This window comes from Sus scrofa, chromosome 9 (assembly GCF_054392235.1).
Source record: "Sus scrofa isolate SSC_HxYL_T2T_F1_AM1 chromosome 9, Sscrofa_HxYL_maternal_Yorkshire_Landrace_v2.0, whole genome shotgun sequence".
NCBI classification, from domain to species: Eukaryota; Metazoa; Chordata; class Mammalia; order Artiodactyla; family Suidae; genus Sus; species Sus scrofa.
This window is the reverse complement of record NC_139391.1, coordinates 114143541-114431898: the sequence shown is the minus strand read 5'-3', so window position 1 is coordinate 114431898 and position 288358 is coordinate 114143541. Positions and strand designations below refer to the sequence as shown.

Sequence of the window (288358 nt, the reverse complement as noted above, 5' to 3'; positions counted from 1 at the left end):
TAAGTCTCACTAATAGTCCTGGGCAGAAGGCCCCTGGGGTAAACCTGGCTTTGCTTTGGCAGATGCTGATGTTGATCTACTTTGGGTTCAGAGCTTTAGGGTATAAGGCTCACTCTTACCTTGAAGAATCAGAGGGTTTTGGTGTGTGTGTGGAAAAGAAAATACCTTTAAAATTTTGGAGAAACTATAAAAAAAAATCCAGGTCCAATGTAATAGGCAGGAGGCAGCACATAAATGAGATCCAAGAATGAACACAGAACAAACTCTCTGCCTCCAGAGCACTGGTTACTCTGAAATGATAAATGTTGTTCAGGTTTGACAGGGTCACTCTGGTATAAACCATTCTTACATTCCTGGGTGCAGAGCAAGTCTAAACATTCAGTGGGCTACTCAATTATATTTTGGCTCCTGTAGCAGAAGAATTGAAGAAGAAAGCAGTGGCAGAATATATGTGCCTGCTTTCAGACACAGACGAACAGAAAACCTAGCTCAAAAGTCTTTCCAAACAAGGAAACATATTTAATCACAGAAGAAGTCCCAAGATAGAGCAGGTTTCAGGTTGCCCTCGATGATGTCAGCAAGGGCCCAGTTCTTTTCAAATCCCTGCTCTGGAATCCACACTGACATCATCTTCAAGCTGGTTCTTCCCCTTCTGGTTGTAAAGTGGCTCCCAGTAATGACTGGAGCTTTTCTCTAAAGAGGGAGGAAGGACTTTCCTGGACATCACCAGCAACTTCTCTCCAAGGCTCTGTAGCTAGAACTCGGCCACATGTCCATACCTAAACTTGCTCATGGGAAGAGGGAATGCGTTATCCTCAAATTGTCTAGTCCAGGGTGAGGGGTTCCCTCTGATACTGAGCTGTGTGGGGAAGGGGAAAAATTGAAGAAAATCAAGACTTAGTGAGAGGAAGAAGGGAGAAATACTGAGTCCGCCACCAACTGTGTCCCCACGTAGAGGTAGAGTCTTTGCTAAGTAGGAGCATGAAGTGGCTATGTTAAAAACAGAAAGACATTGCAAATCTTTCAAACTAGCAGATTCTAGGAACCTAGATATTCCTAAAATTCCTCATCCTCAATCCATTTGTTCTTCAAATGTTAGCTGAGGTGCTATGTGTGTGCAGAGGCACAAAAATGAGTAAAAACGGTTCAGCTCCGAGAGTTTATTAAGCAGTGTGATCCATGGGATGTGTCTATAACTATATAACTCTGTGGACAGTTTAGCCTCCAGCAGGCCTTCCAAGGAGGGAGATCGCTTCTGATCAAGTTGAGAAAGAGCAGCAAGAAGGGGGTGGCACCTGAGCTGAAGCTGTGAGAGGTCAAACTTTACATGCAAAGGTGTGGGGGAAAGGTATTCCTGGGCAAAGGAGGGGAGCAGAGGAAGAAAGTTAAAAGGCATGATGGTGGTATGTTCCGCCTGTTTTTCTTCTTTTTATTGTAAATTGTTCTTTAACCCTTACCAAAAGGGGAAAATGCCCAACTTGCCATCCCAGTGACTGCTTGGGGCATTCTCCTTCAGGCCACTCTGAACCCTCCATTTTTCTCTGTCTTGTTCTCTGGCTCCAGAGACTGGCTTTTATGGACTGTGTCAACCAGGTATCCTTGCTCCTGGCTTTTACTAGGATTTACCTAAAAAAGGCACAGGCAGGCGATTACACAGTGGGAGGAAAGAAAGCTGGAGATGCTTTTCCTCCCTGCCTCGCTGTAGGTCAGCAGTGGCTACATTCCTTTACTAAAACTCATAGCTTCCCTTGAGCAGCCCTTCCCTATAGCTGGTTTCCAGTAACTGCTCCCTCCCTGTTCACTGAGTTATGACAGCAGCTTCCCAGCATCACTAGCCCTAGGTGCTTTGTCATCATTTGCTGGTTTTCCTTAACACTGTCAACAAAGTTCCTTCATTAAACTCTCCCCAGTATCCCATCTGCTACCTGCCAGGACCATGACCAACAGAGAGAGACCTTCATAGTCAACTGAAGTTAGCCAGTGACCTTTTTTTAATCTCCAATGTCTGCTGTTTTCTTACTTCTTAGTTCCAGTTGTCTTATTTCCTCATCTTCATAGTGTCTCATTAATAATAAATTTCCCATCAGATCTGTAAGTTTTAAGTGCTTCTTTTACCTCCACCTGGAGAAACTAGATATATCTTTCACATTGTTGGTGACATAAGTGACAAAAGAAAAAACAGATAAAATTGAACATCATCAAGATTTAAATCTTCTGGAGTTCCCAGGTGGCGCAGCAGGTTAAGAATCTGGCATTGTTGGAGTTCTCGTCGTGGCGCAGTGGTTAACAAATCCGACTAGGAACCAGAGGTTGTGGGTTCGATCCCTGGCCTTGCTCAGTGGATTAAGGATCTGGTGTTGCTGAGACCTGTGGTGTAGGTCGCAGACGTGGCTCAGATCTGATGTTGCTGTGGCTCTGGTGTAGGCTGGTGGCTATGGCTCCGATTAGACCCGTAGCCTGGGAACCTCCATGTGCCACGGGGACAGCCCTAGAAAAGGCAAAAAGACAAAAAAAAAAAAAGAATCTGGCATTGTCACTGCTGTGGTTCAGGTCTCTGCTGCAGCACAGGGTTTGTTCCCTGGCCCCAGAACTTTTGCCTGCTGTGGACACAGCCAAAAAAAAAAAAAGTTAAAATCTTCTGTGCTGCAAAGAGAATCAGGAAATTGAAAAGACAACCCACAGAATGTCAGAAAATATTTGCAAATCATATATCTGATAAGAGACTTGGATCTAGAATATGTAAAGAATTCATACAACTTACAAGATAAATAACACAATTTTAAAATGGGAAAAGCATGTAAGTAGACATTTCTCCAAAAGGGATACAAACAGCTAAAAAGTGCATGAAGAGATAATCAACACCATTAGACTTTGGGATATGCACATCAAAACCACAATGAAAAACCACTTTAGGTATCACCACCACTAGAATGGTGATAAAAGACAAGCATTGGTGAAGATATGGAGAGATTGGAACCCTGGAACCCTCATGCATAGCTAGTGGGGATGTAGAGTGGGGCCAGCTACCTTGACTCTTTCTCAAAACATTACATTGAGTTATCATATGACCTGGCAACTCCACTTCTTGGTATATACTCAAGAGAAATGAAAATAGGTATCCCAGAGTTCCCATCATGGCGCAACGGAAATGAATCCAACTAGGAACCATGAGGTTTCAGTTCAATCCCTGGCCTCGCTCAGTGGATTAAGGATCTGGCATTGCCATGAGCTGTGGTGTAGGTCACAGATGCAGCTCAGATCCGATGTTGCTGTGGCTCTGGCATAGGCCGGCAGCTGTAGCTCCGATTAGACTCCTAGCCTGGGAACCTCCATACGCCAAGGGTACAGCCCTGAAAAGCAATAATTAATTAATTAATTAAAAGATAATAAGTAGATAAAGTCAAGGTGAGGGTGGGGAGACGTAGAGTGTGTGATCAGCTCATGCACAAGTCTCTGATTGGCTGATGTTGAAGTAAGAGGCAGTGTCATAAGGATTAACATTATCTACCCTCAGCCTCTCGTAGGTCTAGGGACTGTAACTCATGATTATCAAGTGGTTAACTTTCATTTGGTGTAGGGGTTTAGCTTCTGTGAAACAACTCAGGAAATGTGGATCTGATACTGTTATCTAGATACTTCAAGGAGGAACTAAAAATTGTGACTGCCATGTGACTAATTTACCTTCTAAATTCTTACCAGTTCTCCTGGCCCAACTGATACTTTTGTCACTACATGTTCACATCCTTTCAATCATTATTTCTTGAGCCAGGCTTTTGTGACTTGGAGGAGGTCTGAGAGATTATAACTTTGCTACAAATAAGAAGCAAGCAAAGGAGAAGAGGAGAGAGATTTGTCCAGGGAAGACCCCATAGGGTCCTACTCAGTTATAATGGGACCTCAGGGTTTACCTCTAACCCACACTGGAATTAATTTACACATTATTCATAATACCTGGTATGTCTAAGCTAACTGTTAAGTAAAACATGCTATGTATTCATCCTGTGTGATGAAAGCCATGGAATTGTTAAAGGCTGGGGATTTAAATTTATTAGAGTTTTAGGATGGACTAAGCTAGATGAAGACAAAACCAGAGGCAAGAAGAGATTTTCTAGAAATTTGTTCACAGTCAGAGAAAAAAAAATGGTATTATCATGAACCAGGACTGGGGCACTTGTCAGCAGAAAATAGACAGGTTCAAGGACCTTGAAGATATTCAGCAGGAGTTGCTTGGTGACCAGCTGGACATGGGGGTGAGAGCAGAAGAATCTAGGATATCTCCAAGATTCCTAGTTTCTCACATGGTGAGGACGTTGATACCCTGAAGCAAAGAGGAAAATAAAGGTACAGGACCAGTTTTCAGGAAAGAGAAAGTTAATTCCGTTTTGGACCTATTGATGAACAAGATGCTTTGGTCTGTAGTTTCCCATGACATTGTAATATGTGACATTTGCCATGGTTGTGAATGAGATATTCTGACATTTAACCTGTACCATCAGAATTCTACCCCTCAGCTGTTCTGTGATGCCTCATCAGTATGAGACTCTGAGGACCTTTATACCTTAAATTTAAATGTATCATTTGAGGTTTTTTGGCATTTGAAGGAAAACTCATTTCAGCCCTGCAACAGACAAGTGCTGATTACCTGTTCTTTTTCAAGGTATTATCCAAGAGATGTGGAAATCACACACTGGTGTAAAACAGAGTCCTGCCCTCAAAGAGCTAACAAGCTGATCCATGTTTTAGAAACTCCTTGAGACTCTGGGGGAAAAGCAACTTTTCTAACCAAACGCAACCTCCTTCCTTTATTCAGTGGCTCTTCAGCTACAAAGTGTGTCACATGAACACAGTGTGTTTAGTGATCTTAATGAATATTGTGCTTCTTGAGTTTTGCTTACCTCTTCCCCAGCCTGCTGCTACCCGCCTAGAGGGCAGAACCTGGGGCCTGCAGCTGCTTTTCAGGGCAGGGCTGTGCTGACAGGCAGAGCAAGCGGCATCAAGTTCAGACTAAACAAATGAAGAGAGGAATGGGAGAAAAGACTGACTCAGTGCCCCAATACAGCAGCGCCACCATTTGGGGGTCCACTCGTTCCAGCTGCAGACCCCCCACGAATGAAGCTGTACCCAGAAGGAGGGCAGACTGCATTGCAGCAAATGCAGAGAACATCATTGTTCCCATTTGTGTAAAACAGTGAAGGGTAAATATATTTGTTCTTGCATAGGAAATGCATGGACAGCTACACAGGGCACCTGGGAAGCAGAGATAATTCCTGAGGAGAGATGCTGCCGTCAGAATAGTTTTCCCTATATACCCTTTTGTTCTATTTGAATTCTTAACCTGATTAAGTATTACTTCTTCAATGAAAATGAACCAACATTCAAAAATTTGAAAAATTAGGAGTTTCTGCCGTGGCACAATGGAATTGGCAGTGTCTCTGCAAAGCCAGGATGCAGGTTTGATGCCTGGCACAGTGGGTTAAAGAATCTTGCACTACCACAGCTGTGTCATAGGTCACAACTGCGGCTTGGATCTGATCCCTGGCCCAGAAACTCCATAGGCCATGGGGCGGCCAAAAAAAGAAAAAAAAAACGTTTTTGAAAAATTGGTAAATATATAGAATTGCCATAGGATCATTTACACTCTGGGGGAGGTACCCAAAAGAATTGAAAGCAATGATTCAAGCATATACTTGTGCACACATGTTCATAGCAGCATTAGTCACAGTAGCCAAAATGTGAAAACAGCCCAAATGTCCACCAACAGATAAATGATAAATAAAACCTGGTCAGGAGTTCCCATTGTGGCTCAGCAGTAAAAAACCCAACTAGTATCCATGAGGACACAGATTCCATCCTGGGCCTCACTCAGTGGGTTAAGGATCTGGTGTTGCTGTGAGCTGTGGTATAGGTCACAGATGTGACTCAGATCCCATGCTGCTGTGGCTGTGGCATAGGCTGGCAGCTGTAGCTCTGATTTGACCCCCAGCCTGGGAACTTCCATATGCCACAGGTGCAGCCCCAAAAAGCAAAGAAAAAAAGAAATTAATTTTTAAAAACGTGGTCTATCCATACGGTGGAATATTGCTCAGCCATAAAAAGGAAGGAAGCACTGACTCAGGCTATAATGCAGCTGCACCTCGAAAATACTATGCTAAGTGAAAAAAGCTGGTCGCAAAAGGCCCTATACTATATGAATCCACGTACATGAAATATATAGAAGAGGTAAATCCACCAAGAGAGAAGCAGGAGTTCCTGTTGTGGTGCAGTGGAAATGAATCCAACTAGGAACCATGAGGTTGCAGGTTCAATCCTTGGCCTTGCTCAGTGGGTTAAGGATTCAGCGTTGCCATGAGCTGTGGTGTAGGTCACAGACTCAGCTGAGATCTGGTGTTGCGTGACATAGGTGGCAGCTATGGCATGGATCTGATCCTTAGCCCAGGAACTCCACGTGTGGGGGGTGGGGGCAGCTGGATTTAAAAAAAAAAAAAAAAAAGACTCTAATTTAAATAATAAATTAAATAAATCCTTAGAAAAACTCAGGAAAAAGGTTCTCAAAACTTGGTGGTTTTGTAACTCTGGCCCTGCATCTGGGTCTACAGATTTTTTAAATGCATCCCTAAAATCCTGGGGGTGACCTGCATTGAGCAGCTCCATCTCCAAAACCTGCATCCCAGGAGAAACAAGCTCATTCCTGTGAAAACGCAGAGTGCTCTGGTTTTTCCTACTCCTGTGGCGCTGGTGGTTTATTGACAGATGGTGTAGCTGTGAAAATACTGCCACATGGGAAAGAAGTAAAATCAATGAAAGAGGACCAAAACACTCTCTCCAAAGAGACTGCTTTTTTACACTAGTAAATGCGATTCAGGATTTTTAAATAAAAACTACATGAAATAAAATATTTACAGCAGGTGTGCTGCATATGAGGGTTTTAGGAAAATATCAAACCTAGCTATGGCTAGAATGAAAAACATTTTAAAGGCTTTTTGTAGAAGCTGGTCATCTCCATCTTTATAGCAATGGAGAAAAAAGACAATACATGTTTAACAGTTTTCATCTTCCTAAATGCCTTTTTTTTAAAGTATTCAATTAATTAGAAAGCTGTACTTAAATGTAAATTGAGTGGATTGGTGTGGAGGGGTAAACCAATACTCATCAGATTAAAGATAAGGAAGAGAAAATGAGTGACATATATATTCAGAGCATTTTAAAAGAATGATCATTTGCCTTACAGTCAGTGCAAAATAACCACTGGAAAACCATAAAACTGACTGTCTGAAATGTGTTCTACTTTGTGGTTATTTGGGGCAGGCTGACAGCTCTGCTGTAGTCACATCAGCATGCTGTGAGGCACAAACTTGCACAGCCCATCCCAGGCTGAGGGCATCACACACACACCCTAGCAGGAAGCTTTCTTCCCCTGGTCTGGGTCCTGTGGGAGTACAGTGACTGATTGCGTGTGACAGTTCCTATCATTTTTCACCTAGGGACTGAAAAAAAAAATCTTATCTTTGAAAAGGGCCACTTTATTTTAAAAGTTGTGACCAATCATGAGGAGGCTTTCCTATGTGGCTAGCTGATTTCATTTTGCAAAATGCATTCTCTGGAGACTTGCTTTTTAAGAAACAACTGTGTGGAATACCACTGTTACCCAACCAACCTTAGATCTGATGGCCCTTGCACAGTAAAGCCAATCTACTGACACAGCATTGTGGTGAAGTAAAGTGCAGCATTTATTGTAAGGTGCCAGTACAAGAAGAATGGGTGGCTTGTGCTCTAAAACCCCAAACTCCCCAGAAGGGTTTCAGCAAAGCATTTTTAAAGTCAGGGTAAGGGAGGATATGTGATCATCTTGTAAACAATTCTCTGGTTGATGATAAGGTAGCAGGATGATGTCACAGGGGTTAACATTATCATCCCTTAGGCACCAGGAGGCCTGGGGTTCATGATCATTAAGTAAATTTCTCCTATTTGGTGGTGGTTTTAGCATCTATAAAAGCAACTCAGGAAATGTGCATCAGATACTATTATCTAGGTACTTCAGAGAGGAGCTAAAGCAGTAGATATGGGGGAGAGGTCTGTCCCAGGAAGGCCCCATAGTGTTCTGCTAGGTTACACCATGTTAGTAAAAAACCTGAAATGAACTATAATAGTTTTAAAATAGTTATTTTCCAATCATCTAAAGACAGAGTTTCTGTTAATTCCTGAAAATATTTTTATAAAGTATTTGTTAAAAAATTGTGATTAATGTTATATGGAAAGAACATACATAGTCAACAGAATAAAACTCAGCGGTACTGGTTCAGCAAGCTAAATTTTTTCCAAACTGTAAAGCCTTCCCCTCTTTGTGCAGGAAGTTGGAAAAGAAACTAAAAATAAAGCAGAGTTTTATTTTAATTACTGACAGGCAACCATGGTTTTATTTTTTTCTTCTGGAATATTCCATTCCATGTTGGCAAAATACATATTTCATAACAAAAGCAGAAACAGAAAAAACTACCATGAAAACAACGCCTACGTTAAGTTCAAGCTCCCTTCTAAAAAGCTCTGTACCTGTTTGTTCCCTCCCATAATGCAATCTTTATTTCAAATAAACCACGCAGCTCCATGGCACTCCTTGCAGAAGGGCCGGGTTCCTTCCAGTTGTCAGTGTCAGGCAGGAGAAACAGGGCCAGAGGCAGGTTGAGCTGAGGTCAGGTCCTTGTAGATGCCAAACCTGGTACCAAGGAGCAGAACTGGCATGGGTGGAGGTCAGAACATGAGTCAATTGCCAGAGACACCAAGTTCAAACCAGGTCAAGCCAAACCCAGCATCTTGGGGCAAATCTAAGGACAAGTCAAACAGGGATAGATGAATGGACAAATTAAAGGAGATTGAGGAACATATGAAATAGCTGTGGCTAGATCGGCATAGATGTTTTGTTTGGTGTCAGGACCTCTTCATCTCCAAGCAGGCATCTACTGATCTTAAAGGAGCCACACGCTGAAAATATGAAGGAAGGAAATAAAGGCAATGAAGAGAAGATGAAGTTTTGGTTGTGCCCAAGCAGGTAATAGCACCACCACAATCTCCAAAAGGAAATCTATGAGAAATACACAAGCTAAAAACTACAACTAAACTGTGAAAGCCTTGAAATACAAAGTAAGGCAGATGTAGTATTCATCCCATAATCCACTCATTAAAATATTTACTAAGAACTTAGAGCAGAGCACTGCACTGAAAGCTGGGGATAAAAAGTTAAACAAAATATAGTCTGGACTTGCAAGGAATTCAGAGAAAGAGATGGACAAATAAATAAGCAATTCCAATACAGTGCAATGAATACACTGCAAGAGAAAATTGCAGAGTGTTAAGATGGAAGGAGGATGGACGTTTCCCAAAGGAGATGAAACCTAAGTTGAGGACTGAATGAGTGATGCACATGGGAGGATTTCTCTCCTCACTTGAGCATTGTGTCTAATTACTCCCCAGACCTGGTGGTAGCAAGGTGTGATCTTGCGTACTGTCCAAAGTAGAATTCTCAAAATACCAACAAACACACATGTGGAGAGCTCACGTCAAAGTTTCATTTCACTCATTCATGAAGGAACCAACAGAATGACAAAATGATTCCAAGGCAGAGTCAAGAAATGAATGTATATGCAATCTATTAAAGAAAACAAGACTAGGAGTTCCCCGGTGGTACAGGGGGTTAAGGATCCAGCGTTGTCACTACATCAGTTCAATCCCCATCCAGGGAACATATGCATGCCTCAAGCATGCAAAATAGAAAGATAACAAGACTAGAATAAATTATTAAAATAGATTTAAAAAATAACTTAGTACCTACAGAGTTCACTTGTGGTGCAGTGGGTTAAGGATCTGGCATTTTTAATACAGTGGCTAGGGTTGCTGCTGTGGTATAGGTTTGATTCCTGGCCTGGGAACTTCCATATGCCACAGGTACAGCCAAAAAATAAATTAATTTTTAAAAAATCCTCAATAACTACAGGGCAATAAACTACCATCTATAGGGTTATTTTCTCTGGTAAGTAGAAATCATTTTCGTTGCTCCTGGACAAAAATGATTTTTAATTTACTTGGTTTTTAATGTATTAACTTCTTTTAATATTTTTATTTTTTCTATTATAGTTGATTTACAATATTCTGTCAATTTCTGCTGTAGAGCAAAGTGACCCAGTCATATATACATATGTATACATTCTTTTTCTCACATTATCCTTCAGTATTTTCCATCACAAGTGACTAGATGTAGTTCCCCATGCTATACAGCAGGACCTCATTGCTTACCCATTCCAGATGCAATAGTTTGCATCCACTAACCCCAAATTCCAAGTCCATCCCACTCCCTCCCCCTTGGCAACCACAAGTTTGTTCTTCAAGTCCAAGAGCTTCTTTTCTGTGGAAAGGTTCATTTGTGCCATATATTAGATTCCGGATATAAGTGATATCATATGGTATTTGTCTTTCTCTTTCTGACTGACTTCATTTAGTATGAGAGTCTCTGGTTCCATTCAAGTTGCTTTGAATGGCATCATTTTGTTCTTTTTTATGGCTGAGTAGCATTCGATTGTGTATATATACCACATCTTAATCTATTCATCTGTTGATGGACATTTAAGTTGTTTCCATGTCTTGGCTATTGTGAATAGTATTGCAGTGAACACAGGGATGCATGTATCTTTTTCTTTTCTTTTTTTTTTTTTCTTTTTGTCTTTTAGGGCCACATCTATGGCATATGGATGTTCCCCAGCTAGGGGTCCAATCGGAACTGTAGCCACCTGCCTACGCCACAGCCACAGCGACGCAGGATCCAATTGGCGCCTGCAGCCTACACCACAGCTCACAGCAACAATGGATCCTTAACCCACTGAGTGAGGCCAGGGGTCAAACCCGTGTCCTCATGGATGCTAGTCGGGCGGGTTCGCTAACCGCTGAACCACAACAGGAACTCCTGTATCTTTTTCTTTTTTTTTTTCTTTTTTTTTTTTTTTTTTTTGTCTTTTTGTCTTTTGTTGTTGTTATTGTTGTTGCTATTTCTTGGGCCGCTCCCGCGGCATATGGAGGTTCCCAGGCTAGGGGTCCAATCGGAGCTGTAGCCACCAGCCTACGCCAGAGCCACAGCAACGCGGGATCCGAGCCGCGTCTGCAACCTACACCACAGCTCACGGCAACGCCGGATCATTAACCCACTGAGCAAGGGCAGGGACCAAACCCGCAACCTCATGGTTCCTAGTCGGATTCGTTAACCACTGCGCCACGACGGGAACTCCATCCTGTATCTTTTTCAATGAAAGTATTTTCTGGTTATATGCCCAGGAATGGGATTTCTGAGTTATATGGTAGTTCTATATTTAGTTTTCTGAGGTAGCGCCATACTGTTTTCCATAGTGGTTGTACCAATTTACGTTCCCAACAGTGTAGGAGGGTTCCCTTGTCTTCACATCCTATCTAGCATCTGCTGTTTGTTAACTTGTTAATAATGGCCATTCTGACTGGTGTGAAGTGGTAAACTCATGGTGGTTTTGATTTGCATTTCTCTAATAATTAGTGATCTTTAGCATTTTTTCACGTGCCTATTGGCCATCTGTATATGTTCTTTGAGAAATGTGTATTCAGGTCTTCTGCCTATTTTTCAATTGGTTGTTGGTTTTTTTGCTGTTGAGTTGTATAAGTTGTTTGTATAATTTAGAGATTAAGCCCTGGTCAGTTACATCATTTGCAATTATTTTCTCCCATTCTGTAGATTGTCTTTTTGGGTTTTTTGTTTGTTTGTTTTTTATGGTTTCCTTTGCCATGCAAAAACTTGTAAGTTTGATTAGGTCCTATTGGTTTATTTTTAATATGTTAACTTCTAGTTTTTGCTGTAAAATCCCTGGGCCGGAGTTCCCGTCGTGGCGCAGTGGTTAACAAATCCGACTAGGAACCATGAGGTTGCGGGTTCGGTCCCTGCCCTTGCTCAGTGGGTTAACAATCCGGCGTTGCCGTGAGCTGTGGTGTAGGTTGCAGACGCGGCTCGGATCCCGCGTTGCTGTGGCTCTGGCGTAGGCTGGTGGCTACGGCTCCGATTGGACCCCTAGCCTGGGAACCTCCATATGCCGCGGGAGCGGCCCAAGAAATAGCAACAACAACAACAACAAAAAAGACAAAAGAAAAAAAAAAAATCCCTGGGCCTATTCGCCAGTAAATAGTAAATTGAATAAAATTATATTTGCTTTGAGTCAGATGATCCTGAGATTGGCTTGGTAAGTAACACTCTAGCATCACAATAAAAAAAAAAAAAAAATCACACCAAAATGTTTTGGAGAACTTTTTTTGTAGTAACCCTTCCCCCAAATTTTAGCCTCTGAAATTTACCAAACTCAAGGAGAGTAGTGACCATCTCCACAAATAGTGAGAATGAAGTTTACAGTAAAATAGATATTTTTTCCCACCTGGTTCTAAGGCATAAAAACAATGACCAACCCCAAGTTCCCAGCACTGTTTTTATGTTTGTTTTTTCATTGAATCATCTCACTAGTCCCATGTAGTAGGTTTTATTATATTTAATTTCTGTAGTTGAGGAAACAAAGGAGCACAGAAATTAAATAACTTGCCCAAAGTATAAATTAGTAAAGCTGTTTGGCAGGGCATTTGGCAGGATCAATCCAAATTTTAAAGAAATACTTGCTGTTGGGTATAGCATGTTTATATTAGCAAAGGAGGAGGAAGGAAGAAAGGGAGGGAGAGAAGGAGAAAGAGGGACAAAACTACGAGTCATCAAAGGGAAGTGGTTAAAAAAATTAGGATGTAACCAAATTACGGGATATTAAGCAATCTTAAAAATGAATGAGGTAAACCTATTCACTTTTTATTGAAGTATAGTTGATTTACAATATTATGTTTCAGGTGTATAGCAAAGTGGTTCAGTTTTTTTTTTTCAGATCCTTTTCCATTATAGATTATTACAAGATATTGAATATAGTTACTTGTGCTATCTATCTTTGTTGCTTATCTATTTTATATACAAGTGTGTATCTATTAATCCCATACTAATTTATCCCTCCCCCACCTTCCTGTTTGGTAACCATAAAGTTTGTTTTCTTTTCTTTTCTTTTTTTTTTTTTTTTTCCTTTTTAGGGCCACACCCATGGCTTTTGGAAGTTCCCAGGCTAGGGGTCCAGTCAGAGCTGCAGCTGCCATCCTGCATCACAGCCACAGCAAACTGGATCTGAGCAGTATCTGCAAGCTATACCACAGCTCACAGGATGCAGGATCCTTAACCCACTGAGCAAGGCCAGGGATCAAACCTGCATCCTCATAGATAGTAGTTGGGTTTGTTACTGCTGAGCTACAGTGGTAACTCCCCATAAATTTGTTTTCTGTGTCTGCATGTCTGTTTCTGTTTTGTAAATAAATTCATTTGTATTATTTTTTAGATTACACATGTAATGCTATCATATCATATTTGTCTTCTCTGACTCTGACTGACCTATGATAATCTCTAGCTCAATCCATGTTTCTGTAAATAACATGATTTCATTATTTTTTATGGCTGAGTAATATTCTATTGTATATATGTACTACGTCTTCTTTATTCATTCCTCTGTCCATGGACATTTAGGTTATTTCTATGTCTTAACTATTGTAAATACCACAGCAGTGAACATTGGGGTACATGTATTTTTTCAAATTAGACTTTCTGTCTTTTCTGGATATATTCCCAGGTATGGGCTTGCTGGATCATATGGTAGCTCTATTTTTAGTTTTTCAAGGAACCTCTGCATTGTTTTCCATAGTGAACTGCAACAATTTATATTTTCACCAACAGTATAGGAAGGTTCCCTTTTCTCCACACCCTCTCCAGCATTTATTATTTGTAAACTTTGATAATGGCCATTCTGACCAGTGCAAGGTATAGTTTTGATTTGCATTTCTCTAATAAATAGTGATGCTGAGCTTCCTTTCATGTGCCTATTGGCCATCTGTATGTCTTCTTGGGAGATATGTTTATTTACGTCTTCTGCTCATTTTTTGATTGGGTTATTTGGCTTTTTTGATATTTCATTATATAAGCTGTTTGTATATTTTGGACGTTAAGCCTTGGTCACATCATTTGCACATATTGAAAAACAAATTCCACAAACTGGAAATTAGTTAAATTTGGATCCAGATCCAGTCCATAGGTTGTCTTTTGGTTTTGTTTATGATGAAGTAAACCCATTCTTACCTCCAAGATACACTGTTTAATGAAAAAAGCAATTTGCAGAATAATACATTCATATAAAGTAAGATGTGCTTATAAAAGGCTGGATAAGACATACATCAACTACTGATGGTGGTTATCTCAGGCAGGGGGAGTAGGAGGGGGAAGAGAGGGAAGATGAGGGGAGGAGATTTTTCCATTTCAGTTTATACTTATACACTCCTAGAACCATTTATAATGGAAATTGAGGAGTTCCTGTTGTGGCGCAGTGGTTAACGAATCTGACCAGGAACCATGAGGTTGAGGGTTCGGTCCCTGCCCTTGCTCAGTGGGTTAACGATCCGGTGTTGCCGTGAGCTGTGGTGTAGGTCGCAGACTCGGCTTGGATCCCGCATTGCTGTGGCTCTGGTGTAGGCTGGCAGCTACAGCTCCGATTAGACCCCTAGCCTGGGAACTTCCGTATGCCACGGGAGCAGCCCAAGAAATGGCAAAAAGACAAAAAAAAAAAAGAAGGAAATTGATTACTTACACTTTTTTTTAACTAATAAGTGATCAGAGTTCAAAAAGGATAACTTGGAGTTCCTGTTGTGGCTCAGCAGAAACAAATCTGAACAGTATCCATGAGGACACAGGTTCGATCCCTGACCAGGCTCAGTGGGTTAAGGATCTGGCATTGCCATGAGCTGGGGTGTAGGTCCCAGACACGGCTCAGATCCCACATTGCTGTGGCTGTGATGTAGGCTGGCAGCTACAGCTCCAATTCAACTCCTAGCCTGGGAACCCCCATATACCGTGGGTGTGGCCCCAAAAATAAAAAAAAAAAAAAGATAACTTACTGGAGATTACCAAATAAAAGGAATTTAAATTACAGTTGAGGGGTTCCCATCATGGCACAGTGGAAACAGATCCGACTAGGAACCGTGAGGTTGCAGGTTCAATCCCTGGCCTTGGTCAGTGGATTATGAATCCAGCATTGCCGTGAGCTGTGGTATAGGTTGCAGACACAGCTTGGATCTCACGTGGCTGTGGTGCAGGCTGGCAGCTGTAGCTCTGATTGGACCCCTAGCCTGGGAATCTCCACATGCCAAGGGTGTGGCCCTAAAAAGCAAAATTTTTTTTTAATTTTTAATTAAAATAAAAATAAATGACATTTGAAACTCAGGTCTGGCTGGCATAAAGGCTGTAGGCTTTGCAAATTATGATTCACCCTGTCAATCATCCATGACTGCATGGTATTATTGAGGATGTATCTATCACATAGGTCTGAGACAAAATTCCTTCAGAGTAAGAGTTGGGTTCTGCTTTACCTTTCCCCAAATACTAGTATCATTTGTTTTCTTCCAGAACATAACTGCTTTTTATTTTGATCACCAAGAAACTCAGCATCAGATCAAGCACCTAAATCCCATATTCTACACTCAATTTGAGGCACAAACCAGAAGCTTGTTAAATTGGGATCCAGATCCACATCACAATATTGTTGCTGACCAAAGGGAAGGAGGTGGGAGTGGGATGGACTGGGAGTTTGGGGTTAGTGGGTTCAAACTATTGCATTTGGAGTGGAGAAGCAATGAGATCCTGCTCTATAGCACAGGGAACTATATCTAGTCACTTATGATGGAACACGATGGAGGAGAATGTGAGAAAAAGAATATATATGTATATATGACTAAGTCACTTTGCTGTACAGAAGAAATTGACAGAACATTGTAAATCAACTATAATAGAAAAAAATAAAAATCTTATTTAAAAAAATATGGTTGCTGAGTCAGACTCCCCAGGTCAGGGTAAATCTCCTTCAATTGCCTCAACAAAAAGTCAGGATTCATCCTGTTGCCAAAATATCGGCTGCCTCTGTACAGAGTTGGAGGAAACAGAAAAAGTAGTTTTAATTGCCAGGCAAAGAGGGGAACACAGCAGTCTAGTGCCTCAGGGACTGCACCCCCCCCCACCTTGGAGGAGGAAGTGAGGATTCTTACAGTGTTTGAGGAGCAGGGCATGACCAGCTCATGGACATTTTCCTGATGGGTGGGTAGTGAGGTAATTGGGAGTCAGCATCATCAGCCTTCTGGTTTCACCCTGTCTGGGGTCTATGAGCTTGTGGGCAGCATAAGAGTTGACATCTTCCATCAGTGAGGGCTTTGTCACCTGCAAAACAGCTCAAGGGCATGGCTCAGAATATTTATAGTCTTTGAAAAACTGAATGTCCTTGACTTTTTTGAAAGGCTGAATTATTATTACTGTTTTCTTTTTTCTCTGTATTTTTCCACTTCTCTGATTAAATTGGTCCTTTGACTAAAGTTTTTCTATAGATTAAAAAGTGGGGGATCCACTCTGTGAAGGCTTCCCAGGGTCCTGCTCGGTTATAATTCTAACAGGCAGATTATCAAACTTAAGTATGCCCAAGAGTCACCTGGGGTTAGTCATTAAAAATACAGTTTCCCTTGGAGTTCCTCTTGTGGCTTAGCAGGTTAAGAACCCTACTTAGTATTCGTGAGGATACAGGTTCAATTCCTGGCCTCGCTCAGTAGGTTAAGGATCCAACATTGCTGCAAGCTGCAGCGTAGGTCTCAGACATGGCTCAGATCTGGTGTTGCTCTGGCTGTAGCATAGGCCTGAAACTGGCTCTGATTCAACCCCTAACCTGGAAACTTCCATATGCCACATGTGTGGCTGTAAAAAGAAAAAGAAAAAAGAAATACAGTTTCTGAAGCCTCTTTCCCACAAAAAGGACTAGTACATAGATGTTCATAATAACACCCCAAATGGAAACAACCTAAATGTCCATCAACAGATGAAAAGATAAACTGGCACATTTGTAGAATGGAGTACTAAATTAAACAGGAATAATAAACAATAGAAAGGAACAGACTACTGACGCACCCAACAGCTTTGTCACTAAGCCAACTCTTATCTGAAGGTCAAGGAACCAGTGTGAGTCCTGCATAAGCGTGGGCCCCACTCACCAAGTCTGAGTTAGCTGCTGCCATGGCCAGATGTCCAACCTGCTGGCCCTGGAGTGGCACTGTTCTTTGAAGAGAACAATTACTTGGTGGCAGGTTGACCACATTGGACACCTTCCTCCCTGGGAAAGACAGAAATTCATCTTGCCTAGCTTTCCACTTAGGAATGTTCCTTTCTAGCCCTTAGTGTCTCAGGGGAGCACTACTATTTAAGGATTTAGAGGGTTTTATCCACTGAAATAAAATCTCTCATAACAAAATGGAACCAAGGGATCTACTTCATAGCAGAGGAGATGTAAATGACCGTGAGATCCGGTGATACTATCACACCACCAAGAAGCCACAAGCCTAATAAAGCAATGGAATGGCCTCTTAAAGAGGCAACTGGGGGAGTTCCCGTCATGGCTCAGTGGTTAACGAATCCGACTAGGAACCATGAGGTTGCGTGTTCGATCCCTGCCCTTGCTCAGTGGGTTGAGGATCCGGCATTGCCGTGAGCTGTGGCGTAGGTTGCAGACGCGGCTTGGATCCCGTGTTGCTGTGGCTCTAGTGTTGGCTGACAGCAACAGCTCTGATTAGACCCCTAGCCTGGGAACCTCCATAGGAGCGGCCCAAGAAATGGCAAAAAGACAAAAAAAAAAAAAAAAAAGCAACTGGGACCCCAGCTCAGAGATGATACCCTGCAAGAATGGGGCATCATCCTCCATGACGTATTATATCCCCTTAATCAGCAACCATTAAAGTGGTGCTCTGAGGAGTTCCCTTTGTGGCTCAGGGTTAACGAAACTGACTGGGATCCATGAGGACACAGGTTCGATCCCTGGCCTCACTCAGTGGGTTAAGGATCCCAGGTTGCCGTGAGCTGTGCTGTGGGTCGCAGACACAGCTCAGATCCTGCATTGCTGTGGCTGTGCTATGGGCCAGCAGCTATAGCTCCAATTTGACCCCTAGCCTGGAAACTTCCTTAGGCCACAGGCATGGCCCTAAAAAAGCAAAAAATAAAAATAAAAAAATAGAATAAAATGTTGCTACATTCTCAATAGGTAGAACACATGGTTCCAGGAACCAAGGGGGAGGAGGAGTGGCCCCATTTACCATCACCCCTTATCACGGCACTAGGGGAATTTGTGCCTTCTGCCCTACTTTAAGCTTTGTGAATCTAGAACTCCTTATTCTCAGAGGAGTAACTCTTCTACCTAGGGACACAATAAAAACCCCATTGAACTTTTAAGCCACAGCTTTACCCAGTCGCTTTAGAATCCTTGTGCCAAGAGACTAGCAGACGTGTGAAGGAGTAACCCCTTTGGCGGAGAAAATTGCCTCTGATTATATTATAGGAGGGAGGGAGGGAGGTCTGCTACTGCACATCTGTACCATCTGTTTGACACTCAGGTGATGACAAGAACATTTCTTACTTCTCTGTGCTGTGTTTTAAAGGTTAATGGACAAGTACAGTAGACACAGCCTGAGAAGAGCAAGGTAACCAGAGGCCTGAACCCTTCTGGGATGAGAGTCAGAATCACTTAACTGATCCACTAGATCAGCAGGAATGCTAACCCAGCGGGGAGAGAAATCTAGAATGGGTAGCAGAGGAAGGGGTGATGAGTATCTGTTACAGCCTTGAGGTCAACTGTAACATCAGGGGTTAGAGCTCATCTTCTAACTCTTCCCTTATAAGTTCCTCAGGAAACAAAACCAACCAGAATTCTAGAGGAAGTCTTCCCAGATAGGAAAAATTGCTATAAGAAGTAAACGGAACAGAACGAAGGGTGGGGGAAAAAATGTAATTGTAATGTATACATGTAAGGATAACCTGACCCCCTTGCTGTACAGTGGGAAAATAAAAAAAAAACTTTTTTTAAATAAAAAAAAAAGAAGTAAACGGAACAATAAAAAAAGTGGCTTTATGTGAACATAAGGCATTTGGACTTGAGAAGCATATATATTCTTCAGTTATTCTATGTGGTATTTTATATATAAATCAAACTTGTTATCTGTAATTAGAATTCATATGCTGGTTAAAAAAAAAAAAAAAACCTTGACATATCATTCCTGAGAAAGGTGTATTGAAATCTCCACTATGATTACTGCTCTTTTTAATCCTATTGAATTTTGTTTACAAGTTTTGTGCTATGTTCTTACTTGCATCTATGTTTTGTATTGTATGGTGATCTACTTTGTTCCTAGTAAGAATTTTAGTATTAAAATCTAATTTGTTGGGAGTTCCCATAGTGGCTCTGTGGTTAGCGAACCCAACTAGCTTCCATGAGGATGTAGGTTCGATCCCTGGCCTCACTCAGTGGATTAAGGATCTGGCGTTGCCGTGAGCTGTGGTGTAGCTCACAGACCTAGCTTGGATCCCACACTGATGTGGCTTTGGCTAGGACAGCATCTGCAGCTTTAATTCGACCCCTAGCCTGGGAACCTCCATAGGCTGTGGGGACGGCCCTGAAAAGATGGGAAAAAAAAAAAAAAGGTAAAATCTAATTTGTTGACATTCAAAAGAAGAAGGAGGAAGAGGCAGGGGGAGGAGAAGGAGAAGTAGTAGTAGCTGTAGTAGTAGTAGTAGTTGTTGTAGTAGTAATAGTAATAGTAGTAGTAAATGGAACTGAATGGCTCAAGGGGTGGATTGGAATGCTACTACGTCCTTCACTCAGATTCCCCCTTCAGAGCCAAGGCTGCTAGAAAGACCACCTGCAGAAGACTTCCAGCTGCATCCCTCACTGGGACTTGCTCTTAGCCACAGGTGGCCATCTCTTCCAGGGGGCGCCCAGCCAGCATTATGACTGGCTCATAGCTGTCAGTCTTTTAAAAATTGAAAACTTCTCTTCAAAAAAAAAAAAAAAAGAAAGAAAGAAAGAAAGAAAAGAGCCCTTTCTCAAATAGATTTCTGGATAGACATTCTCAGGGTTTAGCAAGGAAGTGGGTTACTTGTGATGGAGTAGAGTGGGGGAAGGGGTTATCTCTGAACCCAAGCTTGAGTTGGGCTCACGGGCAAATGTTTCCAGCTTTTCAAGATTCCCTCAGTCCCACCTGTGCAGCTGCACACCCTCTGCCCCAGTCAGGGAGCCTTGCTAGTCTGGGTTCTCAAAACAAAATGTTCTTTTCTCCTCCCCTTCCTCCCCTCACACCCAAATCCTGGATCTGAGTGTTTTTTATCCTGGCTCCATTTGTTTGATCTTCCTCCTTATCTAAATTTTACAATTTCTTACAAGGTTAGACGCTCCGTTTGCTGGTTCCATCTTCTGAAATCTTTCTTCTTAGAAATTAAATGTCAAGTGGCTTCTGTATATACCTGGAGTGGAACGTTGGCCCTCTCTTAGGTTTCAGATGACAATGATAAGGTTGCAGCATAGCTTTCAGCTGTGGCTGGGCCTCTTTCCCAAGCACGTGTGTGGTCCGGTTCCCCCAGGTGCCTGCCCCTGGGTCTTAAAGTCACAGAATTCATAGCTGTCTGATAAGGAGGACCTGCTGCATTACGACTGTCTACATGCCTTTTTCTTTTTGTGGAAATGACTTTTAAGAGTCAATCTGCTGGCATAACATAGCAAACTGAAGAGCCCCAACCTCATAGAGATAATGATTTAAAACCTAGAGCTCATGCCATCTCTAGTGTATGATTCCCTTATCTTTGAGTGAAGTAACTTAATTAGCTGGAGCTCGATGAGCTTAATTGGTGTATTAGAAACAGAAAAAATAATCGCTAATATGATTGCTTAGGGCTTGAATTGAAAGCCTAGCTTGGCTCCTTTTGAGCTATAATTAATTGGTGTTTGTTGTGAAATATGAGTACATTTTGAGTGCATCAAAATACATGAGGGATCTGAAGATGCATAACTGTGGTTGCAGTTAGGTATGCCAGGGGGCGCTATGGCCCAATGTTTACATTTTACTCTTAAAGCTTCTTCTTTGGGGTAAAGCAACAGAATGAGCCCAGAATTCCCCCCCCAACATAAAATGTTGTCTCTTAAGGATTTTTTCTTTTTTTTTTTTTTTGTCTTTTTGCTATTTCTTGGGCCGCTCCCGCAGCATATGGAGGTTCCCAGGCTAGGGGTCTAATCGGAGATGTAGACTCCGGCCTACGCCAGAGCCACAGCAACGCAGGATGCAAGCTGCGTCTGCAACCTACACCACAGCTCACAGCAACACCGGATCCTTAAGCCACTGAACAAGGCCAGGGATCGAACCCGCAACCTCATGGTTCCTAGCCGGATTTGTTAACCACTGCGCCACAACGGGAACTCCGGATTTTCTCTTTTCTTTGCACATATCCCATTTTTTTTTCTATCTTGTGTTCACAATTATCCCATCTTTTCCCCCTCTCTTACATTCTATACTATTTCCCTCTCTCTCTTTTTTTTTAGGTTTACATCTTATTTTAGTAGTTTCTCCCTTTATTTAACCTTTCTGTAAATCCAGTACCAAGGGCTGAAACTTCCTTTTTGAAATGGCACATATGCTAATTATATGCTACTGCATGCTAATTATTCAAGGGCAGAGACTGCCCAAGAGAGCATACATGATGAAAATGTTTATCAGTCAAAATGCCCAGGGAACACAGATTCTGAGCTAAAAGTTAGGATACATGTTCTGATAAATATAGGGGTATATTTGAGAATAGTCAGTTAAAGCTTTTGGAATTGAGACTATACAAAATTCAGGTCATATAATCTGTATGAGATGAAGAATGCCCAGCCTCAAGAGGAAATCCCCATAGAGCCTGACAAGGTGTCTCCTCACTTCTTGAACCTCAATCTCCTAAGGATGGATTATGTAATATAGTGCATCACATCCATAAAGCCTACATTGAATTGCAGAATTTACCTGGGCAAGAAAGACCAATCGGTTTTTGTTTGTTTTTTGTCTTTTTTTAGGGTTGCGCCCACGGCATATGGAGGTTCCCAGGCTAGGGGTCGAATCAGAGCTGTAGCTGCCAGCCTACACCACAGCAATGCCAGATCCGAGCCACATCTGCGACCTACACCACAGCTCATGGCAACGACGGATCCTTAACCCACTGAGCGAGGCCAGGGATTAAAGCTGCAACCTCATGGTTCCCAGTCAGATCCGTTTCCGCTGCTCCATGATGGGCACTCCAAGAAAGACTTGTGAGCTGTGGTGTAGGTCACAGATGTGGCTTGGATCCCAGCATTGCTGTGGCTATGGCATAGTCAGGTGGCTGCAGCTCCCATTCGACCCCTAGCCTGGGAACTTCCATATGCTACTGCTGTGGCCCTAAAAAGCAAAAATAAAAATAAAAAATAAAAAAATAAACCACAATATTTTTGTTTCTTCATTGGTTCACTGGCAAAAATTAGCATACAGTGCCATCTCAAAAGGTACAGTGAGCTTCTCTGGAGCACAGAACTTATATATATTAATGAAGGAGAACAGAAAAAATGGGGACATCCATGCAGGAGAGAAAAAAAGCTAAGCCAGGTGAGGTATCTAACCCCAAAACCAGGAGTAAGGAAAGAAACCTAACTGCAGAATGAGAGTTTCTTGGTCACTGTTTTTCTGGCCAAGAAGCAGGAAGGAAGCTTATTTTTCCACTTTTCCTTCTCCATCTCTACCCTAACATCCTCATCTTCTGTCCTCCTTTTCTCTCTTGGCCCTCTGCCAGATTCGTACCTTAGAAAAAGAGGTCAGGGTGGTATAGGGAACTATATTCACTCTCCTAAGATAAATTATAATGGAAAAGAATATATGTATAGATATATAGATATATACACACATATTTATGACAGAATCGCTTTGCTATATAGCAGAAATTAACATTGTAAACCAAGCAAAAATTAACACAACATTGTAAACCAGCTGTAATTTTTTTTTCATTGTAGGGCTGCACCTGCGACATCAACTATAATTTTTTTTAAAAGATGGGACTGGAATTAAAACTGGAACTATATGAGCTAGAGCTGAATATTAACTTTAGGCTTTTTTGGAAACCAGTTATTCTTTTTTTTTTTTTTTTTTTTTTTTTTTGTCTTTTGTCTTTTGTCTTTCTAGGGCCACACCTGAGGCATATGGGGGTTCCCAGGCTAGGGGTCGAATCGGAGCTACAGCTGCTGGCCTACAGCAACACAGGATCCGAGCTGTGTCTGTGACCTACACCACAGCTCATGGCAACACCGGATCCTAACCCACTGAGCAAGGCCAGGGATCGAATCTGTGTCCTCGTGGATCCTAGTCGAGTTCATTAACCACAGAGCCATGGCGGGAATTCCCAGTTATTTATTCAACCAATAAACTAATGAAGAAAGAAAAAGAAGGAAGGAAGGAAGGGAAAGAAAGGTTTTGGATGCACAGAGCAATAGATCTGGAAATGCAACTTAGAGGCACCTCTTCCAATCCCTTGAATTCATGAGCCCCCTAGAGAGGGACGGTGTCTTGCCATGCTAAGAAGTGGCAGAGGCACTTCTTGAATGTAGCCCAAGAATCATGGCCTTTTCATCAACATTATGCTGCCTCCCTCTGGAAGAAATGTTAGGACAATGAGAAAATGGTAATAAAATACTGTAAATAAAATACTTGGAGACAAGAGTAGAGAGAACAAGTACCTTATGGAAAAAAGAACAGGGTAGAAGAAGAAAATTAGAATAGGAAGAAGAAAGAAGAGAAAAGGAGTTTAAATAAGGTGGATGGAGCAGTAGAGATATGGGATATTCTGAGCCACCTAGTGCTAAAATAAACCATTTCAAGTAATGCTGGGGGGAAAAAGGTGGGGGAGTTCTCATTGTGGTTCAGCATGTTAAGAGCCTGGCAGAGTCTCCATGAGGATGAACTAGACAAAACTAATCAGAGGTGGAAAAAAATCAGAGCAGTAATTGCATGCATGGAGAGGGGGGTGACACTGATGGGGGGTACTAGGAAGAGGCAGGAGGGAATTCCCGTTGTGGCACAGCAGAAATGAATCTGACTAGTATCCATGAGGATGCAGGTTTGATCCCTGGCCTTGCTCAGTGGCTTGGGGATCCAGAGTTGTGGTGAGCTATGGTGTAGGTCACAGACCCAGCTTGGATCTGCCATTGCTGTGACTGTGGTGTAGGCCGGCAGCTGTAGCTCTGATTTGACTCCTAGCCTGGAAACTTCCATATGCCATGGATGCGGCCATAAAAGGAAAAAAAAAAAAAAAAAGAAAAAAGGCAGGAGAACTTTCTTGTGTGATGTATTGCTCTATGTCTTGCTAAGGGTTTGGTTTATACAGGTGTGTGGATTTGTCAAAACTCATGGAAAAATATACTTCAGATCTGTGCATTTCATTGGGGGTAAATTTTACCTGAAGAGAAAGCATTAAAAAAATGATAAACTAGTTACTATATGCACACCCAAGTGATTAGAGGGAAGGGATATGGCAATTTACTTTGAAAGGCATTAAAAAATAAGATGGATTGATGGAGAGATGAAAGATATGTGATAAAGCAATCGTATAGTAAAATGTTCGTTTTACAGTCTTAAGTGGTAGGTGTATGGGTGTTCATGGTAAAATTCTTGCAACTTTTCAGCATGCTTGAAATTTTTCATTAAAAATGGTAAGGAAGGAGTTCCCATCAGGGCACAGCAAAAACAAATCGGACTAGAAACCATGAGGTTGAGGGTTCGATCCCTGGCCTCGCTCACTGGGTTAAGGATCCAGCATTGACGAGAGCTGTGGTGTACGTTGCAGATGCAGCTCGGATCTGATGTTGCTGTGGCTATGGTGAAGGCTGGCAGCTGTAGTTCTGATTGGACCCCTAGCCTGGGAACCTCCATATGCTATATGTGCGGCCCTAAAAAGCAAGGAAAATTCACTTAAGGACATAGTACATTTTTTTTTTTTTTTTTTTTTTGTCTTTTTGCCATTTCTTTGGGCCGCTCCCGCGGCATATGGCGGTCCCCAGGCTAGGGGTTGAATTGGAGCTGTAGCCACTGGCCTACGCCAGAGCCACAGCAACGAGGGATCCGAGCCGCGTCTGCAACCTACACCACAGCTCACGGCAACGCCAGATCATGAACCCACTGAGCAAGGGCAGGGACCGAACCCGCAACCTCATGGTTCCTAGTCGGATTCGTTAACCACTGCGCCATGACGGGAACTCCCATTTTTTTTTTTTAAAGAGAGATTGAGTTTCCATGTCACTCAGTGTATTAAGGATCTGGCATTTGTCGCTGCAGCAGCTTGGGTGGCTACTGTGGCAAGGTTTGATCCCTGGCCAGGGAACTTGCACATGCTATAGGCATAGCCAAAAAAATAAATAAAATAAAATAAAATAAATATTAAAAGAGAGATTTAAATTCTGTACATGGGGATTTTTTTATTATTTTATTTTTAATTAATCCATTTGTTTTGGTCATGCTCTCGGCATGTGGAAGTTCCTAGGCCAGGGATCGAACCCACACCATGGCAATGACAACACCTGATCCCTAACCCCCTGCACTACCAGGGAACTCCTGTGCATGAAGATTTTAAACTGGATTTTCCCTAAACATGAGTGTGTGGAGGGACAGTGAGGAGAGAAACAACCTCCTTGTTTTTGTTTTGTTTTGTTTTGTTTGTTTGTTTTGGCCTCGCCCATGGTCTGGGGACTGATCCCAAGTTATAGCAGTGACCTGAGCCACTACAGTGACAACACCAAATTCTAAACCCTCCTCCAGGCTTTTAGTACTTCTTCTTTCCTGCCTACCCGTGTTGTCTTTCTCATGTTATCATTTGTCACAACCTTGGGTCATTCACTTTTAAAGCAATTCATTTGCCACATTCAGCCTTGCTCCGGCCAGACACAAATTCCTCAGAGCTGGCATAAGAACACGACCCAGGGAGTTCCCCTTTTGGCTCAGTGGCTTAAGAATCTGACTAGCATCCATGAGGATGTGGGTTCAATCCCTGGCCTTGCTCAGTGGGTTCAGGATCCACTGGTACTGCAGGCTGTGGCTTAGGTTGCAGATGCAGCTCAGATCCAGTGCTGCTGTGGCTGTGGTGTAGGCCAGCAGCTGCAACTCAGATTCAACCCCTTGCTGGGAACTTCTGTATGCCACAGGTACTGCCATAAAAAGGAAAAAGAGAAAAGAAAAAAAAAGAACATGGAGTTCCCATCGTGGCTCAGCAGAAACGAGCCTGACTAGGAATCATGAGGTTGCAGGTTCAATCTCTGGCCTTGCTCAGTGGATTAAGGATCCAGCATTGCCATGAGCGATGGTGTAGGTCTCAGACACGGCTCAGATCCCTCATTGTTGTGGTGTAGGCTGGCAGCTGTAGTTCTGATTTGACCCCTAGCCTGGGAACCTCCATATGCTGTGGGTGTGGCCCTAAAAAGCATTGGGGGGGGGGGGCGGGAACAACACGACCCAGTGCACAGATCTGAACTGGAGCTGGGCAGTACTGGGGTTTTTCTTGAGGGGGAGGAGGTTTGTGTGGTTGATCGGTTGGGTTTTTGTTATTTTTTTGGTCTTTTTAGGGCCTTTAGGACCTTCAGTGCTAAAACTTAGACAAGACAGTCACCCTGATATTAGCAGTTGCCAACTCACATTCACAAGGGTTAAGTTTAATGATAGTGAATAAAATTGATGGATTTTTACATTTTACTTTGTATATAATTGTCTTTATTTGTAAATATCTGATAATGTTTAAATCAAATTCCACAGATAAAGTGCTCTGAAACAGTGTCTTAACAAAAATTAGCTTAAACCTACATACATTTATTATATAGTTCCTGAAAACTATTCATGTGTAAATGAAGGGAGAAAATAAAAACAAAAACCATGGCCTGGCCTCCAGGCTGTAACCTTCGCTGGTGGGAGGGCAAGGGCGAGGGCCTCTCCAGGATGCTGCAGGGGAGAGACCAGGCTCTTCCCTTGGAAGTTACACTGTCTTTCTGAATGTTCTGCTGAGAAAGAAACTGTACCTTTTCTTTGACTGGTATATTTCTTTTTCACTGGGTGTTAAAGTACTGATAATGATTTTTTTTTTTCATGGTAGTAATACTGACTCATACTCCTTACAAACTCGTATAGCTACCTATGTGTAATGTAAATATTTCAGTAGTCACCTGGATGACAAAATGCAATGTAAGTAGATAATGGGATAATGGATCTCGTCACCGGGAGACAGTTTGGGGTGAAGGACAAAAGAGTAGTTTTATTGCTTTGTCAGGCAAAGGAGGCCACAAGAAGCTAATGCCTCCAAAAACTGTGTGTCCCTGCCTGGGAGGATTTGGTGAGGAATTTTATAGCAAAGGTTCAAGGGTGGGATTGCTGATAAGGATCAGGGTGTGTATGGGGGGCCAGCACTCCTGTAATCTAGCCTCAGGGGGTCCCTTGATGAGCTTATGTGGTAATCAAACTATGACCTCTCTGGAATGAAAATGCTTCATCAAGGAGTTCCTGTTGTGGCTCAGCAGATTTAAGAACCCGACTGGTATCCATGAGGATGTGGGTTCCATCCCTGGCCTCTCTCAGTGGGTTAAGGATCCAGCATTCCCATGAGCTGTAGTGTAGTTTGCAGACACGGCATCTAGCATTGCTGTGGCTGTGGCTTAGGTCGGCAGCTGCAGCTCCAATTTGACCCCTAGCCTGGGAACATCCATATGCCACAGATGAGGCCCTTAAAAAAAAAAGAAAAAGAATAAAAAGTTTCATCAAGTAGTTGACATCTTCCGTTTGTTGGGGGTTTTAGTTCTGCAGTCTTCTTAGCTCAAAGATACTGTTATGTGTATTCCTTGAGGGGGAACCAGGACACTGCCCCTAGGCTGCACTGTGGTCTCTTGACTGCTCCTCCCTTGTCTCTGCATCCCCTCCCTTCCCTCATTAGCACCTGTTTGAACCTGCCCTCAGGGAAGGTCTTGAAGGCAGAAGAGGCTGAACCTATCCCTGCAAAGAAGTGGGGGACCTAGAAAGGCCTTTTTTTTTTTTTTTTTTTTTTTTTTGGTCTTTTAGCTTTTATACCCAGGAGCCCCACAAGTTCCTGCTTGGTTTCAATCTTACCATTAAATTGCCATTTAAAGGTGTTCCTGCTATGGTGCAGTAGGTTAACAATCCCACTGCTCGATCCCTGGTCTGGCGAAGTGGATTAAAGTGCTGCAGCTCAATCCCTTGCCTAGGAAAATTCCCATTTAAACCATAATCCTGCCATCTAAGGAAAAAGAATAGGGATTCCACAGTAATATAAGGAAACTTTTCTATGGAGTATGGTCACAAATCATGCTCATTTTGAAACATCTGGTCTCTTGATTCTAAATAAAAGAGTCAAGTGAAATAGAGTCAGAAGTGAAATCAATATTTTGAAGTAGTTTGTTGAGGCTACTGTACCCCCCACGCCTGGATGGCAGAAATGGTCTCTTTCCAGTAGAAATTCTAATAAAGTCCTTCTGTGTAGAGGATGTAAGGCAGCTCCCCAGGTCCCTGAATGTCTGGCGTGCCCAAGACATTCCCCTGCCCTGACTCATTTTATACAGAACAATAGAATCATAATATAAATGAGAATTGAGTAGCCCTTTGCCTGTGGTTCTCCTAAGGAACCTGCCACTTCCGATTTCTCATCCATCACACCCTAAACATGTGATATTGCCTGTGCCTGAGTTTTGCTGTGCCTCTGCCTGGAAAGCCTGTCCACCCTTAATTTTTGCAAATCCTGAGTCATCCTTATGGAGACATCAGAAATGTTAGCTCCTCCTTGAAGCCTACCCTGGCTCATGCAAGCAGAATAAGGTCATTCTCTGCTGTTTCTCTGTAGTTTGTTGATCATACTGCTGTCCAGACAGGTACACAACAGGGTAACTATTTGTTTACATCGTTCTCTATGCCAAACTCGGGGTCCAAGAAGGTGTACTGTTTATTATTTTGTGCAAGGAACACCGTGATGGTTGGGAGACTGCAGAGACCAATGATACTCTGACTCCTCAATTGCAAACTTCAAGAACACAGGCACAGTTTGATGTTACTCATTTCACACACCCTATGAAGTAGAACTCATTGTCTTCCAGGTATTAGGCAAAAAAAAGTAAAGAGGAGTTCCCGTTGTGGCTCAGCTGTTAAGGAACCCGACTAGGCTCTATGAGGATGCAGGTTTGATCCCTGGCCGTTGCCATGAGCTGTGGTGTAGGTTGCAGACAAAGCTCGGATCTGGCATGGTTGTGGCTGTGGTGTGGGCTGGCAGCTGTAGCTCCAATTGGATCCCTAGCCTGGGACGCCTTTTTAGGGCTGTGGATGCAGCCCCAAAAAGAAAAAAAAAAAAAAAAAAAAAAGTATATCAGACACAACTTAGAATAGATTTACAAGGAGATCCTGCTGAACAGCATTGAGAACTATGTCTAGAAAAAAAAAAAAAAATAGAGGGTTGACCAAAAAAAAAAAAAAAAGGAAAAAGCTGACAACTGTGATGTCACTATAACTGCAAAATTGGCACAACCTTTTTTTTTTTCCAACTTCTCCTATACTATTTTAGTTCAGATTATACAGTATTTTTTCACTCCAAAAGGAGAGGATGGTAATTGCTAAAGAACTTCCCAGATTTCTATAAAAGATCAGAGGAGACTCAGATCCAAACTACCAATAGTTTTGCAAGTCCCCTCTCTGTCTCATCTTACTGGAAGTGTCCAGATTTTGAGGCCCACAGAAACCATTTTCCCACCAATGTCTCTGGCAAAAGTGAGCTGGAGGTGAAACCTGTTTATATGATCTTTTCTCCACGTCTTCTTGGCCTCTTCTTTTTTCTATCCCCAAAGTGCAGAGCAAAGGTCATAAACTGGCAACCCAACCACAAACCTGTTTTGCTCACATGGTATTTTAATGTTTTTAACTTAGTTGCCAGTATGAAAATTCAGATTACCAGCTTCTCTCAGAAAATTCTATCTGGTGATACTTGACCCTTCATTCACATCTAAGTCATAGAGATCGCCATTAATGAGGCCTGCTTCATTCATTAGCTTTACTTTCTAGAAGCATCTGAGCATGTGCCTCCTGGTGTAGAAGAGGCTGACAGCAGTGTGGTAAACCTAGGGTTGAAAACCAACCTAGATCAAGGCTTCGGTTGATCATCCTCATTCCTCTACCATACACCGTGGAAAACGTGCACAAGTCATGGCCCCCTTGGGGCCTCAGTTTCCTCATAAACCACCTAAAGGTACACACATGAGTTCACAGAATTTCTTACTAAAGTGCCAATAACATCGAAATTTTGAGTCCATGTCCAAATACCTTACCTAGTGCGTGCACTCTTCTGCTGACCATTGTTCCTAAAAATGTATACGCTTTCTGGAGTTCCCATTGTGGTGCAGCAGAAACGAATCTGACTAGTATCCATGAGGATGTGGGTTCAATCCCTGGCCCCAATCAGTGGGTCAGGGATTTGGTGTTGCCGTGAGCTGTGGTGTAGGTTGGAGATGCGGCCTAGATCCTGCGTTGCTGTGGCCTGAGTTGCCAGCAGCTGTAGCTCTGATTCAACCCCTAGCCTGAGAACTTCCATATGCCTCAGGTGCAGCCCTAAAAAGAAAAAAAAAAAAGTAATTTTTCTAAAATGTAACCATTCTTCAGTGACTCTGCTCATTGTCCCCAAAGACCTTAGAAGACCACCAGTCATCCCTAACTACCTAATAGTTCCCTGTCTTCCTCAGTCATCACCTTCTTTTACCTCTGAAGGCTACAAATACTCCCTCCTTTTTTTTTTGGCCACACCTGAGGCATATGGAGGTTCCCAGGCCAAGGATTGAATATGACCCATAGCTGCAACCTGCATCACAGCTGTGCCAACACCGGATTTTTTCTTGCTTTTTAGGGCCAAACCATCAGCATATGGAAGTTCCCAGGCTAGGGGTCAAATCGGATCTACAGCTGCCGGCCACAGCCACAGCAACATCAGATCTGAGCCACATCTGCGACCTACCCCACAGCTCACGGCAATACCGGCTCCCTGACCCACTGAGGGAGGGCAGGGATTGAACCTGCATCCTCATGGCTACTAGTCAGATTCATTTCCGCTGCACCACAACAGGAACTCCCCATTACCAGATCCTTAATCCACTGAGCCAGGCAGGGGATACAACCCATACCTCTGCAGTGACCCAAGCTGCTACAGTCAGATCCTAAACCCACTATACCACAGTAGGAACTCCCTTCTTTAAAAAAAATTATTTTATTCAAGTATAATTGATTTACAATGTTGCATTAATTTCTGCTGTACTGCAAAGTGACTCAGATATATATATGTGTGTGTGTGTGTGTATAATATTCTTTTTCACATTTTTTCCATTATGGTTTATCACAAGATATTGAATCTAGTTCCCTATGCTATGCAGTAGGATTTTGTTGTTTATCCATCTTTTATGTAATAGTATGCATCTGCTAATCCCAAGATCCCAATCCATCCCTCCCCCATACCCCTTCCCCTTGGCAACCAAAAGTCTGTTCTCCATGTCTGTAACTCTGTTTCTGTTTGTAAATAGGTTCATTTGTGCCATATTTTAGATTCCACTTATATGATATCATATGGCATTTGTCTTTCTCTTTCTGACTGACTTCACTTAGTATGGTAATTTCTAGGTCCATCCAAGTTGCTGCAAATGGCACTGTTTCATTTTTATGGCTGAGTAATATTTCATTGTGTGTGTGTATATATATATATATATATATATATATATATATATACACCATTCTTCTGTCTGTCAATGGACATTTAGGTTGTTTCCATGTCTTGGCTGTTGTGAACAGTCCTGCAAATGAACATTGGGGTGCATGTATGGTTTTGAATTATAGTTTTGTCTGGATATATGCCCAGGAGCCAGGAGTGGAATTGCTAGATCAAATGGCAACTCTATTTTTAGGGGTTTTTTTTTATTTATTTATTTTTTTAGTTTTTTGAAAAACCTCCATACTGTTCTCCATAGTGGCTGCACCAATTCACATTCCCACCAATAGTGTAGGGAGATTCCCTTTTCTCCCTACCTTCTCCAGCATTTGTTATTCGTAGATTTTTTAATGATGGCCATTCTGATCAGTGTGAATGTTGCTGAAACTCGGCATCTGTTCACCAGTGCCAAATAGAAACATGGAGACAGAGTTTTGGGAGAAGGAGAAAAGAATATTTTTATTGCTTCGCTAGGCAAAGGAGGCCACACAGCAGGCTAATGCCCTAGAGACTGTTCCCTCCTTTAGGAGAGAACAGGAGATGGTCTTACAGTTTAGGGGGTGGAAAATCCCTCCCCAAAACAGAGGAGTTCCCATTGTGACTCAGCGGAAACGAATCTATCATCCATGAGGATGTGGGTTCAATCCCTGGCCTCACTCAGTGGGTTAAGGATCCGGCATTGCCATGAGCTGTGGTGTAGGTCACAGTTGCATCTCAGATCTGGCATTGCTGTGGCTGTGGTGCAGGCCAGCAGCTACAGCTCTGATTCAACCCTTAGCCTGGGAACCTCCATATGCTGCTGGTGCAGCCCTAAAAAGACAAAAAGGAAAGAGAGAGAAGAAAGAAAAGAAAGAAAGAGAGGGAGGGAAGGAGGAAGGAAAGGAAAGGAAAGGAAAGGAAAGGAAAGGAAAGGAAAGGAAAGGAAAGGAAAGGAAAGGAAAGGAAAAAAGAAAATAGGGCCAGAGATAAGGATTAGGGTAGATGCAAAGCTTGCATTCTTCTTCAAAGTTGGCATTTAGTGGCTCCAGGACTGGTTCTGGTGGTCCTCCTTCTTTCTGGAATGAAGAATGCTTCATCAAGTAATTAACGTCTTTCATTTTTCCAGGGCTTTAGTTGTGCAGAGGAGCTCAAAGATATCGCCATGTGTAGTCCTTGAAGAGGAACCAGGACCTTGCCCCCAGGCTGTACTATCATTTCAGGATGTCTCCTCCCTTGCTTGTCTCTACATCCCCTCCCTTCCCTGAGTAGCAACTGTTTGAATCTGCCCTTTGGAACTTAGGGAAGATCATGAAGGCTGAATGAGGCCTATTTCCTACAAACCCAAATGGGGGACACAAAGGTTTTGTGCCCAGGACCCCACAGTGTCCTGCTCAATTTTATGAGGTGATACATGATTGTAGTTTTGATTTGCATTTCTCTAATAATTAGCGACTGAGCATCTTTTCATGTGCCTGATAGCCATCTGGATGTCCTCTTTGGAACACTCCCTCCTTCTTGAAGCACGCTCTTCACTGGCTGCCATAAATGTCTGTGCTCTGCACAATTTGTCTCTCCAACTGCTATATTTTCTTCCTTTTCTCAGTTACCAAATGTAGACATTCCCTAGTGTTGTAAACATTCCCTCAGGCCTCTTTTCCTGTAGCTACTCTCTTTAAGAAAAATGTATCCAGGAGTTCCCACTATGGTGCAGTGGGTTAAGAACCTGGCTGCAGCACCTCAGGTTGCTGCAGAGGTTCAGGTTCAATCCCTGGCCTGGCTCAGAGGGCTAAAGGATCTGGCATTGCTGCAGCTGCAGCATAGGTCACAGCCGCAGCCTGGACTCAATCCCTCATCCAGGAACTTCCATATGCTTCATGTGTGGCAAAGAAAGAAAGGGAGAGAGAGGAAGAGAGGAAGAAAGAAAATGGCCATACATATGCCCCTCCACCACTGTGGCTTTCACCACAGCCTCCATGTGGGCAACTCCTCTCTCCTGAGCACCCTGTTGATGAGCTCTCACCATGCTTTCCCTGCACACTACCACCTGCATGACTCAACATCCAAAGATGAAATACCCAAATGCAAACACATTGGCTATTTCAGAGGTTATCAACTGTTTCTACTGTGCCTGCATCTGTTTTTACTGGAGAAAACACTTAATCAATCAAAGTTTCCTACCGAGAAATAAGACCCAATCTTCACAAATTATTGCCGTCCCACTTTTCTGTCCACAGTAATGGGGCCAAGGAGGAAGCCCCTGACTGAAGGAGGATTGGGCATGTGGATATGGGGAGGGATCTGCACAGTCTCTCTTCTTGGATTGTGGACGCAGGACCATCTTCCCCAGCCACGTGAAAAATGCAGAGGGAAGGCAAGACACAGGAAGGGAAGGGAAGCCAAGATAAGAGAGAGGAGGGTGCTGATAACAGCATCTGAGCACTTGAAACCAGCTGAGCCCTAACCGTACCTTTACAGTTATACCAGCTGCTAAATTCTATTTTTACTTAAGCTTATTATTATTATTATTTGGTTTTTTAGGGCCACACCCACGGCATATAGAGGTTCCCAGGCTAGGGGTCTAATTGGAGCTGTTGCTGCCTGCCTACACCACAGCCACAGCAACGCCAGATCCAAGACACCTCTGTGACCTACACCACAGCTCACGGCAATGCCGGATCCTTAACCCACGGAGCAAGACCAGGGATCAAACCCGTAACCTCATGGTTCCTAGTTGGATTCGTTTCTGCTGCGTCATGGCAGGAACTCCTCAAGTCTTTTTTAAATTAAAGTATAGTTGATTTACAATGCTGTGCCAATTTCTGCTGTACAGCAAAGTGACTCAGTCATACATATACATACATTCTTTTTTTAAAAAGTATGTATCAGGCGTCCTCTTTTATTACACCATTCCTCCAGGGATGGGTTAGAAAAATCTGAGATATCTTTAACTCTCTCTTTTCCTCTCTAACATTCATTTTGTGACCAAACCTTGTGACTCCCCTTTTCATGATAGTCACCATATCCCTGATGCCTTCTTCACTCTCACGGCTGCTAGACAAGCTAATATCCTCATCTACCTTTCGGCTATTGCAACAGCTTTCTGTCTCCCAGCCTCCAGGCTCTAGCCACCCCCTGATTTATATACCACTCTTAGACCTACTTTCCTAAAGAATAAGTTTCATTAGGTAATTTCCTTCTTTACAAAGTTTCCATGGGTACCTATTGCTTCCAAAATAAGAAACAAAAGTCCTATGTTAGTTTTGGTAGAGCTGCTGCAACAAAGTACTACAGACTAAACGGCTTAAAAAACAGCAATTTATTTGCTCACATTTCTAGAGCCTGGAAATACAAGGTCAGAGTGCAGGTTGATTTCTTCGGCAGCCTCTTTTCTTGGCTTATAAATGGCCATCTCTTCCCTGTATCTTCATGTGCTCCTCCCTCTGTGCATGCCTGTGTCCTAATGTCTTACAGGGACACCGTAATGACCTCATTTTAGCTTAATTACCTCTTTAAAAACCCTATCCCCCAGAGTTCCGATGTGGTGAAGTAGGTTAAGGATCTGGTGTTGTCACTGCTGTGGCTTGGGTTCAATCCATGGCCTAGGAACTTCTACATGGCATGCACAGCCTAAAAAAAAAAAACCAAAAAACAAAAATAAAAACAAAAAAAAACCTATCCCCAAACACAATCACATTCTGAGCTATTAGGAATTATGTTGTCAATATATGGATTTTGGGGAAGACACAAATCAGCCCATAATCTACATTCAAATTTCTTTTTTTCTTTTTTTCTTTTTTTTTTTTTTTTTGTCTTTTTAGGGCCACATTTGCAGCATATGGAAGTCCCCAGGCTACAGGTAGAATCAGAATTGTAGCTGCAGGCCTATACCAGAGCCACAGCAACGCGGGATCCGAGCCACTCCTGCAACCTACACTACAGCTCATGGCAACGCCGGATCCTTAACCCACTGAGTGAGACCAGGGATTGAGCCCATGGCCTCATGGTTCCTGGTCAGATTCATCTCCGCTGCGCCACAATGGGAACTCGTCAAACTTCTTTACGTGGCTCCAAATCAATATTTTCAACACTATCAAGCCTTGTTTCCCACCCCTATTCCTGTAGTGAGCTCTACAAAACTATTCTCAGAGTCCCTGAAAGAGTCCTGCCTCTGGACCATTGCTTATTCCTACCCCACCCCTTATCTCTTTCCATCAGAGCCCTTCCTAGCCTCCCAAGTCCTGCACAAATGCCATCTCTCTAGTGGGCTCTCCCTCCTCTTGAGCAAGCACCAGTTGTTTTGTCTGCATCCCTACATTCTTTTTTTTTTTTTTTTTTTTTTTTTTTTTTGTCTCTTTGCTATTTCTTTGGGCCGCTCCCACGCGGCATATGGAGGTTCCCAGGCTAGGGGTCGAATCGGAGCTGTAGCCACCGGCCTACGCCAGAGCCACAGCAACTCGGGATCCAAGCTGCGTCTGCAACCTACACCACAGCTCACGGCAACGCCGGATTGTTAACCCACTGAGCAAGGGCAGGGATCGAACCCGCACCCTCATGGTTCCTAGTCGGATTCGTTAACCACTGCGCCACGATGGGAACTCCCATCCCTACATTCTTTACCACCCTCACACACACACACACACACACACACACACACACACACACACTGCCTTGTCTGAGGAGCACACCTTCTTTCACATCCAAATGGTTTGGGTTTTTTTTGGTTTGTTTGTTTGTTTTTGTCTTTTTAGGGCCACACAATCGGTATATGGAGATTCCCAGGCTAGGGGTCTAATCGGAACTATAGCCACCGGCCTACGCCAGAGCCACAGCAACGCCAAATCCAAGCCGTGTCTGCAGGCTACACCACAGCTCACGGCAATGCCAGATCCTTAACCCACTGATCAAGGCCAGGGATCGAACCTGTATCCTCACACATGCTAGTTGGATTTGTTTCCACTGAGCCCTCATGGGAACTCCACATCCATTTGGTTTGATGGAGTTTCTAAGTAGAGAATGCCTGGCCACAGGTATAGTCATGGGACCCAAGCTCAACCAATCAGATTCCATTTCCTGTAGGATTTTCTCCCCAGTGCAAACACACTGATAGAAGGTGGTTGGAGCTGAGTCCATTGATCATCACTTGCTTGATGGTTCTTGAGGTCCTCCTGTTGCATCTACCACTGCTGCTCCAGTTTCTATCATTCTCAAAGCATAGGTTAAGCTCTTTTTTTCTATTGACCAAAGAACCCAGAATCCTTCTAGTAAACCCATTATCCTTCTTCTTAAGTTAGCCAGGGTTCATTTCTTTCATGTGCAACCAAATATATCCCTATTGATATACTTCGACTCCTCGGAGCACAAATCTCATACACCTCCTAACACACCCCATTTCTACCTTGTATGAAATAACTGCCACGTTTTCCCCCACATTTCTTTTTTTTTTTTTTTTTTTTTTTTTTTTGCTTTTTAGGGCCACACTCACAGCATATGGAGGTCCCCAGGCTAGGGGTCGAATTGGAGCCACAACTGCTGGTCTACACCACAGCCACAGCAATCAGGATCTGAGCTACTTCTGTGACCTACACCACAGCCCACAGCAATGCCAGATCCTTGACCCACTGAGTGAGGCCGGGGATCAAACCCACAACCTCATGGATACTAGTTGGATTTGTTTCCACTGCATCACAATGGGAGCTCCCTTCCCCACATTTCTTTTTTTCCCCTTTTCTCTTCTCCACATTCAAGTGGATAATCCATTCTGTGTTCCCTGCCTTGAAGGTCCGTGATGGACCAGAAAAGAAGTTTGCTAGTGTAACAGAAATGGCTCACAGCAAAGACAAAAGATTCAGAAGCAAGCATTATTTGTAATAGTAGTTGTCCCTACCTCATCTGCCCGATCTTCCCAGGTCAGAGGAGTCCCAGGGCTAGAAGTAAAAAAGAGATATGAGGGGGCAAATGATGAGAGCCAAAATGTCAATGGCATTTAACTTGTGTCCTACATAGTAAGACCCCTTAAAGAAATTGAATGGATGCTGTGTGTCTTTGTTCAGGAGGCTATAACAAAAGGGCATAGACTGGGTGGCTTACAAACAACAGATTTGTATTGCTCACAGTTTTGGAAGCTGGGATGTCCAAGTTTCAAGCACTACTAGATTTAGTATCTGCTGAGAACCTACCCTGCTGCAGCTCTGATTCGACCCCTCGCCTGGGAACTTCCATATGCCATATGATGTGCCAAGTCCTAACTACTAAACCACCAGGGAACTCCAGGGATCTCTTTTGTAAGGGCACTGATCTCATTCTTGAGGGCTTTTCCCTCATGAACCAATCACCTCCCAAAGGCCTGCTTCCTAATACCATCGCCTTAGGGGTTAGGACTTCAATTTAGGAATTGGGGGTAGGGACATATATAAGCCATTGTCTTGTGTTTAAGCATCTGGGAAGAGGCACACTGATGACCATGCAACCCAGAAAGGCCTGGAAGTAGCAGCGAGAATCAAGAAGTCCTAAAGGGACCATGCAGAGCAAATGAGTATGTCCCTGTGGCTGCCTGCATGAACTGATAATGCAGAACCATGAGCCAATGGCTGTCTCAGCAGATAGTGACATTGATGACCGTAAAGGCACCCCCTCCTGGTGCCTTAGGATTATGTAAGCCCTGAGAATTAGTCATGACCCCCAAAATGGTGGACCCCCTAGTGAGTTTATTCCAACTTGTTACAAAGTAGGCTCAAAACAGAAATTAAGGAAAAATATAGAAATAAATTGTCCTTCTTTTCTGAGTTGAATATGAAGCTTTCTACCTCCAACACACTTATTTCTGTACTAGTCTCATCCTTCCGCTGGACTATAACAGAACAAGGACCAGAGCCCTCTTACTTTTGTGTCCTCTGCAACCACCGTCTCAGTAATTTACCCAAAGTAGATGCTCAATAAATGTGTTTTTAAGCTGAATTAAACTGAATCAAGTGGAGATTCAGACGTGTACAGCAGAGTTGGATTACCAATGGCAAGGGGACAATTATTCTTGATTTATGGGAAGGGCCCTATATTTTCATGAGATAATGAAAGAGTTGCATCAATGGTCTGGAAACATCGGTGGAATTTGCTTCTCTGAGCTAAAGAAGGTTGTTTGACCCCAGTGACTAGAAGGAGTTGGCAGGGTCTCTCAGTCATAGTCAGAGTACTTGCATTTTTGCACAATTGAACCACGAATTTTAGAACTGGAAGGAATGTTCACCCAGTGAGCCAACACCCTCTCTTATAAGTGGGAAAAAACTGAAGCCCAGAGATATGTGGCAGTTGACCCAAAGTAACAGAGTCAATGTGACAGCCTGAGCAGGAGTCTGCCCGTTCTCCGTATTTCCCCATCCAGCTGAGATTCCACCACCTGCCCCTTCACCCAGTCTCTCTCAGACCCTCGACTTTCTTGCACCCATGTCTCCCTAGTTCACCCTCCCCAGCCACCTGGAAACACCTCAGCTTGGATCAAGCCAAGGCTCCTGAGCTTTCTGTGTCCCTGGGCTGCCAGGCTCTACTTGAGCACATCAGGCAACCTCACAGATCCAGAAACTCATGACTGCCAGACTCACTGGGCCCTCTGTTGCTAAACTTCCATACGCCACAGGTGCGGCCCTAAAACAAAATATATATATATATCAAACTTTCACAGCCCCTGCCCCTGTGTTTTTTTCCCCACAACTGTGTCAATTCTCCTTCTTGAGTTAGCCTCACTCGTCCTCTCATTTTCCAGCATTGTCTGGCTGCCACTCTCACCAACTACAATTGTTCTCACCAGGACTCATCACTATCAAGTCCCACGGAGCACCCGAGTCCTACCCCACCCAGGGAGGGTGATACTGCTCAGCCATCCCCCTCTTCTGGAAGATGCTCTTGATTCCTGAAACAGCCCTTTCTGCTGCTCTTCTCACACTTCTCCAGCCACATCCTGTTAGTCTCTTTTTCTTTTACTTTTGTTTTTTTTTTTTTTTTGCCGCCCTGCAGCCAATGGAGTTCCCAGACCACAGATCAGATCTGAGCCACACTGTAGACCTTCATTTCAGCTGTAGCAACACCATATCCTTTAACCCACTGTGCCAGGCCTGGGATTAAACCTGTGTCCTGGTGCTGCAGAGATACCTGATCTCTTTGCAACACAGGAGGAACTCCAGTTTCTTTTTCAAGTTATGTTTTCTGTGTCTGTCCCTTAAATGTTGGATTCCCTTTGGGGTGCTCAGCTATCTTCTCCAGGCACCCTGAATATTGTACCTAGGCAGTTTTATCAACCTCCTTGACTCCGATTTTTATCTAGGTTGAGAACTCCCAAATCTGTGTTTGTCAGACCAGACCTTGCTTCCAAGCACCAGACCCGTGATCTCCCCTATAGGATATCTCCAAGTCAGTGTTTAAAATTAGACACCTTGAAGTTCCTGCCGTGGCGCAGTGGTTAACGAATCTGACTAGGAACCATGAGGTTGCAGGTTCAATCCCTGGCCTTGCTCAGTGGGTTAAGGATCCAGCGTTGCCATGAGCAGTGGTGTAGGTTGCAGACGCAGCTCAGATCCCCTGTTGCTGTGGCTCTGATTCAACCTCTAGCCTGGGAACCTCCACATGCCACGGGAGCAGCCCTAGAAAAGGCAAAAAGAAAAATAAATAAATAAATAAATAAAAATAAAATGAAATGAGATACCTCATCTTCATTCTCCTCTCCCTCCTCAACCCCAGCCTCCCTTCTCCCCCAGTGAAAGGCAATACCATCCACCCAGACATCACCCGCAACTCCTCCTACTCCCTCAGACTCTCCATTTCAATCACTGGGTGCTCTCAAGTTCATGCTCTCCATAGACCTCAAATCCGCCTACTTCTTGCGAGAAAACTGTAAGGAAGTGGTTAAACTGGCAGCCAGATGAAGCAGGTGCAAACCCAGATCTACCACCTGGCTATGCAAGTAACTTAGCCTCCCTGTAGTTTCGTTTATAAAATGTGGGTATTGCTAGACCTTCCTCCGGGGATGCTGTGAGGGTTGCACTGGCCCACATCATAGCTCTCTCTGGAGCTGGCTATGCCCCTGTGGTCTCTTCCCTGGCTTACCCCATGCTCTTCTTGTCTAGGATGTTACCTCCTCTCCCCCTGTTACAAAAGGATCTTATGATACTAAATTTGATCTGGTCATTTTCCTACAAACAACTTTATGGTGGCTTCTCATGGCATTTTTGTTTTTTGGGTTTTTTTTATAGTTGATTTACAATGTTCTGTCAATTTCAGCTGTACAGCAAAGTGACCCAGTGATACATATACATACGTTCTTTTTTCTCATATTATCTTCTATCATGTTCTGTTCCAGAAGATCAGATATAGGTCCCTGTGCTATATACAGCAGGGCCTCATTGCTTATCCATTCTAAATGTAACAGGTTGCATCTACTGGTTCCTAGTCGGATTTGTTAACCATTGAGCCACGACGGGAACTTCAGGTTGCGTCTACTGACTGTAAACTCCCAGACCATCCCACTCCTCCCTTCCTCTTCTTGGCAATCCTAAGTCTGTTCTCCATGTCTGTGAATCTGTTTCTGTTCTGTAGATAGGTTCATCTATGCCATATTTTAGATTCCACATATAAGTGGTATCATATGGTATTTGTCTTTCTCTTTCTGACTTACTTCACATATATGAGTCTCTTGTTCCATCCACGTTGCTGCAAATGACATGATTTTGTTCTTTTTATGACTGGCTAGTATTCCATTATGTATATGTACCACATCTTAATCCATGAATCTGTTTTTTTTTTTTTTTTTGGTCTTTTCTAGGGCACACCTGTGGCATGTGGAGGTTCTCAGGCTAGGGGTCAAATCAGGGTTGTAGCTGCCGGCCTATGCCAGAGCCACAGCAACGTCTTTGACTTATACCACAGGTCACAGCAACAAGGCCAGGGATCGAACCCACATCCTCATGCTTCCTAGTCAGATTCGATAACCACTGAGCCACGATGGGAACTCCAAAGAGTTCTTTTTTTTTTTTTTTTTTTTTTGGAATCCATGTATCTGTTGACGGACATTTAGGTTGTTTCCATGTCTTGGCTATTGTAAATAGTGCTGCAGTGAACACAGGACTGCATGTATCTTTTTTTTTTTTTTTTTTTTTTTTTATCTTTTTGCCATTTCTTGGGCCGCTCCCGCAGCATATGGAGGTTCCCAGGCTCGGGGTCAAATCGGAGCTGTAGCTGCCAGCCTATACCAGAGCCACAGCAACTCGGGATCCGAGCCGCGTCTGCAACCTACACCACAGCTCACGGCAATGCCGGATCCTTAACCCACTGGCAGGGCCAGGGATCGAACCCGCAACCTCATGGTTCCTAGTTGGATTCGTTAACCACTGCGCTGCAACGAACTCCTGCACGTATCTTTTTGAATGAGAGTTTCATCCAGATATATGCCCCGGAGTAGGATTGCTGGATTACATAGTAGTTCTATATTTAGTTTTCTGAGGAACCTCCATGCTGTTTTCCATAGTGGTTGTATCAATTTACATTCCACCAATAGTGTAGGAGGGTTCCCTTTTCTCCATACCCTCTCTAGCATTTGTTTTTGTAGACTTAATAATTTTAGCCATTCTGACTGGGTGTGAGGTGGTACCTCATGATAGTTTTGATTTGCATTTCCCTAATAATTCGTGATGTTGATCATTTTTTTCATATGCCTGTTGGCCATCTGTAACTCATACAACTCAACAGAAGCAAACAAACAACGCAATCAAAACATGGGCCAAAGACGTAAACAGACATTTCCTCATGGGTCTTATTTATTTATTTATTTTTTGTCTTCTTGTCTTTTCTGGGCCAATACTCGTGGCATATGGAGATTCCCAGGCTAGGGGTCTAATCGGAGCTATAGATGGCAGCCTACGCCAGAGCCACAGCAACACGAGATCCGAGCCACGTCTTTGACCTACAGCACAGCTCATGGCAGCACCGGATCCTTAACCCACCAAGCAAGGCCAGGGATCAAACCCACAACCTCATGGTTCCTAGTTGGATTCATTAACCACTGCGCCACGACGGGAACTCCAATAATGACCTTAATCACTTTTGACAACCCTTTCTACTTAAAATACTTGTGAGATTCAAGTGAATAGTTAGTAAATTAATGACAGATTTAACTTCATTTGTTTTTTGTTTGTTTGTTTGTTTTTGTTTGTCTTTTTAGGGCCACACCTGTGGCATATAGAGGTTCCCAGGCTAGGGTTGAATCCGAGCTGTAGCCACCAGCCTATACCACAGCCAAAGCAATGCCAGATCCAAGCCATGTCTGCAACCTACACCACAGCTCATGGCAATGCAGAATCCTTATCCCACTGAGCAAAGCCAGAGGTAGAACCTGCATCCTCATGGATACTTGTCAGATTTGTTTCTGCTAAGCCATGATGCGAAACGCCTCAGTGACACATTTAACTTTAAGTGAATGGTGCTTCCTTCCTAATGCTTTTGCTGTAATGGCTTGCAACACAACGTAGCATTTGTTGGTTTTAGAAAGTAGAAAAAGAGAATTTCTTCCATTTTCAAATGTACTTTTAAAATTTCTCTCCTTAGGCAGAATGGATGAGAGTCAAAAAGGGCATGTGTCACTAATTATTATGATCTTTTGGTCTTTTTGCCTTTTCTATAGGGCCGCTCCCTCGGCACATGGAGGTTCCCAGGCTAGGGCTCTAATCGAAGCTATAGCCACAGCCTATGCCACAACCACAGCAACTTGCGATCCAGGCCAAATCTGCGGCCTACACCACAGCTCATGCTTAAAGCTGGGTCCCTGACCCACTGTGTGAGGCCAGGGATTGAACCTGCATCCTCATGAATGCTAGTTGGATTCATTTCTGCTATGCCACAATGGGAACTCCAATTCTGTTCTCTTTTATTCTCCCCCCCTTTTCACTTCCCTCCCTCTTCTTGAGGGAAAATAAAATGGAAAAGGAGTTCGCTTCGCATCTCAGTGGTTAACGAATCCGACTAGGAACCATGAGGTTGCAGGTTTGATCCCTGGCCTCACTCAGTGGGTTAAGGATCCATAATTGCTGTGAGCTGTGGTATAGGTCGCAGACAGGGCTCAGATCCCCAGTGGCTGTGGCTCTGGCGTAGGCCGGCGTCTACAGCTCAGATTAGACCCCTAGCCTTCGAACCTCCACATGCCGCAGGAGTGGCCCTAGAAAAGGCAAAAAGATTAAAAAAAAAAAAAAAAAGAAAGAAAAGAAAATGGAAGAGTAAGAAAGAGAAAAGTGTGTGATATATACATACATACAGATGTTGAGGGAGAAAGATCTTATAATATATTCATAGATGAAGAAACAAGGGATTGTGTATATACATATGAAATCTATTACTCTATGTGTGTGTATTTGTGTGATTTTATGTATACATGTATGCGTGTATGTATATACATAAATACTTAATGTGTCCCAATATGTTCATTAATTAATTCCAGGGTCATCTTCATAAAATGGGTAAAATTTCCATGGATGAATATGAATATATAGATGTATGTGTAGATACATGTATGCATGTTATATGTATTACATAGTATATAGTACAATACAGGCATAGATACATAATATATACATATTAGTGCATATGATGCATATATATGTATGAATACATGCACATAAAATGTATGTATAAATGCATTATATACACATATTATTGTGCAAGAATGTATATATATATACACACATATATAAATATATGTATATTGTGTGTAAATACATACTGTATGTGTATATTATGTGGGAAGCAGAAGCTTGAGTCTGGTGCCTTAGACCACTGGCCTATCCTGACACACTACGTATGTATATTATGGATACATAATATGAATGTAAATCCATATGTTCATATGAATTATGAAGATGTTGCCCATTTATGAAGAGGACCCTGAAAATCAATGAACATTGTTAGAAACACTAAGTATTTATGTCCCTTACAAAACTACACCACTATAAATATTATTTTGAATTTTTTTTCCCACTGTACAGCATGGGGACCAAGTTATACATACATGTATACATAATTTTTCCTCCCAGGGTTGTGTGGTGATATTATTTTTAATTTTTAATTCTCAGTAATCTCTAACCTTTTGGGAAATATTGCTAACCTTTTTTATCTCATCTAAATGTGACATATTTACTTTCTTCCAAAAACTGTCATTTTAAGCCAAAGTAAGTTAAATTCACTCTAGATTTTAGGCCAATTCTTTACAACCACCTGGAAAACCTAGAGGCGCCTATGAGTGTTACAAAGCCAGGCAGACACCCTAGGGAGAGACTGTGAGATCCCTCTCCCTTGTTACTCTCCCCTTGTCCCAGACTGAGCTCCATGCAGCCACTACTCTGTGTCCTTGTCTTAGGGAACAGACAAAGGTTCCAGGAGAAGCTAAGGCCCTCCTTATTCACCACTGTTGCAAGACGTCCAGCAGCCAGACATCTCCTCCCTCCGACCTGACCGCCTGACCTATGGGGAAGCATCGCCCCTCTGCTCCCACCTGCTGGAAGGGCCACGCTCCCACTGAAAGGTCAGCCCCCAGCAGGTAGGGTGTTTCTGAAAACCAGAATATCTGAGTTTCTACTGAATTTTATTATTAGCCGTGCAGTCCAGGGCACGTCACTTTCTTTCTCCGGGCTTCAGTTCTCCTCAGTCAACAACTAAAGGGTTTGGACTAAATTATCCCTGAGGTTCTTTTTAACTCTTTCATTCTGTTCTACATTGCCATTCATAAACGTGGCAAAATAAGGCTCCTGTCCTGGATTCTAATCCATGTAGTAAAAATGTTTGATGAGTTTGATTAAAGTTAAGTATCTTTTGTACTGAATACAAAATTCGGGGTTGGGGAGATGCTTAGAAGTAGATTCAACAGTAGTCAGTGCTACAAAAAGGGAAGATCTTAAAGCTTAACATCCCTCTGTTAATGAGATCCTAAGTGGGGAAAAGGAACTAGGAGGATGGTTTGTAGAACAGTTTTCCTCACTTTAGGAGTTCTGGAAGCAACAGAAATGACGATAACATGACATTTCTGGTACCTTGTCTGATTGTTGGGACAGGCATATAAAAATGTCCAGGAGAGATAGTGGGGTGTGGGGTGGATTAGGGAAGACTCAATTCTGTATTTATATATTTACATTTATTTTTTCAGTTGAAGTAGAGTTGTATGTGTGTGTGTCTTTTTAGGGCCTCAACCACAGCATGTGGAAGTTCCCAGGCTAGGGATCGAATTGGAGCTGTAGCTGCTGGCCTAACCAAAGCCACATCAATGTGGGATCCAAGCTGGGTCTGCGACCTACACCATAGCTCACAGCAATGCTGGATCCTTAACCTGTTGAGTGAGGCTAGGGATGGAATCTGCATCCTCATGGATACTAGTCGGGTTCATTAACCCCTGAGCCATGATGGGAACTCCCAACTGAAGTATAGTTGATTTACAATGTTGTGTTAGTTTCTGATGTAAAGCAAACTGATTCAGTTATACATATACATACATTTTCCTTTTTCTTTTTCTTTCTTTCTTTTTTTTTGCTTTTTAGGGCCGCACCAGCAGCACATGGAGGTTCCCAGATTAGGGGTCCAATCAGAGCTACAGCTGCTGGCCTACACCTCAGCCACAGCAACGCCAGATCTGAGCCCCATCTGTGACCTACACCACAGCTCACAGCAATGCCAGATCCTTAACCCACTGAGCGAGGCCAGGGATCGAACCCGAAACCTTACGGTTCCTAGTCAGATTCGTTTCCGCTGTGCCACGATGGGAACTCTACATTTTCTTTTTCATATTCTTTTCCATTACAGTTTGTTACAGGATATGTAATCAGTTCCCTGTGCTATACAGTAGGACTTTGTTGTTTATCTATTTTATATCTAAATAGTTTGTGTATCTAATTAGTTTGTGTCTGCTAATCTCAAACTCCTAATTTATCCCTCCTTCCCCATTTCCCCCTTGGTAACCATAGGTTTGTTTTCTATGTGAGTCTGTTTTTTTTTAATTTAATTTTTAATTGACATATAGTTGGTTTACAGTATCATGTTAGTTTCTGGTATATAGCAAAGTGGTTCATATATGTATATTCTTTTCCTTTTTTTTTTTGCTCTTTATGGCTGCACTTGCAGCATGTGGAAGTTCCCAGGCAATGGGGTCAAACTAGAGCTGCAACTGCCAGCCTACACCACAGCTACAACAAGGCCAGATCTGAGCTGAGTCTGTGACATACACCACAGCTTACAGCAACACCAGACCCTTAACACACTGAGCAAGGCCAGGGATCAGATGGATCCTAGTCAGTTTCATAACTGCTGAGCCACAACAGGAACTCCCTCTTTTTCATCTTAAAAAGATTTTTTTAGGAGTTCCCTTGTGGCACAGCATGTTAAGGATTTGGCATTGGCACTCAGCAGCACTGGCACTGCTGTGGCATGGGTTCCGTCACTGCTCTGGAAACTTCCACATGCCACAGGTGTGGCCAAAGAAGATTTTTTAAATTGATCTTCCTCAAACAAAAACACATGGATCCGCATTCAAGTCCAGAGAGATGATACTAGAGCTTCTTCAAATCATTCCAAATACGTGACCTCCAGGCCATTCAGTAAGAGAGTCATTACAGAGGGATGGAGGTACCCATTGTTGGCATCTGAAATTTTATTTTTATAATTTCTCAGTTTATCATCCTTATCTTTAATTGGGTGAGAACAGAAGGTTATTTCTTGTAATTATAGTAACTATTAAACAAAGTTGTCACGCCCTAAATAATTGAGAATGTCAAATTCAAAATATGTGCTTTTCTAATGTGTCACTGTGAATTAATAAGCATTTGTGGGGGGAAATCAGGGACAGATTGGCTCCAATTCGACTTTTCCCTGTTGCTGTCTTTTCCTTTGCATCTTCATTGTTAAGTGGTAAAAGTGTTCCATCACAACAGGCTAGAAACCTGTGCCTGGCGATACAGCAGGTGTGCGGCACATGTTTTACAGAATGCTTTTTTATTAATTTAATTAGCACCTATGATCACATGCTGGTGATGCAAGAGCTAGAAGCTGAAGCATGAACCCTACAGAGCCACCCCTCCCATGATAAATGCTCCTCTGGGTCTCATTTGCCTCCATCTTTAAAAAAAATTTTTTTTTGTTTTATTTTTTATCTTTTTGGACATTCCTTGGCACATGGAGTTCCCAGGCCAGGGATCATATCCAAGCTGCTCTTGTGACCTATGCCACATCTGCAGCAATACCAGATCCTTAACTCATTGTGCTAGGCAGGAGAATAAACCTAAGTGTTGGTGGTTTGGAACAGGACAGCACCAGGGGCCGTACCTAAGACCCTGAAGAGTTACAGACATGGGGTTGGGGGGCAGCTGGAAAAAAGAGCTTCTCAGTATCATTCTTCCACCATATCCTCTGTAAAGCTGATTTAATAACTGAGATTAAGTGCAAGAAATTTCTTTGTAAATGTTTTATTATTATTATTATTATGGCCATTTTTTAATTATTATTATTTTTAGGGCCATACTTGCAGCATATGGAAGTTCCCAGACTAGGGGTGGAATCAGAGCTGTAGGCCTGCACTACAGCCATGGCAACGCTAGATCTGAGCCGAGTCTGCGACCTACACCAGCGTGCAACAAGGCCAGATCCTTGACCTACTAAATGAGGCCAGGGATCAAACCCACATTTTCACAGACACAGTGTCAGGTTCTTAATCCTCTGAGCCACAATAGGAACTCCAGTTCTTTGTAAATTGATGAGAGTCTGGGTTGTAATTTTTTGGAAAGAACTGAAGTTACATTTCTATCCATATGACAAACATCCTCTATAAAGCCTGTCCTCACTTACCCAGAATGCATTGATCTCTACCTCTCTGAACTTCTGTAATACTTAACTGTGACACAGTTTACACTGTGATTATATCTTCTCTTGTTTTGTTTTAAAAATATTTGTGGGAGAAATATTTATCTTGCCAAGCATATTATTGCCTCCTTAATATTTATTTTTATCACCAACAATGCTAAGCATGGTATTAAACACAGAGAATATGTTTAATAAAGTATATGGATATGAAAACGGGACATAAAGTGACAAATTACTATCTACTAAAAGAACTTGTTTTATGAAAAGGCAATGGTGGTTTTGGTAACCAGAATAGTAAGTTATGTGTAAATGGTGCTTCTAAAGCCTTGAGGGTGCCTGACAAGTGGTTCACTTTGAAATTTTATCAAAAAGGGTAACTTGGTGGCATTCCACTGTGGCGAGGTGGGTTACGAATCCGACTGCAGTGACTCCGGTCACTATGGATGTGCAGGTTCAATCCCCGGCCTGACACAGCGGGTTAAAGGATCCAGCATTGCTGCAGCTCCAAAGGAGGTCGCATCTGTGGCTCAGATTCAGTCTCTGGCCCTGAAACTTCCATATGCCTTAGGTGGAGCCACAAAATAAAAATTAAGTAATTCATTAAAAATGGAAGGCGTTCCTGCTGTGGCTCAGTGGGTTAAGAACCTGACTAGTTAGTATCCATGAGGATTTGGGTTCAATCCCTGGCTTCACTAAGTGGATTGAGGATCCAGTGTTGCCTCAGCTGTGCCATAGGCTGGCAGCTGCAACTCCATTTTGACCCCTGGCCCAGGAACTTCCACATGCCACAGGTGCAGCCCTAAAAAGAAAAAGGAAAAGAAAAAGTTAACTTGGTTTGTTTTCTTTTCTTTTCCTTTTTTTTTTTTTTTTTTTTTTATGGCCACACCCAAGGCATATGGAGGTTCCTGGGCCAGGGATGGAATGCAAGCCACAGCTGTGGCAATACTGGATCCTGCAACCCAATGCACTGAGCCAGAGATCAAACCCCGCACTTCTGCAGAGACTAGAGCCACTGCAGTCTGATTCTTAACACACTTTGCCATAGTGGGAACTCCCCTAACTTGGTTTTCAAATGCTTTTCTTACAAAGATGGTGTAATGGTTAAATACAAATTAGGCCCTGTCCAATTAGCTCCAATTTTGTATTGGAGCTGATTAAGTCCAAAATACAAGGTGACACTGTAGATAAGAATTCATAGTAACAATTCTCTCTTAGCCAGGCTCTTAGGCTTTTTCCACAGTGTGAAAGCCTACCAAACTCAATAAACTCACAGAATTACACAAAGGTCCCTTCAAATGAGATGGCATCAATGAGCCTAAGTCTTATGTTGGTTGCTGGAATAGAGATCACCAATTTTTTAGGGCAGAGCTTAAGGTGGGACATTAATTCCAAATGGAATTTCCAAATTGAATGTGGGCATCAGCCCTGAAACACACCATTTTACATACATTTAGAGGCAAAGTCATTTTTCATACTATATATTAGAAAAAGCGTAGAGTCTCAGATGCTATAATTATAGTGTCTTATTCAGCCTTCGGACCACAGCTGTTCCCCAGACACTTCCCCCCCTCCCTTCGCTAAAATTGCTTCTTAACATTATGCTGCTCAGCTCCTGGTTGGAGTTTCCTAGTTTAAATTAGATTGATACCATATACCCGAAGCCCTCTCCTTTTGATTTTTATTTCTCAGTCTTGTTGGGCCAGCTGCCTTCAACAGATGGAAATTTGGTCCCTTAAAAAGGCTGCATCTGTTATGTACCTGCTGGCATCATTTCTTCCCATAGCAGGTTCAATTACATACATCTTGCCTATGGACTGTTCAACCCACACTTTATACCTAATTTAATTTTTTTTTTTTTGGTCTTTTTAGGGCTGAACCCATGGCAATATGGAGGTTCCCAGGCTAGGGGTCCAATTAGAGTTGTAGCCGCTGGCCTACACCACAGCCACAGCATCATGGGATCCAAGCCCCGTCTGCAACCTACACAGCAATGACAGATCCTTAACTCACTGAGCAAGGCCAGGGATTGAACTTACATCATCAAGGATACTAGTCAGATTCGTTTCCACTGAGCCATGATGGAAACTCCTATAATTTAATTATAATTCCAGTCTCTCAGAGCAGCAAATAAGAACAAATAATTAGAAGTTTGCAAGTGTCTGATACGACAGTAATTTAGAGGAACAGGAAAAAATGGTGTAAATATAGTGTTTATGAAAGTGTATGTTGGAGTTCCTGTTGTGGCCCAGCAGGTTATGAACCCAACTAGTATTCATGAGGATGTAGGTTTGATTCACAGCCTCATTCAGGGGGTTAAGGATCCGGTGTTGCTGTGCCTATGGTGTAGACTGGCAGCTGTAGCTCCGATTAGACCCCTATCCTGGGAACTTCCATATGCCACAGGTGTGGCCCTAAAAAAAAAAAAAAAGAAAAGAAAAAAGAAACTGTAGGTCAAATTCACAAATGTTACTAAATGTCCCCCCCCAGGAAACACAAAATTATTAAATCATAGTCAAATTCCCCCTACATCCTAAGGACTAACAGAATGTGATTTTGCAGAGCTGACACTCCACAGCCGTTGAACAGTGATGCCTTTATTTTATTTTTATTTTTATTTTTATTTTTGTTTTTATTTTTGTCTTTTTGCCATTTCTTGAGCCGCTCCCTCAGCATGTGGAGGTTCCCAGGCTAGGGGTCTAATCAGAGCTCCAGCTGCCGCCCTACTCCAGAGCCACAGCAACGTGGGATCTGAGCTGTGTTTGCAACCTACACCGTAGCTCATGGCAACTCGGGATCCTTAACCCACTGAGCAAGGCCAGAGATCGAACCTGCAACCTCATGGTTCCTAGTCAGATTCGTTAACCACTGAGACATGACGGGAACTCCAGAACAGTGATGCGTTTAAACCAAAACTTTAAAATCATAATCATTCTCATTTGATTGCTTTGCAAGATGTAGTATGTTAAGTTTATAAATATAATTTAGTCCATTTCTTAATGACTTACCATCATCCTTATAAACATTCTTCACTGGATTGTGCTTCTGTGACAGATAGCACACCAGGACAAAAATAAGTCTTGTTCATTTCCATGCAATACCACAAACATTTGTGTATTTCCCTTTGCAAGCCAGACATGATGCTGAGTTCTAAAAACGGAGGCAGATGAAACCCGGGCCCTGTGCGCAGGGTTGCTCATGCTCCCTAAAGGAACAAAAGAGCACTGAAGACGTACAATGAATGGTTACAGACAACTGGTCTTGGGAGTGAACAGGAACCAGATCAGAAAGGGATTTGAACTTGACCCTGAAGTATTTTACACAGGGGACTAACTGGGTCAGATTCAAAGGAGCACCCTAAGGGCAACAAGAAGAATGGAAAAGTAAATTCAAAACTAGAAATGAGACACATGACGAGAAGTTCGCTCTAGTTCAGACAAGAAATGCATTAAGGGAATAATAGGTTCAGAAGGTAGAACCAGTAGGATCTGGTGTCTGTCCTCATGGCGCTATAAAGAAGGACTCTAGGATGATTTCTCTCTCTTGCTATGGCAACTGGGTAGCTGTGCCATTAGCCACAATGGGAAATTCAGAAAGCAGGGGTTTGAGAGGAAAGGAACTGAGTTCAGTTTTTCTTTTTTTTTTTTTTAAGGTATTTTTGGTTGTTTGTTTGTTTGTTTGTTTTGTCTTTTTGTCTTTTTTAGAGCCGCGCCCATGGTATATGGAGGTTCCCAGGCTAGGGGACCAATCAGAGCTGTAGCCGACGGCCTACGCCAGAGCCACAGCAACTCAGGATCCGAGCCGCGTCTGCGACCTGCACCACAGCTCACAGCAACACCAGATCCTTAACCCACTGCACGAGGCCAGGGATCAAACTGGTATCCTCATGGATGCTTGTCAGGTTCGTTAACCACTGAGCCACAGCAGGAACTCCCAGTTTTTCTTCATTATTATTATTATTATTATTATTAAAGTATAGTTCATTTACACAATTCAGATATACAGCAAAGTGATTCAGTTATATATGTGTATATACATAAGAATATTCTTTTTCATATCCTTTTCCATTATAGGTTATTACATGTTACTGAATTTAATTCCCTGTGCTATACAGTAGGTCCCTGTTGTTTGTCTATTTTATATATGGTAAGTGTGTATCCATTAATCCCAAATTCTCAGTTTATCTCTCCTCCCCTTTCCTCTTTGATAACTTCAGTTTGTTTTCTATGTCTGTGAGTCTATTTCTATTTTGTAAATAAGTTCACTTGGATCCCTTTTTTTTAGGTTCCACATATAAATGACATCATATGACTTTTGCCTTTCTCTGAATTTGGTTTTTCATTCATTTATTCGACAAATATTTCTCTGCCACCCAGTATGTGTCAGTCACTGGGTTGGCACTGTGGACAGATGGTAAGCAGAGGAAGACGTAACCTCTGCCCCCTTGAAGCTTACAGGAGAAGATTAACTGAGTAATCATGTAAAGGTATTTATAACTTCAAGTGTGAGGAATGCAAGGAAGGAGAAGGACATGGTGCTAGGAGGGATGATTCCTGGGAGTCTGACCTGGGAGGTCAGAGCATCTTCCCGTGTTAGGGTAGAGAAGGGCAGGATGAGTAAGAGTTCGCTAGGTGAAGGAGGGAAGAAGGATATTCAGAGGACACAGAATGTCCAGGGGGTCTGGAGTGGGGGTGTGGCAATTTCAAGAACTCAGAGAAGAGCAGTGTGGCTTGAGCAGAGAGGGCAGGAGATAAAGCCAGAAAAGTGGATGGATGCCAGACCACAGAAGGCCTTGGAAGCAGGCCCGATGGTTGCCCAGTCTGCTCCAATGTGGCTGCTCTGTCATTAAGGCAGTAATGCACTTCTGTACCAGATGATAAAAAATAGCTCATGCTGGGAGCTACTACCCTAGCCCCCCCACCCCCGAGTCCAGCTGCCCAGCCCCTCTCCTGGACTTCCTCATGAACCAAAAGGGGCAGACTGGGGTAGGGAGGGCAGATTTTTTAAAATGCTGCTCCCAGATGCCAGCATTTGTTCTCATGGTCTGTACCTGTCCAGTATTGCTTGGCAATATTTAGACAGTTTGGGGGTTTTGTTTTTGGTTTTTTTTTTTTTTTTTTTTTTTGACTTTTTAGGACCGTACCCATGGCATACGGAAGTTCCCAGGCTAAGGGTCAATTCAGAACTGCAGCTGCCAGCCTACACTACAGGCGCAGCAACATGGGATCCTTAACCCACTGAGAGAGGCCAAGCATTGAATCGGAGTCCTCATGGATACTAGTCAGGTTCATTGCTGCTGAGCCACAATGCAAACTCCTTACAATTTTGTTGTTTGTTTTATTATTTTTTAATTTATTTATTTAATTTATTTTTTTTCTTTCTGGCTGCTCCTGTAGCATGTAGAAATTCCCGGGCTAGGGATCAAATCTGAGCTTCAGCGGCCTGCCTATGCCACAGCCACAGCAACACCAGATCCCAGCTGAATCTGAAAACTTTACCACAGCTTACAGCAACACTGGATCCTAAAACCACTGAGCGAGGCCAGGTATCAAACCCACATCCTCATGTATACTAGTCAGGTTCATAACCCACTGAGCCAAAACGGAACTCCCCAGGGTTTTCTTATTACATTTTTCATTAGCATTTTAAACTCCCTATTAAGTGTATACGTGAAAGACGTTTTGAGAACTTAAAACCCAGGCTAAAGAAATTCTTGAGGGTGTTCTCATTGTGGCTAAGCAGTAACAAACCCAACTAGGATCCATGAAGATGCAGGCTTGATCCCTGGCCTCTCTCAGTGGGTTAGGATCCAACATTGCTGTGAACTGTGGTGTAGCTTGCAGACTCAGCTCGGAGGTTGCAGACTCAGCTCAGAGGTTGCAGACTCAGCTCAGATCCTGCACTGCTATGGCTGTGGCGTAGGCCGGCAGCTGCAGCTCCAATTCAACCCCTAGCCTGAGACCTTCCATATGCTGTGGGTGCGGCTCTAAAAAGCTAAAAAAAAAACAAATTTCTTTTTTTTTTTACTTATTTATTTTTTGCTTTTTAGGGCCACACCCACAGCATATGGAAGGTCCCAGGCTAGGGGTCCAGTTGGAGCTACAACTGCTGGCCTACGCCACAGCCAAAGCAACATCAGATCTGAGCAGTGTCTGTGACCTATGCCACAGCTCACAGCAATGCCGGATCCTTAACCCACTGAGCGAGGCCAAGGATTGAACCCACAACCTCATGGTTCCTAGTAGAATTTGTTTCTGCTGTACCACAACAGGAACTCCAAAAGAAAAATTCTTGACAAATCCTTTCTGTAACAATTTTTTTTCCTTTTTTCTTTTTGGCCACACCTACAGCATATGGAAGTTCCTGGGCTAGGGTTCAAATTCAAGCCACGGCTGTGACCTACGCCACAGCTGTAGTAATGCCAGATCCTTAACCCACTGAATCAGACCAGGGATCAAACCCACGTCCTCATGGATATTAGTCGGATTGGTTATGGTTGAGCATTCTTTTTTGACATCTATTTCAGTCACCAATTTCTAAAAATTACTTGTTGAGATCTGATTTGACCTCATGCTTTTCTTACAGTAACTATTCCATACTCAAATGATTTAGCTAAAAAACACAATTTGTCCCTGTTCCTTCACATGCATGTATCCTTAATTATTTCATCTTTTTAAACACCAACTAACTAAATAATGTGAACATAACAATTTTTCTTCTTCAATATCTTCAGTATATTTAACTTCATTTTCCCTGTCTTTAAAGTAAAATTGAGTTCCCTTGTGGCACAGTGGGTTAAGGACCCAGCATTGTCACTGTAGCAGCTCAGGTCGCTGCTGTGGTGGGGGTTCAGTCCCTGGCCAGGGAACTTCCACATGCCAAGGATGTACCAAAATTTTTGAAAATAATAATAAAATGTCTTTATTTTACCACAGGAGAAAATCTTCAGGATCTGGGTATAGGTAAAGAGTTCTTAGACTTCACACCAAAAACACAACGCATAAGAGGAAATTTAATAAATTGGACATCATCAAAATGAAAACTTTTTGCTTTGTGAAAGACCAGAATAAGAAGGTGAAAAGACAAGAAGCCTAGAATCTAGTGCAGCAGAAATACAAACAACAATACCTGTGTCTAGGAAGTTCCCATTGTGGCGTAGCAGAAATGAATCCGACTAGTATCCATGAGGATTTGGGTTCAATCCTTAGCCTCACTCAGTGGGTTGGGGATCCAGCATTGCCATGAGCTGTGGTGTAGGTTGCAGACATGGCTTGGATCCCGAGTTGCTGTGGCTGTGACATAGGCCAGCGGCTACAGATCCAATTCGATCCTTGGGAACTTCCATATGGCGTGGGTTCAGCCTCAAAAATGGCAAAAAAAAAAAAAAAAAAGGAGTTCCCTTCGTGGCGAATCTGACTAGGAACCATGAGGCTGCAGGTTCGATCCCTGGCCTTGCTTAATGGGTTAAGGATCTGGCATTGCCATGAGCTGTGGTGTAGGTTGCAGACGCGGCTCGGATCCCGCATTGCTGTGGCTCTGGTGTAGGCTGGTGGCTACAGCTCTGATTAGACCCCTAGCCTGGGAACCTCCATGTGTAGCGGGAGTGGCCCTAGAAAAGAGCAAAAAAAAAAAAAAAATGAGAGAGAGGGAGAGAGAAAAGAATTTGTGTCTATGATAGAGGTCCAAACAAATTACTACGACAGTACAAAGGAGAATGAGATTGATTCTGGCCAAGGAAATCTGGGAAGTCTGACAAAGTGAGAACCAAACTAGGAATCAGACAAGTAGGATTGCTGCAGGTGGACCCAAGAATGAGAAGAGCATCTGAGGTAGAATTAGCAAGAGCTGGAAGGAAGTAAAATACAAGGATACTTATATCACAAGAAGCCCAGGGCAGGTTACAGTGCAGGGGAGGAGCAGAGCGGGAAGTGAGCCTGGAAAGGTGGACTGCGGACAAGTGTCCAGGGGAAATAGCCCTCCTCCCAACTAGCCAACAGCTAGAAAATGCTAATTCAGGTAAGAGTACAGAGGATGCTGGTAGGTGTGAACTCTGGACTTCCACAAGAATGGGATTATTTGGCCAGGGGCCATCAGGCAAAATGAACAGCTCCTCCAGGCAGCCTTGCCCCAGGGGAGCTGACGGGAGTTGCAGCGAGCCCCCTCCTGTGCATGTTCCCTCTTCCGTCTGCTTGTCTTCAGCCCAGGCTGGGATACCTGAGTCTTTTTCTCATAGGAGTCTCTTCCTTGCTTCTGGAAATACTCCCCTGCAGCAGCTCCAGTGGGCTTGATCCCGCTCTGTGCAAGGTGAGAGCCACTCTCTTCCCATGGCTAAGTTTCAGTGAGCATTTTAGCAGCAGGGGGGAGAAAGTAGGTCAGCTAGCAAATGGTTTATGAAGTGCTTATTCAAGGAACACATCACAGTCAGTGCTTTATTTTTCAAAACTGTAGATTTCCTGGGATTTAAAAAATCACTTTCTTTTGACCATTAGAGTTTTACACCTACTCTTTACATCCACTCACCTAATTCCAGCAGGAAAACTTAAGTGTCTGTGGTTCACAGGAAATTTTATTCCCTCGCCCATTTCTCCCAGGTGGTCTTGCTGGTATGTTCAGAATATAAATCCTTTTGCACCGCCCAAGTAGTGTTTTCTTATTTAAAGGCAAGTAAATCAGCAATCTTGCAACACCTAGGGACCCAGATTGCTGGGTGTTTGCCTAGTTCTAATCTTTTGGTAAAAAGTTAGAGTTTTGGAAGGAAGGAGAAGTGAGCCTAGAAAGGTGGCTTGTGGACAGTGTCCTGGGGAAATAGCCCTCCTCCCAAATAGCCAATAGCTAGAAAATGCTAATTCAGGGAAGAGGTACAGAGGATGCTGGTAGGTGAGGACTCTGGACTTCCGTGAGAATGGGATTATTTGGCCAGGGGCCATCACACAAGATGTCCAGCAGGGAGAAATAAAATATCATTGACAAAAGAATGGGAAAATGGACTGGCTTCCTACATGGGAGGAAAGTTTGACTGTTTATTTTAAACAATTAGTTGCTGATTTCTCACCCATCTTGTATCTTTTTCTCCTTTATCAAGTTATTGGGGTGGGGGGGGTGTAATTCTTATTCTTTACATGGTATTTCCCTCTTGATTAACTCCTTAAGAGCACGGAAGCAGCCTCAAATGTGGATGGTGTCCGTAGAAAAGCCAAACACATGCCAATGGCCTTGTCACTGCTCGAATGGAACAGTGGCTGATGACATTGACCTAAGTTTCAGAGACAGTATCTGCAAAAATAAAATGTTAACTCTCACTGTACAGAGAGTTTTGTGTCTGAACTTACCCCACCAGCAGAACTAGCCAGGAACTCCTTATCCAGATTCCAAGTCTGAATTAAACTTAAGCACGTTCTTAAAAAATGGTTAGAGAAATTCTCCAAGTTCAAGAGAAGTCTCTTCACTTGCCATCCCCCAGGAAAAAAAAAAATTAATGGAGGGGAAAGTAAAGTGATTTCTCCCCAAAAATGGTAGCATAATATCTTGTTCAGTTATTATCTATTCATTAAGAACTCCAGTCTGCAGTATCCTTCAGCATTCTTTTGTTTTTTTTAATCCCCAAAGTGAATATTAAGTCAGAAAACAACTGACCTTTCAAACCACGAAAACCAAGCCTTAAGGTCATTGGGATTTCTTAAATTCCTCCATACAGTCTTCAAATACTATAGCTATTCTTTAATATATCATAAACAAATGGTGTTGATGGACTATAAAGTTTTTCCTGGCACAGATGTGGTATGACCTGGAAAACACACTTCATCATTCATAACTAGACTGTTCTTTCCAATTGATGCCAATAAAAACCTGAAATAATCCAAGATATACTTTATATGCGTTACATGACATACAAGAATAGTGGCTCAAACACATAAACCCCGTTTTTGTCAATCGAAAAAGAAAGTTCAGGGTGAGAGGAAATTTCTCAAAGGACTTTTAGCCAATGTTTATGCAAAAATTTCAGGACACAGGAAGGGTCAGAAGAGGCTGAGGAAACATCATAGAGAAGATGACATGGGATTAGGGACCTGGAGGATGATTCAGGGAAAGAAAAAGGAAGGAGAGCATTCTCGAGAAAGGTCTCCACCAGGAGTCCCTGTGATTCTGGGGAGATCCCCCTGGTTCGCAAGTGTGGCTCCAGGAGGAGACATGGCCGGGATGGGAACCAGGAAGGGAGACAGAGGTCATACTGTGAAGATGATTGTTGAATGTCTTCTTAACAAACGTAAAACCACTGAAAGTCTTTTGTAGGAGAGCTCTATGTCAACAACAGCAATGTGCCAAATGCCTACTATGTGTTGGACATCCAAAACCATGAAATGCTAGAACTTCTTTCTTAAAATCATCCTATACAGTTTGTACTATTTCTTTTTTCTTTCTTTTTTTTTTTTGTCTTTTTTGCTATTTCTTTGGGCCGCTCCCGCAGCATATGGAGATTCCCAGGCTAGGGGTCCAGTCGGAGCTGTAGCCACCGGCCTACACCAGAGCCACAGCAACGTGGGATCCGAGCCGCGTCTGCAATCTACACCGCAGCTCACGGCAACGCCGGATCATTAACCCACTGAGCAAGTGCAGGGACCGAACCCGCAACCTCATGGTTCCTAGTCGGATTCGTTAACCACTGCGCCACGATGGGAACTCCTTTGTACTATTTCTGATTTTAGTGGTAAAAAAAATTGAGGCAAAGACTGATGGAATAACTTTTTCAAGGTCAAACACCTAGTATGTGGTGGAGCCAGGATTTAAACTCAAGTCATGTAGCTCCAGAGCCCAGGCTTTCCTGCTGACTTTTTTTTTTTGCCTTTTAGGGCTGCATCTTCAGCATAAGTTCCCAGGCTAGGGGTCCAACTGGAGCTACAGCTGCCAGCCTATGCCACAGCCACAGCAACTCGGGATCCGAGCCGAGACTTCGATCTACACCGCAGCTCACAGCAACACCAGATCTTTAACCCACTGAGCGAGGAGGCCAGGGATTGCACCTGAAACCTCATGGTTCCTAGTCGGATTCATTTCCACTGCGCCACAACGGGAACTCCTCTCCTGCTCCTTGAGGAAGCCACTACCATATTTTAGAAAAAAAACCCTCCATGACTGTGCAGAGGTGAATTAGAAGAGAGACAAGAGGTAGAGAGGCCAGCTAAGAGGCCTCTGCAGCAGTCTAAATGAAAGCTAACGCAGGTCCACGGACCTAGAGATTCTCATACTAAGTGAGGTAAGTCAGACAGAGAAAGACAAATACCATATGATGTCATTAATATGCGGAATCTAAAATATGGCACAAATGGAGCTATTTACAGAATAGAAACAGACTCACAGACATGGAGGACAGACTTGTCCAGGGGGGAGAGGGAATGGGAGGGACTGGAAGTTTAGCAGTAGTAGATGCAAACTATTACATTTAGAACAGATAAACAACATCCTACAGTATAGCACAGGGAACTATATCCATTCTCCTGGGATAATAATGGAAAATAATATTTTTAAAAGTGGCTGAGTCACTTTGCTGTATAGCAGAAATTAGCATAACATTGTAAATCAACCATACTTCAATAAAAAAAATTATTTTAAGCCAATAGAGGTCTAAATTGGATAGGATTTCATGAGTCAATGGACATGGATGTGAGAAAAAGGGCAGAATAAATACCTGAGGCGTCTAACTTGAATGAATGGGTGGATGGTATTGTCAGTACCAGAGAGAGAAGATGTAAAATGGGTGGGGGGGGAGAAAGAAGAGGTGGCTTTGTTTCAGGTGGAATAATTTGAATTATGGGGTACATGGAAGGAGAAGGGACTTGGAGCAGCAGGAAATCAGACCTGGAGTGTGGGAGAGGTAGAGGCTGATCTCAGAGGTGGAGGGGACACTTTTGAAGGTCATGAGACCTTAGTTCCAGGGCTCCTGCCATGCATGAGCCCTTCCAAGCCTCTGGGGAGGAGGGGACAGCTATACGTTCGTGTAGTCACAGATTCAAATTTTGAATTAGTGCAGATTTCAAAAGTGGCTTCTTGTAGTTGCAATGGCTTAAGTATAACTTTTCCTTCTTTTCATCCCCACTTCCTCTTGCTCACTTTTCCCTAAGAGCCAGTGGCACTGGAGTGCTCCAGACATTTGGGGGAACCTGGTTAAGAGGGAGCTGAGTTAGGAATACAATACAGCATGGACTAATGGGATACACTTGTGTGGTTTCCATGTATAGTTGTTACTGCTAGCCATTCAGTGTAGAACTTTCTTAGACATTCTCCCCCCATATCCTATAAATATCAGATGCCATGAAACCTAGATATCCCTGGATTGAGTTGGAGGTGATAATACAGCAAGCCACTGAAGCCGTGGAAATGACAAGATTACACTAAAAGAGGATGTAGTAAGAAAAGATCAATAAGAACAGCACTTTCAGGGAGTTCCCTTTGTGGCTCAGTGGTTAACGGTTAACGAACCTGACTAGGAACCATGTGGATTCGGGTTCAATCCCTGGCCTCGCTCAGTGGGTTAAAGATCTGGCATTGCCGTCAGCTGTGGTGTAGGTCACAGATGTGGCTCGGATCTGGCGTTGCTGTGGCTGTGGTGTAGGCCGGCAGCTGTAGCTCCAACTGGACCCCTAGCCTGGGAACCTCCATGTGCCGAGGGTACAACCTTTCTTGCTTCTCACATCAGGCAGAGAAGCAAGAAAGGTTTCACTCAAGAGATTTTGTTGAGGGCAGGCCCAGAGGGATGGATGGTATTTGGGTGGGCAGTGATTAGGGAAGAACAATTGATATAGAAGATGTAGTTAAATGAGGAAGTACACAGAGCCTGTTCAGGCACTCACAGGTGTCCAGTTTGGATCCAGCTTTGTATGTATAAGGAAGCAAGGGAGACAAGTATGAGTAGATCAGTTGAAGCCAAGATGCAGAGGGTGTATTCATATTAGGAATGAGATGTCTGCCATTCTTTTGGTAGGTAACAGGGCATTTAAAAAGTCTATGAGCAGGAAGATGGCATCACTGAGTTTCATATTATAAACAATCCCAACTAATCTGTGAGTTGGGTTCTAAGCATTCTTTCAGTATATTATGTGCCAAGCACTGTGATAAATATTGTAGATATAGTAATAAAAGATAGTCTTTGAATTCAAGAAGCTGTGAGATAGTGGGATATAGAGAAAGGAAAATTATAACATGATATTGATAAACCCTTTAGTAAGAGTAAGTATAAAATAATCACAAAAGAAGACACCTAATCCACATGTGGGTGTGGGGCTGAGTCGAGGTGTGGAAGGTCATTAGAAAACTGCCTGGAGAAAGAGATTTTAGGACAGTTTTCTGAAACTCAGTAATTTCCTCATGCAGGCAAGTTTGAATCATTTGAAAATGAGTTCCAATTTCACATGGTCCAACCAAATAGTATGTTATGATGGGGTTCAGTTCCCCAGGTCAGACCTCAAAAGCTTATTTAACTCATGACTACCTTACAACAATGTTGTCTTATGGGTCCCCAGAAAAAGAGGCCTAGGACTCTTAACATGCAAAATTTGGAACTGGACAGGTTATATATATATACATACATATATATATATATATATGTATGTGTGTATATATATATATATATATATATATATATATATATATTTTTTTTTTATGGCTGTGCCTGTGGCAAATGGAAGTTCCCGGGCCAAGAGTCAAATCGGAGCTGCAGCTATGGCCTACACCACAGCCACAGCAACACTGGATTGGAGCCACTTTTGCAAACTACACTGCAGCTTGTGGCAAGGCTGGATCCTAAACCCACTGAGCCAGGCCAGGGATCGGAACCTGCATCCTCGCAGACACAATGTTAGGTCCTTAACCCGCTAAGCCACTATGGGAACTCCTGGACAACTTAGATTTTTAAAGGTACTTCCATTACCTTTCTTCATTTCCTTCTTTTGCTTATGGCCCTTCTCACCAGAACCTCAGACCCCCAAGGCTTCAGCCTGGGATGAAGCACTCAGTGTTTTTCCTCAACTTGATTTGCCCCAAACTTTCCTTTCTTTAGGGTTAGAAAGGAGGCAACCTGATAAAACCAGTTAATGCTGATGTGTGAATGACCCTCAAGTTTTGTTACTTTCCCCAAGCTATTTGAGTCCTTAAGAGAGGATACTAGGGGAGTTTCAGTCGTGGCTCAGCAGTTAATGATTCTGACTAGCATCCATGAGAATGCAGGTTCAATCCCTGGCCTTGCTTAGTGGGTTAAGGATCCGGGCTTGCTGTGAGCTGTGGCTTGGATCCTTCATTGCTGTGGCTGTGGCATAGGCCAGCTGCTACAGCTCCAATTTGACCCCTAGCCTGGGAACCTCCATATGCCAAGAGTGTGGCCCTAAAAAGCAAAAAAAAAAAAAAAAAAAAGGGGGGGATACTAGGAATCTTTGGTGCAATTCCAGGCAATAAAAATAAGGCCTCTGTGTATTTGTTTGTATGGGCCATTTATAAGTCAAGGGTTGAGAAGGTTAGGCTACCCATTCCGTGTTCCTCATTCAGACTTATTTACTTTATGACTTTAGTTAAGTAAATTTCTGCTTCCTATTTTTATGGCTAGTTACATTTAATATCATTAAAATATTGTTTGTATGGCATTTGATGGACTAACCTGAGCTATGAATTTTTTCCTAATGAATTAAAGTAGAAGATTAAAAACATGCTTCTTCAAAAAAAACTTATGACTCATTGCCCTACGTGGAAGAAATCATGTGTTATTTCATCTCTTTCCTGCTTACTTCCTTTGAATATTAAGCTGGTTGGATTATTGTATTTAATTTGAATTCATGTATCACTATTTTCCTAAGCGAAACTAGTTTTTTTTAAAAGTCAGACATAAAGAATATTTCATGATTCGAATTAAACAGATTTATGAAAAAAAATCTGTTTACTTAGCTCCTCTTCCTTAAAATACACTACTTTAAAACAAATAAGATTTATGTAAGATGTCATAATGCTAATACCAGAAATTTTAAGACCATGGAGTTCCCGTCATGGGGCAGCAGAAATGAATATGACTAGGAACCATGAAGTTGAGGGTTCAATGCCTGGCCTCGCTCAGTGGGTTAAGGATCCAGCGTTGCCATGAGCTATGGTGTAGGTTGCAGACGTGGCTGTGGCAAGGCCAACAGCTGTAGCTCTGATTTGATTCCTAGCCTAGGAGCCTCCATATGCATTAGATGTGGCCCTAAAAAAGCAAAAAAAGAAATTTTAAGATCATAACACTTGAAACTTTAACATAGGAAGGCGTAGTTCTTTAAATCAGTGGTTCCTAAACTCAGGTTTCCAGACTGGCCCTGGCCGGTTATGTCATCACTATCACTGCCATCATCATCTTGGGAATGTTTGGGGGTTTTTTGTTTGTTTTTTAATTTAATTTTTATTTTATACTGGAGTATAGTTGATTTACAGTGTTGGTTAGTTTCAGGTGTACAGCAAAGTGATGCAGTTATACATATACATATATACATTCTTTTTAAGATTCTTTTTTTTTTTTTTTGTCTTTTTTTGTCTTTTTGCCATTTCTTGGGCCGCCTGCGGCATATGGAGATTCCAAGGCTAGGGGTCCAGTCGGAGCTGTAGCCACCAGCCTACGCCAGAGCCACAGCAACATGGGATCCGAGCCGCGCCTGCAACCTACACCACAGCTCACGGCAACGCCAGATCATTAACCCACTGAGCAAGCGCAGGGACCGAACCCGCAACCTCATGGTTCCTAGTCGGATTCGTTAACCACTGCACCACGACGGGAACTCCCTTTTTCAGATTCTTTTCCCATGTAGGTTATTACAGAATATTGAGTAGAGTTCCCTGTGCTATATATAGTAGGTTCTTGTTGATTATCTATTTTAGGTAATGTTTGTTAAGTGTTTATAACAAACTCCTATGAGACACTATTATCATCCCCCTTTCATAGCTGAAGAACTGAGCACATCTGGTGTTGTCCTGGCTGTGGTGTAGGCCTCAGCTGCAGCTCTGATTCCATTCCTAGCCCAGGAACTTCCATAGGCCTCAGGTGTGGCTGTTTTTAAAAAAAAAAAATGTTGAGCACAGAGAAATTAATAACTTGTTCAAAGTTATTCAGATATGGGTTTCTGTTGTGGTGCAGTAGAAAAGAATCTGACTAGGAACCATGAGGTTGCAGGTTTGATCCCTGGCCTTGCTCAGTGGGTAAAGGATCTGGCATTGCCATGAGCTGTGGTGTAGGTCACAGATGTGGCTTGGATCTGGCGTTTCTGTGGTTGTGGTATAGGCCGGCAGCTGTAGCTCCAATTAGACCCCTATCCTGGGAGTCTCCATGTGCCGCAGGTGCGGCCCTAAAAAGCAAATAAATAATAAATAAAATAATAAAACAAAGTTATTCAGATAATAAGTAGTAAAGCCAGGGTAGAAACTCTGGCAGTTTCAAATTTCCTCCCTTCCCCTTCCCACTCAATTTTGACTCAGTAGGTCTGGAATCAGTATTCAAATCCCCAGGTGATTCTGAAGCAAAGACAGTTTTGGGAACTATCCTATTAAATGAATTTACTTTGCAGTGGATGGCTAGTCTTCCTCATGTCTTAGAAGCAATACCACATATGGCTCATGAAGTGACACATGACCCTTTCAAATCTGATTAATAAACAATTATTTTTGAATCCTCTGCAGTGTCCTTCAGGCACAATGCTGGAGGGGCCTGGGGAACATCAGGAAGTAGTGTCTGACCAAGGCACAGACCACTTAGCTTAAAGGCACTTGTAAGAAGTTAGCAATCAGAGATCATGAAAGCCTGCGTAGAAGGTGCAAAGGAGGCTTTCCTGGAAGTGGATGTGAGCTGGATATGAAAAAGGAGGATGATTTGCAGATGTAGGAAAAGGGGAGAGACTTTCTATTTGTTGAAGGAAAAAATGGAAGCAAGCATTCATAAATGGTGATTCAAGGCTGATATTTGTGGACCAACAGTAGAATCAACAGGATGGAATGAAGTTGAGAGTTCCTTTTGCCAACTGGCTGGAAACACATTGGAAAAGTTAGGACAGGATTATGTGTCTTAAGTGCCAGGTCAGAGTTTGGACTGAACCCTCTAAACAGTGGGGAGCCAGAGTTCCCTCCCATTGTGGCTCAGCAGTGTGTAATCCAACTAGTATCCATGAGGATACAGGTTCGATCCCTGGCCTCGATCATTGGGTTAAGGATCCAGTGTTGCCATGAGCTGTGGTATAGGTTGCACCTGTGGCTCGGATCCTGCGTTGCTGTGGCTGTGGCATAGGCCAGCAGTTGTAACTCTAATTCGACCTCTAGCCTAGGAACTTCCATATGCCGCGGGTACAGTTATAAAAAAGACAAAAATAAATAAGTAAATAAGTAAACAGTGGGGAGCCACTGAAAAGTTTGAAAGGATAGCATCATTTGGAAAGAATCATCAGTGGTTAGTCACTGTGCAGGCTGGAAGGATAGAGCAGAGATCAGAACCAGGCAAACTATTTAAAGGTAAAAACAGGAGTTCCCATTGTGGCGCAGTGGTTAACGAGTCTGACTAGGAACCATGAGGTTGTGGGTTCGATCCCTGGCCTTGCTTAATGGGTTAAGGATCTGGTGTTGACGTAAGCTGTGGTGTAGATCACAGATTGGGCTCCGATCCCGAGTTGCTGTGGCTCTGGTATAGGCCAGTAGCAACAGCTCCGATTGGAATCTCCATATGCCGCAGGTGTGGCCCTAGAAAAGACAAAAAAGACAAAAATTTAAAATTAAAAAAAATAAAGGTAAAAACAATACAGGTGTGGGAAACATAATAAAGGAGTGGATCTGCACATACTTGGGAGTTACTGGCTTAGGTTACGCCCCTCATCAAGCTTAATGATTTGGAGCAAATTGCCTGATATGTCTGAGAAGTGGTATAGATGCTACCTGGTTGTGAGGTGGACGTAAAAGTCAATGGATGACATAGTCTAAGAGCTGTCAGTAACAGTGCAGATGAGTGGCGAGTAAAAGCTAGAAGGAAGAAGCAGGAATTAAGGCAGTGAGAATTGGAGAGGATGGTTATAGGTGGACTAAATCCTTCCATTCAGGGAAAAGTGAGGTAGTAATTCAGTAGGGTTCTCTTGTGGCACAGCAGGTTAAGGATCTGGTGTGGTCACTACTGTGGCTCTAGTTCTATCCCTGGCCCAGGAACTTCTATATGCCATGGGTGCGGCTGGAAAAAAAAAGGGGGGGGGGAGAGGTTGAAAGAAACAAACAGTAAAGGGAAAGCTGACCCACTCCGTTCTTGTATTAGCTATGGGAAGGCACAGACAAGAAGACCATGTTGAATGGTGAGAAGGGAGAGGACAGTTTAGGGAAGATGGAGATGAGATACCTTGTTGTTTGAGGAAAATACAGGTTCCATTATGGGGAACAAGTAAGAGAAGCCATATATATACAGTGGAAAGCACTGTCCACAGGGACAAGCCTTCCATTTCTACCTTCAATTTTACCATGTGCCCACAAAAAAATTGCAAAATACACCTGTTTCTTCTTCTTTTTTGGTCTTTTCCAGGGCCACTTCCCACGGCATACTGAGGTTCCCAGCCTAGGGGTCTAATCCGAGCTGTAGACACTGGCCTACGCCAGAGCCACAGCAATGCGGGATCTGAGCCACATTTGTGACCTACACCACAGCTCATGGCAACGCCAGATCCTTAACCCACTGAGCAAGGCCAGGGATCAAACCCGCAACCTCATGGTTCCTAGTCGGATTCATTAATCACTGCGCTAAAATGGGAACTCCTCCTACACCTGTTTCTTTTAAATATCTAGAAGTGTAGGATGTAAACCAACAATTTAAAAATCATTGCATAGATTGAGATCATATACTTTAGTGACAAGTACAGACCAATGCCTTACTTCTAAAGGTACTTAACAAATGTTGACAAGTGACCACATTTCAATAGAAGGAAACAAATACTATGGGATATTCTAAGAGAAACCTGTATTCCTCAGGAGACAGCGTAGATTATGGGGGCAGCCCTCTACTCTGGGCCTAGGATTTCCACCCCACGGTGATACTAAAATCTTCTCCTGTTTTCATTTGGAGCAAAACAGGAAGTTATGTTCATCAAGTTTTTTGCCCAGGTAATTTGAAATTCTTCCTTGCTTGTTCATGGAAGTCGTGGGCCCTCTGGTATGTAAACCACATCATTCCAGCAGAAGCCCCTCCAAGCCCGCCTTTTGTCACCTAGGTCATCATAGGAAGCCAGGTGGCTATTTGTGCTGCAAAAATGTGCAGTTCAAGGACCCAATTGTGAGTTAATTTCACTCGACTGCGGTGAACTACTCCAGGACTCACGTGAAAACAATGTTATTCTGCAGTCACGCCTCATCGCATCCACATATATGGAAAAGCTTAAATTCCATTCTTGATTTGTCTTTACAGAGATTAATGGTAAAGCGAATCTTTATCAGCCCTTTGCCTAAAAAGGAGTTGGTTAAAGAGTTTGTGGAGGAAAGCTGGATTGGTTTGATTTCAGAAACGATTTTAGAGAGGCGCCGGGGAGCCGGGGCTCTGGTGCCGAGGCCCGCAGGTGTCTTGGGGCTGAGAATGGACCACACGTTTTTCTTTTCAAGGGCCCCTCGCCCATCCTCGACTTCATCAGCCGGTCGGGATCTGGCTTTTGGTTATTCCCCCGGCTGGGGAGGCAGATCCACCGGGTGTCGTTGTGTTCCGTGTCGGTTCAGGGTTCAGGGTGAGTGTGCGCGCAGGAGGGGGTGTGTGAGACCCTCTCCTCCAGGGAGTTTTGGGGCGGCTTCTTCCTAGGCTGGCGCCCCCAACCTCAGAAGGTGACCCCTCCTCGTTCGGCCCGAAGTGGCGGGAAGCCGGGTCCTTAGAGGCGGCCCGAAGGCGAGGGAGGCTGTAAAACCTGGAGGCGGATCCGGTGCGCTCGGCCGGGGATGGCGTGGGGTTTCAGAGCCAAGGACCGCGGGCTTCAGGTAGGGACCAGCCAGGCGAGCGGGGCCTCAGCGGCGTCGGGGGCCCTGGGGCCAGGGCCACGGCGGGCGGGAGGTTTCCGGGCCCCTCCCGTGCCGCGGGCTGGTGGGGAGATGGCGGCGACGGTTTCCCGGCTCCCCCGCCCCGGACGCGATGGCGGTGCGTTCCGGCCCTCCCCCACCAGCTTCACGCCCGCGGGAGCCGGAGCCGGTGAGGCCGGGAGGGCGGGGAGCGGCGGAGGAAAGGCGAGAGGGCGGAGGTTGCGTGGTGCAGGCGGCGGCGGCGGCGGCGGCGGGAGGAGGAGGAGGAGGAGGGCCGGCGGGCGGGCAGGGGAGGAGGAGGAGGCGGGAGCCGTGTCGCACGCAGCTCCAGGCGGGGCAGCCCCGGCGGCTGAGGGACGCGGCCAGACCTTGGCGGGACGGGGATTTAACCGGGGCCCGGCCCAGCGACCAGGTGGAAACGTAGCCGGAGCCACTTAGGCACCCGGGAAATACGGGTGAGTGTCGGGGGTGCCGGCGCCGAGGGGGGAGGTGGCGGCGGCGGGCGCAGGCCGGGCCCCGAGCCGCGGTGTCGCAGTGACTGGGGCCGCGGCAGCCGAGCGCAGGAGGCGGGCGAGGCCTGAGAGGCCGAGCCGCGGCCGGGAGGTATGGCGGCGGAGCTGGGGGACTCGTGGGCAGAGGGCGCCGGGGGCGGGAGGTGAGCGAGCGCGGCCCGGCCCTGAGTCACCCGGGTCGGCTCGGGCCTGGCCGGGCCGCGGCACCGGACGTGGGCTCAGGGCGACCAGGCCCGGACTACGCACTGGGAAAAAAGCCCGATTCATCGCGCCCGAGGCGGCGGCCTGGTGGCGCCCGACCCTTTCCCATCGCTATTGGGCTCGGGCTGCGGAGCCCGGCGGCGAGCGGCCCCGGGCGGTCGGGCGCGCGCGTCTCGGCTCTCGGGCGGCGACCCCCGCGGGGCACCGGGGACCCGTGCGGTCTCTTCCTCGCCCCTCGGGATCACTTCTCTCCCGAGCGTCGCTTCCCCCCCAGCGCGTGCTCTCAAGTAAGTACTGGGCTCGCGCGCAGGAGCGGCGGCGGAGCCGGGCTCTCTGCTTTCCGGTTCCCTGCCCGCGACTCTTGGGTTCCCTGCCCGCATTGTTGCGACTGTGCAGGGCGCTATTATTGGGTAACAGTCGCCCTTTTGCCCCGTTCTCTTGGGAGAGCGGGCCAGGAAGGTGGCAGGGATGCGAGTGCAGCGGCCGAACGGGACCGAGCCCCCCGGCGCCAGCCAAGCGCCCGCGAGTGGGGCCGGGCCTGCGCCGCCGCGTCGGCGCGCCCCCGGCCCTGCGCCCGGCGGGAGCGCGCGCTGACCCCGCAGGTAACCCTTGCGGAGGGTGGCCCTGTGCGCCCCGCTTGCTCCCCCTGCCCCGCGCAGGAGGTGGCCTGCAGCGGGCCAAGTGATGGTTTCAGGAGAAACGCTTTGTGAACATTCCTGGAGACTAATCCGCAAAGTTCAGGGTTTTCTCCCTTCAGCGAGCTCTGCCCCAAATTGGATCCTCTTTTCCGAGTGGATCCTTGTTGCTTTTAATTGGTAGTTGGGGTTAGTGGTGAGGGTGCAAATGGGGAATTGCAGTTAACTTATACTCAAGCATTTATTTGCTCTGTGTAATTGTGGTGACATTAAAACAGAGTTAGGAATGGAGTCAGGGGTCACGCAGTTTTGAAATGAACTTTTGAGTGACAGAAGGGAACTCAATTTGCTTTTACTTTTAAGCTCCCAGCTGCTAAGACCTAAAACATCTTGACATTCCCCAGAACGTGTGCACTTGTAAGTTTAACACCTCATTTTTGTGGTCGCCCTGTCTACCTGATATTCTGATATCCTGGAGCGTTTGTGGATTGTGTAGCAGAACAGGGAATGTTGTTTAAAAAGCAAAATCAGTCGCTTTTCACATTTTTCAAATTATTCAAGACACTTTTTTGATCCAAAAGGGTTCTTGGATGTTAGGAAACATTTTACTTGAAAGTTCTATTTGTTGCTTTCCATGATAAGTTGTAATAGTTGTATTTCAAATTCCGAAGCATGCAAACACAAGACTGGCTCACTTTAACTCTATTATGCCCATTTTTGGAGGTTTTTGGAGAGTGCTCATTAAGCTAGAGAGGGGTGGCTGAAGTACTGTCTAAAAATATTACCTTTTTTTGTGTGTGTTTTGGTTTTTTTTTTTTTTTTTTTTTGGTCATTGGACTCAATCTTTTAAAAAACTTATTTTACCAAAAAGAAGGAAGAAAAAAACTTTTAGATGGACTACTAGGATATTTGACCAGTTTGTAATCTCTCTCAGAGCCACAGGCTCAGGTCCTTGGAGGCATGTCCATCTCCCTTTCCTAAGGTCGCCCATCACAGAGGAGAATTACCAGTCAGTGAATGCCCCAGCTGATTCTGCAGTTTCTTTAGGTATTACAGCACCTCCTGTGCCTTTGCCTCTCACTGAATATTACCTTCTAGAGATAATTAGTCGGGTTGTCAATACAACCTTATTTCTCATTCTTCTTAGACTGAATTTCTTTTTCTTTTTTCTTATTTTTCTCTTTTCCTTTTTAGGGCCTCATGAGAGGCATATGGAAGTTCCCAGGCTAGAGATTGAATCAGAGCTGCAGCTACCAGCCTACACAACAGCCACAGCAACATGGGATCTGATCCGCATCTGCAACCTACACCAAAGCTCATCGCAATGTTGGATGGATCCCTTAACCCACTGAGCAAGGGCAGGGATTGAACCCGCATCCTTATGGACACTAGTTGGATTCGTTTGCACTGCGCCACAACAGGAACTCCCTCTGACTGAATTTCTTGAAAGGAGATACTGCTTATTTATTTTTGCATCCCCAAAGTATCATAGAACTTCACCCTGGGTACCTTAGTTTTTTTTGAATGACTAAATCTGGAATAATTCCACCTTATTCCCAGTGTTTGACCACTTGGGATTTGGCTACAGAAACAGTCACTGCACTTAAACCGGGTGAGAATGAACACTTTATTGTAATTGTTCCTGCAGCACCCCAGGCATTAATACAGTGCCCTGGCAGAAAAAAACTCAGGTCTTCTTCAGCTATAGCAATCCAGGAAACTACCAAGAAAACAAGTTGTGAAACTTTAATTAGCTTTTTTTTCCCCCTTTTAAAACTAATTTTAAGGTACAGATTTAAAAAAAATTTTTTGTGTGTGTTTTTTTAAAAAACAAGATTGTGGTCAGATTAAATTTTGCAGCCATACCTTTGAAGTGAAATCCTTTAATTTGTTAAGGCTTTTTCCCTGTTGGAGAGATGAGCTGGGCGCACTGCTGGAACCTGAGTGACCTTATCTTCCTTGGGTCCTTGAGGGCCTTTTATCGCAAGTTTATGCCACCTGTACCCAGCAGGCATTGCTGTACCCAGCAAGGAAAGTTCAAATACATGTGCTTTAAATTGAGAAGTAATTAACTTGCCTTTCTTCAGATCCAGAATTAGGGCCCAAAAAACATAGGAATGTGTGTTTTATGCTTTGGTGTTTCAGCCCTCCATGGGTTCCAGGGCTTTCTACCCTCAGCAGTTGAATCAGTCTGGTGTAAAATGTCTTTGGGGCACTAAAGAATATCCAGCTAGTCTTTTTGCTTTTTAGGGCCACACCCATGGCATATGGATGTTCCTGGGCTAGGGGTGGAATTGGAGCTGCAGTGCCAGCCTACACCACAGCCACAGCAATGCCAGATCTGAGCTGCACCTACACCATGGCTCATGGTAACGCCAGATCCTTAACTCACTGAGCGAGGCCAGGGATCAAACCCACATCCTTATGGATACTAGTTGGTTTCATTACCGCTGAGCCTCGATGGGAACTGCTCAGCTTGTCTTTTAGATGTGTCTGGAGAAAAGAGTGTACCAGACCTTACTTTGCTTTTCTTTTTTTTTTAGTATCTTGTAGTTTCTCAGTAAAGTAGCATCTTTTATTTGCCTTCCAAAACTGAGAAATGAACATAATTAAATGAAGAATAAGTCAAATTTATTTAAGTTAAATTTAGATAAAACCTTAGGTTTATTCTCTTACGAATATTTTAAACTCTTTGTAGTATGTGCATTTAATAATGCACACTATAGGGAGCTTCCTGGTGGTATAGTGGTTAGGATTTGGTATTGTCACTGCTGCAGCCCAGGTTGGATCCCTGGTCAGGAAACTGAGATCCCACATTAAGTCACTGCAGACTAAGGACAAAAAAAATTAATGCTTACTGTAAGCAGAACTATTATGACATTTAATGGCTTTCAATTTTTTTCACAAGGATATTATCTAGCTTCTAAAAATGTGTGTATGATATATTCATTTATTTTTGCTTAGATAACATGTTGCTTGGGAGAGAAGACATGGGATCTAGTTTGAACTTCCATGTTGCTGAGCCCCTATTTCCTCACTTATAAAGTGAAATGCTTTCTGACTGACTCTTCAGACCCTTCAAGTGTGTGGATCCCCTGGGAATGCCATAGCTTTTAACATTAAGGGCATTTGAGGAACCATCCTTAGAGCATCATTTTATTTGCGTTTGAGAAGCAGAGTTGAAGCCCAGGTCTGGTAGTCATGTACCTTTTTTCTCTTGGGAATCTTGGCTCAAGGAAGCAGAGTTTTCTGGCAGCTTCCACATCCTTGCGTGCGGCTTCCCAGATTTGCCATGTTGCCCTTCCCCTTGCTGTCACCTGACAGACTCTTTGGAAAGGCTGGGCCAGGTCCTGATGCTCTATCTGGAGTAGAAGCATCCCCTGAAGTCCTGCCTGGGTCAGTGTCCTAGCACTTAACCTTTGAATGGACTTGGGGTTGCTTCCTTGAGTCAGAGCTCCTGTAGGGTGGGGACCTTGTGATGGGCATGTGTCCCCCATGCCAGCCCACACCCTGCCACTCATTTGCTCAAACTGTCTTCATGAACATTCTCACCCTCCGAATCTTTACCAGGGACCCCTGGAGTGTAGGTATAGTTGTTTAGTGCCCCTTACAGTGTCCAGGGGAAGAATCTGAGGCTTGGAACGGGGAAGGTCAGACCTGGTAGGTGGCAAGGCCTGAGTTAAAATGAGACAGGAACCCCCGGGCTCCGGCTTTTAGCCAGGTGCTCCCTAAGTGTCTGTTTTATGTGAAGGTGGGAGAAGAGAAAAGAGCGAAATTGAAATGCTTTCAGGATTGATATCTGATTGTTGATAATTAGGACAGAATTCATTATGCAGAACTTGGTTGACTACCAAGAATGAGCTTATTCTCAGTTTCTTAGTAACTGGGCAACACTGGAGGAGAGTAATTGGGCACTGTGATAATGGAAATGAACAGCTCTGGAACTTTGGGACTGCCATTAAGTTGGATGTGATATGATTCCCTGGCCTTAGAAAAACTTACAAAACCGATTAAGATTGTTCATTATCTAACAACCTTCGGTTTTGTTCTTTTGTTTTTTTAAAGCTGGTCAGAAAATACTTTGGAAAACAGATTGTATGAAACGTGTGCTTAGAATGTGTATGTACTGGTGACAATAAAGTAGTGAAAATGGTTGTTCTTTTAGCATGGTGAACTTGGGTCCTTTTAAAATATTCCTACCCCAGAAGTTCCCTGGCGGCCTAGCAGGTTAAGGAATCCAGAGTTGTCACTGCTGTGGTGCGGGTTCGATCCGTGGCCTGGGAATTTCCACATGCTGTGAGCATGGCCAAAAAATTTAAAAATGTAAAAATAAATAAAATATCCCCCACTCAAGTTTTTTAAGAACCAAAAGGTAATAAACATGATTTCAGGATAAGAGAAAGCCTCTCAGCTTATCACCAAAAGTAGGGACTGTACAGAAAAGGTTCTTTTGATAATCTTAGAATAATCAAAGTTCTGTATGTTAAAATGCCATGAGCAGAATTAAAAAGCAAATGATAAACTGAAAGAAATATTTTAACTCACAAGCAGATTTGCTTTCTTTCCTATAAAAAGAGGGCTTATAAAATAGTTAAAGATGATGCCCTCCCTTCCCCCATGGAAAATAAAATGAACAAACTGGTTACTTATAAAAGAAAGGATCAAGAAACTTGAGAAAATATTCAGCTTTACTAAGCAGCTCTCTTAGAAATGCAAATCCCAGGGAGCCATGGTGGTGCAACAGAAACCGAATGTGACTAGGAACCACGAGGTTTTAGGTTCTATCCCTGCCCTCGATCACTGGGTTAAGGAGGATCTGGCATTGCCGTGAGCTATGGTGTAGGTCACAGACGCGGTTTGGATCTGGCATTGCTGTGGCTTTGGCGTAGGCTGGCAGCTATAGCTGTGGTTGACCCCTAGCCTGGGAACCTCCATATGTTGCTGATGTGGCCCTAAAAAAACAAAGACAAAAAAAGAGAAATGCAAATCCGTGAGACACTGATTATGAATTTTTTTTTAATGATACTGATTATGCTGTTTATTGAGTGCTTATATCCTAGGTGTTGTGGTATACATTTTGTTTGGTTGGGGGGGGGGGGTTGGCTGTACCTGAGCATATGGGAGTTCCTGGGCCAGGTATCAAACCTGCACCACAGCGGTGTCAACACCAGATCCTTAATCTGCTGCACCACAAGAGAACTCCTGTTTTTAAGAATTCTGGCATAGATTGAAAACTATGAGCGTATGGAGAAATAAGTCCAATCATTCATTGCCTGAGAAAGAATAGTTTTTCTGAGAGAATTATGTAAAAGAAATCAAACTTACACAATATGTATGCACTTTGAAATACTTAATTTTTACTTCTAAGGATTTAGTCAAGGAAAATATTTTAAAACATTTGATTAATATTCTCTCATGGGTACACTATTAATGCCTTTTTTCCCCCAACTTTTATTTTCTTTATAGAGACACACCCTAGGCACAAGGAAGTTCCCAGGCAAGAGGTCGAATCAGCTGCAGCTGCCTGCCAACCTACACCACAGCTCACAGCAACGCCAGATCCTTAACCTCCTGAGCAAGGCCAGGGATCAAACCCCCATCCTCATGGATTCAAGTCAGTTTTTTTTCTGCTGAGCCACAGTGAGAACTCCTTACTGCCTTCTTAATGAGCAATTGTTTTCAGTTTTTTTGCTATTAAAGTATGATCCCAGCATTTTTTTTTTTTTTTTTAATAATGGCCGCACCTACAGCATACAGAATTTCCCAGACCAGATATCGAATCTGAGCCACTGCTGAGATACTTTAACCCACTGCACTGGCCAGGGATTGATCTTGCACCTCCATGGTGACCAGAGCTGCTGCAGTCAATTCTTAACCCACTGTGGGAACTTCCCAGCATTTTTAGATAAGTGTTTGCATTTCTGTAATTGGTGAGACAGAAACATGCTATAATGTCTAAAATTTTATTTTGATGTGTATGTACATATTTTAAAAATGGTAAACCAAAATGTATATAGTGGTTGTCTTTGAAGAGTGAAATTTGGGGTTATTTTTAGTTTATTTTGTTTTTGTTTTTTTCTTAAATTTTCTATAGTGCGCATGTATTTATAATGCAGTGGATGAGTTTATGAAGACAAAAGACAGTGGAAGCAGTGAGCTTACTTGTGCTTAGTTCAGTCCTGGAATCCTTGCTGTTTGCTTTACTTGTAGGTCCCTGCTCAGATGTGTTGACATCTGAGGGTTAAATGTCTGACTTTAAACCCTGGGGCTTCTTAACAGCACTCATCTTCCCATCCCCCCCCATCTTAATCCTTCAGCTGCTTCAGGTCCCACGGTGAAACTGTCTTAATCTCATGAAACTCATTCTTATTTTGGTATTTTGTTGAATTAAAACACTGGATTATGTACTGAAATTGTCTTCAGTGTAGTTTTCTTTTCTTAGTCATACCATGAACTTCCTGTTCTCTTTTGCCAATTTCACAACTCCTGCTGATAGTAGCTGGATGCTTAAACTTGTTGTCATTATGCTTAAGAATATAAATTTGCTTAAAAAATTAGAAAAATAAATTCTCTTGACACTTTGTGTTATAGCTTGAAAAATTGAAACTTTCAATTTAAGAAATGTGTTCTAAATGACACAAATTAGGAATAGTGTTTGACAGCTGAGAACACAGGTGCACAGAAACGTGTCACCTGTTAACTAAAATAGTTGAGTGTGGAGTTTCTGTTGTGGCTCCATGGTTAACAAATCCAACTAGGAACCATGAGGTTGCAGGTTCGATCCCTGGCCTTGCTCAGTGGGTTAAGGATCCGGTGTTGCTGTGAGCTGTGGTGTAGGTTGCAGACACAGCTCAGATCCCCCGTTGCTGTGGCTCTGGCTAGGTGGCAGCTATAGCTCCTGTTAGACCCCTAGCCTGGGAACCTCCATATGGGCGGGAGCAGCCCTAGAAAAGGCAAAAAGACAAAAACAAACAAAAAAACAGTTGAGTGTGCCTGGGGGGTATCTGAAGGTCAGGACACGGAAGAAAGGCCGGAGAGCTCAGGCCCCCCCCCCGCCTGCTCTTGCAGGAGGGAAGGAAGCCTGTTCTGGTCAGACTGGAAGCAAGGATTTGCAGTCCTGAATGATGCTGAGAAACCGTGGACTGCAGACTTTGGTCCTAAGTGGAGTCCCAGGCATAAAAGCTGGAAGCTCTGTCCCCTCCCCCAGCCCCAGGCCTGTTTTGGGAACTAGGAGACTGGTTTAGAGAAAGACGTAGAAGAGAGGAGTCCAGAGTGATTTCTTTTGACTTCTCCAGCCTTAGAGGATCATATTTCAGATGGCAATAAATACCACTGTTCCCCCCCACACACACTTGGAATGTGCTAGAGACTGGTCTGGACCCACTTTGAAGCTGTTCGCCCTCAGCCTTCTACTTCCTCCACATCCCTGGTTGAAGTAGCCTTGGACACTCAGTGCAGGAATGGTTTCTTAGTTAGTCATGGAGACAGACTCCCGGAATCAAAAGGTCTTCTGTGGATGTCTGCCGACAGGGCACCCACAACACAGATGGGAAGGCTCAGTAACTCTTTTACCCAGTTATTCCTCAGTGGCACCTTTGCTGTTCTGTGTGGAGGTGCCTTGGTCCTGAGCAGGGTGTTCTGTTTTGTTTTTGCATGTCTGTAGTTTAGCTGGGGCATTTATGGTAAAGCATACCACACGTGTAATCACTTGACATTATGAAGCTTTGTTTAGTCACTAATACTTGCAAAGTAAAAGAGCTCAGCTTTACTACTCCCTGGTTTTCAGTAATTTTAAAAACTTGTTCAGAGTGGTATTTGCCTGTCTGTGTTCTGTGACATGTAAGATATTGGAGTGGGAGGGGCGATCTTGGAAAATAAAGTTAGAAAATGCTAGGTTGCACATTGAGGGTCTTTTTTCTTCTTTCGCAGTCCCAGAGCATATGGAGATCCCGTGCCAGGGATCAGATCTAAGCTGCAGTTGAGCCCTACACAGCAGTTGCGGGAACTCTGGATCCTTAAACCACTGACCCACTGTGTTAGGTGGGAGATAGAACTTGTGTCCCAGTGCTCCCAAGACTGCTGCTGATCCTGTGGGACCACAGTGGGCACTCCTCCAAGGGCTTTTAATATGTTAATATATGTTGAGGATTTTACAGGGAGATCCCTGTTTTACAGGGGATGTGTATCTTAAAGTGTGTGTGTGTGAGAATGAATAAGGTATACCCTTTGTTTAACAATAGCCTCTGAGGGAAGAAACCTCTTACCATATTAAAGAATGTATTTTGTAGAGCACATACAGAATTGTGAGAATGACAGTTGTGAAAAGTGATGTCTTGCAGTAGATGTGTGACCTGAGTGAGCTTAGCAGCTGTGCTCGTTTCTTCTCTTTCTGGTGGAACTTTGAGGAGCAGATATCTTGAAATTCAGAGTGTTCCTGGGAGCAGTGCAGGAAGTGCCCCAGAGGTTGGGATCCTGATGAGTATAGAGTTAGACGTGTGGTTGTCTGGAAATAGTTTCTGCTTCACTTCATTCCTTGTCTAAATATAAATCTTAATTGCTGTTACAGGAAGTATCTTAAAAAAATTTTTTTAAGCACGTGGATCAGCATTAATCTGTGCTCACTCCTGAGAAACAAGATTAAAGCATGCATCATTCACATTTTCTTGGAGGTGTCCCATGTTGAAAGTACTTTTTAAACCTGGGAAATGCTAGTACCAGTTTGTAACATTACCTCCTAAGATGTTTCAAAAATTTTTAATTCTAAACTGCCAGAGTTAAATGTTTCAGTCCATTGAAACTCAGACTTTGCTTCTCCTTTCAGGTTCTCTTAGAGTCTTTGCTGATATTTTAGATTAGTTCTCCTGAATTTCTGGCTTAGTGTTTTCCAGAATGTGAACACTGTTCATTCACCTGGTTAGGTTAGGGAAGTGTAACCAGGTTTGTTTTTTATTTTTTTATTTTGTCTTTTTAGGGCCACACCCCTTGGCATATGGAGGTTCCCAGGCTAGGGGTCTAATCAGAGCTGTTGCTGCCGGCCTACAGCACAGCTCATGGCAACGCTAGACCCTTAACCCGCCGAAGGAGGCCAGGAATGGAACCTGCAACCTCATGGTTGCTAGTTGGATTTGTTTCCGCTGTGCCATGGTGGGAACTCCAGGTTTGTTTTTTAGAGTGTTTTGGCCTCTTTAAGAAGGGGGTGTAGCATGCAGTGTTTTTCAGAATTCTGGACCAGGTTGGCATCCTGTTTTCCTGAATGATCTCTTGGCATTGGCATCTGTAGAGGATGCTCTGCTCTTCTGGTTCTGTGTTCTCTCAGTGAACATTCAGGGGCTACCTCTCTGACTTGTACTGGTTCGTTTTGCTGTTGGGTTTTTCGGTTTTGTTTGACCATCATTGCCATAGCTGGTTGCCTTCCAGCTGAGCTCCAGCAATTTTCCTAACCACCCTCAGGGCTTCTCCATGCAGCCCGCCTGCCCTTCCTTCATCACCACCTGCCCCAAACTGAGCTCATTGCTCCCTAAGCCGTATCCAAATTCTCTATTTCTAGCATTTTCTCTGAGATTAATTTCCCCTCCATGTTTAGTGAGCTACCAAGTCTTCCTGGTTCTTCAAAATGCCCTGTATTCACCCCTACTTTGTTTGGTTTGTCACCAGATCGTGTTGCCTGGGTTTAGGATTTGTCATAGTTCGCTTGACTACAGAGTCTGTCCCCGGGGTGTTGGAGTCACCATGATTGGCTGGAGGGGCCCTGCTCTCCATCCTATCCTGGCCAGTCCTCCACTGCACATTCCCAGCCCATCCCCTTAAGCTCAAGAATACGGAGAGTCTGGCCAGGTGCCCAGTGCTGAGATGCTGCTGCTTAGATGCGGCTGGGTGTGGGTGCTGGCTCTTTGTCTCATCCTGGTTCTTCAAACTGGGAGTGTGCTTTCTACCAGTAAAACTTAGTAAAATTTCAGTAAAGCAAACCAGTTTGGGGAAGTTGTGTTAATTTTGAGATTTAACCAATAGTAAATGATGAATGTAGGAGTTTTCTTTTGATGGACTGATTTCTGGAAATTGTTGATGATTAAAGAATTCACAGGTTATAATCAACAAACCATATGTTACACTCAAGTTTCATCCTGAAGGTATGGATGTGGTATATGATGAACATCCACGTTGCTTTTTATGGTAGGTGTATAGGTGAGTGAGTGTGTCTTAACTAGGACAGTGGACTCCTTAGTAGTTGTAAAAAGTGTTTTAAAAACACATTCAGATGACTCCCTTGGCAGCAGTGAATCTAACTGCAGTTTCACATTAAATAAAGCGTCCCCCTCCCAACCACCGCCAAAGTGCAGAGGAGGATTTGTGCTTTATTGACAGTCGAGTATAGGCTGAATATAAGTGCATACTCAGTGTGTGTGATCAGAAAAAAATCAGCCCTAAAATGTGCTTCTTTCCATAGTTCTTTGCGTTTATACTTGGCAAAAGTTGGTTTATTTGCAACATTTTAATGTCTAAATTTTATTTAAAAATTTCTTTAAAACAAATGCATTTTTATTTATTTACTTTTCAGTAAGTTCAAATCCTTGAAGGGTACAGCATCACACAGATTCTGTATCCAGTGGCCTTAGCAGGAAGGTTGTTTTGGAATTTAGCACGAACCATGCCGCTGTTGACATGAGCACGAGTTACCTTTCCCCAGGTTACTCTGGTTTTGTTAGGTTTTCCGCCAGGTGTCACTGTGTTATTCTTTGTGTTGTACACGTAAGCACATCTTTTGCTTAGATAAAATTCAATTTCATCTCGGGCATAAACACCTTCAATTTTAAGAAGAGCTGTGTGCTCCCTCTGGTTCGGGAGGCCCGCTTATAACCAGCAAAAATGGTCTTGGACCATAAACTTCCCAGCATATCTGTTGTTTTAGAAGTCCTCTTCCCAGCAGGCCTCAGCAGGCTCCAAGATGGCTGAAAGAGCTTTTTTTTTTTTTTTTTTTTTTTTTTGTCTTTTTGCTATTTCTTGGACCGCTTCCGTGGCATATGGAGGTTCCCAGTCTAGGGGTCGAATCGGAGCTGCAGCCACCAGACTACGCCAGAGCCACAGCAACGTGGGATCGGAGTCGCGTCTGCAACCTACACCACAGCTCACGGCAACGCCGAATCGTCAACCCCGAATCGTCAACCCACTGAGCAAGGGCAGGGACTGAACCCACAACCTCATGGTTCCTAGTCGGATTCGTTAACTACTGCGCCACGATGGGAACTCCTGAAAGAGCTATTTTTAAAATTGAATTGTGTTTGGGAACCTCAAGTCCTCTAAAGTGCCCATTTTTTATATGTGAATTCTTAATTTAAAACAAAACTGGGGGGAAGTCTGAATTTTGTGATTTTTGATACTCTTTCCTCACCAGGAAAGGGAGATTCTTGTCACCTGCTTGTGACACATCCTTCTGCCTCCCAGATTTCCATCTGCATCTAGATTTCCACCCTTGGTGGCCCGAAGGCGTCTCCTTTACCCAAGCACCCAGGAGTGAAAACATCCTGTCAGTTAGCCTGGTCCTGAGAGGCTGCGGCACCGAGAGAGAGGGACTACTTGCTTGGATGCTGGTGTGCAGGGGAAGGGTGTGCAATAGCTGGTTTCCAGACTCAGTGGATTCTGTACAACCAGTGGCAGCTCACCCTTGACTAGGAGATAGGTGAGAAACAGTTTCCAAGCTGGCATTTTAAAGCACTCTGTTAAATGTATTTGGTGGTGGGATGAAAGATTCAGATGAATTTTAAGAATGAAGGTGATATCAAAGAATCTGAATCTCTAGCACCTGCCTCTAGCTGGATCCCCAGGTCCCTCAGAGTACAACCTCCCTGCCTTCTGATGATGGGTACGCTTTGGTAGGAATTTAGGGAAGTACCCCTGGGGTAGTCAGTTATCCAAGGGTATTTTGAAATTTTCAGGCAACTTTGCTTCATCGTGAACTAAAAAATAAGCATGACATTTGACATTTCCCCGCCAAGAAGTTTTATGTTGCTTTATATAAGAACCTTGTTAGGAATTTCAAGGACCTCTGATACAACCTTTGTTGAAGTGTTACTGTGAATGGTAGGAAATGCTTACCGTGATGTCTCAAGTACCTTCCCAAACGTTTTATTTACATCACTCATCTGTGCCTCACATCAACCTTATAAGATAGGAACTGTTATTACCCCCATTTATATATATATGTATGTAAATCTGTATTATAGCTATAGGTAATTACAAGCACAGAAGTTAAGGAATCTGCACGTGAGTTGTGGAGCCGGAACTTTGAAGTCCCCTTAAACATCCACACACATTTATACATTAACTATTTGAAACAGTCCTGTCACTGTGTGATGTCACTGTGTGTTTCTACAGTACAAAATGCATTTTGTAGGTTAACGATGTATACACAGACGTAACTGAAGTAAAAGAAGTATGGAATCTACTTGTGTTCTGCGAGCTTTTTTCCCCTTTTTTGAAAAGGTCCAGTTACTGTTTACTAAGTTGATTTCATGGCCCTCATATGAATTGCAGTCCTCAATTTGAAAAACATTCATGGTGTAGATAATCATGATCAAATGCAATACTACTGTTTTTCCTTGTTTTAAAGTGAATGAAAATGCTTGAAAATGAAGTACATGCAAATACCAAGCTCAGTCTTTGACAAAACGTGCCTATGAAAGCATTGTGCTGAAACTGAGAGCTGAAATTCGGTCGTGAGTCAAAAACTAGTTGATGTGGATGAGCTGGTCATTCTGTATAGCACTTGTTAAATATTAAGTGGTTGTGGTCATCTTTAAGTTTTCTAAAGTAATTTGTACCAGTGATGCTTGAGTCTTACTACTTATTTGTGGCTTAGTACTGGAAAGGAGGAAGAATCTGTATACTTTTTTCTTTTTTCTTTTTTTATCTTTTTTTATTAATGAATTTTATTACATTTATAGATGTACAACAATCATCACAACCAAATTTTATAGCATTTCCATCTGAGGAATTTGTATACTAATTGATTTAAGATTCAGTTATGAATTGAAAAATGTTTAAGGCTTTGAATATTTGTGTGTGGATTTTTAAGATTTAAAAAACCCTCGTTATTGACTGTTAAGTACCAAGAATAAAAATCGTTTCCTAATTCCTAAGATGTTCATAGGAGATAATTCAGTACTTAATGACATCTGAAGTTTCTCACAATTGTAAAAATGTATGTGTTCAGGAGAGATGAATTAGCATCTTTATTTTATAGTTAGAAGGACAAAGATTGAATATAGCTGCCTTCTTGAGATCATTCATTTAATAAGGCCTACTCATTTCAAAGCTCTGCTGGTTTTTAAGTATCAGCAGTGATTCAGATATGTCCCCCGAATATTTGGAGTGGTAATTTCATCAGCCTGTCTGGAGCACCTGCAGGGTGTCAAGGTACTCGCTGTATTTGGTGTTGAGGATTCAGCTTTGAATTAGGCCCCTGCCTTGTAGCCACAGAGCAGAGCTTACAAATCAAAAATGTTACTTCTATCAAAACTGAAGGTCCTGGGGCCAGATACTGGGGCCAAACTGACAAAGAACCTCAGTTATTGGTATCCTTTCTTTCTTTTGTCTTTTTAAGGCTGCACCCACGGCATATGGAAGTTCCCAGGCTAGGGACTGAATCTGAGCTCTAGCTGTAGCCTCTGCTACAGCCATAGCAGTGGGGGATCCAGGCCGAGTCTATGACCTACACCACAACTGAAAGCAACACCAGATCCTTAACCCACTGAACAAGGCCAGGGATCGAACCTGGGTCCTCATGGATGCTGGTCAGATTCATTTCCGCTGAGCCACAAAAGGAACTCCTTTTTTTTTTTTTTTTTTTTTTAGGGCTGCACCTGAGGCATATGGAAATTCCTGGGCTAGGGTTCAGTTGGAGCTTCAGCTGCCAGCCTACACAACAACCACAGCAATGCCAGATCAGAGCCATGTCTTTGACCTATACCACAGCTCAAGGCTACATTGGATCCTTAACGCACTGAGTGAGGCCAATGATAGAACCTGCATCCTCATGGATACTGGTCAGGCCTGTTATTGCTGAGCCACAACAGGAACTCTGTACTTCGCATTTTTAGAGTAACAGGTATGAATGTAAAATCCACTTATAAAAAAATCCATTATTCAAACAGTAATAATTAGCAAAGTAGCCTAATTTTCAATTAAAAGCAAATAGAGTATTTAGTATTCAATACTAGCCTTTTGTTACTCATATTTTCTAGATTATAAAATGCAAGTTATTCCATGAGCAGAATATAAAATTGAACCTATACTTTTTTTTGTTTAAGACTTTTTAAGCAGTTGTAGGTTCACAGCAAAATTAAGTACAGAGATTTCCTGTATACCTGTAGGCCCTATATATACACAGACACCCCCATTATCAACCAGAGTGGTTCATTTGTCACAACCAAACCTACACTGACACATCATAATCACCCAGAGTGCATAATTTACATTAGGGTTCAATCTTTTTGTCTTTTGGGGGCTGCTCCCACGGAATATGGAAGTTCCCAGGCTAGGAGTGGAATCTGAGTTCTAACTGCAGACCTACGCCACAGCAATTCCGGCTCTTTAACCCACCGAATGAGGCTAGGGACCAAACCGGAGTCCATGGATGCTAGTCAGGTTCATTATGGGTGAGCCAAAACTGGAACTCTGAGGGTTCACTTTTTTTTTTTTTTTTTTTTTTTTTTTGTATTTTTAGGGCCGCACCCATGGCATATGGAGGTTCCCAGGCTATGGGTCGAATTGGGGCTACAGCTGCTAGCCTACACCAAGCATAGCAACTTGGGATCTGGATCCCAGCTGCCTCTCTCTCTATTTTTTTTTTTTTTTTAGAATGGCTGCTTTCACTTAGTAATATGCCTTTATGATTCATGACTTAATGGATCATTTCTTTTTAGTGCTAAATAATTATTCCAAGGCCTGTATGGAGCAGTTTATTTATCCACTCACCCACTGAGGGACATCTTGGTTTCTTCCAAGTTTTGACAATTATGAAAAAAGGTGCTATAAACGTCTGTGTGGGTTTTTATGTAGACATAAGTTTTCAACTCCTTTAGGTAAATACCAAGCAACACAATTAGTTGCCGAATTGTATGGTAAGAGTGTGTTTAGTTTTGTAGGAAACCATCAAACAGTCTTCCAGTGTTGCTTTCCCACCAACAGTGAATGAGAGTTCCTGTTGCTCCCCCTTCTTACCTGCATTTGGTGTCAGTGTTCCGGATTTTGGCCATTATAGTAGGTGTGTAGTGTTGTCTTCTTATTTTAATTTGTATTTTTCTGATGATGATGTGATGTGGCGTATCTTTTCATATGTATATCTGCCATTTGTATATCTTTTTTGGTGAAGCTTTTGGCTCATTTCTTAATCAGTTGGTTTTCTTATTGAGTTCTAAGACTTTGTGGTATTTCTTGGTTAATAGTTATTTATCAGATGTATCTTTTGTAGATATTTTCTCTGAGTCTGTGGCTTGTGTTCTCATTCTCTTGACAGTGTCTTTTGTAAAGCAGAAGGGGTTTTTTTTTTTTGTTTTTTTTTTTTTGGTCTTTTTTTAGGGCTGCACATGCAGCATATGGAAGTCTCCAGGCTAGGGACTGAATCAGAGCTGCCGCTGCTGGCCTACATCACAGCCATAGCAACAGCAGATCCTTAACCCACTGAGGGAGGCCAGGGATAGAACCCACATCCTCATGGATACTAGCCAGGTTTGTTACCACTGAGCCACAATGGAACTCCTCCCAAAGCAGAAATTTTTAGTTTTCATGAAATGCAGCTTATCAATGATTTCTTTCTTGATTCCTGCTTTTGGTGTTGTATCTAAAAAATCACCTTACCCAAGGTCTAGTTTTTTACCTGTGTTGTCTTCTAGTGGCTTTATAGATTTGCTATACTTTTATTTTAAGGAAGATTTTGTAAATATTACATGAATAATCTTCAGTATACTAAAAGAGTCCTGCATATAATGGGTTTCAATCATTTTCTTTTTCTTTTTTTGTCTTTCCTAGGGCCGCACCTGAGGCATATGGAGGTTCCTAGGCTAGGGGTCCAATTGGAGCTGTAGCCGCTGGCCCATACCACAGCCACAGCAACTTGGAATCCGAGCCGCGTCTGCAACCTACACCACAGCTCATGGCAATGCTGGGTCCATAACCCACTGAGTGAGGCCAGGGATCAAACCAGCAACCTCATGGTTCCTTGTCAGATTCGTGAACCACTGCACCACAGCGGGAACTCCTTCATCGCTTTCTGACTAAAATCAAGGGAGTTGGATTTTTAAGACTCAAGTCTACTATGGTATTTTTTTTTAGAGGGGAGGAAGAGATTGAGCTGCCTTAGGGGGACTTCCTACTAGGTAACAGCCCTAGAACTAGGCCTTTTAACATCTGAGGTCTCATTTAAGTCTCTACAACAACTCTGAGAAGTAGGTGTTTGGATCCTCAATTTAAAATGGGTTAGCAGATTTAGAACTGGCCTTGGAGTAGCTTCGTGTCGCCTTCTGAGTGAATTTGACCACTGCTCCCTGGCTTTGGACTCTCTGTATTTGTCTCTCTTCTGTAGTGATCAGTGTAGCGTTTTCTGAGTCCTGAGAGGGGAGTAATCTGAGTTGGGAGTCATCTTGATGAGATCGTTAGGGGGACCCCTGTTAGAAGCATGAGTTTTGTTTTTTTGTTTTTTTTTTTTTTTGCTTTTTAGGGCCAAATCTGCCGTATGTGGAGATTCCCAGGCTAGGAGTCTAATTGGAGCTACAGATGCCGGCCACAGCCACAGCAACTTGGGATCCAAGCCTTGTCTGTGACCTATACCACAGCTCACAGCAACACCAGATCCTTAACCCACTGAGCGAGGCCAGAGATGGAACCACAACCTCATGGTTCCTAGTCGGATTCGTTTCTGCCATGCCAGGATGGGAGTTCCCCTCCCAGGTGTCTTTTAAATTACATTTTGTTGGAGTTCCCGTTGTGGTGCAGTAGTTCACGAATCCGACTAGGAACCTTGAGGTTTCTGCTTTGATTCCTGGCCTTGCTCAGTGGGTTGAGGATCTGGTGTTGCCGTGAGATGTGGTGTAGGTTGCAGACGCGGCTTGGATCCTGCATTGCTCTGGCTCTGGCGTAGGCTGGCGGCTACAGCTCTGGTTAGACCCCTAGCCTGGGAACCTCCACAGGCCACTGGAGCAGCCCTAGAAAAAAGACCAAAAAAAAAAAAAAAAAAAAAAAATTACATTTTGTTTATGTAGCAGGAGAATATGAGCCCCTCTATTGGTAACATATTAAATAGCAATTCTTAAAACTTTCTTGCCAGTAGATCACCCAGTAATACTGCTTTTCATGCTAAGGTTCCAGCATATGCAGAACCCTGGTCATTTTGTGAAGATATATTCCTTTCTGCGAGTGACCTCAATTTGACCCCTAACAATTTATAGCTATAGCATTCTTTAAAGCCGTCTTTTTTTCTACTTAACAGTTTTATTGAGGTATAATTCACATACCATAAAATTCATTTGTTTTAAGTGCATAATTTCATGATTTTTAGTAAAGTTTAGAGTTTAGAGTTTTGCAGCCATCACTGCAAGCCAGTTTGGAGCATTTCTATCACCCAGAAGCTTCCTCCTGCCTCTTCACTGTCACTCTCCATCTCCCTCCACTCCCCCCAGGTGAGCTCCAGTCGGCTTTCTGTCTCTAGATTTGCTTGTTCTGTACATTTCATGTAATAAATAGAATTGTGATCTTTTTCTTCTGACTTTGACTAGCATAATGTGTTTGAGGTTGGTCCATGCTGTGATATGTGTCAAGTGCTTCATTTTTTTATTGGCCAGGAGTATTCTTTTCTATGACTGTAGGATGTTTTGCTTATCCGTTCACCTGTTGGTGGACATTTGGGTTGTTCCACTTTCTGGCTTTTAGTAGTAAGATGCTGTGAACATTGGTTTATGGGTCTTTGGGCAGACACACATCTTCGTATTTTAGGGGGCAGATACCTAGTAGCAAAATAGATGGGTCATGTAGTAAATTTATTTATTTATTTTTTGTCTTTTCTAGGGCCGCATCCACGGCATATGGAGATTCCCAGGCTAGGGGTTGAACGGAACTGCAGCCACTGGCCTACGCCAGAGCCACAGCAACACTGGATCCGAGCCGCATCTGCAACCTACACCACAGCTCACAGCAATGCCGGATCCTTAACCCACTGAGCAAGGCCAGGGATCGAATGCGCAACTTCATGTTCCTAGTTGGATTCATTAACCCCTGAGCCACGACGGGAACTCCAATGTAGTAAATTTACGTACGGAGTTCCCATTGTGGCGCAGCAGGAACAATGAGGTTAGAGGTTCCATACCTGGCCTCCCTCAGTGGGTTAAGGATCCGGCATTGCCATGAACTGTTGTGTAGGTCACAGACATGGCTCAGATCTGGCGTGGCCATGGCTATGTTGTAGGCTGGCAGCAACAGCTCTGATTAGACCCCTAGCCTGGGAACCTCCATAATGCTGCAGGTGAGGCCCTAAAAAGACAAAAAAAAAAAAAAAAAAAAAAGTAAATTTATGTAAACTGAACCTGGTTTTTAAAATGGCCCAAATATTTAAAGTAAAGACATAAACAAGGCAATTTGAGTACTTATGAAACATTCAGGTCTTGGCAACTTGGCTCTGACTTGGTTGTTTGAGAAACAGCAGAACTGTTTCCCATCTGGTTTTGAATGACTAAGTGGAGACCAAAACTCGGCTACTGTCTCAAGAACGCCATCCATTAGAATATTAGTTGAAATTTTTTTGTTTCTTGTCAACTCTAATTGTTTGAACCTAATTGTAATTTTTCCCTTAGTCTTACATAGAAATGGAATAATATATTTAAATTTTATAAGTAAGTGTAAAAATTGCAGTAATGAGGTCAGGTGGACTTATCTAAGGGAGTAAATGCCCTTCTGGTGATGTGCAGAGTGGTTTTGTGCAAATTATTGAACTTCTCCAAGTCTGAGAGTGTCCTCATTTGTAAGAAATATTATATATAGTAAAGTACCATGCAGAGAATATGGTTATTGTAAGGAGTTGGTGAGAGAAAATATTAAAACCCCTGTTGGCATCGACTCGAGCACCAAGGCCTGCAGAAAATCTTGGGTTCATTCTTTACACAGTGAATAAAACTGACATGGAGCAAGCAGTCCCACTTGATGGACAGTGGGGTGGTCATGGATGTGGCAGAGTGGAGAAGGTGGTTGTGGAGTTTGTTCATTTAACAGAATGAAAGTGTTTAGAAATTAACCCGGGCACCACTGTGGAGGATGGATTGGAGCGGAGGAGGCCTGTGACCCTGGTGAGGGATGACAACAGCGCCCAGACTCCAGGAGGTGTGTGGGCATCGAGATGAGGAGGGAGACTTGAGGGAACTGACTCTACCTCTTGGGTCAGAATGGAGGAATAACAGCTGACCTCTTACCCAGCTGGCAGATACAGGAGGAGGGTTAGTTAAAGGTTGGCCAGTCAAGAAGCTCAGCATGACCCTTAGGCTTAGAGTGTCGGTGGAGGGGCTGGGGAGGGAGTGGGTGTATATGAGGTGGAGCTGTGTCTGCAGTTAGGAGGTGGTGCTTTCCTCACCTCTTGGATTGTGAACTGGGCAGTGGAGGCTTCTGTTAACTAAGGTGAAAGAAAGACGAGGGTGTGGGGGGCATTCCATTTTGTTCACATGAGCTTGTGGCCTCTAGGAAGGTCTGGGAGAGGAAAGGAGGGAGAGCTGGATTCAGGAGCTGCTTGAAGGCAGGTGCACAGGGGTCTTGGCTGGATCTACTTCTTCCAGTTGCTGCATCCATTTACAGCATTAATGGAAGAGTTCCCGTCGTGGCTCAGTGGAAATGAATCTCACTAGCATCCATGAGGATGTGGGTTCGAACCCCGACCTCACGCAGTGGTTTGGGGATCCAGCACAGTGAGCTGTGGTGTAGGTCGCAGATGCAACTTGGATCCCACATTGCTGTGGATGTGGTGTAGGCTAGCAGCTGCACCTCTGATTCAACCCCTAGCCTGGGAGGCTCCATTTGCTGCAGATGCGGCCCTAAAAAAGCAATAAAAATAAAAAAAGTTACGAAGTTTAAGAATTTCCCACAGAATTTAAGAATTTCTCAGGTTGGTGGCTTTCCAGTCTCAGTTCTAAATGGGACTGAGATTTCCTTTATATCAACTAGATTATAATAAAAACAAATTTCTGGGGAGCCCAGCCACCTCTGGCCTCAGGACCCCCATCCCTGCCTCCACCTCTTGCTTTTCTTAACATTTTTACCTCATATGTTGTGTAAGTTTGCAGAGCTTTTAATTATGGGAAAGAGAAACTACTGTGTACCAGTCCTTCAACTTTTCTTTTCCTGCAGTATTTTAAAGTAAATCCTAGTCATCATAAGATCATATCATTGCAACCACAAGAGATGTATCTATCTGACAAGGAAGGTGAGGGATTCTGATGCTTGTGTTTTTTTGGTTTTTTTTGTTTGTTTGTTTGTTTTGTTTTTTTTTTTTTTGTTTTAAGGGTTCCCAGGCTAGGGGTCCAGTCAGAGCTACATCTGCTGCAGCAACAGCAGATCTGAGCTGCACCTGCCACTTAGACCACAGCTCACAGCAACGCCACATCCTTAACTCACTGAGTGAGGCCAGGGATCAAACCTGCAACCTCATGGGGGTTCCTAGTTGGATTCATTTCCACTGCGCCACAATGAGAATTTCTTGATGCTTTTTGTTTTGTTTTGGTGCTTGTTTTAAACATGAGCACAGTAAACCCTGGTGTCAGTGTCCACCCAGCCATAAGCTGTAACTTCCAGGCTGTCAGGGCAGTGCTGGCCTTCCCTCCTGCCATAAAAGTACTTTTGTTTTTGTCTTTCTTCTCTCTCTCTCTCTCTCTCTCTCTCTTTTTTTTTTTTTTTGGTCTTTTGTCTTTTGTCCTTTTAGGGCCGCATCCGCAGCATATGGAGGTTCCCAGGCTAGGGGTCTAATTGGAGCTGTAGCTGCTGGTCTACACCACAGCCACAGCAACTCGGGATCTGAGCCATGTCTGCGACCTAAACCACAGCTCATAGCAACGCTGGATCCTTAATCCACTGAGCGAGGCCAGGGATCGGACCCGCAACCTCATGGTTCGTAGTCGGATTCGTTTCCACTGTACTATGACGGGAGCTCCTCTTCTCCTTTTTTTAACAGCTGGAACTTCCCGGGCCAGGGGTTGAATCAGAGCTGCAGCTGCACCCTACACTACAGCCACAGCCAACACTGGATCCTTAACCAACTGAGCAAGGCCAGGGATTGAACCTTTGTACTCATGGGTGCTAGTCAGATTCGTTTCTGCTGAGCCATGATGGGAACTTCTCTTTTTACATTTTTCAAAAGCTGTCATCTCACTGAAATACCTATGGTCTTTTTTTTGGGAAAACCTTATTTCTTGTATTCCTATTAAAACAATTTTTTTGCTTTGCTTATTTGGCACTTTTCCACACTGGCTTGTGCAGGGGCATCTGTTAAATGTGTTTGGTGGTTGTAGTTTATAGGAACAGAGGCAAATATCAGGACTACATTAATAGAAGTGGTACCTGGGGTTTTTGAGTATTTGAGGTGAAACTGAGGAGGGGACACAATTTATTACTTTAAAATTTGTGGGTTCCTCTCCTAGCATAGAAATGTGGTTATGTTCATTAAAGTCTTAATTTATAATGTGTGTGTGTATATATACATATATATGTATAATGTATATTCTGTCTTAAATACAGGACAGGCCTGAATGGTGCACTGGGAGGATGCACAGGGCATCAGTGAGGAGACTGAGGAAATGCCTGGTCCTGTAGTCCAGTTGGAGGGCCAAGGTCTGTCCTATGAGTTGGAAGCCACCCTCCTCCCTGAAAACGGAGACTTCAGTCCCCCTGAACCTCCCTGTGGTCATCTTTCATCTTTGCACTCAACCCCCCAGAGCTGCATTTACATCCTCTCCGACCCAAATTCCTCCTCTTCCAGCCACAGCCTCCTCTGGAGAGAGAATGAGGTTCAGGCCTTTTCTGGCTGTCATTTCCCCTTTCAGTTTTCTTTACTGCTTCTTGACCAGAATTCTTAAGGATAATCTGCATTTCAAACCCATCACAGCTCAATTCTTACTCTTAAAACCACAGTGAAAGCTGCCTGCCGAGGTCACCTGCTACTTACATAGAACTAAGGTCAGAAGCTACATTCAAATACTGTCACAATGATGAAAGTAATAGCTAGCATTTACCAGACACTACATTGCCACATTCAGTCCTGATCCCCCTGGAAGATAGTAAATGATTTACCCAAGATCGTACGAGAAATCCATGGCAGCGACTATATTAGGCCCAGGCAACCTTGGCCTCTTCCTCCCTTGGTCTCCAGGATAGGTTTTGTGTTTGGCTGTAACTTTGTGGGGTACAGACTGTGGTTTTCCCATCATCTATTGAGTTTCTAAGTACTTCTCAGAGAGGGGGGAAATGGAGTTCCCTGGTGGCCCAGTGGTTAAGGACCCAGCAGTTGTCTTTACTGTGGCTCAGATCACTGCAGTGGCACCGGCTGGAGAACTTAAATGTGCTGTAGGCACAGCCAAAAGACATGTTCCTTAGAACTCAGTTTGGGCCCGTCTCTTTCTGTAACTTCTCTAACTCTGGTTCCCAGACTCGAGTAGTGCTCATTAGAGATAAGCTCTCCACAATTCAGCTTCCTGGATGAGTCCTAAGCACCTCAGATTCATGGAGTCTGAAAGTAACCCACCTTCAGTCTTCCACTCTACTGTGTTCTTTCGCCATAGCTGGTCCCATAGTCCATCTGTCATGTAGATACATGGTTGGCATTTATCCTACACACTCAAGTCAACAGAAGAGAAATCCATAGAAGACTGCCTATTGCAGAATTACTTGACTGCCTATTGCAGAATTACTTACAGCTGTTAAAAAGTGAACACCACTTAGAAGCTCCTTAGCATGGCACTAGTGTGATGAACAGTAGAATGTGATACACTTACAAATCTGGTGAGACGTAGCTCATTAAGTGAGGTTTATCCCATTAAGTGAAATAAGTGGCAGAACAGTGTGTGGTTGATCCCAAGAGTTAGGAATATGTAGGGGTCAGCAGAGGTCCCCCCAACTTTTTTCCCAAGTTATGTTGTTCCTTGAATCATTAGTGTTTTCTTGAAAATCCAGTCCTGAGATAATGTTTCGGAAAAAGTAGTCTCTGGCCAAGTTCTAGCATCAACTGCTTTTTACTGGTTTTCTGACCGAAATTCATAAGACATGTTCATTTATTAAGGCCTATGAAATCTGGTAGCAAACAGAATATTTAGCTTCCCTAAAGCTAGCATTTCCCCAGACTTCCTTGGTGATCTTTATTTATTTTTTCCTTTTTTGGCCTCCCCGAGTCATATGGCGTTCCTGGGCCAGGGATCAGATCTGAACCGCAATTGCGACCTAAGCTGCAGCTGCGGCAGCACTGGATCCTTAACCCATTCAGCTGGGTCAGGGATCTAACCCGTGCTTCCAAGACACCACCGATCCCTTTGCACCACAACAGGAATTCCTGTAAGTGCTCTTTTAAAAAAGCCCTTTTATTACTGATGAAACTCCAAATTACTAATATCAAAGAGGATATATTTTTCAGAACTCTTGGAGATCATTTGGTTAGTTCACACTTGTAGTCAATGAAGGAATCTCATGCACCATTAATCTTGAGAAAAATGCTGTTTGATTAGTTACCAGTTAGAAAACTTGTTTAATTCTATTGGCTTTCATGTATCCCCTTGGAACAAGTCTTTTCCATGAGGCAGAGAGTCCTTGAATAGACAGCCTCCCTTCTGATAGTCATCTTCGTTTATCTTGACTCCTGTGTTAGCTCCACTGTCTTATTTTCCTGGGAGAGACGAAGGTGCAGTCAGTTGAGTGAGCATGTGGTGTTAACTGGTCCAGGCTTCTGAGCCAGTGGCTGCCATGAAAAGGTCACACCAGCTTTGTCGTTGGTTGCTGTCTTGGTTGGTTTGCATTTTGTGCCTTGGTTTCTTGTGCTTCCAAGTGGTGAGCAAACCTGCTGATTATGTGTCAGAAAACTTGAGTGTAACTCCTAGATATTCCTGACTATGCTTGGTAAACCCTGTGGTGCCAGGGAACTCCTGTGCCAGAGTACTTTTGAAAACCACCCGATTTCTTAAGTATATATTTGGTTAGGTTTTTTTGTTTTTAATATCTCTCAGCTTCCTGGACATCATAGATTTTTTGGCCCTGTGATGTCGTTTATTGGGAAAATACTTACTCCTTACCTAAAAACCATCTAAGCCTCTCACTTTACATGAAGTGTGCTTGATCATTGATAGTTTTTGATGGCCTAGTTATGAGGTAGAGGGTATGTGGTTTGTAAAGTGGTTTATTCCTAAAAATTCAACATTGGCAAATAAGCCAGTCTTTTAATGGGCACCTATATTGTATTTTATTACTTGGAACAATTTTACAATCAAACACTGTGATGCATAAGCAGATGAAATAGAAACACACAAACCTTCATACACCCCAAGGTGGACAACTCCATTACCAGAGCATCCTGGATCCATTTGGCCCCCACCCAGATGCCCCTTCAGGGAAGGACTTGACTCCCAGCATATGGTCAGCAGTTGGCCCCTAGGGTAAGCTCCTCCAGGATCCCCAGTGCAGAGCCTCCCCGCACGACCCCTTTTTAGGGGGTGAGCCAGCAGGAGCAGAAAGGCTGGCTCTGAAGCCCTGGATGTGATGTCAAGATATCCAGGCAGTGCCTGATGCATAGCTGCCTGCCAGATGGGAGCCACCTCACAGTTTACCTCCTTCTCTGCCCACTGCTGCTCCCTCCCCTGACCTGCAGGTCAGCTGCTGTCAGCATGTGACCTGACCTTTAAGACATGTTCCTGATATGCTTGCTTCTGACGTTTACTTTTGGATTTAGCTTTAGATTTCTTTGTTGTAGTATAAGTGATTAAATGTTAAGTATATAAATGTGAGGCTCTCTGGGGCTATTTTATAAGATTATGCTCTTTAGGAGTTCCAGTTTGGCTCAGTGGGCCAAGAACCCAACTAGTATCCGTGAAGATGCAGGTTCAATCCTTGGCCTCTCTTTGTGAGTTAAGGATCTGTTGTTGCCGCAAGCTGCAACCTAGGTTTGCGGATGTGGCTGGGATGCCTCATTGCTATGGTTTGGATTCGAGCCCTGGCTCAGGAAGTTCTGTGTCCCCCAGGTGCGGCCCTAAATAAGTTGTTTGTTTGTTTGTTTGTTTTTTCATTAAAAAAAAATTAATCCTATTTAAACTTAAGTCAGTAAGGACACATGAGCATTTGTGGACCTCAGATCAACTCTTTATGAATTTTGGACACTCAGTGGAGACAACTAGAAAAGGAAATGGGTAGTTTGAAAGAGAAAACTCCTGCCTAAAGCAGCAGTAGAGTACTTGGCTGATTTTTTGGGCAGTCTCCACATGAGCTGTGATGTGCTGTGGCACCAGAACTAGACACAAAATGTGTGTAATAAAGTAGATTTGACATTTTAACGTGAAAGGGTTGTTTGTATTTGATCTTGGCATATCAGTGAACTTTGATAGAATAAGACTCATAACTGGTAACAGGATGTACAGTTTGAGGAGGAAAGAACATGTAAACATATTTGGGTGCTGATGTTGAATGAGGACAGTGAGGTGTCGTAGAGAAAAATCACCGACTGTTTTACTTGGTATATTTTAACCTTGTCTGGGGGTAGGGGTGGGCATGGTAAGTGGTACCTCAGCTTAATTCTGCTCTGATATTTACAGTGTTCTTAGTTTAAAAAAAAAGTCAGGCTTTAAAAAAATTATTTTGTATTGGAGTTTAATTGATTTACAATGTTGTGTTAGTTTCAGGGGCACAGCATAGTGATTCAGTTATACACATATTCATTCTTTTTTAGATTCCTTTCCCATATAAGTTAATAAAGAATATTGAGTGGAGGAGTTCCCATCGTGGCACAGCGAAAACGAATCCAACTAGGAACCGTGAGGTTGCGGGTTTGATCCCTGGCCTCGCTTGGTGGGTTAAGGATAAGGCGTTGCCGTGAGCTGTGGTGTAGGTAGTAGACATGGCTCAGGTCCTGCATTGCTGTGGCGTAGGCCAGCAGCTGTAGCTGTGATTGGACCTCTAGCTGGAAATCTCCATAGGCCATGGGTACAGCCCTAAGAAGCAAAAAAACCCCAGGAATATTGAGTGGAGTTCCCTGTGCTATAAAGTAGATCCCTGTTGCTTATCTATTATACGTATATGTGATATCATGTGTGTGTGTATAGTATTATCCCTCCCACAGTGAGACTTAAGAAATTAAAAAAAAAAACTCAGCTTTCTTTAATTTCAAAACATTAGACTAGATTTAATATTGATATAATTAGGACTCTCAAACTGTGAGCTCTTTTAATTGGAGCTGTTTAGGTTTGTAAGATTAGTAGGTAATTGATAACCTGTTTTTTCCTTATGGCTCTTTTAGTGGTTTCCCTCTTTACTGACACCTTAAAAGTGGAAGAACCTGAAGTCCAGACTAGAGTGTGTGTGGCGGGGGTGGGGGGGTGGGGGTGGGGACAGGTACTGGTTTGAGAATCCAGTGCTCTGGCCTGTGGTCCTGCCACTGTCTGGCATGACCTTGAGCAGTTTTGATTGCTTCTTTGAGTCTGTTTCTTCATCTATTAAAAGGAAGGGCCAGAACTGTCTTGTAAAGTTATCCTCTCATCTGGTGTGACTATAATTGGCACTTCTGAATAAATACTTTGGGCACACAAATGCATGGTACCTAAAATTTACACTTTCCAAGTAGGCTGTATGCCAGACATATATGTGTTAGGCTCCTAGATGCTTTACTTCATGACAGCGGTGTTATGGACATGGACTGTATCTGCTTTGATCTACTATTAGCAGTGCATAACCAGGGTAGAGGGTGGTCCCTGGCACATGGCAGTTTTCTACTAAATATTTGTTAGGTAAAAACAGTTTCTACAAGTTCCGTTAAGTCTGCTTAAACACTGCGTTAAAATATGTATGCATTTGCAATGACCAGGATAATATAAAACTTTACTAAATGAAACAGCAAGAAATAGTGTTTGAAGGAAAAAATTTAAGAGAAACAAGGTAGAATTTGTGGAGATTCTAAAGGGAGATTCAGGAGTTTAGATGTTCAATAATACTGCTGTTTCCAGAGTTCCTGTCATGGCTCAATGGAAACGAAGCTGATTAGCACCCATGAGGATGCAGGTTCGATCACTGGCCTCACTCAGTGGGCTAAGGATCCGGCGTTGCCTTGCGTGAGCTGTGGTGTAGGTTGCAGACGCAGCTCGGATCTGGCGTTGCTCTGGCTGTGGTGTAGCCCAGCTGCTGCAGCTCCAATTCCACCCCTAGCCTGGGAACCTCCATATGCTGTGAGTGCGGCCTTAAAAATACAAACTAATAATAATACTGGTGTTTCCTTCTTTCTAAATCCTTTAAAAACATAACTCATCAGTTCCTTCATTTATTATTTTGTTTATTTATGCAAAACATTGATTGAGCCCTGTGCCAGCACTGAACGGGGTTCTCAGGTTGTTGTGGTGAGTGAAGACATGGTCACTGTGCCTGAGGATCCTTCTCATCCATGCAGGGTGAGAGTCCTGGTGAAGACACAGAGTTTCTACCCTGGGGAAGAGTTGAAATGGGCGAACTTGAACGTCGCTGTGAGTTTCCTAGTACAGCTTATGTGGCTGGAGGAGAATGTGACCAAGAGAAGTTTTCCAGGAGAAAGCAGCAGGAAATGCACAGAAGGGCGTCTGGCAAGTCTGAGGGAGGACAGTCAGTGTGGCTGTCTCCAAGCGGAGAAGTGGGGTTCTATAAGAGGCCAGTGGGGAGAGGTGATTGCCCCCTAGGAAGGTTGTCTCAGCTTTGAGCTGCCTGGGCTCCTGCTGCTCTCAGAATGAGAACCTAGTCAGGTTGACAGTGTATGTCTCAATTGCTGTGTGGAGAATAGACTGGCAGGGATGTTAAATATTAGGAGGTAGGGGAGTCCAGGTGAGACTGAAATAGTGGTCCAGCTAGGAAAGGATGAGGATGATTATTGGGAGAAGAAATATAGATGAGTGAGTACATTTGAAATGACTGTGAAAATTAAAATCATTAGCATTTGAACGAGAAAGATGAGGGGTGAGGCATTAGAATTATTCCCAGTTTCCTGCTTTGTGGGTATGTGGAGTTGCCACTTACTAAAATCGGCAGCACTGGTGGAAAATGGGGTTTGGAGGAAGATCTGAGTCCAGTTGTGGATCTGTTGGATTTAAGACAGAAGGAGAAGATGTGAATTAGGAACCTCTATACAGAGACAGGCCTGGATGGAGCTCAGAAAAGAAATGTGAGTTAGAGATAAATGTGAGTCACTGGCTTATGGAGGTTTAAAGAGAAGATTTGATAGGTCCCATCCTATGCTTTTCTGTCTTAATTGAACTTTTATGGTACCCAGTTGAAATGATAAAGTGAGGCAAAGATAAAAATGGGAAAAGTGGAACATTTTCTCAGTTGCTGGTAGAAATTAAGAGAGAAGAAAAAGGAGTAAATAGAGCATCTAGATGGCTATGAGAAAGCTACTGTCTTTGAGGTAACTGAATTGTGAGTCTGGGGGGATTTAGTGATCTTTTCCCTTTAGGGAAAAATTAAATAAGTTGCAGGGAGAGGAGTGTGGGTTTAAATAATGATGCTCTCGGGTGATGCTACCAGTCCACAGCTGTGCTTCCTACCAAATGTAGTGAGGAAAGGCAGATTGAAATTCTGTTAGGAAACATTGGCAAAGTCCTTGCTGAGTTTCTAGCTCCCTAAAACTTGGGGATTCTTTCTTGTCCTAGACATTTTTATGTTTCACATTTGGATATACCTATTTGACATACAACAAAATACTTTCAGGATCAGGAATGGTGGTGTGGTTTCATAAAATACTAAGTCCTATAGCTTAGGTTGTCAATATTCAAGATGATTTAGGCTTCAGAAGTTGAGACTTAAGCCACAGCCATGACCTATATTGTCCTTAAAAGTGCCTTCATGCCCTGGAGCCCTGTGATGCTGATGCCTTCGAAGAGACAGGCTGCTCTAAATCGCTTGCTGGGGTTTCTCAAACTTGAACTCTTTTTTTTTTTTTTTTAAACTGAATGAATAACTTTACATTTATAATTGTGCAACGATCATCACAACCCAATTTTACAGCATTTGCAGCCCAAACCCCCAGCCTATCCCCATCCCCCAACCTGTCTCCTTTGGAAATCATAAGTTTTTCAAAGTCTGTGAGTCAGTATTGAACTCCATTCTTACTGTTCCATTTACCTCCCAGCATTTATTTTATGGAGCTCTTAATATAATTCAGTGTTTCTTAGTTTTGTACCAGAAATACTTGTTTAAAAACCTCCATATTTGGACGTGATGTAAGTTGATGATCCTTAAAGTATCTCTGTAATGTATGTTGGAAAGTACTGACTTAGTATAATATTGAATAGCTCAAGTCTATATAGATGCATGATCCTGAAGCATTATACATTGTATTTTTCAGTAACTTCATACACTTAGAAATAACAGCCATTACCGTTTAGTTAGGCATTGACTGTGTGTTAAGTAGATTTTCCTCATTTTGCAGGCTGGGAAATTGAGGCTTAGAGCAGTGAGAAGTTGAGTAACTTGCCCAGGACCACATACACATTTGTAGGTGTGGAGCTGAGCTTCAAACCCAGGTTTCCCTAAATTCAGGGTACCTTTTAAGCAACTCTTGGCCAATTTCCTTCTAAGAAAGGAGTGATCATTTCCCCTCACCTTCAGCCTCACCAGTATTTGCATTTCGTCAGATGCTAAGTGAAAAATTATTAGAATTCATAGATAACTAGTGAGATTGAGTGTTTGGTTTTTTTCTTTAGCTATTTGTATTTCTCTTTCTTGGAATTCCCTTTGCCTTTTTTCCTTTGAGTTTGTCTTTGTTAGGTAGGTCAAGTCATAGAGTTTAAGTTTTGATACCTGCAAAGCAATGGGTTGGCTGTGCCTATGCAAGTTTTACCCAGCTTTTCTCCTGAGCACTATTAGACATAATGAGTTTGAGCTCAGTTTCTATGAGGTCAGTTACTAAGAAAGCATATCACACAGACGATATAATATGAGTGTTTCTGCATAGAAGAGAAATAATCTCTGAATTAGAGTGGCACCTGCTAAGACCTGCAGACTATTTCTGTCTCTGTGGCAAATAACCTGTTACTCCCCCCTACCCCCAACCCCCAGCAGGATGTTGAGAAAAGATTAATTAATTCCCTTTATTTATTTTTCAGGTTTGCCTGCAATGAGATTTCATTCTCTACATTTAAAGGACATCCTTTCTGAGCTGCTGTGAATACATTTGGAATGATACTGTATATTTTCATCTAATGGAGAATTAGCTGTACCTTGAATAAGGATTGCTGCACTGGACGACTTGAGAATATTAGTCACAATGTCATCCAACAGGAGTCAGAATCCCCATGGACTGAAGCAGATTGGCCTTGACCAGATCTGGGACGACCTCAGAGCTGGAATCCAGCAAGTGTATACCAGACAGAGTATGGCGAAGTCCAGATACATGGAACTCTACACGTATCCTCCTTCTTGAGCTGCCATTTATTTGCTTAGGATTTTGATTATTTACTGGTCTGATCTGTGAGTTGTTAGAACTTTTACATTATGTTTTCTCTTTGCAGTTCATCCTGTAATACAATTATAAAGTTCATTGTTGGCATTAAAAGTTAACTCATCTTGGAGTTACCGTTGTGGCCCACCAGAAAAGGTCCGAGTGGGAACCATGAGGTTTCAGGTTCAGTCCCTGGCCTTGCTCAGTGGGTTAAGGATCCAGCGTTGCCTTGCTCTAATTAGACGCCTAGCCTGGGAACCTCCTTATGCTGTGTGGGTGTGGCCCTAAAAAGACAAAAGACAAAAAAAAAAAAAAGAGGTTAACTCCTCTACTCTTCTGTGTTTTAAACAGGGGTGGAGTTGGCTATTTGGCCATCTGAAGCAGTGCTGTTCAGTGCAGTACCTCTAAAGGCAGGTGGTTATTTACATTTAAAATCATTAAAATTAAGTTAAAAAATGAGTCCTTAAGCTGTAGTAGCCATATTTTAACGGCTCAGTAGGTAACAGGTCGTTCTGTTGAATGAAGCAGGGGAACATTCGCTTCTGTATCTTCTGGGGCTGCCTTCAGAGTAGACTAGCTTGCATCAGAAGTGGTCTAGACCACAAAGACAAAAATATTTATTCTCTGTTCCTTTATGGGAAAAGTTTGCTGACTCCCACGTACAGGGTCACCATATAGAGCAAAAGTTACACTGTTACGGCCTTGTTTTACAAATATGGTGTTAAAGTATTTCACTCACTCATTTGTGGTCCGCTATGCGATGGGTGCAAAGGACTGCTGTATGCTCCAGAGGTTATATAAGAGATGTGGCTCCTGTTGTCTGTTGTATACTGTTGGCTTTCCTGACCCAGGATACGGGGCCCCGACTGTACTGGCCATTTTATGTAAGAGACTTGAGGGACCATGGATTTTGGCATTGGAACATCCTGGACAGACATATCCTCTGACAGATAGCAAGGGTGACTATACTCCAAGACATAGTATTTAACTTGTAAAGCTTCTTAATTCCATTCTAATATAAGAAATTGCAATTAAAAAAAAAAGAAATTGCAGTTTAAGCTAACTCACTACCGGGCAGATTGTTACTGATTTGCTGGTTCTAGGAGTTGGAAGTGCTAGTTCAATGACGATTTAAGTTTAAATCTTTAGTATGTATGAGGGTTTGTCAAACTTAGTTATGTGATGTTCTGGTATGCCCTCAACTATGCTAATATGTTTTAACAATTTTTTCTTGCGGTCTTTTTCTATTTAGGGCAGCCCCGTGGCATATGGATATTCCCAGGCTAGGGGTCAAATTGAAGCTGTAGCTGCCGGCCTAGACCACAGCGACAGCAATGCAGGATCTAGGATCCGAGCTGCGTAGGTTCATTAACCACTGAGCCATGTTAATCACTGAGCCACAACAGGAATTCCTTTTTTATCAATCTTAAAAAATAGTATTAATTTAAATAGATATGAAACTGTTACCTATAAATTAATTTATGACTTATTGTAGGTATGTGCAGATGTTCATAAATGTTTATATGCTTATACTGCAGAATCCTTTTTTTTTTTTTTAATTGCTTTTTGAAATATAATTCACATACCATAAAATTCATCCCCCCTTTTTATTTTTTACTTTTTGCTTTTTAGGGCCACAGCTGAGGCATAGGGAGGTTCCCAGGCTAGGTGTTGGATCAGAGCTACAGCTGCCAGCCTATACCACAGCCACAGTAGTGCTGGATCTGAGCCATGTCTGTGACCTACACCACAGCTCAGGGCAATGCTGGATCCCCAACCCATTGAATGAAGTCGGGGATTGAACCTGTATCCTCATGAATCCTGGTTGGGTTTGTTAACCACTGAGCCAATGAGCCACGACGAGAACTCCCTCCTCAATTTTACTGATGCTGGAACATACTTTCTTCTGTGCCACAATGGGAACTCCAAATTTGCCTTTTGTAAAGTGTACAAAGCATTTTTTTTTTTCAGTATATTCACAAGTTGTGCAACTATATTTTGTTTAGTCATCCATCATCGATAGATATCTGAGTTTCTCTTTTTGGCTATTATGTACAGTGCTGTTAGGAACATTGTGTATGAGTTCTTTTTTTTTTTTTTTTTTGTCTTTATAGGGCTGCTCCCGTGCCATATGGAGGTTCCCAGGCTAGGGGTGCAATCGGAGATGTAGCCGTCAGCCTATGCCAGGACCACAGCAACACGGGATCCAAGCCGCATCTGCAACCTACACCACTGCTCACGGCAACGCCGGATCCTTAACCCACTGAGCAAGGCCAAGGATTTAACCCTCAACCTCATGGTTCCTAGTCAGATCTGTTTCTGCTGCGCCACGACGGGAACTCCCTGTCTATGAGTTCTTGTGAGGACGTATTTTTAATTCTCCTAGGTCATATGATATATAGAAGGAGGTATAATCTTTGCAGATGAAGAGGGTATTAATCCACTAGAGGGATGTGGCTTGCTAGGTATGTGGCTTGCGGTTTGGTTGTTTTTGTTATGTTTTTTAATTCCTGTAAGTTTGTGCTAGAGCTAGAGATGGTAATTCCAATGGTGAAATGGCACTTGGTTGGATTTCTGGTGTGCAAAAAATGCGGAGCACTTGTATAGAGACCGTGGAAATTAAGTTGCTGGTTTGTCTCTGGGCAATTTATTAATTGTAATTTCTGAACAAATCATAACTGGTTTTTTGCCCTATAGATGTTTTGCTTTTAGAACTCTGAGAAAAAAGAGAATTTGCTTGTTGCAGTTGCTGAATTCTTTTATTCTAAAAATTATTATAATTTGTAGTTCTGATACCTTCAATTTAAAAAATATTCAAGAATGCTACTTGGTTGTTTTTTGTTTGTTTGTTTTTGGGGGGGCTGCACCTGTAACATATGAAAGTTCCCGGGCTAGGGGTCCATTTGGAGCTACAGCTGCCAGCCAACACTACAGCCCCACTGCAATGCCAGATCCAAGCTATGTCTGTGACCTACACCACAGCTCACAGTAATGCCAGATCCTTAACCTACTGAGTGAGTTCAGGGATTGTACTCGCATCCTCATGGATACTAGTTGGGTTCTTAACCTTCTGAGCCACAACAGGCTCAGTTGTGGCTCAGCAGGTTTTTTGTTTTTTGTTTTGTTTTGCTGTGCCTGTGTCATGGGAAAGTTCCTGGGCCAGGCATTGAACCCATGCCACAGCAGTGACCTGAGCTCCTGCAATGACAATGCCAGATCCTTAACCTTAACCACTAGGCCACCAGGGAAATCATAGTAATGCTACTTTTTTTGTTTTGTCTTTTTGCCTTTTCTAGGGCCGAACCCAAGGCATATGGAGGTTCCCAGGCTAGGGGTCCAATTGGAGCTGTAGCCGCCGGCCTACACCAGAGCCGCAGCAACGCCAGATCCTTAACCCACTGAGTGAGGCCAGGGATCGAACCTGCAGCCTCATGGTTCCTAGTCAGATTCATTAACCAGTGAGCCACGACAGAAACTCCAATGCTACTGTTAAATTGAGTACAGTTCTTTCAGATTCAAATATATGAAAACAGAGTCATATATTTGTTAGGAGTGTAGAATCTGAACTGTCCAAAATATTTGACTTTAATTCTTTAGATATTACTTACGAAATCGTAGCCACCATTTGAATCCTGTGTGTCAGACATTGTGCTCAGAGCCATCTACGTCTTACTTAAGGCTCACATCACACTCAGGGGTTGGTGATAGTAACCAAATATCCTCCTCTGCTGAGTTGAGAACCTGGTCTCCAAAAGCTCCAGCGACTTGCCTACTAGAACAACCACTGGGAAATGATGCCTGTCTTCAATTCTTAGTAGTCTGAATCTAGAAACAACCTCTGTCATCCACTATATGGCCTTCAGATTTTGAATTTAATGGACCACAGCTCTCAAAGTATTTCCTATATTTTCCTTATGAAGTTCCAAAAAAGAGGATTTTGATCAACTCTTTTCAAAATCATTATTTATTTATTTGTTTTTTGGTTTTTAGGGCCACATCCGAGGCATATGGAGGTTCCCAGGCTAGGGGTCTAATCAGAGCTGTAGCTGCCGGCCTACGCCAGAGCCACAGCAACACCAGATCCGAGCCACATCTGCGAACCACACCACAGCTCACGGCAACACTAGATCCTTAACCCAATGAGCAAGGCCAGGGATCTAGCCTGCATCTTCATGGATGCTATTTTTTTTGAAACTTTATTGGAGTATAGTTGACTTAGGTAAGTTTCAAGTGTACGGCAAAGTAAATCAGTTATACATATATCCATTCCTTTTCAGATTGTTTTCCCTCATAGGTTATTACACAGTATTGAGTATCTTTCCCTGTGCTATACGGTAGGTCCTTGTTATCTATTTTTTATATGATAGTGTGTGTATATCAGTCCAGCTCCTAATTTATCCCTCCTCCTCCACGGTGCCCCTTTGGTAACCATCAGTTTGGTTTCAAAATCTTTGAATCTGTTTCTGTTTTCTAAGTTCTTTTGTTTGATCAACTCAATATATTAATTTTGGGGATACAGATAAAACAGACTATCTACTCGTATTTATTAATTATTGCAAATCATACAGTTTTACCCCTCCTCCCCTGCATTTTTAACATCTGTGTTATTTTCCTAAGTAGAAGAACTTGAGTCATCTGACATTTTTCTAGGGCACGTCTTCATTTCAATTTAAGTCATTTAAGATACAGTACTTTTGGAAACAGTATGTTGCCATCGCACAGTTTTATCCCAGCATCGCACAGTTTTATCCCAGCCTCAGTTTGCATAAGTATTTTGAGAAAAGTTTTCTTTCCAGTGTCTGTTCAGTCTCCCATATAACCACTTAACTGCATCGCCCTTTAAAATAATCTCCCACAGGCGGTTTCCAGTGACAGATTATCTAACACTTGGATTGTGAGGTTGTGATTTAGGTTAGGAGGTACTTTCCCTTCTGGGAAGAGCGAGCAGGCTGCTTCTCACTGCTGTCCTGTCAGGCTTCAGTGTTCGGCATGGTCAGCAGCTGTGAAGGAGAGTGGGTGAGAAAGGGAGGCAGGAGAGGGAAGCTGGCTGAGAGAACCTGGAGGGATCCTTTCCCATAACTGTAGCTAGCAGCCAGCAGCTAGATTTTTACCCTTGTTTATCCTGGGGAAACATGGGGTGTGTTCTCTAGAGAAGAGTAATCTACTTCTGAATGTGAAACAAATATTCTTAGAGCGTTTAGGAACCTCTGGCATGTATTTGTGCTATAACAAGAAGGTGGGTTATTAAATGGCAGATGTTTTTTGATTTTTCAACTCAAAATGGCAAAGGAAAGAGAAGGGAACTTGGGAAAGGAAGAAAAGTTCCAGAGCCTCTACAGTCAGAAAGGTCTAATTCAGTGAACTTTGTTTCCAGCCGTTTCACAAAGGCTTCATTTTTCTTCTTACGTTTAGTCTGAAGCCCTTACTCCCCACTGTATGTCTGTTCAGCACTTCTGTTCAGTTCTGATTTTCTACAATGTCTTAGATATCTATAGCTACAGTGCAACAGGTTCTTTTATCTTTTTAGGGCCGCACCTTCGGCATCTGGAGGTTCCCAGTCTATGGTTCAAATCAGAGCTGTAGCTGCGGGCCTACACCAGAGCCACAGCAGCGCAGGATCCGAGCCGCGTCTGTGACCTACACCACAGCTCACGGCAAAGCTGGATCCTTAACCCACTGAGCAAGGCCAGGGATCGAACCCACAACCTCTTGGTTCCTAGTTGGATTTGCTACCCACTGAGCCAAGACGGGAACTCCGCAACTTTTTTTGTTCACAGAAAAATATAGGAGTATGTTCCATGCAGGTGGGTAAATAATAGTAGATTTTCTTTTGAACTTGAAATAAGTGATGAGATTTCTTATTCAGTTTATTGACATCTTTATGTTTCCAGTGCCATGCATAGCTCAGAACTCGTGGAGCAGACACTGGTGAAGGGAGCATGTAATGTGAGGATCTGGGGCATAACTAACAGCGACCAGTCTGATCTAGTCTAGGTAGACATCAGGCTGTCTGGTTGAGTCTTTTGTTTTCCCAAGGCCCCAGGTCTACCTGCTTCTCATTTCCACATCAGAATCATTTTATTCTGAAGTTATGATTCACTCAGATCATAATTTTAGCTTCCCTTAGAGTCCATTTAAACTTCCTTGTTGATGTCTTTCTTTTTTTTTTTTTTTCTCTCTGCTTGCATTTGTTTTAAACCTAACAGTGTTTTTCTCCCTGTAGTACTGGGAGTGAAATTAGTTCTGTTTTCTTGACCTGTTTTTTGAGTTCTTTTTCCCCAATGAGTACACTAAGGATTATATTCTTATTTTCTTGCTCTGGCTGCTCATCTCTCAGTAAATTACACCCTGTTCAGAATTCATATTTAATCTGTCCAGAGATTCTGCCACACAGGTCACTGGGACAGGGGGAGCTTTTCATCCATTGAGGATCTGCAGCCTACACGAATGGCACACCAGGACATGCCAATCCTGCTGCTGCTTGGCACCTGCCAGTGGTGCAGGCATTGTCACCACTGCCCTACTCTTGGGTCGCCTGCTCTTCCACAGGAGCTGTGGCCGCAAGGGCGGATTCCAGGTTGCAGCCTTTTCTCAGCCTACCTGCTGCAGAACTCACTTTCCTTTATAGAAACTCAGTCTCTTAGAAAAGCAGATCAAACAAAGAGTAACAAATCATTTTCACAGTAGATAATGATGATCCACGTCCATTTTGAAATAAGCAAGTAGCCAGTGAAGGTATTTGGACATTTTTCATTTTGGGCTTTTTATCCAGAAGTCTTACATTAAGCTGATTTTGCTCACCTGGTGAGCATGGCTTATATCAGACAAACCTAAATGTATAAAAGTATTTTATATATTTTTCCAAATGTACTTTACTATTCTCATATGTATATTTGTCCATATTTTTAAAATAAGGCTCTGAAGGATATAACTGGTTCACAGAAGAAATGCAAATGCAGTAAGCATAGAGGAAATTATCAACAATCAATCTTAATTATTAAAGAACTGAAGAGTATTTAAAAATTTAAACTTATCAGATTTAAAACAGTTTTAGAGAAATGATGGTGGCCTTGGCCAGAGTCAAGGAGATGGAGCCCTTACACTCAGGTGGGGGTGTTTGCTGTGATCTTTCTGGAGAGAGTAAGAAATACAAAGACTGAAAAATGTACTTTGACCCAGGGATTTTTTTTTTTAACTTTGTCCTAGGGAAATAGTTATGTTCAAATTATATGTGCAAGGTTATTCAGAATATTTTAATAATAGGAAACAATGGAAAACCACCTCAGTCTTCAGCATTAAGGATTTGGTATAAAATGGCCATAAGCAGCCATTAAAAATTCATTGAAGAATACTCACTGGCATGTAATGAGAAGCAGCATACTAAGTGGTTTGTGTACAGTGAACTTGCAGGCATGCTCTCTCTTTTGAAAAGCTTTACATGTTATTGAAAGTGGGATGTATCCTTTGGTATTGGACTTAAAGATGACTTTTTAAAAAGTGTTCTTGTGTGCTTTCTAGACTTTCAGTAGAGAACCTGCATTTTAAAATAGAATTTTAGGAAGTTCCTTTTGTGGCTCAGTGGTTAACAAGTCCAACTAGGATCCATACTGATGCAGATTCAATCCCTGGCCTTCTTTGGTGGGTTAGGGATCTGGCATTGCTGTTGAGCTGTGTGGATGTAGCTTGGATCCTGTGTTGCTGTGGCTGTGTGTGTGGTAGGCCAGCAGCTGTGGCTACGATTCAACCCCTAGCCTGGGAACTTCCATATGGCACAGGTGCGGCCCTAAAAAGCAAAATAGAATAAAATAAAATACAGTTTTAGTTTCGGCTGGTTTTCCTCACACAAATAGACCGTGTTTATTATACTCACTTGCAAAATTCTCTCTACTTTTCATTACTACCATGGTACTATTACAGGTTTTGGGGTTTGAGAATTTGTATCTATCTTCCAGAGAGATAGCTGTCCCTAGAAGCAAGTTTTTGGGTTTTTGTTACTATAACTATGGTATGTTCAACTTTTTTCTTCTAAACTGGATTCATGGTGTATATACTTAGAGTGCTTTGAGCATTGTTAAGACAAATTTAATAGTTAATCACAGTCAATTACATGCAGTCTTTGCTTTTGAAATAGATGTGACTTTACTTGCTTCGTCTGGGGTAGTCCCTTTCAGAGCTGTGCCTATCACAGCCTGGAGAGAAGTCCATTCGTATATAACTTTTCAGATGATAGTGCATGATGGGAGGTGGGCCTGGTACTCCTACCAGTGTGTGCAAGTGTCACATTTGTTGACATGTGAAAATAGGAAGTTGTTCTTTTAAGGGCTGTTCCTGTGGCATATGGAGGGTTCTCAGGCTAGGGGTGGAATCTGAACTGCAGTTGCCTACACCACAGCCATAGTCGAGGTTGCAGGTTCCATCCCTGGCCTCGCTCAGTTGGTTAAGGATCTGGCGTTGGCATGAGCTGTGGTGTAGGTTACAGATTTGGTTCAGATCTGGTGTTGCTGTGGCATAGACCGGCAGCTGCAGCTCCAATTGGACCCCTAGGCAGGAATTTCCATGTGCAGTGGGTGCAGCTCTTAAAGAGAGAAAGAAAAAATTACCTCAAGGTGTTCAAAGTCAAGTACAAGGGTTTGTCAGACTCTCACCTTAATATAAAACACTCGACCCTTTGACTACTGAAGGAAGTTTCTGTTTAATTGCCCTTTAGGTTTTTGGTTTACCTTTCCCTCTTGATGGTATTTTTTTCTTAGTTCCTTGTAATCCTGTATTTAACTTTTCTTCATATTCTGTTTTGAGTTTTCTTGAACAGTTTTAGACATGGCCATACTTCTTTTAAACATTAGTCATATCAAGTTTTTGCTCCTCTAGAGCAAATGATTTGTTAACACGGTTACCACATGTGTTGGAATGGCAGGTGGAAAGTGAGCTCCAGGAGGGGAGAGGGCTACCAGTGGAGCCCTGCTTTAGCAGGCAGGAAGCCTGGGGCCTGTAGTTCCCCCAGTGAAAGGCTCACTCCCAGAAACTCAGGACTGCACCTTCCAGAGCCTCCTGCAACCGGGATCACACCCCTCCACCTCCACCCCCACCCCTGTGCCAAGGAGCTGAGGAGGGGCTGGGTTCCCTACATAGATAACCTCTTGAGCAGCTTCTGATGCACATTTAGAATCTACTTTTTCCTTTTCTGATAACATTTCCACACATAGTAAGTTGATTAAAGCTAAGATTTAAAAAAAAGAAAAAAAAAAAGTTCTTGTGTAGTCAAAGCTACATCCATCTGTCCCAGGTGAGAGGCTATGGTTCCTGCCTCTCTGCTGACTCCGCCTGGATTCTGAGCACAATTGGTGCCATTCTTTTGTGAAAGATGATTCACTGCTCCCTCAGAAGTTTACTTCTGTGGTATCTTCCCTATAAACATTGTGTCTGTTTCCTTCTCCAGAAAAGAGCAAAGTTAGGTTTCCCAGGCCAGCATCTTATCTTATATGAGGACTTGTCAGGCTTTGGACTGAAGTATTTCACTGTTGGACACACTACTCATTTTGTGGATTAAAACTTACTTTAAAAATCTATGGATTGAATTTGAGAGTAGGATAAAGTTCCTGGATTAGTGTTGCCAGTTGGTCTAGGGAGCAGTGTAAATTGGACCTAGAAGAAGCCCAGGGAACTACTAAAATTTTTGCCAAAATGAAGACCGTAAGAGTGTTGATGAAGCCCAGCCTTCAGTTACCAAGAGCAGCAGTTTGGGCTCATCTGAAGCCCTAAGCGTGTCCTCATGAAGATGCACAGTTCGGGAAGATGAATGTAATTTAGCAGTCTCAAATATTGAAATAGCTCGTGCAGTTAGCCTATCACAGTGTAGTTAGCACAGAGAACCATTACAGGAAGTCTTAAGAAAAAGACCAAAGTCATATATAGGCATTTGTAAAGTCATTTCATAAATAACTGGTTTTGATAATAAAGCATTTTATAATTGTCTTTGGCTAATGATGTTAGAGGTTCAAGTGGTTTTTTTTTTTTTTTTTTTTGTCTTTTTGTCTTTTTGTTGTTGTTGTTGCTATTTCTTGGGCCGCTCCCGCGGCATATGGAGATTCCCAGGCTAGGGGTTGAATCGGAGCTGTAGCTACCGGCCTACGCCAGAGCCACAGCAACACGGGATCCGAGCCGCGTCTGCAACCTACACCACAGCTCACGGCAACGCCGGATCGTTAACCCACTGAGCAAGGGCAGGGACCGAACCCGCAACCTCATGGTTCCTAGTCGGATTCGTTAACCACTGCGCCACGACGGGAACTCCTCAAGTGGTTTTTTTATATTTTGTTTTGAACATTGTTATGTTCTCTGTCTTGGAGTTCTCAACCTTTTATTATAAAAAATTTCAAACATATGAAGAATTCAAAAAGAACTTTATAGTGAAGACCCATTTCATTGTACTTGTCTGTCCCGCATCCCCCATCCATCCATGCATTTTATTTCGTACAAGTTAGTGTAAGTTGTAGACATCAGTACACTTTTCCCCTAAATGCTTAGGCACGTACATTAGAGTGATTGTTTGTTTATAGATTCCAGTTAGTAAGCTTTGCTAGGCAACCCAGAGCCCTGCCAAGATCCAGAACATCCCCCCAGAAAGTTTCTTTACGCTTCCCAGTTAATCTTGGCCTTCCCCAAGGCAAATGCCATAGATAAGTTTGGCCTGTCCTAGAGCTTCATCTAAAGGAAAGTATGTACACCCTTCATGTAAGGCTGCTTTAATTTAGGATATTTTTGAGATTTATCCATGTTTTCATAAGTAGGAGTAGTGTAGTGTTTTCCTTTTTATTGCTAAGTGTTAATCCATTGTATGAATACCACAGGGTTTTTTTTGTTATTTCCCCAATACAATTTTTTTTTCTGCTGTACAGCATGGTGACCTGGTTACGCGTACATGTACACATTGTATTTTCTCACATTATCATGCTCCATCATAAGTAACTAGACATAGTTCCCAGTGCTACACAGCAGGATCTCATTGCTAATCCATTCCAGAGGCAATAGTTTGCATCTATTAACCCCAAGCTCCCCATCCACCCCACTCCTTTCCCCTCCCCCTTGGCAACCACAAGTGTCTTCTCCAAGTCCGTGTGAATACCACAGTTTCTTAATTCATTCTTCTAACAGTAGATACCTGGGCCGATTTCACTTTTAGGTTGTATCGAATAAAACTGTGACCGTCTAGGTGCAAATCTTTTTATAAGCATAATGTTTTCATGGTAAGCTCATAGCAATGGAGTTACTGGATTGAATGGTAATAGTATGTTTGGCAGACTTTTTGTAAAGTGACTGTCATTTTGAGTTCATGTAAGCAACACTTGTGAGTTCTAGCGGTTCCACAATTTTGCCAACACTTGCAATTTTTGCCATTCTTGTGGGTGTGTCCTTGATGTCTCATTTTAATTTGTATTCCCCTGATGATTAATGTTGAGTCCTTTTCAAATGCTAGTTGACCATTTGTATGTTGTCTTTTGAGTTTTGCTTTTTCTTTAACACGTTTGGATTAAAATACCTCTTATTGAGTTATAGGATTTCTTTATTTAGAAAGATGCCAGTGTTTTCTCCCAGTCTGAGAGGCTTACTTTTCCTATGGAAGTTCCCAGGCTAGGGGTTGAATTGGAGCTATAGCTGCTGGCCTATGCCACAACCACAGCAACACCAGATCCTTAACCCACTGAGTGAGGCCAAGGATCAAACTCGCAACTTCAGGGATCCTAGTCAGGTTTGTTAACCACTGAGCCATGACGGGAACTCCCTCTTCCTTTTTAACGGTGTCTTTGGTTGAGCAGACAATCTTTATCTTGAGGAAACCTAATTGTTTTATTTTCTTTTCCAGTTATCTTCTGTGACCTATAAGAAACTTTCACAAAGCTACTGTGTTTTCCCCTTCAAGCTTTATGACTTGGCCTTTTAGATTTAGGTCTTTGAGCCATCTCGAGTTAACTTTTGTGTATGGTCTGAGGTAAGACTTGAGGTTAATTTTTCCTTGAGTGGCTATCTGGTGATTGGGGCATTATTTGTTGAGAAGACTTAAGCACCAAATATAGGTATGGTTCTATTTCTTTCTTTTTTTTCCTTTTTAGGGCCATGCCTGTGGCATATGGAAGTTCTCAGGCCAGGGAACTATGCCACAGCAACACCAGATTCTTTAACCGATCTTTAATCCTTGAACCCAAATCCTTCTGGATACTAGTCAGGTTCTTAACTTGCTGAACCACAGCTGGAATTCTTGGTTCTCTCTTTTTTTTTTTTAAATGATTTTTTTCCCCATTATAGTTGGTTTACATGAACTCTTGGTTCTATTTCTTTTTTTCTTTCTTTTTTCTTTTTTTTTTCCTTTTCCTTTTCCTTTCTTTCTTTTTTTTTTTTTTTTTTTTTTTGTCTTTATGCCTCTTCTAGGGCCGCTCCCCTGGCATATGGAGGTTCCCAGGCTAGGGGTCTAATAGGAGCTATAGCTGCTGGCCTACACCAGAGCCACAGCAATGTGGGATCCAAGCCGCATCTGTGATCTACACCACAGCTCACGGCAATGCCGGATCCTTAACCCACTGAGCAAGGCCAGGGGTCGAACCCGCAACCTCAAGGTTCCTAGTCAGATCTGTTAACCACTGAGCCATGACAGGAACCCCTCCTGTTTCTCTTTCTTAAGTTCTGTTTCATTGGTATATATTCATCCTAAAGCAATGATAAATTACTAATTTGATTTGTTTCTATTTGTGAAGTATTTTTGCATCTATTTCATGTAGGATTATTGTCGGGTGTTTTCATTTTTTTAAGTTCTTAATTTTTGTAGCATTATGAAAACTCAGGTATAAGAATTTCAACTTGGTTCTCCCACTTCAAGACTTTTTTGATTATACCATGTAAATTTTACTGTCAGCTTACCAATTTCTACCCTAAAAACTGCTAGATTATAATTGGGTTTGTGTTGCCTTTTCCTTGATAGCAGTTTTGTTCAGACATAATTCACACACCATACAACTCTTGCATTTAAAATGTACATTTCATTGGTCTTACATACTAAGATTCCAGGACTGAATGTGTGTCACAGACAGTGGCTGGTCAGGTGTCCCTCATTACCTGATCCTGCACAGATGTAAGTGTCCCCTTGTTCTTTCTGTTAGCAAACCATTAAGGGCCATTTAAAGAATCTGTCCTGAGAGAAAGAACTTTTTAGGAAGTTAAAAAAAACACCTGACTAGGAACCATGAGGTTGTGGGTTCGATCCCTGGCCTCACTCAGTGGGTTAAGGATCCGGAGTTGCGTAGGCCAGCAGCTACAGCTCTGATGAGACCCCTAGCCTGGGAACCTCCATATACCGTAGTGGAACCCTCAAAAGACAAAGAAAAACAAAAAACCTGGCTAATTCCAGCTCTCTGGCCTTACTCAGTGGGTTAAGGATCTGTTACCACAAGCTGTGGTGTAGGTAGCTGGTGCAGCTCAGATCTGGCATTGCTGTGGCTGTGGTATAGACCTGAAGCTTCAGGTCCGATTCGACCCCTGTCTCAGGAACTTCCATATGCCACAGGTTTGGCCCTAAAAAGGGAGGGAGGAAGGAAGGAAGGACTTTTTAATATCAAGATGAAATTTGATAAATACATTGCAGTCTTTAGAACCACTCTAGTCAGATAATCCAACAGTGTATATAAGTAATTCTCTGTGTTTGACAAATAGGTTAAGGGTTTTTGGCCATCTTTAGCAATGTTGTGAGAGTTTAAGTATTTATGTACTTCCATGATAATATCTCTGTGATAAATGCTTATGAGCATAGTTGCTCTATCAAAAAACAGTGGACTCAAAGGCTTTTGAATATTTCCAAATTTTATTCCAGAAAAAAATAAAATAGCGTATGTTTTGACTCCCAGTGGATGACTGCTCCAGTTCTGCTCCATTTTGGCTATCACTAAGTTTTACTGTCTTCTTAAGACCTTTGTTAATTTAACAGCTAGAGATTAATATTTTCTAGGAAACATAGATCAGGCTGAACTAGGTTACGTAAAATACTCCCAAGTACCAAACACCTAGAACTGGGGGCCAGGTAAGAATTGACTCTGTGCCACCTAAAACTTGGGGTGAGAGGTGAGTGGCCTAGAAGCCTTGGTCACACAGTACAGGAGACTGAGCCTGGGCAAGAAACTGGCGTTTCCATGGAGCTCTTCATTGAAAAGGTGAAGTGGAAAACAAATCAACCCACCTTCCTGGGGAGGCAACCAGGAAAGTAGTTTTGAGTTCTGGACTTGGCGGCGGGTCGCTCTCTGGAGATTTTGTCAGCTGTGGTGTCTTTGGGGATTTGAGTTGGTATTGCCAGCTTATTGGGGAATTTCCCCAGGCTGGGAAATTAATGTGAAAGCCCCACTGAAAATGAGGTTAAAAAAAAAGAAAGAAAGTGTAGGAGAGAGTCCTTGTGAACAAGTCAGCATATAGAACAAATAGCAGAATTAGAGCCTTGAGAAGTTCAAATAGAAAGGATCTTTAAAGAGCACTTCTAAGTATGTTAAAAACAATTAGTGATAGGAAAGAGTCTAGAATGTAAAGAAACAAAACACCATGGAAAATAAGACTTTTTTTTTTTCAAAGAAATACAGAAATTATACAAAAGTAAAATAAAACTATTAAAAATAGCACATTTGACACAGCTGACAGATGTAGTAGGTAGTTTAAAAAAAATTGGAAAGTTTGAGCAAAGATTAAAGTAGTAGAAATAACTAAAGGTAGAAATTGAGATGTGGAAGGTGACACGAAAATGGCCAACATACATGTAGTAGAAAAGATAGGAGAAAATGGAAAGGGCAACAGAAATGTTTGAAGAGGGACTAACCCAAGAATTTCCCAGAATTGGTGAAAGCAAAATGTGAATGTCAGATTTTAAGATAATCATTATAAGAATAAAATAAAATTTATAACTCCAACATAATAAAAGAACTGCAGTGGTATAAGGAAACCTATCAATCTAATATAAGGGGAAAAGGGAGAAAACAAGAGTCATAGAGAAAAATAATTAAAATAGAAAATGCAAAATAAGATGGTTGAAGTTAATCCAGATAGCAGTATAAAACTATAACCTTATACAAAACCTACTCATCAGAGACTGTCAGACTTGATTTCTTTTTCAAAAGTGAATTTTATTGTGATTGCAGTAGGACAAACCAAAACATAGGGATGTAAGCATTGAAAGTGAAGAGGTGGAATATAGGTATTTGAGGTAAATTCCAATCAAAATATAGGAAAAACCATATTAACATCAGATAAAATAGATTTCTAAGGCCCTGTTAGGAATAAACATGATTTCTTCCTAATAATAAAATAACAAGTCACCAGGAATATAATTCCAAATTTGTACACAGTTAACAGGGCCTCAAAATATGATAGATGTCTTAGAGAATTATAAGACAAGTTGACAAATTTATAGTTGGCTTTGTTCTTTTTTATGGCTGAATAGTATTCCTATGTGTGGGTGCACTCGTGCACACAACACTTCTCTCTTTTTTTATTTTAATTGCTTTTTAGGGTAGCACCTGGGGCATATGGAAGTTCCCAGGCTAGGGAATCAGAGCTGCAGCTGCCGGCCTTTGCCATAGCCACAGCAACTCCGGATCCAAGCCTCCCTCAGTAACTGGTAGGATTTGTTAACCACTGCGCCACAACAGGAATTCCTATACACATCTTCTTAATCCAGTCATCTGTTGATGGATTCTTGGTTATTGTGAATAGTGCTGCTGTGGACATAGGGGTGCATCTATCTTTTCGAATGAAAGTTTTGTCTGAATGTATGATTAGGAATAGGATTGTTGGATCATATATAGTAGGTTTTTTTTTTTTTTGTCTTTTTTTGTCTTTTGTCTTTTTAGGGCCACACCACACCCACAGCATTAGAAGTTCCCAGGCTAGGAGTCGAATCAGAGCTATAGCTGCCGGCCTATACTGCAGCCACAGCAACAGCAACACCAGATCCAAGCCATGTCTTTGACTTACACCACAGCTCACAGCAAAGCCGGATCCTTAACCCACTGAGCAAGGCAAGGGATCAAACCAGTGTCCTCATGAATACTAGTGAGGTTTGTTAACTGCTGCACCACAACGGGAACTCTTAAAGCAGGCATTTTTAAAGAGAAGACTGAATAACTGGGCAGTATACTTCAACAATTTAGTGAAATGGACAGTTTTCTAGAAGTAGCAATACATAGTGGGGAAAAGATAGACTTATTTTAATTATATCGTTCATTTGTACTGTTGTGTAAATATATATATATTTTTTTCGGGTGGTACAAAACACCCAAAAGCAGAGATCAACTTCCCAATGGAATGTAGCTTTGCTCTTTGAGCTATAAACAATGTATATATTGTTTATATATATATACTTTTTCCATATTCTTTTCCATTATTGTTGGTTACAGAATGTTGGATATAGTTCCCTGTGCTGTAGAGTAGGACCTTGTTGTTCATGCTTTTTTTTCCCCCCTCAATTGAAATATAGTTGATTTGCAGTGTTGTGTTACTTTCTGGTGTATAGCAAAGTGATTCCGTTTGTGTGTGTGTGTGTGTGTTTACTATTTTATATATAGTAATTTGTATCTGCTTATCCCAAACTCCTAATTTATACCTCTGCTAACCCCTTTCCTCTTTGGTATTCATAAATTTGTTTTGTTTTTGAGTCTCTTTTGTAAATAAGTTCATATGTACTTTTTTTTTTTTTTTTTTTTAGGGCCACTCCTGCGGCATACAGAGGTTCTCAGGCTAGGGGTTGAATAGGAGCTGCAGCAGCTGGCTTATGCCACAGCAATGCAGGATCCGAGCCATGTCTGCAACCTACACCACAGCTCGTGGCAATGACAAATCCCATATGTATCATCTTAGATTCTGTACATAAGTGATACTGTATGGTATTTGTCTTTATCTTTCTGACTGACTTTTTTTTTTTTTGGTCTTTTTAAGGCTGCACTCGAGGCATATGGAGGTTCCCAGTGTAGGGATCAAATCACAGCTGTAGCCACGAGCGTACACCACAGCCACAGCAATGCCAAACCTGAGCTGCGTCTGTGACCTACACCACAGCTCACGGCAATGCCAGATTGTTAACCCACTGAGTGAGGCCAGGGATCAAACGTGCAACCTCATGGTGCTTAGTCGGGTTTGTTTCTGCTGCACCACAATGGGAACTCCTGACTGACTTTTCTCGTATGATAACCCCTAGGTCCATCCATATTGCTGCAAATGGCATTATTTCCATCTTTTTTTATAGTTGAGTAATACTCCTTTGCTTATCCTCCTTATCCATTCATCTGTCATTGGACACTTTGGTTGTTTCCATGTCTTGGCTATTGTGAATAGTGTTGCTATGAACGTGGTGGGTGTATGCATCTTTTCAAATTAGAGTTTTCTTCAGGTATATGCCCAGGAGTGGGATTCCTGGATCATATGGCAACTCTCTTTAGCTTACTGTGGAGCCTCCACACTGTTTTCCACGGTGGCTACATCAAGTTATACTCCAGCAGCATTTCAGGAGAGTTTCCTTTTCTTCACATTCTTTCCAGCATTTGTTATATGTAGACGTATTAATGATGGCCATTCTGACTGTTGGGGAGTTGATACCTCATTGTAGTTTTGATTGCGTTTCTCCAGTAAGAAGCAGTGTTAGACATCTTTTCTTGTGCCTGTTGGTCATTGGTATCTCTTTGGAGAAGTGAAGATCAACCGTTTAATATGTGGTGTGTGAACCGTTGGTGGTCTAGGCAGAGAAATGTGAAATTACTTTTCTTCCTCATTACATAGAGTTTTACTCAAAATGGATTAGATGTATCAATATGAAAATCAGGTTGAAAAGAAAATACTTATAAAATCATGCCAAAAATTGAGACTTGCCAAAAGATCATCCTCAGGATCTATCAACAAGTGCGAGGGTAAACAATTACAACATTATATGGTAGCATGTGTACATTACACATGGCTGCAGCTGTCTCAGATGTGAAATGAGACAAGTGGCAGAACCAAACGTGCATGTTACCATTTGTGTTAGCTAAACTTTAAAAACATGCAGGATGATTTCATATGTAGTTCCACAGTAAAATATGAAGCACTCAGGGAATGCTGTACCCCAAACACAGGGACACTGCCCCAGGGGAAAGGAGGAGTGTGTCCTGTGTGTTATACTCGGTACCGTTTCATTTCCTAGAGCGTTGAGGGGGGATCTGGATGGAATGAGACAAGCGTGAAAATACAGTAAAATTCATTCAAACTGGGTCATGAGTTTGAGAGAGTTTGTGTACATTGTAATCCATGATTCTCTCTACATTGGAAATGCTTAATAAAACGTTTTATAGCATAGTTCTTTGATTACCAATGAGCTTAAGGGATTTTTTTTTTTTTTAAAGGTTTTCGGCTTCTAATACTTCTAGCTTTTGGATTTTCTGTTGGAATAATTATGTTTCTTTAGAGATTTTTTTTTTCACTTTGTTTTAAATTACCTTAATTTAGTAATGATAGTAACTTTAAGATATTTCTTACTGAAATACTTGCAAAATGTCAGATGAAGTGTTTATTGCTTAGAAAGGCCTTCTCCAGACCTCAGATAAAGTGTGTTCATGTGTATTTCCCTTGCTTTATGGTTTCAGTTTGTATATTTTAATTTTCAATCCATTTATAATATTTTGGAATATGGAATTTTTTTGAAATCACCTCCTGCCCTAATACCACTTATTCAGTAATCTATCGAGTTGAAATAGTCTTTATATAGGAAGTTCTTAAATATACCAGAATATTCTTTGTCATGATTTTTCTTTCTGATTCAGTATTGGTGTTTCTGTTACTTTTGTCTACGTAAAGTACATGCAGATAAACTGAAATAGTATTAAAGTTTATAACAAAATAGAACGCACATTTCTGTTGCTCTCCATAGTGTGTGGCCAGTGTGCTTTTGTGATTCATCAGCTTCGGGCCTCCGTGACTTCTCTGCCCTAGTCTAGGATTTGATCTCTTGCCCTGACATGTCCTCGCTTTTCATGTTTCATTTTCAGTGTAACTTTTAAAAAATTCATTTACAAATGATTTAAAATCATGTTTTGTTTATTTTTGTCATGTTTGATTCTAGAAATAGTCATATAGCTAAGCATTATAATAGACTGTGGTTATAGCTTTTTGTTTTTCCTGAAGTAGATAATTGCTTTTTTCTTTTCATTTGCAAACTTTCCTTTGTACCATTTGCCAGTTCTTTTCTTACCTTCTCTCCCGAGACAGTTTCCCACAAGTAATGGCATTAGGTAATCTAGAGATCCAGAGTTTTCTTGGCAGTCTTCTTCCAGAACTTTCTGTCCTCCTCCTCAGCCAGCTGAGTTTTAGCTTTATTGGGGTGTGAATGCGATCTTTTTTCCACTCTAGCGTAACAGGTTTATGCTGATACATGGGAAACATTGATACTAAAATGTCTTGTAAAATTAGGGTCACATTAGTCACTGTTGGACATTGATGATACATATTGATGTCCTTGACTTTTCTCCAAGTCATGTTTATAACTACTGCACAAGTGTTCACCAGTCAAACCAAGCACGAGGTGCTGGTGTCCCTCCTTCTAAATCAAAAAAAGGACAGACGCCTGGAGGAGCTCAGTTTGTTGGCTTGGAATTATACAAACGACTTAAAGAATTTTTGAAGAATTACTTGACAAATCTTCTTAAGGTAAGAAGTTTTGCATATATACTGAGCATTTATAATAGAATGTTTTTAAAAAATGAAATAGTGATTCTAAGTTAAATATAGTCTTTCACTGTCATTTGGCATTGACTGTCATTGGCATTTTGGCATTGACAAGTGCCTGAAGATCTTTGCTGTTGCTTAGTCAATTACTTATTATGAAGATGAAATCTTCGTAAGCCATATTCTGTTCTTTAATTTGTTAAATTGGAAGTTTTTGATGGCCCTATGCCATATAGTATTGTCCTTAAATTACTAACCACTTGGTATTTGGCTGTTAGATATTGGTGAACTTTTTAAAGCATGTAATTATGAATTCAAATTACCTATGTTGTAATTTGAAGCCAGCGTGCTATTCTGCATCAAGACATGTAAATGACTGCAAAGATTCAGATTTGGGTAATCACATTTCTGGTGTGGTTTTGTCTTTACACATGGTCATGTGGTATGGTCAGAACTGCAGTGTGATTGTGCCTTTGGCTAGGATGGGCCACTGCTCACTCCTTCCTTTTGCTCGGGCAGTGATAGAGTTCTTCCCCTTCATCTTCCGCCTTTTTCTTCCTCAGACTCCATCCTCTGTAGCAAAGGCAATGTGGTACCTTCCATCTAAACACAGGAGGGGCAGGTGGCTCTTCCTGGTGCTATACACACTGTGGAGCGTGTGAAGACATCTGTGCACTCTGCCCTGGGAAGTCTGCACTCTCTGTGTATATATTTTAAAGATTATTGATTTATATAGATAACAGGCAGCTTCAGCATGCTCCAAAATTGTTTTTCTTAATATTTGCAAGGTACCTAGAAACCTAACATCATCCTGACAGACAATAGTTGACTGACTACAAATTAGGGACAAGAGTATTTTCACGTTCTCTAAACAGTGTGCTTGTAATGCCTTGCTGAGGCCACTGTGTCCTTCTTGCTTTGATTCACAGCACTTTGTTAAGTGGACACTGGAATCAATTATCTCTAGGGTTTTTTTGTTTTTTGGTCTTTTTTTAGGGCTACACCCGCAGCATATGGAAGTTCCCAGGCTAGGGGTTAAATTGGAGCTACAGCTGCCAGCCTACCCCACAGCCACAGCAAAGCCAGATCCTTAATCCACTGAGCGAGGCCAGGGATTGAACCTGTTTCCTCATGGATATTAGTCAGATTTGTTTCTGCTGAGCCACGACAGGAACTCCAGTTATCTTTAGTATTAGACAGGAGGAACTGAGGGATATACCATGTTGGGTACTGATAGCCATGCTATCAGTGATACTATTTTTGTATTTTTTTTTTTTTTTTTTTGTCTTTTTTTTTGTTGTTGCTATTTCTTGGGCCGCTCTCACGGCATATGGAGGTTCCCAGGCTAGGGGTTGAATCGGAGCTGTAGCCACCAGCCTACGCCAGAGCCACAGCAACGCGGGATCCGAGCCGCGTCTGCAACCTACACCACAGCTCACGGCAACACCGGATCGTTGTTAACCCACTGAGCAAGGGCAGGGACCGAACCCGCAACCTCATGGTTCCTAGTCGGATTCGTTAACCACTGCGCCACAACGGGAACTCCCTATTTTTGTATTTAAAAAGATCGTATACTATAATCCAGAAGAGCTTAGCTTTACATGTGGGGGTTCATTTCTTATTTAAATTTAAATGAACGAAAATTTGGTTGTATGAAGTATGGTCAGGTTTTCATGGAGCTCACTGGATCGCTTGTACACTGTGTGTTTATGGACCTTCGGTTCTGTGGAGCTTTTTGTTCTGCTAGTTGAAGGCCCTGAGGCTGAGGGAAGTTGGGGGCTGCCCCAGGCCCTTAGTTCACTGGAGGAAGCTTCTCCCTCCCAGGTTCCCCTGGAGTGTTCTGCTCCAGCACATTTTACTGACAGTGCAATTTAATGCTCCCTTTTTGAACGGTAAGGCTTCACTTTGTAGATGTCATTAATTCCTGAGAAGAAGCTTCAGGTTCATTTTCTTCAAGTAAAAAATTGCTGTTTAGGTTGTAGAAATTCAGTGAAAATAATTTTGGTAAATGAATGTTTTTCTTGTGAGGACTTGTTAAAGGAGAAACATTTGTACCATTATACTGTATATTGTTATTTTTACAAAAATGCAAGAGATTACAATGAAAAGCTCTAGATTTTTAGAATTTTTAAGTAAATTTAATGAAGGCAGAAATGCATTGAAAGATTGAATAGTTTTGGCCCTAAGATCTCAGTTGTTTATTGGAGATTTAAATTTTTTAATAGAAAAAATAAAAATCAGGGTGGTTGAGGTAATTTCCTTGTTAATATAAAGGAATTACCCTCACCTTCTAAAGGGTCAGTCTTTTTTTTTTTTTAATCTATATATTTAATACCATGAAAAATTCCAGTTTGAGATAAAAGAATTTTTGTTAAACTTCTCTTTAGTCTAATTCTCATGAACTACATTCTTTGGAGAATTTATAGAAATGAGCCCGTACAGAATCATTTAAAGAAGTCATCTAAAACCATACCCTTCGGTGTATGTTACTGCAGTGGATGTTTCATTGAATGTTTAGCTTTAATTTATCACATGACAAGCTCTTCATCTTAAAGCTGTAGTTCTCTTGCTTTTAGGACGGAGAAGATCTGATGGATGAGAGTGTACTGAAGTTCTACACTCAGCAGTGGGAAGATTACCGATTTTCAAGCAAAGTGCTGAATGGGATTTGTGCCTACCTCAATAGACATTGGGTTCGCCGCGAATGCGACGAAGGACGGAAAGGAATCTATGAAATCTATTCTGTAAGGTTTTCTACACACCTTTCTTTATTTTTTGTCTCTCTTTGTCTTTTGAGGGCCGCACCTGTAGCATACGGAGGTTCCCAGGCTAGGGCTTGAATTGGAGCTACAGCTGCTGGCCTACACCACAGCAATGCCAGATCCAAGCCGCATCTGCGACCTACACCACAGCTCACAGCAACTCTGGGTCCTTAACCCACTGAGTGAGGCCAGGGATCGAACCTGCATCCTCATGGATGCTAGTCAGGTTCATTTCCACTGCGCCACAGCAGGAACGCCTCTATACACCTTTCAAATGTGTTTTCTTAGTGATTCATCAGCCTTCCCAGAGGGGATCTAGGCAAATGTTAAGCAATTTTCAGTAAGTGAATTGCCGTTTTTTTTAATTTATCATGAATAACCCACAGATATTTTGTGGCAAGAAAGGAGAAGGACAATACATTGGAGTTCTGAATATAGCCTGCATGCTTCTACATTTACCTTTTTTTCTTTTTCCCTTTTAGGGCTGCACCTGAGCATGTAGAAGTTCTCTGGCTAGGGGTTGAATTGGAGCTGCAACTGCCGCCCTACGCCACAGCCACAGCAGTGTGGGATCCAAGCCATGTCTTCAACTTACACCAGAGCTCACGGCAATGTCGGATTCTTAACCCTCTGAAGGAGGCCATGGATACTAGTCAGGTTCACTACCACTGAGCCACAATGGGAACTCCCTGCATTTACCTTAAAAAAAAAAAAAAAAAATTCTCCTGTTATTTGACCAACCATCAGGCTGAGCCTGGAACTGTCCCTTGAGCAGGGCCAGTCCTGCATCCCAGCAGCAGAGGCAAATTAGGACCCTCACTTGGGGCTCAGGCCTCAGTGATCAGCCTTCCAGAGTCTTCAGGAGTCTGGGAAACTGCTCCAGGGAGGACGCTGGGATGTGAAATTCGATTCTACCCATTCACTTTACAAAGTAATGTTAAGTAATGGTACTTAGAGAATTCAAAGACTGCACAGAAATGGATTTTGGAAAGGCAAAATTTGAATTGTTAAATTGCCTTCTTTAATAGGTGTCTGAGTCAAGGAGGATTTTGCTAGTCCCGTTGGTTTTCAAAGTATGGTCCCCAAACTTGCAGCTCAGTTGTTACCTGGGAATTTGTTAGAAATTCAAATGATTGGGCCCCAGCCTAGACTTTTTTAATTAGAAATTCTGGGGATGGGGCTCAGCAGTGTGTTTTTAGCAAGTGCTCCAGGTGACTCTGATGCACTATCAAGTTTGAGAACAAATTAAGGGAGGACTCAGACAGGCTACCAGATACACAGGCAGTACTCTTTTGGAATGCATGCTGTTAAAATGTCAAATTCTGCATAAGAAGATTATCTCCATATTGAAGAATGTTGCTGTAATAGCAATGTTTTATGCTTTATTTTGGCAAATTTAATTGAAAGTATAATGTACCTTAGATGCATGGTTTTTTTTGGCTGCACTCATGGCATGTGGAAGTTCCTAGGCCAGGGATCAAACCGTGCAGTTAATAATGACAACACCGGGAGTTCCCATCATGGCTCAGTGATAATGAATCCAACTGGTATCCTTGAGGACACAGGTTTGATATCCCTGGCCTTGCTCAGCGGATTGGGGATCCACAGTTGCTGCGAGCTGTGGTATAGGCTACAGACGTGGCTTGGATCCTGGGTTACTGTGGCTGTAGTGTAGGCCAGCAGCTACAGTTCCGATTCCATCCCTAGCCTGGGACCCTCCATATGCCTTGAGTGTGGCCCTAAAAAAACAAGAAATATTGACAATGCTAGATTCTCAACCTGCTGCACCACAAGAGAACTCCTGCGTGATAATTTTTTATCATTTGTGTAGCTCATTTTAATACCAAACTGTTTCTGCTTTATAGTGGTACTTTGTTACACAGTTTTAACAAAACTCTCTAGTTGAGTGTTCTGATATGAGCCTTTTGTAGTTCCCCTTTTCTTTTCCACTTAAAAATGCTTTCTTGAGACTGAAAGTTGTCAGTTTAGGAATCAGCCTGATTTTGGTTGATTTCCTCTTAGAAGCCCATTTGACCTAAAACACCATGTATATATAATAACATAACAGGCTTCTAAAAATCATTATGGTTTTTAAATATTTTATGTACTATTTTCAAGATTTGACTGCTTATATTTTTTTTATTTACTTCAAAATTCATAGTTTCTACATCCTTAAATGCTGTAAGTAATTTGAAAATATAACATGCTGCCATAACTTTTCACAAAGGCCAATTAATACACTGTTAGAAACATTTCCCCTTCATAGTCTTCCAGTGAGCCTGTTGAATTCATTTAAAGTTCAGATACCAGTGGACAGAGTGAACAGTTCCTGTGCAATGATCTCTTAATGCATTTTCCAGAATCTCCAGAAGATGCAGATGCTTTATCATGAAATTAAAACTTTTACTTTTTTTCCTATTAAGTTTTTCCTTTCTCTTCAGTAATAGAAAGTTGTTGGTTTCCTTTCAGGTGAACCAGAGGACATGTACTAATTTTATTATTAATATATTAAAGTGAATTAGGAAGATTCTTTCCCGAAGTCTGCTCCTCTATTCTCTGATTTATCTTTGATCCTGCTTTGCTCTCTTGTGTGGTTCTTCTAACTTTCATTTTTCCAAGTGAGAAATTATCCAAAGTGAAATTAGGTCTGTCTAATGCTGTCTTAACTTAGAATGTTTGGTAAAAGTTATTTTTAAAGTATAGTGTCTTGGTGTTCCCGTTGTGGCTCAGGGAAAATGAGTCTGACTAGTATTCATGAGGACGAAGGTTCAATCCCTGGCCTCGATCAGTGGGTTAAGGATCTGGCCTTGCCGTGAGCTCTGGTGTTGGTCACAGAAGTGGCTCAGATCTGGTGTGGCTGCAGCTCTGCCATGGGCCGGCAGCTGTAGCTCCGATTAGACCCCTAGCCTGGGAAACCTCCATGTGCCACAGTGCAGCCCTAAAAAGACAGAAAAATATAGTATCTTTACTAAAAGTTCATGCCACACTTTGTGTTTTCCTTCCCTCCCTCCCTCCTGCGCCGAGGAGGTCTGAGGAGTTGAAACAGAGGAACAATAGAGAATTCTCACAGGGAGAGATTATTGTCAAACCTGTCCCACCCCCTCTCGCCGCTCCAGGATGCATTTCTCCTGAAAAATAAGACTCTCCCTCCCAACATCTTTTTGTTTCGTTCAGGCCCGTGGCATGTAGAAGTTCCTGGGTTGGGGATGGAACCCACTCCACAGCAACAACCTGTAACACAGCAGTGGCAACACTGGATCCTTAACCTGTTGAACAACCAGGGAACTCCCCTAGCATCTTTTTTATGGATAACATAGTTTCTAATTCTGAAGTACTCTTTTTATATTAATATTGTTCATGCTTTATTAAAAATATTTTTCTATTGAACATTGCTTTCATACTACCCCTTTTTTGGTGGAAATTTTTCGTTTCGTAAATTAAATTTACATATAATCTTTTCAGAACCATGGATTTTACATAAACCTAGTACTATCCATAGCTAAATTTGGGTGAAATAAGACTAAGAGCATTTACATTTAAATTAGTTTTCAGCAGTTTGTATTTGAGTGTTAAATTGTTATAAATTAGAATTTTACTTTACCTGAGTAATACCTCTCAACAATTTAAAAGCCATATATGAATTATAATATTTCTTTGGGGGGAACATTTTATAGTAATTTTCTGACATAATCTCTATTGAAGTTTTAAAAACTTTAAAAAGTACGTCGTATACACATAAACAGCTACACAGCAGAAATTGACACAACTTTGTTGTGTCACAACTTTAATATACTTTAATTTTAAAAACCACTATTATGAGTAAAATGGGAAATATGAATAATTTGTAATAAACTGCATTTAAAATGTATAGTTTGGAGTTCCCATTGTGGCTTAGCAGTCAATAAACCTGATTAGGATCCATGAATATGCGGGTTCTAACCCTGGCCTCTCTCAGTGGGTTAAGGATCCGGCATTGCTGTGAGCTGTGATGTAGGTTGCAGATGTGGCTCAGACCTGGCGTTACTGTTGCTGTAGACCAGCAGCTACAGCTTCATTTTGATCCTCTGGCCTTGGAACCTCTATATGCTGCCAGTGCAGCCCCCAAAAGAGAAATAAAATGTACAGTTTGAATCATTTACAGTTGTATGAATCCTTGAAACATAAAACACCATAATCAAGATACAGAACTTGGTGATCTGTTGTTATTTTACTGAATATTAGGAAAGAGTGATAAATGGGATTCTTTATTCAGTTTATTTGGTGAAAAAATAAGATTGAGTCAGGGAACTGTTTTATAGATTGATTCTACAGTTGCTAAGTTAAATGTATGTTCTCCTGAAATCCAAATTTTCTTTTTATTATTAACAATTAAAATGTGTGCTGAGGTATTCCCACAGTGGTGCAATGAGATCAGCAGTGTCTCTTCAGCACCAGGACACAGATTCAGTCTCAGTCCAGCGTTGCTGCAGCTGTGGGGAGCTGCAACTGCAGCTCGGATCTGATCCATGGCCAGGGAACTCCATATGCCATGGCCAGCCAAAAAAATAAAAAAAATTTTAAGTGAATTTTTTCTTTTTTTTTTTTTTTGTCTTTTTGCCTTTTTCTAGGGCCGCTCCTACGGCATATGGAGGTTCCCAGGCTAGGGGTCGAATCAGAGCTGTAGCCGCTGGCCTAGGCCACAGTCACAGCAACGCGGGATCCGAGCCACATCTGCAACCTACACCACAGCTCACGGCAATGCCGGATCCTTAACCCACTGAGCAAGGCCAGGGATCGTACCCGCAACCTCATGGTTCCTAGTCACATTCATTAACCACTGAGCCACGACGGGAACTAAGTGAACTTTTTTTCATCTGTACTTTGATACCTCTTGAAGTTGTTAGCTCAAGAGATTGGCTCTGATTTCATCATGATTATTTTTTCTAACCTAGTTTACAATCTAGACTATTTCCTATGAATTCAGCTTTGAAAAAACATAATGAAAGTATAGATATTTAATACTGTTTCCTTTTCGTTTCATCCAGCTTGCATTGGTGACTTGGAGAGATTGTCTTTTCAGGCCACTGAATAAACAGGTACCTGCTTGTGTGAGTCTGTGCATGTTTTCCTTTAAAACCCCTCTCAGCTCTCATTTCTTAGCCCTTATCACTCCTTTGGAATGTCCTAAGAGTATCTCTCATCTTGCGTTTAATGGATTTAAGTATTTAAGAGTAATATAATACATGATGTATTAATGTAGTAATATATACTGTAGTCTGTAATCTACTTGTCTTTTTCCTTTGTCCTTTCTAAAGGTAACAAATGCTGTTTTAAAACTAATCGAAAAGGAAAGAAATGGTGAAACCATCAATACAAGACTGATAAGTGGAGTTGTACAGTCTTATGGTAAATAATTTCCCTTTTATTTGTTCAAAGTTTTTATGTCAAATGGCAATTATAACAAGGCTCCAATAGATTCATTTTCAAATGAATGTTATCAAGAGAGTACTGTTAGCATTTACAAAGGTACTCAAAATTCTCCTTATGTCGTTGTGATTCTATATGATTTTACTCATTACAAAAATAGATCTTTGTGCCTTGAGGAAATTTTTTTTTTTTTTTTTTTTCTTTTTGGCTGTACCCTTGGCATGTGGAAGTTCCCAGGCCAGGGATCAAATCCACACCACGGCAGTGACATGAGCCACAGCAGTGACAACGCCAGATCTTTAATCTGCTGAGCCACAGGGGAACTCCTTAAGGAAATTTTGATGGGACTAGACATTTCACATTTGAATAGTTTTCTTTTCTGATCTTATATAGAATTACTGGATATATATGATAGAGTGTCATTAATGGAGCTTAATGATAACCAGAAATGTATATCAGCTTGAAAAATTGAAATTGGGAAACAAATAAAGTGATACAGTGTTTTAAAAGCTTAAGTTGGGAGTTCCCACTGTGGCACAATGGGATTAGCAGTGTCTCTGGAGCACCGGGACGCAGGTTCAATCCCCAGCCAGTACAGTGGGTTAACTATCTGGCATTGCTACAGCTGCATTGCAGGTCGAAGTTGGCCCAGGAACACTGTATGCTGTGGGGTGGCTAAAACTGAAAAATCAAACAAACTTAGGTTGGAGTTGCTTGGTGGCCTGGCAGTTAAGGATCTGGTGTTGTCATTGCCTTGGTGCAGGTTCAGTCCCTGGCCTAGGAATTTCCACATACTGGGGGTGTGCTCCCCCCGCCAACAAAAAGCTTTAGTAGCATCATATTCCTTTGAAAATTTAAAATCAGATATTCTTTTCTTTTTGTAGCCACCTCATGGCATATGGAGTTCCTGCTCCAGGAACCGGATCCAAGCTGCACTTACGACCTATGCCACAGCTGTGGCAATGCCAGATCCTTTAACCCACTGTGCCAGGCCAGGAATCGAACCAGCATCCTGGCCCTGTATAGAAGCCGCTGTTCCTGTTGTGCCACAGCAGGAACTCCATTTTTATTGTTTTTAAGCTTTTAGAAATATAGGTGTTCTCTTAATGAGATTCTTAACTTCGAAGCGTGCCTGACCACTGGTCTCTTAATGAGATTCTTCGAAGCGTGCCTGACCACTGGTCAGAATTGCTTGCTTTAATTTGTCTTGAATTTTTTTTTTTAATTTTTTTTATTGAAAGGGTACTTTTAAAACCAGTGGACAACAGGTTTCCTCTGTGCCCTGCTATTTCACTCTTACCTTTTAAGCATAACTAAAACTGAATGCTACCCCTAAGTATATTCCTTAAAACATAAGCAAAAACAAGGCAATTGAAATATAGTTGCTATTTACTTCTAGTGGAACTGGGGCTGAATGAAGATGATGCATTTGCGAAGGGCCCTACGCTAACAGTGTACAAGGAATCCTTTGAATCTCAGTTTTTGGCTGACACAGAGAGATTTTATACCAGAGAGAGTACCGAATTCTTGCAGCAGAACCCAGTTACTGAATATATGAAAAAGGTGAGCTTAAACATAGTACTTAAGTTAAAAGTTATCGCTACTCAAATGAATTACTCTTTTTAGGCTATGCAACTTTCAAGCAAGCCATTTCTTGGGCACTGTTATCCTGTAGTGTCTGTAGCAGGGCAGATGGTTTTTCCCAGTTCACTAAGGAGCTTTTGTAAATTAATTTGATAACCATGGCTCAGTGTTCACCATACTGTTGGGAGAATATAACCATAATGGCTGTATGCCTCTTGTGTTTTGGACTTTCTCTCTGAGAATGTGTATATATGTATATCTAATGGGAGCCACCATCTTATATTAATGGGAAAATAAATTTTTAAGAAACAGTTTTTTGTAAACTTTAAGCTTTTGGGTTTTTTGCTTCTAAAATACTCCCCCTAACAATCTCTATAACACAAGCCTTCAAGTTTGTATTAGAGGAGAGATCCTTCTGAAACAATAGAATCAAAAGCCTAGATAAGAGATGATCCACATCAGTCTCTATGTAGTCTGTCTTTCTCTGTGTGTAGTGATGCTGTGATGAAGGTCTTCGAAACTTAACCCTGTGTTCTCCTTCTTGGGAATATGGGTATCCCTAGACATTCACTCTGAGGAGTGACCTAAGGTAGGAGTCAGCAACTTTTTCTCTAAACGGCCAGATGGTGCCTGTGGTCTCTCTTGGAAGTGTTCAGCTCTGCCGTTGTAGGTCAGAAGCAGCCATGGCAACATGTAAACCCTGAGAGTGGCTGTGTTCCAATAAAGTTAACTTACAGGCAGAATTTGGCCCACAGGCTATTGTTTGCTGACCTCTGACTGAGTAATAGAGACTTCCATGGAGTTGGGGCCAGTGGTATCTGGTAGCTACTTTTCCCCTTATTCTCTGTTCACGTGAAAAGCAAATGGACTACAGAGTCACTTCTCCATATTCTTTTTTTTTTTTTCGTCTTTTTGCCTTTTCTGGGGCCCTCTCCCTCAGCACATGGAGGTTCCCAGGCTAGGGGTCGAATCGGAGCTGTTGCTGCCGGCCCACGCCAGGGCCTTAGCAGGGCAGGATCCGAGACGCATCTGCGACCTACACCATAGGTCACGGCAACGCTGGATCCTTAACCCACTGAGCAAGGCCAGGAATCGAACCTGCAACCTCATGGTGCCTAGTCGGATTCGTTAACCACTGAGCCACGACGGGAACTCCGACTTTCTCCATATTCTTAAGCTCGAAAGTTAGTAAGTCAAGAAGAACAAGCAGCTCCCCTTTCTAATCACATAGAGAACGTCCTCCCCCCAATTTTTAAAATTTTTGGTGTTCCGAATGCATTTTGCCAGAAGAGATAGTTAAGTGAGGCTTATAAGTCTGAAAGTTGAAATTTCTCATATCTCAAAAACCTAACAAAAAGATAACTCTTCAGAAGTATTGTACTTGGAATAGTGATAGTTCTTTTTGTGTATTTATGGGTTAAATTGGCTTTCGTGTGTGAATCTGGAACCTAACCACCTTATTCGGTTTCAAACAGCTGCCCAACCAATGAACTTCTGAAACATAATCTATTTTAAATCTTAGCATTGCCTGTTATTCCATTTTTCTTATTTTGGCAGTGCCGTTTTCATAAACACATCTTTTATTGAACTCTACTTATCTATATGGTGACTTTTTCAAACTCGGTATGTTTTTTCAAGTGGGCCTTTTTTCAGGGTACACATCCACAAGAGTGGTTCAGGCCTTTTCATTTTATGGATTTCTTAGTGAATTGCACTTACCTGTTAGCCACACGGAGGAAGGTAGGCATGCTCTGGTGCCAGGAAATCATTTTGTAGGCCAGAGCTACATAAGCACTCCCCATGCAGGGGCATCTGCTTTTTGATGGGACATGGAGCCAAAGGCAACTTGAGGATCAAGATACCCAGTGGCCTGGATGGTTTCAACCTAGTGTGAGCCTACCTTCAAGGATGGCAGCATGCTTCCTGCATCCGTGCTTTTAGAGTGGATTCTCTTCTAGAAGGTTAAAGATTTGGCCCAGATCTGGTTGGATCTTACCAAACATGACATCCAACACATGCTGAAAGTCCATAGTATAGAGAATCTAAGCATAAAATTTTATTTTAACCAAGTGAACAATTCTACTTTTACCTGTAGCTTTACTTCTAAACTAGGGCTGTGAGTCTAATTTAAAAATCTCCACTCCACCATTTATTAGGGGCTTGACCTTAGCCTTTCTGTTCCTTAGTTTTCTCATCTGTAAAGTGAGGGTAATAATTTAGTATTGTTACATAATATTTGGTGCTTGGCAAAGAGCAAGCAGGATATAAGTGTTTTGTATCACACCCATACATCATACAGAACGTCCAGTGTGTGCCTGAGAATGCAAAACCAGAGGATAAAATGTGGTACATTTTATTCAGTAACTTAAGGAGAAATGATGTTTATATAAAACTTTTTGTCAGGAAGTAGAGTGCAAAACTCATGAACAATATTGAGATAAAGCATGAACTACCAAGAAATACTCTGTTTTTAGCAGCCAGTTTGGGCTAGATTTGCAAATTCACTGGGGGTCTATGGTCCCTTTTCCGTGTTAGGAATGTTTTAATGGAAACATATGAGAAACTTTGGCTTCCTTTTCTACTGATGGCTTCAGTGAGTGAACAACCTTAAGCTACATTGAGTATTTTAGCATGTCTTATTGTCTCCTGTGCTTGAGACTTACCTGAGCTGTAAGACATTTGTTTGACAACTCTAGGTTTTTAATACCATAAAAAGAAAAAAAACTTTAAAAATGAAATATCTCATTAATTTGCTTACTTTGGGGTTTATTTTTCATTTTGTTTTCCTGCATACCGATTCTAGTAAAATTAATAGGGACAGTCTTTAATGGCTTAGTTTTATTTAGTCATTTCGAATTTGATCTTGGTGTTTTGATGTAACTACTTGCCAAGTAATCAAGAGCTTACTTGCTTCAGGAATCAACATAAAACGTAAATGGATGTCCTTCCTAAATCCTAGTAACACAATGTCTAGGACCTTGTTTTCTTCACTCATTTAAGCTGACCTCAGAGACACTGCAAGGCTCGGCTTCAGACCACTTCATTAAAGCGAGTCATTCAGAATTTTTGGTTTCCCTCAGACTACTACAGTAGTTTGTGAAGTGTGGAGAATAGCATTATGTTGCAAAAAACCAATGTACATGCCTTAATTAAAAATACTTTATTGCTAAGTGACTCAAATGATTACTATAGCAACACCAAAGACCACTCATTAGAAATCATTGCAATAAATACAATAGCACTGAAAAAGTTTCAGATATTTTGAGAATTACCAAAATGTGGCACAGAGACACAAAGTGAGCAAATGCTGATAGACTTGCTTGTCAGACGATCACCACAGAACTTCAATGTGTGTGTGTGTGTGTGTGTGTGTGTGTGTGTGTATTTTTTTTTTTAAGGGCCACACCCATGGCATATGATGGTTCCTAGGCTAGGGGGTTGAAATGGAGCTGTAGCCACCCGCCTACACCACAGCCACAGCAACATCAGATCTGAGCCATGTCTGCAACCTACACCGCAGCTCACGGCAGTGCCAGATCCTTAACCCACTGAGTGAGGCCAGGGATCGAATCTGCAACCTCATGGTTCCTAGTCAGATTAGTTTCTGCTGCACCATGATGGGAACTCCTGTGTGTGTTTTTTAAAGTGTTATCTGCAAAGCACAATAAAAAGAGGTAGTCCTTTATACAGCAGTCCCCCTTGAACGGTTTCAGTTACCCACAGTCCACCAAAGTCTGAAAATATTAAATGGAAAGTTCCAGAAATAAACAGCTTATAAGTTTTAAGTGGTATGTGTGTCGTTTTGAGTAGCCCCACCTGAGACTGTGATCATCCATTGCTTTGCCCAGCATCTGCCCCCTTATTCTCATACCATCAGAGTGGTGAGGTGGACTGTCATGGTATCACAGTGCCCGTGTTCATGTAGCCCTTGTTTTACTTAGTAATGACTCGAAAACAATGAATTGTCTATCTGTGAAAATGTGAAGAAGGAAAATTTGTGCTAGTTTTGCTGTTGCATCTCAAACTGAAGTTACAGCCACAGTGCATAACAAGTGTTCAGTTAAGATGGAAAGGCATTAAATTATACAGTAAGGTGTCTTGAAAGACCATAGCTGTTATTACAGCTTATTGTTACAATTGTTCTGTTTTATTATTGTTGTTGTGAACCTTTTACTCTAATTGATAAATTAAACTTTATCATAAGTGTTTGCATATATGAAAAAACATAGTATATCTAAGGTGCAATACTCTGCAGTTTCAAGCTTCCACTGGGGGTCCCCCTAAGATAAGGGGGGACAACTGTATAAACAATTACTGAGCCCCTCTGGCTTTTCATGCTTTTTTTAACATTAAAATAGTAAACTCAGGTATGAGTTTACTCCTTCTCCTCAGCCCCTGCTGGAAGAGTCTGTAGAAGGTACTGAGGTACTGCCTTTTGTGGTACAAGAGAAGGAGAGCCAGTTCCCACTGAGGATGAATCAGCAGTGATACCAAAGCTTTCCCTTTCATTTGCCAAGGGGTGAAAGCTTGTTGTGCGAGAGAGCAAAGTTTTTAAGAGATGAATTTCTGCTACCAGGGTAATTATGTTCTTCCAGGAAATAGTTATGATCTCCAGAAAAAGTGGTGCTCTTTGGTTTGTGTGTCCTCTATTTCATTAGCTTTAGTTCTTAAGGTATCAGGTTTAATGAAATATTAGCCATGAAGTAGCAGGTGCTTAGAACTTCTGAATTAAAACACATAAAGATCTTGTACTGGTTTTTTTGTGTTGTTTTTTCTTTTGTCTTTTTTTAGGGCTGCACCAGTGGCATGTGGAGATTCCCAGGCTAGGGGTCAAATCAGAGCTGTAGCTGGCAGCCTACACCAGAGCCACAGCAACTCAGGATCTAAGCTGCATCTTCGACCTACACCACAGCTCACGGCAAGGCCCGATCCTTAACCCCCTCAGAGAGGCCAGGGATCGAACCCGTGTCCTCGTGGAGCTAGTCAGGTTCATTAACCACTGAGCCATGATGAGGACTCAAAGATCTTGTGTTGTTTTTTAAAAAATCAGTTTGTAATCAGGAAAAAAAATCAATCATAGATTTTAGGGGAATGCAAATAACATAAACCTGACAACTTTTGGGACAGTGTTACTTAAGTATGTACATGAAAAGCAAATAGTAATTCTAAAGTTTTTTTAATTACCTTTTTTCTCCACTAATTCGTTACATTAATATATTTTATATTTACTGGATAATAGGATTCCCTTAACCAAAAATGATATGATGTAATTAATTACATCTTATCAGAAATTTAAAGTATTTCTCCATTTATAAATTGTGCCTTTTCCTTATCCATTTTTAGTTTTGTTTTTTTGTTTTGTTTTGTTTTATTGTTGCCATACTGGTAGCATGAAGTTCCAGGGCCAGGAACTCTCACGAAAGCAGCGACCCAAGCTGCTGCAGTGACAACACCAGGCCCTTAACCCACTGTGCCATCAGGGGATTCCTCCTTACCCTTGTTTTTATTTGTGTATACCTATTGATTTTTCAGAGGTTATTATATATTAAGGATATTGACCTTGTTTGTTTTGTTTTTCACACTTTATTTAGAATGTGCAATAAAGTTCAAATTTCTGTAGTTTACGCAATGGTCCATTAGTAATTCTTGACAGCACAAGTCCCACGTGATCATTTTTGCATTTTATGTTTTCTTGGCTCTTGGATGTTTATTTTTCCACTTAAATTTTTCTAGATTTCTGCAAAATTGTGCCAAATTTAAAACTCATTTTGGGAAGTGCTGGCATTTTTACAGTACAAAATAGAGTTTTTCTTTTTACTTAGATTACCTGAATAATTTGCGATCATTGAAATTTCTTTCTTGCTTTGATAATTTAGTGGTTCTTAGGTGATAGTATACACCACACATTTCTGGTAATACACTGTAAAATATACTGACTTTTATTCACTTTGCTACTCTTTTAAATTGCATCTTTGTTTTTCTCTCTCCCTTGAAGGGAAATGTAAGAAATTGAGATACTTAAATAATTCAGTAGATTTCAGAGATGCACGTTGCAATTTATTGGCAAGAGAAGGCCATAATATTTTTAAAAATTTAAAAGTGTAATTACCAAAGTTCCCATCATGGTGCAGTGGAAACGACTCCGACTAGGAACCATGAGGTTGCAGGTTTGATCCCTGGCCTCGCTCAGTGGGTTAAGGATCTGGTGTTGCTGTGAGCTGCGGTAAAGGTTGCAGACATGGCTCAGATCTGGCGTTGCTATGGCTGTGGTGTAGGCTGGCAGCTTTAGCTCCAATTGTACCCCCTAGCCTGGGAACCTCCATATGAGTGGGCATGGCCCTAAAAAGCAAAAAAAAAAAAAAAGTGTGATTACTAATATTATTTTCATGTGGCCATTTCAGGGAGTTCTTTACGTGATTTCTGACTTAACATGGCTTTCAGTCAGATGACATGTTTCCTCACATGGTCTCTGTGTATACCGGAGGTCCATAGGCTTCTCAGAATGTTGATTTAGGGGGGTGGTACCACCCCAAAGGGTGAAATACCACATATCTGAAGGAAGAAAATTATGAACAGACATGTGAATTGTTAGTGGTATTAAGTCTTTTAAAGAAGACTTGGGGAATTCCCTTGTAGCTCAGCAGATTAGGGATCCAGCATTGTAACTGCAGCTGCTCAGGTCGCTGCTGTGGCGCAGTTTGATTCCTGGCCCAGGAACTTCCAAATACCATGGGCACAGCCAAAAATAAATACATAGGACTTGGTTGGAAGCAGAAATATATGTTAGAGAGAAAGTGGGTCACATTAATGACTGATTAATTATGGTTGGCATTTACCGTAAAATTAAAGAGCCCCTCCCCTTCTTTTCTTAATTATATTTCATTCTCAGGTTTATGAGTTTAACTTGTTGGGTTTTTTGATTTGGGGGGGGGAGGAGGTTGTTGGTTTTATTTTGTGTTTTTTTTGTGTGTGTGTGTTTTGGCTGCCCCTGCAGCATGTGGAAGTTCCTTGCCAGGGATCAAACCTACACCACAGCAGCGACAATGTGGAATCCTTAACCCACTGAGCCACCGAGGAACTCTTAACTTGCCTTTATTTTTGTAGCAATTCTTGAAAAACAAACCCAAACCACTCACTCCAGTTACTCTTGCAGGCAGAGGCTCGGCTGCTGGAGGAACAGCGGAGAGTCCAGGTCTACCTTCATGAAAGCACCCAGGACGAGCTAGCAAGGAAGTGTGAGCAGGTGCTTATTGAGAAACACTTGGAAATCTTCCACACAGAATTTCAGAATTTACTGGATGCTGACAAAAATGAAGGTGAGCCACTACGATTCAGAACAGAGACCTGTGGATTCTCAATTCAGAGTTAACATTACCAACACCAGTCTGTTTTTAAAAGGTGTATGTGTGCGCATGCGTGTGTGCACGCATGCCTTGTCATGTGTTGATTTCAAATTTCTTTAGATTGTTTTGGGTGTGACTTTGGGAGAAGAGCATCTTTTCAGTTTGGTTTCAAATATAACCTCTCCCATACACTTTAGAATTAAATGATGCCACCACTGTTTGTTTTAGTATTTTTCTTTTGAAAATCCCTCAAGATGAGAAGGCTGTTATTTTGTAGAAATATTCCCTTGTTTTACTGGGATATGTTAGGAGCCCAATAAAAGACTGTTGCTTGAATTCAGGATTTTTCTTCTTTGGTGCTCATAAGTTAACCATGTGCCGTACATATGCTAAGTGAAGAATTTGGGAGCCATTTGGTGATTTATTTGTTTGTATAGTTGAGATGGATATTTGTAAATACTCTATAAATTTATTCATTCTTAAATAATATTTGAGTGCCTATTATGTGTCAGGCATAAATAAATATGTTGAATTTTGGGAAGCATCAGATGTAGTTCCTGATAAGTCTTTTTTCTCTATTAGTGGTTTCTCATAGTAAGGGGGAAATTATGTTCTTTTAATGGCATGACTTTATTGTTACTTTCAGCTAACTATACATATGCTAAATATAAAATATTTGGTTATAATTAAGTGCATTTAATTATTATAGTCTAAAAACATGGTGGTTTTACTTCGGTGTATCTTTCCTCTCTTACAAATACATACCTAGTGGAATGGATGTGCAAAGTTTGTGTCAGTGCGTAAAGGTGGCACCTTCTTCTTTCAGATTTGGGTCGCATGTATAATCTTGTATCTAGAATCCAGGATGGCCTGGGAGAATTGAAAAAACTCCTGGAGACACACATTCATAATCAGGGTCTTGCAGCAATTGAAAAATGTGGAGAAGCTGCTTTGAATGTAAGTACCATTTAACTGAAAGTCAGTTCAACCTATCCATTCCCGCACCTATACTGCAGGCAGGCGTGTGTTGTCTCCACTTACAGATCCAAGGGGTAAGATTTTTTTCACTTGACTTTCATAGAGAAACTTGTTTTGGACCTGCGTCCCAGTGCTCCCAAGATGCGGACAATCCTGTTGCGCCAAGCAGGAACTCCTGTTTTGGCTTTTTAAAGTAGAAGGTTCACAAGCATCTTTGTTTATTCGTAAATATCTTTGTAAACTCTTCTTTGGCACTTTTTAGGCATTAACGATGTTTCTTGATTTTTTTTTTTTTCTCCTTTGTTTCTTGCACTAGAAGAGAGAAGATTCTTTCATAGAAAGAGCAGGTCAAAGCCCCCTAGAAACTTGGCTGCCCCTTGCAGGCTGCCCCTTGCAGTAATTCTGGTCTTTGTACTCCCTTTGGTTGAAAGTCACAGGGCTGTTTGCCTTGAAATGTGTAGCATTCCTACTGCACCCCACCTCCCCCGACCCCAGGAGGTACGAGAATACTCTGCTAGTTATCTATAATTCACGTGATAACCTTACATAGAAAATACCATGTTTCTAAGAGACAGGTAAGTTGTCTTCAGTTGTGTCCCTCTGGTGAACTTGAGCTTTGTTAGTGTCTGGGAGAACTAAAGGAGAAGAAAAGCTAGAACACAGTTGCTTCTGAATCAGAAACACTCTTATCCCTGATTTTATTGTGTTTGGTGTTAATTATTTCAACAACACTATCTTTAACACTATCTTTTTTAAGTCTTCATTTTCCTGTTATCTTTGTGAGATTCTTTTTCCACTTTTTAATTATGGAGGTTACCACCTCACTTGTTGCCTTGCCACTTCTGTGAGTTATTAGAGGAATGAAGTAAATTCCTTCCTGTATCTTTATAAGGTTATTAATTTTAGACTTCTAAGGTGGAAAGGGACAGGCTTAGTAGTGGGTACTGTGGAAAAGAGCTCCAGTATCAGCTTCAGATACTTCAGTGTGAAGACCCAGCACTAGGACACACACACTGTATCTTGGTGATGAGACTTCGGGGACGGTGTCTCTCAAATCCCAGCTCCTCTCTTCACTATCTGCATGGCCGTGCTACCAACTTGCTTCTCCCCTCCGTGTCAGTTGGGGTGGGGGGAAAAAGGAATAATGATAGTTTTACAAATAATACTTGTAAAGAACTTATTAAATCGAGGGTACATGTACTCAACTGTGAAGACTGCAGTTTATTATGCAGTATACTGTTTTAATTTTGAAAACTCACAAAAATTATCTCTATACCTTGATGACTCTTTTAAAAACTAAATATTGGGAGTTCCCGTCGTGGCGCAGTGGTTAACGAATCCGACTAGGAACCATGAGGTTGCGGGTTCGGTCCCTTCCCTTGCTCAGTGGGTTAACGATCCGGCGTTGCCGTGAGCTGTGGTGTAGGTTGCAGACGCGGCTCGGATCCCACGTTGCTGTGGCTCTGGCGTAGGCCGGTGGCTACAGCTCCGATTGGACCCCTAGCCTGGGAACCTCCATATGCCACGGGCGCAGCCCAAGAAATAGCAAAAAAGACAAAAAAAAAAAAAAAAAAAAAAAAAAAGTAAATATTGTGTGCGTGTTCCTCGTATTCAGAAGAGGCCAACTTGATGAAGAAAGCTTTTTAATACTGTCAGGTGTTTTCACAGTTGTTAAATAAAAACTCAATTTAGCTATATGGGCAGCAAAGGCAAGTTAAAGGACATGACTTTCCTTGAAATGAATTAAGTTGGCAGTCTTATTTCATCAGGTATGGATTAGAGTGTGGTAAATGAAGCAGGTCTTGTGTTTTCATGTACACTGTTATTTTAGGAGACTGGCCTTAGGGGACTCATGTTCCAGGTGAATATAGTTAGATTAAAAATAATTATGATAACTTGTCTTTTTGTTTTCATGGGAATGTTGGGATATTACTTCTTCTTCTTCTTCTTTTTTTTTTTTTTTAATGTCTTTGCCTTTTCTAGGGCCGTTCTGGCAGCATATGGAGGTTCCCAGGCTAGGAATCTAATCAGAGCTGTAGCTGCTGGCCTACACCACAGCCACAGCCACAGCAACTCGGGATCCAAGCCATAGCTCATGGCAACGCCGGATCGTTAACCCACTGAGCAAGGCCAGGGATCAAACCCGCAACCTCATGGTTCCTAGTTGGATTCCTTAACCACTGAGCCACGACGGGAATTCCAGGCTATTACTTCTAATGTCCATCTTTTCCAAACCAAGGCAAAGTCCTAAATGGGGAAATAATCATATTGCAATTCTCATTCTCATCTCAATACCATTTTTTCCTCTTTCCTTTGGGTACAGTCAGCTGCCTAATTGACATGATCAGTGTGTCTTGAATCTGAAATTTGCATTTTCATTACAGTCAAAGCTCACGTTCAGCTCCTAAGTGAAATCATTTCTCTATTAGAAACTTCATCTTTCAGCATTAGCAAAAATAAACTGTATTTATCAGCAGTTATATTTTACTGGAAATTAAGCTTTTAAAAGAATATTTTTGTTACTTAGATGTAAGCCACTGATAAAGGTGTTTAAAAACTAAAACAAGATTTTCCCCCACGAAGGATAATTATATATCTTATTAACTTGTATTGCATCTGCGTTAACTTTTAAAAGTCAAGACATTTAAAAAATACATATTGATTTTAATTATTATTTCCACAAGAACTGTTTTGAGGGAGGGTTGTTTTGCTTTTTAGGGCCACACTTATGGCATATGGATATAGCTGCAGCTGCCGGCCTGGCCTACACCACAGCAATGTGGGGTCCAAGCCATGTTTGCAACTTAAACCACAGCTCACAGCAATGCCAGATCCTTAACCCACTGAGCAAGGCCAGGGGTTGAACCCACATCCTTAAGGATACTAGTCAGTTTTGTTGCCACTGAGCCATAGTGGGAACTCCAAGAACTGTTTTTATATGGAAATCATGAAAATGGTATTTTAAATTGTTTTTCTTGTGAGGAAAAGTTTCTTTAAGAAAATACGTTTATTTTCTGCAAAGGGAGTTTTTCCCTGGATTTTAATTTTGTTGTTTTATCACTGAAGTTTCAGTTGACATATAAGTCTGACTAAGTGTGGATTGGTCGACATCCTTCCCAGGTCTGGTCATGTATTCTACCTTTACTCACCAATGGTGTGAAAGCTCAGGAAGCTTGAAGAAGCTCTAGAAAGAGCATGTGTAGCCAGTCTTACCTGGCGCATGGTAGCTGCTTAACTGCTCATTGTAAGACAGAATAAACTCAGCTGCTAAAACAAATAATTTTATGTAGGTATTCATTTTTATCACATGTGTAATAATAAACATGAAAGATGTATTGTAACCCAAACTGTGATGGTGTTCCAAAATCCACAAATGCTGGGGGAAAGGAGGCAGAAAAAATAGATTGTTTGAATTAGTAAATAATAATAATAATTATTATTATATCTTACTTTAAGTGGGTTTTCATTACTTTAAAAACAAATTTTGGGAGGAGTTGCTGTCATGGTGCAAGAGAATCTCACTAGGAACCATGAGGTTGTGGGTTCAATCCCTGGCCTTGCTCAGTGGGTTAAGGATCCGGCGTTGCTGTGAGCTGTGGTGTATGTAGGCTGCAGATGTGGCTCGGATCTGGCTTTGCTGTGACTGTGGTATAGGCCCGAAGCTGTAGCTCCAATTAGACCCCTAGCCTGGGAACCTCTGTGTGCCGTAGGTACATCCCCAAAAAGCAAAAAAATTAAAAAAAAATTTTTTTGGAGTTCCGCTTGTGGCTCAGCAGGTTATGAACCCAGCTAGTATCCATGAGGACACAGGTTCAATCCCTGGTCTTGCTCATTAGGTTAAGGATCTGGTGTTGTCATGAACTGTGGTGTAGGTCAAAGACCTGGCCTTGGATCTGGCGTGGCTGTGGTGTAGGCCAACACCTGCAGCTCCAATTCGACCCCTAGTCTGGGAACCTCCACATGTGGTAGGTACGGCCCTAAAAAGCTAAAAATAAAAGTAAAAACACAATTTTTAAGGTTTGAAACGTTTTGCCTAATTGAATTGTAGTGTATGAGAATAGTTTATAATTTGTCTATTAAATGCCATAGAAGATACTGCTTAGATGATTTTTTAAGGGCTGAAAAGTTTAATCCTATGATTCCATTTATACCATCAATTTGGCTAGAAAACAAGTCTTAATGCTACTTAGTCTGGCCAAGGCTGTACTTATTACAGGTTGCAATTTTATAATGTGATTCAAATAATATTTTTGTGTTAGAAACTTCAAAATCTACTTAATTTTCTAAAGGCCTTTTTTTTTTTTTTTAAAGTTAGAGCAGATTTGAAGAGAATGGCTGTTCCTGGGTAACCAGTGCCAGGGGAGAGTCCCCCTCACATGTGTCCCCCCTCTTTCCCAAAGAGGGAACTGGCAGTCCTCGAGTTACATGGCTGAAACCCTTAACCCCTGTGCTATTTTTAGATGTGTGCTGTCTCCCCTGCCTGCCCTGCACCCAGGCCAGGGAATATGGCTCAGCATCAGGGCTTCTCTCGTCACAGGACTGCAGGTTGAAGCAGGTCAGTGTGGGACCACCCCACCCACCAGGGTGTGAGATGGCAGAGTGGGGAAGAGTTCTCTCCAGCCTTCAGAAACCCTGTGGCTGAGGATGCACAGCCTACCGTGCTTCAGAACCCATTCGCATGTTGCATTGGACACCAGTAGGACTTCCGAAGTCTTGTCCACAACGAAATAAACATAGTTTTGAAACTGGTGTAGAGCTGAACAAAGGATCAGATAATTTTTTAATATACAAGTTGCCCCATTCGTGGCCTCTAGACTGAAAAGAGAGTAGCATGGCAGGGTTAGTCAGCATATTGCATTAAGACTCAGCTGGGAGTCGAGAAAGATCTTGTGTGCTTGTGTAGATGAGCCAGGGCACTTGAAGTGTGTTCAGTCCTCGGCAGTACGGTGACTGTAGAAAGAGAATCCCTGTTCATATAGGAGGAGGGTGGGCCCATCCACGTAGGTCTTAAGGGGGAGCATCTTGAGAGCAGAGTCTACACCTTCAGGTGTAAATAGCTGACAGCAGAGGCCCATGGTGTGGCTGACCCTGTGCTGGGCTCTCAGTTGTTTCATGTACCAAAGCAACTAGCCACATGGTGCTGGCTGGTTTTTACAACTCACTGCGCCAGTGCTCCAGATAAAATTGAAATCATTTTCATCCATTCAACAAGCATTTCTGGCCTTCCAGCGATGAATCTTGATGTTAAGAATTCCAGTGTGAAGTACCCCACCTCTCCATGAGCTCGTCTGCCTGCCTTACTGACTTATGTATCAGGCCTGTTTTAAAGCTCACACCTTCTTCCCCTGTTCCTTAGCACAATCAATGGTGGCAGCTGTGTGACATGTGCCACCTGGCCCTCGTCCTTTTCGCTAGCAGCATCAGTGATCTAAAATGGTATCGTTTCCTAGTGAGTCGACCTGGCTTGGACAGCCTGCCTGTTTGCCCACCCAATAGTGTGTTTCTCAGCTACATCCTCTCCGATGGGTCAGTAGGGTGTGGACATGCCACCTTCCTTGGCTCTCCAAGCAGTTTGTGTCCAGTCCTAAAGCTGCCCTTATAGTCTGGGCCCTGTCACTTCACTTCTGAGTGGTCTTACCTCAGCTGTTCCTGTTCACACCTCTTCATGCATAGCAGTTTTATCACTCAAAGATACTACTTAATGCATTAACAGTTTTACTCCACATTCTTCATCCTTTGTTTAAAATAAAGCAAAAAAACAAACAAAAAACACCCTCTTCCCTAAAATATTAAATCTTAACTTTGTATTAAATCAAAATCCTCTTCTGATTGGCCCCTATTTTTATGAACTTCTTCTGGTAAAACTGCTCTATCCTCATTCCCCGCAAATACACTTCCTTATACTCATCTACCGTCTCTGCCCGTAATGAGTCCTTCCTGGTTTCTTCCTGCTTAGTCCTGCTTTTTTAAGGCCCTTTTATTAAAAGATCTCTCCATTAACTATCCCAGCCTGCCTGGTTATACCCTCATCCTGAACCCTTGTGGCATTTATAAAAATCTCCCATCTGCCATTTTATATTTGTGTATAACCTCTCTGCTTCCTGTCACTTCATTGATTGTAAATCCCTTGAGAGTAAAGCTGACGCCTTCGTAAGGATTTATACTCCATTGTTGGAGCCCTGGCGCCTTACTCAGGTCTGTGTTGGTGATGATGACGACGAGGGCCCTGGTGAAGAAGGAGAGCCCCCTGCTGCTGCCTACCACCCCCTTTCCGGTTTCACCCACCTCGCTCTTCATTCTCATCATTGCCGTCGTCTGCTCTGAAACACTCGGTTCCAAACACGTCTTGCTGTACCTTCCTGATTCTTCTCTCTACTTATTCCTTGTTTCTTTTTTTTCCCCTCTAAGTTAAACACCTTTATCTTTCAAAACCCTCAAATGCCATTTCCTCCACGAAGCCTTTCTCGATCACCCCACCCTTTGAAGTAATAGCATGTTGGAGTATTTACGTGACAGTCACACTGCATGTATCTTAGATGTCTGGGTAAAAACCTTCCCCAGCGATGGCTTTATCCGTCTTCATGTCCTCCCCTCGGCACAGAGTCTTGTACAGAGAGGGTGTGCTTATGTCTAATTATACTCCTCACTGTTTGCAGCAGGATTCAGGACTGCTTACACAGTACATAAAAGACAGTGGGATAAAGGAAATAAGAGAGTAGTAAAATAAAGCTTGGAAACAAACGAAGCTAAGTGTACGATTGCACTCAAAGAACCTGCAGTGAAGTTCAGTACTCTTTGTTAGAGGAGGGTCACAAGTTTGCCTCCAGTTTTTCTTTGTCAGAACAGAGAGCTTGTTGGGAAGGACAGTACTGTGGAGTACAGTCAGCTCCTTGATTCGCAGTGGTCACAGGAAATAAGCCTGTAACTCAAAAGAGGGGACTTGATTGGCATTGAGAAGTGACAATACATTTCCCAATGGTAGGAAGTCATCCATGTGAGTACAAAGTGAATTCTAAATCAGGTCATTGGATGGCTTTGTAATTTCTCCTGACACCAAAGTTTTATAGCAGAGTACTAAAATAAAGCCCAGGGAGAGAGTCAATGCAGACTTTAAGTACTTGCTAATGAATAAGTGCTTGACAGTACAGTGGGTTCCACGTTGAATTTTTAATAAACACACGATTCCGTAGCATCTGGGTTCCATCGTACTTCACTAGAGAGCGGGCTTCGTAAATTAGGTTTAGAGAGTGTTTCCATAATGTCTTCAGGGCAAAAATGGCAACAGATAACCACAAAGTCTTCTTTGAAGCCGTATCCTAATCTAATGACCTCAGTCTAACTGAAACTGAAATGTAATCCAGCAGGAGTGGGCTTGTGGATCCTTCCATGTTCAGCAGAGCTGTTGGTCCAACAGTGGGGAGCCGGACTAAGCCAGAAAGTTGTGTTTATTGTATACAGAAGTGGGAGCTGGCAGAGCTGGCAGCTCTAGGATGGGGAGCGATGGCAGTTGAAAAAGGGAGCACTTACAATGGAGTATGTTTAAGGCAGAAATAAAATCAGGTAGCTCTGACAAGCATATTAAAAGATACTAAAAATACTAAAAAGTATAAGACTAAAGGGTGAATCTAGGACTATCAGAATGACAAAAAAGTTCTGTGGTTTGGATTGAGAATTTGAGGTAGATGTAATCATAAGTACTCAGTTGCCGGTGAACTCACAGCAGAATAAACAGCGACACAGTGCTGGGTGCTTCTGGCAGATTTGGGTTTAGTTTGGACATCCAAGATTCTCTTTCTCTTCTGGAGTAAAATGCTTAACTTAATTCTGACCCAGCCTTTCTATGGATGGTAATAGAGGAAGATTGTCCTCTCAGAGCTAAAACTAGCTAGGAAACCTTACATTTGGAAACTGGATTTATTTGGTCAGAGGGGATGACATGAGCTGTTAGACTATGCAGAGTGTGGGATAAGAAAATCCTAGATCCTAGACTGTCAGAGCTATAGGCTATTCCTTAGAGCTGGGTGATGGATTAGGGGCAGCTGGTTTTACTATTCTTATTTTGAATATGTTGAAACTTTGCCATAATAAAAGATTTTTCTAATAAATGAAAAAGGGAGTTCCCCAGCAGCCTAGAAGGTTGAGAACTTGGCATTGTCACTGCTGTGGCGTGGGTTTGATCCCTGGCCCAGGAGCTTCTACATGCCTCGGGTGCAGCCAAAAAAAAAGGAAAGAAAGAAAGAAAAAGGAAGAAATGTGCCAGATTCAGTGCAGTTGATGTGGGAAGGGAGAAAGAGAAGGGACCAAGAAGCTGTTTTTAGGATAAAAGGAAACAGTTTTATACAGTGTAAGTCAAACTGATAAGTTTTGTAATTACACAAAATCTGATAAATCATTCTTTGTCTTAGGACACTTTTTCTTGGCAAGTCTAAGTTAGTTCCACTTTCAAAATTTAATATTTTCACCTTTGATCACCCAGAACCTAAATCTAGTCAGTTTAGAGCCTCAGCTTTAACAGGGTAGTGAATACCAGAGGGTGAAGGTGGGCTCCAGGGTTGCAGAGAAATAGGAGTGTGAGCCAGGACCAGGGGAGTGATGGGGGTCAGGGCCAAAAATGAAAGCCCACACAGTCACACAGCTCAGGTCAGAAGTTTGTAAGAGTTCATCAGTGTTCAAAGGTCATGATCAGATTTATTAATTATAGTCTGAGGGTCAGAGCCATGATCATAGCATAAGTAAAAATGGTTGAAGCAGGAGTTCCTGTTGTGGCGCAGTGGTTAACGAATCCGACTAGGAACCATGAGGTTGCGGGTTCGGTCCCTGCCCTTGCTCAGTGGGTTAAGGATCCGGCGTGGCCGTGAGCTGTGGTGTAGGTGGCAGATGTGGCTCGGATCCCGCGTTGCTGTGGCTCTGGCATAGGCCGGTGGCTACAGCTCCGATTCAACCCCTAGCCTGGGAACTTCCATATGCCGCAGGAGTGGCCCAAGAAATAGCAAGAAGACAAAAAGACAAAAAAAATAAAAAATAAAAAAAATGGTTGAAGCAAAAAGCAACAGGTGGACAGAGGTTAAAATGGTGAGAATGGAGAGGACTGGCTAAAAAGCTAGGTTTGTTTGTCTTGGTATTTTAAACTTTAAACCATTCTATGAAAGACTACTGACTCCTGCTTATCAAAATAAAGAGTTTAGATGATGCAGTAGAAAAAGCCCATTAGAAAATTGTAACTCTTTTAATACTAAATGAGCATACCCCCCATACCCCCACTTGTCTCGCACTTGGGGAGAGTGGCTTTTTGTTGATTTGTTTGCTTTTGCTCGTTAATAAATATCTAAATCACTTTTATACCCTGAGCACACAGACTGGCAGTGGAGGGGGTCTCAGAAACAGAGTGATAGGTAGCCAGCCTAGGATCAAGGTTTCCACAGGTAGTTGTCAGAGTTTACTGGAGGTTTGTGATTGTTGTTGTTTTGTTTTGTTTTGTTTTTTCTTTCAGGGGCTACACCTTTGGCAAATGGAAGTTTCCAGGCTGGGGGTCGAATCGGAGCTACAGCCACTGGTCTACACCACAGCCATAGCAACGCCAGATCTGAGCCAAGGTCTGCAACCTACACCAGAGCTCATGGCAATGCCAGATCTTTAACCCACTGAGTGAGGCCAGGGATTGAACTCACATCCTCAGGGATAATAGTTGGGTTCATTACTGCTGAGCCACAGCAGGTATTCCCTGTGATTGTTTTTTTTTTTGTGAACATTGTGCTTCTCTGGGTTTTGTGTGGAGATGATGTGACTCCAAAGGGGAAAGGCTAATGCCCTGGGGAAGAAGAGTTACACAGCCCCAAATAATTGTGGTGTGTTCTTGTTAATTAAGGAGACGTCACTTCTTTTCTTTCATTCTTGAAGAGAAACAAACCTGAGGCGAGGACGTCAGCCTATGGAGCAAGGCCCCAGTGGCCTGAGCTGCTGATCCTCCATCCCCTGAGAGCTCTTGTGAAGCCCCCATACCCCTGGAGCTGTTCTGAGTGAAGTGCAGAGCCACATGCATGAAGTAGGAGAGCCTGGAGCCTCTGGGGCCCCCTCATCCTCTTCAGAACCAGTTTGCCTTAGGATCTGGATCATCCTGGGAGATGGTGTCTGACATGCATCTGGGAGATGGGCTTTTAGAACTTCCTTGTTAGCAGACCCTATGGGATAGAAGATAATAATTTAGATATGATCATTGTCGTACCTGGTTTCGCCATTTAAGAACCAGTTGGTTGGAGTTCCCTGGTGATCTAGCAGTTGAGGATCTGGTATTGTCACTGCTGTAGCTCAGATGACTACTGTGGCACAGGTTTGATTCCTTGGCCTGGGAACTTGCACATACCGTGGATGCAGCCCTAAGAAAGAACGAATTGGTGAATCCTGCCTGCCTAGGTGCTGGGAGCTGCAGCAGTCAGAGGCCAGGCCTGCTCTGTCTGGCAGGCTCCTTTGAGCTGACAGCCAGGAGGAGAGACGGCTGTTAGCAACAAGTCTCAAGGACAATGAGTCTGTTGTGGAAGTTCGAGGGCTACCTGAGAAAACACTGGAGACCAGTGGAGCTCCTGAGGCAGGTGCGAAACCAAGATGTGTCCTAGGAACCCAGAAGTCAGTATGATGGGAGGAGGGACCGTGGCCCTGAAAGGCTGTCCTGACCAGGGGGATCCTCGAAAGCCAGGTTGGTGATGCCACCTTAATCCTAAGGGCAAGAGGAAGCCAGGTAAACAAGGCTTAGAATCAACCTGAAATGGGCACATTTTATTTTTCACAGAATTGCCACCATGTGGGAAACAGATGAAAAGGAAGGAGAGTTGTTAGTGCTAGTAGCCCGGCTAGGTATGTTGGGCTGATTCAGATGGACATGACACGGGCTGGTGCTGGGGCCGGGGTGCAGAGCAGGAGTAGGTAGTGAGCCTGTGTGGTGGACAGGATTTGGGTTGGGTAATTGTTGAAGCTGGATAACGAATACAAGGGGTGGGTTTTACTGTTCTTTGACATTCTGAATATATTTGAAATTTTTTCTCCAATAAAATGTTGAAAGAAAAGAAATGGAAAGAGAGGTCCAAAAGAGCAGCCGGGCCGGGCGAGGTGAGGTCGGCTCTGACACACGCAGTTCGGGGACCCGTGAGGCATCCGAGGCGGGTTGTCTGAGCTGAGTGGGAGTGTCTGGTCTGGTCTGGAGATGAGTGTGACAGCCACTGGCATAATGATGATCACGTAGGTGGTGGATGAAGTTTCTCTGAGAGGAGCCTGAGAGGTGTTTCTTATAGGCAAAGAACTCCTGTGATTTCATCAAAAATTCACATCTTCGTTTTCTTGAAAAAACAGGCGTCTTCATCTAGCTGATCTTTTCTGTCCTTACCTCTGTTGCTCTTTTTTTTTTTTTTTTTCTTAATTTTTTTAAAATTTTATGGCCACATCCATGGCATAGGGAAGTTCCCAGGCCAGGGGATGAATCTGGGCCATAGCTGCAGCAACACCAGATCCTATGCCAGGCCAAGGATTGAACCCACACCTGCAGAGGTCTGAGTTGCTGTAGTTGGGTTCTCTCTCTCTCTCTCTTTTTTTTTTTCCTTTTTCGTCTTTTGTCTTTTTAGGGCTGCATCTGCGGCATATGGAGTTTCCCAGGGTAGGGTTCAAATAGCTGTTGCTGCTGGCCTACGCCAGAGCCGCAGCAGTGCCAGATCTGAGCCGCGTCTGTCACCTACACCACAGCTCACGGCAACGCCAGATCCTTAACCCACTGAGCGAAGCCAGGGATCGAACCCAAAACCTCATGGTTCCCAGTTGCATTCATTTCCTCTGCACCTCAATGGGAACTCCTGTAGTTGGGGTCTTAACTCACTGTTCCACAGCGGGGACTCCTCTCTGACTTTCATAACCCTGCTGTCAGCTGCCCTCTGAAACACCTCCTAAAGATCATCATTTACCTCTGGTTTGGGTAAATCACTCACCCTTTGATTGTCTTTTCTCCCTTTGGTACTGCTGACTATTCTTCCTTCTCTCCCCAGTGTTATTCTTGTGTGTTCCTGTCTCCATCAGCCCTTGTCAGGTGCCCTCTCTGGATCTCAGATGCTAAATTCCAATTTCCAGGGCTTGGTGCCTTAGCACACTCTTCCTAGTGTGGGTTCCATTCCCACACTCACTTCTTAGCAGCCAGGCTCCTGGCTAAGTCTTCTCCTGTGGCAGGATGAATCTGGAGTTGTAGTCTGAAGACTCTCGTCCCCTTAGGGAAGATCTGTCTTTCTGTCTGTAATTCCTTCCTGGCACTTACTGGGACATTTATGTTTTTCCAAATCCTGAATCTGAGAAAAATTGGTCAAGAAATCAAAAACTGAGAAAAGCATTGTATTTCTCCTGCACACGTAATGTCGTCACAGAGACTTCCCTGGTTTGGAGGAATCCATTGATGATGGTCCAGGGCTTGGGCAGGGGTGCTGATGCGGGGCGTCCAGCGTGCAGGTCGCCTCTGCAGGCAGGATGGGGCAGAGGAGCAGCACCATCTAACTGGTCAGTCTCCCTTGTAGGTGATACCCAGGTATAAGTGTGTGTGGGTGGCCCACCCTGCTGCTAAGGGTGAGTCATCTTGCAAATAAGCACTAAGCTGTTGATATACATAATATACTTTATATCTGTCCTGTGAGTGGTGTTCCAAGAAATAGTAAGTTTTGGAAGCAGATTAATTCTCTAAATGGGCAGTTTTGATATAGGATTCTTTAATGCTATTAACCTTGAGTGTTATTTTAGTCAAATACTACCTGGTAATGTTTGCTGGCATTTTATTTTATTTTTTATTTTTTTTGTCTTTTTGCTATTTCTTGGGCCACTCCCGCGGCATATGGAGTTTCCCAGGCTAGGGGTCGAATTGGAGCTGTAGCTGCCAGCCTACGCCAGAGCCACAGCAACACGGGATCCGAGCCGCGTCTGCAACCTATGCCACAGCTCACGGCAACGCCGGATCGTTAACCCACTGAGCAAGGGCAGGAATCGAACCCGCAACCTCATGGTTCCTAGTCGGATTCGTTAACCACTGCGCCACGATGGGAACTCCGTTTGCTGGCATTTTTTAGTGTTTGGATACTCACTAGCGGTGAAGTTCTTGGTAAATACTTTAAAAGAACAAGTGCAGAGAGAAAAGTAATGTGAGCCGGTGAAATAACTTGAGATGAAGTCAGAAAGCAAACTAAAATGTGAATTAGCAAAAGCAGTATCAGTTTCAACAGGAAAGTGAAAATTAAATGCAAACAATATTTTCGTTATTGAAGAAATGAGTTTACATAGAGTAAGATGTGTGTGAACTGAGAAATTTTTTTGGGTGCAGTCTTATGATTAAGACCATTAATACAAATTGCAAGAAATTCTTTTAAACCTGGAAAAATTGTCATGAAACTAAAAGCAGGATTATATGATGGGACAGAAATGCTGTGTGTTTTTAATTTTTAGGATAGATCATTTAAAAATATTAAATATATGTAGCATTGGCTTTCAACATTTTAAGTGATTTTTATTTGGCATTTATTTTAAGTTCCTTTTTAATGTTTAATCAAATATCTGTCAGGTAGAGTGCACTTTACGTGTCATTGAAATATAGTCCTGTCACAATATATTTGTCCGTAACAATAATGAACCTGGCATGTGTTGGCAGAACGTTTCAGCTCCTGCACTCCAGGCCACCTGTCTGTGAAATGGTGGCCCCTGTGCCCTTCTGCCCATGCCATCCATCAACACCACCCACCCCAGGCTAAGCTTCTGTCCCTAACCTGTCACCTGGGTCCAGGTCTGGCCCTTTGGCAGATGCTTACCTGTGACTTAGTTTCTTCATCTATAAGATGGGCATGCAAATAACACTGACCTCTCAGTTTGACTGTGACACTTCCGCTGAACGTGCGGCAGGTTCTCAACACCAGCTGGTCTGCTTTTATTATTACCCAGTACTGTCGCCTTTGGCCCTTATTTTCCCTGTCTGTCTTTTGCATCACTCCGGAAACCTCTCCTGTGGTTGATCCTTAGATTTCATTTCCATTACATTGGGTGAAAGAGATACCCAGTTAGTTGGCCATCCTGCTGCTCCCCCAGTACTCTCCCTTCTCCCAGACCCTGGCTTTTCCCACCTTCATTCTCTTTATTTGTCCACAAGGGTCTTCTGATTTGCTTGGGTGCACTGGTCAGACCCTCGCTGCCACTTCTGACCCCCCCAGCCCATGTCCACACTTCCTAGGACTTAAAACCCACATTATTCTTGCATTGCTTCTCCAGCTAAGTTCTAAATAATGGACTGACTGGTTTCCCAGCCAAAACAAAATCCAGAATTTGCGGGGGTTTTTTGTTTGTTTTTGTCGTTGGTCTTTTGGGCCACAGATGCAGCATATGGAGGTTCCCAGGCTAGAGGTCGAATCAGAGCTGCAGCTGCTGGCCTATGCTACAGCCACACCAGATTCAAGCTGCATCTGTGACCTACACTGCAGCATATGGCAATTCTGGATCCTTAATCCACTGAGTGAGGCCAGGGCTTGAACCTGAGTCCTAATGGGTATTAGTCAGGCTCACTGAGCCACAACAGGAACTCCCCAGAATTTGAATTTTTAACAACAAAAGTTGGCTAAAGCAAAGTATCACTTAGAAAGCTTTTTTTGGGGGGGGGGGTCTCTCTGAATTTTCAAGTAATTTGAAAAATCACTGATTTTATTACAGTTTGAAATCAGTGTTTAATTTTGAGTGCAGAGAATATATTTTCTTTTATTATATCTATAAACAGAATGTCCTGTGTGTTTTGATGATAGAGTGAAAACTATTCCTTGATCTTAACTGGTTAACATCCTTGAAGAAGTATCCAGACCTTTTGGAATATTTTATAGTAGCATGTTAATAAACAATCAACATGTCTGTTTTTCCCTCTACCCAAGGACCCCAAAATGTATGTACAGACAGTGTTGGATGTTCATAAAAAGTACAACGCCCTGGTGATGTCCGCGTTCAACAATGATGCTGGCTTTGTGGCTGCGCTGGACAAGGTGAGTGTGCTGGCCCGTGGCTTTCGTGTGGGGTGGGTGGCTGGTACGTTGTCCTCTAACGGTGTCTCTGACCCACAGGCTTGCGGGCGCTTCATAAACAACAACGCAGTTACCAAAATGGCTCAGTCTTCCAGCAAATCCCCTGAGTTGCTGGCTCGATACTGTGACTCCTTGTTGAAGAAGAGGTACTAGTGACTTTGCAGTTTGTTGTAAACCTGTTTAAAATCTTAGCCTCTTTGAAGAGCTAAACTCTATATTGCATTTTGTGTATAATGTAATTTTTGTTCCTTTTGAGAAAACAGTATAAACCTACTGTAAAGAAGTGGTAGAGCGTTCCCTTTGTGGCTCAGCGGTTAACGAACCTGACTAGGATCCACGAGGATGAGGGTTTGATCCTTGGCCTTGCTCAGTGGATTAAGGATCCAGTGTTGCTGTGAGCTGTGGTGTAGGTTGCAGACGCAGCTTGGATGTGACGTGGCTGTGGCTGTGGTGCAGGCTGGCCGCTATAGCTCCAATTTGACCCCTAGCCTGGAAATTTCCATATGCTGTGGCTGCAGCCCAAAAAGCAAAAAAAAAAAAAAAAAAAAAAAAAAAGTGAAATACACCTTTTTTGTCTTCCTAAAAGGCACTTGACTATATATGTTAAATGCCCAGTTTATGTTTTTCTTACGTTACTAAATTCTTTGTAATTGTCGCCCGTGTGAGCATGACCCTTTTAGCTAAATAGATTCCACTAGGCAGGTCCAGCTGGTGGTTACAACAGAAAGTCACCACTTCTCTTCATTCCCTAGTTGTTCTTTTCTATTGGCCTTGCTTAATTTTTTTCCAGTTGAAAATTTTGTAGCTCCCACTGGCTGCTTTTTAAAACAGAAGACTCTCCCATATTACAGTATTCTCATTATTCTGTGTACTTTTAACATTTATCTTCCTTTAATGACTTTGATTTAGTACTGCTTTTTCATAGTCTGTATATTTTGAGCATCTTATTTCTCAACTGATATTTCCCTAATCACTGTATGTGTATTGATCACTAGAGGCACCATAATCTGATTCTCTGCGTTGTGTTTTTTGAAGTTCTCAATAATTTTTGTGTGGGTTTTGGTTTGCCCCAGCTTCTCTTTCACTGAACTAGCTTTCAGTTTAGAAATGCTCCAGGCTTATTTTAGTGATCCAGATATCACATCAACACATGTTGCAGTAGTTTTCCATGCCCCCAGTTAGAGGGGTTTGATATTAAAAAATTTTAAGGAGCTCTCTAAGGCTCATATAATCCCATTATGAAAAAGACTGAGAATAACTACACTACCAAGAGAAAGACTACAAACAAGTCTCACTTAGAAATAGAGATGTGGGGAATCTTAAGTAAAATATTAGCAAACTAAATTTATCAGTGAACCAAAGAATAATTGTTCAGAATGTAGGACAGCTTTCTAGGAATGAATGCAAGGATGGCTCAGTAGTAGCAGATGGAATATAATTGACTTTAACAACAGAGCTATATGAACAACAATGTGGTCTTCTTGATTGACATGGGGAAAATATTTAATAAGGTTAATAGCCATCTCTTTTTTTATTTTTTTTTAAGAGCTGCACCCACGGCATCTGGAAGTTCCCAGGCTGAGGGCCGAATCAGAGCTACAGCTGCTGGCCTACACCACAGCCACAGCAATGTGGGATCTGAGCCGAGTCTGTGACCTACACCACAGCTCACGGCAATGCTGGGTTCTTAACCCGCTGAGTGAGGCCAGGGATCAAACCCGCATCCTCATGGGTCGTAGTCAGGTTGATTCACCACTGAGCCACTGAGTACTCCAATAGCCGTCTCTTTTAACTTTGTCAGGAAGCCATTTGCCCAAGGCCTGGTGCAAATTGAGTATTTGATTTTTTTCCTCCCTATTGCAGTGCTTATCTAATGTATAATTTAGCAGTTCTAATCAGATTCTCTAATGTATTCATTTCAGGAGTGAAAATGGACTTTAAATTGGAATGCCTCTTGTGACCTTTTATTTTTTAGGCTCAGTAAAATGAAAATTTTCAATATTTTAAATGTGTAGATACTCTTGTAGGGCTTCAGTTTGTTTGACTTTTTGTCTTTTCATAAATGGTCCTCATCAAGTCTCCTGGTGTATATTATTCTTTAGTTAAGGCTGCTAAAGCAGGCAGAATGGTGGATAGTTCTGAGTGCTGTTTTAACAAGTGTATGTTAGTGATTGGACTCCAGGGACACTTAAGTTAAACTCTTCCAGGAAAGAGACACAGGCCTGACCTATCAGTGAGAAGAATGGGCTTCCTGAGCCAAGTATTTCCCCCCTCCGCCCAGGGCTGTACCCACAGCATATGGAAAGTTCCTAGGCTAGGGGCTGAATTGAAGCTGTGGCTGCCAGCCTATACCACAGCTATAGAAACTTAGGATCCAAGCTGCTTCTACAACCTATGCTGTAGCTTGCAACAATGCCAGATCCTTAACCCACTGAGCAAGGCCAAGGATTAAACCCACAATCCTCACGGATACTAGTCTGGTTCTTTAACCCATTGAACCACAACCGGAATTCCTGAGCCAACTATTCTTAAGTAGGATCACGTCTTTAGAGCTTGTTTGCTGGTTGGATCATTTTATATGGATTTTATAGGGGTCTTGTTTATTAAGGTCTCTTGGAGTAAAAGCTTTGAATTTTTACCCTGCAATCACCTTTCAGTTAATATTTATTCATAGACTAGAGTGAATCAAGCAGTTGTAAAAGGACAACCATCTATTTTGTGGACGTAATGACACGTAAGGCAACACTTTAGAGGTAGTTTACAAACTCTTTTATCTTTAATTACTAGGCCATTAAAAGGCCTTTTATTTTTTCAAAGTTAAGTTAAAGCGTATTATATAGAAAGCAATTAGAAAAGTAAAAGGCATGTTTAAATGGATTATCTTAAAGGAAAACTTGATTCAGAATGTTTGGGGAAGCTTTTAATAAGTATCATCTATTGAGATCCATTGTGGATATTCTACATTATTCTGTGGAAGAACAGATTATGAAAGAGAGATAAAGTGTAGGACAGCCTAAACCTTCCCTCTTCCCCGTGCTAATTTGAGAACTAACCACTTGAATGTTCAGAACCACACTCTAATGTGGTTTGGTTGAGTGGTGCTTGTTTGATAAATGTTTCCTGATTTATTTTAAAACACTATACCTTTTAAAATTTTTCAGTTCCAAGAACCCAGAAGAAGCAGAGCTAGAAGACACACTCAATCAAGTGGTAAGAAGCTCCAGGGTCACGTCAATGTGCAAGTAGCCTTTTCTCTGACAAGTGGCTTTTCAGTTATTTAAATGAGGCATATGGAATATGGAAAGTAGTAGAAGCATTCGTTTTATTTTGAATCTATGATTTTACTCCCTATATTAAGTCCTTAATTTTGGCATTTGTACTTTCCTTATTTGTATTCAGTCTAGACTTAACGTAATTTTAGGGATTGATGAAAATACCTGCCTTAAAGATAATGGGGCAGTATTGTAAGCGTGGCATACAGGGCTGGACAAAACGGAGCACACATGTTTGTTTCTGGCCTGGGTTTGGTGACAGTGTGTTTGTGAGTGTGTTAAGTGTGCTCTGGTGTGGCTTTTCTAGATGGTGGTCTTCAAGTACATAGAGGACAAAGATGTGTTTCAGAAGTTCTATGCAAAGATGCTGGCCAAGAGGCTTGTCCATCAGAATAGCGCCAGCGATGATGCTGAAGCAAGCATGATCTCTAAGTTAAAGGTAAATGTAATGTTTTCCGGAAAAATGCCAGTTTTAAGTCATTAAAGTTCTGGGTTGTCAGTTGGGCAGAGTAGACAATGGATGACATGGATTCTGTGCCGTGAGAACTCCGCCCTCCACCACAAGGACCCCACCGCCAGTGTTGTGACAAGCCCAGGTCAGGCCTCACATGCTCTGCCAACCCTTCCCCTGCTGCATAGAGCCCCTCCTGCTCCAGCTGAGCCTGGCACACCGTCCAAGTGTCTTCTCCGAGCTCCTGCACCTGTGGCCTCAGCTCTGTCTCCACTCCCCAAGAATTGCTGCAAGTGGTGCAGCCCAGACTCAGCTTTTTGTTGGCCTTGGGTGGGTCTGCGGGAGGACAGAACACTTTAAGTGTTAGTTTGCTGTTGCATATTTCTTCATTCGGCCGCATCTGTGTCAGTGCTTCCTGGCCTGCCAGGTGCTATTATGTGACCTGGACCATATTTCACTTTGACCTGAATTTTCTTTTTTGATGATTTTTATTTTTTCAATCATAGCTGGTGACCTGAAATTATAGTTACATGGTTGTCTTTACCAGCTTGGGCTGCCATACCAAAATACCATAGACTTGAATGGCTTAACAAGAGAATTGAATAGAGTCCTGGAGGCTGCTGGGAAGTCCAGGATCAAGGTACCAGGCAGTTCAGTGTCTGGTGAGGACACTCTTCCCAGTCTAATCCTGGAGGTCTAGCCTCATGACCTTTTCTGAACTTAATTGTCTCCCTGTGGCCCCACCTCCAAATACCATCACATTTGGGGTTAGGGCTTCAACATGGAGACCGGGGGGCACAGCTCCACCAGTGGTAGTGGGTGAGGGACAAATTATGTCATCTTTATATTCTTCCAAGGTGTCAGAAATCCTTGCCCTTAGTGATAGTTATTGTGTGTATACAGACCTAACTCTTCCATTTATAGCTGTATAATTTTTGATAGTGTATTAATTTTATTTATATCTTGTTTAAAACAAATTAAAGTTAGAGTTCCCATCATGGCGCAGTGGAAACAAATCTGACTAGGTACCATGAGGTTGCGGGTTCAATCCCTGACCTCGATCAGTGGGTTAAGGATCCAGCATTGCTGTGAACTGTGGTGTAGGTCACAGACGTGGCTCAGATCTAGCGTTGCTATGGCTATGGCATAGGCCAGCATCAACAGCTCCGATTGGATGCCTAGCCTGGGAACCTCCATATGCCACAGGTGCGACCCTAAAAAGACAAAAGACAAAAAATAAATTAATAAAATTTGTTTTATTATTTTTTATTTAAGTGTAGTTCAGAGTTCCTGTTGTGGCTCAGAGCTAACGAGCCCGGCTAGTATCCACGAGGACATGGTTTAGTCCCTGGCCTCTCTCAGAGGGTTAAGCATTCCGAGTTGCTGTGAGCTGTGGTGTAGGCCACAGACATGGCTCGGATCCTGTGTTGCTGTGACTGTGGCATATGCCAGCAGCTGTAGCTCCGATTGGGCCCCTAGCATGGTAACATTCATATGCTGCAGGTGCAGCCTGAAAAAAAAAAGAAAAAGAAAGTATAGTTGATTTACAGTGTTATGCTAGGGAGTTCCTGTCATGGCTCAGTGGTTAACAAATCCAACCAGGATTCATGAGGACGCAGGTTCAATCCCTGGGCTTGCTCAGTGCGTTAAGGATCCGGCCTTGCCAAGGATCCGGCCTTGCCGTGAGCTGTGGTGCAGACCGCAGATATTGCTCAGATCTTGCCTTGCTGTGGCTGTGGTTGGTGTAGGCCAGCAGTTGCAGCTCCAATTCGACTCCTAGCCTGGGAACCTTCATATGCGGCCCTAAAAAGACAAAAGAAAAAGAAAAAAACAATGTTATGCCAATTTATGCTGTAGATAGTGTACTTTTTAATCTGCATTTTGTATACCTTGAATACAGTTAAATGTTACAAAGTACCTGTCATGTACTGTGATTTCTATCAGATTCCCTTGTGTACATTGATATTTCTATAGCAATTAATAAGATCGTTATCTGGGTTCATTGCAGCAAGCTTGTGGTTTTGAGTATACCTCTAAACTTCAGCGGATGTTTCAAGATATTGGTGTAAGCAAAGATTTGAACGAGCAGTTCAAAAAGCACCTGACGAATTCAGAACCACTGGACTGTGAGTATTATCCACGTGTTTACAAGCTTCCTTTGTAGGCGGTATTCTTAGAGGAGCCGGTGCTTTTTGGAACAAGGTAGAGAGATGACAAAATACAAAGTAGGAATGGTGGGTCCTTTATCAGAAATTGAAGGACAGACAAGCAGGAAGTTCTTCCCAAATGCACTGGCCACCTCATGACTCCTGTGTGATGATAGGAGAGGAGATGACAGCGTAGAAATGTGTGGCCTTTTCTGGAGAACCTTGTGCTGAGCATGGCCAGCTGGGAGTTGGAGGAGCTGAGCCCTGACCTCTTCTACTTGCTGACATGGCTGCCCAACCCCAGGCACTTGCCAGCTCCAAGCAGTTTTAAGTTTCAGTTAAAAGTTTTTAACCTTAGTTTGATTCCATTCTAGCAGTGTTTTTTTTGGGGGGGGGTGTTTTGTGGGTTTTGGGGTTTTTTTTTTTGCCTTTTTTTTAGGGCCGCACCTGTGGCATATGGAGGTTCCCAGGCTAGACGTCAAATCAGAGCTGTTGCTGCTGGCTTACACCACAGCCACAGAAATTCTGGATTGGAGCTGCATCTTCGACCTACACCACAGGTCACGACAACGCTGGATCCTTAACCCACTGAGCGAGGCGAGGGATCAAACCTGCAGCCTCATGGATGCTAGTCAGATTCGTTTCCGCTGAGCCATGACGGGAACTCCATAGCAGTGTTTTTAATTATAAGAAACTGACAGGGCCATAGAGATAACAGCCAGACAAGAGCCCTCATGGCTTCAGATTGACGCTGCTGGCCAGGCAGGCTAGGAGGCCAGCTGGGCTCCTACTGCAGGAGGAGGGTGGCAGGGCATGATGACATCATCTTTTTAAATGAAGAATGGAGATTGTACTCTTCCCAAATTGAAAGAACTATTAACCTGTTACTGACAGTTGTACCGTGGACTTGTCAGCCATCTGTGATGATGGCATTACTGTTACAATTTATAGATTATTGAAGATACGTAAGGTCTGTGTGTCAGTTCACAGTACTCTGCTACAGAAAACATAATGAAGTTGGTTTACTTTGGGGGTTTTTGTTTTCCTTTTTAAGTTGGGGGCTCTAATGCCAGTCAGGCCTGGTGAACTCCTGTGTGCCTTGAGTGGACTGTAAACTAAAGCAGATGAAGCCAAGCAGGCTTATGATGTTGTAATTCTGAGTTAGAAGAGAAATGAAAAACTCACCCTTTGGAGGAGAGAATTTCTGGCTCTTCCCTTTACTGATTTTAATTGAATAAAACAATTTAATTTTAATGTGCTCAGTCCTTAGTTTTATATTGAATCCGGATTTTTCATTTAATGTGTTTCCTGATAATAAAAAGCAACCCATGTTTATCTGAAAGGGTGGCTTTTTTCAGTTTATAAGGCTAATTAATTATTTTTCCCCACGGCCCCAGTGGATTTCAGTATTCAAGTTCTCAGCTCCGGATCGTGGCCCTTTCAGCAATCCTGTACGTTTGCCTTGCCGTCAGAGGTAAGGATGGGTTTACCTTCTGTTCCCTTCATGTGGAGCAGAGTTGAAGGGGGCAGCCTCCAGCATTAATGCAGATGGTGCCTAAGAAGGCCTTCCTGCTGCCTAGCCATGTGGCCTCAAACGGGGCAGCGCCGGGCAGTCATGAGCTTGGGGCTGGGTAGGGGTCAGGGGTTGGCCACCTTTGTCTCAGCTCCATATGTGTTCATTCACATGCTTATTTACCCTCAGAAGTAGAACCTAATAGTTCTGTGATGAACATCATGACCATACCTATGTGTCTTGAAGTAGAAACTTTTTTTATGGTATCCTCAAATGATTAAATTTACATGCCTTTTTTTTTTTTTTTTTTTTGCATGAGAGTAGAGACTTGGTATTTGTATTTTACCTAAGCGTTTTGAGCTATAAACTTGGGCCAGTGGTTTTTTTTTTTTTTTTTGTCTTTTGTCTTTTGTCTTTTTTGTTGTTGTTGTTGCTATTTCTTGGGCCGCTCCCGCGGCATATGGAGGTTCCCAGGCTAGGGGTTGAATCGGAGCTGTAGCCACCGGCCTATGCCAGAGCCACAGCAACTCGGGATCCGAGCCGCGTCTGCAACCTACACCACAGCTCACGGCAACGCCGGATCGTTAACCTACTGAGCAAGGGCAGGGACCGAACCCGCAACCTCATGGTTCCTAGTCGGATTCGTTAACCACTGCGCCACGACAGGAACTCCGGGCCAGTGGTTTTGTTTGTTTTTTTGGTCTTTTTAGGACCACACCCTAGCATTGGGAAGTTCCCAGGCTAGGGGTTGAATTGGAGCTGCAGCTGCCGACCTACACCTACACCTACGTCACAGCTTGTGGCAATGCCAGATCCTTCATCCACTGAGTGAGGCCAGGGATCAAACCCTCATCCTCACGGATACTAGTCGGGTTCTTAACCCACTGAGCAACAGTGGGAATTCCATCCAGCCCACTGTTTTTTATTGAGGAATGTTGGCTGCCAAATATGGTGAGATACATATTCCACATAATGCCCCCCCTCCTTTTTGTCCAGTTGGAACGGAGTTATCAGCGATTCACAGCTTTTTATGCTAGCCGTCACAGTGGGAGAAAATTGACATGGTTGTATCAGCTGTCTAAAGGAGAGTTAGTAACAAACTGCTTCAAAAACAGATACACTTTGCAGGTAAGATCACCTTCTCCTTTTGGTTTTTATTTCTTAAGTGTAAATGAAGATAAGAGAAACCATAGAAATCAGAATCCAGTGGTTCACACAACAAGAACCTAGAGTTAAGATTCTGGCAAAATAATGCAGTGAGCTATAATAATGAGCTAAGTTCTAATTATTTGTGGCTAAGGGACAAGGTATTTGATGGCACTTAGCCTTTTTTCTCCTCCATGAAAGAGGGGTATCAGTGCCTCTGCTTTGCGTATGGTGTGAAAATTAAATGAAGTTATGTTTTTAAAAAGTGTTTGGCACAGCTCCTGCCTGACACAGGTTAGGTGTTCAGGTAGTAGCTTAAAAAGCCAGGGTTTCATTGTTTAAGTAGATGATAGCTCTTTTCCTTCCTTAGCAGGGCAGTTTCACATTGACAGCAACCCTCGGAGTTTGTAGCGGTGCTGAGTACTAGCTAAGAAAAACTGTAACCCAGGTTTCTGTTTCATAGATGAGAAACTGAGCATCAGCTCATTTAAGTTATTTCCTTGGATCCTAGCTGATAGAGGTCAGAGCCGAAACTTCCATTAAGGTCTTTTCCCTTCAAGAGTCCATTTTGAAGAAGGGCTCTCCAGTGCACTTATAAAAACAATTATAAATCCTTTGAACCGGTGGCATATGGAAATTCCCAGGCCAGGGATGGAACCCGAGCCACAGCTGTAGCAATGCAGGATTCTTTCACTCACTGCTTTTTAAGTATTAAGAAATTCGTGACTGCGTTCTGAAGGCTCAAGCTGCTCATTAATTTAAACTTTGAGTAATGCTGTTCTTATAAAATAGTTAAATGTCTGATGTTCTGTTATGCCAGGTCCAGTGATCTTTATCACCTTGACTGTGGAGTATTATGTGCTTGACCCTTGAGCAACCTGGAGGTTAGGGGCACCGACCCTCTGTGCAGTTGAAAATCTGCATGTAACTTATAGTCAGTGCCCCTTAGCCACAGTTCCCCCACATCTTTGGATTCAACCAGCCTCGGGTCTATAGAACCATTGTATTTAGTACTGGAAAGAATCCACATATAAGTGGACCTGCACAGTTCAAACCCATGTTGAGCGTTGACTATATGACTGAAATTTTTTTTCTTCATTCCCTAGGTATACATAGAAGAACCCATGAGTTCATACTTTAGTACCTAAGATTTCAGTGCCCTTTTTTTTGATCAGCGGCAGACATTTAGCCAGAGGTGTGTTTGCTTTGTCAAGGCAGCCAAGGGTGGGCACAGCGTAATATGCCAGGAATGTGCTTTTTGCCTGCCCTTATGTTTTTATTTAAGGTACAAACAAACAGGGTACTTTTTTGTGATTTTTCTGTGATCCTATAAGTAATATTTATATCAACTTTCTTGAGATAGTTTACATATGAAAGTCACCCATCCTAAGTATACAGTCTGAGTTATGGCAAGTGTATATACCTTCAGAGCCACCACCAGGCTATGGGACATTTCTTTGAGATTTGCTTTCATTTTGGTCACCACCATTAGAGAGATGGCGGCCCCTGCTCATCCCGGGAAAGAGCTCTCAGAACCCCCCACCTCACCCCCCACCTCTGTCATCTTTCCAGGGGGCATCTTGGAGTTTCTCAGAGACACTGATCCAGGCCGATAGGGTCACTGCTTCTTTCTCCTCTTGTTGGCCTAAGTTTTGCTGCAGGGTGCTGGAGAGAGCAAGGGAGAGGGGCTTCCCAGGGGAATGTGGGACGATGCCCGGGGCTCCCCCAGGAGAGGAGGACCCTCAGTAGGTGTCCGTTCTCCACACAGCTTAAGGAATTAAAACTAGTATGTGTTGCCTGGCACATGGTTTGCTGAAAGTACCTAGAGCAGTCATGATTTGCTTTAAAGCATTTCAAATTTTACATAGTAAAGTACTTCGGATTTTTTTTTTTTTTTTTTTTTTTTGTCTTTTTGTCTTTTCTAGGGCCACACCTGCGGCATGTGGAGGTTCCCAGGCTAGAGGTCTAATTGGAGCTGTAGCCACCGGCGTATGCCACAGCAACACAGGATCCAAGCTGCGTCTGCGACCTACACTACAGCTCAAAGCCAGATCCTTAACCCACTGAGCAAGGCCAGGGATTGAACCCACAACCTCATGGTTTCTATTCAGGTTTGTTAACCACTGAGTCACGCCGGGAACTCCATTACTTTGTGTATTTTTAAAAAAAAAAACAGGTATAATGTAGCAGGTTGCTCTGACCATAATGCACCAGAAACAGTTTTCCTTAGTATTTGTGCAAAAACAAATTTAAAGATAGACGTTCAGTGTTACTCTGTGTACTGGACGAGTATTTATGTTTATCTATATACATGAGTGTGTGTACACATAGGGTGTACAGTTGACCCTTGAACAATGTGAGCTTGAAACGCACAGGTCTACCTGCATGTGGACTTTCTTCAGTAGTAAATAGTACATGGCCTGGATCCACAGGTGGGTGAACCTGGGGATATGAAGCCTCAGCCGTGGAGGAACCGCATACACAGAGGGCTGACTATAAGATGTTGGATGTTCAACAGCTCAGAGGGTTGGCACCCCTAACCCACCCCCCCAGTCTCAACGTTGTTCAAGGGTCATAGAGACAAAACATCTTGGAGGAAAGTTCAAGATCACTTTAATGTTTGACAAGGTGGGAAATGACATCTTTGGGGAAATGTGTTAAGGTGGAGTTTTGACACTTTGTATCCCTTTTAAATATAATTCTTTTATTTTTTGTATCTCTTGGAAGAATTGGTTTCATAAGTAGGCTCTTCAGACTTAGGCTCTGTGGGAGTTTTCCATGCATTTAGATTTTGCCTTTTTCCTTTACATGGGGACCTCGAAGGCATCTACGTTCCAGATGGCCATCCTGCTCCAGTACAACACAGAAGACGCTTACGCTGTGCAGCAGCTGACCGACAGCACCCAGATCAAAATGGTACTCCTCCATCCGCCTCTGTTGTGGGATGGTGTCGGGAGAGGCCTTGGGGTCTTTGGTTTGAAATAATTATCCACCTTATGAATGTGAATATGCTCTTATTCTAGGGTTCAACACATGATTTTTAAAAGCTTAGTTTTTAAACTCATTGTAACGTATACCTACACACCTACACATGTCGTGCTTCTCACTCATTTAGCTTGTTCTTAACCCTCTTTCCAGCTGAGTTTAAATTTTCACTTAAATGTTTTTCTTCCTATTAATCACTTTTTGAGATCTATTTCACTAATACAGAATTTACCATTTTGAAGTGTATAGTGCAGCGTTTTTGTTTAACAAGGTTGTAGAACCACCACCACCGTCCACCAGAACCGTTCCCTCACCCTCAAAAGAAACCCAGTACCCATTAGCAATGGCTACCTTTCACCTGTTTCCCCCCCAGCCCTGGCAACCATCAGTCTACTCTCTGTCTCTCGGGATTTGCCTACTCTTCACATTTCACATGAATGAAGTCACACATACGACATGTGGGTTTTGTGTCTGCCTTCTTTCACGTGACATCGCGTTTTCAAGGTTTATCTGTGTTGTCGCATGTATCTGCACTTAGCCTCTTGTGGCTGATGTGTTCCAGCATATGGATGGGCCACATTATGCCTGTCCGTTCATCCGTTGATGGACATTTGGGTTATTTCCACCTTTTGGTTATTATGAATGATATTGCTGTGAACATACATGCAAGTTTTTGTATGAACATATTAGTTCTCTTGGGTATAAGCCTGGGAATTGCCAAGTCATGGTAACTTATGTTTAGCTTTTCAAGGAACTGCCAAACTGTTCCACGATGTCTACACCAGTTCCTATTCTCACCAGCAGTGTATGAGGGTTCTACCTTCTCCACATCCTTGCCAGTCATTGTTACTATTTTTTTTAAATTATTATGCCCACCCTAAAGGCTTTGAAGTAGTGTTTCCCTGTGTTTATTTGCATTTCCCTAACAACTAATGATGTTTATGCTGTTTTTGAGTTATTTGTCTTTTTGTTGAATTGTAATAATTGTGTATACATTCTGTATAATAGACCCTTATCAGATACATGATTTAGAAGTATTTTCTCCTATCCTATGGGTCATGTTTTTATTTTCTTTATCACACACATGATTTTAATTTTAATGAAGTCCACCTATTATTCTTCTGTTGCTTGTGCTTTCAATATCATATTTAAGAAACCTTTGCCTGATCCAAGGTCAAAGATTCTTCTTTCCCTGTTTTTTCTTTTTATCGAAGCATGATTGACTTTTTATTGGGCATAATTGAAGTATAAATTAATATATTTCAGGTATACAACAGAGTGAGTGGATATTTTATACATATTTTTTCCCTGTTGATAGGTACTGGCAACCTTGTCAAAAAAATCACTTGGCCATAGATATATGGGTTTTTGTCTGGATTCTCAGTTCTTTTCCATTGATCTAAATGTCTCTTTACATAGTATAACACTTCTCTTGGTTACTGTTATTTTGTAGTAAGTTTGGAAATTGAGATGTCCAACATTGTTCTTTTTCAGTTGTGTTGGTTATTCTTGGTCCCTTGCATTTCCATATAAATTTCAGAATTACTTGTCCATTTCTAAACAAACAAACAAACAAACAAAAAAAACAGCTAGAGTTATGATGGGGATTGTACTGAATCTGTAGGTTGCTTTGAGGGGACTGTTGCCATCCTAACAGTATTAAGTTTTCCAATCCATGAACAGGGATGTCGTTCCATTTATTCAAATTGTCTTTAATTTCTTTTAACTGTGTATCATAGTTTTCAATTATGAAGCCTTTACACTTCTTTGGTTAAATTTATTAAACTTGATGCTATTGTTACTGGAATTACTCACTGCTGGTGTATAGAAATACAGTTGCATATCAATCTTGTATCCTGCAACCTTGCTAAATTCATTTATTCTGATACCTTTTTGAGGATTCTTTAAAGCCTTTTTTTTTTTTTTTTTTTTTTTTTGGTCTTTTTGCCTTTTTGCCTTTTTCTTGAGCCGCTCCCGCGGCTTATGGAGGTTCCCAGGCTAGGGGTCGAATCGGAGCTGTCTCCACCGACCTCTGCCAGAGCCACAGCAACTCAGGATCCGAGCCACGTCTGCGACCCACACCACAGCTCACGGCAATGCCAGATCCTTAACCCACTGAGCAAGGCCAGGGATCGAACCTGCAACCTCATGGTTCCTAGTTGGATTTGTTAACCACTGCACCACAACGGGAACTCCTCTTTAAGGCCTTTTAAAGATGCAGTCATGTCATCTACAAATACAGATAGTTTTAATACTTACTCTTCCTATTTGGATGCCTTGTATTTAGTTTTCCCCTACTTGCTCTGGATAGGATTTCCAGTACAGTGTTGATTAGAAGTGGTAAGAATGGGCATCCTTATCTTGTTCCTGATCTTGGCCAAAGTTTGCAGTTTGTCATTGTGAGTTTTTCTTAGGTACTCTTTACCAGACTGAAGAAATTCCTTTTTCTTCCTAGGGTTTTGTTGTTTTGAGTGCTTTTTGTTGTGAAAGAGTATGAGATTTTGTTTAAATGCTTTTTCTGCTTTTTCAGATAACTGTGTGGTTTTTGTATATTAATATGGCATATATATGTTAATTTTGTTTTACTGTCAACCCACCTTTGCATTCTTGGGATAAATCCCACTTGGTGATGGTACATAATACTTTTATATGCTGCTGGGTTTGGTTTGCTGTGATTTTCTTGAGGGTTTTTGCACCTCTATTCCTAGGGGATTGGTCTGCTGTTTTTCTGTGATGCTTTTGTCTGGTTTTGGTGTCGGGGTAACACTGCCCTCATAGAATGTGAATTAGGAAAGTAATTTGTCTTTTAATCATGCTTTAAGTTTGTCCAAGATACATTTTCAAGTTCTAACAACAAAATGAACTTGCTCCTCTGCACCTAAGAGTCTTTTCTCATTTCTCATTATTAACCCGAAAGGGGAGACTTAAGTTTGGGTAGAGGCTTAGGCTGCCCCCACATTGTGGAAGGGGGCTGCTCCTTGGGACCTGCTTTTCCCAGCTGAATGGTTCCTCACCCCATGCTGTGCTTAGCCTCCAGCGGCCTCTGAGCTGGCGGGCAAGCAGCTCTCCTCTCCTCTCCACTCTCCTCCTTGAGGGCTGTTCGTGGCTCCATAAGATTTGGCTCATAAGCAGCCTCTGCATCCATGCCCCAGGCCCTGGGCAGTTACCACACCACAGGCCTCTCTGGTTCACCTGGACCAGGATGGGCTCCATCAGGCCAGGGCAGGTCTCTGTCCATCCCTGTGGGAGGGGCTGGGGTGTGAGCGACCTGGGAGCCACTTCGGTGCTGAAGGTCCCCTTGATCCCCCTGATTTCATGGGATCAGGAAGCCATGGAGCTAAAGGAGAAAGAGAAATGACTGGCTGGCCACTCTGGGCAAGGAAGTGGCCTAGAGGCCGAGGCTACACGATGTGCTTAGAGTTCACCTGAGAAGAATCAGCAGCAGGGTCGCTGGTACTGTCCCTGTCACGTTTGGGAACAGAAGGTGGAGCTCCCTGCTAATAACTTCTGCCATGATCAGTGTCTCAGGCATCTGAGAAGCTAGTAGCAGTAGTAAATTTCCTGTAAATTTAATAAAAGGAATCAGTTATGCATGATTTCTAATATTTACAATAGAATTGTCAGTTTTAATACTGGGTGATCAAGAGCAAAAAGGGCTTGATTTTGCTTTTTTAGGAGTAGGTTTTGGGGAACCTCGAAGACACCACCCCTCTTTTTCCTCTGGATCTATTCTTCTACTCGGGTGATTATTATTTTTCCATGGAAAAATAGACCATGGGATGGGCTGTGGTTTTTAATTGCAAAGAAAAATGCGTTTTCTCTTTTTCTTTTTAATTGCAGGACATTTTGGCACAAGTCCTACAGATTTTATTGAAGTCAAAGTTATTGGTATGTTGATGCAGTTTTTACTTTACGCTAGAAAAAGCCTTTTCCTAAAATCATGTAGTAACAGTTGTTTCCTCATAGGTCTTGGAAGATGAAAATGCAAATGTTGATGAGGTGGAATTGAAGCCAGATACCTTAATAAAATTATATCTTGGTTATAAAAAGTAAGGACAATCTAAGAAGAGGATGGTGCTGGGCCTTAGACTTCTCCCCCGACACCCTAGTGCCCTTACCCGTATCATGGGGTGGAGGGGTGGGGGGGGTGAGCACTGCCCCGATGGCCACTCGGCAGGCCTCAGATGGATGGGCCTCGATTCTGTTTGACCATCCAAGCTGGTTTCCCAGCTGACTCTGTTTCCATTTTTGGATTTTTCCTCAGTTGGTAAAAAGTCTCCTTAAATGGCTCGCCTAGGAAGTTTGGACCTCTGCGTTTTGATTTTATTTCACTTGACAAAAATCTGCATAAGTAGGTTAAGGAATTGAAGTTCCTGTGATTACAGGCATCCTGCCCAAACTAGGGACGATTCACAGAGATGACCTGGAAACTGCGGTGGGGAGGCGGGAGGCAACCTGTCTTTTAAAACAACAGTGATTGGTTTCCTCAATTTTCTTGACAGTAAGAAATTAAGGGTTAACATCAATGTGCCAATGAAAACAGAACAGAAGCAGGAACAAGAAACCACACACAAAAACATTGAGGAAGATCGGAAACTACTGATCCAGGTGACATTGGGCGCCTGTCCCCCCGAGGGAGGTGGCTGCCCACAGCTGGGTGGTACTTCCTGTGCACTATTACTTGGGAGCGGTAGCCAGCATGGTGGATGGTTCTGAGTGGAGTAGATGAAATAATTGATGAAATAGATGGAAGCGAATAGATGTGGTAAGTTCAAATGGGAGAGATGGAGAGTGGTTTAAGGGGGGGGTTAGGGAGCTTCTGTGGCTTTGAAGACGGGGTTTTCTCTCATTTAAAAAATGTTTTTGAGGGAGTTCCCATTGTGGCTCAGCGGGTTACAAACCCAGCTAGTACCCTTGAGGACGTGAGTTCAATTCCTGGCCTCGCTCATTGGGTTAAGGATCCAGCATTGCTTTGAGTTGTGGGGTAGGCCAGCAGCTACAGCTCCTATTGGATCCCTAGCCTGGGAACTTTCATATGTCACCGGTGTAGCCCTTAAAAAAAAAAGTTTTCTAGCTGGGTTAAATTACTTAAATTGCTTGTAAGACCCAAACATTTTGATGTCTGTGGTATTAGCATTAAAACACAGGTAGATGGAATTGGCGCCCTGCCCCTCTGACCTTTGATGCATTGTCACCTATTAGGAAGTCATAAGGCTGTGCGTAGAGATGGAATCCTGGCTGCCTTGTTACTAGTTGTCCTTAGTGTTTACGGATGTGTTCCTGTAACTCTTAAACATTTGTTTTTCCTTACTTGGTTATATAGGCGGCTATTGTGAGAATTATGAAAATGAGGAAGGTTCTAAAACACCAGCAGTTACTCGGAGAAGTCCTAACCCAGCTGTCCTCAAGATTCAAGCCTCGGGTCCCAGTAATTAAGGTACAGGAATTATATAACGAAAGTATTCAGTTTATTATTTTAGAAGATGGAAGAGGTAACCAAAAGTTGGTTGATTGCTTTTTCATGAAGAAGGCACTTACTTGGCTTATTCACTATAATAGGTTTCTACAAAATAAAATAGGCTGAAATCTTAAACTTTTTATTGAAACATACATAGAGAAGTGCAGAATCATAAGCATTCAGCTTGCTGATCTTCTCAAAGTAAACCATCGTCCGGCTGCTGCAGGTGGAAAGTTAGACCTGCTCTGTGGCCCTGGAGCCTCCTGCTCCCTCCCAGCCAGTGGCCATGCCCCCTGTGTCACCTCTGTCCCACGCCTGACACCATAAGGCAATTCACCCTCCTTGTGCCCTATGTGAGCCACCTGGAGAGCCCCGCTCTCCTGTGTCTGCTGAGAATGGGCGCCAGGTAGGGGAGACCGTCCCCAAGGCACACAGGTCCTGGCCGTCTGGTTTTCCCCTGGCGGGGCCTTAACCCTAGACTGCTGACCCCCACTCATTCCTGCGGGGGTTGTTTAAACAAATTCCACAGCTCTTTCCCTTCTGGTTCCAGAGGGAAGCAGTCACAGGCCACCTGGCTGTGGCCTGTCCTGTCAGTGACCCTCAGAGGACAGCTCGGGGACACCGCGCAGGAGAGGCCCTGTCCCCTACTAGCCCTCAGTGGGGAGGAAAACCCATGGGGGCGGGGGGAGGCTGTCCCAGTTCTGACAATAAATGTGTTTTTCTTCCCCTTTCACCACCTCTTTTTTAAAACTAACGCGCAGAAATGCATTGACATTCTGATCGAGAAAGAATATTTGGAGCGAGTTGATGGTGAAAAGGACACCTATAGTTACCTGGCTTAACCCTTCCAGAAGGGTCTGCGCGTGGCAGCATCGCTCCGAGGGAAGGATGGAGCCGCGTTCCCAGCTGCCCGCCCGCGCATTCGGACCTCCCTCCTCAGCCCACGGGCGGGCTCGGGGCATCAGAACTGCTCAGGATCGATCCACTTCGAGTCTGTACATAGGGACACCAACGCCATTTAACCTAATTTAAGAACCGAGGGGACGGGCCCTTCGGCGCTGAGGGCTGCATGCTATGCATCTAAATCAGTACATCAGCCACGGGGTCACGGCCGCAGGCTCCGGCGACCCCAGGACGTCGGCAGCACTTGGAGAGCAAGTCTAAACGGCCCCGCGTGTAATCTGCTATGAAAAACCATTTGTATAGTGTGTTTCATTTTTTAATGTGTGAAAATAAAGAAAATTAAAGGATTTCTGTACAAGTCGCATTTGGTTTTGTTTTAAGTTTACTAATTTCTATATGTAAATAAAATATATAATGATTGTGCAGACGGGCATCCCCAGTGTCTTCCTGTGGTCAAGAGGGCTGTAGCCTTGAGGTTGGCATTTTAAGCTCTTAAAATTCTAAGCCCCTTGTAACTTCTGTTTCTCAAGCATTTGTGCTCATTACTGTAACATTCTCCTGCGACCTGAATGCAAGTCTTGGCTTCTCTTGACACCTGTCAGGCTGAGCAGGGCCATCTGACCCCTCATCTGCTTCTCACAGTCAGGGACCAGAGTGAGACGCCCATCACGAATGTGGCTGAGCAACAGTTGACAGCAAAGGTGACAGCTTTTACTGATTAAACTCCCCATGTGAGAGGGAGGTGCTAGAATTGCCCACAACTATAGGATGAGCACCTGGAGTTTTGCTGTTTGGGCACTGCTGGTCCCTGGGTGGGCTCGGCCCTCTGAGGCCTTGCTGGCCCCACAAACTGCAGGTGGCCTCTGTGATGTGAAGACCATGCTTATCTCACTGGCTCAGTCCACACCTGCACTGAGATGAGGTCACAAAAACAAGGCAAGGCATAGGCCAAGGAGAAAGTATACATCTTACAGCTTCTTGAACCAACCTGGTACTTAAGTTGATTTTTGAAAAGGTTGCATTTATGTAATCGTTTCCACAGTTTTTTTTTTTTTTAAAGGTTTTTTTGCTTTTTAGGGCCTCACTTGTGGCATATGAACGTTCTCAGGCTAGGGGTCTAACTGGAGCTGTAGTTTAGGGCCAACACCACAGCCACAGCAACGTGGGACCCAAGCTGTCTCTGTGACATACCACTCTTCACAGCAATGCTGGATCCTTAACCCACTGATCAAGGCCAGGGATCAAACCAGCGTCCTCATGGATACTAGCCAGGTTAGTTACTGCTGTGCCACAGCTGAAACTTCCTAGTATTCTTTTTCAAACAATCTTATAAGATGTGTGAATGAAGTAAAAAGCAATGCCATCACCTGAGGGCCTCATCCACCCTCCCCCCAGACTCTGAGGTGCCCTTGGCCTCTAAAGACAACTCAGAAACTGCCTGTTTGGGAGTTAGGACCACAGCTCTTCCTCACATTTCATTCGCCTCTGGGACAAAGGCACTGTAAACTATCACCATGGAGCCCCTTGAACTCATGTTTGAGTCCCATCAAGAGTGGGAAATTTTTAATGGTACTTAACTGATATTTACTTATTCCTCCAGAATGAAGAGTGCCCTTGGTAGGATCTAGGACATTCGGGAGCAAATGTGGACCAGAGGCGGGTGATCAGCTCACACCCTGGGATTCGGTTCCTTGGACCTGCGCCCCTCACACTAGGTAAATGTCCTGTTTCATGGGTGTGGAGTAGAAGTTAACTTTGTGCTTTTACTCACCAAACCTTAGCCTAGCCTAACCAGGCCTCCAAACACAAGCCACAAGAATTGAGTTCCCTTGCATCCCAGTTAACTGCATTTGCCAGGGTAACTTAAATGGTGATCTCCGAAGCTGTTTGGAGATGAGTGCTCAGGTCTGAAAGGCGCCTAGTGCCCAGTCCCTAGGAAAGCCCACGCCTTGGGGGAAGGATGGAATAACCCCATGGAGTTAGTTGGCCATCAGGCGCTTACCACTGTGGCCCGAGGGAACTGGTTTTCACCCAGAGGAGAGCAGACAAGGCAGAACCTCTCACTGCCAGGAGGATCACGGGCTCCTGGGGCTGGGCTCTGCTCACACCTCACACCAGTGTGAGCCAGCAAACTGCCACGGGTCACTGGTCAGCATCTTTGAGAACAGCAGTCAGAAACACAAAATGCAGACCTACATAACCGGTAAGGGGAGAACAGTAGATTCAGGACCCAGAAGAACCTGAACCTGAAACATGTTGACTGAGCATTTTAAGATGCCCCACCCATAGGTTTCTCTAACTTTCCTCTGAAAGATTTTACTACACCCAGATGAAAAACCAAACATGCTGTCCTGTTTGAACTGAATATCCTTCTAATGAAGACTTTAAGGAAGCAAAAATGATTTGATTTTACAGCTCCAGTGGCAGAACAACTTGGTTGTAACGGGTAAGCATGGCATATTTTTTTTCTATTTACTATTTTTAAACCACTTCACGGAGGCGAGGTTCACATACAGAAAGCTGTGTTTAATGTATTGGGCCATTTCTAATACCAGGTACTAGATGTCCCCTCACTCGAGTTGTTTATAAAAGGGCTGGAGAAATAAGTATTTATGCTTACTCCAGGAGGAGCCCAGAGCTCATACAACTTCCAAAAGGATACTTAGATTCTTACGTTCTTTCGGAGTTCCCTTTGTGGTACAGGAGAAATAAATCTGACTAGTGTCCATGAGGATGCAGGTTCAATCCCTGGCCTCAGTCAGTGGGTTAAGGATCCAGAGTTGACATGAGATGTGATATAGGTTGCAGACATGGCTCAGATGGCATTGCTGTGGCTGTGGTGTAGGCCAGCAGCTACAGCTCTAATTCAACCCCTAGCCTGGGAAGCTCTCCATATGCCTCAGGTGCAGCCCTAAAAAGCACCCCCCCAAAAAAAGAGTTGATGTTAGCTGACTTTTTGTGAGGGTGGGGGCAGCTGGACACCATGGACAGAGATGGAAATCAGGCCTCTTGGATATGGTGAAGGCTGGAGGTTGAATGTTTCAGACAATATGGAAAAATGTAATAAATTACAAAAAAAAATTGGGAGAGTTTGACAAGCAGAACGATGTTATGTCACAGTGCCCTGCAGCCATGAGGCTGAGGGCAGGGTGCTGGACACCTGGGCTATATGGTCAACCCAAATAGCACTGTTTCCTCAGTCTTTTGAGGGTTCTCTTAATCCTTCTTCAAGATAGAAAACTAGTTTGACCAGGGGTTTCCTGCTGTGGTGCAGTAAGCTAACAATCTGGCTGCAGTGGCTCCGGCAGCTGTGGAGGCACAGGTTCCTTGGGCCAGCACTGTGGGTTAAAGGATCAATGTTGCTGCAGCTTCGGTTCAGATTCAAGTTCCTGGCCTGAGAACTCTTATATGCCACAGGTGCAGCCATAAACAACCAACAAAAAACCTAGTCTCTTTAGGAGTTCTCTGTTGGCTTAGCAGGTTACAGATCTACCATTGTCACTGCTACAGCACAGGTTCGATCCCTGGCCTTTGAACTTCTGTATTCCATGGGCACAAAAGAAAAACTGGTTACACTCACCAATTTCTGAAGGATGGGATCCAGACTAATGGAATTTAGAGCTAGGTTCTCAGAAATCACCTTGTCCAACTGTCATTTTATACAGAAAACAAGGCTTAGAAGATACTCAGCCAGGGACACACTCCCTGGTCTCAGATGTGAGCAGTGAGTCACTTAGGGGCATCTTTTCCATATTCAACTGTAACATGTACATGGTAATATATTCACAAGTCTAATAAGCTGTAAGTATATATGCTATAATTGGTATTAACTTGCCTCACAGACAACGTTAAATCGAGTCACAGGATTACTACTAAATGCTTTTTTATTAGACTCAGCCTTTTTCTAAGATCCACTGGTGAAGCTTGTGTGACAGACGAGACAACAAGAAGTTCAAGTATTGTTTATTCCAAGTTGAAAAATGTACCACACTGCATTATTGCAAAAATTCACTGGTACAAAACACTTTTGCAGCTGGTGAGAAGGCAATAAAAAGTTGATTTTTAAACTCATGACTATAAATTATTATTACAGTACTTTGCAAATTGAGAGTTTCAAACTGCATTTTCTTTTCCTAAATTGCCCACAGTACTCGAGGTTCCTGAAGCTAAGGCAGCTGTTCCAGAGAGGAGGGGAAGAGGTAGCGGACGTCAAGGGATCTCCATTTCTCTTTCGATGCCCACATACTTCAGCGCATCAGCCTGGCTGTATCTGAAACAGCACAAAAAGGGGTGAGCACCCTCAGCCAGGGTTTAGATCCACCATAGCCGAGCTTGCTGAGCTGCCACAAAGAAAAGCACATCCCAGTACCGAGCTGTGTGCAGAAAGGCACCTTCAAAGAAGGCGATGCATACAGCTCTGTGGTGGGACTATTTTCAGTTGCAAAGTGGCTGAGCTCTGGACGGGACCAAACTGATAGTACAACCCTTCCCCCCAAGCTCTCTCCCCAGCCACCCTTTGTGCCTCCACTGCACTATAGGTCACCCAAAGGAAAGTCCACCAGCTGCTTCTGCTCAGAGCAAAGTGGCTTAGGTGACCTCCTGCTAAAGCCTTGGTTTCGTCTCGCCTTCAACTATGCTGCAATTTGCCACTGCAACTGGCTAGAGGGGTCCTAGGTTAAGACAAGTCAGCACTTGAAAAAACTAGCTTCTGGATGGATGTACCTTCAGCCATGGGCTTTTTTCCTCTGACCACATTTAAGAGCTTGTCAGTTTCTCCCCCAGAGCTGATGGTATAAGCTGCCAGCTGGATGCGCAGTGGTAGTACCACCACCACCTCCAGGGCCCCTGTGTTGGACACCTGGACAACTGGTGCAGCTCTTCCCATAGAAGGGACCCAAACGGTAAAAACAGAGCTTTCTGCATTCCTTTTATTACACTTTAAAAATAAGCATTACTTGTATAATGGAAACTGCATTACCAAGATGGCATAATCTAATAGTGACCAGGTGTCCGGTGACAGAAGAGCCAGCCAGGAGCTGGCCTTTGTCCACAGCTCCAAATCCAGGGAGAAAACGCCCTTGGTGACTGAAGAAATGTACCAACCTGTAATCAAAAAACAGCTCCTCGCCAGTCTGGATGGCTCTCTTGGCAAAAATCCCTATCCTGTGATCGCCATTAACCATCATCACTAGAAAGAGACAGCTGTGTCAGTGAGGGGAGCAGGAATGTCTGCCTTCAACTACCCGAGTCACCATCAACCCTCAGAAATTCCCCCCAGAGCACCTACCTTTTGCATAGCAGTTTGGATTTACTGAGTGATTTGCAAAACGAATTTTGTTACCCTTGCGGGTTGCATCCACCACAAAATCTACAGAGAAAATATAAGCACAATTCAATAAATTATTTCAGTTACAGATCAATAAACACAAGGTAACTGTGATTCTGGAAATAAAACTTTTTATTTAATAAACCCTAGTTCAGGGTTTGCTTTCAAAAGCAAATAAATCAACCAACTTGATTGAGTATGAAGGGACATTTGAAAGTGCTATTCTCAGAATACATATTGCTGAGCAAAACATACCATATTTAAAATTATATTAATTTTGGAGTTCCCGCTGTGGCTCAGTGGGTTACAAACCCAAGGTATCCAGTTAAGTTAAGGAGCCAGCATTGCTGTGAGCTGTGGTGCAGGCCAACTGCCTTGGCTCCAATTCGACCCCTAGCATGGAACTTCCATATGCTGCAGGTGCAGCCCTAAAAAGACAAAAAAAATTACATTAATTTTGCTTATTATACTATTTGTGGCATTTATTCATGAAGGAGCATATAGCACCTTGTCCCAAGGTGTCAGGCACCTCAGCACCCTCCTCAGACGCCCACCAGCCACTGACGATCCACTATGTTTTTCACCTACAATCACCATCTGCAAACACAGCTCCCTATCCTTGCAGTCCTGAGAACACCCGGGGAGTGGCAGAGACTCTTCAGAAGTCGGTGCTCCATGCCCTCCCCAGGTCGGAGGCTCTACCTGGAGGATGTGTGCCAAGCCAACTCTGCCCACGGAACCCTCCACCACTAAGAGACATAAGTTATACTTGTCCAACCGGGTGTCCAGCCTGGGCCAGGGCTCCTTCCAAATACACACACCATTGACAAGAGGAGCCTCTGATGTCATTTCTGACTCTTCAGCCACTGGAAGGTCAGCAAGTGCGACCCAGGAACCAAACACCTTCTAACTCGTAAACATACCATTGTTCAAGTTGAAGAGAAAGCTGCACATGTATTTATCATACACTTTCCCTCTTCTGTCTGCTTCATCTTGAGAAATTATCTAAAAAGAAAGACACAGGGTTGAAGCTGTTTTGGGTCAGGGCAGCCTATGAGGAAAATGCACCAGAGCCTGTCAAGCGCTCGGGGCCTGCAGTTGTGCAGCGGAGGGTCACTGTGGTCAGAGTCTCCTGTCCAGTCTGCACACCACTGTGCCAGAGAAGGGTGAAGGGTGATACTTTAGGGACCGTGACTTAGAAATATTTCCAAGTCTAAAAGTAATTACCCTTGGAGAACGTGATTGAGTCTTTGTACTCAATACAAAATTCAAGCTGGAAACCACCCAAACCCTACAACTAATAACAGCAGATGACTAATAACAGCATCATTTCCAGGTCCTCAGGAATTAGGCTGTGGGTTAAGTAGAACAGACTAAATCCTACAGCTCATATGCTCTTCCTCATCCTCAGGTGATAAAAGTTGTATGTGACAAGGATTGAAATGGTCTTGCTTCCAAGGAAAGCAAACCTCCAAGTCGAAACTGAAAAGACATTTTTAATTCATTTCTTTTTAAAAAAATTTTCTTTTTTTTTTTTTTTTGCTTTTTAGGGCCACATGTGTGGCATATGTAAGTTCCAAGGTCAAATTGGAGCTGCAGTTGCCAGTCTACACCACAGCCACACCAGAGCCGAGCTGCATCTGCAACCTACACCACTGCTCACAGCAATGCCTGATGCTTAACCTACCAAGTGAGGCCAGGGATCAAACCTGCACCCTCATGGATACTAGTCAGGTTTATTACTGCTGAGCCACAATGGGACGTCCTTTAACTCATTTCTAATCAAACCCAATGGACTTGCTCAATGAAAGTCAATCCAAAACAAAGTGGTTATAGACAATACACATGGACACCTGTGGTCACAGCCACCCTACTGTCTGCCTTACCTCCCCACAGTATTCCGAGATGAATTCATTTTTCTGTACAGGATCTTTGATGAAAATCCCCCAGCCTGCCACATCAGATGGTGCCAGCAGTAAATGCTAGAGAATAATAAACAATTATGTAATCATAGCAGAGTGAAGGTGGACAAATCAAACTACGGATGAAACCAGGGTAATTCAACCACAGATGGAGGCTGTCAGCTGCCTGCATGTTATCAAAGGGGCCAACAAATTGTAAAACCCATTTTGGTTTTCTGTAAATCAGGTACAGAGCACAAGTGTCCCTCTCTTATAGAAATGATGTTACCTGTGTTGGTCCCTCCGACTGCATCCTTGCCTGAGGTGTCCAGTGATGCACTTTGCTTCCCTGTCCTGCCTTAAGCCCTGGACTTGCTGGACTTCACTTGATGCGTTCCCACCATAGGGATGCCTGCTCCCCCACACCTCCCCAGGGAACCCCTGTCACCAGCCAGTGGGGGTCCGGTCCCATCCCGTGGGACCTCCTGGCTCTTCACTAGCTCCTCTTCCTGCCAAAGTTCTGCCCTTCTTTCCAGGGTACTTTGCCCTTGGGGATGGGGGTCTCCTTCCAGCTCAAGGCAGCACGGGAACTACCACGAGGTGGTGTGATCTCCTTGGCCAGCATTCTGTTCTTAGCCAACACAAGATGGTCATCACTGTCAATTTTACAGGGAGGGTGATTCATTTGCAAACATACACTAACTTTTCATCCTGGATCCTTAACTTTCCTGTGACCTTTAAGATGACTAATCCCCTCAAGCTCCCAATTCATTCTTGTTCTGACCCAATCTACACCCAGCTATCAGGGGTGTTTCCCTAGAACTTCCCAGACCAAAAACTCACTGGGCTAAGTGTTGTTAAGCAGATGAAACCCAGTTGGTAAAAAGTCTACACAAGTTTTCTGTTTTAGGAGGTAAAAGCTGTCTAAAAAGACCTGTTGCCATTAGCGTTATCCACTTTCTGAACAAGCTGAAGGGAGGTTTATCATACAATAGAAAGTATGGGGTTGGGGGAGAAATGAGGTTTCTTGGGGTGAAAGGTGTGATGGGAGAACCTAGAGCAAAACCCTATGAATGCTGGGTAACACCACGGCCATGAACGGAGTTCCCAGAGGAGGCCTAACGGCAGTCTGACTTCAGTTCATTACACCAGCTTCAAGAACCTAAGGATGTGGGGGTAGTTCATTAGCAGCGCAGGATCTGGGCCAGAAAGCATGGATTTCAGTCCCAGCTTTTTGTATAAGCCTTATAACTTCTGGTTTAATGATTATTTCTAAACTGGGGGGTTATGAAGACTAATGAATACACAAAGCACTTAGACCAATGCCTGCTCTCTGTTAAACAATAAATGTCAGCCATTATAAAAACAATTAGCTGAAAAAGAAATCCATCATCTACCCTCTGAGCTTCCCCAGTATGTACATGTTAGTTTCTTTTGTTCAGTGATAAACTTTCTGGTTGCTACAGTTAAAGTCACCTCCATGCAGTTCCTAGGCTTCAGTTATTTAATTCCTGGCTGTGTTATTTTCAAGCTTATTAAAGAAACAGGAAGTAAATCCACAAAAACTACCATGGGAAATTCCATCTTTTACTCTGTGCAAAAAGTAAAGTTGAATAGTGTTTGATAAAGATGGGTCTCCATATTCCCATGAGAACACCATTCATTTGTTTTAAGCTAACAACAATGGATCCTTAACCCACTGAGCAAGGCCAGGGATTGAATCCATATTCTCACGGATACTAGTTGGGTTTGTTACCACTGAGCCACAATGGGAACTCCTTTAACTGGCTCATCTTATACCAAACTATGCTGCAGAAAGATCAACCATTTTCCTTCTGTCAACTGTACCATTCACTAATCACTTTTACTCTCCTGCCCCAGCCACATGGTCTGAGACTATCCAGGCATTGACATCTTTCAAGAGCCAACCGAAAGTGATCACACTATACCTTCTTGGACCCCCGCTGAATGCTACAGTTCTTGCAGGACACATTCTTACTATCCCAGTGGTCAGCAGCTCCACAAGTAAGACAGAGGTCAGGGTCACACTCTCGGACAGCCAGATAACACGGGCACTGCTTCGTGTTGCACTGGGCTTTGCAACGGCATCCAGGAAAGCGGTTCTGACCTTTGGAGAGAGATTCTTCATCAAACAAAACCCTTGTGTAATGGTGCAGACAGTTTTGTGCTAAGCCCCAGGGTAACTCAGGTAACCCACCAGCCAATGCAAGGTGGGTAAGCTGAAGCTGTCCACACTGAAAAGGGCCACTAAGGTCCTGCTTCTCCATTTTCCTGTTGATGGGGTATGTACTGAAAGTTCTTTGATATAAATTAAGTGTGAAGGAGGATCTAGACCACATCATATCCGTGGTTCACCACCATTCTGACAGTGCTCTAGGCACTTCCTTGGTATCCAAGTTGTATGTGCAGTTTCATTAACTAATTACAACTGATCAATGATTCTGAAGACTAAACCGACTTAGCTCTCGACAATATCTGGTGTCCAGAAAAGTATCTGGGTAGCTTTTTCTACATTCTCCTTGCAGTCTGTGCTGACTTTTATCATGCCTTCGTTTAAGTTAAAAGCTCCTTCAATCCATGTTTGCTAACCTGCCGGCATGTGTGCCTCAGCCTGGAGGCTGGCTGGTCGCGCCCAGTGCCTCTCCCAGGCTCCATGCACCTTGTGGCCTAAGTCAAACTCCTAAAGGCAACAACACGCAGGAGCTGTTGTGTCCTTGTGTTATCGAAGATCTGGTTTTAAAGTGCTGACCAATACCCTATTTAATTCTCATGCAATTACATCAAATCAACACATACTTACACTCTGAACTGCACTGACAAAACTTTTCACAAAAATTTTGTGCAATCACACAAGGGCACGAACTGTCGCAAGGCTGCCGTGGGTGGTCGCAGGGCTGATAGTTGTAAACGTGGTTGGAGGAGCCATCTACACAAAAACAGCACCCACATCAGTCCAGGGGGCAGCGAGGTGATCACACACAACCAGCAAACACTCTTTCTCCCCATGACCTCTTTCTTGCCGTGACTACACCTTCACACACCCCGTTTAGCCACCCCTGCCCCCCGAGAGCTAAGGAATGCCAGGGCACCATTTTACACATCTCAGACTTCCAGAGCTGTTCTTTGACTGGAAATTCACCAACAGACAGGCTCCATTTAAACTGGTTTAGTGTACAAAAATTACATCAGAATACCCCAAACTCTAATCCAATTACCATTCTAAGACAAATAAGAAATAAACATTAAGTTAATAGTTAAGTGGAATGGAAAGATGCTAACCCTTTTTCAGTTGTATCTTTCTGCAGTGTGCAGCCCACAACCTGCAAAATACGAAGAAAACAACATCACCTTTGTGACACCAGAGTGCGTGGTCATAGTGCAACAGATGAAACTTAAAGGGTCAGGTTGTGCCATGAATACAGCTACTCTCATCCCTATGGAAGACGGGCTGCACACAACCCAGCTTCCACCTGGCTGGGAATGACTTGGAAACAGCCTCATGGCTGCAGCCTCAGGTGACAGGTGCCCAGTCACTTAAGCCAGGGAGTGCCCACTTCATGGCTTATCCGAGTTGGATGACACTCCAACAATCCAAAGCCTCTAATTTCTGGAATCGTTGATCATTTCAACTGAGCCAGAAAGAATCCAAGCAATAAATGCAAAACCATCTACTAAAGCCTAAATTAAGTAGACCCCACATTTATTAAAGAACATGTAACATGAACATGTAGACAATTTTTGAAGCATAATGTAAACTTCCCCTTACTCAACATGCAACTGTGATTATCTCTAAAAAAAAGGGGGGGGGGGGGGACGGTGGTCAGAGCAAATAGGCCATCCATGATTTTCTGTTCTGACAGAAAATCAACCTGAAACCTTCACTGTCATGTCACTCGCTTACACAGGTGGCAGCAGGGTAGGCGTGAAGAGTATCAGGGTCAATGCCATACGCATGGAAATTGAGGCTCTGAAAATGAGAACCGGCTCAGCACTCCCAAGTTCACAGGCAAATGCTCACGTGATGGTTTTTGTAGCCTTTACTGCAGGAGCTTCTAAATGGTTCCTTGTAACTAAAATATAGCACAGTAACCACGATTTTTTTTTTCTTTTTTTTTTTTTTTTGCCATCTCTAGCGCCACGCCTATGGCACGTGGAGGTTCCCATGCTAGGGGTCCAATCGGAGCTGTAGCCTCCAGCCTACGCTAGAGCCACAGCAACACGGGATCCAAGCCGCATCTGTGACCTACACCACAGCTCAGGGCAACACCGGATCCTTACCCTGCTGAGCGAGGCCAGGGATCAAACCTGCAACCTCATGGTTCCTAGTCGGATTTGTTAACCACTGAGCCATGACAGGAACTCCAGTAACCACCACTTTTATGACAACACGCCAAACCTACTGCTACGTTCGCTGTGTTCTTACAGAAAAACACCATCAACCGCCCGTGGAAACAAGCCCCCACAGGTCTACTTCTGAGGCCATGTAAGTTTACTTCCGAACAGACAGGTGGAAGAGCCACTGCCCTCCAAGCGCCTGCCTGCTGACTCACCGGTGTTTCCTCTTCTTCTTTCTGGGAGGAGTGTCCACATCCTCGGTGGGGGCAGGCGCTATGACACTGGATTCTTTGACTCGAAACTCATACACCTGACAAGAGGCACAGTCATGGGGCCGTGAGGACCATCTGGTCAAACAACCAGTCTGCTCATTCACACCAGAAACTACCTGTTGCTCTGGTGACGCCGTTCCAATTACTACATTCTGATTGGGAACCACGAGGCTACATGTAAACTCTTCCTGGTTTTTAAAACCCCTCGCCACCTAACCTGAAACATCTAGAGCTGAAAGAATAATTTTCAGTTCCCTCTCAGTGGGAAAAAAAAAGAAAAATATACTTCTTTTCAGAAGATGAATAAGAGTAATAACCACGGCTGTTCATAGGTTTGTACAGTGGCCACATTTTCTCCATTTGACACTCTCTAATGACAGTGTTTTTATCAGCCACGCATACCTGGCGACATGTTTTGGTCCCGATCAACCTGGCAATGGCACAGAAGTTGTCGTAGTACGTGCCGATGAGGACCCTGAACATGGAGGCCTCGGCGCCACTCCACTCCACGTTCTCGGGTGGCTCAGCGTTTGGCTTCATCTTTATTGGTGTTTGACACCGAGAATTTGCTTCTAAAAAACCGAAATTAACCACTGGTTAAGACATGGCAGAGGAGAGAAGAAGAGAGAGAAAAATGGCAGTTGGAGAACTGTATTAAGAAGTAAAACTGAGGTGTGCTTAAGAAAACAGGGAGTGGGAGTTCCCTTCGTGGCGCAGTGGTTAACGAATCCGACTAGGAACCATGAGGTTGTGGGTTCGATCCCTGCCCTTGCTCAGTGGGTTAACGATCTGGCATTGCCGTGAGCTGTGGTGTAGGGCCGCAGACGTGGCTCAGATCCCGCGTTGCTGTGGCTCTGGCGTAGGCTGGCAGCTACAGCTCTGATTCGACCCCTAGCCTGGGAACCTCCATATGCCACGGGAGTGGCCCAAGAAATGGCAAAAAGACAAATAAATAAATAAATAAATAAATAAAAAGCCCGTTTCTTTAAAAAAAAAAAAAGAAAGAAAGAAAGAAAGAAAACAGGGAGTGAATCATATCTAAGAAGAAACTAAGGCTAAAAACCACCAGTAAGACTCTTCCCCGGTGGAAGCTATCCCTGCGTCAAATGGAACACGTAGAAGGCTGTGTTCTACAATGAAGGCAAGTCGGGTTTTATTGTTACTATTCATGGTATGATTCATAGGACTGAAAGGACGACCAAAATCCAATCAGTTACACAGTGGTAGTAGTTCTAATTCTCTCTCTTACCCACAGCAAGAATATTAAATGGAACGATCAGCATTTCATTACGAAAAGGAAAGTGACCCAAAGAGTGCAAATAAGCTGCATCATCAAACTTCAAATAACCCAGACAACCCCCAGCACAGGCCAGGGTGGGTGTGGGACAGAAGACAAGCAGTGAGAGGTCAGCTACCCAGCTCTGGTCTTGCATTTCTCAGTGAACTGAAAACTAATTAGCACATTCCGCACCCTTAATCTCCACAAAATGCAACTCAAGGTGGCAGTAAGACCCAGTCACCAGACAGGACCCACCTGAAGAACTGGAGGCCTCATCCTTCTTCTCTTCCTCTTCCTTGTCATTATTCTCTCCTCCAGTCTCGGTCCCCGCCTCCCTGTCACTGTCCGTGTCCTTCGACTCCAGCACGTTGATGGTTGGGGTGCTGGGTCTGCTGCTGTTGTTGGGGAGCCGCCCTCTCCTGCGGCCTCCTGGGCGTTTTGGGGGGGTCTTTATCCGCTCCGCAGTGAGGGCCGCGGCAAACTCTTTTGCTCCCTCCTACAAAGCGAAAAGTGTAGACATCAAGGTAAAGTCCCACAACTCATTTTCGTGGAGGAGAAAAAAAAGGACTGCTTAAGCATGTTAGTCAAATTCATCACAATATGTGGTTTTCATAAATCATCACATATCTAAATAAAATTGTTTTAAATCGCTTTTGATGGTTTGAAGATTTCAGAAAGGTAAATATGGGTTCAAAATATTTGTGCCAGAGAAGTAAAAAATCAGGCAAGACAGTTCTATACTAACTGATGATAAGTTAAAATACAAAATATACTTTATATAATACAATCTATTTTAAAGTGAATTAAGAGGAATCATATACCTAAGTGCATCTGTTTTCCTATTTCAGGGTCTCTTAAGCTAACACACTCCTTTCTATGGTAATATTTAAAGTATTCAAAAAGAATACAAAACATACACACATGCTCAATTTTGTCACCTTCTGCCTTACTAGTAAAATATCCCCCCCTTTTTTTTCCCTGTGAGGGATGCACAGCCCCAGGAAGACATGAAAGGAACTTGAGGAACAAGGCGGTGAGGGTTACATTCTGCATTATGAAGTGCTATAATCCAGTCTCAGAAAGTATAAAACAATGGTGAGAGCATGGATTACAGAGACCACAGACACATTTTAGATGAGCCAAATAAAATTGTCTTGTAAAGAATATTATAAAATAGTGCTCCAGAATTCCATTCTTTAGTGGCAATAGAAGGGAGAAGTTTCAGAGCAGCCAACAGTTCTATACTTCATTCTACAAAAACCAAATTGCTTAAAAATAGGATACCTTCTGCAGGTGCCATTCAATGAATCTTCTGTCCAAAATCCAACAGGCAATATATACCCATTTAGTTCCTAGGTAGGAGTGGCTTGGTTCAAAGAGGGGAAATGGTAAAAATAAGATAGTACCGGTAAAAGACAACTTTTCTACCTCCTATTTTCCTAAACCCTTACCTTTTCTCCATCATTAAAAAAAAACAAAAACAAAAAAAACAAAAAAAAAAAAACCTCTATGGGATCTATATATAATATAGTTCAAACTACAGTGGGACTAAAACTCAAAGAAGGGCTACAGCTCTGAGAAAGGCTTGGGAACTACTGCTACAGTCACCGTGCTTTTGGGTGCAAGTGGGTTATCTGTGCTTCCCACGCTCATGGGCTTTGTGGAAGGTTCAAGAGTCCTGGATCCTAAAGACCTCCATGCATTGAAGAGATTAACACAGATAAAGAATAATCCAAGATTAATGAAGGACTGGGATGTGCAGTACATAAGAGCTACAAAGAAATATGGGTAAGAAATCTTTGCCTAATATATGGCCAATAAAATTATGGGAACAACAAGGTTACCACTGACTTTACAGACCTCGCCCAAGTTCAAAGTTAAGACTTCTCAAACACCCTGTGGAACCTCACTGCACATGCTTACCAAGTGCTGGTAACACTGTGGGCCACAAGGTTTGTTGTCCAGAGCCGTTTCCGTGTTCTTCCGCTTGTAAGTATTGGGTGTTGCATGAAAAGCTGCAAAATAAACATAAAATATCCAAATATAACTATAAAATATTTACTTTTTCATTTCCCCAGTTCCAAAGGAAAAAGTCAATTAATATATTATATTTTTGCTAACAGGTGGTTTATATTATGGAACTCCTCCTTCAAGCTATTTATTGAATCATCGCAATGTATTCTCTAAGTGCCCCAAGAACACCTGAGCCTAATTATAAACATTTATTTAGGTCTTTAATGTCGCCACAGAAACAACTGATATATCCTCTACGCAGAAATCAGATTTCCTCTTTTTACCGAAAGAATTCTGACATTTATAATTTCTTAATTTATAAAGAATTAAGAAATTAGCTGGTCAAATAGGGGAGAAGAACGGGACACCACTTGTTAAAAAAACCAATTTTCAAAGATAATGAGGTCAGCCTCAGAAGACTACAGTTCAGCTGCTTTGAACTGCACACAATTCAAGAACCCAGGGGGAGCCTGCAGTCAGCTTCCCTCTGCAGGGAAATATGGTGGTCACATGAAACACGTTTTAGAAACATAAAGTGTTTGAAACTGAAAATTCCCAGATGATATAACAGAGATTCAAACTATGGTACACGGCCATACTGATGAAGAGTGCTAGCATAGCAGTGACAACTTGGGAAAGCTGCTTCCAGTGCACAAAGGCAAATACTAGAAATGCCCTATTCAGAATTACAGAAGATAAAAATTAACTGGGAAAAAACAAGTGACAGATTCATGAAACAAATCATTTTTAAAATACTTGTAAAAAGCCATACTTTTATCCATAGAACTTAAATGGGAAATGAATACAGAGTGATGAGGGAAAGAAGAAGGAAAAAAAAAAAATGTTTTAAAAGTAGAAATTCAGGAGTTCCCATTGTGGCGAAGCAGAAATGGATCTGACTAGGAACCATGAGGTTGCAGGTTCAATCCCTGGCCTTGCTCAGTGGGTTAAGGATCCAGTGTTGCCATGAGCTGTGGTGTATGTCACAGATGGGGCTCAGATGGGGCTCAGATCCTGTGTTGCTGTGGCTCTGGTGTAGGCTGGCAACTACAGCTCCGATTAGACCCCTAGCCTGGGAACCTCCATATGTCATGGGTGCGGCCCTAGAAAAGGCAAAAAGACAAAAAAAATTAAAAAATAAATAAAAGTAGAAATTCAAAGTTCAGATTCTGTTTCAAGTAGGTGAGTTGGTTTTTCCCAGAACAGAGCCTGATACCATCTGGCTAATTTAGCCCTGGATGATATCTTGCACAGGTGAGGACCCCTAAATACAGAATTAAGGTCACATCCATCCAAAAAGAAGACTGTCAGGAACGAGAAGCACATAACTGACCAACACATTTCTGGTAAAACTTGCTTTTGGTTTGCATTTCTCCTCTAATACATACTATACCTACAGATTGATATTTTTCCCCCAATTCACTGCAGAAGACATGCAAGTATCTGTACATACACATACACGAATGAGGACAGAAGCCTCTGCTGGTCTTGAGACAGCTGTTTCTACGTCAGAACTAGGTGACAGTGTCCTCGTCATAAGCCACAATTACACAGTCTCCAAGGTAAGAAAAGAAAAACTTCAGGCCATAAAGGAAAAACTAACATACTAATAATAATCAAAAGTACTTTAAAAATTTTAAAGCATCGTTCTTACTTTCACACTGCATTTATCTAGAGAAAAGAGAACAATTTTTTTTTTTTGTCTTTTTGCCATTTCTTGGGCCGCTCCTGAGGCATATGGAGGTTCCCAGGCTAGGGGTTGAATCGGAGCTGTAGCTGCCAGCCTACACCACAGCAACACAGGATCCAAGCCCCGTCTGCAACCTACACCACAGTTCATGGCATCGCCGGATCGTTAACCCACTGAACAAGGGCAGGGATCGAACCCGCAACCTCATGGTTCCTAGTCGGATTCGTTAACCACTGCGCCACAACAGGAACTCCTTTATTTTATTTTATTTTTTTTTTTTGAGAACTATTCTTATAACTACATTTTCCACAGCAGAATTTCAAACGTCAATTCTTCAGGTAAACTTAAGTGTATAAAGAATTCCCTCTGCAGCCACGGGTTTGATCCCTGGCCTCATGTAGCGGGGTGCCTCAGGGTTCAATCCCTGGACTGGCAACTTCTATATGCTAAGAGTGCAGCCATAAAAAATTTTTAAAAATTAAAGAATTCCCTATTCTAGAAATGTCTAGACTTTTTTAGATTTCCAGAATACTGAACATAATCTTTTTAAATAGGTATCTTAGGATACTAGTATTTAAAATAAGTTATGAAATACATTTCAAACTAAGTATAATACCAGGGGAAAAAAGATCATATAAAATTTCCTGATTCAGAAAATTATTAGACGGAAAATTAAAGCAAGATACTTTAAAATTTTACATAAAGAAGAGAATATGGGTTCGTGACCACTGAGCCACAATGAGAACTCCAATTGAGGGTCTTTATTTTGTTTTAAATTTCAAAAGCAATCTATAAAATCTTGGTGAAAAAAATCTTACCTAAAAGTTTTCAAGCAAAGGCAAAAGACATAAATTATAGGAGTTCCCGTTGTGGCTCAGAGAGTGGTTAATGGATCTGACTAGCATCCATGAGGATGCAGATTCGATCCCTGGCCTCGATCAGCAGGTTAAGGATCCGGCGGTGGTGCAGATTGCAGATGTGGCCCGGATCCCGAGTTGCTGTGGCTGTGCTGTAGGCTAGCAGCTACAGTTCTGATTTGACCCCTAGCATGGGGAACCTCCATGTGCCGAGGGTGTGGGCTTAAAAAAAAAAAAAAAAAAAAAAAAAGGAATTAGAGGAAATATAAAACATTCCCTAAAATTTCTTTTAAAAAATTAGTAATAATACCAAATATCAGAACCTAAAAGAGAAGCTGAAACAGTGCTCTAGGTACAACTCTTTATGCTAAATACATATATCCCCCCAAAAAGAGGAAAGAATGAAAACAACACCAACACCAGACTCAAGAACAGAAGAATTGCAGTAATTAATATAGTAGCTGATTCTGAGGGGAAAAAAAACACAAAACAGATTTTTAAAATAAAATACACAAACCAGTTTTTAATCTCAAGAAAAAAGGATAAAGGCAATATAGAAGAATGATCACAGAAATAAAAAATAAAAGAATTATTAGAACACACAGATCAACTTTACATAAATAAATTTCAAAACCTGAATGAAATAGGTAATTTTCCAAAACTGATCCAGCAGCAACAGGAAGTGCATCTCTAGCAGCACTACTATTCAACGTGGCACTGAAGATACAATTAGACAGGAGGAAGCTAAAGGGTAGAAAGAAGGCAGAAACATCCATAACTGCAGATAGTTTAATTACAGCTGGAAAAGAATCTGAGAAACTACTATAAACAAGGACAACTCCGTAAGGTAGCAATATATAGGAAAAACCCAACACATTTAACCTTATCAAAGAGTGTACGAGAGCTACGAGAAGAAAACCTGAGAGTATCAGACAGGCACACATAAGCCGTACTTTATTTTACTTTTTCTTCTGGCCGCACTCACAGCACGTGAAAATTCCCAGATCAAGGGATGGAACCCAAACTCCAAGTCGCTTCAGTGACAACATCAGATCCTTAACCCGATGCACCACAGAAGAACTGCAGGCCTTACAATAAAATGTCAATTTCTCCTCAGACAATTTGAAAATTTAATGGGATTCTAACAAACATACGACCTAGACTTTTTTTTTTTTTTTTTTTTTTTTTTTGGCTTTTTAGGGTTGCACCCTTGGCATATGGAGGTTCCCAGGCTAGGGGCTGAACCGGAGCTGTAGCTGTAGCTGCCAGTCTACGCCACAGCCACAGCAACACCAGATCCGAGCCACGTCTGCAACCTACACCACAGCTCATGCCAACGCTGTATCCTTAACCCATCGAGTAAGGCCAGGGATTGAACCCAAGTTCTCATGGATTCTAGTCAGGTTGTTACTGCTGAGCCATGACAGGAACTCCTAGACCTTTTTTATTCAAACGAACTGATTCTAAAATTTACATAGAGAAATGAATGGCCAGATCTCTGAACGAAGTCCCTGGACAGACAGACTCAAGGAATGGAGCCTGAAGACCAGAAACAGACCCCAGCACACATGGTGACAGGGACAGAGGCAGCAGCGCTGGGGAGCCCAAAAAGGACTTGATAAATGGAGAGGAAACAAGCAGCCCTGGATATGGGGAGAAGGAGCTGGATCCACCATTCTAACAGAAATAAATTCCAAATTAATCAAAGAGTTAGATGTTTTAAAAAAATGAGATCTGAATAGTACTAGAAAAAAAGTGCAACACCCTTAAAAATCCTGGAGTAGGGAAAGGCAACTGATAAATTCGACTTTTAAAAGGCTTTTTTAGCTTTGCTTATGGGATTTTTACCAAATAGCAAACTAGGAAAAAAAAAAAAAATTGCAACTCATCACAAAAACCTAATTTCCTGACTATACAAAAAGCTTCAAGACATCAAAAAGACCAACAAGCCAGAAAGATAAAAATAATCCAGAGAAAGTAAAATACGAACCTCTTAAACATATAGGAAGAAAAAATGCAAATTAAATCATGCTAAAATCATTTCAGTGATTCAGTCAATAAAATCAAGATTAGTTTTTACCACAATCTATTGGTTGGCCTCTGGGAAACAGGCTTACTTTGCTGGTAGTTCTTTACTCTGACAGATCCCACATGGCAGGTCATCTGGAAATACCTATGCAGAGTGGACCAGGTCACTTGCACTTGTGGGAAAGGACACACAGGTCCAAGGAGGGTTATTGACTCTTAAGAGTTCCCACTGTGGCAAAGCTGGTTAAGGATCCAGCATTATCTCTGTAGCAGCTCAGGTAGCTGCTGAAGTGCGGGTTCAATCCCTGGCCTGGAACAATGGGTTAAGGATCCAGTGTTGCTGCAGCTATGGCACAGGTCACAGCTGTGGTTTGGATTCAATCCCTGGCCCAAGAACTTCCATGCGCTGTGGCAAAAATAAATAAATAAATAAAAATTATTCACTGTAGCCTTTCCTTTCTTTTTTCTTTTTTCTTTTTTTTGGTCTTTTTACCTTTTCTAGGGCCACTCCCATGGCACATAGAGGTTCCCACGCTAGGGGTCCGATCGGAGCTGTAGCTGCCGGCCCAAGCCAGAGCCACAGCAACTCGGGATCCGAGCCGTGTCTGCGACCTACACCACAGCTCATGGCAACACTGGATCCTTAACCCACTGAGCAAGGCCAGGGACTGAACCTACAACCTCATGGTTCCTAGTCAGATTCGTTAACCACTGCACCACGACAGGGACTCCTGCCCACTGTAGCATTTCTATAGCAAAAGGCTTTAAACAATCTGAAGGTTGACCTTTGGGGGATGGGCTCATTAAGTTATAGGGCCTCCTACAACAGGAGACTACGCAATAATAATACCTACAATATTAAGTCCAAAAGGGAAAAAGCCTGAATAGTATGGCACCATTTGTATATGGTGGTTGCTAAAAGAATGTATTTGCCAGGAAAAAAAAAAAGAGAGAGAAAGATACAGAAGAACTAAGAGCATAAGAGGTTTACCTACAGGGGAGTGAGGACAGAACAGAAGGGCAGGGAGACACACTGGATGCCTCATTCTGTGCCCCCCCGCCCAACTGTACCTGCAGCATATGGAGTTCCCTGGGCCAGGGATCAAATCCAACCCGCAGGTGTGACCTACGCCACAGCTGCAGCAATGCTGGATCATTAACCCACTGTGCCAGGCCTGGGACCAAACCCACACCACCACAGAGACAAGGCTGGATCCTTAACCTGCTGTGCCATAGCAAGAACTCCCGGACATATTTTAATATTTTCTTGAAAATCATGTGAATGATGATTTATTTAAATAATAGCTAAACACAAGCAAGTGCTATTTTAAGTATTTCGTACATAGTAAGGAATTAGTTTAATCCTCATGACAGCTTGTATTATACCCATTACACAAAAAGCAAAAAGCATAAAGTGCTATATTTAACAGGTTTAATAATTTATTTAATGACTTATTTTACCTAAGAAAAATATATAGTGTGTGATATTTTGTCAAAATCAGTGTAAAGCCATGAAATATCTATGGACTTTATTAAGGCTATATTACAAAGAGCCTGGCTCTAGAAGAACAAAGGGAGGTGGGCACCCACTCCTCTCCCCAGCCTGAATACTGAGACGATGAGCAGGTTCAAAGTTCGTCAAAACCATTCAAATTGGAAAAGCACAAATAACTCTTGCAATAGCATTCAAGGGCAGTATCTCCTGCCCTGGTTCATCTGTACAACAAAGATCCATCAAATGCTACATCTATAAACAGGAAACTCTAAGGACCATTTCTTTGACTCCAAGAAGAGCTCCCAGCAAACTTTCTTGCTATAGTTGACATCTGAATGCAATTTGTAATATTCTTAAATAAGAACTGGACATTACTTTATAAAATGATCATGTGTAAAAGGGAATTAAATGCAATTCAAGACAACTGTTCTGTGGGTGGTGTGAAGACAATGCTGCCACACCCAAGTAAGATACTTGATAGCCCTACAATGGCTGGGGTAACAAATGGCTGACTTCAATAGATTAGTGAAAGTACCATATCTCAATTTAAAGTAGATCAGCAATGTCCTTAACAGCAGCAACCACATGGGGGAGAGAATAATTCTGAAAGTCTACTTCAGGTTTTTCTCATTTAAGATAACTAAACCATCAATACGTCCCCCCCCACACACACACATTTACATTACAATTTCCAGACCAAGGAATACATCACATAACAAATCATGTGCTACAACAAATATAAGTAGAGCAAAAATGCAAAACGAGGCAAGATATAGCTGCCTGGGCAGGCTAATTAACATTAAGCGCTACCACTAGATTATGAGGGAAAAAACTGTAAAAGGTGAGCACAGGAACTCAAAAATGCAAAGCAACATGAACCCATTTAGAACAGGGGACAAAACTGCTATGCTACAGATGGTCACACAAAAAGCTAATAGGGAAAAAGCTAACCTACTTAAGTAAACTGCTGAGGAACTAGGAGATAGGAAATACATTTCCAAAATACATGCCTCAAAAGTAGCTCGGGTACTTTTTAAACTGTACTTAAGTTCCAATTACTTGGAAAATTTACCAAGAAAACTCATTCCCTAGCAATGTCAGAAAAAGAAAGTAAAATCATTTTGTGCCATACTTAAATTTCATTAAGAACATTTTAAGTTTTACCTGTATTCAAATGCAAGTTTTTTTTTGTTTTGTTTTGTTTTTTTTTTGGTTTTTTTTTTTTTTTGTGGTCTTTTTGCCTTTTCTAGAGCCGCTCCCACGGCACATGGAGGTTCCCAGGCTGGGGGTCCCAATCGGAGATGCAGCCGCCGGCCTACGCCACAGCCACAGCAACGTGGGATCTGACCTGCGTCTGCAACATACACCACAGCTCATGGCAACACCGGATCCTTAACCCACTGAGCAAGGCCAGGGATCGAACTCGCAACCTCATGGTTCCTCGTCAGATTCGTTAACCACTGAGCCACGACGGGAACTCCAAAAGTTTTTTTGTTTTGTTTTGTTTTGTTTTTTAAGTAACTTATTCGGAGGACCAAAAAAAGGAAAAAAAAAAAAGATTAAACATTAAATAGATAAGATTATATATAAACAACTTTTTAGCCAATTTCTTATTCAGTAAAATTGGTTCATCAATATTGGCAATGTTGCTCTGGGCTGTCAATAGCTGAAAGTAAGTTTTATTATAAAACAGCCGCTTAGTTATTAACACTCATGGAAAAATCCCTGACTTGTATTACTAGTGGGAGATAGTAAACAAAACTCAACACATGTAAGACTTCAGAGCGACCCTCAAGTAACAAATTAAAAAATAACAATACTCTAAGCCTACCATTTTTTTCAATCTTAAACACAAGACTCAATGACAAATTCTAGTGGTAATAAATGACAACAATTTCCAAGTAGCTTTAAGACAAAATTCTACAGCAAAGATAGAAAATGAAAACGTACAATAACTGAACTTACGATGTAGGAAGCAGTCATATTTAAAACATCGCCTACAGAAAAGTGTATGAAATGAATGCAAGCTCTGCTCCCTCTGAACAGACTTGGCATTTGGTCCATCTATGTTTGGGGTACATTCAGGAGGAAGTGCGCCTGGAAGCTGCTGCTCGGTGAGTTCTTTGTACCTAACATCAACCAAGAAAAATGGAGGTGAAGGTGAAATAGGAATTAGGTTTTTGAAAATATAGTTTCAACAAGGTCCTGTGTATTATTTTTGATGTTTATCTTGACTAAAACAGAAAAAAAGGTCTTGCCTACAACAATCTTTAGATAAAGAGCCAATTAAATATGCGTGGTATATCAAGAAACAAATTCATGATGTGATCCAGATCTGTCATTATATTCATTAAAATGAAATAAACTGCAACTAAAATTTCTACACGTGTCCAGAGAAATCTCCTTTTACACATCCTCATGTAAACTGTGTATGTGTGCATGTGTATATATTCATTCTATCTACAGCCAGAGTACAGTACTGGGTACCAGAGATACATACGCATTGGCTCAGGTGCCTTGCAGGCTCTGTAACACATGAAGCAGGGGCTCATCAGCTACATTAGCTCCAGTCCTAATAAACCAAAGTGGTGAGTTACATGCCATACAAGGCAAGATCACGTCAAAAGAACAAATCTTACTTTTCCTTCAGCTCTTCTGCTGTGCCCTTATCTGGAAACATTGAGGAAATAGCTTCAAAAATTTTATCAGAAGGAAATTTCCGAGGTGGGCGAGTCTCTTTATCTAAACAGGAAAATGTGAAAGAAAGAAAGAATCAAAGTGAACAAGCTTTCAGTCTTTCATTTTCTCCACACTTAACAAGGCTGATTTTCCAAGAAATTATCAATTCTGTTTCACTTATTTCCAATACATTTTACAAGTACCTGGAATGCTTTGTATGGCAGGTCACACAAAAATTCAAAATCAAACATGGAAAGTTTTAAGTGCACTGGGAGGCAGAAAACATAGGTTCTAATCCCAGCTTTGCCACTAACTGATTCCATGACCCACCTGGGTCTGTTTCTAACCTGTAAAATGAAGGAGATGAACTAGATGATCACTAAGGTGCTATTACAAAAATTCTATGCTTCTGTGGAATTGCAGTTCTTTTTTTTTTTTTTTGCTTTTTAGGGCCGCACCCGAGGCATATGGTTTCCAGGCTAGGGGTCCAATCGGAGCTGCAGCTGCCAGCCTACACCACAGCCACAGCAACTCGGGATCCAAGCCGCCTCTGTGACCTACACCACAGCTGACGGCAAAGCTGAATCCTTAACCCACTGAGTGAGGCCAGGGATTGAATCCTCAACCTCATGGTTCCTAGTCTGATTTGTTTGCACTGTGCCAAAACAGAACTCCGGAATTTCAGTTCTTCCCCAAATCCTTCTGTGCTGTTTTAAATGAGTTTTGTCAAGCCTCCACTAATTATTGGATAATAGAAGTTGGAATCTTCTATTTTTCTGATAAACCATAACTAGTGTAGGGGTTTAAAGCAGGTGCTCTGAGGTCAGCTAAAGCTGGTTCTCATTACAGTTTTCTGGGTCCTGTTTCTTCCGATCCTATGATCTTAAATAAGTTACTTCACCTTACTCAAACCATCTCCTCAGCCACAAAGTAGATGAGACAAAATCCACCTAGTGGAACATTTGAAGATCAAAAAGATCTATGCATACAAGTAGTGATGAGCATACTACTTGTACATCATCAAATGATCAATACATTGCATATATAATGATTATGATGACTGTCCAGGGAAACCCACAACTCCTATGTCCTTTCGCTAGCCAAGGGAAATAAGGATGTAGAAGTGCAGGATTAAATGCTACAAAAAATATCCTAATTTTGATTATCCTACCACTGAGGTGATATTTAACCAAAAAAATTTTAAAAAAAGGACGGAAGGTTTATCTGTGTTCCACGGTTTTTGAAAAATGCTCTAATGGCTGCACACAAACCTAACAGATAGACGTACCTTCTCGGTTCTCCTCTAGATCTTTCTGCTTTTCTTCTCTTTCATCAGGATCATCTCCATCATCGTCATCATCATCGTCATTGTATTGACCAAGAGCATTCACCAGCTCCACAAAAATTTCATCATTTATAAACCCACATTCTGAAATTCATCAGGTCAAGTATCAGAAATATACAAGGGTTTTCATGTTCCTTTTCTACTTTGGTAGAAACAGCTGGAGCCTACCAATTAGCACTATAACATTAATATTAAAGTGTAGGGGCAAGATCATTTTCAGGACTGCATTGAGGCAAAGTAAGAAGTAGAATTTAACAACACTTTTCATTTTCACAAGTTTTCAGAGCCTGCTACAACAGCCTATTTCTCTAGAACCTAACTATGGCCTTTTTTCTCCAAACAATGTATCTTGACAGACCTTGCTGTCTATTTGCTCATGATGGTAACGGATGAGGAGGTTACACATCTGACCCTCCTGCCAGGCACTTTAACAGGGTTCTTCAGTTAAATTACAGAAGCTGTGACTCTATTAGCAGAATTTCAGGTCCTGCAAGGTGCCTAGTCAGGAAGGTATTTTTGAGCATGTCACATAAACAAAGCCCTATTCCTAATTAATTTTATTGCTAAGGAATCTTAGGCTGGCAAACCCAGGACAGTCCAGCAATTTTAATATTAAAAAAAATCTTTTTCATAACTACATTTCCCCCAAAAAATCAAAATATCAATTCTTTGACCCCTTTTCCAAGGGAATAAACACAATACTCACCTCTATCCCCATGTACTTTCCCATCATAGTTTTTAATTAGTTCTTCAATAAAAGTCCCATCCTGGTCTAAAACTTCATCCCCCATATAAGGAATGTTATGTAAAACAGTTTCATCTTCTACCTAAAAGTAAAAAAAATAGATTTAAACAGCAGGCTTATCTTAAGTATCAAAAAATTTTTAAGGGAAAATGTAATATAACTAAAATACAATAACATTTTTTCATAAGTAGATGTCTGTACCCAGTACTTCAGAGCTAAAAATAGACAACAAACTTTAAAAGCTACAAATGAAAGGCCCCCCCTCATCAATAAGCATATCTGAGAAAACAAACTGTTTACAGGTGAAAAAGTTTTAAGAAAAAATATTGTATTACCTAATGTAGTATGTCATCAATCATTACAATCATTATTTTATGTACCTCTAAGAAATGAAAAAATGCTGCAAATTACAATATGACCCATCATCAATTCTTAGATACATTTTTATTTAAAAGTGTCTCTGGAGTTCCCATTGTGGCTCAGGGAATTAAGAACCCAACAAATATCCATGAGGATGCGGGTTCGATCCCTGGCCTCAGTGGGTTAAAGATCCAACGTTGCCGTGAGCTGTGGTGGAGGTCACAAACATGGCTGGGATCTGGCACTGCTGTGGCTGCGGCTGGCAGCTGCAGCTCCAATTTGACCCCTAGCCTGGAAACTTCCATATGCCACAGATATGGCCCTAAAAAAGCCAAAAAAAAAAAAAAAAATTGTCTTAGGATCAATGAAACATAACTAAATCAACTAAAAATAACCATACAAAAAAAGAAAAAAAAAAAAAAAAAAAGGAGTTCCCACTATGGTGCAGTGGGTTAAGAATCCGAGTCCCTCCAAGTCCCTGCGGAGGCCTGGGTTCAATCCCCTGCTTGGCACATTGGTTTAAGGGATCTGGCATTGCTGCAGATGTGGCATAAGCACAGATGCAGCTTGGATTCAATCCCTGGCCGGGGAACTTCCATATGCGTGGATGCGGCCATAAAAGTAATAATAATTCTAGGAGTTCCCATCGTGGCTCAGGGGTTAATGAACTCGAGTAGGATCCATGAGGACATGGGTTTGATCCCTGGCCTCACTCAATGAGTTAAGGATCTGGCATTGCCGTGAGCTGTGGTGTAGATCGCAGATGCGGCTCCGACTCGACTCCTGGCCTGGAAATGTCCATATGTCGCAGGTGCAGCCATAAAAAGACAAAAATAATAATTTTTTTAAAAAGAAAAAAAAGCTAACATTAAGTAAGGATCTCCAAACTTCACTTGACGATCTTATTCATAAGAATCATTTAATATAATAAAATTCTAGAAATGTAAAACCAAGTATTGATGGTCCATTAGAGTTTATGTCAGGGAGTTCCTGTTGTGGCTCAGCAGAAACAAATCTGACTAGTATCCATGAGTTTGCAGGTTTGATCCCTGGTCTTGCTCAGTGAGTTAAAGATCTAGCATTGCTGTGAGCTATGGTATAGGTTTCAGACACAGCTCAGATTAGACCCCTAGCCTGGAAACTTCCACATGCCACAGGCGTGGCCCTAAAAAGCAAATAAATAAATAAAGTTTATGTCAAAAGAATTTACTCCTATTCATAAAACAATCCACAGCAACAAAATATTTCAATACTAAGATAAACAAGATTAATATCACAACTGCTAGTGGTAATATAATAAAGATGACAGATGAGTTTATATCAAGGTTTGGAAGACAACAGGGAAGAAAGAGGGTAATAGCTTAGCAAAGAAGAGCCAATCATAGAAAAGTTCAGAGAGAACACAGTATTTAAGAAGACCAGGGACAGCAAGCTGACGTTCATTGGGTGAGAGAATTTTCAATGAAGAACTAAAAAGACATTATAGATAATTATAGATAAAGACAAGTTTCTCAAGTCTGTATCTAAATAAGGAGATTAATTTAAAACAAGGATAGATCTGAGTCTTAAGAGGCCTTTAAACGGGGAATTGGTTAAAAACAGAATTTTAGAAAGATAATTCTGATAGACAGAATGGACTGGCTAAGACAGGAGGACATGGCAACTATTTAAAGCATGAGGTGCCCACAGCTGGCCTGCAATCTATGGGAGGAGGGGATACTGAGGAAGGGCCATGAGACACAGAGGGAATTGTCAAGTAGGAGCAAGCAGAAAAGAGGTTCGAGAAAAGGGAAAATTTGCAAATAAGCCCTACATATCAAATTTAGGACACCTGCAAAGTACATAAAGATAACAGTACCTCAGACAAACAAGGAAAAGGAAAACTGGGACAAAAAGTACATCTGGGGTATAAAATGAAAATTCAGGGGTTAATATGTTGCCCTATTCAGACTCAAGCTCCTATCCAACTAATGAGTCTCACTGTCATCACATCTCACTTGCACTGATCCCATTTAAACTAGGAAAGTTATTTCCCACACAAACCAAAATCAAATGACAATCAAATGGTTATTTTGTATTTTGTCTTTCTAACTGTATCACTATAACCTGTGCTCCTCAAAACATATCCTAGCCATAATAAAGATAATCTGCCTAATTTTGTCACCAGCAAAACCCATGGATAATTCATAAATATTTACTGACAACTCTGGGGGGGGGGGAGAATAAATTAGGAGTTTGGGATTAACATATACACGGTACTATATATACAAGAGATAAACAAGGACCTACTGTATAGCACAGGGAACTGTGCTCAGTATCTTGTAATAACCTATCAGAATCTGAAAAGGAACGTGTGTGTGTGTGTGTGTGTGTGTGTGTGTGTGTGTGTGTGTGTCACTGAATCACTTTGCTGTACAGCTGAAACTAACTCAACAGTGTAAATTAACTACACTTCAATTTTAAAAAAGGTTAAAAAACAACCCTATCCAAAAATGGGCAGAAGATCTAAACAGACAGTTCTCCAAAGAAGACATACAGATGGCCAAAAAACACACAAAAAGTTGTTCAACATCACTCATTATTAGAGAAATGCAATCAAAACCACTATGAGACACCACCTTACACCAGCCAGAATGGCCATCATCCAAAAGTCTATAAACAATAAGTGCTGGAGAGGGTGTGGAGAAAAAGGAACACTAGTACATTGTTGGGTGGGATTGTAAATTGGTATAACCACTGTGGAAAGCAGTATGGAGATTCCTCAGAAAACTAAACACAGAACTACCATTTGATCCAGCAATCCCACTCCTGGGCATCTATCCAGAGAAAACCACAACTTGTGAAGACACATGTACTCCAGTGTTCATTGCAGCACTATTTGCAATAGCCAAGACATGCAAAAAACCTATATATCCATCGACAGAGGAGTGGATCAAGAATATGTGGTACATATACATAATGGAATATTACACAGCCATTAAAAGGAATGAAATACCAGCATTTTTAGCAACATGGATGGACCTAGAAATTATCATGCTAAGTGAAGTCAGCCATACAATGAGACACCAACATCAAATGCTTTCACTGACATGTAGAATCTGAAAAAAGGACAGACTGAACTTCCTTGCAGAACAGATGCTGACTCACAGACATTGAAAAACTTATGGTCTCCAGAGGAGACAGTTTGGGGGGTAGGGGGATGTGCTTGGGCTGTGGGATGGAAATCCTGTGAAATCAGATTGTTATGATCATTATACAATTACAGATGTGATAAATTCATTTGAGAAATAAATAAATAAATAAGAAACAAAGATTATCAAATAAAACACATTATTTACATACCATGAAATTCTGCTGTAGAGGAGACCACGAATACATTATAGGAACTGAAGCAACAGCATTCAGAGTCTTTAACGGGATGACTTGTGTTGGAAAATCCAAGTCACTGGTCACTGAACACTAGAACAGAAAAAATAAAATTGACTCCTAAGAATAAAAGAACAACCTGATGCTGTAGTCATATTATAAAGGGATGCTTGCTGCCTACTTACATCACTTGAAAAGGAAGTTTCTTTACCTTACTAATAAGACAGTAAATTCATAAAAACCAAAAAGGATTCTCTCCTCTTTCACTTAGTGTGAGGAAAAAAAAAAAAAAAAAAAAAAAAAAAAAAAAGCTTCAGATTTTGCAAATTTTCAAAACCCTCCAACCTTTCCCATACTTACCAGTATTGATAAGAATCCAATATTGCATTTATGTTAGCCTCAGATTAACCATTCTTTGCTTTCCTATGAACTTCCTAGCTGAATGCTTAATTTCTTTTACATCTCAAACCACATGGAATAACTATATATATACACCAAATATGCCACTTAATAAGAATATATAAACCTGTTATCTTTACCTTCCCTTTTTAAAAACCCAAGTGTCATTTGTTGGTATTATCAGATGATACACAAATATTAAAGGTAATAGATCTGAGTTTCAATCACAACAAAATAGATTCAAATCAATCCTGCAAAAGCATACTCTCTAAATTATTGATAATAATAGCTAATGTTATTAAGCACTTTGTATGTGATAGTCGCTCCTTTAAATACATTACATGACTTATATTTAGTCCTCATTTACAACACCATAAGATGGGGACTATTTTTAGCACCCATTTTACAGGTGAGAAAACTAAGATAGAAAAAAAGGGTAAGTAACTGGCCCAGAGTCATATATTAGTTAGGGCTAGAATTTAAACCCAGAAAGTCTGACTGTGGAGCCCTTGTCTTAACCACTACACATACTGTCACGATACCACATTTGTACAGATACTATATTTCTGTACCCTTTAAGTGCATAAATTCCCCTGAAATACCGTATTTCATCCAATCTATGATGACATTAATTTTAACATACCATTTTTTCTGTATCATTAAAGAAAATGTTGCTGCCAATTAAACTAAAACAATACCTTATTATAGTGATTCTAAGAAGCATGCCAGTTTCCGATGTTAAAAATGTTAAAAAGTTTGTGTCTTTGATTCAATGAAATACGGTAAAGGTCCTGCCCAAATACCACAGCATTTTACATCCTATCTAGGAATCCAGCTTTTCTTAAAGAGTATCATTACCCAATTATCAGATCTCCAGTACCTTCTCAAAAATACCCTGGGCATATATAATCAATGAAAATAGAGCAAAAAGAAGTAGAATTGAAGTAGTAAAATGAAACCAAAAAAATCATATCTATACAACACGCATAATTATTAACTGTTTCGTTTTTATTTAAGAGGGCTTAAAAATAGCAGGACTATATTTGGTGAAATCAGAGTGGAAGTCTTTGGCATTCAGGCCACACCTGGCCCTCAGCATTGCATCAGGCCAGGGAGTAATCTTGCAATAGTCACAGTCACTGCAGCACAAAAAGCTCCTTCCTCAGTGGAAGCAAAGATTTAAAGATAGAGTAGTTAAGAAGAACTGTGACAGTGATTAATCCATTAATTTGTTTTCCAAAAAGGCAAAGATAAAGATAATGCTAGAAAGCTCATAGCTCAGTAAGAAGGTGTGAACAGTTTACTGAAACTCTAGAACCCGCAATCTTTCCGTTTCACTCTTTGGTTTCTCATACAATTCCTCATCCACTGGCCCCAAAATAACAGCAGTTAACATTTATTGAGCACGTACTATGTTGCAGGCACTGTGCTAAGTGCTTTATATACATTATCTTAATGACTCCTCATCTTGGTCTTTAGCATCACAATTTCACAAATGAGGAGAAGACTAAGGTTCAGAGAAGTTAAATAGCATGCCTCGTGGGAAAGGCAGTAAATTACCAAGCCAGGATGGAAGACTAAATCTGACTCCAACGCCCACGCACTTCATCCCTGTGCTCTAGCTCCCGCCCCTGAGATGCTCATTGGATGGGTGCTGTGTGGGAGACACCAGCACTGTTATAGGAGCGCCTCCTCCCCCAGCATCCTCCTCTTATCCTAGTCCTACCACGTCTTCATTCCTTCTTCTTTACTTCACCAGGCAACTTTGGGGCAAGGAGTGGTTATAATTGCAGAGTAAAGTACTATACACTGTCCAGGGAATTTAAGAACAAAATAATTTCATTCCTTGCAAACAATAAGTGTTTGTGATTTTTTTCACTTGGTAAAGGTAAATTAGTTCTGTGACTTTAATTCTGCAGACTGACCCCCCTTAAAGTCTGGAGGGATGAGGGGAGTGAGTGGCTGCCTCTCCAATTCTGACTTATTCACCTGCTTTAACATCCAAATCCAAAGTCACACTTAACGTAGGACAGCTGAGTATTCTATTCAAATCCCAGACTGGAGGGACACTGGCTCTGTTTCACCTGTTTGCCCTAGTGTAGAAATGCTGTGAGTCTCATGAATGAGGTCAGCTGATATTTCCGTGAACAGAAAGAACTTAGAGAAGCACAGAAAATAAGATGGCAAAGGCTGTAGCACTAAGTTCTCCCTCCAATCCCACACCTGTCATATCCCATGACCCATCATCTCAGTTCTGTGTCACACAAGCGAGACCAAGGGGCCAGAAATAAGCTCTCTGAGGGCAAAAGGAGCTGAGGCAGAGTGTGGTTTTACCTCTCCATCTCATAACAATACTCAGCACAGTGTCTCAAAAAAGAGTAGGCACTCAAAAAATGTTTCTGGAATGAACAGATCACATTTGTTGATTTTTCCCTAATGGAGACTTCAACTTCAATTTCTCTTTAAAGCTAAGAGAATACCTATTTGGAAAACTGAAGGCCTACACCCACCTCATTATCTATACATTACTCTCTAAAAACCTATCCCATTCTTTAACTATTGACTTTAATAACCATATTCTCTTCTTTTATGAAATAATATTCAAATGCAAGAGCATTTGTTAATCAAACAAGTTTGGGAATTCTTATTTATTGACTTATAGGAAAATTACTCAAAAATCCCAGTTACTTACCAGTAACTTTTTTTCTTTGAAAATGTATCATCCTTGACAGTTTAATATTATTTAAGTCTCATTTTACACAGAGTACTGAATAGGATTTTGACCTCATGGGTCTCCAAGGCATTTTACCTGATCAGAGTCATACGTCCTGGACTCAGAAACTTACTAGGAGACCTGTATCTACAGATTAACTCTCTAATTCTAGTTCCAACTTGAGGATCACACAAGGAAGTTGTTGTTGATAATCCATTATTGATGGTAAAGAAAAAAAACAACCATATTAGTTATCAAGGATGCTACACTTTCAGAGAAACACAGCTTACTGGTAAGTAACCAGGTTCCTCTGAGGATGGATAGACTTACATCAACCAGCTGGTACAATAGGCGACTGTGTGGCTGGACCACTGGGAGCTGGAGAGGGAAGTCAAGCCAAAAATAGTAGTTGTAGGAGTACACAACCAAACTGAGACTCTTGGCAGAAGGCTGGTTCCAAGTAAAAACTGTGTTATGGAAAATCGTAGAGGGAAGAGCAGGTGAATGGCCTGCAGGGAAGGGAAAGAAATTAACACACCCTACTATGTGCCAAGCACTGTGCTAGAGACTTTACCAAAGTTAACTTCTTTAAAATTCACCACTACCCTATGAGGCAGGTATGACTCCCCATCTTATGGGACATCCCAAAGGGCGAAAGCCACAGCCATTCGGCCTCTGAACAATCTTTAACATTAGAGGGGTTAAGTCTGTATAGTAAGGGAAAATACAGTTAGCCAACTTAAAAATATTCTTGGATCCTGGTTGGTCCAAATTCAAGCCAAAGACACAATGAATTGTTGATATTGCCTAACATCTTTTAGCTTTTCCCAGTGAAAATACTAAAGAACTATCTCACATCTGAGGTATAGAATAGAAAGCATTAGCTGCCACCCAACTAGGGAAAAGCTGAGGAAGATTTTGGAAACTACCCATATACTTCAAGATTTGAGTAGAGAAAAGATGGCACACCAAGATCTCAGACTGCTTTTAGGTGAAAGGAGTACTGAAGAAAAAACTGGAATGAGATAAATATCAAGTCTGAGTCAAGAAAAGCTTATAGGAGAAGTGAGTTGATAACCAGGTTTAGAAGGATGATTAGAAGCGTGGTTAAAGAAGATGTGCAGCTCCAGCAGAAGACAGTCAGAAATAAAACATCCTGATCAGATCTTGACACAGACATATGTAAGCAGTCGAGGGTGTTGGAGCTAAAGAATAAAAGAGTAGCTCAAACCAGACATTAAGTTATTTCAAATTTCATTACTGAATGCATATGTTGCAGAGCTGTGTAGACTTGGGAAGCACCTCCACCAGGCAACATGAGGCTCTTCCTCTAGGTCATGTAACCACAGGAGATGCCACTCTAAGCATCTTCCACTTCTTCTAAGGCAGGGCGAGGGGGACATATATAAAATTTAACACAGAACAAGTAACATCTGGTGAAGTTTGGACCCTTCAAGCCCCTCCCTGCATCCTAGCTTCAGAAGCCTGATCCTGAATAAAGATCATAAATACAAAAGCCTAGTTAATACAGTAAATAACTATGAAAACCTAAGGCAGTCTGGGTCTGAAGGGGGCTGCCAGGGTAAATCATCTTGTAATCTGCATCTTTGCTAAAATACTGGAGATCAGAAACAGAACAACCGTCACAGGACATAAGTTGGTAAAACCACAAAAACACTCAACAAAGCACAAGAAGCAGGTAACCAGAGCCACATTTTTCTATGACATGCAAATTCAATCCCCTAATTCACTAAGTCCTGTGATGATAAATAAGACTATTTCTACCAAAGAAAGAAAGAAAGGAGGGAGGAAGGGAAGGAGGTAGGGAGGGAGGGGGGGAGGAAGGAAGGGAAAGAGAAGAAAAAACTAAGAAGCGGAACAAAGAATAAAGTCAGTTTCCCTCAGCCATGGCAGCATGGCCACTGAAGCCTCGCTCCCTTGAGTGGACATGGGAGCCCAGAGTATCGGCGCTAGCCGGGGTGAAGAGGCAGGACTGGTGTGGACCACGTCCCAGAAGGGAAGGGCCAAGTCTCTGCTCAGGTGCTAAATTTGCTCCAGTGACCACCAATCAGGGAGGCCAATTCTGTGGATCTTTGCAGAACAGATTTATTTAGCAGCTTCTTAATCACTCACTGATTATTTAGTGAATAGTGTAGAAACAACAACAAAGCTACATAGAAAAAAATTAAAAACAAAATCCCCCGCTCACTCACTATACCAGAGGAAATTCCCAGTAGGTTAAATGATATTAAAATATAGAAATGAAACAATTAAAAGCAAAGATAGGAGTTCCCACTGTGGCTCAGCAGTAATGAACGGAACTAGTATCCATGAGGATGCAGGTTCAATCCCTGACCTTGCTCAGTGGGTTAAAGGATCCGATGTTGCCGAGAGCTGTGGTGTAGACTGCAGACACAGATTGGATCTGAGTTGCTATGGCTGTGGTGCATGCCAGAGGCTACAGGTCCAATCCGACCCTTAGTCTTGGAACCTCCATATGCCATGGGTACGGCCCAAAAAAGAAAAAAAAAAGGAAAAAGTTTATAATCTTGAAGCCAAGAAAGGCTTTTGTAAGCCTTTAAGAAACACAGATATCAAAGAAGAGATTCTAATTTGACCACATAAACATTGAAAGCTTCAGCAGAACCAAATTATACCAGAGATAACGTTAAAATAGGGGGAAGGGGAGTTCCCGTGTGGCGCAGTGGTTAACGAATCCGACTAAGAACCATGAGGTTGCGGGTTCGGTCCCTGCCCTTGCTCAGTGGGTTAATGATCCGGCGTTGCTGTGAGCTGTGGTGTAGGTTGCAGACGTGGCTCGCATCCAGCGTTGCTGTGGCTCTGGCGTAGGCCAGTGGCTACAGCTCCGATTCAACCCCTAGCCTGGGAACCTCCATATGCCGCGGGAGCGGCCCAAGAAATAGCAACAACAAAAGACAAAAAAAAAAAAAAAAAAAAAAAATAGGGGGAAGGGTGTCTGCAGAACAGATGATTCAAAACTATACAAAAAGTCCTTTAAAAAAATCATAAGAAAAAGTCCAACCCAATTTTAAAAGATGCAAGACAGTAACAGTCAATTCATAAAAGAAATATAAACAAACAATGGGTACATAACTTCACTGATTAAACAAAGGCAAACAGGAGTTCCCTTTGTGGCTCTGCAGTAAAAATCCCCACTAGTATCCATGAGAACCTGGTGCAACCCCTGGCCTCGCAGGGTGGGTTAAGGATCTGGAGTTGCCTTGAGCTGTGGTGTAGATTGCAGACTCTGGCTCAGATCTGGCTGTGGCTGTGGTATAGGGTGGCAGCTGCAGCTTGGATTCAATCCCTAGCCTTAGAACTTCCATATGCCGAAAGTGAAGCTCTAAAAAGACCAAAAAGAATAAAAACAAAAATAAAAAGAAATAAAGAAATGCAAACAAATTGCAGAGATGTTTTACCTAACACACTGACAAAGTTTAATAAGATTAACACTTTATGCTGGGAATACAGATAAACAGAAACTTCTATCAAAAGGTGGTGAGGGTGTTCGTAAAACCTTTGAGGGGGCAACTGAGTTATATCTATTAAAATTTTAAATATGCACATCCTCTTGACCTAGTAATACTGTTTTAGGAACTTTTCCTACCAAAATCACTCAAAAGATGCAAAGATGTGTATGAAGGATATTCACTGAAATGCTAATTGCAAAAGGAAAAAATAAAAACCTAAATGTTCATCAATTATGAATAGGGCAATTCATTATGGAATATCCATAGGACAAGCACTGTGCATTGCTGGAAGAGACTGAAGACCTGGACAAAGTTTGTAAAGTGATGGTCCCAAAAGGCAGGCATGTTTTATCTGGGAGTAACGTTTTAAAATAGAATGTATACTACTGTTATTATTAACATGTTATCATATAAGAAAAAGAAATCTGAAAGGATAAAAGTCACAGGGGTTGGACTACAGAGACCTCTGCTGCTTATTTCATGTATTTCTGTGTCATTTGAATTAATACAATTAGCATTTTGCAATGACCTTTTAATTAAAGAAAAATATTTTTTAAAAACCACAAAAGTTTCATTAACCCAAAAGATATTCACATTAGATGATATAAAACTGCCTCATTGGTTTCCAAGGTAGCTCGTGAAATCTATGCAACCCTCCCAAAATGGTACTCAAATATTTTTTAATGAAATTTAGTAAGAGAAGAAAAAATAATTTAAATCCACTGCTTAGGATTATAATCTACAATATCAAGCTAAATTCTAACAGAAGTTCTAAGTCTAATAAAATTTTCTTACTCCTTCAGAGCAATAAAACAAATTTTAACACTGCAGACTCTACAAACATTCCTTTGGGTTTGGGTTCATTCTGTTTGTTTTTAATAGCTGTCAAAATTTGGTTTTGCATTTTGGGAAGAAACTTGATCTTTGTAATAGTCAATTTAACAACAATTTTTAAAACACAAACTATAGCAGTATTCTAAGAGAAAGAAAAGCAAATTAAACACAACTTCTGGTTTACTTAGCTGTATAAAATAAATATTTGACATTTTTGAAAAGTATACTTTTTAAGCTTAAGATATATAATGTTAAATTTAAAATATGAATACAAACATCATAAGCATATGATATAACAACTCCTTTATGTTCATTTAAGTAATGTTCCATCTATTTCAGCCAAAAGAAAACCAGAAAGGAAGGGAAGGCTGCCATGACCTGAAAAAACTACATGGCAGGAAGAATGGGAAGGTCAACATAAGACTCCACCGATAAATGGTTAGGAGAGGGTAAGGGCAACAGAAAGCAACTTAGAAAACAGCTCCTTAAGGAACCAAGAAAAGATGGATATGTTCAGACTGAGAGTAAAGACAGCCTTTAAAGATGAAAGCCACTCATCTATGTCTAACATGTGGGAAAAAAAAACCCGGCTCCCTGCCACAACTGCTCAAACCAGAGTGGGACATATTGGTCCTATAATCCTGAGATTTACAAAGGGAAAAAAGCAGTTACTGTGTTGAAAGTTAAGACTATATTTAAGTAAAGAGCACAAAAGTATACATTGAGTACACAAGCATGTTATTTTTTCTCTGTACATAGTAACTGAATTTCTACTTACAATCCAGAGGAAAGCATATTACCACATCAATAAATAATGCAATCAAGTATTTACATGTAAAGAAAACAATGCTTTTCTTCTTCAACAAAATAAGTGCAAACTTATGAACGAACTTACACATTCTGCTAACTTTGATAGAAGCCTCTCCAAAAAAATTCATTTGCAAATATCAAATGAGAGATGATGAACTTAGAATCATTTCAGATATCACTAGGAAGAAAAAACCTGTATGTACTGAAAATTCCTTAGTATTTTTAATTCTTCATGAATATGAGAACCAGGGGGTCTTTCTGATGCTGCTTATGTATTAAACATTCTTAAGAAGCCCCATAGTTCTCACTCTTTCATTAGAAAACAACACAGAATTCTTACAAAAATATGACATTCTCCTGGGAATCTAAAAATGCATACTGGCAGAAATATTTTTAAATTACTAACCCAATCACACCACTTGCCCAGAAGACAGACATCACTTGGGCAAGCTTCCCTTTCAAAGTCATTATGTACAGGTAATAAAAATCTTGACATCAGGAGTCAATGAAGGGGAAAAGTACCTTTCTGTTTTTAACAAGAAATGAAAAATGTAAAAAAGAAATGCACTAAGAACTAAAAGAGTAGCTTCTAAACCAGTTTCTTCAGCAAAACTGGAAAAAGACACACTGAAGAACATGATTACCAATGTGCAGTCTTACAGAGGATAAAAGTTTCACTGATATGACAAGGTGTACACTCCTTGGCCTTTATCATTTTTAAGCTGAATGCTCCTTAAAAAGATAAACTGAAGAGCAAAGGATATAAATATAAAGCATCGTACAGCCACTTTCTTCAAGAAGTCAGAAGTATTTTAAATGAGAAAAAAATAGACCCACACTCTGTATTAAAATCCTAAGGGGAACACTGTTTAAGTTCTGTAACTTCAAGACCAAAAAATAAGCACCCCCCCCCCATCTCCTAACAACACACACAAAAGAGCAACAGACTAAAGATGGGGCCTCTGGGATTCAAGCTCCTGATCTTGAGTCAGCATCTACCACAGCCACTCCACTAGATCAGAAAATAAAAGCATCAGACTTTCTTCATGAAAATAACCTACATAAAATTGATCATTTTAAAACTGAGCATATCCACTGCTTTAAATACAAAAGGGAATATGGTATAAGACTGGAGTGGATAATTGAAAACTGTCACTGATTCATCATGCTCAAAGGATTTAAGCTGAAGACAGCACTTACAAAGGATCGGCTTATAAAAATAAGGAGTTAATTAAGACAATGTTATAACAGTACTTCCAAACATTGAAAGCCATAGATTTTCGGTATTGGGATCAATGGTGCAGTGCCAAATTCTGCCAAGCCTACAAGCCTAGTACTAGGAAAGTTTTTGCAAAACAGTGTTAACCTTATTTATCCTCCTGCTCTGACCTACTTCAGACTCCAACTTCTAAAACATACAAAAGAAACTGATATATAGCTGGAAATGCTCAAACTGAAGAAAAAATAAAGAGATACATTCTCATCTGAAAAGTAGAGAGATTAGAGAGCACTGAAGTCCTTTTCAGCCCTAAAATTTTTTTATTTATTGTAATAACACCAAAAAGCTTACCACAAACTATATAAACCTTCAGTTTCCACAAGTCAGTGATGATGGTTTTAAAGGGTGTGGAGGAGTTAAAGACAAATCACTTGAAGCAGAATCAACTATCAGAGAGTGGCTCAAAAATGAATATGCTTGACCAGGTCAAACTTCATGCAACAAAAATTAAATTCTTAAGGCTAGGGATTACTTTCCTCCTTTCCCTGCCTATCTTGTGAAAATGTTTTTTTCTCAACTTGTGTGGGGTACTAAGTTTAGAAAACACCTGTTTTATTAAAATGCTAATTTCTTCTTCTAATTTCTCACATAAACTCAACAAAAAGTTAGATACCTTTACATTCAATGACTTTTATCTCTACTTGACAAAATTAAAAGCAAAATTCAATTAATAAATATTCATTTGAATAAACTGTACTCTTAAATTTAACACCAAAATTTTTATCATGAGCAATTCAAGTTTTAATAAATAATGAAATTTAGTAATTTCTTAATGTGTCTAAGCAAAGTGTACTCTTCTGGGCCCACATCAGATCGTCAGAGCAAGCAAATTGACTTAATTCTACTAAGGCTCAGTTTCCCCATCTAAGAATAAAAAAAGGGTTATACAACCATCACAAATATAAAATGAGGTAGAATAACCAGAAATCATTACTACTGTTACCTTTTATTATAAATGTGGGTTGAGCTTTCAGTATCATTTTAAGATCTGTAATGGGTGGCAAAAATATTCCATGTGTTCCTAACTTTATTTCTCTCAATTTCTAAGATTTACTCCTCCAGGGAGAAAAAAAATGAGGTTTTTTTTTTTTTTTTCCTTCACCTCAAAATTTCCAAAGGTCACCAGACAAACTTTCAAAACATTTAGTTAGAGGCTCCATCCTGATCCCCTGAGAAGGTTCTGACTGGCACAGGAGAGAATCCCTTTCATACGTAGGCCTTGACCTGTTCCAGATGATTGGAAGGTATCAATAAAATAATACATATTTATACAATTGCAAGTCAGAGCTTTAAAGAACTGTCCCCTGACAAAATGCATAAATAAGAATCATCCTAAGTCATGTGTCACCATCAAGACCACCAACACCATCACTGAAACCACCACTAGGCTGAGCTACTGTGACAGCACTGACCAGTCTTGAAGCCAGTGTGTCAATCTCAACAGGTCTCATATAACAGCAAATTAGTGCCTGTGTATTACAGTATCATATGAAAAATGGCTACTCACTGAAAACATTTTTTTTTTTTTTTGTCTTTTTAGAGCCACACCTATGGCATATGGAGGTTCCCAGGCTAGGGGTCAAATCAGAGCTGCAGCCACCAGGCTATGCCACAGCCACAGCAATGCTGGATCTGAGCCACATCTGCAACCTATACCACAGCTCCTGGCAACAGATCCTTAACCCACTGAGTGAGGCCAGGGATTGAACCTGCATCCTCACGGATACCAGTCAGATTTGTTTCCACTGAGCCACAACGGGAACTCCGAAAATATTTTTTTTAATTCCACTGTTTAGATGCCTCCCATGTTTAGACACCCAGGTCAACAATCATCTACTACATGGTGTAATCTAAATTTCAAATCACTTTCTTCCCATTCAAATAGCACTCCATATTAAAGGCCAGATCTTCCTATATAAAACAGACACTTAAATAGAAATGCTTTAACCAAAATCCTACTGATTAGTTCTACAATGTGTTAAGTTTCCACCATTTTCTTTTTATCTTCTCGCCACTGTGGGTTTTTTTTGTTGTTGTTGTTATATTGGGTTTTGTTTTGTTTTTTGGTCTTTTTGGGCTGCACCCATGGCATATGGAAGTTCCCAGGCTAGGAGTCAGAGCTACAGCTGCCAGCAATGCAGGCCACAGCAATGTAGGATCCAAGCGTCATCTGCCACATACACTAGAGCTCACAGCAATGCCGGATCCCTGACCCACTGAATGAAGCCAGGGATTGAACCCACATCCTCATGGATACTAGATGGATTCTACTGAGCCACAATGGGAACTCCATGCCACTATATTTTAATGTGTTTTTTAATTATAAAATCTACCATAGATTTATTGCCTTCCTTTGAAAACCGTAATTTTGGGGAGTGATTTAAGATCTACCTCATTCAAAAAAGGCTATTAAAAAAGAAAATTCTGATCTCTCAACCCCTAAATTTAAAAATTCTTATACAGAGAGCCTTAGAATTTGAACAAAATATAAAATAAATAGCTCTTTTAGTCTGTGAACATGGATAAAAAAGAAAAATTTCTTACAGCATAACTAATTCATATTAAGGGGGAGAAAAAGACAAGAGTGCATCAGAAAGCCTTGCTCTAACTTGTGATCTGATGAGGACATTCAAGAGTATTTAATATTAAACATATTTTAAGAGCAGTCTTATAAAACAGGAATCTACCTAATCACAGTGAAAGTATATTCTGAACATAAGAGCTTTGTTGTAGGAATATCCAGCAGCCATTAACAGTTGCACATTAAAGAGAAATAGCAATAAAACAAGGGACATCCTGAGGTCAATGCCTTCCTTTCAATAACTAACCAACATTCCAACAGCAAAAACCAAAATGCACTGATAATGACGACAGCGCATGAGTTCACCAACCTCCCTGGTCCCGCGCAATGAGCTCACAGATGTCAGGATGTGAACAGGCTGGATCCTTCGCTGTTTCCACTCTTGGTTTAAGATTTCTGTTCTTTCCAAAATTTTCTGACGATTGGAACTAAACATACTCTTTTAAAAAAATGGAGAGGAGAAAAAAAAAAGTGTTCATTGTTAGAAAATTTGTACTATCCCTAATGAAAGTAAAAACCTAGTGATTTCTCAAAAATATCAGGGACCTTCCTTCAAAACCATATGGATTTTATACTCTAGTTTCCCACATTTAAATAACAAAAAACACCAGATCAATTACTTTACTAAAAGTAGGAGGGGAATAAGAAACTCTTTCTATCCTTTCTTTGTTAACTTTGTACATATCTGTATGTTTCTAAATCACAATGACTTTAGAAACATAATACCTTGAAACACATTCCTTTATATTTGGGTCCTGGGTCTACACATGCAGTACAAAAGATAGAATGAAAAGATGGCGATTTCTGAGTAGGCTGAATAATCATCAGACTAAAATCTTTCCATTTCACTAATATGCATGGTACAATTTTTATGTTAAAACAGACTAAGGACCTTAGCTTCCAAATCTTCATTTATTTTATTGTAAATAAGACCTTTCACCCTTTCAAATTAAAATTTATTTTGGGGGGAGCTATCTTTTATTGCAGATGCATTTTCACAGAAGACAAAGGTATACCTTCACTTCGTCAGCTCGCCTGAACCTCTTGAGCTGTCGCAGTCGCATGTACTCTGATTTTACACGCTTCCGCCAACAAACTGGTCCCTTCTCAGATTTCTTCCCAGTCTGGCCCATGATTATTCTAAAAGCAATGGTTTCATATTAAAATCACTAATCTAACCAACCTGAATATGATCGCTTGTGTTTTAATCCCCAGCAAACTAACAATCAACAAAAGAAATGATACATAACTATGCTGTTGATATTTGCAAGGCTGCTCATTTGTTCTGCATGGTTAAACAAACATTTCATTCAAAGTATAAATTTTATCTAATACAACTTTTCAAATACATTTTTATTTATAAAGATACTCCACTCCTAAATTGCAGTCAACCTACAGAAATATGACCCATTACAGGAATTAAGAACATACAATAATAAGCTATGAGATGCACACTTGTGGACTGAAAAAAAAATGTAGACATATATTCCAAATTTTTCATTAAGTTAGCAGTTACAGGGATAAATGAATAATTGAAAAAGATAAATCCAAAAAAGTAAAATTTACATTCCACACTAAAAGCAGAAAATATACAATATATGATGAATGCATAAATTAAAGCATTCCCCCTACCCACACTTTTACCCATGCTTCTCAGCTTCAACACTGAGATGAAAGTCTGTGATTTTGCCTCTTGTACACCTTTACTCACTTGGAGGTTTCTCTGCTAGCCAGGAGAAGGAAGGCAAGACCCTCTCTGACCTCATTTTTAGTTTCAGAGGCCCTAGAAGCCAACTGCCTGCAAAGTGGTCCAGCCCTGTAGTCTACCAGATTCACACTAGAGAGTCTAAACAAGCATCCTCTTCCAAAACATTTTCTCATCAAAGTGTTAAAATCATACTTGCATCTTCAAAAGATTAGGACATTCCTCCATCAGATGGTGAAAAGATGCCACCCATTTAGAGAATTTTGCTTTAATTTACTGAAGTGTAAAGGAAAGCCATTGAGGTTTTAAGTAAAAGAGGAGGAGGGAGATTTGTATTTTTGGAAAGCCCAGCTAACTGCAGCATAGCATAGGAGGAGGGGTAGAGGAGAATAAAATGCAAAGGTAAACTCAGGTTAGACTGGACAGCAGGCAGATCTGTCGACAGACAAGAAAGGATGCAGCTTCTACAACGACGCTAGTGATGAAAGAAAGTAAATTATTTTGAGAGTCACTTAGAAAACTTGGTGTTGATTTCGATATGCGGGAAGATGACTTTCTGGTTTGAATAACAGATTAGGGTTTCACTAACCTGTTTACGTAAGCCCTGAGGCAGAGAGAAAACTGCCTTAGGAGAGGAATTAGAGAAAGACAAAGAGCCCAGGAGTTAGAGGGTAACTTTCTGTAAGACTACTCCACCCCCAAACAATGATGAAGAAAGCAAATGGTGGATTATTCAGAGCTGAAAGAAGGGCAAAGAAAGCCAGTGATAAATGACTATTACGAATCAGGCAATGAATACACAAAGATGAATGAAATGCAGAACTTGCCCTTGCTGAGCTTATATCCTACCTGCAAAGGCCTAAAAGAACATACATTACAATGTGAGATGAATACACAAAAGTATGGGGGTGGGAGGCAGGTAAGGAACTGCAAAAGGATGGCCGAAAAGGTGACAACTCAACCTTAAAAGTTGAGTTGGGATTTCAAAACGGAAAGGACTCAGGTAAGAGCCAGAGACAGCTGGACCAGGGCTGTAAGGCAGAGATGCCCCAAGCAGACACTGTCAACAAAGGTGGATCCCAAATTAGGTAAAGAACCCAAGTTACAAGGGCTAAGGGAATGAGAAGAATGAAGAGATTTCAGAATTTATGATAAATACAGTTGAATGAGATCAGAGACAGGGCTATTCCTGTAAAAGATTTAAGGTGTGACCTTGCCTACGGGTTGAAGAGTAGAACAAAAATGACAGTCCTCAGAACTGGGAAGACTAAATTCCACAGACAACCCCAGCTCTGAGGTACTAGAGATAGTGTGGGAGAAGCTAGGGAGACTGTGAGGTAGGGCAAAAAGACACCAGTTAGGAAGAGCCTGGAGTTTTATTTTTAAAATAACTTTGTGGCAATTATTTGCTTTTACATTTGTTAGTTAACAGGTGAGCTCAAGTAATTCCATGAGAATTATTTTTTGACATTTAGCACTTCAGAAGCCTAGGAACTAGACAGGAGAGCAATCAGATAAAAAGGGATTATCCATTGCTTCATTAGCTTATAAACTTATCATGGAGTTCCTGCTGTGGCACAGGGAAAAACACTGCGGTTCCATCTCTGGCCTCTCAGTGGGTTAAGGTTCTCGGGTGTTGTCCTGACCTGTGGTGTAGGTCACAGATGTGGCTCTCAGATCCTGTGTTGCTGTGGCTGTGCTGTAGGCCAGTGGCTGTAGCTCCTATTTGACCTCTAGCCTGGGAACCTCCATAGGAGCTGCTGGTACAGCCCGGGAGGGGGAGGGGAAAAGAAAAGGAAAAAAAAAAAAAAAAAAAGCTTATAAACTAAACACAACCAGTCCCATTCACTGCCTCCACAAAATCTTCTTGGTCCTTGGAGGTAACCACTGTACCTGATAAAACACACACTGGGAACACGGTTTTCATTTTCTTTGATGTACAATATACAGTTCATTTTTGAAGATGCATTTCCCATGTCGTGATGAAGAGGTATCACTACATTAGTTAGCACTTCATGTTTTGTACTAGAGCCCTCTGTGTCTAACATTCTGGAATACCTTCTACGCTGTTTCTACCATAACGTCTCCAAAGAAATACGTCAGCATAAAACCAAAGCTGTTACTGAACTAACAAGTTGTTAGATCACAGAACATTTAAAAGTTGATTTGGAACCAAACTATAGGAGGGCATGTATGGATAAATTTCCATGTTTATAAATTTCACAAAGTTGTTCCAAATAAAGAAGTACTAAGTTTTAAGCTGTAGGGCAATCTGGTAAATGTGCACAATAGAGAGAGAATGAGAAAAGGCACAGTGATTCACTGAGGGGAAATTATCAAAATATAAGAGTCATGACCTCTAAGTTAAGATTAGAAATAAAAATATGCAGACTATTCTTTGAAACTATAGGGGTAACAGATCCATGAAAAAAAACAACAAAACTTAAGGCACCATCTAGAAGGATGTTTTACATAAGACAAACTCCCTCTGATTATCGTAGTATTTATAACATTTTAAAGTCCCATTTTCAACTTCTTCACCCCACTTCACCCCCACTGTAAATTCTTCAGTTTTAAGAACCATTTTTACCCATTTGTGTGCCTGGTAGATTTAAAAACAAACAAAAACCAGATGTATTAAAATGCACTGACTATAAAGTCAGGTATGAAGAGGAAAGGTGGCTGCCCTGCCTGAGCAGAGGAAGGGAGGGCGAGCCACTACATCACAGAGAACCCAGGAGGAGCTGAGCCTCAGGGACAGCAGGATCCTCTGGAATTTCCTTTTATTAAGGAAGCTGATAGTGCCTTAAAGACCTTATCCAAACACTGAGGATAACACCAGCTACCCCAAAGTTTCAAAAACCAGACTCACCTTCCTCTGTGCCTGGTGGGCAGAAGCCTTCATGCCCTCAAACATTAGCGCTTTCTGCTCCTCTCCCCTGCTCCTTCCCACCTGAAGGCAGACAAATCAGGTCTTCTCACAGTCCCCCACCACATCATAGCCCAGTAAGTATTAAGATGCAGCACTGAATATTCATACACTAGCAGAAAGAAACCATTATGGACTACTAAATGGATGAGGATTTGTAAATACATCCAATTCTTAAATTTCTCATTCAAAAGATTTATTTAGTTTCATAGATGAAATGACACTACTATGATTTTCAACCAGGACATGAAAACAGCTTCTCTTAATCAAAACAGTTTATGATTTGGAGTTCCCTGGTGGCCTAGCCATCAAGGATATGGCATTGTCACTGTTATGGCATGGGTTTCATCTCTGGCCCAGAAACTTCCGCATGCCATGGCCATAGCCAAAGAATTTAATTTTTTATCTTAGAAAATAAAAATTAGAGTTCCCATGGTGGCACAGTGGTTAATGAATCCAACTAGGAACCATGAGATTGTGGGTTCGATCCCTGGCCTTGCTCAGAGGGTTAAGGATCCAGCATTGCCGTGAGCTGTGGTGTGGGTTGCAGACATGGCTCGGATCCCGAGTTGCTGTGACTCTGGCATAGGCTGGCGGCTATAACTCCGATGAGACCCCTAGCCTGGGAACCTCCATGTGCCGCAGGAGCGGCTCAAGAAAAGGCCAAAGGACCAAAAAAAAAAAAAAAAAAGAAAAAAAAAAAAAAGGAAAATTGAGAAAATAATAGAGCAGTAGAGCAATACTATTTTAAAACATTAGAGTTCAAGTCACTAAAACAAAAATCCACCTATATACAGTGAAACCAAAACAACAGTTATGCTTTTAATTCAAAAGACAAAGTTATGGCAGGGAACCATCAAGACCTTAATACAACATAGTAAAGCCTTACAGAATTACATACATGAAGTTTACTTATTATTTATTTATTTTGGATTTTTAGAGCTGCAGCCCTGGTATATGGAGGTTCCCAGGCTAGGGGTGGAATTGGAGCCATAGCCACCAGCCTACACCACAGACACAGCAACGTGGGATCAAAGCCGTGTCTGCAACCTACACCACAGCTCACGTCAACGCTGGATCCTTAATCCAATGAGCGAGGTGAGGGATCAAACCTGCATCCTCACGGATAGTAGTCATATTCGTTTCCGCTGAGTCACGACGGGAATGCCGCATACATACAGTTTAAATAAAGAAAAACTACATAGCCTCAAGTCTACTTTATGAATAAATCAAACTCAAATATCCTGAACACCATGCTCTTGCAATCAAGCTTGTCCCATGAGGGTCCACACGGTCTTGTTCTTGCCACTCCGCATCGATTCACTTTCTTTGGGGACTGCTGCCTTCGTGGGAGGACGCCTAAGGTCCCTGCCCACAGCCCCTGCAGTCAGCACCAGTACAAGGATGGATGAACAGGGATGTTAGTCTCAAAAAGTTCCCTGCAAGGTCAGGACAAGAAATGCTCAGCCTCTTCCACTTAGGTTTGAACCTGGAAACATGCTGTCCAAAGAATTCCTGAAAGCCAACTGCAATCACAAGAGGAGAGTCTGCAAACAACGGTCAACAACAGAGGAAAACAAAAACAAAAAACAAAACACCCAAAGCCATGACGCGGCCTCTAGTCCCTGAACGAGGCACGCTTTGCCAAACCAACTCCACAACTGTTCAGTTACATGAGCCAAAAAATTCCTTTTTGCTTAAACCAGTTTGGATTAGGTTTTCCACCACAGGAAATACAGCCAGGGTCTGAGAAATACTCTAGTATTTAGATTTTATGTTCAATAATGCCTGAATGAACAGGAGACCTATTTCACAGTCAACAGCATTACCACAAGTGGCTCTAATCCCACCAGTTAAAGAGCTCCGCCCTTGCTCCAGGGTCTAGACTGTCCCAGTCAAGTCACACCTCTCTACCTGCAGGGACTGAGCCACAAAGCCCAGGAATCAGCATTCTTCTGTCAGGACCAATCCTAATCCACTTGTAAGAGGTCTTTACCTAACATAACATTCCTGCCCTCCTTACTCAGTTGCCAAGGACTGAGGAGTTTAAAAAAAAAAAAAAGTCCCCCAGGCATTTTCAGTGCCTTTGATGCCCCTCTTTAAAGGTTTCTCACTCCTAAAGGATTTACCAAATCAAGGTACCAGCCATCCATTTCATTCAGCTGCTACCTGTCTAAAAAAAACCTAAATAATAAACTACATACACTACTTATCCTTCTTAACTAAATCTACAGCATTATCTTTGACCCTTAACTGGATACTAGACCAAGGTGAAATCCAAACCCAGCTTTTAAGTAACTGCAATATTTTTGATGTCCTTCCCTAACTAAAATCTTCAATTTTGAAAAACCACCAGCCTCCAATAGACCTTTTATATTTAAAATGCTTTGAAGGCAGCTGTTAGTCTTATTTACTAACTCATTTACTTTTAAAGTTAAAACCCATTGCTTTAATTCAAAAGCAAATTAATGGTAAATAAGGCTGAGGAGAACAAATATAAAGAGAATTTAGACATACAGATGGAACTCTTGGTAAGGGATTTTAAAAATTAATTACGTAAGAGAAGTGGGTCTTATGCCCGAAGGGATTTGTGAGGGGGGTTCCCAGGAGGCTCCACACAGGGCAGCAGCGGCACCCTACTCCTTGGGACTTGCCCCCACTCAGCGCGGGGCCGGCTCCAAGCCGCCAGGCTCAGGCGGCAGAAAAGAGCGCTCTCCTGATGAAAAGGTCTGTAAAAGACATGGGACAAATAAAGTGAGGAGCAGTGCTCTCCATTCCAAACTAAGCTCCAACAATAAACTAAGAGAAGACATCTGGTCCTCACATCCTCAGTTCTACCCGAAACTTAAGCAAGAGCGGGGGCTGCAAAGCTGGCCTCCCTACACTCGGACCCTAGTTCTCCCAGTGCCAGCTCTGTGTGAACCCGGTCCAGACCCTGAACACTTTCGAGCCTCCCTCTCCTCGTGTGAGGAGGACCTTTGTCACAGAGGTATCCGGGACAGCGTCGGACAGAGCCGGCGACACACCGCCAAGCTCTGGCTGTCAATCCCCACAGCAGGTGAGGGAGATGCGGCTACAGATCCGGCTCCGGCTCCCGACTGCAAAAAACGTCAATGAGAAAACAAAGCAAGTCGTTTTCTTAAACGTCATAGTCATACCGTCTGCAAGTAAATGAAAACAGGGTGGCAGAGGATCTCAGGAAGGAATAGAAACGGGTGGGGTGGGGGGTCAACTCTATGAAACTACGGAAATGTCTTTTGACCCGACAGGGGACGGCAAGATGAAAACTGGACGGAAACACCGGAGTTGATATATTTTCTCACCGGGTGCCAAGGACAAATGAAGAAGAGGTGGTGATGACCCGGAATCTGAGACACGAACTCCCCGAGGACAGACACTAGACGCCCCGCGCCACGCCCACGGCCTTCCAAGCTCCGCCCCCAGAGCCCCAGAGGACCCCTAGTGGGACTCAGCGCCGGCACCTTCCTTTCCGAAATGCCATCCTCTAGCATAAGGAGGCCAGCTCCAGGGAAAGGCTGGTCCTAGGGCTAGGACGGGGAAAACACGAGAAGAAAAGTCTGCTCAGAAGATAAAAATCAAACTGAAGGACCTCCCAGCCGCCAAAGCTGTAGTAGTTTGTGCAGCAAATCTAACCACAAAGGTATTCTAACCTAATACAATAAGTACCCATGAGTCTATGAGAGGAAGAAGAGATCAAGCAACTAAATGGGAGGGAAGGACAAGTCATCCTTTCACCAAATCCCAAAACAATGCGTTCACTCAAGCCCCTTCCAGGGAGGGTCACTTTCAAAGCAGAGTCTGGGGAGGGAAACCTAATGTCCCAGTGAGGAATGGTGGAACCCCCAGCCTTGTTAGACCATCTGCCACTGAGCATCCCGACATATGCTGAGAAAACCACACAACCTCTTACCTCCATCATTACACAAAAACATCAGATCAACCCAAGCTAAAGGACATTTTGACTAAACACCTGATCAAGAAATAAGATCGTGAAAAACAAGAAAAGACTGAGACACTGTCACAGATCCAAAGAGGCTAAGGAGTCAGCTGAATGCAACCTTGTGTCCTGGATGGGATCCTGGAGCAGAAAAAAAGGTTAAGTAGAAAAACTGATAAAATCAAAATAGTCTCCAATTTAGATAATAGTAACATAGTAATATTGGGGTATGTGTGTGTGTTTGTTTCTTTTTACCACAGCACCTTCAGGATATGGAAGTTTCCAGGCTACGGGTTCAATGGGAGCTGTAGCTGCAATCTACAGCCACAGCAGGACCAGATCTGAGCTGCATCTGCCAAATGTTGCAGCAGCTTGTGGCAACCGCATCCTTAACCCACTCAGGGAGGCCAGGGACTGAACCTGCATGCTCAGAGAGACAGTATTGGATTCTTAACACAATGGGAAATTCCAAAATTGATTTCTTAATTTTGACAAATGTACCATTGGTTACTGAAATCTTAAAATTATTAAAAAATGGTTTCTTTCTTAAAATAATTAAGTAAATTTACCTAATGTAAAGACATTCATTTTTTTAAATGGCATCCACTTTTTAAAATGATAGAACAGAAATATGAAAAATTAAAATTCTATGCAAAATATTAAATAGGAAAAAACAAAAAATACACACAGACATAATTTGAGAGGGAAATTTCCACATCTAATTCTACTACTTAAAAATTGAGACAGGAGTTCCCATCCTGGTGCAGCAGAAACAAATCCAACTAGGAACCATGAGGTTGTGGGTTTGATCCCTGGCTCAGTGGGTTAAGGATCCCGCCTTGCTATGGCTGTGGTATAGGCCCACAGCTATGGCTCCGATTAGACTGCAAAGCCTGGGAACCTCCATATGCTGCGGGTTCAGCCCTAGAAAAGACAAAAAGACAAAAAAAAAAAAAAAAAAATCTGAGACAACATTACTTGAATGATTTAAAACGGGAGGTGGGTTCTCCATATAAGCTCATGAGATGGTACCTACTTTAAAAAGATTTTAGCCTATATTAATAAAGACTCTGAACCAAGGAAAGTGTGCCATTGATCAGACAAATCAAACAATTCTATACAATTCAGGTCCAGTTTAGCTGTGTTTAAGATGGACAGAGAAACTGTCTTTGCCTCAGCTGGGAGATGGTATTAAACACATAACACAGAAATGAACATTTGAGTTTGGGATTTTAATAGACAAGTCTTAATACACATTCAATCATTATTTATTGAACATCTCATACACATTACGTGCTCAATAGAAACTGAAAACCTAATAAAACAGACAAAAATCTGACCTCAAAAAACTTAAAGTCTACTTGGATGGAAACAAAAAGTAAAATGTTTAGTATAGGACGGTGTTCAGGGTTATGAAAAGAAAACTCAACAGCAAAGTAAAGTAAGGCACATATGGTAAGGCTGGCAAGCACAGGACCCTATGCTGAACACCACTCTGTGTGTTACAAAGCCAGTGGGATGGCAGAAAGCTCATCAGCTTGCATTTTGTTCCCACCAACCAGCAAACTAGTAGTAAAATATGCAATACAATATCTCCTAATAAAGATTCCAAAAATAATGAATTCAATATCCATCCAATGCAGACTTCAGTAATTTCACAAGGCTCCAGTGATCTACACAGCTTCACAGAATTTTCAATTGGCACTAAAACTAGCATTTGAGGACTGTTAGGAGTCACAGCTCAGGTTAACCTCTAGGTCTAATTGTCATGAAAAAATAAAGACGAAAAGTTAACAGCATTTTATTAAAAACATATATATGCAAATAACCATTCTCTGTATTAGTCTTAACTAAGCCAAATTAAAGAGATAGATTGGCTATTCATGTTAGCAAAAATAGCATCATTAAATACATGTTGCTGATTTGACTGTATTTAATCTATAACTTAGCTTTGGTTTTATAATAAGTGCATATTTTTGGGAGTTCCCTTCGTGGCTCAGAGGAAATGAATGTGACTAGCACCCATGAGGACACAGGTTTGATCCCTGGCCTCGCTAGGTGGGTTAAGGATCCAGCACTGCTGTGAGCTGTGGTGTAGGTTGCAGACATGGCTTGGATCACTGCATTGCTGTGGCATAGGCAGGCAGCTACAGCTTCAATTCGACCCCTAGCCTGTGAATTTCCATGTGCCACTGGTGCGGCCCTAAAAAGACCAAAAAAAAAAAAGTGTATATTTTTAGGGAGCATATTAATAAAATTAAAGTCAAGTAAACCCCAGGGTTCCATTCAACATTCAGGTTTGAAAAAACATTAGAAACAACTGGAGTACTGAAGTAATTTAGGAATAAAATAATAAGGGTTCTGACTGGGTAGACAGTAGTAAGAATGGAAAAAAAAGATGGCAAGAGACTCTAAAATTTAAAAACCAGATGTACTCATGAGGAGAAAGGATGATCAAAAAGAGGCTGAAGAGGAAGCCCTGAGTGAGCCATTGGGAACTAAGGATTTGAATTTAGATACAGATTGAGATAGTAATTACTCACATCACAGTTACCAGCACAAAGAGAACAGGTAGAATGTCCAAACACTAGACACCATTCTTAAGCATTTTGGTCTCAGGACCCCCTTTGATTTATATGGGTTGTATCTACTGATATTTAGCATATTAGAAATTTAAAACTGAGAAAGTGTTGAAATATTAATTCATTTAAAAATAACAACAGGGAGTTCCCATCATGGCACAGCAGAAACGAATCTGACTAGTATCCATGAGGATGCAGGTCTGATCCCTGGCCTCACTCAGGGGGTGGTGGATTTGGCATTGACATGAGCTGTGGTGTAGGTCACAGACGCAGTTCGGATATGGTGTTGCTATGGCTGTGGGGTTAGCCAGCAGCTGTCGCTCCAATTTGATCCTCCTAGCCTGGGAACTTCCATATGCCACAGGTGCAGCCCTGCAAAGCAAAAAAAAACAAAAACAAAAACAACAACCCAACAGGAAGCCTGTTAATATAATAACACATTTCATTTTTTAAAAACTATTTTCCTTTAAAAAAGAATCAGTGAGGGATACTATTTTATTTTACAGTTTGCCGATTTATTTAATATCTATCTTCATAGAAGACAACATATTCTTATCTGCTGTTATATTCAATCTGTTCCAACAGGTTTTGGTTGAAGAATAAGAAAATCCATTCCCAAATATTTAGCTAGAAAAGGGAAAAGTATATGAACAGCTTTTGAGGTAACTGTGAATCTCAAGCTGCTACTACTCCAAAACTGTTATAAGAAAAAAAGTGGCTAGTTCAGCTTGTAATTCAACCTCACAGGTGTTGTTCCTCAAGACAACCACCACTCTTCAGTAAGCAATAGTAGTTTCTTGAAAGGTTAGTTGCAGTGTGGAATCTGAAATTGTATCAATAGATATACTCAGCTACATTACAATTCATTAATCTATCTCCTCTGACTGCATCTCTAACCCATACATGATTTTATAACATCACTCTGCATCTGAAAACTGGGCCACTGAGTTATGCGGATTTTCCATAAGTTCACCCACTGATCTCATTAGAAAAGCCTTTAAGTATCTGTTGGGAAGCTGTCAACCTCAAAGTGACAGATAGAAGTTTTCCAAAAATTTTAATTTTTGCTTGGAAGCTCAAATGTTAACCACCAGCAACAAATAACTGGTCAGTTGTTTTCCTTGAAGTGACAGGCTCACTTTGCTGACAAATATTTGCCAAATAACCAAGTCAGAATAATCATAGTTTGTCTGCCAACCCCTCTTTCAACTCAAAATGGTTTCCCATGAAAAAAGTAGCTTATGCAGCTTGCAACTCAATCATGTAAGTGCGGCCTCAGAGACCACCATACCTGGGCAGCAGCAGAAGCCCTTTATGCGCAGTCCCAACTCATGGCACAGAATATTAAGATGCACACTCAGGATCAAGAGTTAAGAAAACTAATTTTTTCTTCTTTCATCAAGGACTTTCTCAAAACTGGCTTATGATTATGACTATTATTGCTTTCTATGGCCACAACTGCAGCACATGGAGGCTCCCAGGCTAGGGGTCCAATTAGACTACAGCTGCTGGCCTACGCCACAGCCACAGCCACAGCACGCAGGATCCCAGCCGCATCTGCAACATACACCACAGCACAGGGCTACACTGGATCCCTGATCCACTGAGCAAGACCAGGGATCGAACCCACATCCTCATGAATACTAGTTGGATTTGTTTCCGCTGAGCCACAACGGGAACTTCCTCTTTAAAAAAACAAACAAACAAACAAAAAACAAACAAACAAAAAAAACCTTCCAGGGCTAAGGTGCCAACAGTCCTTACCTACCAGTATTTTCCCACCATTTACGCAGGTGTCAACACAGTATTAAAAAAAAAAAAAAAGCCAGGGAGTTCCCATCATGGTGCAGCGGAAACGCATCTGACTAGGAACCATGAGGTTGCGGGTTCGATCGCTGGCCTCACCAGTGCGTTAAGGATCTGGCGTTGCTGTGAGCTATGGTGTAGGTCACAGACTCCGCTGGGATCCTGAGTTGCTGTGGCTGTGACAGAGGCTAGTGGCAACAGCTCTGATTAGACCCCTAGCCTGGAAACCTCCATATGCCAAGGTGTGCGGCCCTAAAAAGACAAAAAAAAAAAAAAAAAAAAAAAAAAAAAAAAAAAAAAAGCTAAATAATACTTTAAATTATTACAAAAAGTTTCAATCTCTCAGATCCCATGAGGCCCACAGATTGGGCTTGGAGAACAGCTGCCATACGGTATATCTAGACACCGTATCAATCAGAAAGCCCAATACCCTGCCTTTTCCCTTGCCTAGCAGAGAGCCTAAAACTGGCATATACTCAAACTATATATATTTCTAAAAGACATATTTCTAAGAATGAAAGCCTAGAGATTGCCATTCTTGCAACTAAAAGAAAAAGAGCAAATAAAAAAATCTATGCAAAGAATATTTAATCAAGGATACTTTGTTATAACTGTCAACTACACAATCCCAAAGAGTTTGCCATACATCTGTGCCAAATTAAGAGACTAATGTTAACAAAATGTGTTTTAAACAGATTGCATGTTTTCATCCATCTACCCTTCACCACTGTAACAATATACCATCTATGGTTACGGTCATTCTTCTGACCCTCCTGCTTACCTAACCCATCCTCCCTAACTCCTCATATACAGACTTCACCCTACCCCCATAAAAGAAAGATAAAATAAACATCTTGTTCCTTTTCCCTTCCTAGCATGCTTCTATTTTTTATTTAAAAAGGAGAAAAAGGAGTTCCCTTGTGGCACAGCAGGTTTTAAGGATCCAGTGTTGTCAATTCAGGGGCTCAGGTTGCTGCTGTTGCACAAGTTCGATCCCCGGCCCAGGAACTTTCACATCCTGCAGGAGCAGCCAAAAAAAGAACGAGAGAGGGAGAGGGAGAGAGAGAGGGAGAGGGAGAGGGAGAAGGAAGTGACAAAAATACAGAAGCTCACTACTGCTGGCCCCAAATATTCCACCCAAACGACTTGCAAAAATTCAAGTTAAAGAAACTTCTGAACTTCATTTTGAATGGCTCAGGAAAACCAGGAATACAAGAACTATCAACTAGTCAGTAAGAATTTATCAAACATTCTGCAAGTGCTAAATCCTGTGAGAGACACAAGTTTGTAAGACACAACAAGCGTCTCAGTGCCTACACTTTAGTGGATTACTTGTACATACAACTACAGATGAGAAAGTATTATGAACAGTATTTGTATTCAAGAAGTTAAGAAACAAATGTGCCAGTGATTAGTGACAAGGGAAAATAAAAAATACAGATCATATTTGTAGCCCTGGTTTAAGTAGTGCTAAAAAGGCAGAGCTGTGCTAAAAGGCACAGGAAAATTACAGTAATGTGGCAATCTGAGCTGAATGATAGAAAACATTAACTGGATTGCTTCAGTAAAAGTGAGTAGAATCTGCAATAATGTATTTTCCACAAAAATAAATGTAATTTTCCTCCCAGCAGAGAGTAAACTAAACTCTTCCTTCAATATGTTCAATATGGAATCTATAGGAATTCTCTGTTGGTGCAGTGGGTAAGAATCCAGCTTTGTCACTGCTGTGGTGTGGGTTCAATCCCCGGCCCAGGAACTTCTGCATGCTGCAGCAATGGCCAAAAGAAAAAAAAAAAAAAAAAAATGGCGTCTACAGACCAGCATTCCTGGGTTTATTCATAAGTTCTGTTCATAGACACATCTTAGAAACGGCAAGGGGAAAACTGATTTACTATAAAGGTTTTAAATAATTTGCTTGAACAAACAAAACAGATTAACTGACATCCCCAAAGTAGTTTTCTTTGAAAACTATACAAAACCTATTTTATAAGCTGAATCCTCTCATTTTGTTGGGTACTGAATCAGTTTACTGAGACACTGTTGGAGGGAAAATGGAACAAAAACTGATGCACCAGAAACCAAAACTATGATAGTACAACTCATCATAATTCAAGGCTGGGTCATGAGATAGTTATTTCTTCAACACTCCAGTTGATACAAACAAAAAGTATAGAAAAGTAAGTTAAGTCTAATGACAGTTGTTCTTCCTTCTAGCATGCCTACTTTAAATTTTACACATCAAATAAGCCAAGTAGAAATTTAATAACATATTTTTTAACAGAAACTCAATTTAGGTAAATACAAGGGATCTACCCATTATTCCAAGCAATAAGTTACCTAAGTGAGCATAAGAGGGGTGACAAGAATCTACTGTTCCCACAACCTGTCCTTGACAATGTATTCAGCAATGAAGGGCTGAAAATGCTTTTCACATAGCACAGGCCCCTAAGTGCAAACCAACAATTCTGTGCTCAACAGAATAGTGATCCATTCTCATACTCTAGGAAAGATAGGCTGGTTTTAGACTTAAAGGGAATGTATTTATGGAGTTCCTGTGTGGCTCAGGTTTGATCCTTGGCCTGAGAACTTCCACATACTGTGTGTGCGGCTAAAAAGAGAGAGAGACAGACAGACAGAAAAGGTATTTATGTTACAGCATCCTTCTACAGAGACTCTTCATGGGTAATTCTGCCAAGATATTATTGTTGCCTTAGACAATAACCTTTTATCTGAATCCCCAACCAAAACACAGTTCCTCTATATTCTGAAGACTGAAGCATAGAATGGACTTGGTCATTCAAACCGCTAGTCCCAAAGTATCTCTAGAAGTTCTCAGAATTTCCAGGCATCCTACAACCAAGTAACCCCTACCTGGTTGTTTCAGCACTGGAGTTTCATCTGCACCACAAGGGAGTAAAAATGCTTGCCAAGTGCCTTTTCTTTAGTTCATGGACAACAGAACTCCTCAGAGACCCTTCAAAAACTCGCTACTAAATTCTTTCCCCTAAACAGTATTAGTTTCAGGACAACATGGAAGTAAAGGAGGTAGGGGCAGTGAAGAGCTGTAAGTCTTTTCATGATCTTCCAACACTCAAGGTCTATCACAAATATATATTGCTGAGGTATTAGAAAAAATCAAACTCTTCAAGTATTATTTACACTCAATGATATTTTCAGTATTTGTTTTACCAAGTATACGGTCTGGAGAATGACTTTATTACTATAATATCACTTATCACAAATACTTAAGCCCTGAGAAAAAATATTTTTGAGTCTCCAAACACCTATGAAATGCTACAAAGAATTTGCCAACTAAAAGGAAGCCAGTTGTATAATCCCTGCAACTGTCTCTCTGAAATAACTAAGGTTTTTTAGGCAGGAAAACAAGACTTCAATCGCACTGCTTGCAGATGGGAAAAGAACAGGAGGGGCTAAAATGAGTGCCTAATATGTAGGGGTTTTAGACTCTCTGGGCCTAGAAAAGACATGAGTTTTTGTTCAGTACTCTAGATTCTAGAGTTGGAACAGAATGTCTCTGTCAAAGATAAGGAAAAGAGTACCTTACCCTTTATTTGAATAGCCCTAATGGGTTAATAAGATTGTGGTGTCCAATAAATAATTTGAGGAAAGTTTCCATTCTGGAAAACTGTAGAGTACAGCGAGCCATTTAGTTCTACGGTATTAGTGGATACCACGCAACGCCAGACAAATGATAAAGAACAACTACTTTATTTAACCACAAGAGTAAATTCTATAGGGAAAACTGTCAAACATTAAGTTTGAACTTATCAAAGCAGATCTGTATAAAGAGTAACTCTCTTAGAGTTTTCATTTACATTACACACAATCCACTTTACTTCTGATACTTTCAATCACCAAATGTGTGGAGGCTTTCCTCAAACCAAGCAATTATCTGAGACACCAGCTGGGTACCCTACAAGTCAACTCAAAGCTGACATTATCTACCTAGAGATAGAGATAGTTTTTGATTAGTTAACTTACTAGAGCAGTTCACTGAACTCAGGAAAACACTTTCCTTACTACATTACCAGTTTATTATAAAAGAGTATAACTCAGAAACAGCCAGATGGAAGAGGTGTGTAGGGCAGGGTGTGTGGGAAGGGGGAGGGGTTTTTGTGCTCTCTGGCACGTCATTTTTCCTGAATTTCCATGTGTCCACCAACCCATGAGCTACCTGAACCCTGTCCCTTTGAGTTTTTATGGAGGCTTCATAAGCAAAGTTGATTACATCTCTAGTCATTGGCGAACGAACTCTCTCTCCATGGGTTGGGGGTAGTGGCATCTCAAAGTTCCAATCCTTCAATCTCAAGGGTGGTTCCCTAGCAACCAGCTCCCATCCTTAGGTGCTTTCTAAAGTCATCTCTTACTACATTAAACATAGGTATGGCTAAAAGGGGTTGGTTACAAATATCAAAGGACATCCTTATCATTCTTATCACTTACATTCCAAGGGTTTTAGGAGCTCTGAGCCAGAAACAGGACAAAGACCAATGTAAACTTATTATAAATCACAATATTCTATTTTGATTGTTTACAAAGCTAGTTTAGTCAGATACATCATAGTCCTAAAAGGATTTTAGGTGCCATTATGTCTATTATGCAGAAGCAAAAAAGCAAAAAAATAGGCTGTAATCAGCATTAGGTGTTTTATGAATGGATAAACTGGTAAAACAATTTGGGAGAAATGCATGTAACAGTTAAGTGCCAGCTAGGGAGCATCACTATTACCTGTGAAGCTAATGTGAACTTAAGTTCGGTATTTCTCAAACTCTCCAGAGAAATAGATCTAAGTGGTTAACAGAAACCAAGCACCTAGCATCTCAGTATTTGAACTAAGAAGGACCCTAGAAGCAGCAAAAGCCTATTCTCTAAGGGACCACTGTCCTGATAGTGTGAATTTAGGCAAGTTACTTACCTTCACCAAGTCCCTATTTCTTCATCTGCGGAACAGAGATGCACATACTCTCTTTGGAAGGCACACGTAGACCCTCAGTAATCATAACCTGCTCCATTTATTTATCTTGGTCACCACGAAGTGGATCTACAAAAGCTACTTGCTAAGGAAATACAACCAGGTGAATAGCAGAGCTTAGCCTAGAACCTGTGTCCTTTGCATAATATCCAGATGCTGGTGCAGTCACCCTCCAAAATATTTTCTTTACAACTAACTTGAGCTCTGTAGACGAATATTTCAAGCAGACAAATATTCTCCAAAGAGGCAAAATTACTTACGGGGCAAGTAGGACAACATCTTCCTCCACTAAGCCTATTCAAGCAATATTTCTGCCACTTAAAATTCCTTACTGATTACTCTAGAAGGGCATTTCCCAACCTTTTCTGACAAATAAATACTTTGCATGGTAATATATCTCATAGTACCCATTAGGGATTTTAAAAATAATTTTGCAAATTTTGATTGCACTATTTTTTTTTTTTTGCTTGCACTAATAATTTGAATTTTGAAACATTTAGATTCAAATTTTATACATTTTATAAAAATTTATAAAGATTTTCTACCTAATAATATGACAGATCATTACCAATAGTTGCTAACTCATATAACAAAAGGCTAGAATGATAGGTTCCCAGGAAGATGGAGACAGACCCTTATCTCCCAAATGTGACTGTTGACCTGGAGACCTGCTCTGGACGTGGGTATGGCCCAGCACAAGATCTACACCCTTTCCCGGAATGTGGAGCATAGATTAACCACCTACAAGGATTAACTGCTCTCTGTCCCGGGACTGACTACCTACCCCTCCCCAGACCTCCCCTCCCCCTTCCTGCCACAAGTTTCCGCCACCACCTCCAGCCACGGAGTCCCATCACAGATCCTTTATAAGCTCAGCACCTCCTCACAGTGAGAGCTGGCGCCATCTTGAGCTCAGACCGTGCCCCTCTGATGACTTAATAAATCTCTTGCTTTACCAACTAGGCCTTGCACATTCCTCCCTCATCAAACCTAACCTTTATACTGTTATAAGATTATGAAGTTCATCTTAGTTTTTTATAATATTCCAAAGACAGGTAATTATTTTCTCATTTAACAAATATGTTTTTTAAATAATTAAAGTACATGACTTTCAACAAATTTCAGAAGTAAAATGTTTGACTTACAGGCTACATGTATATTAGGTACAGGGCAGGTTTATTTAGTTATTTAGTTATTTAGTTAGTCCTATATGTAAGCACATTCTATAAATAGAATACAGTGAAATTTCATTATAGGCTATGACATCAAAAACATACAAAGCTGCTTTAATGATGATTAGAATTCTTATACTGTTTAAAGAAAATCAACTAGTTTTCTTAAATTTCTGTGTTTCGCTTACAAAATCACTTCTCAGATGGTCTTTAGTATCAAAAATCAAGGTACTAAAATGGATAAAATAGTCATGTTTTCTTCTTGATGCTTTTAACTTATTAGAAACATCCTGACATGTTGTTTATGAATTTAGTTCACATCAATGCAACCAAGGGATAAAAATGATCCCGAGATAAATTTGCAGAATCATTATTTTATTTTCCCCACTTTTTAAAATATTGTTGATTAAAGCTTCCTGACTTTAATCAACAATATTAGGAAAATAAGTTAAAATTTTATAACAGTACCTGATAGGAGGCAGCAAAATTCACTGGGTGATACACAGCACAGCTGTACAAAACTCACTTCAGATAGACCCTTAAAGGCTCTGCTTTAAAGGGTAGGGGTGCTATTTAAACAATTATTTACAGAGTTGTTGCTAAAGAAAAGAGCCTCAAGTTTCTGGGGCTCTGGTCCTAAATCAACTTCACAAAATTTTATTTCTATCTACTATATACAAAATCCTTTCTAACCTCTACCATGTAGACGAGTAGACTAGAGCTTAAAGTGAAGGGGAGAAGGAGAGAAACTGTCTAGTTTGGTTAGGAGAGGGGGATGGGGTGTTCTGAGCCAAACAGGCTAAACAGCCCCTTGAGATGCTAAAGCAGTACAGAAGACATTCCAGAAAGAAGACAGAACGCAGACTCTCCATGTCCCATTTCCTGGAGACAAGGAAAAAGACCAGTTGAACTCACCAGAGGAAAAGTATAAGAAAACCATCAGAGATGAGGGCAGCTGAAAGAGTGTGGGCTGTTCCATAGACAGCCTGGAATATCAACCTCAGGAGTTTCTTGCTGCAACAACAACCTGGCCAAGGAGAGAAATCACCCCGCAGAAGCCCAAATGATTGCTTTTTTGTTTTCTTATTAAACAGGGAAAAGGTGGGATTGTGTGTTACCCGTATACCGAAGAAAAACTAAAATTTATTGTAGGAATAATGGAGGTGTTGAGCAAAAGAAAGAACTGATACTTCGCAGAAATAAAATAGTACACAGAAATCAAGTATATGTACTCTGAAAAGCCGTCTGTTTATCTAACAAAAAACTTATCAAAATAGTTAGACCAAGCTAATTATTGACAGATGTAGCTTGGCAATCTCATCATCATTTCTACATTACCAGATTCTAAGACCAAAGTCAATTTTAATATCCCTATTTATCCTCTTAAGAAAAATACATAAGAAAAATGTTACCTCACTACTAAATGGAAAGGTCCAAATTTACCAAAAATGAAATTTAAAGAATTACTAAACATTATCACTTTCAAAACTAGCTAGCTTAATTAAAAAATTTCCAAAGTTCCCTTGTGGCTCAGCGGGTGAGGGATCCAGTGTTGTCACTGCTATGGTTCGGGTTCCATCCCTACCCCAGGAACTTCCACATGCCCGGGGTATGCCTCCTCCCCCAAAAAACTCCCCCATGCCACACACATCTAATACCATCTATATAAGTATCTTTTTCATGTCCATGTTTCTGCAAACACAAAACATTCTGAATGACTTGAAGGTTAAGAACAAAGTTGTTTTCACACACAAACAAATTTTTTAATGGCTGAACCCACAGTATATGGGCCAGGGATTGAATCCAAACCACGCCTTCGACAATCCTAGATACTTTAACCCACTGTGCCCAGTGGCAATCAAACCCGAACCTCCAATCACCCGAGCTGCTGCAGTCAGATTCTTAACCCACTTAAGAGAGTGGGAACTCCTGTTTTCACACAATTTAACTGAATTTAAACGATTATGCTTCTAGTATTATTAATCTATATATTGTCAAAAATACACAAAATTAAAATAGAAAATTAGGAGAAAACATCTGTAATACATACATCTGATAAAGCATACATTCCCAGAATATATAGAGACCTTTTACAACTCAATGAGCCAAACACTCCAGTTTTTTAAATGGGCAAAAGGCTTGACCAAAAAAAGTATACGAATGGCCAATAAGCACATGAAAAGATGTTTAACATCACTGACCACTTGGGAAATGCATATTAAAACCACAAGAGGAGTTCCCGTCGTGGCGCACTGGTTAACGAATCCGACTAGGGACCATGAGGTTGCGGGTTCGGTCCCTGCCCTTGCTCAGTGGGTTAACGATCCGGCGTTGCCGTGAGCTGTGGTATAGGTTGCAGACGCGGCTCAGATCCCGCGTTGCTGTGGCTCTGGCGTAGGCTGGCAGCTACAGCTCCGATTCGACCCCTAGCCTGGGAACCTCCATATGCCGCGGGAGCGGCCCAAAGAAATAGCAAAAAGACAAAAAAAAAAAAAAAAAAAACCAAAAAAACCACAAAATACTCAGCCCTCTTGGATGCCACTGACTTAAAGCAACATGGGACGAAGCCTCAGCAAGGACCGGAGAACCACAGCCCCCCACAATGACAACACAAACCCTACTCCACTCAAAATGGCACAACTGCTTGGGGAAATGGTACGGCAGTTTCTCATAAAGTTAAATCAATATTTACCACATGACCCAGCAGTCCAACAACAAAGTATTTAGCCAAGAGAAAGTAAAAGATACATCCACAAAAGGCTTGCCCAAATGGTCACATAGGCTTTACTAATAAGAGCCAAAACGGAAAATAGCCCATGTATCCATCAGCAGGTAAATGAAGAAAACATAGCATGTTACTGAGAAATAAAGAAAAACTACTCAAACAAGCAACAACAAAGATAAACCTTAAAAACATATTGGATCAAATAAGCCAGTCACTAGAGTATAGCCTGTGTATTTCATTCATAATTCTCGCACAAGAGAAATCTGATGGGCAGTTGAGAGGGAATGACTGCAAAGGAACAACAGAACTCTGAAATGACAGCAAGGTTATGTTTTGATTGGGGTGATGGTTGGCTACACAGGTGTTTACATTTGTCAAAATGCTTCAAACTGTAACCTTCGAATGTGTGCATTTTAATGTTTATAAATTACAATTCAATTAAGTTGATTTTTTACACTAAAAAATGGATACCTCTCTAGAAAGCAATTTTACAACATCTATTAAAACTTGAAATGTGCATAATCTTGAACCAGCAACTCTCCCTATAGAAGCTGTCAAGCAAACATTCAAAGATACATAAAGATGTTGCCTCCTCTGGGGGAGAGAGCACCAGGCCCACCATAGATGACTAGTTTACTGCTTGACAATACCCTGATTTCTATATGTTATGCTTAGAGCAGAGGGCGGCACACTTCTGTAAAGGGCCACACGGTTAAGTACTTTAGCTTGGCAGGTCACATCCAGTCACCTTGCATATTCTGGGGGTGGGGTGGGGGTGTTGTTTCACTACTCTTTAAGAAATGCTAAAATCATTGGTAGCTCAGGGGCCTTACAAAAACAAAAACAGACACATACCCAAGCTGAGAAATCGGGGCTTTGAAGCCCAAATTCAAACCCTTATGCTACCATTAACTCGTTACCTAATTTTTCCAACTCTTGTTATTACAGTATACATACAAAATAAAAGCACTTAAACAGTGTCAACCAAATACACAAGAAATATCAGCTTTGTAAGATGGAACGATCTCTATATTGACCTTAAAACAAGTGCTATAACAAAATAACTTGATCCTACTTTGTAGGATAGATGTATAAATACATATTCACATGAATACACTAGAAAGTTTGGGAAGAATATACACCAAGCTGCTAAGAGGAGGACTTGAGATTACAAGGATCAATCAAGAAAGGTTTCACTTTATAAAAGTCTAAAGTGTTTCAGTATTTTGAAATGAACACATCTGTTTTTAATCAATTGACAATCTAAGTAAACAAAAATAGATAAAAGCATGCATGGCACCATTTTTCTTTACATACAGGTTCTAAGCACATATTTAAAATTGCAAAGTGTTTAGTTCCATTAATGAGAAAGTACATCAACTCTAAAAAGTACTGGCACAATAACTAAAAATCACTTATCAAACATTTTATGCCAGGTGTGGTTTTAAGGGTTTCACATGCATTAATTCATTTAATCCTCTCAACAACCTTATGGAATGAATACCTCTCATTATGATCACCAATTTACAAACAGGGAACTCAGACATCAAAGACAACGTGCCCAGCACAGGAACTGGAACCCAAGCAACTTGACTCCAAAGATCTCACTCTTAAAACTCTATTGTACTCCCTCCAGAGTGCACACTATTACAACTATGGCTGAAAAGAAATCCACAAAGACATTTTTTAGCTGTCAAAGGCATCAGATCCCATAAAACCACAATTACCTACTTTTAAAGAATGCTTTCTGATTGATTCAAATAAACTCACTCTTCTTAGAACTGATATGTGTCTTCAATTATCCGGGAGACCAGGAGGTTTAACATGGAGCCAAATAGAATCTCAGTTTGGATCCTGACTGCAAATTCCTAGCTGGATAGTCCTGGGAAAACTCTTAATCCTCTACAGCAAAGTTTCCCTATCTGTAAAGATCTGTAGAGTGTGGCTGTCGATAAAGGTTTAACTGCAAAATATATATATAAGACAAAATTTACCATTTTAACCATTTTTAAACATATAATTCAGTGGCATTAAACACATTCAAAGTGCTGTACAGCCGTCACCACCTTCCATCCACCTTCCATGTTTACAGCTTTTTCAACTTCCCCAAAAAACTCTGTCCCAATTAAACACTAGCCTACCATGCCCCCCTCCCCTGGGGCCATGGTAACCTCTACCCTACTTTTTGTTTGTAAATTTGCCTATTCTAGGTATCTCCCATAAATGGAATCACACAATTTTTTTCCTCTAGTGTCTGGCTTATTTTGCTTAGCATAACATTTTCAAGTTTCACCCATGTTATACTATGTGTCAGGATATCATTCCTTCAATAGCTAAATATTCCATTGTATGTATAAAACCACATTTTGTTTATCCAAACATCTACTGATGGACCCGAGACGGTTTTTACAAGAACTAAAAACAAAGCATCTGATCTGAATATTACCACAGTAAAAAACAAACGAATGAATACAGCATCTGGGAAATAGTAGGCACTTTATTTAACATTACTGTCTTTTTTCACTTCGTTTTTGTCATATTCTTGCACCAAGTAGTGGTGCAGCAGCAAGATATAAAACAGTGCAATCATCTTACAAGCCAGCTATGTCTTTTGAGATATTATTGGATTTGCAAATCTACATTGATCATATCATTTTAAAAGAAAGATAGAGCATTCCAATAAATGATCTGTAATTACACTGGCAGCACTTCCTTCAGTTTTAGCTTCAAAACCTACCTCACGTTGTTCAAATAAAGAACTCATTAATTGTAACTAGACACCTTTTGATTAAAAGATGTACTCTCACCTTATATTTCTGCACAACCATCATCAATTTCAACATCAAACAAATTAAGCAGATAACTATACACTAGGTATCCAGATGATCCATCACGCTTCTCCCTAGCTACCTGAAATACCAAACATGAAAACCAACAGCTGCTTTTAAGGGATATTCAACTTCCAACATCTTAAAACTATTTACAACTAGGAGAAATCTTGGAATTTGTTCACCTTGACAATTATTTTTCTTTGTAAACATTGCCTCCCCAAAGGTGAGAAAAACACCTTCCAAAGTTCTTCATCACATAAATATGAACATATTCTGTCTGCTTTGCAAGTTCCTTTTTCAACTTATTTTCCTACATTTTTCAGACTTCTTTCATTCATTCAACGATTAACCCCTACTCTCTAGCAACTACTAGGTATAGAAAGAAAAGACAGAGTCTCTGCCTCAAAGCACTTTAGAGTATAGTGAAAGGAGCCCAATGCACAAGCAAATGATTGCAATGCAACTGGATATATGCTACAATAAAAGTATGAACAAAGCCCTTGCAGACACCTGTGCCTGAGACTCAAGGAAGGCCTCTAACAGGTGAAGCTTCCTCTGAACTTAATGAGCTGTCTCCACTCCTGCTCTCCTCCAAACTGAAGATTTCACCTGCCCATATAGAATCCTTCATAATTCACAGAAAATGTTTTCTTCACGGACAAAAAGACTTCAAGACAAATCCACTGGTCATTTCTAATTAACCCCAGAATGCATGAGATCAGAGGATTTTTTTATTGCTGTTGATTTTTTAAAAAATCAACTTTCTTAATTACCACTTTTTAGGCCAAGATGGAAACTAATTCGTTCTCCTTAAGCATGCCAGCTCAAAGGATGGAAGATATCCTAGAAAGCCTCAGTGTAACCTGGGGAAATCTGCCTAAAAATTTTAAGTGGCCAACACAAAGACAATCACCTATATGTATGTGTGCAAGGCAAAGCTGATATCAAAGTATTACAGCTTTTTTGTGTGCCTAACTTCACTAAATCAACAAGTGTGGTTTTTTTAATCACTGCTACTTAAATACATTTTCAAATCAAATAAAAAATTAAAAACCAATTCCCCCAAAAAAACTTAAAAATAAATCTTGTGGCAACTACAAAGACAGTAATTGCCAAATATAGTGTACACAAACAAGTAAGGAAAAACTGCAATTTCTTATCCTAAAAGATCCAAATATCTACCAAAATCTCCCTAACTAGCTCATCTTATAACAAGAGGCCAGATTATCAGGAGGACTTTTTAATAGATAATTACTAGCAACTAATACAGTAAACAATACTTAGGACAGCACCTGGAATGTCTGTTCAGCGGTGTCTAACACTGCAAAATATGTAATAAAGACTTTTACACTGCATTTCTTTGTCTCCATATTTATGAAACCGTAAGATGGTAGGGTGAACATTAGATCATCAGATAGAACAATGCAAATCGGTGCTATGTTCCTAAATTCCTCTTCTTTGAAGATATTCCCCTGCCACAAAGACTAGAATTTAAGATGCCATTTTCCTAAGTGTTTTCAAGAACTTAAGCATTAAATTCCCAAATACACCACCACAAAGAGAGAACGGATTCTTTATATCCAGGACTAGAACCCTACCTACTCCTAACTTTAGGTAATATGAAAAGGAAATTAAAATAGGTCATAAATACTTTCATTTTCTTGAAATAAAATTATCAATAAACTTGTTAGGATTACACACTTGTTCTACATTTTATTTCCAAACATAAAATAGTTGCTAACGGTGATGAATGAAGAGTAGCGGAAAATAAACTCCAAACCCCCTAGCTCCCTGGTGGTCTAATGGTTAGGATCCCACACGCTCTTAAAATCCCTTAGAAGTATAGCCTACATTCAACTGTATCAGCATTAGTGTTTTTTAAAGATTTTCTTAAATGGTGTTTTATGTGACATTAAAAAGCCACAAAATTAATCCGATAAATGACCTTTAAAACCCAGAAAGTAAACCTTGAAGTAAAATATTTTTAAATACCAAAGACATATCTTTGTTTCCAAATGAACTTAAATTTTACAGATCCTGTGTGACAAACAAAGGAAGTTTAGCTTAACTGTGGACAGCACACGTTCAATTTCTTAGGCAACAAACATTTCTGTAGTCAGTCTTTTCTGACTCAACAAAGCTATTGTTCACGGAAAACAAGACCAATTAATGACGAATTGCTAACCAGACCACCTAAACACACATTTGTCATAAACATTTTGCTTGATCAATTCTTTCTACCATCGCATCCTCATTCAATCCCTGGGGATTTGGAGAATAATCTCTTACTAAATGACAGTTGATTTCGTTAGCACCTGTCGCCAGTCTCAGATGTATCACATAAGTTGGCCGAAAGAGCATGTAATTTTTTTAAAAAAATATGATTCTTTAGAAAGCGGGAACTCAGCAGGCGTGAGTTCACCAAGTTTTCATTTCAAAATATCATGCTTCTCGATTCCTCCAATTTTCAAAAAGGGACCTGATGGCACCGACTTTTTTTGGGGGGGTGGACAATGACGCGGAAACTCGACGAAAAGCCCTCCGAAACGAACAAAACCGAGCGGGGGGAGAACGGCTCGACCCTTCCTCAAACTTAACAGAAAGCCAGCCGAGGGGGTAAAGGCGGCCGGGACCGCCTCGTCAGAGCGGGTGGAGACGAGGGGTTCGGGGGTGCTTTCCGGGGAAATGTCAGACCCGCAGCCGCTCCGAGTTCGGTTCCCAGCGCCGCCCCGGCCCCCTCGGCCCCGGCCGAGCCTGCGCGCTCGCGGGGAGGGGGCGTGGGGCCCAGCCCGCCCCCTGCGCCGCGGCCCGCGCTCCCCACGCCCCTCTCCCGCCCGCTGTCAGGCCCGGGTGTCACTGCCCCTTCCCCGCGCCGAGCTCCCCCGAGACACAGTCCGTCCTTTGTCTGAGTGTGCACTCGGTGCCGAGGTCCCACCAACTTGTGTGCGTCCCGTCCCACCCGGGCGCTCCCGCCGCGACGCTCCACACAAAGGAGACAGGGGCTCGGGCGGCCGGCCCGCCCCGAGCACCGGAGCGCCCCCAGCCCAGCCGCCGCGCCTCCCGAAGGGCGGGCGCGCGAGAAGACCCCTCGGCTCGCCCCCCAGGGCGCCCGCCCGGGGTCCCGCCTTAGGTCGCCAGGTGCGGCGCTGCCCGCCCCCGCGGTCGCGCGGGCCAGCCCAAAGCCACGGCCCCTTCCGAGGGGTCTCCTCTCACCCCTCCAGCCAAAGCGGCGCCCCGGGAAAGCCCGCTCTGGGCGATACCCGGAGGGGTGGCGGGGATATCCCGGCGCCGCCGCCGCCCCTCACCGAGCTTCGGAGCCCCGCTGGCCGGCCGGCCCGACAGCGGCACGCTACCTGAGCCCCGCGCCCCAGCCCGCTCCGCTCCCGCGCGCCGCTCCCGCGCGCCACCACCGCCGCCGGGCTTCCACCGCCTTCTGCGTCCCAGTGGGTGTCGGACGCTCCCGGACCAAGCGCCAAACCCGGCAGCCCAATCGCCATCGCTTTTATTTGGCCCCCCCTGTCCAACTAAGCGCCGCCCCGATTGGCGGGCCGCGAGGCGGGCTCCCGTCCAATCACAAGGCCCGCCGGGCTCCGTGGCGGCGAGCCAGCCCCACGCAGAGGAGCCCGCGGGACTCAGCCGGGCCGGGCCGGCGGCGCGTGCGCGCGAGCGGGCGGGCGCTGAGGGACGCGGCCGCCGAGTGGAAGCGCTGCGCCGTCTCTTTGTTCTTTCGCCGAACGCACGGCGCCTCTCAGGAAGGCGGTGGGTCGGCTGGCTGGGACGATGGGGCCTCTGCAGCCCGAATCCCGGGCCGCGGGCGGGAGGCGGCCAGGGCAGGATGGCGGGAACCGACCAGGGGGCGGGACGGCGCGCTCGCGGCGCTTGGCGGGAACCGCCGGCAGCCTCAGAGTTCCCGGGCCGGAGGGGCGGGGCGGGGCCGATAGCCAAGTTTGAACCAGTTCAAAACTCGGGGGTGGTAACGGTTTCAACTGCCGCGCTCTTTTCCCCGCGCGCGGAGCCGAAGCGCAGGCCGGCCGGCGGACGCGCGCGAGGTACCCCGATTGCCGGCCAGTTACGCTCTGCGGTCCGGGCTCCAATCTGGTTCGTTTCGGGCGAGGAGCCCCGAGCCTTTCGCGGTCTGGTCGGACTGGCGCGCCGCCTCCGGTGCGAGCAGAGCGCTCTGCCAGCTACTTTTTCTGCTAAGCCCCTCAGCGGCTTGGCCCGACTCAGATCCCCTGGCCCGCTGGACTTTGGTTGGTCGAGGCCGCAGTGCCCATCTCCTTAGAAACCTGGGAAACAGCGGCCCTACTGTTATTTCAGTTTCCTCATTCTGAGCGCCTTGTTCGGCACCTTCCAGCGTTTGTAGTTCCAAACACGTGTCAACGTTAAGAATCATTTATCAGGGGTGAGTGGGGTTCACTTGCCTCGAGCTAACGCCTCTGGAAAAAATTGGGATGATTGCAGCATCTTTCAAGTGTTAAAAAAAAAAATGATCTGCGGGTGAGCCTGTATCAACCCATAAGAATTAGAAATATTCTGTTTAGGATGCAGTTTCCCCTTTTAATTTATCTGACAGTGAAGGTAAGGTTATTCTGAATTTTCTTTTTTTTCTTTTTAGGGCCTCATCCGAGGCGTATGGAGTTTCCCAGGCCAGGGGTGGAATCCGGCCTACACCACAGCCACAGCAACTCAGGCTCCAAGCCGTATCTGCGACCTACTCCACAGCTCAACAAGGCCAGGGATCTAACTGCAACCTCAGGCATGGTTCCTAGTTGGATTAGTTTCTGCTGCGCCACGGGATCTCCTGAATTTATTTTCAATAGGATGCAGGAATAGGGCAAAACAATCGTTCACCCATGTAAACAGATTGAGAGTTCAGATGGAGGGCGGGGAGGATAGTCAACTAGGAACTGGAGTTAAAAGCCTAACGAAATCATATACTTCGTATTTTTAGCTACATTTTTAAAGGACCAAGATTTTTAATGACTAGTTCCTTATATGGTAATTTGACTGAAAGTTTCCTACCTTTTCCTAAATTACCATACCATTCCTTATACATATTCCAGACCAACTCAATGCTGGAAGTATATGTGGAGGGAAACCAAAAGATACAGAGAAAAAACAATCACATGCCCAATAAAAGCACAGTTATGAATAAATGATAAGAATAGTGCAAAAGTAAGTAGCTTATGCATCTGAGATGTAGCTATAAACTAATGTAATAATTCCATCTGTCATACGTAACAGTTACTAATACACTCATATGCCATGGTAAAAGACATCCATATAGACCATTAATTTACAATTAATTTTTTAACCAACAACTTAAATGTTAAAAGTTAACTACCTACCCCTAAATTACTTATCAAATTACTGATTTTATCTGACCTTTAAATAATAAAACGATGTGGTCATTTTTTAAAGAAAAGGAAATTACATTAGCAAAGATTATCAGCAAGTCCAAGTGATACATAAATACATCCAACATAGTGTGAAATGTCATATGAAATGCTAAGCCATTTAAAACCAAGGGATGGGGAGTTCCCGTCGTGGCGCAGTGGAAATGAATTCAACTAGGAACCATGAGGTTGCAGGTTCGATCCCTGGCCTTTCTCAGTGGGTTAAGGATCTGGCATTGCCGTGAGCTGTGGTGTAGATTGCAGACGTGGCTAGGATCTCGAATTGCTGTGGCTCTGGCATAGGCCTCTGGCTACAGCTCCGATTAGTCCCCTAGCCTGGGAACCTCCATGTGCCACAGGAGAGGTCCTAGAAAAGGCAAAAAGAGACAAATAAATAAAATTTAAAAAAACAAGGGATGATGTTGGATTGAGATATTTCCCCCCAAAAAATCTCAGAAAGCATAAGATTTAGGCATTCCCACTGTGGCTCAGCAGTAACGAACCCAACTAGTATCCATGAGGACACGAGGTCAATCCTTGGACTTGCTCGGTGGGTTAATGATCAAGCGTAGCCGTGAGCTGTGGTGTAGGCCGCAGAGGAGGCTTGGATCTGCTGTTGCTGTGGCTGTGGGATAAGCTGATGGCCATTGCTCCAATTCAACCCCTAGTCTGAGAACTTCTATATGCCATGGGTGCTGCCCTAAAAAGACAAAAAAAAAAAAAAAAGAAAGAAAAAGAAAAAGCACAATATTTAAACTGATGGGGCAGTGAGGGCACTTGAGATGGGAATGAGCATCTACTTGGAGTGATTGGAATATAACTAGAGCAGGGAGCTCCAGTTGGGAAAGAGTGGGAAAGAAGATTAGAGAACTAAGTAGAACTTTATCAAATATAATACTTATATTTACAATGCATCTTTATGAACAATGACTTGGAGCAGGAAGTCAGGGTGCCAGTGGACCACAACATTGTCTTAATTCAAGGATGGCATTATCCAGTTAAGCAAGATGTTTTAGGTCACAATGATGGCAAGAAAAAAGAATAATTTGCTTTTTTTTTTTTGTCTTTTTAGGGCTGCACTGGTGACATATGGAGGTTCCCAGGCTAGAGGTCAAATTGGAGCTGTAGCTGCCAGCCTAAACCACAGCCACAGCAGCAGAAGATCCAAGCTTTATCTGCGACGTACACTACAGCTAACGCCAGCGCTGGATCCTTAACCTACTGAGTGAGGCCAGGGATTGAACCCGCGTCCTCATGGATTCTAGTAGGGCTTGTTAATCACTGAGGCATGACAGGAACTCCAGAAAAAAAGAATAATTTGAAAACATTGCAAAGGGACTTCATTGGAGGGCATACATTATCTTGCAACTCTGTTTTGTATATTCACAAATACAGGAAAGTTGGGAGGGAGGAGAAAGATTTCATTTTGATAAAAAAAATTATCTGAAGATTTCCAACTAGGGAAAGCCAGAAAGTGTGTGTGTGTGTGTGTGTGTGTGTGTGTGTGTGTGTGTGAACACCAAGTTACTGAAGGGGCCTAGATGAAGCAGAAAGCCAGGCTGAACACAAAAATGGATCTGAAGAGTGAGAGTTCACTCAGCTTTTTCATTTCTGTGAAGATTTACTATTTCTCAGATAATAGTAATGCTACTATAGCCCCTACAATGCTATTACAGGTAGGTCATTATGTATCTGTTGAAGACAGAGATTCAGTATTATAATTATGGGATAAAACCAAAAGTGGAGAGTTAAACTCTGAAGTTAGGACATAGCTCTGACTTATTCACTCCTGTACTCCCAGGGCCTACCCCTGCTTGGGCACAGTTATGTCTTCAGGGTTTTCCAGGAGGGATGGGAGAAGGTCAAATGCAAAGGCAATTAGGATCAGATAACTTCCCTCTGAACCCCATGAATGGGATTTAATTCTAACTCATTTATTCCCTAAGCCTTCAGCAAGTACTGTGGAGAGCTTACCTTGTGAAAGGGTCTGGGAATACAAAGTAAACAATGAAAAAACCCAGCAGGGAGTTCCCAGTTTGATGTGGTGGGTTAAGGATCCAACGTTGGCACAGCTGTGGTAGGTAGGTAACAGCTGAAGCTCAGATTTGATCCATGGCCCAAGAACTTATATATGCCACAGGTGTGACCAAGAAAGAAGAAAAAAAAAATGCTTTGATGGAGCTGATATTCCAGGGGAGAGAAACAAGAAACAAATTGTACAGCATCTGAAGTGGTGGGAAATTTCTTTTTTAATCTTGTTAGGGCCGAATGCAGGTGGCACATGGAAGTTCCATATGCCACAGCCACTGCCGCACCAGATCCTAGCTGCATTCGTGATCTATACCCCAGCTTGTGGCAAAGCCGGATCCTTAACCCATTGAGCAAAGCCAGGGATCAAACCCGTGTCCTTATGAATACTAGTTGGGTTCATAAACCGCTAAACCACAACAGGAACTCCAGGTGGTGGGAAATAAAATGGGGAAAGACATAGCACGGAAGGAGGGAAAAGTTAAGTATAAATGCTGCAATTTTAAAATAGCTTAGTTGGGGAAGGCCTTACTGAGGTAACATTTGAAGAAAACTTGGAGGTGAAGGAGCACTTCCTGAGAAAATTAAAGTAGAGGGGATGGCACATGTCTGGGCCTGTGATGGGAGCCTGCCAGGTGTGTTCTGGCGGGGAGAGGGAGAAGGGTAGCAAGTGAGGGGCCACAGGCAGATCTAGGGTCTTATGGGACCTTGTAAGGACTTAAGTGAGAGCGCTTCGAGCAGAAAAGTGATTTGATCATTTAAGCGAGATCACTCTGGTCACTATGTTGAGAGTAGCCTGAAGTGAGGCAGAGGCTAAATCAGGACAGGTGGGGAGTCTATTGTAACAACCCAGGCGAGAATGGACTATGACTGGGAACCACAGTGGTAACCGTGGGGTCGGTGGGAAGTGGTTAGATTCTGGGTGTCTAGGCAATAGAAGCAGGATGAGGATGTGGGGGCGGAGGTTTGGAGGTCAGAGTTTCCTTTGGGACTCAGTACAAGATGCCTCTTTTCAACCAAATAGAGCTATCAAGGAGGTGTTTAAGTTATTGATGGGAGGAAATTCTGTTCTCTACCCAAGGTCCTAGTTATCAGAGCCGGCAAATTAATTGACCAGCAGGAGAGAAAAGTTTATTATGCATGGAGGCGTACTCTAGAGTAGGTCCCCAAACAGCGAGAGGTAAAGGGTTATATGCCAGCTTAATAAAGGGCAGCAGAGACAGGGGAAGTTTAGGTCTTCCAAGGATGGAAAGTTCTGATAGGGCTTACTGAAATGAGTTGAGCTGAGTTTTGGAATGCTTGAGGTTGGTCACTTCCCTGACAGGACACTTGCTGGGAAGGGCAGGTCACTGATTGTCATGAAGCTCTTGTTTGAGTCAAATAAGAGAAGTCAGATAAGTTCTTTCAGCATCTGTTAAAGCTCAGATGTTCTCACTTTGAAGTCATCTTTGCACTATTTCTGGTATTTTAAAAAATCACTATTATGAGTCTGGAGTTGGGGAGAGGTTATGACTAGGAATGTAAGTTTGAGAATCATCAGCGTATAAATGGTATGTAAAACCAAGAGAATGATGCAGCAATGTGCAAGAAACTAGAGATTATCATACTAAGTGAAGTAGGTCAGAAAGACAAATACCGTTTCACTTACATGTGGAATCTGAAATATGGCACATGAGCATTCCCTGATGGCCTAGTGGATTCAGCATTGTCACTGCTATGGCTTGGGTTTGATCCCTGGCCTGAGAGCTTTCACATGCTATGGGCATAGCCAAAATAAATTAATTAAATTAAACATGGCACAAATGAACCTATCTATAAAACAGAAGCAGACCCACAGACATAGATAACAGGTTTGTGGTTGCCAATGGGGAGAGGGGAGGGAGAGAGACGGAGTTTGGGGTTAGTAGATGCAAACTATCACATTTAGAAAGGTCCTACTGTATAGCACAGAGAACTATATCCAATGTCCTAGGATAGATCATGATGGAAAAGAAAATTTAAAATAATATGTAAATATATATATACACACACAGAAATATATGTGTATATATTTGTATAACTGAGTCTGTTGTACAGCAGAAATTGGCACAAAATTCTGCCAACTATAATTTTATAATCAACTCTAATTTAAAAATTTTAAAAAAGGGACCTAGTATAAACAGAAAAGTTCACGGTACTCTACCATGACATCTGTGGAGATGAAGAGAAACCAAGGAAGACAGAGGGCACAACCAGCAAAGTGGGAAAGTATGGCATCCTGGAAGCCAAGAGGAGCAGGGTGTTTCCAAGAGGGGAGTAATTGCACAACAAGTGAGATGTTTGAGACTTAACCCTTGGATTTAACAACATGGCAGTCATGGTGATCTTGATAGTGCAGTTCAGTAGACTGGTTGGATTGGATTTCGTAATGAATGAAGACTAGAGGCAGCAATTGTACAAAACTCTCAAGGATTTTGCTGAAAAAGGAGAGAAGATATAGCAGGGACAGTAGATGGGATCAAAAGAAAGACTTTACGATCTTTACGAGAAACAACATACCATGTTGGCATTCAGAGGAGAGATCCTAGTGGAGATGGGAAAACTGATGATTCAAGAAAGCATATTGGTGGACCAACATCCTTATGTGTTAGGAGGGATGGACTCCAGGCCCTGAAGAGGTGAGAGGAGATGGATCCTGGAGCCTGAATGGGCCCTTGGCTTTGTAGGCATCTGGCCAGGAGAAAAGGTAGACTGCATGGATGCAAATGCAGGTATGAGGCTAGATTGGTAGACGTTTATATCTGCCTCAACAGACACCTGACTGAATGAGTCTGCGGTTTGTTAGGGCAAAAGAATGTTTAGACCATTATATTCTAACATCACATATCAACTCTCCCTTCCAGATCTTAAAATTATTTCTTTTTTTTTTTTTTTTTTTTTAGGGCCATGCCCACAGCATATGGAGGTTCCCAGGTTAGGGGCCTAATCAGAGCTGCTGCTGCATCTGCAACCTACACCACAGGTCACAGCAATGCTGGATCCTTAACCCACTGAGCAAGGCCAGGGATTGAACCTGAAACCTCATGGTTCCCATTGGATTCATTTCTGTTGCACCACAACAGGAATTCCTTAAATAATTTATTAGTCCTAACTAATAGATATAAAAAACTGGTGATTTTGGTTTTAGACATAAAGAATACAGAGCAATTTTTTTTGGGGGGGGGGGCTTCTGTCATTTTAGGGCCGCACCAGCAGCATATAGAGGTTCCAGGCTAGGGGTCGAATCAGAGCTATAGCTGCCAGCCTATACCACAGCCACAGCAATGCTGGATCCCAGCTGCATCTGTGACCCACACCACAGTTCACGGCAACGCCGGATCCTTAATCCACTGAGTGAGGCCAGGGATCGAACCCATGTCCTCATGGATAAATACCACTGAGCCACAATGGAACTCCAAAAGTGAAAAATCTAAAGAGTTTTTGGAGGACAAATGAAGAGCCGTAGGATATAAAATTTGGGTAAGAGATTTGAGCTTGTCAACAGAAGAGCATCAGTTGAAGGCCTGAAAAGGGATGACCACCTGTAAAGAAGAAGAGTGGCCTTGTATTACAGTCTGGAAAACAGTGGGCTGGGCTGGACCAGGAAATGTGTGGCCTAGGGTAAAAGATTGATTAAAAGTTGTAGCATAATTTGGTCATGATTTAAATTAGCCTAACCTTTTAAGAACAACAATGAAATAGTCACCTCTAGAAAGCCAAAGGGGGATGTGGAATGCTGCCTCTATGCTGCTTCCAGTTATTTCTGCCTCTTGATATTCACTCCCCTGTGTAATCCTCTCTCCTTGAGTGTGGACTGGACCTACTGCTTGATTCACTTCCAATTAAAAGAATATGACCACATGAGCAATGGGATGTCACTCCTGAAATTAGGACCTGCCCTCTCTCTCTTTCTCGGGACAAAACAAGTGTCATCGCTTTTCTTTCTTATACCTCTACCACCCTTAATTCTAGCTGTCTTGTACTACTCTTCCCCAAACACAAGTTCAGCTAAATTGATCAGGATGTTCCCATTCTACTTTGACTTTTAAAAGAGAAATATGACCATGTCAAATGGATAGATTAAAATAGATTTAAGCCTCTGTTGGGGAAAAGCATCTTAGGAACTTTGGAAATGAGCCATTTCAGAACCATTCTACCAATCCTGGACTTGAGGTGCAATAGTCCCCAGCTAACCTAGCTCGTTTCAGACCAGCCCCCACAATCTTGAACTGGTTCTTTCCAATCCTGTTACTGTTGGTCCTGAAGTGAGTGGTTTTTGTAATCGGACAAGGCTGCTTGGTGCATCCTGTCTGAGGTCAAACGGAGATTATGTCAGCAACTGAGGACCTTTTGAGTCCTGAGCTTTTAGCCTTGCAGGGCTTGTCCCCATACTTGTGAACAGAGGTACAGTTATACTACCTCTTAAATTTTGTTAGTATATTATGCTGTTTCACATTATACCCTTAAAGCTCTAGAATTTAGCATTGTCAGTGAAAGTTTAAGTGTTAATAAAAACACTATTATACTCCCCAAAATAGATTTAAACATTTTAGGCAGTATAGAAATTAAGAGTTTTAAAGAAATCCAGGTGTGAAACTGAGGAACGCTAGGCCAAAATATGGTTACAAATGACCCCTGGGCAGAATATCATCTTACAAATGTGACATTTGTTCCACAAAAGACTACTGAGGATTTGGAGAAGCTGGGAGTTGATGACTCTTACCATTACTTTGGGTTATAACAAGAGAAAGGATCAGTAAAGACTAAAATATATGAAAGAGAACATAGTTTTAGCAAGGGATCAGAGTTGGAAAGAAAAAAAATAAAAATTATTACATGATTGTATACATAAATACTCCAAAATAATCTTCAGTCAAATATTAGATTTAACAAGTAAAGTTAGCAAGGTCACTGGATTCAAAGCTAGTTTTGGGGGTGGGCAGGGGTTGGTTTTTTGCTTTTTCTTTTTCAGCCGACCCGGAGTATATGGAGTTCCCAGTCCAGGAATCAGATCTGAGCTACAGTTGTGACCTAAGCCAAAGCTGTGGCAACCCCAGATCCTTAACCCACTGAGCCAGGCCAGGGATCAAAGCTTTGTCTCAGAGTCCCAAGACACCACCCATCCCATTGCACCACAGCAGAAACTCCTCAGGTCTAGTTTTAAGAAATCAATTTCTATATACCCGCAATAAAGAGGAAATTCAACTCTTAAAAGTAAAACCATTTTTTAAAATTGAATATCTAATAATAAATCTGATGAAAACTGCACAAGGCCTGTGTACTGAATATTACAAAATAATATTGGGAAAGACTTTAAAAAGACCTAAGTAGGCAGAGCCTCCTCGCCTTCCCACCTGCATCTCTCACAAGTGTCCTATTTTAATAAATCTATTTTTTTTTTTGTCTTTTTTTTTGTTGTTGTTGTTGTTGCTATTTCTTGGGCCGCTCCCGCGGCATATGGAGGTTCCCAGGCTAGGGGTTGAATCGGAGCTGTAGCCACCGGCCTACGCCAGAGCCACAGCAAGGTGGGATCCGAGCCGCGTCTGCAACCTACACCACAGCTCACTGCAACGCCGGATCGTTAACCCACTGAGCAAGGGCAGGGACCGAACCCTCAACCTCATGGTTCCTAGTCGGATTCGTTAACCACTGCGCCACGACGGGAACTCCTATTTCTTGATTATAAAAAAAAAACTAAGTAAATAGAGGGAATGTCATCTTTATGATTTAGAAAATGCCTAGATTCAATACAATGCCAATCAGGAGGGTTTATGTGTATAAATTGACAAGGTGATTATAAAATCTCTGAAATGCAAAAGGCCAAGAGCGAAGACAATCTTGAAGAAGAATGAAGCTCAGAGACATCACTACCAGATATCAAAACCTAGCTTTTTAAAGCTTTGGTAGGCATTCCCATTGTGGTGCAGTGGTTAACAAATCTGACCAGGAACCATGAGGTTGCAGGTTCAATCCCTGGCCTCAATCAGTGGGTTAAGGATCAGGCGTTGCCATGAGCGGTGGTGTAGGTTGCAGAGGAGGCTCGGATCTTGTGTTGCTGTGGCCCTGGCGTAGGCCGGCAGCTACAGCTCCGATTAGACCCCTAGCCTGGGAACCTCCATATGCCGCAGGAGCGGGTCTAGAAAGGAAAATAAATAAATAAATAATAAAGCTATAGTTATTAAGGCAGTGATATTAATGATATTAGCACAAGATGGATAAACGGACTGATGGGAAACAAGAAAGGGTCCAGAAATAGACCCATACATGTATGGTTACCTAATTATAACAGAGGTGACCTAGCAGTGCAGTGGAGAAAAGAGAGTCTTTTTAATCATTAGTCCTGATATTCTTAGGGGAAAAAATCTTGGCCTCTATCTCTTAGGAGTTAGGTTAGTGATATAAATGTGGAAGAAAATGGAGAGAAACATCTTTATGATCTTGCAGTAGGCGTAAAGTGCTTAAACAGGATGCAAAAAGTGCTAACCATAAAGAAAAAATGATGAATGGAACTATATTAAAATTAAGAATTTCTGTTCTTCAAAAGACACCATTAAAACACTGAAAAGGCAGGTCAAAGAATAGAAGAAATCCACAATACTCATATCTGACAAAAGACTTGGCATCATGTTACATAAAGAACTCCTACAAAACAATTTGGAAAAGAACACAAAATATTAGGAAATGGCCAAAAACAAATCACCTTAAACTGGCACTCCAAAAGAATAAAGTGCAAATGTCTATTAAGTATAAAAGTGCTTAATTATCAGAGAAATGCAAATAAAACCATAATGTAGTCCATACATGAATACCAGAATAGCTAAAAATAAAAAATAAGATACCAAGGGTTGACAAGGATGTGGAACAACCAAAATTCTTATATCCTGCTTGTAGGGCTATAAATTGACAAAACCACTTTGAAAAATTGAGAACAGGTAGTGGCTACAAACTTGAACAAATGTTGAATAACTGGTAACCCAGCAATTCTATTTCCAGGTCTAGCTCTAACAGGTATGTATGTGTGTATGTATGCTTTCCAAAACACATGTAAAAGAATGTTGAAAAAAAGCACTATTCCTAATAACCACAAACTGGAAACATCCAAATGCCCATCAAAGGTAGAATGAATGAATTGTGGTAAATTTACAGAATGGAATACCCTACAACAATGCAAATGAATAATCAACAGATAGGTACAACAATATGAATGAATCTGATCAACATAACATTGAGGCCAAGAAGGCAGAAGAAAAAGAGTATCATATAGTTTTGCATTTAAAGTTCCTTAACAGGCAAAACGTCCCCATGATGTTAGAAGTCACAGCAGTTGGTTATCCCCAGTAAGGCTAGTGACTGGGGAGAATGGGGGGCATTTCTGGGTACTGACGATGTCCTACTCCTTGATCTGGGTTCTGGGGAAACACGTGCATTCCCTTTGTGAGAATTATTATTTTTGTCTTTTTAGGGCTGCGCCCACGAGGTTCCCAAGCTAGGGGTCCAATCAGAGCCGTAGCTGCTGGCCTACGCCACAGCCACAGAAACGTGGGATCTGAGCCACGTCTGCAACCTACACCACAGCCCATGGCAGCGCCAGATTCTTAACTCACAGAGTGAGTCCAGGAATTAAACCTGTGTCCTCATGGATATTAGTCAGATTTGATTCTCCTGAGTCACGATGGAATCTCCCCTTTGTGAAAATTATTTAAGCCATTTTGATTTATATGTTTTATTTCAATAGTAAGTTGAGGGTTTTGTTTTGTTTTTTTTGGGGGGGGGGTTTGGTCTTTGGATCAAGGAGAAGAGAAAGCCAGCAAAGAAGACTGAAGGGGATGAACAGTGACAGAGGAGGAAAACCAGAGTGTAATGTCTTGAAAGCTACATGAAAATAGCTTATGAAGAAGGAAGAGGTATACCCAGAAGATGTGAACAATTCTAAGAACTCAACAATAAAAGATAAATAGCAGAGTGCCCTGGTGGCACTTCTGGTTAAGGATCTGGCACTGGCACTGCTGTGGCTCTGGTTACTGCTGTGGCTTGAGTTCAATCCCTAGTCCAGGAACTTCCATATGCCATGGGTACAGCCAAAACCACAACAAGATACCATTTCTCACCTACTAGGATGGCGATAATCAAAGAAACAGGCAGTAACAAGTGTTAGCAAGGATGTGGAGAAATTAGAACCCTCATACATTGCTGGTGAAGTGTAAAATGGTACAGCCACTTTGGAAAACAGTCCAGCAGTTCTGCAAAATGTTAAAGAGAAAGTTCCATTTCATTTCAACCAAAAGAAATAAAGACACATCTCCACACAAAAACTTATGCATTAACATTCACAGCAGCATCGTTCATAACAGCCAAAAAGTGAAAACAATCAAATGTCCATCAACTGATGAAAAGATTACATTTTGTTTCTAATACAAAAGAATATTATCCAGCAGTGAAGGAGAATTAAATACTAAAACCTGCCACAGCACTGGTGAAATTCAAAAACGTTATAGTAAGGGAAAGAAGCTAGACACAAAAGGCAACCATTAATATAAAATGTCTAGAATGTGCGAATCTATAGAGACAGAAGGTGGAATAGCCCTTGCCTAGGACTGTAGGGGGAGGAGGGTGTGGGGTGGGGAGAGCAGGAGTGGCCGCTAAATTATACAAGGTTTTCTGGGGGAAGATGGAAATGTTAGATTATGGTGATAGTTGTACAACGCTGTAAATACACTAAAAACCACTGAATTGTACAATTTAAAAGGGTGAACTTTATGGTATGTAAATTACATCTCAAAGTTATTTTTTAAAAAAGAAGGAAGTGGTGATCACTCAGGAGAAATTGTTTTAGACATCCCTCCCACCAAAAGATTCTACTTCCAGCAAAATGACATTTGTGCAGAAGAAAAAGTCCAGAAAACTTATTTAAGGATAAAATAAATCCTCTATGCATTAAAAAAGAAGACCTCTGAGTCACTGGTCAAAGCCTTGGGAGATGTCCTGGCAAGTCAGTTGCTTGAAAATAAGGTCTTTAGGCCCCAAAAGACAGCAAAACATGACTTGTCCTAGCATCAAACTTTTTAAAAAATGAGAATAAAAAAACTTTGAGGTGTCCACAAAAGGAAGTACTGCAAGCATTTTTGATCATTGCACCCAAAGGGATTAAGAGAAGGAGATAAGGAGATGGGGGCTGGACAGGAAAGGAGAAGAAATTCCACTGAATAAAGACAGACAAGCTTCAAAACTCTTTATGCAAAAAAAGCACAAGTTGAGAAGTGACTATCAAGTGTTCTCTGAAAACATATGCGATCTGGATAAAGTGAATCCAAGGTTTTTCATTGAATACCAAAATGTTTCCATTAAAAAGCACTGCTTGCATTCTTTACAGCGTATAATGAAAACAATGAAGAATTACTCCATTTGGTAAGAAACAAGCTAAGGAACTCATTGTGTAAAAACACTATAATTAGACAAATATAAAAGAGTTTAAAATTTTTGCATAAACTTGTAAAAGTCTGAGTCATACCTGACCACTTATTTTTTCATTCAAAATATGTTTACTTAATGCTTCCTTTGGTCTATTCCCTGCTAGTACAGTAGAAATTGACAGAACACTGTAAATCAACTATAACGGAAAAAATAAAAATCTTTTTTTTTTTTTTTTAGGGCTGCACCTATGGCATATGGTAGTTCCCAGGCTAGGGGTCGAATTGGAGCTGCAGCCACTGGCCTATGCCACAGCCGCAGCCATGCCGGATCTGAGCAGCATCTTCGACCTACACCACAGCAAACAGCAACGCTGGATCCTTAACGCAGTGAGTGAGACCAGGGATCAAACCCGAATCCTCATGGATGCTAGCTGGGTTCATTAACTGCTGAGTCACAATGGAAATCATGAAAAAATAAAAATCTTAAAAAAAAAAAAAAAAAAAAAAAAAGCAAGGATGGGAGGAAAGAAAGGAAGGAGGGATGGGGGACTTGGAGCCCAGGAGCATAGTCAGCAATGCCATGGTGAGATGATCAGGTCAGAGATGAGGCAACCCAGACCTGCTCCCAAGAGCAGAGTGACCTGGGTCCCTTGAGCAGCCCATTCCCATCACTGGTGGGGATTGGGAGGAGGGAGGAGAAGTTTATCTCTTTGGCCTCTAGAGGTGTTAGTGCCTATGTGTGACCAGGACCAGGCTCAATGAGGTTTCTGACTAGGCTTCTGAGTCTGGGGTGGATGAGGTCCAACACTTTGGATCATAAATCTTCCCATAAGAAGATCCTAAAGTTGATTACTTCCCTGTTCCAAGTTCAGGGTGGTACCCTCCTCAAACTCCTGTACTTTCTCAGTGGGTTTGAACTGTAAGATCCCCTGTGCCACCTCGTCCCCTCCCACACCTGTGGACCAATGGGCAATGCCATTGCAAACTCAAGTGCTAAGGTATTGTCCAAGGCAGGCAATCCCTCTATTCTTTTGAAGCTCTGGTTTTGTACAAGTTCCAGGGCCATGTTTTGACATGTTGCTTTGCAGTTCTCCATGTTTTAATGACTGTTGACTAAAGCCTTATTCCTACCATTAGAATCTCCATGTTCCAATTCAATATCTTTAATATAAGAAATGTTTCCAACTGCAGAAATTCATTCCTAACTTGAGCAGAAAATATTTTCCCACTGATGAAATTGATGAAACTGGTGTATAATCTTCTGGGAAGAAAAACAGTAGCAGTGATAAAACTTCAGCTGGGAACCATATGTTTCAAAAAGCATCCATTTTAAACTAAGGACAATATATCCATGAGAGTGTGAGTTTCTTCCCAAAGTTGTTGCACCCATCCCACCTGTGGATTTTTTCCAAAAAACTCACTGAACTTGGAATATTGCACTAGAAATCAACCTCATAAGTTACTTTTCAAATACTTTCATACAAAGATTATCCTAGGATAATCTTTTTAAAAAATTTTTATTGGAGTATAGTTGACTTCCAATGTTGTATTTCAGGTGTACAGCAAAGTGAATCAATTATACATATATCCATTCTTTTTTCCCCATATAGTTCATTACAAACTATTGAGTAGATTTTCCTGTGCTATACAGTAGGTTCTTGTTAACCATCTATTTTATACAGTAGTGTATATATGTCATTCCACCCTTCCAATTCCTCCCTCCCCCCAATGGTTTCACTTAATGGTAACCATAAGATTGATTTTGAAATCTCTGAGTTTGTTTCTGTTTTATAAATAAGTTCTTTTATATCATTTTTATTAGATTCCACATATAAGTGATATCATATGATATTTGTCTTTCTCTGTCTGACTTACTTCACTCAGTATGATAATCTCTGGGTCCATCCATGTTGCTACAAATAGCATTATTTCATTATTTTATATAGCTGAATAATATTCATTATTATTCATCTTCTTTATCCATTCCTTTATCTATGGACATTTAGGTTGCTTCCATGTCTTGTTTATTGCAAATAGTGCTGCACTGAACATTGGAATGCATGTATCTTTTCAAATTATGATCTTCTCCAGATAGATGCCTAGTAGTGAATTGCTGGATCATATGGTAGTTCTATATTTAGTTTTTTTAAGGAACCTCCATATCGTCCTCCATAGTGGTTGCATTAATTTAAATTTTAGGGTAATCTTAAAAGAATGGCCAATTGCTCATAGTTTATTATCATATACATATAAAAGAAAATAATATATACTAGTCAATGCACACTGGCAGAAACTTCTCAGTAAAGACATTCATTTTGCCCATAATTTTATTGTTTTTCATGCCTTATATTATTTTATAGATCAATGTCCTTTTAAAGTTGGCTGAGGAATCCCTGCTGTGGTGCAGTGGGTTAAGAATATAAGTGTTGCTAGAGAGGTGTGGGTTGGATCCCTGGCCGGATATTGCTGCAGCTGTATGGTAATGGCCACAGCTGCAGCTCAGATTCAGTCCCTAGCCTGGGAACTCCATCTGCTTAGGGTGCGGCCATTTAAAAAAAAAAAAAAATGTAGGCCGGGTTCTAGCAGAAAATGGTGAGATTATTAAATTCTTCTAAGGCATTGGTTATATCTACATTCAGAGCATAATTATTATATGTGCTTTAATAATATTTTAAAGAATCCAGGCTAGGAGTTCCTGTTGTGGCGCAGCAGAAACGAATCCAACTAGGAACCATGAGGTTGCGGGTTCAATCCCTGGCCTTGCTCAGCAGGTCAAGGATCCAGCATTGCGGTGAGCTGTGGTGTAGGTCACAGACTTGGCTCAGATCTGGCATTGCTGTGGCTCTGGTGTAGGCCAGTGGCTATAAGACCCCTAGCCTGGGAACCTCCATGTGCTGCCAGTGCAGCCCTAAAAAGACCAAAAAAAAAGACAAAATAAATAAATAAATAAAGAACCCACACTAATGTCTATTCCGAGTAGCTGTTTTTGTGTACTAAATACCAAAACTAGCATCCCTTGGCAGTATAGATAAACCAATTCTATCCAATGGCTAACTGGACAGGAACTTAATGATGTCTCTTCTCTCTCTCTTTATACTTTTGTCTATAAACACTTATGTTTGAATGTGAGCACTCTTGTTTTCTTTCTTTCTTTTCTTTTCTTTTTTTTTCAGATTAAAAAAGAAAGGAAAATTCCCATAGCCTGTCTTCTGGAAAAAACTGCTTTTACCATTTTGGTGCATTTGCTTTCAGTCTTGAAAAGCAACTTTTCGATTTAATTTAAAAACATTTTTTTCCTCTTAAAAGGAATACATGTTCATTCAAGAAATCTGTCAAACATTCTGTGTGTGTGTGTGTGTGTGTGTGTGTGTCTGGCATTTCCTGGGCTACTCCCGCAGCATATGGAGGTTCCCAGGTTAGGGGTCTAATCGGAGCTGTAGCCACCAGCCTACAGCTGTGGTCACAGCCAGGGTCACAGCAACTCAGGATCCGAGCCTCATCTACAACATACACCACAGCTCACAGCAATGCTGGATCCTTAACCCACTGAGCAAGGCCAGGGATCAAACCTGAAACCTCATGGCTCCTAGTCGGATTCGTTAACCACTGAGCCACAACGGAACTCCTGTCAAACATTCTTGATAAACTTACGTTTTTTAAGATATGATGTTAGAGAAATGCAAAGATCTGAGGAAATTTGACTCATCTATGTCAGGAGTATTAAATGACAAAATCTTTCAGGAAGGCAGTTGCAATATTTGCCTTTTTTTTTTTTTTTTTCTTTTTTTGCCTGCCCCATGGCATATGGAGTTCCCAAGCCAGGGATCCAAGCAGCTGTGACCCAAGCCACAGCTGTGGCAACAGGGATCCTTAAACCAGTAGGCTGGGCCAGGGATTGAACTCACATCCCAGTGCTTCCAAGATACCCATTACACCATAGCAGGAACTCTAATATTTGTCATTATTAAATATGCGTGTACCCTCTGACCTAGAGACTTGTTTCTGGTTATCTTTCTTTTTTTAAATTAAAATATAGTTGATTTACAATGTTTCTTCAATACCTAGGACTCTTTCTTACAAAAATTCTTATTCATACACATAAACATAAGGATAGTTACTGAAGAAATGTTTATAACAGAAAAATTTAGGAAATGGCTTAATATCCATCATTAGGGATATAGTTAAATTGATTATGATATAGCTATATTATAAATATGTGTTTATATATATTACACAGCTATTAATATGAATGAGATTAAATGAATAGAATTAAATTTATCTTTTAAAAAAAATTTTTTTTTTTTGGCTATACCCATGGCATATGGAAGTTCCTGAGCCAGGGATCAAATCCAAGCTGCAGCTGTGACCTGTGCCACAGCTACAGCAATGCCAGATCTTTAACCCACTGTGCCACAGCAAGAACTCCTTGCATTTTTTAATTAAAAAAATATGGGGCATTTCTGTTGTGGCTCAGCAGTAACAAACCCAACTAGTATCCATAAGGATGAGGGTTCAATTCCTGGCCTCGCTCAGTGGGTTAAGGATCCAGTGTTGCCATGAGCTGTGTTATAGGCCAGCAGATCCCATGTTGCTGTGGCTGTGGTGTAGGCTGGCAGCTGCAACTCTGATTCAACCCCTAGTCTGGGAAGTTCCATATGCTGCAGGTGCAGCCCTAGGAAGAAAAAAAAGGGGGGGGGGTAAACTACAGACATTGATATTTAAAAGTCCTCCCAAGAAAAGGGAACCCTCCTACACTGTGGGAATGTAAATTGGTGCAGCCACTATGAACAGTATAGAGGTTCCTTAAAAAACTAAAAATAGAGCTGCCACATGATTCACCAATCCTACTCCTGCGTATATATCCAGAGAAAACCACAATTCAAAATGATACATGCACCGCAATGTTCATAGCAATATAATAGTCAAGACATGGAAACAACCTAAATGTCCCTCAACAGAGGAATAGATTAAGAAGATGTGGTTCATATATGCAATAGCATATTGCTCAGCCATAAAAAAGAATGAAATAATGCCACTTGCAGCAACGTGGATAGACCTAGAGATTATCATACTAAGCAAAGTACGTCAGAACGAGAAAGACAAATACCATATATCACTTATATGTGGAATCTAAAATATGACCTAAATGAACTTATATACAAAACAGAAACAGACTCATAGATATAGAGAACAGACTTGTGGTTGCCAAGGAGAAGGGAAGGGCAGGGGAGGGATAGACTGGGAATTTGGGATTAATAGATGCAAACTATGACATATAGGATGGATAAACAACAAAGTCCTGGAGCTCCTGTCTTGGCTCAGCCGAAACAAATCTGACTAGCATCCATGAGGACAGAGGTTCGATCCCTAGCCTTGCTCAGTGGGTTAAGGATCCGGCGTTGCTGTGAGCTGTGGTATAGGCCAGCAGCTACAGCTCCGATTCAACCCCTGGCCTGGGAACCTCCATATGCCGCAGGTGCGGCCCTAAAAAGAAAAAAAAGTCCTACTGTACAGCACAGGGAACTATATGTAATATCCTGAAAAAGAAAGTCTCCCAAGATGCAGCATAAAATGATCAACGTAAATTATAAAACAGTAGGTGTAGGATGGTCATTTATGTAATTATGAAAGAGCTATATGCACATATGTACATATATACAAAGAAGGATGCACACAAAACAGTAACCTCTGGGGAGGGGACATCACACTTAGATCTGTGTCATCATGGCTGGTCAGACTCTTACAGTAAGAATGTATTCATGTATTACCTCTTCTGGCTGCACCTGCAGCATGCAGAAGTTCCTGGGCCCAGGATCGAACCCAGGCCAGAGTAGTGACAATGCCAAATCCTTAATTGCCAGGCCACCAGGGAACTCCCCAAGACCAAAATATTTTAAAATACCACTTCTTAGATTAGAATATATGCTATTATAAAACATTCAAATAATGCAAAAAAGTGTAATTTAAGAAAATAGATCACCAGAGATGGACTCACTTACTTTCTTCTATTCATATATGTGTGTCTATAGACATATAGATATACATACATCACTATATGTATACCTATTACTTTAAAATGAAATTGAGGAGTTCCCAGTGTGGTGCAGTGATTTAAGGATCCAGCATTGTCTCTGCAGTGACTTAGGTTGCAGCTACAGCTTCTTTTCAGTCCCTAGCCCAGGAAATTCAGTCCCTAGCACAGGCTGCAGGTGTGGCCAAAAACATTAAAAAAATAAAATGAGATCATATCATGTAAATAATTTATATCCTCTTGACCTCTTCATTTAATATTTTATCATGACCATGTCATATGATTAGAATCTGAAAACAAATTTTTTAAACCATGAAATAATTCAAGCATACAAAAAGCATAGAAACTCACATAGTGAACACCTGTGGACCCACCACCCAGCTGAGGAAACAAACATTACAGAAGTTCCGTTGTGGCTCAGCAGGTTAAGGATGCAGCACTGTCACTACAGTGGCCCGGGTGGCTGCTGTGGCGCAGGTTCAATGCCTGGCTTGGGAATTTCCACATGCCACAGGTGAGGCCAAAAAAACAAAACAAAAGCAAACATTACAGATTAATAAACTCCGCTTGGACACTCCTCAACCCCATTTTCCCTCTTCTTTCTCCAGAAGTAACACCTCAATTTGAATTTGGCATTGTCACTTTCACACAGGTTTTGGCCCTTTTATATAAATGTATGTATGGAAAAATATATAGTATTTCTTTGCTGAAAACAGGCTTTTAATACCTACTTCATATCCTATAGTTTAGGTGTGCTATAATTATATCCTTTGTCCCTTATTATTGAGCATTTTTACATTTCTTTTTACGTAAGGTTGAAATACGTTGCTACAAAAAAAGATGCAGACTCCATAGTGGAAAGACTCTATTCTATTCACAAACTCCAAAGCCAACTCCATGTTTCTTGTGTCTTCTTTACTTGGCTCTGTTTTCAGAGAACTTATTTGCAAACGCATTATGAAAAGCAGAGCCAAAGAAGCAGTGAGTGAGAGGTGAGCTCTTCCCAGTCCTGAGCACGAGTCCTGCTCAGTGTTCTTCTTCCTTGGGACTCCATCAAACTTGCACTAGTTGTCACACTGGGCTGGTAGGTTTCTCTTTCCAAATTCAACTCTTTCTCCTTTATAATGTGATCATTCTATACCTACGGTTCTAATCTAGCCATAATAGCTCTTTCTCTCCAGGCTTAAGTTTCTTCAAATAAGTCAAACATCTGTCATCTGAATTGACATTTCATCAAAATGACAGTCACTTCTTGGAAGCCATTAGTCAGTATATCAATCACTGGGAAGTAGGACACAATAAAAATACTCACCTTTGAATAAACATGCTATAATTTATATGTTCTCATGAAGGAATAACTTATCCCAGTCATTGCTGAAAATGTCTTTGAAAGTCTTCCTTTGGAATTGCCTTCAGAAACTGAATTTCCTACATGGTGACCAAACTTTTCCTTGGACAGTAGGTTCTATTTACAAAAGTACCTCATGGGAGTCTGGATCCAGAGCTGAGGTAAAGGAGCTGAGTAGCAGTGCTGGTACCAACAGGAGCTGGGCATGTCTGGTCTTGAGGTGACAACAATATGGCCACACGGGCTGTAGATGACCAGTGTCCCAACCGATTGGTCAGTGCTTGTGCCATCTCAGTTATGAAAATCATTTGAGGAGTTCCCGTTGTGGCTCAGCAGTTAACAAACCTGACTAGTATATATGAGGATGTGAGTTCGATCCCTGGCCTCACTCAGTGGGTTAAGTAAGGATCCAGCGTGGCTAAGACCTGTGGTGTAGGTCACAGACACAGCTCGGATCTGGTGGTGTTGTGGCTGTGGTGCAGGTCAGCAGCTGTAGCTCTGATTAGACCCCTAGCCTGAGAACTTCCAAATGCCACAGCATAGCCCTAAAAAGAAAAAATAAAATAAAATTCACTTCTGGGAGTTCCCTGGTAACCTAGTAGTTAAGGATTGTCACTGCTGTGGCACAGCTTTGATCCCTGGCCCAGGGAACCTCCATATGTTCCATAACCTCCAAAACATATGCCAAAAAAAAAAATTGCATTTGTTTTGTAAAATACATTCTTCTGCTAATAACCAACACAAATCCTCATGATTCGGTGTTCAAAAGCAATGCGGATAGGCCAATTTCTGTATTACAACACACCCAGATGTAGTACTGACACATAATTTCCTTTAGTTTACACAGGATATTGCCGTGTTGGATTGGCTACAGCAGCTTGGTGTGGCAAACTGGGCTATACCAGACGCTCGGCTGTGTCTTCCTGGTGGGTCCGAGGAGCATCGTGTTTCCTGTCAAGCATGTGAGTATTGGAGTTCCTTAAACTTACAAAGTGACAGTTATTGTTTGATTTACACGTATTGCACTATAGTTTGCATTATAGTTATTTGCATGCATTGCGTTATAACTGCATTATAGTTTGATTTACATGTATTGGGAAATGATGACCACAATAAATTCAGCCAACATCAATCTTCTTATATAGATACAGTAGAAAGGTTTTTTAAAAGCATTGTCGATATCATTCTTCCAAGAATGGCCTAAACATGCTCAGTATAAGGAATTTTACCTTTCACAGTGGGAACAGCAGGCATCTCTCTTTCCTAAGAGTGTTCCTTTAATTCTTAGCTCTGTAGGGTTCCAAGAACTGTCAGGACAATGTCAGAAACTGGTCCTTTGTTACCAACTCTCTTCCCTTTATGGTTTTTGATCCTCCCCCACCCCCTCCTGTGACCTATCATGTGACTTTGCAGTCCCCCACCTAGCTGGCAGTGAAGTCCATTTCCTACGTGGTGGATGTTGGGCTTGGCCCTCTGACTCAGTTTTGCCAATGGCATGTTAGTGGATGTGATACAAGCAAAGACTTGAAATATTCATCTGGGCTAGCCCTTTGGCAACTTGCACTTTTGTCATGACCATGAGATAAACATGTCCCAGCCAGCCTGCTGGTCCAAGAAATGTGAAAGAGACCTGGATCCAACCTTTAGATCGGGTTTGGAGTTAAACCAGGTCAAGTGCAGGCTATACCAAGCAACCTGAAGACATGTTAGTGACAACACCATTGCCACTTACACTACTGAGTTTTGGAGGGGTTTGTTACACAGCAAAAGTTAAGTGATAAACTTCTAACCCTCCACTTCTGGTGAACTATAGATAAAGATTTTTTTTTAAAAAAAAAATCCACAAATAGGGATTTTGTGGCTGTGGTTATGAACCCAACTAGTATCCATGAAGATGCAGGTTCAACCCCTGGCCTTGCTCAGTGAGTTAAGGATCTGGCATTCCCGTGAGCTGTGGGGTAGTTTGCAGACTTGGATCCCGCGTTGCTGTGGCTGTGGCTGTGGTGTAGGCCAGCAGCTACAGCTCCAGTTCAACTCCTAGCCTAAGAACTTTCACATGCCACGGGTGCTGCCCTATAAAGACAAAACACACACACACACACACACACACACACACACACACAAATAGATGAATAGATATATATGAAGTAATGTATAAATTTACATAAATAGCATAGAAATACATATGACCAAATTTCTGGAGGAGAACTTAATTCAGTAGGGTTTTTTTTCCCTTCCTCAAAATTTCCAAGTAACTTATATGTCAAAATGGCTTTAATAAATACAAGAAAAAACATAAAACAAAAATTCAAACCTTGGAGTTCCCATCGTGGCGCAGCAGATACGAATCCAACTAGGAACCATGAAGTTGCAGGTTCGATCCCTGGCCTCGCTCAGTGGGTCAGGGATCCGGCATTGCCATGAGCTATGGTGTAGGTCACAGACACGGCTTGGATCCAGCATTGCTGTAGCTGTGGTGTAAGCCGGCAGCTGTAACTCTGATTGGACCCCTAGCCTGGGAACCTCCATATGCCGTGGGTGCAGCCCTAAAAATACAAAAGACCAAAAAAATAAAAATAAAAAAATAAAAAAATAAAATTCAAATCTTAACGAGCAGATTTTTCTTTTGTTAGTAGGCCATATGATGAAATAGCACAAACATTTATCAAGACAGAAAAGTTTAGGATAGGGGAGTTCCCATCGTGGCGCAGTGGTTAACGAATCCGACTAGGAACCATGAGATTCAAGGTTCGATCCCTGCCCTTGCTCAGTGGATCAGGGATCCGGTGTTGCCTTGATCCACCGGATGCTGCAGTGTAGGTTGCAGACGTGGCTCGCATCCCGAGTTGCTGTGGCTCTGGCAAAGGCCGGTGGCTACAGCTCCGATTTGACCCCTAGCCTGGGAACCTCCATATGCCGTGGGAGCGGCCCAAGAAATGGCAAAAAGACCAAAAAAAAAAAAAAAAAAGTTTAAGGCAAAAAAGCATGGGTACTAAAATTAATTTCACTTTAGCTGGAAGAAGAGATGCAGTCTCTTTGCCTATATAATTACTTCTTCATAAATTATGGTATTATTAACCAAAAATAAGGTAAAATCTACTATCCTTTATGTCAGGAAGAATACTGTTTAAGTTTCGAGGATTACTTTTTTCAATCCTGACTTTTCTCATGTTTCCTGCATGGTTTTTTTTTTTTTTTTTTTTTTGCCATTTCTTGGGCTGCTTCCGTGGCATATGGAGGTTCCCAGGCTAGGGGTCTAATCGGAGCCATAGCTGATGGCCCACGCCACAGCCACAGCAATACAGGATCCAAGCCGAGTCTGCAACCTACACCACAGCTCACAGCAATGCCGGATCCTTAACCCACTGAGCAAGGCCAGGGATCAAACCCGCAACTTCATGTTTCCTAGTCGGATTCATTAACCACTGTGCCACAACAGGAACTCCTCTTGCATGTATATTTAGAAGGCTGGCATAATAATAGTGTTGGTGTCATTCAATGAAAACAACATCCAACTACTTATGGTATATTTTGAACAGACTAAATGAAATGATTATATTTTAAGCTGAAAAAGAGTATTCACTGTATCTAATAAGCCATATTTGGTTGCAAGCAGCAGAAACTCTCCACTAACTATAGCTTAAGCCATAAGAATGTTGACTGTTTACTTAACAAGAAATTCAAAGACAGTCCAATATGAGGATTGGCCTGAGCTTACAAGTGTCAGTAAAGACTCAGACTCTCTGTCTCTCCATTTTGCACATTGAGGTATGATCCACACGCACGTCAATTCAAGGTTACAGGATGGCTGCTGCAGTTCCAACCATCACATGCAAGTTCACGGCCAAAAGAAAGGAGAAGGGGCTGAGTCAGCCATTACTTTCTCATCTGTAAAGAAAGCAAAAAGTCCTTAGAAGCTCCCCTGCAGCCTTCCTCTTGCATCTCACTGGCAAGAAATGGAACACATGCTGATGATACCCTCCCTGAAAGGGAGGCTGGGAAGTTGATGGTCTAATGGAAGAGGATGGAATTGTTTTGATTGGTTTTGCAATATCACGAGTCATCCTCTCAGGCCAGGCCCATGGTCACCCCGAGCAAAATCAGGGTTCTATCAGCAGAAAGAAGGAAGGACATGAAACTGGACGAAGACCATTTGCCCACTGTCTTACTGCTTTTACATTCCTTCTCTCCTTGATCCAACAGAGGCAGGAAAGCAGAAGATGTGGTTCCAAAAGGAATGGTTTTACCTTTTTTTTTGGCAGAGGCAACCTGAACTCCTTTGAGCATTTGAATAAGCAAAGACCTACTGCCCTACCTCCAAAATTTCTATATAGGGCATTTCAGGGAGTGCCCAGAGTCTCTGAGATCCATCTGTGGGTGACTAAGTTAAGAAACCCATCCAAGGCAACTCAACGTTTCAATTTGATCCCCCACATCATACAGCTTCTGGATTCCACTATGCTGTTTCTAATATGGTTTTGTTGTGGGTATAATGCTTGCTGATTCTGAACGTAGCAGTATCTCCCCTTTATGTAACTAAGCTTGCAATCCGGGAAACTTGACAATGTCAAAAATGGCATAAAAAGAAAAATGAAACTTTCACTCTTTTCAAGGTCCATTATGTTGAAGAATAAAAAGACCAAAAGTTAAAATCTGAGTTCATACTTCAAAGCCTTATCATTATCAATTTTAATAGCAAAATATTACACATGGGGAACTGCTGCTAAGAATCTATAATCTGAGACAAGCTGGTGATCATCTCATTTGGGTCATGGGGGAGGGGCATGGGTAATGTTATTCAGTTATTAAATAATATTGATGATTTTTAGTAGTGTAAGCTATTTTGAAAGTGCCAAGTTCTAGATCAGTGGTTGTATCTTGACTCCACGGTCCAACAAGTAAGAAGAGAGATTGCTAATGATGCCCCAGAGCACTACGAAAACCAGAAACTGAACAAGGTTTTAAAACCATGATGTCATTGATATGAAACATTTTATTAGCATTATATACCATAATGGTTTGCTATATGCGCATATTGCCTGTATATGCTTTGATTATAAAGTGAGGACATTCATTTCACATGGTGAATCCATATCCTTACTTTGTAGTCACACCCGGTAACAAGGTGGGAAAACTTCTGGTAATAACGGTACAGTGATTCAAAATTCTTAGGCGTCTTTAGGCAGAGGGAAAAGGACATAAGAGAATAGAATAGAAACATACTGAGGAAAGGTAAGGTTTTTTTTTTTTTTCCTTTTTCTGACTAGATGAGAAGAATTGGCTTTTCAGTTTTATTTCCTTGTCAGTCCAATGATGCGGTGTCATGCGAAACCTTATGCTTTAAAAAAAAAAAAATCTAGCTTCTGGTTCAACTTTATCATGTTTCCTTCTAACAGCAGACATACTCTACAGATTCTCTTGATCTCTGTGGATTCTGTACTTTGTACTAGTTTTGATTTTTGCGGAGATTTGAATCATTCTGTAAGCAGTTATGAAATTATTTCCCGTGGAGTTGCGGGCCGGGGCAGAGAGTGGAATGAACTCGGAGAAGAGCACTCTAAGCGGCCTGATTCTCCGACAGATAGTGGACGTGATCTCGGTGCTCACTCCCTGCTCCTGGTCCACAGATCTGCCCGCACAGCCTTGTTTCCAAGGCAAGAGGGTCTGGGCTCCAGTTTCAGCCCAGTGGCCGTGAGGTCCTATTTCCTCCGTGTCTGAGCCCAGTGATCTGAAGCAGATGCTTGCCTGAGGCAGCCTGCAATTCAGCCTCCTTCAGCCCCTTATCATTTCCTTCCAGCTCAGCCACAGCCCCAACCTGGCTGTCCCAAGCTGCTCCCAAGCCCTAAAGTGAGACAAATAACCCAGCCTTTACAGGTGTTAAGGGTGGGGGAAAGGCTGGGTTTCAGGAAAAATGGGATGAATTTTTTCCTGAATTAAACCTCAAAGTGCAATGACTTTACACTTCTTTATTCTTCCATCTCTATTTTCCTTTTCCCCATTTTTTAACACAAACTTATAGCAGAAACCTGCCATCCTAGTATGTAATTTAAAATCTATTTTACTCTAGAATTAAAGATGTCCCATAAAACAGGGCTTGTAGTTCACGTCATGAAAATTTATTTCCATATATATGAACAATTTCAAAGACTGCAATGCATATAAAATTAATAAGCCCGAACACTGCTTGATAGCAGGATCGTGGTGAAATCTACAAATTGAAATCACAGTTGCAGCCCAAATACACCTGCGATTTAAAACTAGGTGGCTTTCTTAATCAAGTGTTTGCTCTGTCATGAGCCATTTCTGCACAGGGGTGGGGTGCACCATGAGGGCAAGTTCACAGGTCCTTAGGACATCTGGGGTATGACAACAGCAGAAGATATAGGCTTGGTCCATGCAACTATCCTGGTGACAGACAGAGCAGGCGAGACAGAGTAACCCAGGATGACCCAGGCTCTGGCATCAGAGAAGGGGATGGGTCAGCAACTATGAAGTGCCTGATAACCTGTCAAGCAGTCATATACATCTATTCATTTGATATTCAAGTTTCATATATGAGGGAGGGAGGTTTTCCCTTTTACAGATGGGGAAACTGAGCCTAGTGGGAACTCCTTGGTCAGGGGTCTTTGGCCCATAAACCACCTGATGGCATAGATCCTATTTATCTTCTCCTGCATGTTTCCATTGTTTTGCATTGTCTCATCTATAGAAGGCACTTTTTTAATACTTGTTGAATACCTAGCCCTCCCCTGACTATCTTCCTAGTGAGGCTGGCACCTTCGAGCAAATCACGCTAGACTTTAATAAGACCTTAACTAATGAAGGGTGTTCTTTATTTCCTTTGAGGCAGGAGATCATCCATAAGCCTCCAGTTCCCTGATACCAATCAGGACCACATGTTCCTGCCACATCTGTGTCTCAGTCCGGGTGCTCATATCCGTAAGAGGCTCCTGGGGTCAGGTTCCCAGGCCCACGGAGTTGGTATCTGGAGCTTCCTTCTTCAGGTTTCTCCAAGCAAAGCAAGCACATGACCTCTGTTATCTTTCCTCCAGCCCACTTACTGCCCTCCCCACCCTCACCCAGGGATCTTAATAAGACGGTGTCCTGTGTCCCCAGGAACATTTGATAAGAGCGTTCAGAACAAACGCAGATCCCCCAAGGGATTCGCGTTCTATTCATTTTGCTTTTACATCTACGTTAGTCAAATCGATTCCTTCTGGGCTGAGATTTGTGCTCATTTTACAATCACTGTAACAGCAAGCAAATCTTTTCATTTTCTGTTATGATACATTTAATTCTATCTTTTTGTTTCTAGAAAAAGCAAAAAGATTGTTTCTCAAAACATTGGAGAAGTTGAGGCAATAGAGAATCAGGTTGCATGATCCTCAGTTTCTTGGTGGCACTGTTGAGGTTTATTTTGTTTTTTGAGGGTTTTTTTGTTTGTTTGTTTGTTTTGTTTCGTTTTGTTTTGCTTTTCAGGGCCATACCCCTGGCATACGGAGGTTCCTAGGCTAGGGGTCGAATCAGAGCCACAGCCACAGCCATGAGGGATCAAAGTCGCATCTGCAACCTCCACAGCTCACAGCAACGCCGGATCCTTAAACCACTGAGTAAGGCCAGAGACTGAACCTGAAACCTCATGGTTCCTAGTCGGATTCGTTTCTGCTGCACCATGACGGGAACTCCTTTTTTTTTTTTTTTTTTTTAATTTTTAATTTTTTTGTCTTTTTAGGGCCGCAGCCACGGCATATGGAACCTCCAATGTGGTTCCAATATGATTCCCAGGCTAGGGGTCCAATTGGAGCTATAGCTGCCAGCCTACGCCACAGCCACAGCAACTCAGGATCCAAGCCCCATCTGCAATCTACACCACAGCTCACAGCAATGCCAGATCCTTAACCACTGAGCGAGGCCAGGGATCAAACCTGCGTCCTCATGGAATCTAGTCAGATTCGTTTCTGCTGAGCCATTACTGGAACGCCACTGCTGAGTTTTTAATTGCTTCCAACTCACTGCCCCCATCACCATCAATCACCCTTTCTCGGTCATTAAATTGTTGCATAGCATGGATTAAACTTTTGGGGTTAACTGTTCTTTTTTATTAATTTATTTTTGTTTTTTTAGGGCCGCAGCCATGGCATATGGAGGTTCCCAGGCTAGGGGTCAAATCGCAGCTGTAGCCGCCAGCCTAGGCCACAGCCACAGCCAAGCCAGATCCAAGCCACCAATGTGACCTACACCACAGCTCACAGCAACGCCAGACACTTAACCCACTGAACAAGGCCAGGGATCGAACCTGCATCCTCACGGATACTAGTCCAATTCGTATCCATTGAGTCACAAGGGGAACTCCAGAAAAAAAAATTTTTAAATACTACAAAGAATTCTCATATATCCTACATTGACGTTCCCCAAATGTTAACATTTTACAACAGTCTCTCTCTTGCTAAACATACATAGGCACATAGAAGGTACTCGATTAATGCATGTGGAATTATTTAGTATGCTGTGAGCGTGAGATTATATGATCTCCAATTTTCCATCTGTAAAGAGTCTATGATCTTATCACTTGTACATAAAGTAAAAGCTTTCATAATATTTGTAATATGTGTTCACACACAGTGTCAAAACACAAACAGCCAATCAGTTCAGCCAAGTGATAAACAAATAGTTCAGGTGCAAATATTTGGCATTTCCCCAGTAAAATATCTTACAAGAATTATCTTGTAAATAGGATGTGAGTGATAATGAATTACCCGCACCCAAGAAATCAAAAATAAGGGAAAGCAGATACCCCATCAGAGGTGGATGGGAAAATCAGCTGGAGATGAGACAAAACAACCCTCCTGTCTAGGACTCACTGAAGTTTAGATGCACGTGTCCAGGTGCCGGCCTGAGTTCGAATCTGTGGGTCCCACAAGTGCCACAGACTGAGCTGGCCAACAAACAAGTCCTTAAGTCTGCCTGTTTTCCTGTGTCCTCTCTTCTGCTTGGTGACACTGTAACCAATTATGGGACTTGGGATTCCTCCTCCATGAAATTTCCTTTCATCCCCAGTTATAATCAGTTACCAAACTCTGCTCATTTGGGAGGGAGTGGGCCAGATGAGAGGGGCAGAGTGCCTAGAATGTCTTAATCAGAAGATGCCCAAAGATAAATATTTAAGGAAATATGGTCCAGAAAGCTGCCCGGTTAAGCTTGAAGTCTGGCGTATTTCTGTGAATGTAGTTGTTTCTGTTCCACTGCATCTTGTAAAGTTAATGCCAGCAAGAGTTACAGATAGCTTGGTATGAAAAGGACTTGGAAGCAGATCTCTAAATGGAGAGCCTGGCTCCTCAGACTCAGGTCACCTGGTGGTTTGTTGAAGGGGTAGGGGTGGCAGATAAGGACCCTGGGGAATTGCACTAGGAAACAACCCTCAGAATCTGCCTGCCTACTCCTTGCTCACTGCCATGTTGCTAAGGGCTGTCTTTGTGTTTCATTGCACTAAAAGGGAGCATTTGGCATAGGTATGTGGCCTCATCACTGTGCTCAGATGCACTGAACCAGGTCAAGCCTAAACTAGAAAGGAGTTATAATAGGGATGAGAGACCAGAGAAACTCTGGAGACAAAATAACCAGACCTTGGGGATAGAATGCGGGAAGTGAGCACAGGCGGTAGAAGGAAGCAATTCATCCTGGCTGAAGCCTTGCTGTGTACAGGTGCTGCACACACAGCACAGTATTATGATAGGCAGCCCTCGCTGGTCCCATAGTATGGATGAGAAATCGAGTTTCAGAGGCAAGGGGATCTTCCCAGGGTCACTAACCTCACAAATGATAGGGTCAAGACATTGCTGGTTAACTTAAAACCTGTTCTCTTAAGCAGCATTACTTCATCTTAAAATGAAATCTTTAACAAAAGCCCAATATATAAACCAGATCAGCACTGGTTAGAAAGTGGTAAGAGAAAAGGCAAAATGGTGGAGTAAAAGGATCAGGGGTTGCCCAGGGTTGGGGTGGGGCAAATGTTGAACAGACAGAGCACTGAGGATTTTGAGGGCAGTGAAACTACTCTGGATGATACTACAAGGCTGGATATATGTCCTTACACCTTTATGCAAACCAGAGAATGCCTGACTCCAACAGTGCGTCCTCACGTAAGCTACGCACTTTGGGTGTTTATGTCAGTGTAGTTTCATCAGCTGTGACAAATGGACCACTGTGGTGGGAGATGCTGATATGTCGGAGGTGTGTGGGTCGGGCTGGGAGGTATGTGGGGACTCCCGGTACCATCCTCTCAATTGTGCTGTGAGCCTAAAGCTCTCTAAAAAATAAAGTGTATTTTTTAAAAAGATGACATGCCTTGAGTCTCCTTCCCCAGGCCCACCTCACTCCTTCCCTTTGGAGGGTCCTTTATGCCACCAAAAGTCCTATAAGGGCTCCATCACCAGCATTATAAAAGCCACTGGAGGAGCTCCCGCTGTGGTGCAGCAGGTTAAGGACCTGGCATTGTCTCTGTGGCATGGGTTCAATCCTCAGCCAGGCCCAGGGAGTTAAGGATCCAGAGTTACCACAGCTGTGGCATAGGCTGCAGCTGCAGCTCAGATTAGCTCTCTGGCCCAGGAATTTCCATATGCCACCGGTGCAGCCAAAACAAAAACAAAAACAAAAACGCCACTGGAGAACAACCCCTTCTGTGAAAACCCAAAAGGGGCCCCGTGCAGTTCACACCTGATGTGTGGTGCTGCACTCTGTTTCTGGGTTTCCTCCCCAAAAGGGGCAGCAGGACCCTATCTCCCAGAGGGTCTCTTCCAGGTCTCACCCCACCTGCAACCCCTCAGATCACCAAGAGCTTCCAACCGGGCAGAGGAAATGCACCCAGAGGGCCAGAATGCACTGGGTTCAGCGCTGTGGCCCCAGGCTCAGACTCAGACCAGCCACCCAGAGGGAAGGAAAAGTGTCTGGGAACAGACACGGCCAGGATGGCTCTGAGACAAAGAGCCCCTGTGCCTTCTGCAGCCCGCAAAAGGAGAAGGAAGAGGAAAGATAAGCAAGTCTTCTTGGCTCTGTCTCCCCAGGCTGCAGGTGTTTTGTTTTCTTTTCTTTTCTTTTCTTTTCCAACTTCTAAAATTCCTACTTACTTCCTTGTCTCAGCAGCCAACACAACTGGGACACCCCCTGCTCCCCTCGCCCAGGAGACACCTACCAAAGGCACGTTGAATAAAGAACTGTGGGTGGAGTTCCCTCCATGGTGCAGCAGAAACGAATCCAACTAGGAACCATGAGGTTTCGGGTTCGATCCCTGGCCTGGCTCAGTGGCTTAAAGATCTAGAGTTGCCGTGACCTGTGGTGTAGGTCACAGACACGGCTTGGATCCCACGTGGCTGTGGCGTAGGCCTGCATCTGTAGCTCCAATTAGACCCTTAGCCTGGGAACCTCCATATGCCACAGGTGTGGGCCTAAAAAAAAAAAAACAAAAACAAAACTTTGGAGTCTTCAGGGAGAATCCTCATTCACCAGGGAAATCCTGAACTCATTATAACCATTGCTATAAATGATTCAAAAGCAAGGAGAGAGGAAATGTCTCTTCCAGCCTTCTAAGCTGCAACCCAGGGGTAAGAAAGTTTCTAAGGGGAAAATAGATTGAAGAAGCTCTCCTTGTAGTGTTGAACCCTTGGGGGCTCTATTTGGTCTTCTGGGTCCCAGGTAGCATTTGCTATCCTGAAAAATGTTTTCTACAACCTCATCTTGTTAATCCGCATTACCTGTGGGAGGCAAAGGCTCAGAATATCCCAGGGAACTGTCCCTCAGTCCCTCATGTTTGCTTTGGAGTGAATTATACCTCCTTGAAGGGTTTCGTGAATAGAACACCGCAGAAGAGACGTAGCGCAGATTTCCAGCCAGGACCATCCTGCCCTGTTGGAACGGTCATTCTTGAGACACTGCCATGCTGCAAGAAACCTGTGCCAGACGAAGAGGCTGCAGCAGGCGCTCCAGTCCACAGGCCCGGCCGAGCCCCTGGCCAAAGACAGCGCCCACCTGGGCCTCACTGCATGCCAACTTGCTCATCCTGCCCAGTCATGCCTTCACATGACTCCAGTCCCAGCCACCACCTGACAGATCCTCAGCAAGAAGGATCCAGCTGAGCCGTCCACCCACAGAAATGTGAGAGGCGTGTTCACTTCCCAGGGCTGCCTTCCACCATACTGTGAGCTGTGGGCCTAAAACAACAGAAATTCATTCTCTCACTTCTGGAGCCTGGAGGTCTGAAATCAAGGTGTCAGCAGGGCTGTGCTCCCACTCAGACCTCCAGCGGAGGGTCCTTCCTTGTCTCTTCCAGAGTTTGGTGGCCCCAGGATTCGTTGGCCTGTGGCAGCATCACCCTAAGGTCTGCCTCTGTCTTCACATGGCCTTCTTTCCTCAGTGTGTCTCTGTGCCCAGATTTCCCTCCTTTTTTTTTTTTCTTTTTTCTTTTTCTTTCTTTTTGCATTTTAGGGCTGCACCTGCAGCATATGGAGGTTTCCAGGCTAGGGGTCAAATTGGAGCCACAGCTGCTGGCCTATGCCACAGCAACACAGGATCCGAGCCACATCTTCAACCTACACCACAGCTCACTGCCAGATCCATAACCCACTGAGCGAGGCCAGGGATCGAACCCAAAACCTCAGGTTCCTAGTCAGATTCATTTCCCCTGCACCATGACAGGAATTCCCGGATTTCCCTCGTCTAATGGGGACACCAATGATATTGGATTTGGGCCCTGAGAACCTCATCTTAACTTGATAACATCTGCAAAGATCCCATTTTCAAATAAGGTCTCATTCATAGGCAGGGGTGGTAGGTCTTCAGTATGTCTTTTCAGAGGCCACAATTTAACCATAACAGGATAGAAGACTCTTCCCTTTTTTTCGCCATGCAGAAATTCTTTGGGGCCAGGGATCAAACCCATGTCACAGCAGTGACAACACACTGGATTCTTAACTTGTTGAGCCACCAGGGAACTCCCATAAGCCTCTTCCTTTTGGAGAAGTTGTTATAGAGCAGTAGAGCGATAGACACTCCTGATGTACCAGGCACATGAGCTGATGTCTAAGGGAAGCCAGCCTATGATTAAAAAGTATATATGGGGAGTTCCTGTTGTAGTGCTGTGGTTAACGAACCCGCCTAGTATCCATGAGGATGAGGGTTCAATCACTGGCCTTGCTCAGTGGGTTAAGGATCCGGCATTGCGGAGAACTGTGGTATAGGTCACAGACTCGGCTTGGATCCCAAGTTGCTGTGGCTGCGGTGAAGGCCAGTGTCTGCAGCTCTGATTTGACCCCTAGCCCGAGAACCTCCATATGCCTCGGGTGTGGCCCTAAAAAGACAAAGAAAAAAAAAGTGTATATGCAGATAATTGAAATGTAATCAGAAGTTCATTTCACTTGTTTTTTAAATTTAAAATAATTTTTATTTGATGATTCTTTAAATTCTATAGTGCCTTACAATTTTCAAAAGTTTCATGCACATGATTTTATATAATCCAATAACAACCCCTTTTTCTACCTACCCCTATACTGCTCCTCCTTCTTCCCTCTCCCCACTGGTAACCATTAGTGCTCTCTGTATCTGTGAGTCTGCTTTTTCGTTTTATTTACTATTTTGTTATAATCTTTAGATTCCACATAAAAGTGATATTACATAATATTTGTCTTTCTCTCTCACTTGGCTTTTAAGAGTTTTTAAATTTTTCCTCTCTTTTTAGGATGTTTTCTTCATTGAGCTCTATGTACTTTTCCAGAATTCAAGGTCTTTATTCTAAGCCTATTCCATATGATGAGTGATGGCTGAGTCAGAAGACTTGGGTCTCTCCCTGGGTAACTGTGTGATCTCTGGCTGATCAACCAGTTTCTCTGGGCATTAGTTTTATTCATTCAACTGCCATTTATTATGATCCTGTTGGCAGTGGGAGGGGATCAAGGGTTCATTTAGCCCAGGAGTTCCCTGGTGGCTCAGCAGGTTAAAGACCCTGCTTTGTCACTGAGGTGGTAGGGGTTCAATCCCTGGTCTGGGAATTTCCCCATGCCACAAGCATAGCCAAAAAAAAGCGTTCACACAGCCCAGGCTCTGGTTTCACAGACCAGAAAGCTGAGCTCTGGGAGATTAAGGGATATGCTGGTCATAAACTAGCTGCATTCTCTTAATATTTATCTGTAAAATGATGGTTGGGAACAGATTTTGCTCAAAGGTTTTTCCAGTCATTAAATGAATTCTGATTCTAAAACCATGAATCTATATTTTACCTATTTTAAATTTTAAAAACATCGCACTCAATTCAGCTGAATGCATTTCTGAGACTCAGAAATTGTGACTTCAAAATTATGTCACCACAGTTTTCCTTGACACTGATGCTTGTAAATTATGAAGTCAGTGAAGAGAAAGTTTCATCAAACCATCAAAAGCCAAAATGATTTTTTTGTACTTTCAATTTGCATGACTTTGACAATCCTGTTTTTACTCATCTTAAGACTGATTCCATACTTTTATTTTTTTTGTCTTTTTGTCTTTTGAGGGCCCCACCCATGGCATAAGGAGGTTTCCAGGCTAGGGGTCTAATCAGGGCGGTAGCTGCCGGCCTACACCACAGCAACAGCAACACCAGATCCGAGCTGCGTCTGCAACCTACACCACAGCTCACGGCAAAGCCAGATCCTTAACCCATTGAGCGAGGCCAGGAATTAAACCCACAACCTCATGGTTCCTAGTTGATTCATTTCCCCTGAGTCACAACGGGAGCTCCAAGACTGACTCCATACTTTTAAAACCACCCTGAATACCTCATCTTGGCAAAGTTGAGTCACAGGCTGGTCTGCAAAGAGCTCAGCCTTGAAAAGTGTGTTCATTGCCTGATTTAGTAGAAAAAATAACAATATAAGACAAAACTAAAAAAAAAAGCTTAGTACATTCATATATTATTTATACAATATATATCATATGTACCACATATACGTATATATATCGTACTCAAGTACATATATAATATATTCATGTATACAAATATATTCATATCATTTTCTTTGAAATAGAAATAAATCTTAAATATTGTACAGATACATACTGGGATTATTTGTGGATTCATCTTCCAGTTATGCCTAGAGTTTATAGGCTTAATGATCTACAGGCCACATTTTTTTTTTTCCTTTTTAGGGCTGCCCTTGTGGCATATGGAGGTTTCCAGGCTAGGGGTCGAATTGGAGCTACCACTGCCCACCTACACCACAGCCACAGCAACGCAAGATCCAAGCTGCGTCCGCAACCTACACCACAGCTCGTGGCAACACCAGATCCTTCACCCACTGAGCGAGGCCAGGGATCGAACCTGCAACCTCATGGTTCCTAGGTGGATTCATTTCCGAGCACCACAACAGGAACTCTTACAGGCCACATTTTAAATTTTTATTTTATTTTTTGCTTTTTAGGGCCCCACCTGTGGCACATGGAAGTTCCCAGACTAGGAGACGAAGTGGAGCTGCAGCTGCCAGCCTACACCACAGTGACAGCAATGCCAGATCTGAGCCTCATCTGTGACCTACACACAATTTGTGGCAACACCAGATCCTTAATCCACTGAGTGAGGCCAGGGATTGAACCTGCATCTTCATGGATACTAGTTGGGTTCGATACCATTGGACCACACAGGAACTCCCTACAGGAACATTTTTATGAACAGTGTATAAGTCACCCAAAGCACATGTTGGGTAAAAAGATACGTTTATAATCTATCATGAGAAGACCCATGCATTTTAAGACTGCATGTTCTGTCATGGTAGTGATTCCTCATAATATGAATTAAAATGAAAAAGGAGTTCCCGTCGTGGCTCAGTGGTTAACGAATCCAACTAGGAACCATGAGGTTGCGGGTTCGATCCCTGCCCTTGCTCAGTGGGTTGACGATCCGGCGTTGCGTGAGCTGTGGTGTAGGTTGCAGACGCGGCTCGGATCCCGCGTTGCTGTGGCTCTGGTGTAGGCTGGTGACTATGGCTCCGATTCGACCCCTAGCCTGGGAACCTCCATATGCCGTGGGAGCAGCCCAAGAAATAGCAAAAAGACAAAAGAAAAAAAAAAAAGAAAAAGGCTTAAAATGAGAAAGTATTTGCTACATGATCAGGGCATGTGATCAACCACCATCAGGTTTGAATGTTGGGAGCCTGTGTCAGCAGGCAGGGAAGCAAAAAGGACCATTTCTTTGTTCCTGGCCATTCATCTGCTCCCCCCTCCCTGTTCCTAAATCCTTGTAAAATGCATTTTTACTGCACTTGACCCCAGTGTGGTCACTATTAGTTTATCGTGCAGGTCTGTCTAGACTAAGTGTCTATGGAAGAGAAATGAGGTCTTAGCTCTCTTCATGTACCAGGACTGGCTTGGACACAGGGTGGACAAGCCATCTTTCTCCAAGCCCTCCACTGACAGCAGCAAAGATGCTATGGGTGATGCAGGAACGAAGAAATTGCTGAAATGATGCAGATTTGGGACCGAACGGATTTTTCCTCCCAGGCAGCTCCAGGTAGTTAACAAACTTATTTATTCATACCTTTTCCCACCCACCCCTGTCTTTAGCGTGAGGCTGTCTAGCCCTTGGAGTGTTCAGCGAGGTTCATGTCACCCAGGGCAGCGCCATCCACAGCCTGAAGTGCAGCTGTCTCTCTGAGGCACCTGCCGCTTACTCAGAATGCGATCCGAGAGCAGCCCGGGACAGGTCCGCTTTCACAACTGCTTGAGTGAAATCCAGAGCATGACTCACTCACAGCAATCATGAAAGAGAGAGAGATGGTCTCAAGAAAAAAGTTTTGAAAGCAGAGATCTGGCGAGGCCTCCACGCTGGCGGACCTCAGGTATCACCGACAAGGCCCTGTGTGTCCGGGCGGGAGTGGGGGGGGGGGGGCCGCCGCGGGCGGCGGGGGGAGGGGGACGCCCCAGCTTTGCCCCGCCTCCCTCATCTCCTCTCCGAGGCAAGTCCCGGAGATTCGCGCAGGAGAGGTGTCACCCAGAGCCCACAGCCAACCTCACCCCCTTCTTTTTCCTAGAAGAGGGACACCTGTGGGGCTGTGTTCTGGTTCCCTGGAATGGAGTCGGCAGTGCCCGGGGTGAGGCAAGTGGCAGGACCTGGCGCTCCAGGTTGGGATAGGAGAACAAGAGCCAGCTGAGTGGTTATTTTTTAAGGTGGAGCTGGAATTTGTCGGGTGAGATCCCTCCTGATAGTTCCTGCCAAAGCCTGAGCCGGCTGCCCTGTGGCTGCCTCGTGAGCTGGACTAGAAGCTTCTTTACAAACTGTCTTTTCATGGCCCGTGAATGCTAGGGAGGCTGATTCTGCTGCTTTTCTTTCTTTCTTTTTTTTTTTTTTTAAGGGCCCCACGCATATGGAGGTTCCCAGGCTAGGGGACCAATCGGAGCTACAGCTGCCAGCCTATGCCACAGCTCAAGGCAACGCTGGATCCTCAACCCACTGAGAGAGGCCAGGGATCAAACCCACAACCTCATGGTTCCTAGTCAGATTCGTTTCCACTGTGCCATGACAGGAACTCCTGATGCTGCTTTTCAAAAGGCCTTGGGTCTCACAAAATGCACCAGATGGCAAGTTTTGTGAGGCCTTTTTATTTTTTTCTTCTAGTTTCCTTTCCCACGGTTTTATATTTAAGGACATCTAGTAAGAGCCCAATGAATACTGGCGGAACCGGTGATTCCTCCCATTTGCATCACTTTCCAGTGTACAAAGTTGTCTCATTCAACCTCCTCACAAGAGTTAAGGCCTGCCCTTGACTCATGCACAGGTCTGGCATGGAAAGTTCCTGCCCTGCTGCACGCTTCTCAAAGGAGAAGCAGTCGTGGGCGGTGTTGCCTCAGGCCCCACCACAGAACTAAAAAGCCTAACAAGAACCAGCCATGTGCCAGATTCTGGGGACCTAGGTTTCCGGGGAGCTGGGGTCCTTGAGGACTAACCTAAGGATGTGGATTGGATGATGCTGTGGGTTAGGCATTTTCAAAACTAGTTTGTTTAGACATGGAGAAAAGGCTTGTGGTTGCCAAGGGGGAGGGGAGAGGGAGTGGGATGGACTGGGAGTATGGGGTTAGTAGATGCAAACTATCACATTTAGAATAGATAAGCAATGAGGTCATGCTGTACAGCACAGTGAAATATATCCAATCACTTGTGGCAGAACATGATGGAAGACAATATGAGAAAAAGAATGAATATATACGACTAGGTCACTTTGCTGTACAGCAGAAACTGATAAAACATGCAAATCAACTCTAATTTAACAAATTTATTTTTTATTTTTATTTTTTTATTTTTTGCTTTTTAGGTCTGTATCCATGGCATATGGAAGTTCCCAGGCTAGGGGTTGAATTGGCGGTGCTGCCACCGGCCTATGCCACAGTCACAGCAATGACAGATTCAAGCCACATCTGACCTACACCACAGTCACAGCAATGACAGATTCAAGCCACATCTGACCTACACCACAGTCACAGCAATGACAGATTCAAGCCACATCTGACCTACACCACAGCTCATGGCAACGCCAGATCCTTAACCCACTGAGCGAGGCCAGGGATCGAACCCATGTCCTCATGATTACTACTTGGATTTGTTTCTGCTGCACCACAACGGGAACTCCTACTTTAATAATTTTAAAAATAATTACATAAATAAAAACTAAAACAAAAACTAGTTTGTACTTAACCCCCACAATAGCCTTATGAAGAGGGCAGTCCTCGCAAATTCACAGATGGGAAAATGGTGGCTCAGCTTTCTGAGGCTCACAGAGCTAGGACACAGCAAAGCTGGGCTTCTAGCTGCAACCTCATGGTCTGCAGAGACTCATTTGTTCATATTTTGTTTGATTACATCACTGAGCTCCAGATTCCTGTGCTCGTTCTAGGATATTCTTTATGTGGAAACTTGACAAATTTCAAGGATTAGAGAATTCTGGGTGTGATTTGTCTGCAGCCTTCCTGGGCCAGAGTTCAAAGTAAGTACAAGAGGGCCACTTCTCCAAGTGTGGTCTATGGGTGGGGGTCCAGAAATGTTACCAATCTGAACAGAGATAAATACAAACTCTGAGGTTAACTGCTTAAAAACTATTACGGCAGGATTTTCCCACCCTGGGACTATTGATATTTTGAACCCAACAATTCATGTAGGGGCTATCCTGTGCACAGTGGCCCCACTGCCACCGCTATGTCCCCTACCGTAGCAGCATTCCTGGCCTCTACCCACCAGGTGCCAGTAGCACTTCCCTCCCCACTTGTGACAACCCAGTGTGTTGCCCCAGATGTTGCCTAATGTCCCCTGGGGGGCAAAATGCACAGGTCATCCACCCCCCTCCATTCCAGTTGAGAGCCACTTTTTTTGTTTGTTTGGTTTTGGGTTTTGGTGGGGTTTTTTTGTTTGTTTGTTTGTTTTTTTGCTTTTTAGGGCTGCACCTATGACATATGGAAGGTCCAAGGCTAGGGGTTGAATTGGAGCTGCAGCCACTGGCCTACACCACTGCTGCAGCTGCACAGGATCCTTAACCCACTGAGCAGGACCGGGTATCGAACCCACAACCTTATGGATACTGGCCGAGATTGTTACCGCTGAGCCACAAAAGGAACTCCCAAGAACCACTGTTTAAAAGCAATTTGACAGAGTGACTTCGTGTCCATTACACCTAATAAGAAAAATATTGGACCTTGATTTTTGCATGTCTTGGTTGTTTCTTAATTTCATTTTTGCAGTAACTCATTTTCATTGCTTTTATTAAAGTTTCTGTCTGCAAGACAATAGAGAAATAAAGAGCAAAACAAAACTGGTCTTTCACCATCGATGGTCTGTTCTAGATGCCCTGCTTGCAGGAGAATAAAGCAAGCACCCCGGGTGTGAAGAGGCCACTAAAGGGAAATAGAAACTATCCCATCAGCTTCCTATTCTATCTTGACCAGGAGCTGTGGTTTGTGAACCAAGTATAGTCTTTTAACATTTTATTTTCTTAACATGTGACAGAGGCACTCAGTATAAAATGGAGACGATGCCCCCACACAGCAACACAGGGCTCCTTTGGGCTCATTAGCTTCTCATGGTGTAGCCCCTACAAGATTTTCCTAGCCCCTTGCAGACAGATGCATCTCTTATGTTCCCTTTCTTGGGGGGTGGGGGCATGCCTAAGGCATGCAGAAGTTCCCAGGCCACAACAGTGACAACTGCTGGATCCTTAACCTGCTGAGCCACCAGGAAACTCCCATGAGGACTTTTTAAAATGGCATATCTTTTGCCATTTCAGGCGGGGCTGCAGCAAACATCCTTTTATAAAGAGGCAGGAAGCAGTTTTGATAGATGACTCTGCAACTAGATTACTCTCAAGCTCTTTGCAATATTATTTTTACTGTAGATGTCATCAACTTCAGCTCTGTGTATTAATCTATCTTTTTCTGATTACAGAAGCTATATAGGCTTATTATAAAAATTCAAATGTCACAGAAACATGTAACTGTAAGTGTAAAAATGCCTTGGAATCTCACTCTGCCCTGATCCTCACTATAACCAATGCGAAGTTAGAACCTTCCAGTTTTATGTGTGAATAAGTGTGTGTGTGTGTGTGTGTGTGTATAAACATATGTCTACACACACACATACAGATATGATCATATTGTATATTCTGTCCTATAACTTTCATCCTCAGATATTAAAGATTATATACAAAACACCAGCCAGCGGTTTCTCATATTAAAACAGTATCAATTCAAAAGAATCTATTTGTAAAGCAAAGAATTACTAAGACTGCATCTCTCTAGATTTTAGAAATGTGAAAATCCACTGATGTGGAGCCATATTGTAGTATGTTTAGTTCTTTGAAGTTCACCCAAAAGGACTGTTCTCATGTAGTACTTATTAAAATGTATGTTTTCTGTCTAACATTATTGAACAAAACAAATATTTCCCTGGGCCAGCCTAACCATCTTATTAACTGTAAATTGCATTATCTGAAATGCAATCAATATTCTTCTGGTATACAATGCTCTGAACATATAATTCTAAACCACATTAGTAGACAGAGGAGCCTGCATAGGATTTAACAGGCTTTGTCTTGTCTAGCTATTGTTCAGATTTCTTCATCCAAACCGTGCAGTCTGAACTGAGCATTAATTATCACTGAGAGCAGGGAAAATGTCATTTGAAAAAAAAAACCACCACTGACTATCACAGTTAAAGAAATGGCACTTTCAGGTTTGGATACCCAGATCAAATATTCCTGCAAAGAATGTGTTTTGACCATATTTTATATTCTAAACTCTGAGCTGGGCAGGGCAGTGACATAAAGATGGTTAAAACAGTGTCTGCCCTTGTAGAGATTTCTTAGGCAATGTGTCTCTCTTTAATACAGAATCTACTTTTAAAACATTTTACTGTTTGGTGATTTAAGCTCATGTACCAAATACCAAGCAAAATTCTTTACTTTCAAGCCAGCATTTTTGCTGCCTGGCTGTATATTCATATGCCCTTCTCAGTGCACACATCTCTCATCCAACACAGAGCAGAATTTTTTTAAGTTTCCTTAAGGTGATTTCTGCTAAATGAATTCTTCCATTATAAAATCAGATAGGCTTTCTGCAAAACAAAGCAATATAAAAAAAGCACTGTCTTTGCACGCAAGAAAATTATAATTAAAAAGGCAAGCATCTAAAAGTCATGTATTTGGAGTTCCCATTGTGGCTCAGCAAGTTAAGAACCCAACTAATATCCACAAGGATGAAGGTTGCATCCTCACAGAGACAATGCCAGATCCTTAACCCACTAAGCCAAAACAGGAAATCCAGAGAGGTTTTGTTTTTTTTTTTTAAGTCGTTGCCTTTCTAACTCTAAACCTCCAAAATCCTATAGGCTTCCTTCTTCTCTTAGTCACAATCTACATGTAGAGTCTAAAAATTTTCACAGGAGTTCCTGTTGTGGTGCAGCGGAAATGAATCCAATTAGTATCCCTGAGAATGAGGGTTTGATCCCTGGCCTCCCTCAGTGAGTTAAGGATTTGGCATTGCTGTGAGCTGTTGTGTAGGTCACAGATGCAGCTCTGATCCAGCATTGCTGTGGCTGTGGCCTCAGCCAGCAGCTATAGCTCAAATTCAACCCCTAGCTTGGGAACCTCCATATGTCGAGGGTGTGGCCCTAAAAAGCAAAAATAAAATTTTTTCACAATATAAGATCTTCACACTATGCACTACTAACTTTGCACTTTTATTGATATATATATATATATATTTTTTTTTTTTTTTTTGCTTTTTTAGGGCCACACCTTCAGCATATGGAAGTTCCCAGGCTACGAGTCGAATTGGAGCTGCAACTGCCGGCCTACACCACAGCCACAGGAACGAGGGATCTGAGCCACATCTGCAACCTACACCACAGCTCATGGTGACGCAGGATCCTTAACCCACTGAGCGAGGCCAAGGATCGAACCTGCAACCTCATGGTTCCTAGTTGGATTTGTTTCTGCTGTACCATGACGGGAACTCCCAAACTTTGCACTTTTAGGAGTTCAGTTGGGGGATCAATAGAAACTATGTAAGTATCATTTAAAAGCAAATCTTATTTACATTTACTACACATTCATTACACAATTATATACAATATAATACAGGTCTCTTGACAAATGAAATTGTGTCACAGAGAAAAGGTAAGCTGTACCTCTAAAGCCAACAGTAATTCAAGTCCATATTTGCTATGAGAACAAAGTCTGAAACACTCATGAATGTTCTTTATATCAACAGTTGCTATCATGTCCACAAGTTCAGTTGTTGGTGTTAAAAATGTCCAAACCAAGTATGGACCATCTGAAGGGTCTAAAAGCTACAAATTGATATTGTCATCAAAATGGCCCCGTTTACTTGAGGTCAACATCCTTTCCTGCTTGTCTGTAGGCTTGCTAGCCCGGGTCCTTTTAAATCCCCTTTCCTTGGCTCTCTGGACACAGCCCATCACCAATGCACTTCCTGAATGTGTGTTGGGTTCAAGCTTCTTTCCTTCTTTTCCTTCCCCAGAGCCAGCAGCCTTACCGCACAGCTTCCCCCATCACAGTACCTGCCATCTCCCAACCAGACCCTAGGCCCCGAGTCCACCCTGCTCCTAGCTCTCTGGCAACCTGGTGCTCTTGAACACTTCCAGGCCCAAATCTTGTTGGTCAAGCCCTATGAGATGAAGTGGGATGGACACTATTTCTGGGCTGAAGATTTGAGGTGCCATTCAGTTTCTGTGAAAAATATGTGGCCATGGCTTCAGGGAGTTCTTGGGCCACCTCTACAGGAGCTGGTCAAATATCCATGACGGAATCCCTGAGAACTGTGTATAATGAGAATAAGTATAATTCACAGGGAGAGAGACTATAATTTTCTACTATATTCTCAGGGGCGTCTTTGATGCCACAAAAACGCATAAGAACTTTATTAAAATCTCTCCTGAAATGCAACCCAAAACTACAATGAGGTACCACCTCCACACCAGTCAGAATCACCATCATTAATAAGTCTACAAATAACAAAAGCTGGGGAGGGTGTCGAGAAAAGGGAACCCTCCTACACTGTTGGTGAGAATGCAAATTGGTGCAGCCACTATGGAGGTTGGTCAGAAAACTAAAAATAGGGTTGCCGTATGACCCAGCAATCCCACTCTTGGCGTATATCCAAAAAACCCCAAATCACTAATTTGAAAAGATATATGCATCCCTATGTTCATACGAGCACAATTCACAATAGCCAAGACATAGAAATGACCTAAATGTCCATCATCAGATGAACAGATAAGGAAGATGTGTTTGTGTATATATGTTTGTGTGTATATGTATAAAAAAATATATATATATAAATATTAAAATATATATATATACACAATACTACTCAGTCATGAAAAAGAATGAAATAATGTCATTTGCAGTTATATAGATGGACCTAGAGATTATCATACTAAGGGAAGTAAGACAGAAGAAGACAAATACCATAAGATATCATTTAGGTAGAATCTAAAATATGATTGAAAATGAACTTATCTATGAAACAGAAAAAGACTCATAGACATGGAGAAGAGACTTCAGTTGGCCGGGGCAAGTCGGGGTGGTGGCGGGGGTGGGGGGCGGAGGCTGGCAGTTTGGGGTTATTAGATGCAAACTATTATATATAGAGAGAGAGGATTAACAACAAGGTCCTACTCTATAGTACAGGGAACTATAGTCAATGTCCTATAATATACCACCACGGAAAAGAATATGAAAAAAAAGAGTATCTTTTTTTTTTTTTTTTTCCCTTGGCTTTTTTGGGCCACACTTGTAGCATATGGAAGTTCCCAGACTAGGGGTCTAATTGGAGCTACAGCTGCTGGCCGATGCCACAGCCACAGCAATGCCAGATCCAAGCCACCTCTGCGACCTACACCACAGCTCATGGCAACACCAGATCCTTAACCCACTAAGCGAGGCCAGGGATCGAACCGCATGGTTACTAGTCATTCGTTTCCACTGTGCCACAAGGAGAACTCCTAAAAAGAGCACTTTGATAAGGTCCCTCTCCAGCAAAAAAAAATGGGGGGGGGACCATAATAGCTCTGAGACAGGATAATGAGTGATGTTCATCTTCTTCTCTATGCCTAAGTTTTTTTCCAATTTTTCTACATTAAAGGTATATTCTTGAATATAAAAAGTTATTGAAGGGAGTTCCCTGGTGGTCTAGCAGTTTGGGCTTGGCACTTTCATCTCTGTGGCCCAGGTTCAATCCCTGGTCTGGGACCTGAGATCCCACATCAAGCTGCTGCATGCCACAGCCACACACATGCCCAAAAGTTACTGAATATAAATATATATATATATATATATATATATTTTTTTTTTTTGGCTGCTCCCATGACATGGATCAAACCTGCGCCAGAGCAGTGACCCAAGCCGCTGCAGTAACAATGTAGGTCCTTAACCCATTGTACCACAAGATAAGGCCAAAAAAAGTTATCAAAGATGAAACTGCCAAATGGTTCCCTCCTGCCTACAGGAAGGCCCTTCACATTGTGGTCCCCACTGTCTGGATGTCATCCATTCCCCAACCCCAAGCCATCGCCACCTCTCCATGTGCAGGCCAAGCCTGAATCCTGACCCCCACTTCAGTGAGAAAGTCCCCTCAGATCCCATGAAAGGACACCAGATGGGACAGGGCAATCCCAAGGCATGAGAGGCTACAGACTCGTCAGATGGAAGACATATGCTACCATCTCACATCTGACCAAGTAAGAACCCCCAAAGGCAGACCCTTGAGCCTCAGTTCTGTTACTCACTCCAGCATTCATTCTGAAATGCCTTCTCCCCACTCTGCTATACTTAATTTGAATTCAGAATGTTGCACTGATTTTTCTCATTTCTTACTTTAGTAAAGCTAGCATGGTCCCTGTGCTTTCCTATTCCACAAACCAGAAGCATTCTGAAAGGCAAGCCCTCCTCTGATGATAAATGAAATTGATTTTTAAAAACCATTTGGATTCAGCAGAAACAACTGTCTTTTAACACTTGTCTGAACTCCTACCTAATTATTTTTGGGGCTTTGGGCTAGGAAGCAAATTGCATTATGTTCTTCTAAAAGTATATACTTACAGAACCATCTGTAATCCCTTCAAAGCAATCTTTGCAAGTCACTACTGGAATACATAATGTTGTAAATTCTATTAGATCATGGAATTACAGGGCTGGAAGTGATCTAGAAAACTCATAGATCACAGATCGGACAGATCCCCATTGTCTTCAAAACCACATCTTTACTAAGCCAGAAAATAAATGACCAAATGCATTTGTTCCAAAATGCCTTCCTGCTTCCATCTCCCCAAGCTGTAAAAATACTTGCATGTCAATTGAGACCAAATCGTCAACATTTAAATTTAAAAAGAGAATTGGGAAGAACTTTCCAGTGCTGGGATTCATGATTCCCTTACTAGGCACTTTCATGGAAATCCTCTAAGGCCAGCTCCACACTTTCCTCTCCTTTGGTCACTGGGTTATCAAACAGAGTGAGCTACCTGAAGCCAAATCTGGTACACTGAGTTGACCCACACCCACACCAAATTCCCATGACAGAAGCCAGCAGAAAGGAGAGATGGACTTCCTGACATTTATAGGAAAACAATGGTTTATTGGGAGTTTCCTTGTGGTGCAGAGGACTGAGGAGCTGGTGCTGTCACTGCAGGGGCTTGGGGTCACTGTTCTGGCGATGGTTGGATCCTTGGCTCAGGAACTTTTGCATGCCATGGGTTGAGGCCAACAACAACA

At 42.1% G+C, this 288358-nt stretch overlaps 2 protein-coding genes, 1 long non-coding RNA gene and 1 pseudogene across 53 annotated transcripts; 2 read left to right on the top strand and 2 right to left on the bottom strand.

Moving 5' to 3' along the window:
* Positions 1–80501: 80501 nt before the first annotated feature.
* On the bottom strand, positions 80502–80833 carry LOC106505002 (large ribosomal subunit protein eL33 pseudogene; annotated as a pseudogene).
* Positions 80834–100267: 19434 nt separating this feature from the next.
* CUL1 (cullin 1) lies at positions 100268–171661 on the top strand. 2 transcript variants are annotated; one of them, XM_021063586.2, is made up of 21 exons: positions 100268–100568; positions 120120–120294; positions 122889–123056; positions 128099–128149; positions 128369–128459; positions 129880–130043; positions 137218–137380; positions 138234–138364; positions 153301–153408; positions 153487–153593; positions 156609–156657; positions 157027–157158; positions 159179–159296; positions 160715–160791; positions 161827–161958; positions 164800–164892; positions 168802–168849; positions 168928–169010; positions 169464–169569; positions 170285–170398; positions 171181–171661. In XM_021063586.2, the coding sequence occupies exons 1-21, from the start codon at positions 100429–100431 to the stop codon at positions 171259–171261; spliced, it is 2331 nt and encodes a 776-aa protein (XP_020919245.1). In that variant the 5' UTR covers positions 100268–100428; the 3' UTR covers positions 171262–171661. The 2 variants fall into 2 exon arrangements, 1 of the variants encoding a protein (XP_020919245.1); XR_014816178.1 differs by having other exon boundaries at positions 100429–100568; positions 169464–169726.
* Positions 171662–175269: 3608 nt separating this feature from the next.
* EZH2 (enhancer of zeste 2 polycomb repressive complex 2 subunit) lies at positions 175270–241279 on the bottom strand. Of its 50 annotated transcripts, none has more exons than XM_084974417.1 (23): positions 241056–241277; positions 217719–217799; positions 214158–214281; positions 213452–213580; positions 204477–204655; positions 201011–201127; positions 197270–197390; positions 196507–196647; positions 195179–195281; positions 194505–194668; positions 186380–186471; positions 185741–185822; positions 184712–184952; positions 183580–183749; positions 183121–183215; positions 181850–181890; positions 181371–181496; positions 180499–180677; positions 178535–178630; positions 177572–177653; positions 176610–176690; positions 176426–176510; positions 175270–175592 (listed from the first exon to the last, which is right to left on the bottom strand). In XM_084974417.1, the coding sequence occupies exons 10-23, from the start codon at positions 194601–194603 to the stop codon at positions 175532–175534; spliced, it is 1530 nt and encodes a 509-aa protein (XP_084830543.1). In that variant the 5' UTR covers positions 194604–194668; positions 195179–195281; positions 196507–196647; positions 197270–197390; positions 201011–201127; positions 204477–204655; positions 213452–213580; positions 214158–214281; positions 217719–217799; positions 241056–241277; the 3' UTR covers positions 175270–175531.
* Positions 190180–193193, top strand: LOC146400098 (uncharacterized). The gene is made up of 2 exons (XR_014816179.1): positions 190180–191378; positions 191710–193193. It is a non-coding gene; the product is annotated as an uncharacterized LOC146400098 (long non-coding RNA).
* Positions 241280–288358: the final 47079 nt, after the last annotated feature.

Bases quoted from the DNA above. Each gene is read 5' to 3' on its own strand.
- EZH2 (XM_084974419.1), bottom strand. From the start codon at position 214,274: ATGGGCCAGACTGGGAAGAAATCTGAGAAGGGACCAGTTTGTTGGCGG. The intron at 181,891-183,120 runs GTGAGTCAGCAG...CGTATTTTGCAG, and splicing joins AAGAAGAAGAGGAAACACCG to GTTGTGGGCTGCACACTGCA. The intron at 180,678-181,370 runs GTAAGTATGTGT...CTCTCTCCAAAG, and splicing joins TTGTCAGTGCAGTTCAGAGT to GTCAGAACCGCTTTCCTGGA.
- CUL1 (XM_021063586.2), top strand. From the start codon at position 100,429: ATGTCATCCAACAGGAGTCAGAATCCCCATGGACTGAAGCAGATTGGC. The intron at 160,792-161,826 runs GTAAGGATGGGT...CTTTTTGTCCAG, and splicing joins CGTTTGCCTTGCCGTCAGAG to TTGGAACGGAGTTATCAGCG. The intron at 170,399-171,180 runs GTACAGGAATTA...ACTAACGCGCAG, and splicing joins CTCGGGTCCCAGTAATTAAG to AAATGCATTGACATTCTGAT.